At 35.4% G+C, this 245,514-nt stretch overlaps 3 protein-coding genes and 1 non-coding gene across 17 annotated transcripts; 1 reads left to right on the plus strand and 3 right to left on the minus strand.

Moving 5' to 3' along the window:
- Nucleotides 1-2,460: 2,460 nt before the first annotated feature.
- Nucleotides 2,461-26,020, minus strand: Arp6 (Actin-related protein 6). 2 transcript variants are annotated; one of them, XM_069830539.1, is made up of 7 exons: nt 25,858-26,020; nt 23,898-24,015; nt 23,555-23,747; nt 19,682-19,874; nt 14,405-14,621; nt 10,182-10,450; nt 2,461-2,667 (listed from the first exon to the last, which is right to left on the minus strand). In XM_069830539.1, the coding sequence occupies exons 1-7, from the start codon at nt 25,941-25,943 to the stop codon at nt 2,538-2,540; spliced, it is 1,206 nt and encodes a 401-aa protein (XP_069686640.1). In that variant the 5' UTR covers nt 25,944-26,020; the 3' UTR covers nt 2,461-2,537. The 2 variants fall into 2 exon arrangements, with proteins under 2 accessions (XP_069686640.1, XP_069686641.1); XM_069830540.1 differs by having other exon boundaries at nt 25,965-26,003.
- A 6,950-nt stretch (nt 26,021-32,970) lies between these two features.
- LOC138703032 (modifier of mdg4-like) lies at nt 32,971-226,518 on the minus strand. Of its 13 annotated transcripts, none has more exons than XM_069830552.1 (8): nt 226,067-226,515; nt 217,158-217,359; nt 215,296-215,475; nt 213,723-213,791; nt 209,110-209,431; nt 198,818-198,886; nt 64,778-65,050; nt 51,522-51,633 (listed from the first exon to the last, which is right to left on the minus strand). In XM_069830552.1, exons 2-7 carry the CDS (start codon nt 217,350-217,352, stop codon nt 64,809-64,811), a joined length of 1,077 nt encoding a protein of 358 aa, XP_069686653.1. In that variant the 5' UTR covers nt 217,353-217,359; nt 226,067-226,515; the 3' UTR covers nt 51,522-51,633; nt 64,778-64,808. The 13 variants fall into 13 exon arrangements, with proteins under 13 accessions (XP_069686647.1, XP_069686650.1, XP_069686653.1 ...); XM_069830545.1 differs by lacking the exons at nt 51,522-51,633; nt 64,778-65,050 and adding exons at nt 88,127-88,265; nt 98,289-98,588; XM_069830551.1 differs by lacking the exons at nt 51,522-51,633; nt 64,778-65,050 and adding exons at nt 116,876-116,999; nt 129,291-129,536 and having other exon boundaries at nt 226,067-226,514.
- TRNAS-GGA (transfer RNA serine (anticodon GGA)) lies at nt 133,875-133,946 on the plus strand. The gene has a single exon. It is a non-coding gene; the product is annotated as a tRNA-Ser (tRNA).
- Nucleotides 226,519-228,843: 2,325 nt separating the features above from the next.
- Nucleotides 228,844-242,073, minus strand: Polr3D (RNA polymerase III subunit C53). Its single transcript, XM_069830559.1, has 10 exons — nt 241,936-242,073; nt 241,260-241,493; nt 238,560-238,665; nt 236,287-236,412; nt 235,090-235,222; nt 234,834-234,902; nt 232,487-232,653; nt 232,277-232,396; nt 229,161-229,310; nt 228,844-229,003 (listed from the first exon to the last, which is right to left on the minus strand). The coding sequence occupies exons 2-10, from the start codon at nt 241,481-241,483 to the stop codon at nt 228,878-228,880; spliced, it is 1,221 nt and encodes a 406-aa protein (XP_069686660.1). The 5' UTR covers nt 241,484-241,493; nt 241,936-242,073; the 3' UTR covers nt 228,844-228,877.
- Between the last annotated feature and the right edge of the window lie 3,441 nt (nt 242,074-245,514).

Below are 245,514 nucleotides of genomic sequence, written 5' to 3' on the forward strand. Positions count from 1 at the left end.
CTCACAACTCAAAGTTGTTGAAGAAGAAACTGCACAACTAATATGTAACTGGAAATTTATCTTTTATCAAATACCTCAGAGCAACAGTAACAAATATAAATGAGGAAATTAAATACAGAATAAATACGGGAAATGCCTGCTACTATTAGATTGAAAAGCTTTTGTTATCCAGTCTGCACTCAAAAAAGCTGAAAGTCAGAATTTATTAAAACAGTTATATTACCAGTTGTTCTGTATCATTGTGAAACTTGGACTCTCACTTTGAGAGAGGAACAGAGATTAAGGGTGTTCGAGAATAAGGTACTTTGGAAAAATTTGGGGCTAAGAGGGATGAAGTTACAGGAGAATGGAGAAAGTTATACAATGCAGAACTGCACACATTGTATTCTTTACCTAACATAATTAGGAATATTGAATCCAGACGTTTGAGATGGGCAGGGCATGTAGCCTGAGAGGAAAAGACCTTTGAGGAGACCGAGACGTATATGGGAAGATAATATTAAAATGGATTTGGGGAAGGTGGGATATGATGGTAGGGACTGGATTAATCTTGCTCAACATAGGGATGGATGGCGGGCTTGTGTGAGGGCGGAAATGAACCTCCGGGTTCCTTAAAATCCTTTTGTAAGTAAATAAGAAAAACTGGATATTAGGGGTTGAAGGAAATGGAGAAGATCGGAGAGTAAATGTGTTCATGAATTAAACACCTTGGTTCTATTATCAACAAATCTGGTACCTGTGAAAAGGACATCGATGAAAGTAAATCATGCTAGGAAGACAATAATGTACTCTGGAGTAGGGATATAAGCAGAAATATAAAGTAACACATTTTAAGAATAATAATAGAAAGCATTCTTATCTACAGTCCAGAAAGTTGGACCATAAATGAAAAGATGCAGAAAAGAATGATGGTGACGGAAATGGATGGGCTTCGGAGAAACATGAGAATATCGAAACTGCAACATATAATAAACACTTTAAATTAGGGAAGGAATGGATGCAGAGGAAACTGTTCTTAATGGAGTAGGAAAAATGATTACTACAATGGTATGGATATATGCAGCAAATGTCGCAGGAGAGACGGCCCAAACGTATTATAAGTAAAGTGTGGAAGGGCTCGGAGGACTTGGTAACAAGGAATAAGCACAGCCATGATAAAAGGGTTTGGAAGGACAATGGGAGGATAGGAATATCTGAAAAACAGAAATTAAGGACAAAGTACTGTAAAATGGAAAGCCTGCAAAAGGAAAAGTAAGTAAATGAAGTTTCGTATCTCTTGATGTTTAAAATAGGATTGTATAAGTGTAAAAAACGAATGAAGGACCTAAAAGAAAACGAATAAGTGCAAAGTATATATAAAAGAAGTTTTACTGTATTTATTAAGGTAAGTAAAATAAAACCTTGAAAAAAAAATTGTATTATTTATTGCAAACAAGTACAACAAAATAATTTCGTGTTTCTGCACAGTCTCAATTTTGGTTCACATAAGTCTTCCAGTCCTTAACTGATGTCTGGATTCCCCTAGATGAAAAATGTCGATTGTATGTACAGCCAATGGTGCACTATCTCCTGCACTTTGTCTGATCAGAAGGACTTTTCACCCATTACCTATTTGACTGATCCAAGGATGTGGTAATTCCTTGTAGTGATATTTGGTATGGTGAAAGTGGAAGACACTGGAAACAGAATAACTTGAAGGTTGTAATCACTGAAGTGTCGCATTAGGTTGTAGACAGCTGGCATATAGCAATGATTATATATTGCAAGTGCTCATTTTTCAGAAGATAATAATTTTAGGGTCCATATTATAGGACTTCTATTTCTTGATGAATTCAAATACTATTATAGTCACAATCATGCCATGGTATGAAAGAAAAATTACACAACCTCGAGCGGGAATCGAACCTGCTGTTCAGGAAGTCGCAGGTTCGATTCCCGCTCGAGGTTGTGTAATTTTTCTTTCATACCATGGCATGATTGTGACTATAATAGTATTTAAATTCATTAATATGTCACATCAACAGACGTATATACGTCACCAAACATCGTAAGATGAAGATTCTATTTCTTGTTTTGATGCATACTACCTCCTCTCTAAATATTGGAACCTTTTTTCAGAACATCCTGCATATGAATCAACCATAATCCGAAAATCCATGTTTTGGCGCTTCTAGTCCGTGTCACCGTTTTTGGCGTGTGAAATAAGTAATGGGAACGTTCAATGCGAGTGTTTTACCTTTGCCGCATTCAGTCTGACAACTGTGTTTGGCAAATGGCTGATGTGAAGTGTATAGGAAGTGGTACCATTCTCAGCTGCACTAGCAACATGCTCACAAACTGGGTACTATACTCTAGGACACACGCCAAAAATGCTGGCACCAGCTGTACTTCCTTTTGCCTTCTGACACAAGACTGTGTTCATGTTACATACAGACTAGCATGTCATCAATACAAGACGTAGAGATCAAGCACTTAAAATTATTTAATCAAATAATACCTCTATTCAATCTTTATAATTATGCATACAAAAGGCAACTTCAGATATCAAATTTTTCAAAGCACAAATTATGTCCCTCTTCTTCATATTCTTCTCTTGACACTGTTAAGCTCAGAAACTCTGGATCTTGACTCAGCAACGCCCCTCCATGCCAAGAATACGTCACAGGGCTGTCAAAACCAAAAACATTTCAGTATAAAATGTCTTTAATATTGTAGGTTAAAATACAGCAATGAAATACTTGACAAAATGAATGAATTAATGAATAAATAAAAACAGTGCTACTGATTAAACAAATATAAATGACTCTCGGGAGGAAATTAAACGCAGAATAAATATGGGAAATGCCTGTTATTATTCGGTTGAGAAGCTCTTATCATCCAGTCTGCTGTCCAAAAATCTGAAAGTTAGAATTTATAAAACAGTTATATTACCGGTTCTTCTATATGGCTGTGAAACTTGGACTCTCACTCTGAGAGAGGAACATAGGTTAAGGGTGTTTGAGAATAAGGTGCTTAGGAAAATATTTGGGGCTAAGCGGGATGAAGTTACAGGAGAATGGAGAAAGTTACACAACACAGAACTGCACGCATTGTATTCTTCACCTGACATAATTAGGAACTTGAAATCCAGACGTTTGAGATGGGCAGGGCATGTAGCACGTATGGGCGAATCCAGAAATGCATATAGAGTGTTAGTTGGGAGACCGGAGGGAAAAAGACCTTTAGGGAGGCCGAGACGTAGATGGGAGGATAATATTAAAATGGATTTGAGGGAGGTGGGGTATGATGATAGAGACTGGCTTAATCTTGCACAGGTTAGGGACCGATGGCGGGCTTATGTGAGGGCGGCAATGAACCTTCGGGTTCCTTAAAAGCCATTTGTAAGTAAGTAAGTAAGCTACTGATTAAATGCCTTCTATTAGTTAAACTCATCAGATTTGCTACAGCTGAAACACTACTAAAGAACTATAACGACTGGTCAATGAAAGAGCTAACTAGAGTTGCCAGATATCCTGTATTTGAGGTCTGAAAAACTTGTCTGCTTCTTCTTCTTCTTCCTAGCAGTTTATAGTCCTAAAATGACTGTTATGATCTACAGGAAATTCTCATTCCACCTCTTCCTTGGCTGTTCCAGTGACCTCTTCCCATGTGACCTGTAATTTAAGATCGCCCTAGGGATTCTTGTTCTGACATGCAGTTGCTGTGTTGTTTTTTTTTTTTGGGGTAGGTTATTTTACGACGCTTTATCAACATCTTAGGTTATTTAGCATCTGAATGAGATGAAGGTGATAATGCCGGTGAAATGAATCCGGGGTCCAGCACCGAAAGTTACCCAGCATTTGCTCATATTGGGTTGAGGGAAAACCCCGGAAAAAACCTCAACCAGGTAACTTGCCCCGACCGGGAATCGAACCCGGGCCACCTGGTTTCGCAGCCAGACGCGCTAGCTGTTACTCCAAAGGTGTGGACTTCTGTGTTGTAACTAGTTATGTTGATATTGCATAATTCAGTATCAATTTCATATTGAGTTCATGTAGAATGTCTCAAAAACTTTTCCTATATGAAATGTATGTGGGATGTGTCAGAGACAGCGAATGTTTTCTTTTTTATTTTTGTTTTATTATTTTCTGTTTACATAGATATCATGTTGTAGAATTATGATTAAAAATAAGTCACTCTTTTATTAACATCAATGTCTTTAGAAACATCACAACGAAGCAAATAAATTTAACCTACTAGCTGTTTCTGTTTCAGTTAAAAGTAACATTTTATTCTCAAGCAATAGCAGTGCATGATTATTGATACAGTAGTATTGTTGTTGGATTGTGTGTAGTTTCTGTGAAGACGAGAAGAATGTTTCAAACCAAAATGAATGTTTCTCACCTGTATGAAACAAAGAGGACTTGTGGCATTTAGAACACAACATTTATTTAATATTTCTATAAACACAAATTTTGCAATTACAGCTTTCTAATCTGAATCCCAGATATCATTAAAGTGTCTATCTTGTAATTTTTAATAATAAAAATAAATAAATAATTGAATAATAATCTATACTAATAATAAATCTGTAGCCGAAATTTTTCTGGTAATTTTCGATTTTCCAAAAATAATTGGTCCTAACATATATAATTAACCACCCTGAAACCGAAAATCGCTTTTTTGAAATTTTTGTTTGCAAGTCTGTCTGTCTGTTACCTTTTCACGTGATAATGGCTGAACTGATTTATATGAAAATTGGAATATAAATTAAGTTCGTTGTAACTTAGAATTTAGGCTATATGGCATTCAAAATATTTTATTTAAACGGGGGGGTTATAAGGGGGCTTGAATTAAATAAATCGAAATATCTCCCTTATTATTAATTTTCATGAAAAATATTACATAACAAACATTTCTTTAAAAATAATTTCCGATAAGTTTTATTCCAGGCATAATTTTCATAGGACTGATATTTGATGAGATAAATGAGTTTCAAAATTACAATAACGCCATCTAAGGCGGTGTAATGAAATAAAAAACAAATGACTTCGTCTATAAGGGGCCTTGGACAACAACAATCGAAAGCTATGAAACATAGCCTACAGAGAATGTTTCTGTGTTTGTATGAAGTAATATCGGAAGCTAAATTAACCGATTTGTATAATTAATTATTAATTCACCATTGGAAAGTGTAGTTTCTCTAGATGGACATAATGCTATAATGTTATTACAGTAACTTCTGAGTGAATCGAGGACAGGTAAGATTAAAATAGCTTCTTATGCACAGAAAACTTGATAGGCATTCATTTCCTGTATTTCCTAAAATAATTTTTAAGACCAAATGAGTGGTCTCTGGATTAAAATGATCGAATTTTAATTTTTTTAATACAATTTAAGTAACATAATAAACGATTTATCCTTCTATCAAACACGGATGTTCCCTGGATCAAACGTCCTATTTTAATCATGTAATTACTTTATATTTATTTCTAACGGGTGCAGCAGAGCGCACGGGTACGGCTAGTTAATACAATATAACAGTTTTAATGCTTTAAGACGAAGGTAATTTTTTTGTACTATACTCTAACATTCTATTATATGCTCTGAAACGGCATTCATAAATTTCTCTCTCTCTTACAAGTTTCTCATATCTTCCTCGAGTTGTACGTTGAAATTATCCCTTATTCACATTCTGAAAAGTTTGAAAACTGTAGAGTAACCCAAACAAAGAGACGCTAGCCCCAGGGTGCTCTGAGCTGATGACTGCTGATCTACAGAATATTCTTCTGCTTCTGCTGCGATTTTCGGCTCTCTGATCACTGATTGGTGGCAAGCAGAAGGGGCCCTGGAAACTCTAGGGCACACCCAAACAAACACAAAAGCTGCGATTTTCGGTTCTCTGATCGCTAGTTGGTGACATGCAGAAGGTCCCTAGCAACCCTAGGGCTAACCCAAACAAAAGCTGCGATTTTCGGTTCTCTGATCGCTAGTTGGTGACATGCAGAAGGGCCCTAGCAACCCTAGGGCTAACCCAAACAAAAGCTGCGATTTTCGGTTCTCTGATCGCTAGTTGGTGACATGCAGAAGGGCCCTAGCAACCCTAGGGCTAACCCAAACAAAAGCTGCGATTTTCGGTTCTCTGATCGCTAGTTGGTGACATGCAGAAGGGCCCTAGCAACCCTAGGGCTAACCCAAACAAAAGCTGCGATTTTCGGTTCTCTGATCGCTAGTTGGTGACATGCAGAAGGTCCCTAGCAACCCTAGGGCTAACCCAAACAAAAGCTGCGATTTTCGGTTCTCTGATCGCTAGTTGGTGACATGCAGAAGGGCCCTAGCAACCCTAGGGCTAACCCAAACAAAAGCTGCGATTTTCGGTTCTCTGATCGCTAGTTGGTGACATGCAGAATGTCCCTAGCAACCCTAGGGCTAACCCAAACAAAAGCTGCGATTTTCGGTTCTCTGATCGCTAGTTGGTGACATGCAGAAGGGCCCTAGCAACCCTAGGGCTAACCCAAACAAAAGCTGCGATTTTCGGTTCTCTGATCGCTAGTTGGTGACATGCAGAATGTCCCTAGCAACCCTAGGGCTAACCCAAACAAAAGCTGCGATTTTCGGTTCTCTGATCGCTAGTTGGTGACATGCAGAAGGGCCCTAGCAACCCTAGGGCTAACCCAAACAAAAGCTGCGATTTTCGGTTCTCTGATCGCTAGTTGGTGACATGCAGAAGGGCCCTAGCAACCCTAGGGCTAACCCAAACAAAAGCTGCGATTTTCGGTTCTCTGATCGCTAGTTGGTGACATGCAGAAGGGCCCTAGCAACCCTAGGGCTAACCCAAACAAAAGCTGCGATTTTCGGTTCTCTGATCGCTAGTTGGTGACATGCAGAAGGGCCCTAGCAACCCTAGGGCTAACCCAAACAAAAGCTGCGATTTTCGGTTCTCTGATCGCTAGTTGGTGACATGCAGAAGGGCCCTAGCAACCCTAGGGCTAACCCAAACAAAAGCTGCGATTTTCGGTTCTCTGATCGCTAGTTGGTGACATGCAGAAGGGCCCTAGCAACCCTAGGGCTAACCCAAACAAAAGCTGCGATTTTCGGTTCTCTGATCGCTAGTTGGTGACATGCAGAAGGGCCCTAGCAACCCTAGGGCTAACCCAAACAAAAGCTGCGATTTTCGGTTCTCTGATCGCTAGTTGGTGACATGCAGAAGGGCCCTAGCAACCCTAGGGCTAACCCAAACAAAAGCTGCGATTTTCGGTTCTCTGATCGCTAGTTGGTGACATGCAGAAGGGCCCTAGCAACCCTAGGGCTAACCCAAACAAAAGCTGCGATTTTCGGTTCTCTGATCGCTAGTTGGTGACATGCAGAAGGGCCCTAGCAACCCTAGGGCTAACCCAAACAAAAGCTGCGATTTTCGGTTCTCTGATCGCTAGTTGGTGACATGCAGAAGGGCCCTAGCAACCCTAGGGCTAACCCAAACAAAAGCTGCGATTTTCGGTTCTCTGATCGCTAGTTGGTGACATGCAGAAGGGCCCTAGCAACCCTAGGGCTAACCCAAACAAAAGCTGCGATTTTCGGTTCTCTGATCGCTAGTTGGTGACATGCAGAAGGGCCCTAGCAACCCTAGGGCTAACCCAAACAAAAGCTGCGATTTTCGGTTCTCTGATCGCTAGTTGGTGACATGCAGAAGGGCCCTAGCAACCCTAGGGCTAACCCAAACAAAAGCTGCGATTTTCGGTTCTCTGATCGCTAGTTGGTGACATGCAGAAGGGCCCTAGCAACCCTAGGGCTAACCCAAACAAAAGCTGCGATTTTCGGTTCTCTGATCACGTTGGTGACATGTAGAAAAGGCTAACCCAAGCAAAAACAAAAGCTGCGATTTCGGTTCTTTGGTTGGTAACATGCAGAAATGACTGCTCTACGGTCACACGGGGATGTCTACACAAAACCTAGATATGCACAAAACTTTCGCACAGGCAACTGGATAGACTGCCTCCGTGGTCTGTTGGTCAGCATGCTGGCTTCCAGATCAGGAGGTCCAGGGTTAGATTCCCGGCTCGGCTCTCGGTGAATTTTTCTTGAAGAAGAAGAATTCCCTGGGTGTCTAGAGTCTGGAAATTTGTATGAAGGTGAGTGTGATTGTGAGTGTGCTGGGTTAATATTAATTAACCAATCATTACAAATATAAAAATACATCAGGACTGTCGCTGGGCAGTAACCTGAACACATGTTTCAGCGTCACACTGTTGACAAGTAACCCCATCTGTTAGCACAACCATAAAGCATCTAATAGATGCTATAGAGTTACCAACAACGAAAAAAAAAGGCAACTGGAGGGAGTAAGAATGAGTGTATTGTGGGTAGGTGTGTTAGTTCACGTACAGTACTTCAGGATAATATATTCATTACCGCCACTGGTTGTAAATGACTACTACTGTGGAGTAATGGTTAACCTGTCTGACTGCGAAATGAGCTGGCCATGTTCAAATCCTGATTGGGATAATTTACCTGGTTGAGGTTTTTTCCGGAGTTTTCTCTCAACCCATAAAGAGAAAATGCTCGGTAATTTTTGGTGTTGGGCTCCGAACTCATTTCGCTGGCATTATCACCTTCATTTCATTCAGATGCTAGATAACCACAGCAGTCAATAAAGCATTGTAAAATAATCAATTAAAAAAAAATTGACCAACTGAAGAAGGAAAATAAAGGTCAAACATTGTTACTTGCAGTGAAGCAGTTTAAAATACTGCACAACTTGCGTACTGCAGTATGTGAACAATGGTGCAACCCAAAAAGTAGCAGCTGTTGAACGTATCATGTTACAGTGTGAGATGGAAACGCTGTCATATGACGCCAAAATGATTACTGAAACAGCTGTATTTACATCAGTTATGGTAGCTAAGTAATTATAAATGATATATATTATTTTTAATGTACCAAAGTACATATGATATTTCCATACACATATTCTGCGTCATCATACAATATATGATATGCGTAAATCATTTTGTGATTTAAGACAGCGCTTATTCCGTCAGATCCCGGCCAACTAGTCACTCATAACGAGTGCACTTCAGCACATGTGTGGACTTCAGTCCTATGTTCATAGACATCTATGACGTAGTGCAGAGGGCGGCCACTAGAGGGAACCCAAGAGTTGGAACTTAAACTGCGACGATTCTGTCCGACACCGGGATGGGTATCCGGTGTGGCTTAGTGGATAAAGCGTCAGCATGTAGAGCTGAAAACCCGGGTTCAAATCCCGGTGCTGGAGAGAATTTTTCTCCGTTCCATTACTATTTCATCGTATGATGACGCAGAATATCTGCATGGAAATATCATATGTACTTCATAGACATCTATGACGTAGTCCAGAGGGAGGCCATTAGAGGGAACCCAAGAGTTGGAACTTAAACTGAGACGATTCTGTCCAACACCGGGATGGGTATCCGGTGTGGCTTAGTGGATAAAGCATCAGCACGTAGAGCTGAAAACCCGGGTTCAAATCCCGGTGCCGGAGAGAATTTTTCTCCATTCCATTACTCTTTCATCGAATTATAAATGAGTTAGTAGGAGACAAATATTTTTAATTTTCTGTCATAATTTTTGCGTCATTGTAAATAAAAATGTTTTAAATGTCGAGGAAAGTATTAACGGTATAATTTCGATGTAGGAACTCACTTTGACAAATTGAAAAAAAAAAAAAAAAAAATTGTTAATGTGGAAAATAAATACATTAATTTTCATCTATTTCAATGCAAGCTTCACTTTATCGCATTAGTGTGGTGAAATATCATTCTACGACATTTTTGTAAACTGCATAAGCTTAAGACGTTATGTAACACAAGAGGATAAAGGTACATTATGAAAATGAAGAATGTTGAAGAGTTATTGTACTCTAAGAAGATCTAGAGCACTGGTCATTAGCACTCGCTGAAGGGTAAGCGGAGCCGTCCCATGTGCCCCGTCGTGCAGCAGGAAGAGATAGAGAGCATACCCGCTAGCAGCTACGAATGCATCATAGTGCAGTGTGTTCTCCGCGGGTAAGAGACGCTAGCCCCAGGGTGCTCTGAGCTGATGACTGCTGATCTACAGAATCTTCTTCTGCTCCCCCACATTCTTGTCCAACATAATTTCATACAAACTGAAAACTGGTAATAACTCATTTTAACAATACGCTACATTTCATAATATGGACTTACTTTTCTGGTAACATTACCCGAACATTCATGTGGTCTGGTGCTCGATTTCTGACTTCAGCCTCAACCCGGTCTCGAAAACCAGGAAACAAAGTACAGCCGCCAGTTAGAAGAATGTTAGAATAAAGATGCGGATGTGTTTCTGGAGGACACACAGATATACTATGTGCAATTGATTCTGGAATTCCCATCTGTGAGATGCCTATATCTGAAGGATGGAAGAGAATATCAGGCACTGTAAAGCGTTCATTGTTGAGCCGCAGAATTTGTTGCTGCAAATAAAAGAGAGTATCTCTTAAACAAGCACAGTTAAGTAAATACCACAGCTTACATTTTTTCAAAATGTTGACATCAAAGATTTAACACCACTCCAAAGACAATGTGCAATAGTACTCCTAATACTACCTGAGGAGACAATATGTGACAGTAGGGCAATCCTTTAACATCAGCAAGAACACTTTCTACAGCATCAGCTCCTTGTATATTCAATGTTTGTTGCTATTATTAAAAGTTTAAGATAAATTCGGAGATCTAATCAATGACCAACATTCATTATTTAAACATACATTTTATTAATTAAAAGGGAAGTGTGACATGAAAGAACAGTTTATGATATGAGTGTTAAAAATGGCATTATATTCTGTAAGTAGAATTTATTTGCAAAATGAATTCCCAGATAGTGTGGAGCAAATCAGCCAACAAAGGAAAATCATTTTCAACATGCCTGTCATACATTATTTTTAGACAGCTATTTATCTGTGCTGGTATGGAGATAATTTCCCCGACTTCTCGTCTACTTGTTCCTTCTCATTGTTGTTGTTTTCTAATGCCAGGCGTTTGACAATAAAGTCATTTGACCCCTTGCACTCCAATATTTTTCAAAGATTTTATCATGGTCGGCCACTGAAGCACAGATTTTGAGGTGTTCCGAATCCATTTCTTGGTTTGAGTTGCACAATGGGCAGTTAGGGGACTGATATATTCCAATTCTATGCAGGTGTTTGGCCAAACAATCATGACCTGTTGCCAATCTAAATGCAGCTACAGACGATTTTCGTGGTAAATCGGGAATTAACTGTGGATTATAATGCAGAGAGTTCTATTTTTTCCCTTGAGATTGTGTTATCAAATTTTGTTTGTTGAAGTCTAAGTATGTAGATTTAATAAATCTTTTCACAGAGTAATACGTAGATTTAGTAACAGTCTGTAAGTAGCAGTGCTGCCCTTCTTTGCTAAAGCATCCGCATTCTCGTTTCCCAGGATTCCACAATGGGATGGTATCCATTGGAATACAAGTCTTTTATTGAGTGATATTAATTGAGAGAGCATTTTAGTTATTTCTGCTGTTTGAGATGAAGGTGTGTGTTTAGAGACTATTGATAGAATAGCTGCTTTGGAGTCTGACAATATAATAATGTAATTTAATAAAGGAAAAAGGAAAACTGGCAATTTTCATTTTCCTTCTCATTGTAATAATGAAACTTTATTACATTAAAAGCAAATGGTGGTACAGCTCAATGGCAAAGCATATCACTGTATACTGAGAGATCCCCAGTTTAAACTTGGGTACCCCCAACTTTTTTAACAGGCCTACATTTAATTCTCAATTGTTTCATATAGTTCTCAATAAAATAGTTGTTGAAGCAATTTATTTAATATGCGTACGTTTATTAACCAAAACCAGTCATTTTTAAAATTGGGCCTGTCATTATTTGTTAATGACAATTAAGTGTTGCCATGTGACATCTGGTGGGAAAAAATTGACAATCAGCACAAATACTTGAAAGTCAGTATTAAAAATACTTTTTGCACTAGTGTTAAAAGTACTTTTCGCAAGTTACAATATAATAGCCAACTTTTAAAATGTTAAAGTATCTAGTTTGGAATTTCTGTCTAAAAAACTTTATTAAACGCTTTCATTCATTGCAATGTAGTGTACGAATTGTACGAGGGCTATACATAAAGTACCTTCCGTTTTCACATAAAGCGCGCAGTAATTGGGATAGAGATGTCGTCGAGCAGTGGTACACAGAGGACCATGCGGCTGTTAATCATAATGCTACGTGTTCAAAATGTATGCTCAAGTTGAAAATCCCGCCAGATAAGAAATATGTTCAGTGATACGATTTCTTGTGATGAAAACTGTAAAGCAGCTGAAATCCATCATGTTGCACTCTGAAGTGTTTTTTTTTTGCATGACAATGCACACCCACATAGAGTGCAGTGTACTATGTCCAAACTACAAAATTTAAACGGGAAAGTGTTTGGTTATCCTCCATACAGCCCTGATTTGACGCCTTGCAATTACCATCTTTATATGCATCTGAAGAAGTGGCTTGCATCACAGCACTTTGACAATGACGAAGAGTTGCAGTCAAGTGTCGTCCGTTTGCTTCAGTCACAGGTGGAAGACTTTCATAACTACAGTATTCAAAATCTCACTAAATGCTGTGATAAGTGTCTAAATTTAGCCAGAAACTACGTACTTACTTACTGGCTTTTAAGGAACCTGGAGGTTCATTGCCACCCTCACATAAGCCCGCCATTGGTCCCTATCCTGAGCAAGATTAATCCATTCTCTATCACCATATCCCACCTCCCTCAAATCCATTTTAATATTATCTTCCCATCTACGTCTCGGCCTCCCTAAAGGTCTTTTTTCCTCCGGCCTCCCAACTAACACCCTATATACATTTCTGAATTCGCCCATACGTGCTACATGCCCTGTCCATCTCAAACGTCTCGATTTAACGTTCCTAATTATGTCAGGTGAAGAATACAATGCGTGCAGTTCTGCGTTGTGTAACTTTCTCCATTCTCCTGTAACTTCATCCCTCTTAGCCCCAAATATTTTCCTAAGCACCTTATTCTCAATCACACATAACCTATGTTCCTCTCTCAAAGTGAAAGTCCAAGTTTCACAACCATAAAGAACAACCGGTAATATAACTGTTTTATAAATTCTAACTTTCACATTTTTTGACAGCAGACTGGATGATAAAAGCTTCTCAACAGAATAATAACAGGCATTTCCCATATTTATTCTGTAGCCAGAAACTACGTAGAAAAAAAAATCAAGTTTGTAGTATGAAAACGTTGTAAATTAATCCTGTAGACACAGTGCCATTTTTATTACAATAAAACAGAAGTTACATTATGAACAGCCATTGTACAAGGTTAGCAGCTTTTATCAATGACACATTGTATTGCAATAGTCCTATAACACACACATATAGATCCCAAAAGGACTATAGCCTGAAGGATTACTGTGCTTGCTGATGGGACAGCGATATAGTATTTAACAAGATGGCTTCAAGAATTCACTTTGAGACCACCTGACATACACTTAATACTTGAAATCGTTGCAATAAGTGAAAGTCTCAGGAATCTTCTATTTCACATCAATAAATTTAAGAATGCAGCTATATTGTCAGACTCCAAAGCAGCTATTCTATCAATCGTCTCTAAACACACACCTTCATCTCAAACAGCAGAAACAACTAAAATGCTCTCTCAATTAATATCACTCAATAAAAGACTTGTATTCAATGGATACCATCCCATTGTGGAATCCTGGGAAACGAGAATGCGGATGCATTAGCAAAGAAGGGCAGCACTGCTACTTACAGACCTGTTACTAAATCTACATATTACTCTATGAAAAGATTTATTAAATCTATATACTTAGACTTCAACAAACAAAATTTGATAATACAATCACAAAGGAAAAAATGGAACTCTCTGCATCATAATCCACAGTTAATTCCCGAGTTACCACGAAAATCGTCTGTAGCTGCATTTAGATTGGCAACAGGCCATGATTGTTTGGCCAAGCACCTGCATAGAATTGGAATATATCAGTCCCCTAACTGCCCACTGTGCAACTCAAACCAAGAAATGGATTCAGAACACCTCAAAATCTGTGCTTCAGTGGCTGACCATGATAATAACTTTGAAAAATATTGGAGTACAAGAGGTCAAATGACTTTATTGTCAAACGCCTGGCATTAGAAAACAACAACAACACGTAATACTTGAGGAAAATCTCGAAAAAAAAAAAATCCAACCAGGTAATCAATCCAAATGGGATTCGAACTCTTGCCCAAAGGTAAACTCAGATATTAAATCCAACTCACTACTGTTTAAGCTATGCTTATGGCCTAAAGTGACTTAATAATTCTAGAAATGCCGTTTTAGAGAATTCAACATAAATATTCTAGAATTACCTGTTCACTTTCACTAGACTTCTCAGTGTCCTCTAGAGTTCGCACATATCCTCGTCTCAGTGTGGTGAAGTCAGGTAGAACATAATCTCGAGCAATAGTATTTTCTTTATCTCTCTTTTTGGCTATATCCATATCAGCAAGAAAATTCTGTGATACGAAACACGCATCTTCTTTGACTTGATTCATCACGTGTGTCTCATCCATAACATGAAGCTGTCTGTAAATTGTTCAAAAGTATATAAATAGAGTAAAAATTTCTATCTTGGAGTGCATTTCTTTTTACAGATGTATTCAATGTCTCAAGAATTGATTGTGATGTTCAGGGACGTCGCTAGGGGGGGGGGGGGGGGTGCGAAAGAGTGCGCAAGCATCCCATAAAAAATTGGAGCACCCCTTTCCACACCCCAAAGGGCAATTTATTAAAAAAAATACTAGGCATAAGTTATTTTGGAGAACAAAAACAAACAATTTCTTGAATAATTTCGAGGGAAAAATTGTTCCGGGGCCGGGTATCGAACCCGGGACCTTTGGTTCAACGTACCAACGCTCTCCCAACTGAGCTACCCGGTAACTCTACCAGACACCGATCCAATTTTTCCCTCTATATCCACAGACCTCAAAGTGGGCTGACAACCGTCAAGCAAAAAGTAAGCAATTTAAGTCACACAGAGTTAGTGTGCACTCAATGTTGGTTGCTTGACGGTTGCCAGCCCACTTTGAGGTCTGTGGATATAGAGGGAAAAATTGGATCGGTGTCTGGTAGAGTTACCGGGTAGCTCAGTTGGGAGAGCGTTGGTACGTTGAACCAAAGGTCCCGGGTTCGATACCCGGCCCCGGAACAATTTTTCCCTCGAAATTATTCAAATCAACTTTACAGGGAGTTATACCTGAAAAAGCTTGATTTGCATAAACAATTTCTTGGTTGTGAAAAAACTACGCCCCTTAATATATCGTTATGGATATGCTGACAAATAATAATAATAATAATAATAATAATAATAATAATAATAATAATAAACATGTATAGTATGCGCGCAAGTGCATGAGAGAACATTTTGGATTTTTTATGTACCACATTTTTACAACTTGCACCCCATCCGCACCCCCCTTGCCCTGATCCTGGCGACGTCACTGGTGATGTTAACTTAGCAGCCAGTAAGAGAGGACTTTACTGCACATGTGTGAACAGTCACTTAATACTTAAGGCTAAACACCCACGCACAGTGGGACTCTATAAAGAGGAACCCATCTGTCGAATATGCAAACAGGAGGAGGAGACTGCCTTGCATATCCTGTTTTACTGTCCAATCTTGAAAAAGACTTAGGAATGGACACTGTTGCAGCCAAGATACTATTACTAGTCTAAGGAACAGATTTTGGAAGACAATGCTAGTGTCCCTTCCAATAGGGATGCACAATAAGCCTTTTAGGCTGACGTGCAGGAGGCCTTTACACCTCGTTAAAAACTCCCCATAACCTAACCTAACGTAAGGCTAGTTTACACGATGACCATGGCTAACGAGTAGGGGCGAATGCTAGTCACGAAAGTCAGGCTTGCTCTTTTATTCATAAGGGAAGAAGGGAGGATATAATAATTCATAATTAAACTTAATAAAAATAATCAGACCCACATAAATAATTTATTTTATAATTATGAAATCATCAGTGGCGTAGCGTCAATGTAAGCTAAAAAGCTCAGCTTCCCCAGTTAATAATAATTTCATAATAAACCTGCAGTTTATGGAGAAAATTATTTATTAATTTTAATAGAATTTATATTTACGCGTTAAATATTGTGATGCGGCAGCTCAGGATGATTTGTGATGCAGCAGTAAACAAGAAGCCTGCACACACCAGCTTCCAAGCAGACCGGTTTCTTCTGTGTAATCCACCCCGCAGATTTTCCATCCCTTTTAAACTACCCTAGTCGCAAGGCTCGCAAAGAAGCTAGCTTTAACATTTAAAATAAGTAGTTTCCGAGTTATCCCTTTTCGTCAGTTGTGTTCAGTTGAAGTGTTAGTGTGCATTTGGCTGATGTAATAAATAATGAGCGAAATAACAGTTCCTGACACTAATTTACTTGAATTTTTTTTAGGACAATTGTATTATCAAAACTGACTTACGAACAAAAGTGTGATTTAAAAAACAAATGACCGACTTCCTTGCTGTCAATGAAGGACACAACCAAAAGACAGACGCATACTTATGTAATGATACTAATATTGTGATTTCTCTAAGTATGACAGGGAGTGAGCTAATGTTATACGTATACGTGTCTATTTGTTAGAGATATGTGTAAACCGTGAAATCTTATTTTATTACGTATCATTTGAGGTCATGCCTTATTGGTGTTACTTACGATGTTCCAACCAATCTTCGACTGCTGACTTGACATTGACTACTATTTATTTTAAGACTGTATTTTTGTAATACGCTTTCTCATATTGCATGAAAGACAACTTGAGTTAGCTTCCCCTGCTCAAAATTTCATGCTACGCCACTGGAAATCATTATGAGTCATGGATCATATTCGCTATCAGATGTAGAAGTTCGATATAACATAACAAACATGGCCAACAAAACAGTTCATTTAGTTTTTTCGACCCTGCCAACCAATGCACATTGTTGTATTGAGCTGCCCTGAACAAGTGCACATATTCTCTATAATGTCTTCTCTTGAATAGTCCTTGGGGAAAATGGATGTAATAATAAGGTTTCAATAACACACAATTCCGAACTCACTGCAATACTTCAAATTAATGTTTAAGAATTAATAATACATTCAGCAGCTAACACATGCATTCTGCCCATACATTGCACTCGCAAATCACAGCACATTCCCGCTGTCAATACTGCTCTGTGTAACGTTAAATAGTCGTTGGTGTAGCTCTCGGACCAGAGCTTCAAACAACACATAACAGAAGCATGTGCGCCTAGGACGGACTAAGGAGGAAAGCACTTGCGTGCACATCTTATTCTCGCTATTTCTACGTCTTTTCTGTAGCTCCAAGAAACGAGCAAGCGTTGCGATACTTGCGGTATGCAACCTGCGGATGGTATTACGCCTATACAGTATTCCAAAAAACAAAATAAATTTTAATGTACGTAACGCCATTTTGAGAAATACACATTCTACGAAAATATTGGGCTTGCACAGCAAGCATAGCATCCCCTGAGAAATCGCCCCTGTTAATGAGAAAGACAAGCTACAACGTGATGTCACATTCTTAGTCATATCATGGCCAGCATTGAACAAGTTTATATGTTGTTGTTGTTTTCTAATGCCAGGCGTTTGACAATAAAGTCATTTGACCTCTTGCACTCCAATATTTTTCAAAGATATTATCATGGCCAGCCACTGAAGCACAGATTTTGAGGTGTTCCGAATTAATTTCTTGGTTTGAGTTGCATAATGGGCAGTTAGGGGACTGATATATTCCAATTCTATGCAGGTGTTTGGCCAAACAATCATGACCTGTTGCCAATCTAAACGCAGCTACAGACGATTTTCGTGGTAAATCGGGAATTAACTGTGGATTTTGATGCAGAGAGTTCCATTTTTTCCCTTTAGATTATGTTATCAAATTTATATATCAAGTTTATATATAAATGCACATATAACATGAATGTTTTTTTTTTTTAGAATTCTGAACATGTATTTATATTAGATGTCCCGCACGGTGGTCTTAGGCATCCTGCCTAGGACTTGCGTTACGGAATGCGTACTGGATCGAGTCCTCATGGGGGGAAGAAATTTTCTCATGAAATTTCGGCCAGTGTATGGGACTGGTGCCCATCCAGCATCGTGATGCATTTGGGGAGCTACGATAGGTAGCGAAAACCAGCTATAACAGCTAGGGGGATCATCGTGCTAGCCACATGATACCTCCATTCTGGTTGGATGATCGTCCACCTCTGCTATGGCATGTGGGCGTGAGGCCAGCAGCCGGCTGGTCAGTCTGGGCCCTTCACGGGCTGTAGCACCACGGATTATTATTTATATTAGATGACTGACAAGATGGCCATGACTAGACCATGATAATCACGTGACTCCAATTTGTGCTGTAGCCTGTCTTTCTCGTTAGCCACGAAGACGACACTAGGTTTCGCAATAGGTTTTTATTTGAATGCACATGCGTGAAATGTAGTAGTGACATTACGTTATGACACTAGAAAGTATCGGCTGCTTCCAAGTTTTCATCAAACAAAACTTATAGTTTCGAGGCATTTCGAGGTTAAACACGTTCTGATCTGTGAATTGATTTACAAAATGAAATGGGAAAGTGAAGAAATTATTAAGTGTCTCGATTTATATGCAATGCAAATGTGTTTGTGGAATTTCATATGACCCAAACTTCAAAAATAAGAAAAAAAATCGAACTGTTCCAAAGTCATTCTTAAATAATTATGACAACTTTTGGGATCTTCTACACCTACCTCTTTCAATAAGGTTGCAGAACACCCTAAATGTGATCTTTTCTTTATCCATGCCCTAGTTCAGACTCCTTTCTTTCTTCTTTTCTCACTTTTTAGTATCAGTAGTAACATTTCTGCTACTACTCTAGAATTTAAATGAATAGCACTGAAGAAAAATACAAAACTTTTCATGAAACTATAGTATACACTAGTCTCCATATAAACAACTTCCTACGTGATTACTTTCATGAGATTAGTTGCGAAACCTAGTGGCATCGTGTAAACTAACCTTTAATCCACAGTGAATTGCTAATGAGTGACCTTAGATACTGTATGATTGTTACACTCACAATGAACAAGTGGATAGATCAGTGAATCAGTATCAAGTTTAGCTTTCAACTTGGACATTCGTCTGCAGAGACTATCCGAACATTCAAGAGAGCTTTTGGGAATGATTCACTGAAATAAAATTGTAATACCAACACTTTGAAGATGGCTGGAAGTCACTAAAAGTGATCTGTGTTCTGGAATGTCATCAATAAGCAGAACATGTCAAAATTGCAATCAATGATCCAAAGAGTATCGTTTCCAAAATGTTGATGGAGGATCTTGACATAAAATGTGTGTGTGTATTTCCCTTTACTTTCAATCGATAATGAAGCAGTTTGCGTTGAATTCAGTAGTTAGCAAACCATCAGACCATAAATGCCAACATTTTAGGAGTACTGTATATATGACAATGAGTAATATATTATTCAGTGTCATATATTATGTACCGATACAGTAATAGAGGAGAAATGCAATATGATTTCAATTGTCTAATCATACATTCTATATAAAATTATCGTGTTTTTATACTACCTGTACGAAATTATATCCTTAAGATGATTAGTAAGCATTTTGCCACCCACATCAATTCGTCGAATTCCTTGTTTCAGTTTCTTGCCCTTGATGTAAGGTACAATGTGTGTAAAACTGTACCCAGAGTCAACTAAAAGACAACATAATGATCCAGCATTCTTCTTCATATAGTTGTAACAGCTCAGATCTCCAGCTAGAAGGATGGTAAAAAAATCCAAGTAAAAATCCATACGGATGGTAAATGATATAAAAGTTGCAATAATTAGAATGAACTGTAAAACATGATATATGATGGTCCAACACTGTTATAATTGCAAAGGAGTAGGTGAAAGTATAGGTTATGGTAAAGGTGTAGTAATGGTAAAGCTAGGGAGATAATTGAAGGATAAAATAAATATGTAGGGAAAGGAAAAGGAAAGGTACAAGGACTAAGGGTAGAAGTGAAGGTAAAAGTGTAGGTAAAGGTTAAGAGTAAAGATGTATGCAATGCAAAACTAAAGAGTAAACTTAGGCAAAGGTAAAAGTTTATTTATTATTGCTATATATATAATATTTAAATGTATTTATTCATTTTTTAAATTTAAATATATAGAATACAGAATATAATTAGAACAATAGAAAATGAAAAAAATAATACAATCGGTATAAAAAAAGAAGATACAGCAATATACACTGGTGGCCATAATTCTGGAAACTTTTTGTGTTTGTATTGAATTGTTTTTACATCTGTTTTTATTCACACATTATTAAAATTTAAAATGTTACTCATGACTGAAATGATCAAACAAACATTGTCTAATCTATTTTTATAGAAAATAAATGACTTTTCATCATAATGTGTATGAGAAAACATATATTTATACATTAACAGTTAGAAACACTTTCGTGTTATTTTTTCAATCACACTGTAAACAGTTGGTAGGCCTACTTTGTGGGATAACCCTTATTTTTAGTGACAGCATCAATTCTGCAGGACATTGAGTCCACAAGACGTTTTAGTTCTTCCTTGCTCATGATCCGAAACCAGCTGTGGATAGTGGCATCTATGAATTGAGTTTTGCTGCTGGAATTTTTTTAGACACCAAATTTTTTAACCTTGACCACAAGTTTTAAATTGGATTAAGGTGAGGACTATTCCCAGGCCACTTTAACACCTTGATGTTTTTCTGTTGAAACCATTGCATAACACTCTTGGCAGTATGGCATGGATCACCATCTTGTTGAAATACAAAGTCATCACAATTTGAGTGTAAGTCGGCAATGGATAACATCAATTTCACTTCCAGCATATCTTTTATGTATTTTTCCGTGTTCAAGTTCCCTTGAAAAATTTGAAGTCTTCTTACTCCATTCCTGGACATGCATCCCCAGATCATGAGAGCAACAGGATGTTTCATGGTTGCGATGAGGCACTCAGGATTTAAGGTTTCTCCATTTCGTCGATGAAGGTATTTGGTTCCGTCACTTTCAAATATGGAAATCCTTGTTTCATCGCTTCATATCACTTCCGCACAGACATCACTGGTCCATGATTGATAATTTTTGCACCATTTTACACGATTTTCTCGTTGTCTTTTGCTGAGAAATGGCTTTTTTCTGAGTGCTCTTGCTTTCAGTTCATTGTGGAATAACTTCCTTTGAAGATTTCTCGCAGAAATATTACATCCACTGCTGTGTATAACTTCCTGTACCTCTTTAGAATATTTCTTTCCATCTTTCAGTGCCAATCGACAAATCTGCCTCACATCTGATGGACTTACTTTAGGTTTTCTACCAGTCCTAGATGCTGTTTTACACGATTTTGTGGATTTGAACCTCTGCCATTTCTTCTGGACGCCAGACACTGTAGCACAATTACCAAGCTTCCTTGCAATTTCCTTCATTATGTAGTCTTCTTCTCGAAGTGTGACTGCACTACTTCGATTAGAAGGTGTTCAGTCCTTTCGTGGAGCCATTGTGATAAAATTATTATCAATAAAGTTTGTGGTAAAGAAATCAGGTGATAACCGAACGAAATTTTGTCAGACTAATGATTGAAACACACTAATAATGTCCATATTTTATACTAACAGAGCTCAACAATGCTTCTAATGATCAAAAATAATCTTAAAATCAACAGCGGACCAATTTTTATTACAGTAAATAATGGGAAATTATAATTAAATCTGAAATTAATATTTAGATCTAAACGATAAGAACATAATTCTCCATATAATCACTATTTATTGTTAAAATATTAAGAATTTAAAAAATACCTTTATTAAAACTCCGTAATTGACGAATCAGTCATGAGTAATATTTTAAAATGTATAAATCTGTGAATAAATACATATGTTATAATAATTCATTACAAAAACAAAAAGTTTCCAGAATTATGGCCACCAGTGTAAAGAATAAAAAGTAAATATAAAGATGTAAGGAAAGTTAAAATACTGGTAAAGGTGAAACTTATGTAAAGTTCAGGTAAAAATAAAAATAAATTGGTCTACATTAGGGCTGGGCAGCAAGAGTGGATTCTACTCTCTCACGGGGAGTCATATGATTTCTCTTCATCCCCTTTCTTCCCCGCCAAACACCGCGTAGTGTTGATTCAGTGACGGATGAATATTAAGCGTCCCCGTTTAGAGTCTGGTTCCGCTCCCGATGCCCAGCCCTGGTCTACATGAAGGTACAAGTAACGATAAATGGATACATAAAAATACCAGAAAAAGAACTGAAAGTATTTGGTCAGATCTAAAGTATATATATATATATATATATATATATATAATTTGAACTGGTAATGGAAATTACGGGAAAACGGGAGAATGGACTTTAATAAATGACCCCTCATTTTGAAGCTTGGAACTCAAAGTTTTTCGGAAAAATAGTAGTTTTCAGTGAAATGTCAATTTTTCAACATAATTTCCCTATTTTCCAAAATCCATCTGTCATCGGTTTTGAGAACTAGCTAATTGCATTCACGGCCGACTTGATGTTCTCTTCACTTTAACACAGGGATCAAAATGAATTGTCAATGCCAGTAAAGGAGAAGCGAAGCGAGCATCAAGTCGGCCGTGTTGCATTTCAGAATAAAACAAAACACACACTACAGTAAACAATATTACACGAAGGCCATGATCTGCAAGAATGCTGACATATTTAGAGCTCAAATTAAATTGGTTATTAAAAACTTAACTTACTAAAAATAATTTACAGGTTAGATTCTGTGGTGTGTAATTTTCTGGGTACAGCTGTGTATTGGATATTAAAAACTACAAAACTTGAGGTGGTTTGATGAAATTATTACCATTAGAAATGAAATATTATTGTAGTTAATGCCATGATGTGACTATTTTTCATTAATTATACATATTAATGCTATATTGATGATATGAAAGTGAAACATTTTGGGGTTATATAAGTAGATGTAGAGAATATCTTAAATTAGATTTTGATTTCTATATTTTACTGAGTGGCGGCTATATAGTATATGTTACTGAAAGCTATAAAACTTACGTAAGATAATAATATTATTAAAAATCAAATATTTTTATAATTTTAATCAAGTGGGGTTGGGTCTTTTTCATATATTTAATGGCGGTGTGGTGTAGATATTTATATGCGTGTTCTCTTCAGTAGTGGCTCGAGAGACAGTATCTTTCATTGTTATGGAAACAAATAACTTTCAGAATGTCTGGTATTCTTCACTGAAAATAAATCTGAAAAATGGTTATTTGAACGTCTAATGAACTTAGTTTGCAGCATTTGCTGCACAAGCCACTAGTCATATTTAATATAAAAGACTGTAGGTTAAATGTAAAGGTTAATGTAAGGGTGGAGGAATGGTTGTGGAAGTTGTAATCATTATAAGATTTTTCTTCACAATCTTACCATTAATTCTGAGTAAATAGTTACACTCATATTCTTCGAAGAATATCTCAGTCATTGCCTCCTGAACCGAGGGAAAGTTGAAATAAGGTTCAGTTACAATCAATGGTGTCTCGATGAAATTTACAGGACAACATTCTTTACTGAAGATGTAATCCCATACATTTTTCTGGACATCCCAGTTCACTAAATAACCCTGGAACACATACAATAGTATTCAAGTCAATGCTCTCCCCACTATCCTCCTCAAGCTAGTCTAAAAAACCACTAACAATATCCAGTTATTCAGCATAAAAAAATACACGCATGCGTAATTTATCTAATACTACTTATATTGAATACTTACTTTCTGGAAAGGCAGAATATAAAATAAACCCGATGCATCTCTACAGTCTTCCAATTGGTCTCCAACAAAAGGTCGTCTTCTCTCACTCTTAGCTTTCATGATACAATTCGGAATAACGCTAAAACGTAAAACATATTCATTATTACACATTTTCATAAACCATTTCTTAATAAGAAGATGACATTCTTTAAGTACATTCTGAAATATATGCCCTCAAGTTGCGATGGTATGGCGCAAAGGGAGCAGGGTTGCCAAACATCCTGGATTTCCTAGGATTGCTCTGGAAAATGTTACATATGTTTTATTTAACGACGCTCGCAACTGCCAAAGTTATATCAGTGCCGCTGGTGTGCCGGAATTTTGTCCCGCAGGAGTTCTTTTACATGCCAGTAAATCTACTGACATGAGCCTGTCGCATTTAAACACACTTAAATGCCATCGACCTGGCCCGGGATCGAACCCGCAACCTCTGGTATAGAAGGCCAGCGCTATACAAACTGCGCCAACCAGGCCAACACTTGCTCTAACACTTGCTCTCGATTTTAATGGTGTGTCCTGGATTGAGTTACATTTGTTCCGAAATGTCAAAAAGATTGGAAAAATATAATTTTTTGTTCATTTCTATAAAATTATTTTTAAAATGCCTTATTCATTTTTTCAAGACCCTGCCCAACATATGTTCAATGTCACCATCAACACCGCTTGGCACTTCCTATCGGGTTGTCTTGAAATAAAAACAATAATAGTAGTATGTAGGTGTACAGTATCTTAATTCTTTACACTCTTTAGAAGTTGATTTATTATTCATAGGATTTAAACACTATATTATGAAATTTTCTGGTACAGATCAGGCTGTAATATGACATTATTTTTCCAGACTTTATCAGTAATTCAAAGGAAATTTCATAATCTAGCAGAACTGTAACAAAATTAAAAGTTTTGGCCCTATATAATTAGTTGAAATATATAAACGAATAAAATCAGGTGTATTACAAATTGAATTACGGTAATTCAAATATGTAATCACGTTAAGGTACACAGTATCATCACACGTCCTGGATTCTTGACGAGAGAATCTGGAAACTCTGAAAGGGAGAGGTATGAAGATTGGAAAAATTTCAAATCAAGCATTCAAAACCACAAAATGTATGTAATGGTTCTACTCAAAAGAACGTAACTATGTATAGATAATTTTGCGAATAGCAGACATTACGACAGTTGCTAATAATGTTATATTACATGTTATGTAATTTTTCTTAATATCAAACAAAATAAAAGTCAACAATTAGGCCTGACAATGTTATTTACAAGAACATTAAAAATAAAATATTCCTACTGTAGCCTATATTACATAGGCCTACTGAATATCAGATACGAATAGAAGGATAATGAGCCTGACGTTCACTTGCACATTTGTTATCGGGCAAATTTTGGTTTCCTTATCTACCCCTCTCTCATCCTTCTCACCCTCAGTGACTAGCACCCCACTGTCAATGAGTTAGGTAGGGTTTTACGAGGAGATATATCCCACTGTCAGCGACAAGGTTAGATAGGGTTTGATGAAGATACAATTAGTGATAAGTAGACCCAATGTCAGTCATGAGGTTAGATAATGTTTAATGAAGAGATAAATTAGTGAAAAATACCCTCACTGTCAGTGGTAAGGTTAGGTATGGTTTTATAAGATTAATGACAGTGCTTCTCGAAAAAAAAAAAAAAAAAAAGAAACTGCCGGCAGGTCCATTATCACTCTGTTCCAGAGGTCTAAAAAATAATTATATATATATATATATATATATATATATATATATATATATATATTCTTCCGTTACCATCTTATTTTTTTAAATAACAACACAATACGTGCACAGCATTTAAACACATTAATGAAACCATATGACGCTTAAAGGTTATAGGCCATACTATTCTGTTATTCAAAAAACTATGCATTTGTTTTTACCGAGGGTGTTCTGAATTATTACAAAATCCAACTTTTGCTGTGCATGCTCCATTGTCCAGAACAAAAACTTCTCTGTTCACATTCATTCTGTTTAAACCGCTATTTACCACAGATCACACACACCAATTTCACCGCTCCTGACACTTCATTCTTCGCAGTTCGCTTCGCATTCTCATAATCAGTGTTGCCAACAACTCGTTACGTTAATTCCCACAGCTCTAAATTAAATTTCCCATATCTAAACAAAAATTTTCAAAACCGTTGGTTTGAAGTGGGAGGAAATATTATGATCTAATTTTTCATTTTCATTTTCGAAATCATTGAAAATTCACAAATAATTACAGAATTGTATAATTCCTTGCTCCGAGCGTCGTATCGTCAAGCGTTTAAAAGTGGTGTACATATTACCATCGTCAATGTGATATTTTGCATAATTCCCTATATTCGAATATAGACCTATAGATTTAATTGCGTTGTACCCTCTCCCTGTGACTTCTAGATCTTTTTGGTTTCTAGAATATAATATCCGCGGCACAACAGTTCATTAAGAACTAGGGTCGACCAGCCGACTGTCGGCCTCACGTCCACATGCTTTTGCAGAGGTGAACGATCATCGAACCAGAACGGAGGTATCGTGTGGCTAGCACAATGGCGCCTTGTTTATAGTTATGAAGAAACCTGGAATTATTGGAAACTGTCTTCTTTTTAATATAAAGTGTAAATTTACATCACTTGGAATTAAATCTATCCGTGGTATGGAAACACTCTTACCTTGATTATTTCCGTTTACGTATTCTCCTCCATTTTGTAGTATATTGACAAATACCTAAAAAAGGCAAATGACATTCCCTTTTATGTTTTTAACGCCCAGTTTATCCTTAACTACATCATTTCAAAATAACTTTAAAACATCTTAACTACACACTACACCGGTACCAAATTCAGGCTTGGTTCAATCTCTATCCCAATGAAAACAAAAACAAATTTCAATAACAAAGGATCAAAGTGACAAACATAAAAACAAAAACATTGTAAATAAGTCTCCAAAAATAAAGTAGTAAATTGAGTACACATGAAACATATTAACATCACAACATGTATTCCCGAAAAATCTTTCTTTTATAACCTTCAACCATTTTAATCAGCATCATTTATTCGCAAATCTTGAAAACGGCAAGTTACAAAATGCTGGTCACACTGAATGCTGTCACCATCAAGTCTCCCCGTGGAGAAATGCATTTTTCAATGGCTTCTTTTTGGATTCGTCGTACTTAACTTCAAAACTGCTTAGAGCACATGTAGCTAGTCCGCCATCCACCATCTTGAGAAAAGTCAAATCATTTGGTTTTGCTGACTGTTGGAGTCACATGATGAAGTATTTTTGGTCCATATTTCATTTGATGATCATTATAATCAACATACCTTTGTGAACATGTTTGATAGCGTTGTAATTCAATTTTTTATATGATCTGCCACATAATAAACGGAAAAATATGTTATTTCAGTTTGATGGAGCAACAGCAAATTACGCTCTATCGTTTAGCCAACATTAGATAAAATGTTTGAGGAACGTTGGATTGCACGAGGTGGTCCTAAAGCTTGACCTCCACGTTCACCAGACCTTATGCCTCTTGATTTTTCTTCTGAGTCTACGTGAAACTAGAAGTGTTTCATACACGCTCAAAACGCTGGACGTCTTAAAGGAAAGAATCACTAACGCCATACAAAACATTCCATAAATTACACATTAAAGCGTGAATCATGAAACTTTGAATAGTGCAAGACATTGTATTCCAGTAAATGGAGCACAGTTTGAACATGAACGATGAATTTATGGACCTTAGTAAACAAAGAAACGGATGTTAAATTATCACACAGACAACATTCTAAGAGTATTAATCGGTATCATTTTCGCCGTGATAAGCAGGCAACTTCTTTACGACAGCTGTGATGCGGGAGAATTGCATGAAGGCTGGCTTTTCCCATTTGACAAGTGACTTTTGACTCTCTATTTTCTCTCAGTAACCGCGGGTGACACTTTGTTTAGTCAACTGTCCCTGTACGTTCCAAATCCTACCCCAGATAGTAGCGACCATGTCCTTTCTCGTTACATATGTATGATAAAGTTTATTTGATAGAGTTCCTGAATTGAATAAAATTTGTACTAAAGGAATTATAATAGTCTACACCAGCGTTTCTCAAATTATGGTCCGCGGACCACCTGTGGTCCTCAAGGTATGCCCTTGTGGTCCTTCAAAAAAAAGGCAAAAGAAAAAAGAAAAATTCTAACGAATTGCGTATCACTTTATAGCTGAAAATCTCAGAGTTTGGAAATGACACATGGCAATCTTCTTTCACTTTTTCTCTCAGTACTGATATTTTATGAAATTTATTACCCTATCCGTCTACTGATTCCCACTTTACTCTCCACAACAAAAGAGGGATTTAAAGCACTATGAACGTGGTGTTTCTCGCCATCTTTTCCCTGAACATCTGGCGCCACCCCTGTAACCCAGCCAGGGACTACCAAATTCGTAACAGAGGATCGAACCTTTTCATGTATTTATGACTTTTTTTATACTTTTGCCGACACCCAGTCTGCACATTGAAATGGTCACGTACTGTACGTCGTACATCAATAATATAACTCTGAGATCATAATTAGGAACTTATTTTCTAAGTAAATATGACAATTTCATGGTTTCGTGATCACTTTCATTGCGATATTGAAACTAACAAGCTTTCATTGAGTGAAATAGAACAATTAATTGAACTCTCGAATGAGACCGGATTTAAAACTGTGCAAGAATTGGCAGACTCATCCATCTTATTAATGTACCAACATTTATTTTTTTTTTAGTTAATAAGTTAAAGGTTATCCAAATATTAAAGAAACAAAAATGAATTTTCTTGTATTAACATTACCTTGATTACTTAATACTAATATAAAATTAATTTAATTTAATTAATTTTAATTAATTAATTCTATTTTAAAATATAAGTATATTTGATTATTTGATGTATTAGTATTCATAGATAATTTAGTAATTACATAGACAAATAAAATGAAACATAAAACTATAAATAAATATATATATAGGCAAAAAAATATTTATATTAAAATATACTACAAAAATGATCAATTTGCTTTCGAAGGGAACAAGAGTAAGGTGGTCCGCGGAACTTCAAAAAAGTTTGAGAAGCGCTGGTCTACATCATAGTAAAAGAAAGTTGAACACGTTATTAAATTCCGTTGCGGGTAATACGTCTAATTAAAAAAATATTTACAAAGATTATGTTCTTTTATTGAAAAATATTTGTATAATTTAATATGAATATTTCGGACTCGAAATAAAAAAAAAACATAGTCCATTTCAGTCAACAATCTATAAGAAGTAAAACAGTAATACAATATATCACATTAAAAATAAGTAGTACATTAGACACCTCGAAAGAAACTATCTAGAAATATTGCACAGTAATCATCCTTATAAAGTCCAACTCTATTATCAGGCAGTACGTCTATATCTCACTTGACGATGTTTGTCAGAGTAAGAACAATTGTTTGTATACATTTGAAGTCTGATTAGTGTAATGTGTAACTAGTCGGTGATGTATGCAATGGAGGGGAAAAGGAACTGGCCACCCTGCCCCATTATCTCATGGTCTAGTTGCCTCATAAGTGGTGCCTTGTTGGTATCATTTGTGGGATTCAGACCTGTCTTCGGACAGTTGACTAAACAACAACAAAGTCCAACTCTTGCAGGTTTTGTCACCAAATCCTATCATCGTCATCGTCATCGTCGTCGTCGTCGTCGTCGTCGTCATCATCATCATCATCATCATCATCATCATCATCATCATCATCATCATCATCATCACCATCATCAGTCATCAGCAGTATCTCAATTCTCTCAGGAACATCTCGTTTTATATTGGCTTCGTAAATGAAACTTATTGCATAAAAACAAATTATGCTCTTCCAGAAGATATTAAAATAACTATAGGGTGTTATTTAAGAATGTTTTCGACCAACGTCATAACTCGCACAATACATATATTATAGGTCCAAATGACAGGTTTTTCATTGCAAACCCAGCATTCCCCAATCTTTCCTCATTTCTGCCTTCCTCTTTGTCTCCGCATATGATCCACATATCTTAATGTCGTCTATCATCTGATATCTTCTTCTGTCCCGAACTCTTTTCCCGTTCACCATTCCAACCAGTGCATCCTTCAGTAAGCAGTTTTATCTCAACCAGTGACTAAGCCAATTCCTTTTTCTCTTCCTGATCAGTTTCAGCATCATTCTTTCTTCACTTATTCTTTCCAACACAGCTTCGTTTCTTATTCTGTCTATCCATTTTACACGCTCCATCCTTCTCCATATCCACATTTCAAATACTTCTAGTCGTTTCTCTTCACTTTGTCGTAATGTTCACGTTTGTGATGCCACACTCCACACAAAATATTTCACTAGTCTCTTCCTTAGATCCTTTAACAGAGGTCCGCAGAAGATGCTCCTTTTTCTATTAAAAGCTTCTTTTCCCATTGCTATCCTCCTTTTGACTTCCTGGCAGCAGCCCATGTTACTGCTTATAGTACGAGTACATTCCAAATATTTGAAGATCTACTGCCTTATTTAGCATTCGCACGATAACCTTCTTTACTTTTCTTCCTATGACCATGGTCTTCGTCTTGTTTGCATTTATCTTCATCCCATTCTGCTCAATGCTGTCACTTAGCTTCAGTAGCATATCTCTTAGTATATCGTCTCTTCTTCTGCTAACGTCATATTATTAGCAAATCTTATGCACTTTATTCTTCTTCCTCCTACTATCACCTCTCCCATGTTCTGAAAACAGTTCTTCACTAAATCCTCCGAATAGATGTTGAACAGGATAGGTGATAAAGGGAATCCTTGTCGTACTCCTCTTCCTATTTCACTTTCTTCAGTTATTTCTTCTCCTATTTTGACTTTGACTTGTTGAAATCGCACGACAATAATCACAAAAAATATCCCTTCCTAAATACAAAGTTTAATGTGTCCGAGCTTTTGTGAAAATCAAAATTCCCTAATTCAATTTCAATTGCACTTATGCGTTACTTTCGACAAACTCATAACAGAAACAGGAAGTGTACAGTAAAACGAATAATTCTTCTTTTACGTCCATGCCTTCTCTAGACTTACTATTTACTTTGATGTTCGCCAACCACAGACATTTCCCCCGCGATCATTTACATTCCCGCACGCTGTTGTAATGACGTCATTTACAATGCAACAGATGAGTAATGGCGCGTGGAGTTCGTCACATAGGAACTCCATTATGAAAATAAAGATGTCAAATAAAAGCTCTGACATTTTGTAGTGTTAAATCATGTACAGTGAGAGTATGAGCACATTTACTTGTTGCCATTGACACTCCATTCATATCCATACATAGATATTTATGCCTACTAATGTTATTTCAAGCATGGCCATTTTGTGATTAGAAATAAGAGTGTACGTACCTGTAGTTTACAGCATACTTTTAAATGATGAACATCTGCCTCGTATCTTCGGAACAGGCCTGTTCCTCCATACTGTAGAGTTCTTCATGTAAAATGATTACTCATGCTTGTTATTTTCTTGAAGTTCACATAAGGAACTAGGCATACTCTAACTTCAATTCATTTTGTCGTTGAGCTCTCGAAATAGATAAAATCATATGGTGACCAAAAGCAAAAGCTTTCACGAACTCCTGTCACAGAATAGTCCTGTAGCGTTGCAAAGAACTTTCGCGTATTTTTTACAGTACAAAATAAGAGCCTGAAAGCAGTGTACAACACTCATATTAAAAAGTGATTTTATTTTGTTCGTAGGGTTGTTCGACTTGACCTCCGACCACGTTTCGCAAACATTCCTGCTCGCGAAATAAAATGCCATTTTTAACACTTGTGTTGTAAATACAGTAACTATTGTGTATGTGTTTATACAGGGACATCATTTTATTTTTACTAACATTTTTAATATTAACTTGGCTATACCTCTGGATCAACGCCGTTTGCTACCTCCTTCCACGACTGGAGTTCGATGATACAAATATACAAACAAATCACTCCACTAAGTATAGGAGGGAAGAAAAGTAGTTCATCCATTTACGTAAACTAGGAAATATCGCGCTTTTGAGTTTAATCATTTTCATTAGGTTTTTGTTTAATCAAAATACAGTACAGTATTAACAATGAGTGTTTTTACTCACGAACTGAGCTGTCCATGTGGACGTATTCATTATGCAGTGTATATTATACTGCCTATAGTACATTAGCGTAATATGGATATTTAAACACATTTTTTAAAATGGTGACTATTCATTTCGATACAGGCTTCAGCTCTAATGTGCATATTATAGCACTATAGACTATTGTACGTAATCCCTATTACCAGTTTCGTCCTTCGTACTAGTAACTCATGTTGAAATAATTCTGTGCCTACTCTATAAAAGATCCGAAAAGATAAAATTACTCAGACATATTATCTACTGTCCGTCCAAGTGATTATGTCGTAGGGTCGTAGAAAGGGGGGAAATCACGTGGCAGTTAATTACTTAACGAGGCCCTTTTATTTAAGTTGTTTTAAACAGCTGTATAATATTACGTAGACGTCCAATTCCCAACAGAAATTAAAGTTCTCAGAAAAGAGCTAAGACAGCCCAGCCACTAGCTGGCGAATAAAAGCTGGTGGGGAAACCGGGATGCGACATAGGCAAACGGACGATAGTACCTGTGCGAAAATGATTCAATATTGAAAGCTCTTTCGTCACTGGAAAATGCGAACATATTTTTGGAACGTACTGTTTACTATGACCGTAAGGCTACTATGACTGTATATGCGGTCTTGGATCTGTGTGGAGGACGGTTGAACTTCATTAGTAGAAGAGGTGGGAGTCAAATACATTCAAAAACTCAGGTACAATAAAAATTGAAGTAAAAATAAAATGATGTCCCTGTAGTAAGAGAATTACATCGAACGTGAAAAGAGAGGAAGGGATTACGCATGGTAAGAGAGAGACAGAGAGAGCAAATAAGAAAGAAAGTACTTTAGGAAATAGGAAACATTTAGATAAAATGATTTATTTTGCTATTTAGATTCTACTAAATCTATTCTATTTCTTTCGTAAAACGGAAAGATATTTCTATGAAATGATTCTTCACACGTTTGTGACATGCAATAGCCGATTAATATTAATGTTTATTTATGGTTTTTAAACACTGCTCTTGATACGGCATTACTACTTTTGCTTTGTTCTGCAGATCGCTTAGCCCTTATGTTGTGAGAATAGTACAGGTGGTTACGCAGGCTGCTTCTATTCTTAGACAGTTTATTGCAGTAGGGACAGCTGAAAGGCCCACGGCCTTCTCCGTGAGCGTCTCGCATATGGACACTCAGATTGTTTCTGTTCACAAATTCACGATTACACTCAGGGCAAGCAAATCTCAATGGTTGCGTCCACGTTCTGTTACCTGAAAGAGAAACGTCACAATATACAATTTTATGCATTAATGTGTTTCACATTAAACATTATTTTTAAAATTAATTAAATAGAACTGATATATTATTGTGGGCATATTTTAAGTACATAAAATAGTGTGTGGCCAAATTATTATGATTACTTGCTATTTTAACAATATAACACTTATTATAAATGTAAATACAGGATGGTTCACTATACTGCGTGTTCAGTTCAAAGTGTGTCATGGCTCGCCGTATGCCGTCATGTGGCTAGCCGATGAGCCTAGAGAATTCAATCTTCCTACATTTCCGCAAAGGCGTATTACCTATGTGCCAGAGAAGTTGCCTAGCAAGTACGGCGTTCATTCTGAAGAGTACGTAGCGATACCTACGGTAACGCCGGTAGTGGCAGGAATGTGAACTGTTTGGAAACACGTACTGAGGTGAGTTTTTTCCTTACTGCCGGGATATGGCGAGAGGGTTAAGACGATTACTTATGTATTTGTTGACATGACTTGGACGGTCAACATGGACACGCAGCATTTGGTTTGTGTCGTGGAATGTTTCCGTACGCAACCGATGATAACAAATACCCTGCGTACGACTTGCTCGCGCAAAACATGGTTCGAAAGAGGTTATGGTTGCACACAGACCGTACAGACCGCCATCTGTTGTTACGATGTTCAAGTTATACCGTACATGTTCTCAAGTTCAGATTGAACGCCTTGAATAATAGGCAACTTCTCTGACATAAAAGCTGAAACTCGCTTCAAATCGCTGACTCACAACAGTGACGTCATGACACACTTTGAAATGAACACCCAGTAGTCTCGACGCTGTTATTCCCGGCGTGACTTCTCTTCTTTGCTTACGTCTTAGGAAGTCGAGGCTCTATAAAGTCTAGGTAGGTAGTATCGTTCGCCATTTTTGTTCTTTCATTGCCGAGCTACCAGACGAGGGATCTATTTGCCAAACCGTTAAACATTATCATGTCGTAGCTCCTATGATAATAAATCAAACGCACTGTAATTCAGAAAATAATTGAGCGGCAAATAACGTCCACGTGTGCTTTCTGCGAACGCCAACGAAAGAGCCAAAATGGCGGGCGATTATATTAAGTATTTATCCAGCCTTAGGAAATGTTTAACATATTCATCAGCGAATCACAAGACGCACACGTTTCAATGTAGCCGACCTGCAACTTGATTGGCTGCTGGAAATTAGAGCGACGGGACTATAGGAGTTACCATTACTTATGGAGCAAATTCCCGAAGACATTTTGAGCAAAAAATATCATATAAACATGGGTCGGATGGGTCATATCTCAATATTTTCAGAGTTATAATAATTCGAAGTTGGTAAGAAATATTTTTTTCTTTAGTTTTAAGTTTAACGAATATTACAATTAGAAAATGAACTATTCAGAAGTATTTTTTTAGGTTAACTGGCTAATATTCTGAAGCTAAAAATGTGTTGTTAATTCCATAGTTTCTTCGCACAGAATTCTTTTCAAATTTTAACTACAAGATTACATTTTTCTTACGCATTAATCACAATTGTTACAAACCACATTATTCTTATAAACTCTTTAATACTGTAATGCCTAATGCCTAAAAGACCAAAATATATATCTGTTTTGCCATGACTCGTCAGTTCTCCTGACGTTGACCCCACGGAAAACATGTTCAAATTGGAGAAAAGAGAAATGACTACGAAGATAATCATAAAAAGGTGTAACTAATCGAGAAACCAAAAATATATGGTACAATAATTCTGAATTGAAAGTATCAAAAAGTGTATTGACAGTTTGCCAAAAAGGATCAAGGATGTGGTCAAATTGAAAAGGACTATCACAAATATTAATGTACTCATTGTCATATTTGTAATATTTCCATGGATTAGAAGTTTAAAAAAATATTAGGGGAGAGTCGGGTAGTATCGGACAGTGCGATTCTTTCATCTACCACCATATGGTAGCACCTGAATGACATGGTTACGTTTCTCTATGCGACATCACAGAAACGTAACCATGTCAATCAGGTACTATCATTGTGTGGTAGATGAAAGAAACTCACTGTCCGATATTACCCGATGTCCGATACTACTCGACTCTCCCCTATATGTTTATTTCTTTGTGTAATATATATATATATATATATATATATATATATATATATATGAATATGACAAAAATTAATTAGTTATACATTTCAGACAATTACATGTTACTATATTATGAAAATTTGAATAAAAATTAAAAATGATTAAAAACTGTAGTGTTCATAATAATTTGGTCACACACTTATACTTTTAGTGCATTTTATTGTATCGATGGACTGCTTTATTGCTCATAGAGGGTAGAGAGGAATATAGCTTGCAGTAGGTCATGCAAACATTACTTTGCGTACAACGAGTTACTGTCAAAGGCGCAAGTTTTTGCAAAAAAACGAGGTCCTAGAACGCAGCAAAGTAAGGTGGAAGATAGGGGCGAATTTTTAGAAAGATACAAGGCCAGACAATAGATTACAGCTAAGCGACTAAAATGTCATATGAATACGATAATTTTTTAAAGTATTGATTAAACATCTTACAAATTAAAAGTAATTTACTTGTGTATGATAAAAATTTGGACGTGAGGCTGGTCAGCCTTGGTCCCTCGTGAGCTGCTCGCGTCACAGATTAGATTGGATGGAACAAAATATTGTCACGCTTTGAACAATCTATATTTAATACACGTCTTCTGTCCCGTTCAGAATGTACCAGGATCAACGCGAAGTGTCTTCAAAGATTTTTGTGCGAGATCGTGCGTATTTGCTTGTTTTCCGCACAGAACCAATACGCGGTAAGTGTGAAATACCACATTCAGTATTCCCAACGTAACACACATAACAATTTCCCTCTTCTTACCGCTTAAGCTTTAGGCTTTTAACATATTATTTTTAGAGACGTTTAACATAGTAATAATTATAAATTGGAAACTTACCACTGCAATTTCACCTAAATTGCAATGTTAATTATTGTTTTTAAATATTTGCAAAAATTAAGTAAAGTCTACTACTCCACGAAACTTATTGCATTCCTGATACAAGTAACATTAAGGAAGCCGTGAAAAAATCAACAAGATTCCAGATGCCGATGTTATTACTGCAATATGTTATATAAATAATATTGTTAAAATATTAAAATGAAAAATAAATCATTACATAACCTTACCGTTTGTTTTAAGTTCGCATTTATAGACTGGGGAAAAAAAAAGACAGACGTATATTACGGCCTGCTGGAGTATAGTAAACACAGAAAACATTTTATAGCAACAATGTTGAAGAAAGATATTTTGGTTTTCCGAAGCTGCAGTCATTAAACAGAAACCAACATGGAGATTTCATTGCAACTAATTAGAAATTCGTCTTTCAGGTATGTAATAAACGATCTTCGCACAAAATAATGTACGATACACGAGCGGTATGTTTGTTTTCATGTTCTCGGAAATTAAAAAAGCTCAACTACGTTTCGCTTTTTCAATCTTTTCCTCGACCATGAAAAGTCAACATACCGCTCTTGTAACGTATATTACTATTTGATATCTTTATTCTGATATTTCAAGTAAAAATAAATGAATTTACCACACGTTTACCACTTAAAACATGTGCAGCTGCAATACTGAATGTGACAATTATCCAGAATGTGAGAGGTATGGAATGGAATGGAATTTAACTGAGGGGGGCACGGATGGCCCAGCACTGCGACCTGTTGAGATCTATTGCGCTAACTCTCGATGTGGAATGAGTTGCATGCCACAGATCCCCTACGCGCACCGCCCTAACCATATGACTCCCTAACGACCGGTCCCTACAGCCGACAGAATCCATATACCATTCCTGCTTCGACACTTCCCCCAAGGCCCCCCTATCGGTCCGAGGCGAAACTCCTCACCCGAGTAGGTCCGCCTCGGGTGCCATTGCAGAAGCCATCCAACATCGCTTAACTACATTCCACAGAGGCCGGTCGAGAGAGCCAGCAGCTTCGGGAGGCCGCCTGTAGAGTGATCTGAAAAACCAGAAACGGGATGATGATGGGGAAGGACAGGAAGTGGCGAAGATAAGTGGGGTTCCAATCGCCTGATAAAGTTACCTGTCATAGGAGTGAGGGAAAAATCCCGAAAAAGACCTCACCCAAGCAACTCGTCCTGACCGGGAATCGAACCCGGGACCGCTGGGTTCGGAGTTAGACTCGCTAAGCCCTCAGCCACAACGTTGGACATGTGAGAGGTATACGCGCAAATATTTTTATATTTGTTTAAGAAAATTCCCTGTTTAATTTTTTTCTTTGCACTGATAGTTTTTCTGTATGTCGCGTATTTTACGGTCTGATATTTTATGTATGATCGTACAATGAAACACCTTTTGGTTTAGACTATGCGCATGTCTTTCGATCACAATTAGGCCTACAGTATTCCAATATAAACATTCTATCTCAGTGAAATGCTCACTCACCAATATTTGATGTGAAATCGTAATGGAAGCATTCACTAATGCTGAATTAGCCGATATTCATTTAGCTAATGAACGTAATAGCAAAAGAATATGAGATGGGAAGAAAACATGGACTCTTCTCATTTCGACTTTATGTCAAATACTGGCGAATGAGCTTCCTAGTGAGTAAACATACATTGATATTTAACTATCAAACAATTTACATCATATCCATAATTTTAACGTGAAAATTCAGATCTTTTTCGGCCATCGTTATGTCTGTACGTAAAAAGAAAAACAAGGCATTCAACATTGTTGTGTTATTGTTTATAACGATATGTGAAAACAAATGAAAATCACAATTAGTCCCTTATTCCAAATTCACAACCATAACATGTATTTCAGATAATTATTACATCATGTACAGTACGGCCTACACTAAAATATGTGACCACAGTACACAAGTTGACAGTAGTACCATTATACAGGGTGATTCACGAGGATTTACCGTCCTTTACAGAGCTAATTTCCGAAGGGACGGTAAATCCTCGTGAATCACCCTGTATAGTAAAGGCAGAAAAAAGAGGCGACTTCCATATTACACCTTAACTCCACCCTTCCTCGTAACAAACCCTTGTTTATACTCAAAACCAACTTAAAAATGGTCAAGTAGAAAACTTTTTCTGTCTGAAGATACAAACGATAATGGATCCTAACACCTTTCGGCCGGCACCTTTGTTTAGTTTTCAAAGTCCACTCACTGAATGCTAGGCTATTACTACAGTGACATCATTTTCAAAATAAACAAAACCCAGAATATTTTAAAACAATCTTGAAACGTACTTCTTTACCTGCGTAAGTTTTACAAACGCACAATACTTTTTCTGACAACTAAAGCACAACATTCAGTAAAATGTTATCAGAACTAATTATCAAATTTTAAATTAAAAAGCAGAAGGATGTTGCGTATTATTATTTTCATCATTATTTATCCTCCTGAGACCTGAGAGTATAGTATACTATACCATGCTTCATACATGATTATGATATGAGATGTACGTGCAGAGACTCGAAGTATAGCATAATATACTTCCACCCGGTAATGAGTTTTGAAATAATATTCTGGAGAAATTCTACAGATAGTAATAGTACATGTATTTCTACTACAAAAAGGGTAATTAGAATAATAGTGGAGGAAAGAAACTGGCCACTCTACCCATTATCTCCTGGCCTAGTTGCCTCATAAATGGTGCCTTCTTGGTATCACTTCTGAGGATCAGACCTGTCTTTGGACAGTTGACTAAACAAAAACAAGAATAATAGTAGGTGCCAAATCTAGGGAATCATGTGGGACCATTTAAAAAAAAAAAAATACAAATAATGCCCACGGCTTGTGAGTATAATTTTTCATTAATAAACTTCCTCCTATGTAATCGTGAAAACTTTGTAACTAATGCAACAATTCATAGCAATATTATCCATTCCCTCCCACTGAACATCCTCATATTCATCTTCTTTCACTGTGGCTGTTCCTCGGCTTTGGAATTCCCTATCGAGTAATGTCAGGGACTGTCAGACATCAAACCAATTTAAGAATAGACTAACGAAATATTTTCCTAACAATTCTTGTTAATAACTCTTTCAGGTTTCTCAATGTTTAATGGTTATATATATATATATATATATATATATATATATATATATAACCATTAAACAGAGAATACATATTTAAATTACCTCATTATTATTATTGTTATTATTATTATTATTATTATTATTATTTCTTACCAATGTTTATTATTGTCTCACTAACATTACTTATCCAACTTTCATTATTTACTTTCAGGTTGTTTTATAGTCTTAGATATTAATGTAATAACTATGTAACCAATTGTATTCAATTAGAATTAGAGTCTGGCTGGGCGGAAGAGAAGGCCTACTGGCCTTAGCTCTGCCAGATAGAATAAATAAATTATTATTATTATTATTATTATTATTATTATTATTATTATTATTACAGCATAAATGCGTGTCAAAAATGACTTTCATACTCCATCGGTAAGTCTATCGTGCTATCAAAAAGTAGTACGTTATATGACAGTAAAAGTTTTAATAGCCTCCCTATGGAGATAAAAAAATGAAACTCAAAACATAATATTGTTTAGGGCCAAATTAAAGAACCTAATTTCTCACGCCTTCTATTCTGCAGGTGAATCATGACATTCAACAACGCTTCATGAATATTTCTGCCTTGTATTAAGTATTGATACTAACCTCTTGAGTTGTAATAGTATACTGTAAAAGTCTTATGTATATATTTCAACTAGACTGTGACTATAATTTAAGACTTTATAGTACTATTAAGATATTTTTTTATATGTTCCATATTCTAGCTATGAAGCGATGTACGAGTAAACAAATACACTACAACATCTGCATTTGTGCCCCTAATATAACCCGCAGAATTTGGTCAGCATTTTTTCTCATGTTAGTGATTTTTTAAATAAAACGACAAATGTCTCAGGACTCAGGAGGCTATAAATTTGATAATAAATCATCAGCCGTAATTTAATGATGAACATTGGAAATGATTATACTTACAGTATATAGTCTATCAACAATAGTACATTATGCAACGAGCCTATAATGGTAGTAATTAAGACGCGAGTATCTTTGTTTATGAAACGAGCGCAAGCTCGTTTCATAATTTCCATACGAGCGTCTTAATTACCATTATAGGCAAGTTTCATACGACTTTTTATGCTCGACCATATTTCTAACTTGAAATTATTCATAAGTATTCATGTCATGGTTATGTGAGGAGCGGAACTGACCTCAATTGTGAGATGTGCGCAGACGAGAAAGTATTGATTTTTTCCGAGGCAAGAATGTCATTGACCTTGATATAATCTAGAGAATAATATGAACATTAAGCTTGATATAACCTGGAAATTGATTTAGAATTGAAAAACGAGATGACAAATTGAATTTATTTGAATATTATTTACAATTAACGCTAATTATTATAGTAACAGAACATAACCTTCTGCGACAGTATTGGATTTCCAGCCTCCGTGACTTTTCGCTAATTGTCTTTTGATTGCATATCCGAGAATAATCGATACTTGCGGTTTTATAATGGTACAATGGTGATTTCTCATTGGCTGAACAACTGAATTATAATGAATAGGTGTACTTTAATGAGGTGCATTAAAGGGCTACTACCAGGTGTATAATTACTACATTTCGGCATGGTCGAGCATAAAAAATAATACGTGTAGTCATTATTATTCTTATCAACACCAAATGTAAAACAAACATTACTCGCTTCATTAAGTCAGATTATAAACAATATTGATGTCCATTATATCAAAAACAATTTCAAAACCCTACATTATTATCATTGTTCATTTCAGAAATGTCACTCTCTACATTTACAACTCCTTCAATAGCTTCGTCCCTACCTATGTCCTTCGAACAAGGAGAAAACGAGGTCACACATAGGAGGCCTTGTCAATAAATAGGCTCACCTGACATTCGGACAAAGAGATAGAAAGATTCAGGTATCCGGCCATAAACTGTAGTTAAGTTGTTTCATGGTGTGTTCTTTTGCACTATCAGAAACCTACCTATTCTTTCTGCCCCTACTAACTATATGGTCCGTCCCAGGAATCTGTAGAGTAGAAAGATGAAACAAGACCTCTGCGCAAATGGTATGTGGGAGGGCTAGGGCCAATGATCGCTCTTGGGGGAGGTGTTGGTTGAACGAAGCTAGCAATCGCTTGCAGGGATTGGATCATTTCTATCTGAACTCTACTCTACCTTCAACCACGAGCATCTTACCCCTTAGCGGCCTCGAGCTGATGCTGCCCCCAATGCACTCCGGCACAGATAGACTCCGCCCCCATATGCGTGAAGTTACTCCACAGAATCCTGAGACGGACCATAGATATACCGGCACTTATTAAGATTATCATTTGTAACTTAATGTGCGTTTCGCAATTGTAGCACATCCTTTATCGTCTGTATGAAAACTGACACAACTCTGAAAACACTCAACCGTATACATTTGTATATTTGTTCAAAGAAACTTAAGTTAGTAAACAATAGACACTGAAAAATGAAGTGGTAATGTAACAAAACACTTGACACAAACCTTGCAATTAAGTCGGTTCTATGATGTGAAAGTGCAACAACTATCTGAATATATTGCAACAATAAAACTATTGAGCTACTGTAGAATGGGGCAACATTTGAAACGTGGGATGACTTTGTTCAGTAGCCTCCGTTTTAGAAAGGCGTGCCATAAAGAACAAAAGAAATAGATCTGTTTGCTTGATGGTTCACACAAAGTCGTCGATAAAATGTAAACTTTCTGGCGTAAATTAGCAAAAATGAGTGTACTGAAAAACAGCTGTGTGTCATTGCATATTTTACTAGTGTTATAAAATATAAGTACTGTTGACATATTACTGAAAGATTGGTTCAGAGAAAACATATGAAGTATTAAAATAACTCTATGAACCAAAGGGTGACATTTAACATTTAATTTTTTAAGGTGACATGTATTTATTTAGCCTGACGAGTTACTTCCTTGGTTTGAATTGTAAATTATTTAAAAATAGCGTGTAAGAGGGCCTTCGACTAGAAATGTTTAGTTTAAATATAGTTCTGTTTATAAGTATGCGTAAGGGTGTAATTATTTGACTTATTTGAACTGTTGTATCAGTGAAGCGAGATGAGGTCAGTGAAGTTATGGTTTTACAGTGCAGTGAATAGTTCCGATCAGTGATAATTTATAGCGTCAATGAAATGTGTTCTATAGTGTCAGTGAAATGTGTTATAGAGTGACAGTGAATTGTGTCCTAAAGTGTCAGTGAAATGCGTCATAGTGCCACTAAAGTGAGTGAGATGAGTGTAAAGTGAAAGACTATTGAAATTTAAGTAGGGTCTATACATATGTAGGTTGTATTGTAAAATTAGGTATTCTATGTTTCATTATTAATTGTAATTATTGTGTTAAATTGTATTGTGTATTCTTATTGTATTGTGTATATAATTGTATTGTGTATTGTAAATTTTATTGTGTATTGTTTATGATTTTATTATGTATTGTTTATATTGTGTATACCACTGCCACCTGGTGCTTGACCACTTGCAGTGTAAATAAATACATACATACATACATCCATATTTAAATGCAAGTTAAAATGAAATTTATTCACGTGACAATTTCTTTTGTTTTAGCATGGGAAGAAATTGGTGCCATACTAATTACTATTATTATTATTATTTTTTTTTTTTTTTAGATTCTCAAAATGATTCGCAACTATAAACGAAAACTGGAAAGTAGAAATTACAAACATTATTCGAATATAACATCTGAAGAGGCACTTGCAAATACAGCAATGATTCATCGCCAATCGGTACAGTTTTTCAGAAAAGAGCAATAAGAAAATGGTGATCAAAAAGTGTTCCAAGAAATTGAAGGAAAATGCATCGCAAAATGCAATAACAAATGTAATCAAGGTACATGTGGAAATTATTTATTTTGTCTGTTTACTTACGAATGAAACACATTTGTGCCAGCCCTGTTTTCATTCAATGAAAAGAGAGTCGAAAAGGCACCTTGCAAAGTGTTATGAAAGATGGAGCTCTGTCAAAAAATATAATTTATCCTTTCTGAAAAATACATTAGCAGATTTGAATAACAATGATGAAAGTAAGATTCATGAAAACCTGATATTTTTTCAAGCTACAAAAATCTTTTCTTTAAGTAAAGAAAAAGTCGTAAGAAGTTGCCAGCCGTACAGAATGAGACACCAGAGACATAAGAAATAAATGACAATTCATAAAAATTTCTGCACTTCAATGGGCACTGCGTGAACTCTTAGATGTGTAGACAAGATAAATTGCAGGCACACTGTTTTTACCCATTTTTGAAAGTACTTGTAGTTTTGAAAACATAATAATTATATTAATCAAAGTCATCCCACTCAAAATATACGGAATGATTCGTGAAGTATCATCCGTGCTTTAAAAATCAGATCTACTGGTCATTTTGAGCAAAAAATAAATGGGTGCGACTGTGTGTCCGTAGATTTTACTTGAATGCGTATCGATAGACCTAGACACGATCTTTCGTTTGGCACCAAAATCAGAGTGCTAGCACATCGGAGTCGCGAGATATAGGCCACGCCCACCAAGCTCATGTTCGCATCGTAGTAGTATACTCGATCGAACTCGATAGCATTTATTTCAATCGTGTTATTAGTCACGAAGTTATAGTTTCTGATTGGATCACCCTGCAAACGTTACATCGCTGTTTCCGTCCTGGTACCCCGTACATCGATCTGATTTTCAAGACGTACTCACGTCAAAAATGTTACATGAACTTGATCCGATGATCAATAAGCAGCTACAGCTTTTGAATCCTAAAAAAAGTGGAAGCGATTGTAAGCAGAATTGAAAGGAATCAGTTAAAAATACTGTACTGAACAGAAAACAAGCCTACATCTGTTTGAAAGCAGGTTTTAAAATATTCCTCCTCCCACTTCAAAGCACTTGATCGCACTGATGTGAATCGTGCGCATAGCATTTCGTAGTTCTGCACAGCTGATGAGCGCAGCAGCGTTCACAATATGGTTAAGTAACAGTTCTGTTGTTAGTACTTTCGTTTGGTACACAAGGTATTTCACCTACCTTGAAATTAAAATATCTAAGGAGCTTAAACTACTGACCGGGAGGACCGACTTCATGGGCCACAATAGCCGATCCATAACCCAGGAACATATTCATGAAGTGAGCTGCTAATGCACGAGAAAAGTGAAGGAGGAACCATCAAGTTGATAATAAAGTACATCGTCCGGTTTCTTAACGAACCTCTTCCAATGTGAGGCTACTATAAAATATGTTAGGGCGACTCAACGATAGCTGATATCATTTGACCTATCCTATCCCTCCCCGTCACAGTAGAACCGCATTCCCCTTAGTTGCAAGCCCAACTGTTTGTATTATGACGCAAAAAAAAATCAAGCCTGGTTCACAGTACAAAGTATGGATTGTCACAAAAATATAAAGCATAATAATAGTAATTGGACCCATGTTCATATGACATTTTTGCTCAAAATGACCTCTAGAACTGACACCTGAAGTGCGAATCATACTTCATGAAAAACCTGTACATTTAGTGCTTAAATGTAAAGAGAATGTAGGAAAGTAAAAATGTTTGCGGTGAAATATTGTTTGAAGAGAACCTTTCATTCCTGCTATACTGTACTCCAACCAGGAGAAAGTCTCAGGGGAATGAGACGCAGCGGGGTAACGCTGTGAATGAATGTTAATGTTATAAGGTCACACACGTGGGTACACGCATCTCCATTGGCTAACAAGTGATAACACTGATACACACATACTTATACAGCCCTAGTTACAAAATTAGATCACAGTTAATCTTCTGGTCTTTTAATCTCTCCATACAGGAAATAACATATGCAGGAGAGCGCATGTTTTTTAAAATGACGTTATAACGTAATATTATCTACCTACTTCGCTCCAATAGATGACGCAATAGTAAGCACATTCCTTTCACGGTTAATCTCCTGGTTGGAGAACAGTAGGTATCCTTCAAGGAAAACTCTGCTCGGTCTCCTCGCGGCGCGCATGCAGTAGGCGTGAGAGCATGCTGGGAACGGGAGCATAAGTCATCTGCGCGAGACAGTCACGCCCGCTGGTTTCTGCGCGCTGAGTTTTCCTTGTCGGATGCCTATAGTAATATTACGGTACAGGCACATCAAAATAATCTCTCCCAAGAATAACTTGGGTTATATGTCCCTAGATTGATAGATGTTGTATGTAGTGTTGACTCACTATACTGTACAAACAAAATGTAAGAAGTTTAACTTTTCTCTCAATTTATTTTTCTTTGAAAAAAAAAAAAAACAACACTTTATTCAGCATTTGTGATTCTGCATTGACATGAAAACAATACGCAACTGTCTTTTTTTTTTGCAACATAGAAAAATAATTCTTTTTGCAACACAGAAAATTAAATTTAACAGTTTACATGTAAAGTAAAGTATGTCCAACGAGAGTTGGGATCTGAGCGGTCAAAGGCTGAATTAATGTCCAGCTATACTCCCACATAGTTCCAACGAGAGTAGTTCGGATTTCATATGAGTGCTAGATCACCAGAATCGTTACTTCTGTCACTCAAGCCTCATCTGCTTACTTGTTTGGGCTAGCTTTCATAATCAATCTCTCCATAAATTAGAGTATGCTGCGGTTATCTGGAATCCAGTTACAGTAGAACCACAGTCTATTATATACAGTCGCGAAGCTTGAGGTGATTTTTTGCAAATCTCGTGATAAAGCGCTTCAAGCGGTTAGCAACTAGAAACAATAGACTGTCCACGGTCGACTTTGGACTGTGTCGTATTTCCATCGAGTGCTAGCTCGTTGCGTATTTCACATTGATGCTTGTGAACTGTTCGTTATTGGTTGTAATGAAAATGTTAATGGCTAAAATACAATAATTGGAATAATAATATTTTACTAGAGACGTAAAAAAATTAAGTTTGTTTTAATGAAATTTATTGATCACGTTTTATTTTCAATTCTGGTGGGATTATTATTGCTTAGGCCTACTTTTTTTTTTCAAAGGATATGTTTTTAATTATAGCTGTTAATTTTGTTGTTATTTTTATTTGTTACTTTACTAGAGACGTAGAAAAAGTCTGTTACAATAAAATTTATTGATCACGTTTTATTTCCAATTCTGGTGTGATTATTATTGCTTAACCTCATCCCACTTTGTTAACTACGTAAGCCTACACTACAAGTACCGGTGCACGTAAGTTACTCCATTAATTCATATTTCCATTATTATTGCTGTAAAGGGAAATGCAAATTAATATTTATTGGTTTCAAAGTTAACTAACGCTATAATCTTGAATGAGTGAAGCGATTATAGTAAATTTCAGTTCGTTTTGCACAAACAAAAATAATATTAACTTATTTCTTGCAGGTATCTTCGAGTTTATGGTGGAATTTAATATACTTCATTAAAATAATAAATTAACTTTATGCATTTAATATTTCAATAATGGAACGAAGGTGTTAATTTTTCCAAAAGAACACGACAACGAAAGTGTAACATATTTTGTCGTCTGCTAGGAGAGAAATCTGCGATGATGAGGCGATAGTAGTGATCCTAGTGGTGGGCAACTACCCATGTTTGCATTTTTACTACATATTGAGCTTCGCGACTGTATATAGTAGACTGTGGTAGAACCTCGATTATCATATCTCGATTCACTGTTAACAGATGACGGCTTAGCAGAATCCTCTCCACACCACACTGCGCACCTAACTTGAAAAAAAAAAATAACTGTTTTTTTTTTTCCAAACAACAACAATAATTTTACATACTGTATACGTGTTTTTGTAGGTACATACCTTGCAGATTGTATTGTACTACATTTAAAAAACACACACACACAGATATATAACATTTGGAAAAACAGTTTTATTTTTGTGAACGCGGTGTATCTAAACAAAAAAAAACTGACTTTTTCAAACAACAATAATAATTTTATATACATGCGTTTTTTGTAGTACGTAGTGTACTGTAGATTATATTGCAGTAGATTTTTAAAACATACATAATTAACCAATTTTTTTTCCAAACAACAACAATAATTTTACGTACTGTAATACGTGTTTTTGTAGGACGTACCTTGCAGATTGTATTGTACTACATTTAAAAAACACACACAGATATATAACATTTGGAAAAAAGTTTTCTTTTTGTGAATGCGGTGTGTCTAAATAAAAAAAACTGACTTTTTAAAACAACAACAATAATTTTATATACATGCGTTTTTTGTAGTACGTAGTGTACTGTAGATTATATTGTAGTATATTTTTAAAACACACATAAAATTTGAAAAAAAAAAAAACAAGTGAAAAATTTCCTCTTTCTCGCTTAATCGTCGTTTTGATTATCCGTCAATGCTCCGACCCCGTGACTGACGGTTAATCGAGATTCTACTGTACCAACAAATATATTATGTTACTAGAAAAAAATTAAAATAAATTTCTAAAGTGGTTAGACGTTATAATAATTATCTTACTTATGGGAGTTATGCTACAATGGCTCAACATTTCCATTTTATAGGTATCCTACAAGCAAAACTCAGCTCGGACTCCTCGCGGCGCGCATGCTATAACCCTCTTACTCCCCTGCAGTAGGCGTGAGAGCATGCTGGGAACGAGAACATACGTTATCTGCGCGAGACAGTCACGCCCGCTGGTTTCTGCGCACTGAGTTTTCCTTGTTGGATGCCCATAGTAGTTTACAAATTAGACGAAACTGTCAATCTTTAAACTTTCTTTAAAATTATTAATAATAAGTTAAACTCTGTTAGTTTACCTATGTTATTACATAACATTATATGCACACAATCTTAATATAACATTTTGAAATGTATTTTCCATACCAAGGGCAAATACTAAATCGCACAAAAATTCTCCAGTTTTCCAAATGCTGCAATTATATAATAAAATTACATCCTCATCCGAATATTGATACGTTCAATATTAATTTTTCTAAATACAGAATAATAATTATTTGTTGTCATATTCTGTAGAATATTGTTGTTAGTTAATCTCAAGTTACTTTCACACCTTATTTTCAATTTCTTTTTTCCTTTCTCTCTTTTCTATTTTGTTTCTGTTTTTAATAAGTGTATGTTCTTGTTTATGTTTTATAAATTACGTAAATTTTAAGTCTTCAACATTGTAATTCGACTTTGCATGTTATGTTCATAAAAAATAAAATAATAAAGAACAAAGTGTAACGTAAACCCGAAGGTTTAATATCCTTTAATATAATATACAGTACTTCAATATCCTGTTTTTTAACCTGCTTCCTAACTTCTGGACTAGAACTAATGACTACATCAAAAAAACCTATATATATTATTACAGACTTCACTATTGACACTGTTTTTATCAATCTTTTAATACTGTTTTTATCAATCTTTTAATACGAGAAAGTCATCGTATGACCGACTCAAAAAATACACTATAATTAAGTGAATTGTATTAGATCTGTTCTAAAATATTTATAATATTTCATCTTAATATTTTTGATACTTTTAATACCAGAAGAAAAAACTTTGGCCTATTACAAGCTGATGAGGCATTATTAGGGCCTACACACTACTGCGAGACAGATAAAGGCTGGTTCACAATAAACCGGGAATGAAAACGGCAACGAGAACGAGAACGGAAATATTGTTAAAATAAATCTATTTAAATATGAGCATTCACAATTAAGTATAGTAAACGCTCACATTTAAATACACGTATTTTAACATTATTTCCGTTCTCGTTCTTGTTGTCGTTTCAGTTCCCGGTTTATTGTGAACCGGCCTTAAAACATGAAATGAAATGCAGTGGTAGCAATAACACATAACTGTACTTCATAACATCAATATGTAAAAGAATTACACCATAAATTAAGGTTACCAGATTTTTTTCACAATTTCCGGGGACAGATATTGATAGGCCTATATTAAAAAAACTACTTTTAACATTTCTGTTAGTTTGTCATTCACTTGTATTGTTTTTACACACCTTACAAAATTTTTAATACTCATTCTATTTACACACTAAAAGTATTAATTCTGCTTAACTGCTGATATTTTTTAAGAAGAGTGATTTTTTAGCATGTCTTCTCTGGATTCCAAAATTTTGCAGCAAATTCCTGACAGATGATGTTGAAGTTGGTTGAGATAGCAAGTGTAGCTGGAACAATTACTAAACTCAATCTGAATTTTTGGGATCTCCACATCATGTTCACTGAAGAAAAAAATTCTCTTCACTGTAGCATTACTTCCAGGAAGACACGGAGATATTTTATTCAACTTCTGAAGTTGTGCATAGAAAATCATTTTCTCAGAGACAATTTTAAAAATTTCACTCCATTTTGAGTAAAGATCAGTATTTTCTTCATTCCACTTTGTTTTTTTCTCCGAAATCACATATTTCTTAAAGCAAGAAATTTCATAAAATAAATTATTTCATCAAGGTCAGTCCATCTACATTGGAAGAAAAATAACGGACTGTTTCCAAATTTGTTAGTTGTGGAAGAAATTTTAGCAATATACAATGTTGTGAATGAATACACCAGCACTGAGATACTCAACAGCATTTTTATAAAAGTATATTAATTGAAGTCCGGGGATATCTGGGGACAAAATATTATATTCGGGAACATTCCGGGGACAAAATGCAGAATGTGGGGACTGTCACCAGGAAACGTGGGCATCTGATAACCTTACAATAAATGCTCTGGTATTGCGATTGTATGCGGAAAGCACGTGCATAAGAGAGTCTATAATTCTTGCAACAAGGCCATTGTTACCATGGTAACAGGTGACTCTAGCATAATAGTCAGCTGTTTAAGCGGCGCTATCGCTTGTGTCAAAACCCAATTCTCGTTGGACATACAATAGGAAAATAAGACATAGGTGGGTCATTTGCAAAAATTGTAAACAAATGGACGATTGAGAACGTCAAAATTAAAGTACTATTTAGTGCATATTCTGCATATATTAATGTAGTGCAGTGTCTCTGCCATAGTAATCAACCACTGTACACTCACCTTGCTTTACAGCACTGTTTTGAATGATGTAACAGACATGACGGAGTAACAGATCTGACAGGTAACAGATATGACAAAGCAAACAAGCATGTGCTAACCTAAAATGTTTTTGCTTAAAAACTTCAAAATAGCAACTTAACTACTGGACACGTGTATTATTATGTCCTCTTGATCTTGACTTTATATGTTGTTATTTGTGGAAAACACAACACAAATAGATCTTACAGAGTAAAAATGCACGCTTAGACTAAAACACAAAGCAAGAGTTTGACACACAAATTCGCCAAATGAAAATGAGTGAACATAGCAGTACAATCAAAAATGGGTCTTTGTGCTTCATCTTGGCTTGTGCTGACATCTGTGGGATTTCTTTTTCAACTATGTATCCATAGGAACAGTATAGTGTAACATACCTGACTGACTTACTGGACTAGAGTAATTATGTAATCATATTTAAGAAAATATAAACTCAGACATAAATGAAGAAGTTTTGAAAATACTAAATGTTTCTTTAATTTCTTCTCAATTACATTATTAAACAAACCTTTATCTGGACATAATCATGCTCCATTTTAAAAACTTAACTAGTATGGACACTGCATTTTAGCTGTCAGTATGAGAATTTTATTTTATTCTCGTGAAATATTTCACATGAAGGAAATAATTCTTGTGACGTTTACTACATTAGTATTGAAACTACTCACTGTTAGGAGTTTATAACTCTACCGTTATAAATGCAATAATAGGAAGGGTAAGAACTGATGGACATCATTTGTTATACAAATTCTGCAAATGACCGAGGTACATTTTGTATTGAAATTCTTAATCAACAAAAAATTATTCTATCATATACAATAAAAAATTACAAAAGAATTCATATCAAAATTGGTTTTGGTCATAAGCTGCTGGTACACAGTTTTCAATGACATCCTTATCTCTAACGTTATGGAAGTTCGATAAATGAATGCGGAGGCAACTCCTATTTTTCAATAATTTATTGCAGTACGGACAATGGAATGGTCCACGATCCTTCCCATGGGCATCTCGCACGTGTACGTTCAAGTTCCGATTGTTCACAAATTCACGGTTACACTGGTTACAAATGAATTTCAGTCCTACGACAGCAGTACGTGTCCTGCTACCTGCAAAGGAAAATTAAGATGTTATTCACTGCTTTGTTGCATACACATAAGTACAAATATTAGAAAATATCACATTTACAGCTCGACCAAGTTAAGTCTGCGAGCCGAGAGGGGAAGTTGGAGACAGTTCTGTAGTGAAAGGAGGCGGTAACGAGAGGAGACCAGTACAGTCTCATATGACAGCAAAGTTTTCCTACTGCGCTTCAGTTCATAGAGCGGTAACAATTTAAGACGCTTTGAAATAGACTGTACTTCTACTTCTGCTTGACAGTGAGGTTTGGCGTTCTGATTGGCAAGCGTGGGCGTAGCAGAGAAAGTTGCATGAGGGGGAATCAGCGTAACTGTTGCCTTTATCTGAAGACAAGGACAACAAATGCGTGCGCTCCATAGTGTATTTTAAACGATGTGCACACGTTGAAATCTGAGCGTCAATGACCTATGTGGCAACTGTGTTTTGCCTCTACATTCCATCCCGATATCCCCACTCGCAGACTTGACTTGGACGAGCTGTATAGTTAACAACTTAGAAACTCTCTCCTCCCTTCATGCAGTTTCAAAACAAGAGTTTTATAAACAGGCAGCGCATATTCGTTCCCAAACAAGTTAGGAAAGTTATCGGTTAGTATATCCTGGAGTTTCAGGGTTCAAACTCTAACATTAAATGCTTATGTCAGGACGCTACGAAAGGTAAAACCTAGTTCGGTAAATAATAATAATAATAATAATAATAATAATAATAATAATAATAATAATAATAATAATGGAGCATGGCAACTGTAAATGGGATTGCAACTAAATTGAAATGGTCTGTCCAGCTAGTTTTTAACCACATGAAAGTGCTTTCCATACTACATTCCTTGAACAGCAATCGAAAATTCCTCCCGCTATCACTCAAGAAAATACTAGTGGAAACACTAGTAATGCCCTACTTCGATTATTGTGATTTTCTACTGAATGACCTCAATGTCAACCAGTCGCAAAAATTATAACGTGTTCATAATTCTTGTGTTCGCTTCGTCTGTGATGTCCGTCGCACTGACCACATTACCCCATCCTTCCAAACTCTAAACTGGCTACGGCTTAACGAACGTAGAAATTTTCATTCTCTTGTTCTCCTTTTCCAAGTCCTTCACACCTCTACACCTACCTACCTTGCCTCCCGTTTCAGTTACCCGTCATCATATCATAATCTCTTCACACGCACGCAAAATAGCCGCATACTAGCCATACCAACACATAAGACATCATCGTATTCATCATCATACACAATCTCGCTCTTGCATTTGTGGAATACCCTACCCAGTGACATCAGAGACTGTCGGAATTCAGTAGCGTTCAAAAGCGAACTTATTAAGCATTTTTTTACTGCGTAGAGTAGGTTTAATTTTTACTTAATCAATAAAAGAAATGCTTCTCTCTTCTTAACTTTTACAATAAACTGCCTAGCTTTTATTAATCAGTTAATCTTTTAGTACTTTGATTTTTATTGTATTTGTAAATTTAATATTAGTTGCAATTATAAATGTAACAAACCTCCTACATCTAAATTAAGTATTAAATTACATAATTCTGATTGTTGTCTTATACAGTGTAAATGTCCGATTATTAAAGAGTCCTCTGAAGTTAAGTATTTAGGCATAATTTTCGATAATCATTTAAAATGGAACCAACACATTAATTACCTTTGTAATAAATTACGTAAAATAGTATATCATTTTGTTTTATTGAGGAATTACTTGTCAATAAGTTTATTACGTACAATATATTTAACTTTACTTCAATCGGTAATTATGTATGGAATTATAGGATGGGGTAGCTCATTTAAATCCAATTTTAATCCACTTTATTTATTACAGAAGAAGATAATTAAAATATGTCTTCATAAACCTATTGATTTTCCATCTCAAAAATTGTTTCTAGAGTTTAATGTACTTAACGTAAGACAAATTTATTATATTGTATTAATAATATTCATACATAAAAATCGAAATAATTTTGAATTGTATTCTCGTAGTTATGAAACAAAAGGTATGAATTCTTTAAGATTGTTTGAACCAAAATGCAACACTGTTACAGTATTTAATCATAGTAGTAATTTAGGCCCAAGAATATATAACAAATTTATATTTAAATATCCTAATCTTGTCAATTCTAATAGTTCTAGTATTAAATTTAAAAAGTTACGTATGGATTTTATAAAAATTGAAAAATTGTAAATTTAAATTTGTATACTATTATTGCACAGTAGACATAAGACAAATTGTATTGTATAATTATTAATTTCAATTCAGGAATCCGCCCCTGAGCACGAGTTCTACTCTTTCAGGGGCGAGCTAAAGTTTTTTCTGTATATATTATATTTTATGTTACAATTATTAACAAAATAATAAATAAATAAATAAATTGCAATTGTATTCTTAATATTGTAGTTGTAATCCCCTGGTAGAGGGGAAGAGAAGGCCTAATGGCCTTATCTCTACCAGGTTAAATAAATAAATAAATAAATAAATAAATAAATAAATAAATAAATAAATAAACGCACTAACACAGCGAAACTAGCGCTGTACAAAATATTAGTGCTACATATGATAGGAAATATAATTAGATCGATGATAATACTGAACTAGTATATACAGGGTGAATCATCTCATCCTGCGGATTTGGAAGTTGTACAATCCCGCCATTTTACAGTCTATGCCGTAAACACGACCCCTGCGTGGCGATCGATTTTGGCCGATTTGGCTGCTACGTCCCCTGACGTGGCAAGACTCGTATTCCACTAGCGCAGATGTATGCGCGCTGGGCTTTAGAGAGGAAGGTCTTAGGTTCCTGGCATCTGAAGATAATATTTTATGTAGGGCCATGTAACGCAAGCTAATAGTTTCGCACGGAAGAGTTGATTAATAATGTTTTTCTGATATTGGTTAATATAAAACGCTTAATTAAGTCAATTTGGTCCACACCTGTGGAGTAACGGTCAGCGTGTCAGGCCGCGAAACCAGGTGGCCCGGGTTCGAATCCCAGTAGGGGCAAGTTACCTGGTTGAGGTTTTTTCTGGGGTTTTCCCTCAACCCAATACGAGCAAATGCTGGGTAACTTTCGGTGCTGGACCCCGGATTCATTTCACCCGCATTATCACCTTCATTTCATTCAGACGCTAAATAACCTAGATGTTGATACAGCGTCTTAAAAGAACCCAATAAAATAAAAAAAATAAGTCAATTTGAATTAAATTACAAATCGCTATTACAATCTCCTTTAATGAACAGAATAAATAAATGCAAATAGCATTACATTAATATGAAATGACCGACGTATAAGGTATTGGATGATCATATTAACAGAGGACAGCATCGTAGCCTTATCGGACTGGCTGATGAATGCGGGTCACTTGTGAGCACCTGAATTTCGCATCGTCTGTAAAATGCAGGTTCGCCTAATTACCAATCATCAGGATGAGAAGATTCACCCTGTATAATATATATATTATAGAACACAATAGTAAACATGATACACATTAACTGTATATAATCTATAAATACAATATATACAATTATTATGAATTCATTTAACAAAATCAGCTCCGTTACGGTAAACAAAAATATAGGCCTATATTCTGAGATTATGAAATTCATATCTTTTACCATAACTGTCAGCAAAAATTTAAGGGGAGGCAGAGGTGAAATTTTCGAACAAAACCGAAGAAAAAATGAAAATTTGGTTTCTTCCATTTTCATTATCTTTATTTTCATATTCCGATGTTAGTTTTTGATTTTGTGCCCTTTAAAAGTATGAACTTAAAACCAAGACAACTGTATTACTATATTATTCCCATAATAAACTAATACTTATCATTATTTATATACCTTCTCTGAACATATAAATAAAAAGAAATATTGAAAATTTCTTACAATATAGTGCATGGAGCATTTTATATCAAACGATATAAAGTTTTATAAAATTATTAATATTTACAGAACTATTGTACTTAGAAAGTTGAAACTTGGTATGTCCATTACTAATAACATACTTAGTATCCATGATCAATTTCAAACAAATCGGATAAATTTTGCGGATTTTGAAATATTCACCTCTGCCTTCCCTTAAGCTAAGAAAATGTTGTTCCTACGTCACAAGACGTTAAAGTGACACAATTACCTATAATAACAAAAATCAATATTATTCTACACAAATTAACAATATTTACATTTTGGTACAGATCAGAATGAAATACAATATAATGTAGATTGATAAATTAAAATAATATTAACACAAAAGTCTGAATGAAAATGCAACTTACTCAGTATTAGAATCAGATCACAATGTAGTCGTAACTTCGTGTTTTACATATACAGGGACATCATTTTATTTTTACTTCAATTTTTATTGTACCTGAGTTTTTTAATGTACTTCACTCCCACCCCTTCTACTAAGGAAGTTCCAACTGTCCTCCACACAGAACCAAGACCGCAGACAGTAAGCAGTACTGAGTTACTGGGTATAGTACGTTCTAGAAATATGTTCGCGTTTTCCAGTGATGAAAGAGCTTTCAATATTGAATCATATTTTCGCACAGGTACTGTCCGTTTGCCTACGTCGCATCCCGATTTCCCCCACCTGCTTCTGCTCGCCCCTCTGTAAAAGCTGGGCTGTCTTAGCTCTTTTCTGAAAACATTAATTTCTCTTAGGAATTGGACGTTTACGTAATATTATACAGCTGTTTAATTTAACTTAAAATAAAAGGGCCTCGTTAAGTAATTAACTGTCACGTGATTTCCTCCCTTTCTACAATCCTGCGGCATAACCACTTGGACGGACAGTAGATAGCATGTCTGAGTAATTTTATATTTTCGGGTCGGGCAGAAGTGAAGATTGAATTTACAGTACGTAGAGTAGGTACAGAATTATTTCAACATGAGTTACTAGTACGAAGGACGAAACTGGCAATTGGAATTAGATGCAATAATCTATATTGCAATAATATGCACAAAAGAACTGAAGCCTGTATCGAAATGAACGGCCACCATTTTCAAAATTGTGTTTAAATATTAATATTATGATTATTTTTCAATTTAACTTCTTTCTCTATATTGTACGCTAATGTGGCGCATAATGAATACGTTCGCATGGATAACTCACTTCGTGAGTAAAAACACTTATTCTTAATACAGTACTGTACTTTGATTAAGAAAAACCTAATGAAAATCATCAAACTCAAAATCGCGATATTTCCTAGTTTACGTAAATGGATGAACTACTTTTCTTCCTTCCTATACCTAGTAGAGTGATTTGTGTTTTACGCCAGTATCATCGAACTCCAGTCTTGGAGGGGGGAGCAAGCGGTGTTTCCGGTTCTCTAAAGGTATAGACAGGTTAATATTAAAAATGTTAGTAAAAATAAAATGATGTCCCTGTACAACATTGCTGATGGAACGCCTGTATTGTAGGCTACTATGATTCATAGTCTGTGCGTACCTGCTTACAATACTACCCTGCTCATGCATCAAGTGACGTAATAGATGTACCAGAAGAAACTATTCGATCTGCTGTATGTTTGGGAACAAAAATGCGCTGCCTGCTTATAAAATATAACTGATGCGTTGTAAAATATCATGTTTTCATAGTAATTAGATTGTGAAGGTGATTTTGGGATGTCAAAACATACTAGGTAGGTAGTAGGCCTATATCTCTCTGAAGCGAAACTTCTTAGAGTCCGTCATATCAGCCGAAACTTCCAAAAATAGCTATACTCTGTTGTATTATGTTACATATCGCTTTGGAAAAGTAATCGTGAATTCGATGCTGACAGGTCGGTCATCCTGTCTCAGCCGGGTCACAGCCAGGTCCCATCCTCACATGAATAACCTGATAAACCTTAGGGCGTGGAGCTTCAAGTCGTTCCTATATCACCACTGGAAACCTTCGAAGACTTCACCCAACCTATTTTTAACCACTGCAGATGATAGATGAAATGACCGGAAGGTGGCGTGTATTGGTGGAGTGATACGGAAAACGGGAGTACCCGAGAAAATCCCTCTCAACGCCTGCTTTGTCCATCACATATTCCATGACGACCTGGCCGGGATCGAACACGGGAAAACTGAATGGAAGACCGACTAGCGATTCAGCCACAGACGCAGCTACTAAAAGAAGAGCGAACTTTCTCAAACGCTACTGGTAACACTCCTTGCCTTGCTACTGAAATTGTTTCGTGAGTAGGGGAGACGGAGGCAGGTTGAATATAGAGGCACGTTGGCACACCAGTTTTATTTAGGAGGACAATTGGCAGACAATATGATTCCTGCTTTATAAAGCATGCTCCACGGAAGCCTCAGACGTTTGTGACAAGCGGTAGAAGAAAGAAGCCATAAAGTTGTTTTTGCAGCAAGATAAGTAAATTTTCACCATCTCGTGATTATTTTTTTACAGGATACATATGTAATATTAGGTGAACTTTAAATACATCGTTGGAAAGCACATTTAATTGACTCTGTTTCGTGTTAATTTCATTTCGATCATTCATTACTCTAATTCGTAATTTTAACCCAAATCGAATATCTACACCAGAGGCAAGTTGGCACAGTTAGGGGGCAGATTGGCACGGTGATTAACCTACCCTGTTGTGTTACTTTATATGATTATATAATTTATACAATAGATAATTTACTTATTCATACAATTTGTTATTATATAAGTTCAATTTACAGTAATTGATTGTAAATATAAAAAAATATATGTTCATTGCAGTGAATGAGAAAATGAGGACTTTAAAAAAACTGACAGAGCAACTACTTCTATTGATAATATGATGCTATGAGCTGTCAGTTCTGTAAAGTTAGAAAACAGAAGTGTGGCCAAGGGGCCAAGGATTTTAAAGAGGAGACTTTAGTAGTGAGAAAGGAATCTTAAGACCAGTCGAAAGACAAAGAGTAATTAAAGAAGGGAAAGTAACTAGGAAGACAAAGAGACATATTGCCTGTATTGTGTTAAATCTTACTCAGAATGTGCGCCAGGTGACAGTGCCTGGAATGTAAATTTTAAAGATGGAAACAGAAACTTTGTATGCATAAACTCCTTCTCAGATATCTTTTTAATAAGACAATATGATATATAGTCATTTACAAGTTCAAAATTAATTTTTCTACCTTGATTTTCTAGGATTCAATTCTTCTTTTATCAGTGTTTAACTCCATGGTTATATACTTATGTGCGTTCATCATATTGAAGTGTTTGCCTGTGTAAAGAAATGAATTCTAAATTTAAAAAAATCTAGTCTTATATGCAATTTGCTCTTATTTAACATGTAGCCAATTTGCCCCATACCATGTGTCAATCTGCACGTTTCAAAATAATACAAAATTTCAAATTTAAATCGTGGTGAAATCTAAATTCAAATATCTCTTCACATAGCCAAAGAACCACACAGAACGACCATCTTTGAGAATTTCATAAAATGCTATGCAAATTACAGAAAAAAATGAAACGTAAATTTTGAGCCAACCTGCCTCCCTCTCCCCTACGTTATTTCTGGTCAAGAGAAATATTTCTTACATAAAATATCAGTGCTGGCTAGCATGATGATTAATTTCTCCGCGATACACCAGCTAGATGCGAAATAAGAACACATAACTTTAAGATGAAATGTAAATAAAATTTAAGAAATCACACATGCGTAAAGCAGTGGAAAAGACTAAAATATAATTGCTAACAACAAAAAGTTGTGAACTAAATACAATAACAATTAAAATAATACTATTTTAAAAATTGTCAGTTCAAAAACAAATTTTAAATGCTTATATTTCAGTATAAAGCCACAGGCATATAACTCAATCGGCTAAGACGCTTGCCTGCAGATCCGCTCGGGCTGATTACCTGGTTGGATTTTTTCCAAGGTTTTACCCAACTGTAAGGCAAATGTTAGGTAATCTATGGCGAATCCTCGGCCTCATCTCGCCAAATATTATCTCGCTATAACCAATTTCATCGATGCTAAATAACCTCGTAGTTGATACAGCGTCGTTAAATAACTAAGTAAAAAAATTCAGTGCAATCATGCTTTGACATAATACAAACTAACGTCAGACAACTTTTATGTAAGACATGTAAAAGATCAACTAGCAACATGAGACTGTAGCAAAGCGAAACCACCGTGCACAAAACAAAATTTCCCGAGTTCACAAATTAAAGAAATTATTAAAAGCAAGCAACAGTTCATTTGTAGTTATTGTTTAAAACAGATGCTATGTTTCATCTACGTCAGTCAAGAATCATAATAAAAAATGTTATGAAATGTGAAAAGATATCTCAATATCGCAGTGACAAAAGCGAGAGTATTAAATCAACGAAATTTAAGAAGGGACGGAAGCAAGCTACGTCATAGAAAAATTTGGGACCATTAGTTTAAATTGGGGTCAGACAGATTTCACCCTGTAAGAAGTCAAGTTGTCAAGTGGATAGATCTGTTTAGGATGCAAGATGAAACTACATTCTTCAGCAATGGATTGAAAGTTTAGACGAGAATAACTTCAAACAGCTTTAAATTTATGCGTAACAGACATAGGTAATCATCATCATAACCATAATTATCAATAATAATAACAAAAGCATAGTAGTAGTAGTAGTAGTAGTAGTAGTAGTAGTAGTAGTAGTAGTAGTAGTAGTAGTAGTAATAATAATAATAATATAAATTTACAAATCGCTTTTAGAGAACCCGGAGGTTCATTACCATCCTCATAAAAGCCTGCCATCGGTCCCAATCCTGAGCAAGATTAATCCAGTCTCTATCATCATATCCCACCTCCCTTAAATCTATTTCAATATTATCCTACCATCTACATATTGGCATCCCCAAAGGTCTTTTTCCCTTCTGCCTCTACTAACACTCTATATGTATTTCTGGATTCGCCCATATATGCTACATGCCCTGCCCATCTCAAACGTCTGGATTTAATGTTCCTAATTATGTCAGGTGAAGAATACAATGCGTGCAGTTCTGCGTTGTGTAACTTTCTCCATTCTCCTGTAATTTCATCCCTCTTAGCCCCAAATATTTTCCTAAGCACCTTATTCCCAAACACTCTTAACCTCTGTTCCTCTCTCAAAGTGAGAGACCAAGTTTCACAACCATACAGAACAACCGGTAATGTTTTATAAATTCTAACTTTCAGTTGTTTTGAGAGCAGACTGGATGACAAAAGCTTCTCAACCGAATAATAACAGACATTTCCCATATTTATTCTGCGTTTCATTTTCTCTCGAGTGTCATTTAGGGCCTATATTTGTTGCTCCAAGATATTTGAATAATAATAATAGTGTCTGACTGATAAACTAGTGGGCCGAGATCTAATCCTGGTTGAGACAAATTGCCTGATCGAAGTTTATATTTTTCGGGAGTTCTTGTTGTTTGTATCCACTGTCGATTGTACGATACATTTTGCCAGTCTATGACACAGATATTAATTTCAAAATATTGAAAAGAAAAGGTTGCCGGTGCTGCATATCGTTGTATACCACAAAAAAACACTGGTTATAAGTGTAATTGTCATTTTATAGTCTTAAAACTAAAGTATTCAGAACGTTATCAATTGAAATTATATTACAGATAACAATTGAGAACTACTTGTTAAAAATGGTTACATAAAAAACTTCTTTCATGGAAAAGTCGATTTTGATGTTTCAAACACATCCATTAAATTCTTTGGGCTGTATTCATAGACATTTTTAGCGCGGGTTTCCAGTGGATGATCAACATTTTTCGTATTCATAAACCAGTGTTAGCGATAGGATATGATTTGAATTCTGTACTAGTAACCAGTGGATAGCCGGGGCTAGCTTAGTACGCTCGTAGCGCGTGCTGCGAAATGTCTATGAATACCGCCCTCAGTGTTTAAATTATACTTATATGTGACTGAAAGCCGCCACGGTAGTCTAGTGATTAGAGCGATGAACTTATAATCCTAAAGACACGGGTTCGATCCCCGGTGTATCCCCAATTTATAACTTCTGTTACCAAGCCTGTGGTCCAGGTAACATAGGGGTTTTCTACGGGACCCCCGATTCCCCTGTGGCATCCAAACAAATCTCCATCATCATGTCATCTCATTGTGGGTGTAGCGTAGACCAGCCTCCTATGGCGCACCCTGGATAACAACTCTGACGGTAAATTGATCTACGCAGCTGGTTTCATATGAGTGAATTAAGAACAGTCAAATAGCCGCCATTAGTAAAAAATACAGACATTTGACTGAAAACCGTAGACTAACCTTCAATAAAATGGAAAAAGATTTTAACCACAAGGAATATGAGAGACGTGCCTGAAACTTTTTATTGGTGGTTCTACAGGGACATCATTTTATTTTTACTAACATTTTTAATATTAACCTGTCTATACCTTTAGAGAACCGGAAACACAGCTTACTCCCCCCTCCAAGACTGGAGTTCGATGATACTGGCGTAAAACACAAATCACTCTACTAGGTATAGGAAGGAAGAAAAGTAGTTCATCCATTTACGTAAACTAGGAAATATCGCGATTTTGAGTTTGATAATTTTCATTAGGTTTTTCTTTAATCAAAGTACAGTACTGTATTAAGAATAAGTGTTTTTACTCACGAAGTGAGTTATCTATGCGAACGAATTCATTATGCTGTGTATATTATACTGTCTACAGCACATTAGCGTACAATATAGAGAAAGAAGTTAAATTGAAAAATAATCATAATATGAATATTTAAACACAATTTTGAAAATGGTGGCCGTTCATTTCGATACAGGCTTCAGTTCTTTTGTGCATATTATCGCACTATAGACTATTGCATCTAATTCCAATTGCCAGTTTCGTCTTTCGTACTAGTAACTCATGTTGAAATAATTCTGTACCTACTCTACGTACTCTAAATTCAATCTTCACTTCTGCACGACCCGAAACTATAAAATTACTCAGACATGCTATCTACTGTCCGTCCAAGTGGTTATGCCGCAGGATTGTAGAAAGGGAGGAAATCACGTGATAGTTAATTACTTAACGAGGCCCTTTTATTTAAGTTAAATTACACAGCTGTATAATATTACGTAAACTTCCAATTCCTAAGAGAAATTAATGTTTTCAGAAAAGAGCTAAGACAGCCCAGCTATTACAGAGGGGCGAGCAGAAGCAGGTGGGGGAAATCGGGATGCGACGTAGGCAAACGGACAGTACCTGTGCGAAAATATGATTCAATATTGAAAGTTCTTTCGTCACTGGAAAACGCGAACATATTTCTGGAACATACTATACTCAGTAACTCCGTACTGCTTACTATCTGCGGTCTTGGTTCTGTGTGGAGTTGGAACTTCCTTAATAGAAGGGGTGGGAGTGAAGTACATTCAAAAACTCAGGTACAATAAAAATTGAAGTAAAAATAAAATGATGTCCCTGTATTTCTCTTTTAATTGCCTTTCCATACGCTCACGAATTATTCCTGTACAATAAATATTTCTGAACACATATGTTCTATATTTTTCCATTTGGTAGACTACTTTCCCTAATGTAAAAATGTCAGCGCCGCTTTGAAATACACTGTGGAAGGCCTATTTTTATTTTAACCTAAGGCAGCGTTTCTCAAACTATGGTCCGCGGACCACCTGTGGTCCTCGAGATCTGCCCTTGTAGTCCTTCAAAAAAGACAAAAGAATTGCGTATCACATTGTAGCTTAAAATATCAGCGTTAGGAAATGACACATGACAATCGAATTTCACTTTTTCTCCCAGTACAGACATTTTATAAAATTTATTACCATACCCGTCTATCGACTTCCCACTCTACTCTCAGCAACAAAAGAGGGATTTAAAGCACTATATACGTGGTGTTTCTCGACATCTTTTCCCTGCACATCTGGCGCCGCGCCTTTAACCCAGCCAGGGACCACCCGAATTCGTAACAGAGGACTAAAGTACCGAATCTTAATTCAATTTTAAAATATAAGTATACTGGTATTAAAATATGCTACGAAAATGATAAATTTGCTTTCGAAGGGAACAAGATTAAGATGGTCCGCGGAACTGTTCAGATTTTAAAAAGTGGTCCCCACTTCAAAAAAGTTTGAGAAACGCTGACCTAAGGGCTTCAAGTGAACTAAAGTTACTTTTCGAATAAACATTCTGATATTTCAGTGTAGGCCCTACACTCTCCAAATGAACTGATTGAATAATAGGCCTATTGAATACGAACTAGGCCTATATGCGCCCAGTAAGTTAGAAGAAAGGGCTATACACACAAACAGAAAATATATCAAACAGCATGCTGAAATCACTAGAAGTAGGCCTACTGAAAACGCGCATATGTGTGAATATTTCGGAATGAAGTTTATGTATTACCCACAATGCGCTGCACTTACAATAATAAGAGAAACATTAAAACGTCTTGATCTAAAATAGTAGTAGGCCTAGATACTTACTTACTGGCTTTTAAGGAACCCGGAGATTCATTGCCGCCCTCACATAAGCCCGCCATTGGTCCCTATCCTGAGCAAGATTAATCCATTCTCTATCATCATACCCCACCTCCCTCAAATCCATTTTAATATTATCTTCCCATCTACGTCTCGCCCTCCCTAAAGGTTTTTTTCCCTCCGGCCTCCCAATTAACACTCTATATGCATTTCTGGATTCGCCCAAACGTGCTACATGCCCTGCCTATCTCAAACGTCTGGATTTAATGTTCCTAATTATGTCAGGTGAAGAATACAATGCGTGCAGTTCTGTGTTGTGTAACTTTCTCCATTCTCCTGTAACTTCATCCCTCTTAGCCCCAAATATTTTCCTAAGCACCTAATTCTCAAACACCCTTAACCTATGTTCCTCTCTCAAAGTGAGAGTCCAAGTTTCACAACCATAAAGAACAACCGGTAATATAACTGTTTTATAAATTCTAACTTTCAGATTTTTTGACAGCAGACTGGATGATAAAAGCTTCTCAACCGAATAATAACAGGCATTTCCCATATTTATTCTGTGTTTAATTTCCTCCCGAGTATCATTTATATTTGTTACTGTTGTTGCTCCAAGATATTTGAACTTCTCCACCTACATACAATTGTAAAGTTATACGAGTACCAATAAAGGCAGATAAGAGCGAATTTATTAATATATGAAATATCAACATACTCTTGTATTAACTCTCGATATTTAAGCCTTATCATAAAATCTTCATAGAATCAGTTGGCACTGTCCTTTCTGTGACTCCCTTGGCTCGGACACTGTGAATACTATACAGATGGTTCCGAAGGCTGCTTTTGTTCTTAGACAATTTATTGCAGTACGGACACCTGAATGGCCCACGATCTTCTCCATGAGCATCTCGCATATGCACAGTCAAGTTACGATTGTTCACAAACTCACGATCACACTGAGGGCATGGATATTTCCGTGGTTGAACACCTGTGAAAGAAAAGCACTGCATTAGTTATACGCACGGAAAACACCACTTGAATTAATTTAGTTTATAATTTAAGTAGTTTGAATAGAAAAATTACACACCCTGTAAACCAAAATGATGAGTTCGTTGAAAGTTCAAATGTTGCAGATCTTCAGTAAGAATGTCAGGAACCCTATGTGGTGCAGATGTAGTTCAACATGACGATCCAATTGAAAAAAAAAATGGTCTCTTGTTGAAGTATAAGGTTATAGATTTCACGTTTGAAAAGAAACTATGATCCATCATCATCTAATGTCACAGATTTATGAATTAAATTGTTAAAGTCTATGGCAGGCCTGCACAAGGTTTGCGCTCCCCGAGTCGGCTCACAGCTCATGAGCGGAATGCAGATATTAGCTGCGCTCTGTATAAGGGTGGACTGGAAGAAGGGGTGATCTCGTACAAAATACACACAAAAGGAAATACAGTACTAGTAAGAGCGTTTATGAAATGAATTCCCGTTCAGTGTTTGCAAAACTATCTTGGACTATTATTAATTAATAAAGAAATATTTATTTTACAGAAATAATAGAAATTCTATAGCTAATTAGATGTACAATATCATTTTGTTATATTTTTATTTATCAGTACATCAAAAAGAGGTTTTATGCTGTTGGCAGCTGAAAGGAACAGTAGCCTACTGATCATAATGAAACATCAGTTACAGATGTTCGATGTCTGCCTTTATTAAAGTTGATTATAGAAAACAGTTGCTCACAAATATAAATGTTGAGCCAAACATAGCAATCATTTTCACAGCCAGCCTGTGTAGTCGTGGATATTATTGCTAATGTTTAGTCTTGTAAAACTCAACCAGGCTAGTAGTATTATTCAAACGATCTTTAGCCCTTAGGCCACATTGAAGATCAATAAGTTCGAGCTGTAAATCGTTAAATGTTAAATGTTATGTTCCGTCTTTTAGATTCCTCCATACTGTACTGTAGCAGTAGGTAAGCAACGTGAAACAGTTACTGAGAATAGGCCTGTACACTGCACTCCACTAGATAGATAACTGAGTGGTCGTTTCTCTCTCCTCTACCTATAGCAAGTCTATGTCATTCTGACGTATCTTCCTCTCCGTTTCGGCGAGCGGTAAATACAGCTCTCCCGCTCCGAAGGAGCGCGCGAGCTCGTTGAGCGCTGTTTGTGCAGGTATGGTCTGTGGTGATGAGTAGACCGGAAAAATACGAAGTAAATTTTGCCACAGTATGAAATTTATTTTGACAAAATATGAAAACATGAAATAAATATTTCAATGTTAAAATATCTTCGTTCTTAAACCATTTGGAGCAGGTTTACATCTTTATTTACAAAATAAGTCTTTAGAGATTAATAATCTTGTTAGTATTTAATATCTAACAACTAAAATACAAAAATCTGTATAATTAGTTTTCCAGCTACCTGAATACAAGAACTACGTAATTCAATTTTTTACACTGAAGAGAAAAAAATTTCTAACATTGGCTAGACTCAACACTGGTTACAATACAACACAAATAACTTTTCTATATTTTCTGGAAAAAGTTTACACCTTTTGTCAGTTAATATTGTTTTGCACGAAGAAAAAGATAAGATCGCTCCACTGGATCGGAAAGTATGAATAAAGATAGAATAGCAAGCACTTATTTTGTTTAGACTTCTCGAATTCAATTACTCTGAACGGAAATTTGGAGATTTCACTTGCCCTTGAGAATCCTCGAATATTGATGAAATGGGTGGCTAGAGTTTTTCAAGTATTTTCTGGAAAACATCTCTATTGGAATATTATAATATGGAAAGCCTGGTTCAGTGGTAGTTATATAGGCCTAAATATTAACCGGGGGGGGGGGGTGAATCGTGCAAAATATGAAACAAAAACGTATGAAGCTTTTATGAAAAATGAAACTTTTACCAAAACATTATGAAATATTTATTTTTTGGCGTTATTGTCACCGTGAGTCGTGCAAATCCTTGTTCCCATACCGTTTGCAGTCATGATTTAGAATATGAAATGTCATGTTTTGTCTGTCACTAACGGTGAAACTTGGCTGTAATACTTCTCTTCTATCAGTAAAGGAGAAGCTGTGGAACAGAAAAATGCTGGTTAAGGTGATCCTCTCTGCTGATAGAGAGATGGTCTCTGTTTGGCGGGACTATTAGAATATATTAGCCTATTGGTGGATTTCGGTCGACCTGGTTGGCGAGTTGGTATAGCGCTGGCCTTCTATGCCCAAGATTGCGGGTTCGATCCCGGACCAGGTCGATGGCACTTAAGTGTGCTTAAATGCGACAGGCTCATGTCAGCAGATTTACTGGCATGTAAAAGAACTCCTGCGGGACAAAATTCCGGCACATCCGGCGACGCTGATATAACCTCTGCAGTTGCGAGCGTCGTTAAATAAAACATACATTTGGTGGATTTCGAGGAATATGAGTAATTACTCGAATCTAACGCGCCATCAAATCTAATGCGCACCTCAATTTTTAAGGTCTTCAAATAAAGAAAAATGTTTCCTGGCCAGTGTAATGCGCAGTTGCAAAGCAAATTTGCAAAAAAAAAAAAAAATAATTTTTGTTTTATAATTTTAATTTGTATTCACTAGCTAGCTAGCTAGTTAAATAAATTAAATTAAATGCAAAATTTAATTTTACTTTACCTATCTACACTTGCCTTGATATACCACGGGCTGTAGTAGCCACTTCATTGGCTTTACTTCTAATTGTGTCACTAGTCACTCCTTACAAAAGATGTATAATTTACGTAACGTACGGATTTCTTTATAATTTTCATACTATCTTAAGAATCGCCGCCTCGGACTGCATTTTTCATAATCATCAAGTTCAAGCAATTGGAAATTCGGTATTTCGAATTAATTTCTTAGGAAACTGAGTAACAGTTCTATTGAAGCAACGAAATTTGAATTAAAGGAAAACTGAAAGACTAGAACGTCTTCATTATATGTGTGATGGTTTCTGGAATGATTGCTTGTTTGCACAACCATAACTTTTCCACCATCTTTATTGCATTAATTTAATTTAATTGAGATTGGATTTTTGCTTCTCCCATAGCATTTAAATTCAGTAATTCTGAGCAGCGATTGGTTTGGAGTTCTGCGTCACAGCGACAAAACTAGTTTCTTCAGTCAGCAAGACGTGGTAATTGATTGCTCTGCCACCCAATAGAAGACCAGAATTCTCACTAGTTTCTCGTGCGCGCGCATCTGGTGTAGATATTCCACAAGCGAAGGCTGGACAGCGAGGTATGGTAATAGCTCTGTCACCCAATAGATGATGGGAATTCTCACTTGTTTCCGTGCGCGAGCATCTATGGTCCGTTCCATGAATCTGTGAAGTAAGTGGGTGGAGGGAATTGGCGGAGTCTTTCTATGCCTGACTGTATTGCGGGCAGGATCAGCTCGAGGCCGCTAAGGGGCAAGATGCTAGTGATAGCAGATGGTGTTAACAGAAAGTGTGGCCAGATTTCTTAATATCTACAGATCCCTTTCCTGCAAGCTCGTTTCGTTCAAGCAACCCCTTCCCCAGAGCAATCATTGGTCCTGTCCTCCCACATACCACATGCGCAGAGGTCTTGTTTCGTCTTTCTACTCTACAGATTCTGGGACGGACCATAGCATACATATTCCATAAATGGAGGCGTGACATTAAGCAGGGGGAACACTGGTTGCAGCCGACAAGCCAGATGTAACAATTGCTCTGCTATTCAATAGATGATCAGAATTCTCACTAGTTTCTCGTGCGCGCACATTCACAAGTGCAGCTGGACAGCGAGATGTGCCAATTGCTTTGCATCCAATAGACGACCGAAATTTGGTAATGCTAGTTGCAGCTAGACAGCGAGGTGTGGCAATTACTTTGCCATCCAACAGATGACCAAAATTTGGTAATGCTAGTTGCAGCTGGACAGCGAGACGTGGCAATTGCTTTGGCACCCAATAGATGACCGGAATTTGGTAATGCTAGTTGAAGCTAGACAGCGAGGTGTGGCAATTACTTTGGCACCCAACAGATGACCAAAATTTGGTAATGCTAGTTGCAGCTGGACAGCGAGGTGTGGCAATTGCTTTGGCACCCAATAGATGACCGGAATTTGGTAATGCTAGTTGAAGCTAGACAGCGAGGTGTGGCAATTACTTTGGCACCCAATAGATGACCGGAATTTGGTAATGCTAGTTGAAGCTAGACAGCGAGGTGTGGCAATTGCTTTGGCACCCAATAGATGACCGGAATTTGGTAATGCTAGTTGAAGCTAGACAGGGAGGTGTGGCAATTACTTTGGCACCCAATAGATGACCGGAATTTGGTAATGCTAGTTGAAGCTAGACAGCGAGGTGTGGCAATTGCTTTGGCACCCAATAGATGACCGGAATTTGGTAATGCTAGTTGAAGCTAGACAGCGAGGTGTGGCAATTGCTTTGGCACCCAATAGATGACCGGAATTTGGTAATGCTAGTTGCAGCTGGACAGCGAGGTGTGGCAATTGCTTTGGCACCCAATAGATGACCGGAATTTGGTAATGCTAGTTGCAGCTAGACAGCGAGGTGTGGCAATTGCTTTGGCACCCAATACATGACCGGAATTTGGTAATGCTAGTTGAAGCTAGACAACGAGGTGTGGCAATTGCTTTGGCATCCAATAGATGACCGGAATTTGGTAATGCTAGTTGCAGCTAGACAGCGAGGTGTGGCAATTGCTTTGGCATCCAATAGATGACCGGAATTTGGTAATGCTAGTTGCAGCTAGACAGCGAGGTGTGGCAATTACTTTGGCACCCAACAGATGACCGAAATTTGGTAATGCTAGTTGCAGCTAGACAGCGAGGTGTGGCAATTGCTTTGACACCCAACAGATGACAAGAATTTGGTAATGCTAGTTGCAGCTAGACAGCGAGGTGTGGCAATTGCTTTGGCACCCAATAGATGACCGGAATTTGGTAATGCGGATTGCAGATGGACAGCGAGGTGTGGCAATTACTTTTGACACCCAACAGATGACCGCAATTTGGTAATGCTAGTTGCAGCTAGACAGCGAGATGTGGCAATTGCTTTGGCACCCAATAGATGACCGGAATTTGGGAATGCGAATTGCAGATGGACAGCGAGGTGTGGCAATTATTTTGGCACCCAACAGATGACCGAAATTTGGTAATGCTAGTTGCAGCTGGACAGCGAGGTGTGGCAATTGCTTTGGCACCAAACAGATGACCGAAATTTGGTAATGCTAGTTGCAGCTAGACAGCGAGGTGTGGCAATTGCTTTGGCACCCATAGATGACCGGAATTTGGGAATGCGGATTGCAGATGGACAGCGAGGTGTGGCATTTACTTGGCACCCAACAGATGACCGAAATTTGGTAATGCTAGTTGCAGCTAGATAACGAGGTGTGGCAATTGCTTTGTCATCCAATAGATGACCGGAATTTGGTAATGCTCGTTGCAGCTGGACAGGGAGGTGTCGCAATTGCTCTGGCACCCAAGAGACGACCAGAATTGTCACTCGTTTCTCGTGCGCGCATCTATGGTCCATTCCAGAAATCTGCAGAGTGACTGGAGTCTATCTGTGCTGGAGTGTATTGCGGGCAGTATCAGCTCGAGGCCGCTAAGGGGTAAGATGCTCGTTGTAGAGAGTTCAGATAAAAATGATCCCCTTCCTGCAAGCGATTGGTAGCTTCGTTCAACCAATGCCTCCCCCCAGAGCGGTCATTGGCCCTGGCCCTCCCACATACCACTTGCGCACAGATCTTATTTCGTCTTTCTAGTCTATAGATTTCTGGGACGGACTATAGAGTAGATATTCCATAAGCTGTGTATTGGTACGTGAATACCACCATTGTTATCAGTATTGTGCATTTAAACTCGGCAGTGACTCAAAGAATGCATTTTCAACATGAATTATTCAATGTCCAGTTTGCTGTAAAATCCTTCAGTATGCACTTGGCAGAAGAGAAGCTGGAAGTTAAAATTTTAGGATGGTACACTTGAGCTCTGAACATAGAGCAGACTATAAAAAAATACCACGAAACAAGAGAGGTTTTCGGCATTAGCAATGCTTTCAGTGGGAAAAGACTTTATCATGAATGTTTTCAATTTAAACCAGAAAGTTATCGACAAGTTTGCTCATAGCAAAGAACGTAGAACGAACTTCTTTTCAAGTATGACTAAGCGTACACTATTATTATTTTTTATTTTAGTAGGTTATTTTACGACACTTGATCAACATCTTAGGTTATTTAGCGTCTGAATCAGATGAAGGTGAATATGCCGGTGAAATGAATCCGGGGTCCAGCACCGAAAGTTACCCAGAATTTACTCATATTGGGTTGAGGGGAAAACCCCGGGAAAAACCTCAACCAGGTAACTTGCCCCGACCGGGAATCGAACCCGGGCCACCTGGTTTCGCGGCCAGACGTGCTAGCCGTTACTCCACAGGTGTGGACGTACAATATTATTTGGTATTGAAATTGTTTATACGACTTTAATAACAACTTATTCTGTATATAGGTAATTTCATTAAAAAAAAGAAACTCCCTTCCTCATATTTCGTTACTTATTCCTTTCTGTAGGAGTTAGATCTATGTTGCATGCATAGGCGGAGTTATAGTGAGGCATGGGGGCACTGCCCCCCCCCTGAACTTATCTGAACACTTTTTTTTTCTATTAACATTAGAAAATATTGAATTCAAAAGATCTTTTTTGCTTTTGTTTATGATTAAGTTTCTGTGCTTAAATTGATTAATTAATGTCTTCAGATCATGTGTCTGGACTATAATATTTATTTTAAATTTATCAATGTATAAGAATTTCTATACGGCATTTGAAGAATGGAATTACTGTAACGTTTCTTTTGTAACAGTCTGTACTCAGTGTTAGAAGTCTGCAGGTATGCAGGCCGCCATTTGGAGATGTGTGAGTAACATACTGCACAACAATGCAGAAAAAAGAAAGATGATCCGGTATAAAATGTAAACTTAAAGCCGGGATTAAATAAAATAATTCGAGTTTACATTTCATATGATATCTTTAGAAAGGTAAGCTTCATATAAAAAAGTTTCTGTTAGCACTGTTACGTAGTTTTATTGATGTAAACATGTGTTTCTGTACAGTAGACCTACAGTTCAAGCCCTGTACAATTCGGTCCGAAACATCGCGGATATGAATGTAAGAAACATGTCCCCGAAAATACCTTTATTAAAGGATCATATTCCGATATTCTGTACCATGGTCAAGCTACAACGGAGGGAGGAGGTAAATTGTCCCCTATAACCCCGTTATTTGAGGATTCTATGGTTTTGCTTTGTCCCCCCCCCCTCAAGGAAACGGTTCTCTCTCCGCCTATGGTTACATGGATTGAAACCCTTTTCAGAAAGTAAAAATTTATAGATGTAAGTACACAGTAACTATCGTACCGAAAAAGGACACACAGTAGAGCATCGATTATCCGAATATTGATCAACCGAAACATCGGTTAACCGAAAGCGTTTCAGTCGGAAAATTCAAATTTGCGTGCGCGCCACGTAGAAGTTTCGCTAGCGCTGTTTGCGAGATTTAGCGGCAAAAAAAAAAAAAAAAAACGAGTCTCAGCTCTGAAGCAAAAAAGAAAAAATGGACTTCTTTTCCTAAACTCTAGGCCTACTTTAATGACCATTTTGAACTTGTCAGTTCTCTGTGTTATTTGTAAGACGTGTGATACAAAATATATACTGTACCTGTGTTACAGGTTTGTGTTTAATAGGGGAACATGGGGCAGGACGGGGTAGTTAATGTTTGAATGTTTTTATTTGGTATCAAATAATGTAAATGTATAGGTTTTATGACATATATGCTTTTATTACACTGTAAACAAGTAAAAAAATATGCACTTCGAGTGAAATCCGGTCATTATAACCTTAAAATAAATTAGTTTTTTCGAAATGTGTGTTTTGTCCCGTTCTGCCCCACGTATGGGGCAATATGGGGTAGCTATTTTTTTTAAATAATTAAATGGCAAAAGTGACAAAAATTATATACTGAAAGTGTGAATACTACAACATTTTACAAGTTTACTTGAGAAAAAGTCATTCGCAAAATACGCAAATGTGCGTGGCATCCTCGTCTTCACTGTCTACTCCTGCGCAACAATTGTGAGCCCATTTCAGACTTGATACGCATCTAATCCAACCTTCTTCTGACAAACAACAGAACGAACAACCCATTACAGGAGGTGAAATTTAATTAAATATGACGTGGGGCAGGACGTACTGCCCTGTTATGCCCCACCCTGTTTTTCCCCATAGTCACAATTTCTAAGTTATGAGGTATTGGCAGGAAAAATAACGCACGAAATTTAAGAAAGTTTCGGAATTAAAAGCCAGGTAAGCACTCTATAATATGACATTAAAATAGATTATCTAAATAAATCTCATTTCTACTTACGTGTAACAAGAGAACACTTTAAAGTTGCAAATGAATGATACAATATGATGCAGCAACCGAATAACATACAACAGATGCAAGGAATGGCAGTAAGTGTTGTGTGATGATATATTTACATGAGTTGACGAAGTTCTAAAAGAATTCGGTAGATTGCACTACTTGTTGGGAAGATAGAGGCTATACCCCGTCCTGCCCCATATTCCCCTATCAGTGTTTCTTTGTTTCATACTGCTCCTATGACACCGGTACAATTTGTTTCCGTAAATGATCGGTTATCCGAACATCCCCCGTCCCCAATTGTTTCGGATAATCGATGCTCTACTGTACTACGAACAATCGCTGTCATATGTACGTACACAGAGGAACAACAGAATCACGAGTAAACGTTCAATTTTCTTACGATTAAGTAATTTAATTTGTAGGCCTATACCACTGCAATTTTAGAAGGTAACACATAAAATATTACAAATAGTCACTGAAACAATGGTTTGAAGAAACTGTAAGTAGTTTATTAAATAATTTGAATACAATGTAAACAAAAATAAAACGTATGTAAAAAAATTAGGGAACTATAAAACAAACTATAACTAAATTAACATTACAGTGTATAGTATATGTTTCATGTTTATAATAACTAATTAGTCAATTTGAATCTCTTTCTCAACGGACAATTCTCGAAATATAACACATTCCACTATTAAACTGAATTGAAAAAAAAAAATAGTTCGCAAACTAATTTATGCACAAAAATGCGTTCTTGGGAAGGACAGGTAAAGTTTGAGTCCCACCTGTAAGTGTTCTTTCGTTGTAAATGAGGAAAAGCTGTTGTATTACTATATATTATACTTTATATTTTTAACAGGGGTAAAATTATGGGGATTACAACTCTCTGGTTATCATTTATTTTGGTATCAAGTCCTGAGTCCAATAAGTAAATAAGGCTACAATGTGTATTTTCTCCGTTAATAGCCTATAACAATGATTTTGGAAAAGTACAAAAGAAAAATAAAATGTCGCTTTATTAAATTATTAGCGGTTAAAACATAAAATTATATAAATGTAAATACTTCGACAGATACTTTAATATTGATTTTAAAGTATTTTTGTAATAGTGGAATGCAATTTTCACTTCTGGTAAGGTTATTTCCAATTCTGCACAGAACAAGCAAACTAAAAAAATAGAAGTCGGTAAAAATTAAGACGTATTTGCGATGTAGGATATTCTGCTAAGGTCCCTGAGCCAAATAACGCCATGTATACCTTTAACGCCACCCTATTAAAATTTGTTAACGACACAAGTTTTCGGTAGTGCACTACTGTAGCCTGCATTCGCTTGCAATCTAGTGATGAAATGAGTTACTAGCTGTCCGCTGACATTTACGAGTGACATTATATTCCATCATTTTCCTGTTGTGTGTTGATAGTGAATGGCTGTTCTTATATCAAGGTAAGAGGCAATATTTTATTTTGTGTGTTGAGCAAATAATAACTATATTAAACTATATATTTTTCGTGACCCTTAAACATTCTTCTATGTATAGAAAGTATCTGCTATCTATAAAATTTGAAAATGTTAGAGAAAAAGGCATGTTATGTTATCAAGTACTCAGTACGCTTTAACGCCATGTGGCGTTAAAGGTCTACAGACAAAATTTTAGGTTATGTTAGTACTAAGGTTGACAGTACAGCATCAGTGTGAAAACATGAAGAAAATCACTAAGCTTTCAACTTACAAATGTTCAGAATGTGCAGTGATGATATTGGTTCAATTGCTTATCGAACTCTTAATTTTTATTTTTATTTTACATAACTTAATTTTTTTGTTTTACTTATTGTAAAACATTCATATTAAACTAAGGTAAATGCTTTTGTGTTTAATAACTTTCTACTGTGTCACATTGTCTCTTTTTTTTAAGTAAGGAGTCACTGGAAAACATATTTTCCTAATCCATCTCGTGTTTCAGTTTCAGATCAATAATCTTTCATTAGTTTTGAGTGATTTTGTATCTTTTATTAACAGAAACTCAAATTTAGTCGCTTAATTCAATTTGAGTCGCTTAGGAAAAATAATTCATTAACAATTACAAGTGAATAGGTTACTAGAAAATAGGTGGCGTTAATTGGACAACCTGTTCCTAATAACGCCAGTTTACAAAGTTTTCCTATTTGAGTTCTAATTCTTGTTCGGTATATAATATATCCATTTTCATTGTGCTATTTTGTAAAGATAAGATTACAGTTTCTATTTCATAATTTTCGTGTTTGTACATAACTTATTTCCAAAGCAAAAGTGACTGAAGTGTTAAGGTGGCGTTATTTGGTACGTGTACCTTATTGATTTTAAAATATTTTTGTAATAGTGGAATGCAATTTTCACTTCTGGTAAGGTTATTTCCAATAATTCTGCACAGAACAAGCAAACTAAAAAAATAGAAGTCGGTAAAAATTAAGATGTATTTGCAATGTAGGATATTCTACTACCATGTCCAACATTTTAAACTCCTTTATCATTCTAACAAATGTAAGTGAAGTCTAAACGTTCTATACTTCGTTCCATAATGTTTGACAGGAGAAGTAACATTGCCGGCAGAGGAGGAGAGAAGTATAATTGCTATTCAACTAATGGCAGAGGTCTAGTTGGGCGGGGGTAGAACGTTTCAGACCGTCCAACTTAAAGAGAAACGTGAAATGGAATCTGTCATTGGTTGAATAGCAATTATACTTCTCTCATCCTCTGCCGGCAATGTTACTTCTCCTGTCAAACATTATGGAACGAAGTATAGTACAAATATTTTCATGACGAAACACAAAATAAATAATATTCCAAACTTGTGGAACACTTGCATATGGAATGTCTCAAATTTAAAATGCTAATGGTTGTCAAAGTAAACAAAACCATATCTCTGATTTTCTCACTACAATATAGAATGCTTATTAACCCACTTTATGAGTTAGCTATAAAATATATCTAAAGCTTCATAGTAAACATTATGACAATCTCCTATAGAGGAAGTTACGTATATGATCATATATTATGTAACTTGTATACATTATATTTTTGTAATACTTATTTTAATTGAAAAATAGGCACAATGGCAAAAGGAAGTTCAAAATATTATGTTTCACAATGAAGCAGATTGTATACTAAAAGCCAGGTTATGAACCGACTAAACAGGAAGTAGTTGTCAGGGCGAGAGGAAAGTGCGGGTTAGAGGGGTAGCCTGTGCAGCGATGACACGTTGAGTATGGCGGGGTAGAGAGGGGAAGGAGAACGGAGCTTTTCATTGGACCTCACGCGAAAATGTCGTCTGCTAACGAAAATCTGGCAACGGAATCACGGAGACAGTGTAGCCAAACTTCCTACTCCATTTGCAGTACCACGTGCATTACGAGTCGCATTTCGTACCAGCGTCATTAGCTCGTGCTTTCTTAAAAACAGCAATTTTAATTACTAATATTGTTGATAGTGTTATCGAGAACTATAGTCAGTAGTTATTTTAAACGCTGAACATGCTTTGAATCTCGCGCCACTATGTGGCAACAGAGCTCAGAAAGAGAGCAACAGAAAGTTCCTTCCGGTTTAGTCGGTTCACAACCTGGCTTTTAGTATAGTGTACCATAGACCACATTAGGGTGGCACAACAAGAGAATCTGTCACAGCCTTTCCAGTAGACTCTTTTTTTCGGTGTTGCTGATACATGTGAACACGAAGACAACTCCTATTCTTCACTTGTTTGCCACACTGAGGACACGAGAAAGGTCCCCGTTCATCACTGTGCACATCGCGGATGTGGATGTTGAGGTTTGATTTGTTGACAAAATCCCGTGAACACAGGGGACACTTGATATTGAGGTGAGCTGTGGCAATCCATGCACAATTCTCAGGTGAGCCTGTAGCACAGAGAAAGTGACCATATGTAATTCAACAAACCATTACATTATTAAAATGTAATCAAGACAGTTTCTATTCCTTATTTAGGCCTACAATTAATTTCTTTCAAGAAATTTGTTTTATATGCGTAAGTTTTTAATTAGTTCATTTAATGACGATATCATAACATTTATTGTACGTGTTAAACAAATTATTTGTCAGAATATATGTATAATTAACGTTTCTTTCGACTTCTGACAGCTCATTAGCCGTGTGACTTAAGGGTCTACTGTCATGGCAGTGTTGCCAACTTGCTTCTACTGGGAGCCGATCAATCAGCGATATGTTCGATGTGGCAGCACTGTTCCGTAAGCTTGGAAGAGGAAAGTAGGATAAGTCAAAGGGTAATTGGCTACTTCTATGGTTAACCTTCGTTGCTATGACGACAGTGGCGTACGCAGAATTTTGTCAAGAGGGAGTTATTATTAAAATTTTGTTTACAATTTACATTATCGGGATTTTACATTTTGCTTATTATTATTATTATTATTATTATTATTATTATTATTGTTACGGTACATTTATTAATATTAGCCTATACTAAGTTCCAATATTCACGAATATCCTTAGCCTATAAAATTTTTGGAACTTAATTTTTTTCACAGCCATCCAATTTTTAACAAATTTTAACTTGTGTTTAATTTTGTAATTACACTTACACAATATAATTATCTACAGTATATATTTAGTCAATAGTTATTTATATATGATAGGGTCCACACCTGTGGAGTAACGGTCAGCGCGTCTGGCCGCGAAACCAGGTGGCCCGGGTTCGAATCCCGGTCGGGGCAAGTTACCTGGTTGAGGTTTTTTCCGGGGTTTTCCCTCAACCCAATACGAGCAAATGCTGGGTAACTTTCGGTGCTGGACCCCGGACTCATTTCACCGGCATTATCACCTTCATTTCATTCAGACGCTAAATAATCTGAGATGTTGATACAGCGTCGTAAAATAACCCAATAAAATAAAAATATATATATATAATAGGTAAGATCTCCAATTTACACAAGAATCCATGGAAACAAACAAATATACTGAAATAAATTTAATTAAACACAATAATGGAGCATGAAACTCACCAAAGATGAAGAATGTAATTATCATGATGAATATATTGAAGGAGGTGTAGGAGGACTATGTCTTATGCCGATGTAGATTTTGTTACTCTGACAGTGAAAAATTAGAGAAGAAAAAACGATTATGGATAAAAAAAATACTCAATCTAAATATGTCATTTTCTTTTTAAGTTAAGGGGGGGGGGAGGGGTTTAACCCGGTAATCCACACTTGCGTACGCCCCTGTATGACGACAACCCGTGACTCAACCAGCTAGCGACGACCAGCCACGCGGCTAGAGAGTTGTCAGAAGTCGAAAGAAACGTTAATTCTACTATAATTACATTTACTTAGAATAAAGGAATTCAATACAGCGACATGAATAGTAAAGATGCAAGTAGAGTTCTACATGTCCAAATTTTAAAAAGCTAACAGTTTTGTCTTCAAACGAAACAGCATATACAGTACACGCTTCGTAGTATTTTACTTAAGTCCTGAAATCCTATATGCCAAAAAAAGGAAAATTCAGTGATTCAGTCGATAGTGGCTTAAGAGGAGGCAGAGGTGAAATTTTCGAACAAAACTGAAGAAAAAATGAAAATTTGGTTTCTTCCATTTTTATTATCTTTATTTTCATATTCCGATGTTAGTTTTTGATTTTGTGTCCTTCAAAAGTATGAAATTAAAACCAGGATAACTGTATTACTATATTATTCCCATAATAAACTAATACTATCATTATTTATATACCTTCTCTGAACATATAAATAAAAAGAAATATTGAAAATTTCTTACAATATGGTGCACGGAGCATTTTATATCAAACGATATAAAGTTTTATAAAATTATTAATATTTACAGAACTATTGTACTTAGAAAGTTGAAACTTGGTATGTCCATTACTAATAACATACTTAGTATCCATGATCAATTTCAAACAAAGCAGATAAATTTTGTGGATTTTGAAATATTCACCTCTGCCTCCCCTTAAAACTTTTTGCAATAAAATAAAATATTTTTAGACTGTAATGACAATTACACATATAAAGCTTGAATCTTGTAAAACATATACTCTCTCACCTCTAAGTGATTTGAAATCTTCCTCTGACCTTCACACATTCATGCTTCATTAACGTGAGCTTGATTATTACGCAATAAATAGTTCACAATCAAACACTGTGTTCTCCTTATTCGGAAGTATCGGTAAATGGATTCCTTTAAAGCATGCCAAACACTTTTGATGAAAGAAGTTTACCCTCAAGATGCCATGTCTGGAAAAGTCGGAGCCAACAGCTAGTCTTATCACTCATCCAACATACAGGAGGAAGGAAGCTGCCTGATCGCACAATATAGGATGTTAGCGTGACTGTAGACACAGCAAACTATAGACTAACTTTCCACATTTCGCGCTTCGAAAAACTTCCTGATGACCTATCTTCACGAAAATACACAAAGATTTGTTGTATGCTAAAGAATTTTAGTTGTAGGTACAGTAATGCAACTTCACATTTCATAATATTAATTCACTCTTGAAATCTTTGCTTCAACTTTTACACGAAGAGTTCGTCGAGTTATTTACTCCCGTCGCTCTAATTTCCGGCAGCCAATCACGTTGCAGGTCGGCTACATTTAAACGTGTGCGTCTTGTGATTCGCTGATGAAGATGTTAAGCATTTCCTAAGGCTGGATAAATATTTAATATATAATCGCCCGCCATTTTGGCTCTTTCGTTGGCGTTCGCAGAAAGCACACGAGGACGTTATTTGCCGCTCAATTATTTGCTCAATTACAGTGCGTTTGATTTATTATCATAGGAGCTACGACATGATAATCTTTAACGTTGTGACAAACAGATCCCTCGTATGGTAGCTCGGCAACGAAAGAACAAAAATAGCGAACGATACTATCTACCTAGCCTTTATAGAGCCTTGACTTCCTAAGACATAAGCAAAGAGGAGGAGTCACGCCGGGAATAACAGCGTCGCGACTATATTTCTGTGGTAGAGCGTCTGCCTCCAGACTAGCCGGCCCGGGCTCGATTCCCGGCGAGGTCACAGATTTTCATGTAAAATTTCTATCTCAGGACTAGGAGAGGCGGCGGTGCACAACTTCCAATCACTAGATTGTTCACCAATATGCCTGGGTTAAATCTCAAATCTCTCCGTAGTACATATAAAGAGAAGGCATGTGTCTGTTGATAGTGATTGTCCTTGGACGAGGATGTTAAGTCTGGTGGCCCCCTTGTTGCTATTCGACAGGAGTAGGCTACGTGCCGGCACCGGGTTTCTCTTCTCCCTTCCTCATCTTCATCATCATCCTCATCCATTTCCTACACTACACTTACACGGACACTTACACATATACTCACCCTAATATACGATACACGATATAACTCTCCACAGACACATCATGCATAGCGTGACTCGCCGAAGTGGTGTGCAATTTGAAAATAGCTCACAGTCGTGGCATCTATTTGCAAAATGCGGAGCCTAACCACGCAAGTGAAGTCGGTAGGCATTGGATACACACGCACTTTTACGCAAACAAATATAAAGTAATAAAAAGAATAACTTTAATGTAGTGTAAAGACGTAGGCTAAGTAATAGGACAAAACAAATATACGACATTATAGAGGATATCTTGATTAAAAATAAATGTTTCCGATTCTCTGTATGGTCTGTAACTGTTGAGTTCTCCGTGACAGTATAAAAAATGAAGTGAAAGAAATAAATAAAGCAGACAATGCAGTATTCCACATTCCACAGAGTTTAAAGCCTATTAATAGCCACACTACCGCCTAAGTCTCCGTGTTTTCACTGTCACAGATTCGTTCATTAGCCCTGAGAGGCAATGGATTATCTTATTACTAGACCCCGGAAGTTAGGCAAAATGCCTTTTTTTTTACTCGATAGCTTTACGAAAGAGTTTAAGAGATAAAAATATATTTCCGCATACTTCGAGACGATAGGCCCAGTTTTTATTTTGTCTCTCTTTTTTTACTTTATAGATATTTTATAGTATTATGTACATATTAAATAATCGGTATACAAGGAAAAATTAATTGCGAATAATAATATTAAAAGTATAAATTAAAACAATTTTCGATGTTATAAATGAAGCACCTGTCACAAAAATTTAACGATATTTTCGCATAATGGAAATCTCTATTGAGAATGTCACTCCACATATATACATTTAAATTATTTGTGGCAGCATGGCTACAAAGCAGTCCTAAGCTGATAAGTCGCCTGAGACGATTGGTGGGACCAGTTACTGCTGTTCTATCTCATACCCCGTGGTCTCAGAGGTTCGATTTCTACAGATTCCAAGAAAACAGTGCAGAGAGAGAAAAAGAATAAAAAATTCTCTGATAGTTCGAATCGTATTGAAAGCGATTACTAGGATGGCCACATTAGTTTGCCCTACTGTTACCTGTTTAGAAGAGAGACGTGATCTACAATAGCATGTTTTAAGTATGTTCTACTCCCTTCGATGGAAGTAATATACTGGGTGTTCATTTCAAAGTGTGTCATGACGTCACTGTTGTGAGTCAGCGATTTGAAGCGAGTTTCAGCTTTTATGTCAGAGAAGTTGCCTATTAATCAAGGCGTTCAATCTGAACTTGAGAAAGTGTACGATATAACTTGAACGTCGTAGCAACAGATGGCGGTCTGTACTGTCTGTGTGCTACCATAACCTCTTTCGAACTGTGTTTTGCGCGGCCAAGTCGTACGCAGGGTATTTGTTATCATCGGTTGCGTGCGGCAACATTCCACAACACAAATCAAATGCTCCGTGTCCATGTTGACCGTCGAAGTTAATGTAAACAAATACGTAAGAAATCGTCTTAACCCTCTCCCCATATCCCGACAGTAAGAAAAAAACCCACCTCAGTACATGTTTCCAAACAGTTCACATTCCTGCCACTACCGGCGTTACCGTACATATCAGTAAGTACTCTTCAGAATGAACGCCGTCCTTGCTATGCAACTTCTCTGACACATAGGTAATACACCTCTGCGGAAGTGTAGGAAGATTGAATTCTCTAGGCTCATCGACTAGCCATATGACGGCATACAGCGAGCCATGACACACTTTGAACTGAACATCCAGTAGTAACTACCTTTCTTCATAATGAAAAATATTCTCTGACAGGTGGCTGACTATAGGCCTAACTTATAACAATCGAAAACTTGAAAAAAAAAAAAAAAAAAAAAAAAAAACATCTTGTCGTGGCATGTAACCAGGACTTAGTCTTTCTTTATTTATATATTTATTTATTTACCTATTTCTTTCATTATTTATCTTTTTATTTATTTATTTATTTATCATTGTATTTTATAGATATATATTCCAGGAAATAAAATTAATTTGTATTAACGTTATATCAGATTAACTTTTTGTAATGAATTAACAACTCTTAAATACCCAATCCCGTATGATCGAATTTTTACTGTCTATAATATTCCTTGACTTTCATGCTCTACCTAAACATGAAGCTTGCCGATTGCAGGGGACTTGCTTCGCGTGTTATAGATAAACATTGGCTTTCTCCTATATCGATGGAGCAGTGTACTGCAAAATTAATATAGGGCCTACCTATAGTTCACATTATTACTGCACATACAGCACAGATATATTTTTTAGTAGCCTTCCTATTTCACAACTAATTTAAATTAATCAAAATTATAAACCCTCTCGCATTCATATCACCAACCTCTACATTTAAGAATTGTTTGTGATTCTCCCCTGCATTACTAACTAGCATGTAGACGTAATGGGTAAATAAACCTGTGGAGCTGATTGATCGCTTTCCTTAATGGTAAGTTTAAGACAACTTGTCACAAACAGTCATGTAGGTCCTTTCAATCCCAAGGAATTTTGTCTCATGATCTTCATTTTTAATTTGAGATATTAATTCTGCAGACTATTACGGAAACATTCATTCAACACTATTTTCTATGAAAGGGTGGGGGGAAAAAGAGACGATTTTCAGTAAATCTTTTTTTGTGAAAACTTGGAATAAGGGTTTCAAATAAACTAATGCTATTTTTGCGTAAAATTTTTGGAAATGCATATGGTGATATAGATTTTTTTTCAAGTGAATAGCGTAGGAGAAAAGGTTATATGCAGATCAACGAACAGAAAGAAAGATGGTTGGTTGTTTGCTAGTGGCTATCTGGAATATTGATATTAATCATTTTCTCCCTAATTTCCCAATATACATGATCATCAGGCTTCGAGACTTGGGACCCGATACAGTAAGTTTACTGTGGATGTACTATAAGTTGTTGACTCGCTGCAGGTAGTGAAAGTAGAGATGTGTTGAGGTAACAAAGTTGCTATTTAGAGTAGAGTACGGTAGTATGGGGAAACACACACATATGTATGTACATTCTGAAAGTAAACATAGGCCTACATTACACAATGACAATGTCAAAAGAATGTGAAAAGCATTTATTCTCCTGTCTTTTATAAGCATTTAAGTTTAATTATACACAGTGTTAATGGTATAAATAAACATGTAGCAATTTTCATTTCTTCATTTATCCTATTGGTCGTCTTTAGGAAATGCAGTTACAGTAATGCAATTGCAATGTACAACAAGATACATTTTCAGTGTCCCAAACGTAAATATTTTTCGGTTATCAGTCAAACATAGTTTGTACTGTGATAAGCTGCGCTCTACGTCGCATGACGTGATAGGAGCAAAACGAAAAAACCTAACATCACTGCAATCTCTAAGAGACAGTCCTTTATTCTCGGGTGACTCTATGTCCACTAATTTGCTGTTTATATTACACAGTGATCCATATCCGTTATTTTTACATAAAATTGATTTCCACTTCTATTTTACACGTTCAGTAACCGGTGTACTTGGTGTTTCGTTAATTCTCTGTGTCATTTCCTCAACTAATTTCAGGGCTTCCGGCATCTCTTGCTCTGACTTTTCTAACCGTGTAATAGTTTCAGACACAATTTGAAAATAGATTTGTATGAAAACCAAATTATTCGTCAGAACCTTCAAATCCAGAGCGTTTTCCTTTGCGTATTTGTTGGCATTCATTCTACAGTACCCCCACCCACTGTACGCTTTACCACTACACTCAGTACGCCGTTATGCGGATTTCCCACTGAACTGCTTTATCGGGTCCGAAGTCTCGAAGCCTGATGATCATTCTTTTATTTATCACCATCAAAATGAGTGCACTCTAACAAACGTTCTTTATTTAAGGTTAAATTCTGACCCCTGCATAATGGGCAGTAGTTTTCTTTGATCAGTTTCATTCTGAAGAGATGTTATGTAAGACAATCATGTCCAATCAATGATCGAAATTAAGCTACACCTATTTTTCTTGGTTTCGTCACAAGATGCTTGTGTATATTTACGTCTTCATATTGTTTTCCTTCAATTTCTTGTTATATTTTTTATGTTCCCTTTTTTTGGCAAAGAATCAGCAATTTCATGTCCTACTAATCCATTCAAGATTCAAGAATAACTTCTCTATTTCTGATCTTAATAGCCAGATACAATTTTCTTATTTGTTATAATGGCTGCAGTTGTTGATGTACGGTAGTTATGCTTGTAGTGATGCCATATAATCGCTAAAGATTACTATCTGTAAAGTAGATTTTCTAAAGCAGGTCTGATAGCTAAGATTTCTCCGTCGAAATTATTAGCATATTGGCACAATGGAGCATATTGTGAGAGTTCTTCACAATGAACTTCAAAACCAGCTTCTCCATATTTAAGTGAATCATCTGTATTATATTCCACACTATGATTCAATAGGTTACTGTTTACTTAATGTAAGTTACTCAGAGCTGTCATTTTTAAAAGTTCAGGTAATTCTTCCTTTTTGGACACTTTAATATCCACAAGTTCTACATTTGTGTCTATGTAGGCCTACTCTATGAGATCAATTTGTATGATTGGCTATTCGGTTTATATTTAACTTACTGATTTTATTTCAAAATTGCACACAGAAAGATGAAAAAAAAATCCAACATCAGGAATGCAGAAAATTTTTGTTTCCACAAAAATCCCCAAACCATTTTTATTATTACTGTACAAGATTTTGTACTTTATGTAATGAAAAAAGAAAAGACTAAGATCGCATGTTAATGTTACTTTCTTACTACAATGTAACATAAAGACAAAATGCCGTAGGCCTAATACCTAAAAAAAAAAAAAAAAGATCTTCCTCCCGCTCAGTAAAATTGTAATAAATTCTCAAAAAAAAAAAAAAAAAAAAATATTACTCGTAATACAATATTACCAAACTTTATCTATATAAAATCTGACGTTTACTTTAAAATGTCGGGTTTTTATTTATGAAATTTACACAGAATGGCAACATACTCAAATTGGCTCTAATTAGGCTATGTTATTAATTGTTGTTATAACATAAACTAAAGTGATGAAAATAGAAGATATGGATGAAAAGAATCCAAAAATGATAGTTTCATAGAAAATAAAAACACTACCTGTTAATCAAAGGATTAGGCTCGTATCTTTAATAGAAAACAATTCAGAAAAAATAGGACTAATAGCCTAATTATATAAATAACCAGAAATTAATATAACTCTATCTGTTTAGAAAACAGACGTGATCGAAGTCCAAGTCAGACATTAAGAGATGGGGAAAAGTGGTTTAAGAAGCAGTCACAAACCTTTGCCGATCACAGTCCTTTGAATCGAATGTAGTACCTACTTTTAGGAAGACTTGCAGAAATCACCAGAATCTGGCTTTGGGTCAAGAATGAATTAAAATTTGTTTCTCGTTGTGACAGTTGATAATATTGTACTTCAATATGAGGAAGAATTACTTGGGTTGGATAAAAAGTAATGGCAACAGTTCGATATTTCTGACATCGCTTTATTCACAGGGGTACAACATTTACGTACCTTCTATATGGTCGCCCCCCTTATTTATTACCTTTTGCCAAATGTTTGGAAGGCGTCGTACACCATCAGCGCGTCCAACTTTGTTGATGTTCCGTATTGACCGCCCTAAAGCACGGATAAGTTCATCTCTGGTATTGTACCGGGTCCCTCGCAGTGGTTCTTTCACTTTGGTGAAAAGATCGTAATCGCATGGATCATATCGGGTGAGTACGGAGGATGTTCCAGAATCTCCCATTGCCAGCGACGCAAGAGGTCCTTGACAGCAGCAGCGGTGTGGCTCTTTGCATTATCATGAAGAATGATGGGGTTCTGTACCCCCAAGTGTCGTCGTTTTCTCTTGAGGGCTGGACGAAGGTGGTGCTGCAGGAACCTGCAGTAGTAGTCCGCGTTTACCGACTGCCTTGGAGGTACAGCGTGGTGCAGTATTACCCGATCAATGTCATACGCCTCAATGAACATCACCTTCACAGCACTTCCAACAAGGCCTTCCCGAAACGCTTTAACCCATCGTGCCACTGTGCGATATGGCAACGCTGCATCGCCACATGCTTCACGCAGTCCCTGAAAACATTCTTGTGCACTACGACCTCGTGCCACTTCAATTTTGATCCAGGAACGTTGCTCTAGTTTTGTAAACATGATCTTAGGGCGCTCGCACTATCCCTATGAAAGTGAACGTTCTACACACTGCAGTAGATTGACAGAGTACTGTCGCCGCTGGCTACACTAACTCATCTAACAGTCCTTGTTCATGTCCACACAGCTGGCAACTCTCGAACGCACCATCGTCACGTGACAGCAGTGTTGCCATTACTTTTTATCCAACCTATGTATTTATCTTTCAAAAATAAGATAGATAATAAAAAGAGCATTCTACATGATTTATTCCGAAATATTAAATATGTACAAACCCTTAACTGACATATTACAACACTTCTGTTGCAATTATTAGTTTCAATTCAGTGTTGTGTGTTGTTATGCCATTGTTCATCATGTACAGCACTGAGAAATCACTGGTAATATAACGTTTAGCATTTACTTTCAGAAGGTTATTGGGTCAGTATGTATGTCTCCCACTGCATCTCATTACCTACTAATTAATTACTTTCCAAATGCTATATACATAAAATTCATATAATCTCTCTTAATACCACAGAATAATACATATGAGAGAGCAAGTGCCATTTACATTGCACTGTTTACGTTTCTTGTGTTTAACATGTTTTGTTTACAAATGTCATATTATAATATTAATTGTACTAATCCAATACATTTTTCATCAAAACTGAACATGTATCATAATAAAAATAATATCAATTCGTTGCATTTTTCATCAATAAATATGTCCATGATCTTTATTAACTCTAAAAGCTCTTCAAATGTTTTGTACTGAACACAAACATGCACACTCATACAGAACTGAAACAAAACTAACAGTATGTTAAATTAAAATGTCAAATTAAAAGCAGTTGTCTCAGGTAGATTAAATTTTGATGAAAACAAATATTTCCAATTGAAAGTTAACATGTCACAATCCATTTCTGTGTATATACGTTAATGAGCTCACTACACGTATTCCCTTATCATAAACCACACAATACAGTCTTAGGATACATATCTTATGTTATTCGATGCTTCTTCTCAGCAGTCCAGTTTTTATGGTACTCATACATGTGAGAACGAAGACTCATCTTGTTCTTTGTCAGTTTACCACACTTAGGGCAGAAAAAAGGTCCACGCTGGTCACCATGAATATTAGCAATGTGTGTTCGAAGATTATCTCGACGAGAGAAGTGTTTAGTACATTTAGGACAACCATATCGAACCATTCCTCCATGGAATGAAGGTGCATTTATCCTAATGAAGCTCCCATCACCTGTAACAATATTATAGTCCTTCTCACATCGCATATTAGATGATACATTCACTATCTTTCTTAAATATAAGCTAGCAATGCCTAACCAATAATAATAATAATAATAATAATAATAATGAGAAAAAAAAAGAAGCAAACAAACCATACATCACAAACCGAGGCAATAACGCCGCCAATATTTGCCAGATTACTGAAAGTAATTATTCTACAGTAAGAATTTTTTAAAACTAAGGGTTCGCAAGTCGGCAGCTTACCGATACAACCTCTCTGCAACTGCCGGCATCTCCTTGTACGAAATCATGGTGCTACAACACAGTATCAGTATTCCCCTCCATAAAGTTATGACGTAACTGGGCAGATCAGTTGTAAGTCATGCTTCATTCAGGGCAGTGCAGTAGTGTGTTGTGTTGTGTTGTGCAATGGTTAAAATAATATTCACTGCATCATCGTAAATATACATTTTAAGATGTACAGTTACCCAAAGAAAGACTGGGCCGTTAGAATATGCACATAATCGGAGACCCAGAGCACAAATACACAAGATAACGCGTAACTGAGTTATTTAAATTCACTCTGTTTAGTTTGTTGTTGGATCTCGCTCCGAAACGCACTTGGAAAATTAAAAAAAAAAAAAAAAAAAAAAAAAAAAAGTTTATATGTTGTAAAAATATATCATATAAATGTATTTTTATTAAATGTGAATCCAATTTTATTTTATGAGTTTCCAAACGATATAGATAGCAGATTGATAGACGAGTTGTTAAATGAAAGAAATTATTTAATTTGTATTTTGTTTATAACAATGGAAATGAACTGACCAGAAATGATTTTTTTTATTCCTTTTCTAACTGTACACGAAATGTAAAAAAAAAAAAAAAAAAAAAAAAAAAAAGTCAATTAACGGCTTCATTTTAACAATGTTTTAACAAATAATTTAATATAATTTTGCCATAAATGGGTGATTTTTCTTTTTAACAATAACAATGAAATTTAAAATGTTTTTAACAACAAGCATTATAGGGGTACTGAACTAAAAATTACATTCTGGGAATTTATATTCTAAACATGCATTTAATTATACACACATTGGCGCGAACTAGATCCTTTTACAATAGTTTCCAAGTAACATTACCTCCAAACATAGATACCAGTGAACGATGCGTATGACATCACACAGCGTGCAGCGAGTCCATTCTTGCTTTAGTTAATCACGTTAAATTCACTATAATTCATGTCCAAATCGCGAAAAATACAGTTTTCCTCGTTAAGCAGCTGCGAGCTTATGCAACGCAAGCCACGGGTGCGGCAGTGTGACGTCAGCAGCAGTGGTGGACAAAATTCCTTCGCTCGTATATTGAGAACAATTTGATATTTTGAGTTGCGGTTTTCAGTGCTGTCATCAGCTAATATAATTTTTTTTTTGTTCAGTGTCCATTTAAGGAATAGACTTTAAAATGACAATAACAACTAAATTTAAATATTAACTATATGAGCCAATGAGACGAAATGAAGAGACAAGCATTTATCCAGCCTTTTGGTCTCACCACAGGCAGGTGCTGTTCATAAATGCTGAACAAGAATGTTATCGTATGATTGCGCTAACTTTCCATCACATCCTTTCTTTGAGGATAAGTACATAAAGTGTAGGAAATAATGCAGTAGACCAAGACATAATTTAGGCGTGAATTTCTTATAAGCACAAAGTAAAGTAAGGTAAAGTACAATATAATAAAGTAAAGTGAAGTATAGTATAGTAAAGTAAAGCAGATTAAAGTACAATAAAATAAAGTATAGTAAAGTAAAGTAAAGTATAGTAGAGTAGAGTAAAGTAAAGTGAAGTAAAGTACAGTAAAGTAAACCAGAGTAAAGTATAGTATAGTATAGTATAGTAGAGTAGAGTAGAGTAGAGTAAAGTAAAGTAAAGTAAAGTAAAGTAAAGTAAAGTAAAGTAAAGTAAAGTGAAGTACAGTACAGCACAGCAAAGCAAGAAAGCACAGTAAATTATAGCAAAATATAGTATAGTATAGTACAGTAAAGTAAAGTATTGTAGAGTGAATTATAGTATAATACAGTAAAGTAAAGTAAAGCAAAGTGTATGCAACTAATCCTCAAACTCTAAATAACTTATAGAAAACATTCGAACAGAAATTAGGTCCACTTGTGCAGACGAACTTAGGAATATGAATGACAGTTTCTTAAGAAGATGTATGCGTTCTGGCGTGGGTTCGATTCCCGCTTGGGCTGATTACCTGGTTGGGTTTTTTCCGAGGTTCTCCCCAACCGTAAGGCAAATGTCAGGTAATCAATGGCGAATCCTCGGCCTCATCTCACCAAATACCATCTCGCGATCATCAATCCCATCAACGCTAAATAACCTCGTAGTTGATACAGCGTCGTTAAATAACCAAGTAAAAAAAAATGTAGAAAGATCACAGAAAATGGGCAACATTTTCAGTACCTTCCGTGAGAAGAGTGAGTGCAAAAATAATTAATAAATTAATTGATTAATTAATGTGTAGTTCTCTGTAATTACATGGAGAGGAGTGTAGTGGAATTCAAGTGAAGTATTGTAGCGCTGCAAGTTCATGGAAGAAGATGGGGCAGATGCAAACTGATAGTTTTAAAAGATTCTCACTGTAGATGACAAACATAATGAAGAATAAAACTGAAAAAAAAAAAGAACTGCTAGAATATGTGGATCTTTTTCTTTATTGGAATTTTATATTTGCATACACTAAATTTTCACAAATACTGCAAAATAAATGTTTCAGGCACAGGAAATTTTACATATTACGTAAGGTAAAAAATAAGTCAATACAATAAAATCAAACACCTTTCACTCTTAATAAATGCATCTCACAATTGAAAGACAATGCACCTGAGACCTACAGACTATTATCAAATAAAATACAAGAAAAGGTTATAAAAAGGATTGCTGAATATATCTGTGTCATAATAGATTTAGGAGATGTGAATGGAAACATTCTCTCCAGGCCTCATATAATATGTAACAGATTACATGTTTCTTCTTATAACTTGTAAACTATAAGAAGCAGAAATCTGTACACAGCATTGTTTTGCATTTCTCACAACTTGGCAGGCTCTTTTGTCTTACTGAACAAAATTAACGAAGTTACAGAGGAAGTATCATGATGACGCAAAAAAGAAAAGTGACTACGAGATTTTCATGCTCATAGAAGTTTTCAGAATTTTCGTCATTGAAAAACAATTGCTTTAGGAATGCCGTTTGCCTATGTTCAGCTTTTCTTCGAAGCTAGTGGTCGAATTTTCTTCATATTTATCACGTATGTAACATTACATCTGGAAAATACTTACTTACAAATTTTTTTTTTAAAGAACTCGAAGGTTCACTGGCGTCCTCACATACGCCCACCATTGGTCCCTATCCTGAGCAAGATTAATCCAGTCTCTAGCATCATATTCCACTTCCCTCAAATCCATTTTAATATTATCCTCCCATCAACGTGTCGACCTCCCCAAAGGTCTTTCGCTGTGGTAGTGCCAAAGAATCAGTCCCATTCCGAGATTTATGTCGGGGTTTCGTAACAAGCTCTCTTTTAAGGTGATGGGTTGTTAGCCCTTCACTCAACCACCAAACTGGAGGACCTCTGGAAAATATGCGCATCAAATATCGATATCTCTATATCTTCATTAAAATGAATGCTTTCATTTGGGCTTCTTGTATAAATGAGCTCTAACGGTTCTCTAATTTGTACTTAAAATGTAGGTACCGGGTATATTTGTCTCTTCACACTCTATTCTAAAATAACACACTTATACAATTAAGCTTTGATTATTGTTGTCTTTGACTATAGTTATTTCTACTAACTCTTGTTAGGTATTTAATACCATTAAATTCGATCATCTTTGTTTGTCACTTCCAGTACTGGTACATTTCACCTGGGTGACTAACATTCGCATAATTTCGAGCATTCAGTCACGCACCCAATCAAAGAAAGAAGATGAGTCAACAAAGTTTTGATAGATATTTCAAGAAGCAAGATGAACCAGGCACTTCAGAACCTCTGCTATCCACTTCAAAAACACGGAATCATTTACTCCGGTCATTCTAGAGAGAGTACAGAATAAAATCCTAAAACTGCTATATATGAAAAAACATTCATGTTACAACATATTCCAATCTTATGAATCCATGCTGGTTTAATTTAATGTACCATCTCTCAGTAGTCGCAGGATAAAAGCACAACAAATGTATTTGTTCAAAACCATAAATGGCTTAATAGACAACCCTGATCTTCTACAGCTAATTAGTTTCAATATTGGTAAATCAAAATTTGACAAAGAGATCTCTCTTTTATTTACAGACAACAAAAACACTATCTCATAAAAGTCTCCACTTTTATTAATGCTTCGAACTTACAATCATCTATCAAATAAACAGGATTTAGATTTTTCGTTATCGTACAATATGTACAAGAAAAAGTTATATAAAGCATTACTTGAAACACATGTTCTGTGTTGGTGAGTTTTTTTAATAAATTAATTGAGCCTATTGGGCCTGCTGTGTAGTGCTGTATATTGAATTTATTAACATGGTGTTGTATTTGCTCTGCAATTTGCCAATTATAGCTACGCCTACATTTTGCATTTTTGGTTGTGATGTCTGTACTTGGCTCTTTTCGATTTGTTTTTATTTGGTGTATTTCATTTATATCTGTGTCTGTCTCTTTTATTTAGGCGGTATCTATTTGTTTTTTTCCTTCTCTTTTCCATTTTTAATTTGTAATTACACTTGTATCTGTTTTACCTCTTTTTTCATGTTACAGTATATGCAATTCTGTTTTTTTATCTGTACTATCTCTTGTAATTGGGGCTTTGCCCTGTTATGGACATAAATAGATAGATAAATAAATAAATAAAATAAAAAAACACACGTCCAATTTGATTTTCAACAATACATTCTTGTTTATACAAGCAGTTAAATTTAAGCAGTTTCACAGCATAATACCGTGATACCGGTCATCTTCATCAAGTGGGGGTCCTATGGTTCCAGCCGCATCCCACTCTTCGTCGCTAGAGAGCTCTATTTTTTTATTTTAGTAAGTTATTTTACGACGCTTTATCAACATCTTAGGTTATTTAGCGTCTGAATGAGATGAAGATGATAATGCCGGTGAAATGAGTCCGGGGTCCAGCACCGAAAGTTACCCAGCATTTGCTCATATTAGGTAACTTGTCCCGACCGGGAATCGAACCCGGGCCATCTGGTTTCGCGGCCAGACGCGCTAACCGTTACTCCACAGGTGTGGACAGAGAGCTCTATCTTGAACATCTCTGGGCCTCAAATTACTCTCCTCCATCACCCTTTCCACTCCTTTCTTCCACTGGGGCCGTGGTCTATCTCTTCTTTCCGAGGCATATGACGAAGAATTTTAATATTTTAATATTACTGGCCCATCGCTTCAACCCCCAACCTGGAGGACCAGGATTTCTTCTTCGGGTAATCTTCCCTAGACGAGTTGCCTTCACTATGGCTTCGAGCCCCGTCCACCCGTGAAATGTATAGGAAGAAAATTAGTAATTAACTAGCGGACTTACTCGTGTTAATTATGTAAGTTTGTGCGGCTTACAGCTGTTTCGGTGCTTCATCACACCATCCTCAGAGCCTACTAGATCCCGGCGTCATCTCGAACTTCTCTATCTGTTATGTGGGTGCGTTTGATTGTTGAAAGGTGTTTAAAAGTGGAGTCAAATAGTGTGTGTGTACTGAAATTGATCTGTGTGTTGAGAATTTGATCGGGGTGTATTTTAGCTGTAAGCCGCACAAACTTACATAATTAGCATGAGTAAGTCCGCTAGTTAATGAATTACTTAAATTCAAGTGTTAAAAGTAGTGTACGCAAGATTCAAAATGGGAAGGAAATAATTAAGAATAGGTAACAGGAGGCTCCGAGCTACTCAGTTCACCCATTGACCCCTAAGGGTAAAGGAAAATGATAGACTGTATGTACGAAAGGAACATTTAAGGACTGGACAGCCGTCAGCTTCTCCTGTAAGTCGCCTCTTACGACAGGGGGAGATCCCATGGCGCTATTCCAAGCCGGACACCACACAGCCAGTGTTACAATATAATTACGCAGTTGCACACTTTCCTTTTACTCTCGCCGCGACCGCAACAATCCGATAATAAAACAATAGGCCTATCCGACTTCCACAATGTGTTCAAGAAAAATTTCAGAAAAGATTTAGCAACAAGTGTTTTAAAAGCAAATTTCACTTATATTATTTTAATGTACCGAAGTACATATGATATTTCCATGCAGATATTCTGCGTCATCATACGATGATCACTTCGTGATTTAAGACGGCGCTTATTCCGTCGGATCCCGGCCAACTAGTCACTCATAACGAGTGCACCTCAGCACATGTGTGGACTTCAGTCCTACGTTCATAGATATCTATGACGTAGTGCAGAGGGCGGGCACTAGAGGGAACCCAAGAGTTGGAACTTAAACCGAGACGATTCTGTCCGACACCGAGATGGGTTTCCGGTGTGGCTTAGTGGATAAAGCATCAGCACGTAGAGCTGAAAACCCGGGTTCAAATCCCGGTGCCGGAGAGAATTTTTCTCCGTTCCATTACTCTTTCGTCGTACAAATTTCACTGTAAAATGACAATAAAAAAGTAAAGAAAAAAGAAGAGAGAGATAAAATGCCGCTCCCTAGAAACTGCCGCTCTAAGCAACTGCCTAGGTTGCCTAGGCCTAAATCCGGCACTGAATATTTCAACATGTGAATCTATTCTCCGAATTACTTTAAGTACAAGACCTACAACTACTGATATAAATGACACTTTCAATCATGTTTATTGAATGTTAGTTTCACTCCTTGCAGTCACCATAACATAAATATTTGATTCGGAACATTTGTATTTCTGTAAGTGATTAGGGCATTCTGTATCCTTCTTAAGGCCCACTGCCCTTATGACATGAGCACCTAACAGCATATCAGTGGTTAATTTCAATGTTAAAGTCGGTATACAAAAATCATGTCCCTCCAAAACAAGAGATTGTTTAGTTTTACAGTGTTGATTAAGATTCTCTATCAAAGACTACAAAAATATAATGGATTTAATAATATTTTATTAAATTAGAGCACTTTCATAATGTTAAGGCTGCCATATGCAAAAATGACAATAGTACATTATGCAACGAGCCTATAATGGTAGTAATTAAGACGCGAGTATCTTTGTTTATGAAACGAGCGCAAGCTCGGCCATATTTCTAACTTGAAATTATTCATAAGTATTCATGTTATGGTTAAGTAAGTGAGGAGCGGAACTGACCTCAATTGTGAGATGTGCGCAGACGGGAAAGTATTGATTTTTTCCGAGCACGAATGTCATTGACCTTGATATAATCTAGAGAATAACATGAACATTAGTCTTGATATAACCTGGAAATTGATTTAGAATTGAAAACGAGATGACAAATTGAATTTATTTGAATATTATTTACAATTAACGCTAATTATTATAGTAACAGAACATAACCTTCTGCGACAGTATTGGATTTCCAGCCTCCGTGACTTTTCGCTAGTTGTCTTTCGATTGCATATCCGAGAATAATCGATACTTGCGCTTTTATAACGGTACAATGGTGATTTCTCATTGGCTGAACAACTGAACTATAATGAATAGGTGTACTTTAATGAGGTGCATTAAAGGGCTACTACCAAGTGTATAATTACTACATTTCGGCATGGTCGAGCATAAAAAAATGAAAATTTTGTATGATTTAAAAAAAATACTTATAGAGTGTTGAAGGCTATATCATAGCCCAAAATATTTTGATTGTATTATGTATTTAAGTGCACTTAAAAATTTAAATTCCAGCAGTCACGCATCCCTATTAGCAGGGAGTTTGTCTCCATAACTTACATTTTCAATTTGTTGAATCCATTTTTCTTGAAAACTACTTATTGTAGAACAATGAAATTTTGTACATAGCTAGTTTGACAGTAATGAACATAATTTTGGCTTCAAAATTTAATAACGAGCTATGGTATGGTTTTGGTGTTATACATTTTTTCATTCCAAAAAGGGCTTATACTTTATTTTTATAAAATCATATGAGTCGTTGAGAGCAGAAGTGGTGTAAGTCAAAAATGGGTAATGAGGATTAAAGTAAACATTCTGTAAAATACAGCGCAAAGTAGCAATTAATATTCAATTTATTTAAACTATTAGTAGTCAATGGATAGCAAGAAAGACATATTAATTGCTATTTCGAGCTGTATTTTACAGAATTTTTACTTTAAACCTCATCACCCAATTCTGACTTACACGACTTTTGCTCTGAACGGCTCATATATAATAAAAACAAAAAACCAGAACAAACACAATCATTCCTAAAGCGTTTAATATAACAGTGTAAAATACCAGATTGATAATATAAACTATATTGTTTTGTAAATTTGTTCTATCCATCTGGAACGTTTGGATTTAATGTTCCTCATTATGTCAGGTCTTCCTCGTAGTGGCCACTGGAAACGTTTTACGACTAAGCATACAAGGACGAAAAAGCGAGTCCCCGACGCTATAATTGGGAACTATCAGCTAAGGGAGTAAATCCTAACAGAAAATCATCGGCCACCCAGGATTGCTGGATGGTTGGGCTTAGGGCTGACGACCCCATCCCGGAAAAACCCACTGGCAAATGTAATAAGGACTTGAATCTCGGAACAACTTTATTGGTGCACGAATGTGGACAGTCAAGGCCAGAAGTAGAGACGGCTGAAATAAAATACTGAGGAAGGCTAGGACTCTCAATGGGTTGTTGAGCCATTGATGATGATGAATTATGTTAGGTGAAGAATACAGTGTGTGCAGTTCTGGGTTGTGTAACTTTCTCCATTTTCCCGTAACTTCATCCCTCTTAGCCCCAAATATTTTCCTAAGCACCTTATTCTCAAACACCCTTAATCTCTTATACAAATCTGGCTTTCAGGTAGTAGCTCCCTGTAAAGCAGGTTTGAATAATTTCAAGGAAAATTTGTTCCGGGGCCGGGTATCGATCCCGGGACCCTTCGCTTAGCGCGCGAACGCTCTTCCGACTGAGCTACCCCAGGAACTATACACGACACTACCTGAAAGCCAGATTTGTATAATACATTCGTTACTAGAGGTACGTTAACAGAAAGCCACAATTTAAGTCGCACAAGTATTTGTGTGCACTCATAGTTGAGTTCTGGCGTCTTGTCAGCTCATTTGAGTCGTGTGGATATAAAGGAAAAATTGTGACGGTGTCGTGTATAGTTCCTGGGGTAGCTCTGTCGGAAGAGCGTTCGCGCGCTAAGCGAAGGGTCCCGGGATCGATACCCGGCCCCGGAACAATTTTTCCTTGAAATTATTCAAACCCTTCATCTCTGTTCCTCTCTCAAAGTGACAGTCCAAGTTTCACAACCATATAGAACAACTGGTAATATAACTGTTTTAGGAATTCTAACTTTCAGCTTTTATGAGAGCAGATTGGATAACAAAAACTTCTCAACCGAATAATAACAGGCATTTCTCACATTCATTCTGAGTTTAATTTTCTCCCGAGTGTCATTTATACTCATTACTGTTGCTCCGAGATATTTGAATAATTTTCCACCTTTTCAAACGATAAATTTCTAATTTTTATATTTCCATTCCGTACTATTACATACAATAAATATATTATATTTTAGACACTCGTTTTATACCAAATTTGGATTTGGTTCATAAATTCTCATCAATGAGTAAACCGTCAATTTTCATCTAATACCATGTGTTGGAAAATTATGTAACTGGAAGACACAGATGTATCCATTAAATGTATCTTATAGATTTCCACGATTTCCAGATATAAATGTAAGCAATTTTTAGTTCTAGTTACAAAATGTAACGCAATTTATTAAAGTAAGAATAAATTTGATTACTTATCTGAAGCTTTAGTCTTTTACTTAAATAAAACACAAATTCACTCAGACAAATTATTATAACAAAATTCAAACGCACATTTGTACTGTTTTCAAGATCTTTACTGTATTTCAGCAACATCCTTCGGCAAAGTGTCGAGTGGCAATGTGCGATTATTCGCTGCTATGAGTAGAGAGAGGCGCTGCTGATGGTACTTCCATGTGTGTGAGCGTAGGCTGCTGCGGTTCATGAAATTCTGTCCACAGAGTGTGCACGTCTGTTCACTGCTTGCATCAAAGTCATGCTTGTCCTTGATATGTATACGTAGATTTCCCACTGTGCTATATAACAAGCCACAATGTTCACACTCGTATTTCCGCCCCCTTAATTTTACAAGACCTGAAAAATCAAATCTGTAGTCAAGAAACAAATGCACATAAAAACAAAAGAATAGTAAGCATGCCAACATCAATCTTCTAGTAAAAATCCATGCTAATCACAAATAATCTTAACATAGTTGTGAAACTTTCTGAATATTAGAAGCTTTCAAACCTAATACAATGGAGCTTTGATTATCGTCGTTTTCAACTATCTTCATTTCTACTAATCGTCATTCTTACCAGATCATGTACTGGCACATTTCTCCTGGATAAGTTACATTCGTATAATCTCGAGCTTTCAATCATGGATCTCAATGTTTTGTTTCGTAGGCTCATTGTCATTGTGGTGTTGGCATCTAATTTCAATGTATATTTCAACGTCGGTTAACAATCATTGTTACCCGGTATTTTATTTATTTTCTTGGGTTATTTTACGACGCTTTATCAACATCTAGGTTATTTAGCGTCTGAACGAAATGAAGGTGATAATGCCGGTGAACTGAGTCTGAGGTCCAACACCGAAAGTTACCCAGCATTTGCTCGTATTGGGTTGAGGGAAAAACCCGGAAAAAACCTCAACCAGGTAACTTGCCCCTACCGGGATTCGAACCCGGGCCACCTGGTTTCGCGGCCAGACGCGCTGACCGTTACTCCACAGGTGTGGACCAATCATTGTATCCTATCGGAATATAATATTCAGTATTTATTGAATTTTAAAGCATTTTTAAGCAATATAACAAATGAAATTTAATCATTTTAATTACACTAAATCAATGTGATAACGTTTAGGGATGTTATTTTTTGTAATGCATAAGTGTGTTCAAAATCATAACCTAAAATAATTATAGATATTTATAAATATCTGAGTTTCATTTTTGGATCAAAACATACTACGAGTATAATATGGGTTTAAATAATCTATTCAATTTACAACATCTCGGTTTTGTGGACTGAATTAACGACGACAATTGAAGCTCTACTGTGTAACAAATCAACTACATAATAGAACTACTAAATCAGTAAATTGTAAATAGACTGAACCTGCTGCGTGGCTAACCTGCTGGTAATGACGTCAGTAAATAGTCATTCTTTTCTGTAATCAATTTAATTTCTTATTACGTCCGTGTAAACATCCTTTCATTGGAGTGGGAAGCAACCAGATATAACATTTATACCGACTTACACTGACTTGTACTTAATGGATTGCAATACACTATTTCATCAAATTTGCAGTATAATACTAATTAAAATAAATATTTTAATAGTAGAATAACCTTCTTAAAATACTATAGAAGCTATATATCTTGTTTACACGACTATAGACGCCAGTAAAAACTGGTACATGCCCTTCTCTTTGGGTAATTACAGAGTGTAATTTTTAAGCTATGCAACAATCTGAAGTAGTCTGCATAACGGTGCAGATTCTCTGTCCATCCTGGGGAACATGTGGCATACCTTTCGGTAACAAATTTACATGTTGTTACATCATGTGTGTTTCAAGTTTAGAAGAACAAGAACTTCAATGCGAAAAACAAGTTGTGTGTTGCTGACAATTTATTGTTGAATGTCATCATGCTGAGAGTACACGTATGTTCAAATAATGACTATGTGCGACACTTTTGTTAAAATTGAGCCATTGAGGACAAGAAGAAGAAAATTTCAATGATATTGTCATTCCTGACAAGACCAAATATATAGAATTATAAATAAACAAAAAATAGGAGACTTATAAAATTTACTTTGTCATACGTTAAAAGTGTTAAAATTGTAAAAAAGGTATTTACCTTCGACAGACGGCCCGTTTCAACGCTATGTCACGTCATCTTCAGTGTCTCTTGAATCACTGGTGATCTTGACTCTGCGATGTGCAGTTGTCGATGGTAGGGGTGGGGGTGTGTTGTTCCTATGGTGGGGGTTGGCTGTTTGTATGTTATGATGTATTATGACGTCAAATAATGTGTGTGTATCGAACTGTAGTTGTGTGTTAAGTATATATTGTGGGTGTGCTATTGTATTCTTATATATTTCGTACTGTTCTAGGATGTTTAACTGTGAACTTTTTGGTGTGATGTGTAAAATTTCCATATCTGTTTCTATATTATTGTAGTCATGATTATTGTTGATAATGTGATCTGCATAATTTGATGTGATGTAAGGTATGGAAATTTTACACATCACACCAAAAAGTTCACAGTTAAACATCCTAGAACAGTACGAAATATATAAGAATACAATAGCACACCCACAATATATACTTAACACACAACTACGGTTTGATACGCACATATTATTTGACGTCATAATACAACATAACATATAAACAGCCAACCCCCACCATAGGAACAACACACCCCCACCCCTACCATCGACAACTGCACATCGCAGAGTCAAGATCACCAGTGATTCAAGAGACTCTGAAGACGACGACACATAGCGTCGAAACGGGCAGTCTGTCGAAGGTAAATACCTTTTTTACAATTTTAACACTTTTAACGTATGACAAAGTAAATTTTATATTTTTAACAAAGTGATAACGAGAACTTTAATCAATGATAGGAGACTTGTTTTAGAAAGTAAACAAACAGTTACATTGTGTGCTGATAGAAAAGAAGTTACATGAAATTGGAAATTTTTCTCTTGAACTCTGGTAATGAGATTTTCAGTAGCATTAGTAGTTGTGGTTGTGGTGGTGGTAATGGTGGTGGTGGTGGTGGTAGTACTGTCTTTCTCCGACGAGTTTAGCGCTGGGACCTGAGGTATTCTTGCCATCGGTGCGGGGGGGGGGGGGGGTTGCAGATAGATTCTTTTGTTGCTACAGCCAAACCGAGCCGAGCGGAGTGGGAAGACAAGTATTAATCGTCCAAAAATATGCAGTCTTCAGTTTGTAGTAGTGTGTGAATATTTCATATACATATTGTTTACCCAAGCCTATATGGTTTTGTTATTAATATATTAAATATATTGTTCCAATATTTGCTCAAAAATCTCCCTGATGTTAGCTACAGTATGTTAATATTATATGAATTACTCATATTAAATATTTCAACGTTTCATTTTTAAGGAAACATGCTATGGAAAAGTTTTTGATTTATTCTACTGGAATTTTAGAATATGTGTGATTGGTATCGTGAAAGACAGATTCCTATAATGTCATGCGAAAATCATTTGTTGGTGATATCTTAAAATACAAATCAAGTAGTTTTTACTTCTCAAGTGAGTTCAGCTGTATAGTATATTTAAATTGATTACTTTACAAATTTAATTCTATTCTACTAATCACTAAATTTTATAGTATGATTCTTCTTTTCATTTATATTATTGTAGTTTTATTATGAGTCTTCTTTTTATTTATTTTATTGTATTTGTATTTCTGGTGGTTTGATGGCCTTAACTTCACCAGAATAAATAAATAAATAAATTAAATAAATAAATAAATAAATAAATAAATAAATAAATAAATAAATAAATAAATAAATAAATAAATAAATAAAATTTTCTACAATACTTTCCTTCTCTGAACACGTAAGTACGAATGGTTGTATCTCTATCTCGCCAAAAATACGTTAGAACACTAATAGGCATACTGCTCTCGTAAATTGGGCGAATGTTTTCAGTATGATTGTACTTCCTTCCAGACTGCAGCTGTCACTGTCCCCTCCCACTACAGTACCGCACTAGATTAGTCGGAACCGCATTCCTCTCAGCACTAAACTCCTCAGAGGATGACAGTAGTAGTAGTAGTAGTAGTAGTAGTAGTAGTAGTAGTAGTAGTAGTAGTAGTAGTAGTAGTAGTAGTAGTAGCAGCAATAGTAGTAGTTCAGAAGTAAAGTGAGTAGTACTGGTAGTAGCAGTAGTAGCAGTAGCAGTATTTTTATTTTAGGTTATTTTACAATGCTTTATCAACATCTTAGGTTATTTAGCGTCTGAATGAAATGAGTAGCAGTATTAGTAGTAGCAGCAGCAACAGCAGTAGTGGCAGAAGCAACAGCATTATTAGTATTTATTTAATGATACTTTCAGCAGGAGAGGCTATTCAGCATCGAAATTCAATATGGGCGAGAAATGACTGATAAATCTTCAAGTCATTATAGTAATATGATAAAGCGTAAGTAATCACTTAGTGATTCAAGACGGCGCTATGTTCCGTCGGACCTCGACCACTTAGACACTCGTAATGAGTGCACATCTGTGCTAGTAGTTGGGTACTGTGTCCACTGTCACATACACTATGACATGGTACACGAGGGTAGGCCAACAAAGGGGTTCACAGTACGTAGAACTTAAATGAGAGGGATTCAATCCGACATCGGAACTTGAATCCGGTGTAGCTTAGTGGATAAAATGCTAGCATGTAAAGCTGGAAACCCAGATTCGAGTCCCGGTACCAGAGAGAATTTTTCTCCATTCTACTGATTCTTCACAAAAAAATTCAATTTTCGAAAAACGTTTTTAGCCGAAGTGCAATGGCCTTGAATTATTCGAGTTTTCATAAAATTATTTCCGTTTAGGCTACTAAATAATTACTTGATAGTCCTCCATCTGACACAGACTGTAACCTGAGGTTATTACAGCTCATTTAATACTTTAAGAATAGATCATATTCATTATTATTATCCTTCGTACCTAGTGTTACATGTATGCAACGTGAAATTCATGTCAGTATTTTTATATCGTGAATAAAATCAGTTGTCAAATGTAATCATTCTCTTCATTAAGCTATTAGGCTTGTACTTCGGCATGATTTTTTATCCTTTCCAAACAAAAGTTAGATATCGGGGCTGGAGGGAGGGGGATGGAATACCTCCGAAAATTTTTTTAAATATTTCTAGTATGAAATGGTTAAGAAGGAAGTTATGGATTCTGTGTTACAGGCTACAGCAACCCAGAAATCACCATGGGAAGGTGGCTACCAATGAGATCCAACCATCCCTCCCTTCCTTCCACCCATCCATCCAATTACTCACTCAGTCACAAACAAATAACATTTTTAATTACATAGAAATGTAATAGGTATATGCATCACTGCAAAGGTCTCTCTAAGAGGGTTCAAGTTCTTACATCACTCCTCCTTTGAGTCCCACATTCGTAATAGCGTCATCGCAGCCTATTGCTACCAAATCTGAAAGATGTACATTGTCTTCTTTTACTTTGCTGGAGATGGCCCTAGCAATAGTGCTGGCTGTTGCTAATCAGATTAAAGATGCATGACCATTGCCCAGTTCTTTAATTCTAGAACAATATCCTTCCATTTTCATATCCCTGTGACTGCCAGACATCTTAGGTCCTTCTTCCCGTCGAAATGTATGAAAAATACCATTTCTTTACTTTCGATTTTTAGCAACCTCTCTTTGTATTTTCCTTAGACCTGTCAATTATTATGTTAGACGTTTTATTTTGGCTCACTATTAAAGTCTTCTAGAACATTAGTACAAATGGCTGCAACTTTTCTTGATGTGATGCTAACTCTATCTTTACTTTTGCTAATGCTGGGAGGAACTTTATCATTGTGCGGTACATCTTTCCTTTGGTTGTCTTTTGACGGTTCTAAAGGATACTTCCAACAAAAAGTAGGATCTTTTTTTCTCTCCGAAGAGTCTGGTGAGTTGGTAGACATGGTGTTGGCACTGATAGAGGGCTCTCCAAAGCTTCAGCTGAAAATCACTTCTTGCTTTTTTGCTTTTATCAGTGTTGCAATTTCTTTGTTGTTGTAACACAATTCCAACAATGACCATTTTCTTATACGTTCTTCGGTCTATTAAAAAGTTCTTTCCATTTGAGTGACTTTGTTGTTTCTGTCACAATGACAAAAAGTGAAATCTGGATGCTTACAAGCCCCAATATCAGACAATTTCCCATAATTCATTTTAAATTCTAGAATGTCAATTCTCCTATTACCACCAAATTTCAAAACATTTCTTACTTTCCTGTAGTAACTGCTGTTCATCATAGATATTCGGTGGAGAGAAATCACAGGAACTGAACTTTTCCAAATATCTTCCTACTTTTTTTTTATGTCTTACTGGAAATCATATTCTCGATTGGTTCTCTGCTTCTGTTCCACTTCAGCTGTTGAGATCTTCCAGAGTCCATAAAATGTCCTCTGCTGTCATAACAGATTTCTTCCTAGTTGAGTTAGCCACCTTTTCTTCTACTTTATAACGCAAAGACACAATGGCAGTAGAACAAAACGAACTGTTACACCGCAAAGCACTTTTCACACTGTACTGTTGGCCGGGTGAATTTCATCACTGAGTCACCCTCTCAAAACCACATCTCTTACAAATAAAATAATAACCACTTCCCGAACTCTTGTAAGCTATTAGAAGGTACAGTCAACAATAAATATTAAGTCAAAATTAAGTAGAATAAAACCTAAAATTTTATCATTTTTATTTAAATTGTTTAAACTTAAAGTCAATTGCGCTTCGGTGAAAATTTATTTTATGCGAATAAGTTTTCGCGTGCTTCAATACAGTGACATTTTGCAAATCCCCCCAAAAAAAAATAAATATTCGAAAAAAAAATTGTTGCATCCACCCTACTCGACACTGCCACTGCCTACATATATGGGGCTCATAAAAGAACTCAACTTGTAGGAAATATGAATGGATGTTGAGTTATCACCTCACATTCCGCTAGGTTGTTCAGGTTTAAGCACATCAGGCAATGATACTGCGAAAAACCATATTATCTCCTGAGGAGATGAAACCCAGCAAGCCACCGGCATGGTTCAGTCAGTTAAGGCGCTTGCCTGCCAGTCTGAAGTTGCGCTCGGGCGCGGGCTCGATCCCCGCTTGGGCTGATTACCTGGTTGGGTTTTTTCCGAGGTTTTCCCCAACTGCAAGGTGAATGCCAGGTAATCTATGGCGAATCCTCGGCCTCATCTCGCCAAATACCATCTCGCTATCACCAATCTCATCGACGCTATATAACCTCGTAGTTGATACAGCGTCGTTAAATAACCAATTAAAAAAAACAGCAGAACCGTGAAGCTGATCACCCATAGTGGTCTCCTGGGATTATTTCTAATCTTTGGGTCGCACAAGCACCATTAGTGCCTAAGTACTTCTGTAGGTGTCTACACGTTTACTTAAGAGAAAGAAATTTGTCCTGTTTTTTTCTTTTTGCTATAAGAGACCTTGATCATAGCCAGCGCATGCAATTGATGCACGTAACAGAAATTAAATAACACAGCAGTGGGAGAAGTGTTACTTAAAGAAGTAAGGAAATAAATCAGATACATTGTACATGTTCAACTACAAGACTGTTTTCATCGCAATAATCAGAATTTATAGTTCTAAGACAACAAAATGGAACACTATATTTTATTTAATAAAGGTTTTTTCATCTGTGGAGTTTCAATTACTATTAACTGTGAACAGGACTGATATTAAGTCAACAGAATACTCTAATCAAAAGCACTGTACTGCCATATTGGAAATGCAGAATGAATTAGCTGTGGGAATATATGATGTGGCTATTATCACAAATCAATAACAAAATATCGGCATTATAAATTTATTCACGTAATCCGTAGTAAAATTATTACATACTAAAGTTCAAATATAAAGTTGTAACAGCAAGATATATTTTCTTATAATAATGGGTAACAAGTAAAAACATTGTATTGAGAAATTACACTGGTACAAACAAATATAAAGTAAATTAGATAAGAATCTTCCAACGTAAGTACTACTTATATATGTAGAAGATATAACTTTAATTGGTACAATAAAATCTGCCTAAAGAGATCAAACATCATCATCTTTATTTTTAATGATGTGACTTATGAATGCTTACATTTTTACCAGAATACAAGAAAAGGAAAGGATTACTTTTATTACCCAAAATATGTTGTTTTATTTTTACATGATTAAGATTTATGAACCGATTAACTTAAATAAAATGAGATAAATATATACTCGCACAAACTGAACTTATCTATTGCTTATAAGCTAAATTAAGACCCATTTTTCCACAAAAATTAACGTTTTGTGTGAATAGGTTGTAGTAGAAAATAATATTGTCCAAAACCCTAAATAACAGATAAAATTTTAAATCACCATATTTTAAAATAAAGATATCAGATATTGTATGGCAGGTCGTGGAGTGTTACTAAACAAAATGGAGACATTTAAAATAAAATATACTTCACCATATGTTCAATTTAAATCATTTATATAAACCTGGGTAACTTGATTTCTATTCTGTGTCATGTCTGCCTTAAAATTACGTATACAAGTTTTAACTATTACAAAGTAAGAGATGATACAAACTTAAATACATATGAAAATAATAAACTCATTCTGTTAAACTCTACAATATGGATAATTACTTAATAAGACACTATTTTATCTTAAAACAGAAGATAAACAACAATATAATTTTCCTCCACATACCTACATATAAAATAAATAATTCTTTAGACTCTAATTATCTTGCAATAAATATTAGACTTCACAGAATACTTCAATGTTATTTTATGTACCAATACTTATGTGATATGGAAAATAAAAAGTAGAGTTTAAAAAAAGTTTCATTTCAATAATAAACCAAACTGTGTAATATATTTTTATTATGGTGTATGATTAGGGTTCCCAGAGGTTAAGTAAACAAATAGTAAACAAAATTGTTAGGGAGCATATTTGCATTACGTTTAAGCTTCTTTATGTAAGTTGCCTTCAAATTGTTTTTATTAAGTTATTACAGAAATAGCTACGAAATACACTAAGTTGCTCACGTGACAATATTCTTATAAATCAATCCGCCTTGGCCTTGCAATATTTCTCTAAAGAATGAATTTCACTTAACATTTGTTATTTTGAAGAATCATGTCATGAAAAGCAACACAGTCCTCAATGAAGAATGATTTTACAACAAGCATTGATTTTACTGTTTTTACAGACAATTTATTTTTCTCATCAGTTCACAGAGTGTTCATGAAAGAAAATAATCTTTCGACACATGCATTTGTTAAAGGGATACATATAATGAACTCCACCACCCTCTTCAAATTTGAGAGTTCTTCTTCAGTACTTTAAAAAAAAATCCACCCAGACTTCAACTAAACATTTGGTGTTGCCATCACTTGCTGTTTCATAATAGTTCATAAAGTGCAATGTTTGTAATTTGTAATATGGAATAGACATTGTAACTTTTCCGTTTTTTCTCAATTTAGAACTCTAAAATACGGGATGGAAAGCTGTCCCGAAGACTTTTCTTGGGACAATGGGATGCATTAGTCAAAAATGGGATGATCCCATAATTTACGGGATGTCTGGGAACCCTATGTACGATTGACTTAATTACATTTGACAACTTCGCAATGTCTGCATTTGCAATGAACTGATACCTGTAATACAGTTTCTTCATTAAAAATTGTTTAAATTGTAAGGTAGGTTGCAAACTTGTGACTACAACATAGTAAGTTAAGCAAATTTTCACCTGTTATCACATGACATAAAATATATTTGATTAATGTAATATTGTAAACTTTAAATTTCATGCGATATATTACTAAAAACTATGATAGCAAACTAATTTTGAAAGTCTTTCGTTTTTCTTATATGTAAAACAAATGTTCAAGTGTAGCAAAGTCCACTACGGAGTACTAAAAGTATGTTACAAATATTGTTGTTGTTGTTTTCTAATGCCAGGCGTTTGACAATAAAGTCATTTGACCTCTTGCACTCCAATATTTTTCGAAGGTATTATCATGGTCAGCCACTGAAGCACATTTTGAGGTGTTCCAAATCCATTTCTTGGTTTGAGTTGCACAATGGGCAGTTAGGGGACTGATATATTCCAATTCCATGCAGGTGTTTGGCCAAACAATCATGGCCTGTTGCCAATCTAAATGCAGCTACGGACGATTTTCGTGGTAAATCGGGAATTAACATGTTACAAATGTAATTCTAAAATAATGAAAATATTGTTCCTGAATGGTACTGTATATATTTTAAGGTTACCAGATGTTCCCGTTTCTCGGGGACAGTTCCCCGAATTTTACTTTCTGTCACCAGAATGTCCCCATACAAAATTTGTTCCCGGAATGTCCCAAAATTTAATTTGTCCTCAGATATTCTCAGATTTTCAGTGTTATATTATTATAATTTTATGACAATGTTGAATATCTCAGTGCCTGAGGTATTTATTCACGAGATAAGATATCTGTGAAATGTACATATATTGCTGAGATCTCCTTTAGAAAGAGAAAACTTTGAAGACAGTTCATAATTTTTATTCCAAATTAGCTGAACTTGATCTGGATCAAATAATTTATTTTATGAAATTTCTTGCACGAAAAAATCTGAGACTTCAGAGAAAACAGCAAAATGGAATGAAGGAAATGTCAAACTTTGCTCAAAATTGAGTGAAATCTTAGAAGTTTTCTCTGAGAAAATGATTTCCTGTGCATAACTCCAGAAGTTGATTCAAGATACTTGAATGCTTCTGTGGAGAGACTTTTTTCTTCAATGAACAGATATACAGTAGACATCCCAAAAACCCAGAATGAATTTAGAAACTATTCGAGCCATGCTTGCTATTTTAACCATGACCTGTCAGGAATTTGGTAAAGAATTAGGATCCAGAGAAGATCTGCTTAAATATTTCACTCTTCTGAAAATACCAGTAGTTTAATATTCAATGTATATTATTTATTTTCAACAAATTTTTATAGTTTTGATAGCTACCAAATCTTGTCGCAGAATATTCTTTTTTAAAAATTTCATTATGTATTTTTTAACATTAATTTATATTTTCTTTTTTGTTCATTTGAATTCATTAGGATGCTGATATTCTAAATCCAAGATTTAGACGGCTATCATTTTGATGATATTCTCTCTTAAGTAGAATGAAAATTTTTAGTGTGTAAATAAAATGAGTATTTTAATTATTTAAAGGTGTGTAAAAACAAGAAAATGGCAAAGTAACACAAATTTTAAAAGTAGTTTTTTCATACATCGATATCTGTCCTCGGAAATTATGAAAAACAAAATGGTAACTTTGTTATATTTTAAGGTTAGGATAGGAGGAAGGTTACATTACGAACTGCACTAGAAGAGTTGAAGACAAAAGAAAATGCTCTCACTAGGCAGTCGGAAAAGTTAAATTTCAGACGAAAAACCAATTATATTTTAGTAGTTCCATTTACTAATTCTTATAACGTGTCTGTAATCAGTGATGCTATGAAATACGGTATATACATTACGTTTAAAAAAAGTGCCGCATATTTTTACAGGAGGTAGCATTGATCGAAACTAGAAAAAAAAGTTTCTATAAACATGTGTCCAGGAACAAATATCTGTTGGATTAGGTATTGTTGCATGAGGCACAGAAAATGGGGTGGAGTCCTGTTGTACACAAACAGAAAGACAGCCTACACCACTGAATACTGTACGTACTTACTAACACAAGTAAAATAATAGACTCCATAGTGTTCTGGATCTTTGTTTATTACTACATTCTCTGTTTACTTCTGTTGAAGAATGCTATCTGCCCTCGAAAAATGCACCATTGTTTTGTGTTTTTAAACAAATGAAAATCACAGGCCATGATACAGCATGGCCCATATCTGAACAGATATTTGTTTCTGCACACATGTTTATAGAAACATTTTTTCTAATTTCGACCTATGCTACCTTCTGTAAAAATATGCGACATTTTTTAAACACCCTGTATAAGCCTGCCCAAAGAAACCAACAGAGAGAAATGCAACGAAAAATAAGAAAAGCATTGCAATTTTTTCTGTTAATACTGGATTACTTTATCATACAACAGTTCATGGATTAATGTTACCAAAGCTAAAATTTCCGTCACACTGCTGACTACATTACTAATTACCAAAATCAATAATAGCTAAAACATATTCTTTACCAAGGGTAAAATTTTTCAGGAAAATGTGTAACTACATCAACACAATAAAATTTAGCAAAATGAATAAGCTAAATAAATTTCTTAATAAGAGAAAAATTTTTAAGAAAAACACAGAGAGTTCTGTTATTTGCGGGTTCCAAACAAATTCTCTTCATAAAGATTTAAAAAAATAAATCTTACAATAACGTGATAGCATATATTTTTGACACTGGTCTCGAGTCTTGTAATTTTTTAGGTATATGAACATAATTAAGTCTTTCACTTTATATTTTTTTTAGCAAAAATGATAGGTATACGATTTACTATATTTTAAAACTTTTTTCTGCCATTTCAAGACATATTTTTGCTACATCCTTTTATCTGATCCAATCATAATTTTCACGAACACTAGACAACTAAGTGTTGATACAGCATCATTAAACAACCAGTTAGAAAAAGCAAGCTCATTTCTTTTAGTAATCCATCTTCATCTAAGGCCTGCGTTTCCTTTTGCATTACAATAAGGCCGGCTTTTCTTGTTCTTGGATACTACAACAATTAATTTTTTGAGATGGGGCAATTTGGGAATAAAAATGTTTCACAGGCCCCCTAATGTGCTTGTTCCCCAGAACTGCGGACTTTGTGGGCCTGCATTTTATGCCACTATCTGAAATATACGAGGCCTGTCTAAAATGTATCCGACCTTAAATTTTCCCGCGTAAAGTAGTGATTCTAAGGCAGCGCCACTGTGCACGGTGGAAGGAGGAACCGTAATGCACATGCTTGAATTTTTTCACTGCATTCGCTTGTGCCAGTCACTGGCTGGTGGTCGCCAAGTAAGGTGCTGTTCTAAGTGTTTGTCGGATTTAGTTTTCTCGCAAGATGACTGAACGAATTGAGCAAAGATACTGCATCAAATTTTATCAAAAGCTTGGTGATTCTCAAAGTCAAACAATTCGTAAGATTCAGCAGGTGTTTGGGGAAGATGCGATGGGTGTAACACAAATTAAGGAGTGGTTCAACCGATTCAAAGATGGCCGCACATCAGCGGAGAGTGAGCAGTGTTGTGGCAGGCCCCAAACTGCTCGGAGTGCAGCTGTTGTTGAGAGAGTGCGATATTTGGTGATGGCAGATCATCGTTTGACTGTGTGGGAGATTGCCGAAGAGGTTGGCGTGAGTAAAGATTCTGCACATGCAATTTTGCGTGATGATTTGAACATGAACCGAGTGGTTGCGAAATTCGTGCCCATGTTGTTGTCCTCAGAACAAAAAGACCTCCGTCGTGACATTGCACAGGACCTTCTGGACACTGCCAACACTGATCCTGGGTTTCTGAACACCGTGATAACTGGAGATGAGTCATGGGTGTACGGGTACGACCCAGAAACAAAAAGACAGTCGTCGCAATGGAAGCATCCCGAGTTTCCAAGGCCGAAGAAAGCGCAGCAGGTGCGAAGCAAAACCAAGGTGATGCTGACTGTTTTCTTTGATGTCTGTGGAATTGTGCATCACGAATACGCACCGGAAGGGCAAACGGTGACAAAGGAGTACTATCACAATGTTCTCCGGCGACTCTGTGATGCAGTTCGGCGCAAAAGACCAGACATGTGGACGGCGAACAACTGGCACTTGCATCACGACAACGCCCCCGCACATTCATCCCAATTAATCCACACTTTCTTGGCCAAACATGGAATTACAACCGTTCGCCAACCTCCCTACTCTCCAGACCTGGCTCCTTGCGACTTCTGGTTGTTTCCAAAATTGAAGACACCACTGAAAGGATCCCGTTTTGAGAGTAGAGAAGAGATAACGCGGAACGCGACGACGGAGCTGAACACCATTCCAAAAGAAGACTTCCAGAGTGTTTCCGGCAGTGGAAGGATCGGTGGGCTAAGTGTGTGCAAGCACAAGGGGCCTACTTTGAAGGAGATTAGGATCCCAACCCCGTCAGGTATTTGAAATATTTTTTTCTGGCTAAAGGTCGGATACTTTTTAGACAGGCCTCATATGGAAGAGTTAAATAATATGCATTTCCCGACAAAGAGATATGTTCGACAGTATAAGTATGCAGAAATGAGATGCAGCTTGCATTTAGGAAGTTCCATCTGATGGGAACTGAGCAGCATAATTCCCTTTAGTTCTATGTGGACTGGTGGAAAAGAATGCACATATGGCTTGAAGAGGAGCAAAAAAGATACGTACATTTATATCAGGCTAACTGATTCAGTATTTACAATCGCCAAAGATAACTGATGAACGTGACAATGTAAACATTCAGCTTAAGAATATGTTTGTTTTAGAATTGCCTGAACTCCACTAGACGAGCTCTTATTACATTTACCCCCTATTTATGATGTTTAAGACATATTTATTATTTTTTTATGCAGAATACGTCTTGCCAACAATGAGGATGGAAACCCATTCTGGGATCAACATATAAGGTAGAAATCACCGGCATAGCTCAGTCAGCTAAGACATTTGCCTGCTGACCTGGAGTTGCGCTCAGGTGTGGGTTTGATCCCCACTTGGGCTGATTACCTGGTTGGGTTTTTTCCGAGGTTTTCCCCAACAGTAAGGCGAATGTTTGGTAATCTATGGCAAATCCTCGGCCTCATCTCGCCAAATACCATCTCGCTATCACCAATCCCATCGATGCTAAATAACCTAGTATTTTATACTTACTTACGAATGACTTTTAAGGAACCCAGATGTTCATTGCCGCTCTCACATAAGCCTGCCATCGGTCCCTATCCTGTGCAAGATTAATCCAGTCTCTATCATCATATCCCACCTCCCTCAAATCCATTTTAATATTATCCTACCATCTATGTCTCAGCCTCCCCAACAGTCTTTTTCCTTCCTGTCTCCCAACTAACACTCTATATGCATTTCTGGATTCGCCCATACATGCTACATGCCTTGCCTATCTCAAACGTCAGGTGAAGAATACAATGCGTACAGTTCTGTGTTGTGTAACTTTCTCCATTCTCCTGTAACTTCATCCTTTTAGCCCTAAATATTTTCCTAAGAACCTTATTCTCAAACACCCTTAATCTCTGTTCCTCTCTCAAAGTGAGAGTCCAAGTTTCACAACCATACAGAGAACCGGTAATATAACTGTTTTATAAATTCCAACTTTCAGATTTTTTGACAGCAGACTAGATGACAAAAGCTTCTCAACCGAATAATAACAGGTATTTCCCATATTTATTCTGTGTTTAATTTCCACCCGAGTGTCATTTATATTTGTTACTGTTGCTCCAAGATATTTGAATTTTTTCATCTCTTCAAAGGATAAAACTCCAATTTTTATATTTCCATTCTGTACAATATTCTGGTCACGAGACATAATCATATACTTCGTTTTTTCGGGATTTACTTCCAAACCTATCGTTTTACTTGCTTCAAGTAAAATTTCCGTGTTTTCTCTAATCGTTTGTGGATTTTCTCCTAACATATTCACGTCATCCGCATAGACAAGAAGTTCATGTAACCTGTTCAATTCCAAACCCTCTCTGTTATCCTGAACTTTCCTAATGGCACATTCTAGAGCAAAGTTATAAAAGTAAAGGTGATAGTGCATCTCCTTGCTTTAGCCCAGAGTGAATTGGAAAATCATCAGACAGAAGCTGGCCTGTACAGACTCTGCTGTAAGTTTCATTGAGGCACATTTTAATTAATCGAACTAGTTTCTTGGGAATACCAAATCAATAAGAATATTATATAAAACTTCTCTCTTAACCGAGTGATATGCCTTTTTGAAATCGATGAATAACTGATGTACTGTACCCTTTTACTCCCATTTTTCTCCAATATCTGTTGAATATAAAAAATCTGATCAATAGTCGATCTATTACAGTATGATATAAAACAAAAAAATGTACCATAAGAAAAGTATTCAATATAAAATAAAAAATACCTGAAACCTGCATACAAATTCCAAAAAAATCTCCAACAAACAAAGCTAGAGAATATACAGAAACCTATGGAAAAAAAACTGTCATATTTAATACAGGGATCGTCATACGATAGTGTAACACATCTAAATAAATGACGCCATATGAATGACATACTGTATGCTTTCTCATTATACATTACACAGTATTTAATAAAGCTTTTATTTCATAAAAAATTTTATTAAATGAAATGTCTACAACCACTCCCTCTATATTACTATGCAGCATTCAGTGACAGGCACTTTTCCAAACTGGCATTCGACATAGTCACTTCATACTACTGCAACAATTTGCCCAACACTTCTACATAAAAAATTCTCTAAAATTAACCTTTTTTAAAAAACTTATGACTTTCACTGTTTTAATTACTGTTTTTGGGTTAGTTATATGGTACAACTGTAAACATTCACGCAATACTTCTGCATATTAAAATATTATTTGAATAAGAATGGGTAGAACGGAGAAAAATTATTTGAAGACATATGGTCTACACAACTCGACACATTTTCTTCGGAATATGTATGATAAGAACTTTCTGTGTTAAATTTTAACGTACCTTATTAACATTTTTCGACCTATTTTGGGTCATCTTCAGAACTGGTCGTTGTTGGTCTTGGCGCCTCTTGTTTCCTGTGAGGGTGCGTTCGTAGTTAATGTTATGTTTTATTTAACGACGCTCGCAACTGCAGAGGTTATATCAGCGTCGCTGGATGTGCCGGAATTTTGTCCTGCAGGAGTTCTTTTGCATGCCAGTAAATCTACTGACATGAGCCTGTTGCATTTAAGGCATTTAAGCACACTTAAATGCCATTGACCTGGCCCGGGATCGAACCCGCAACCTTCGGCATAGAAGGCCAGCGCTATACCAACTCGTCAACCAGGTCGACTGCGTTCGTAGTGTAGAGTCAAAGAGTGTATGTGTTTTGAAATTGAGTTGTGTGTTGAGAATATCGTTGGGGTGTGTTTTCGTGTGTCTGTATATTTCATATTGTTCTAGTGTGTTGAGTTTCTGGCTTTTTGGTTGGATGTGCAGTATTTCCATGTCTGTGTTGATGTCTCTGTAAGTGTGGTTCTTATCATACATATTCCGAGTGATACAGTGTTAAAAGTTGTGTAATCAAGATGTATAATCAAGACATTTTCTTCTTTCAGGAAGGGTTTAATAATATGCCATGTTTTTTATTTCTTTCTAATGTCAAAGGGATTCATACAAACTAACTTTGTTTTTCTACTAAAAATTCTAAAATTTAATGCACAGTCTTGAAATATAACCATACCTACTGAATACGAACACAATCAACAGGGCAAGTTAAAAGAAAGGCTGTAAAGACAGATAGACAAAAAGAAAAATGTGTAACATTCCCTAGTATTAATGATGCTGATGATGTCTTTTCCTTCTATAGCTTGTAATCAACATTTAGTAGCAACACTATATTTCCTTAATACTTTGTATGAAAGGTACGGTAATTAATTCTTTAACTTACAGTTAATAAAAGACATTTTACTGATAAATAAATCCACTCATTTATATTCATCAATATCATATAAATATTATAATGTTGTATTTATAACCCTAACATACCTATCTCAGGTAAAATAGGGTTTCATGTAAAATTGGAGTATAATCAAATCCATTCATTTCTATTTCAGCATTATGGATTAAACATAATAATTATTCTTTACCAAACATACTCATATTAAGTGTAGTTATTTATTGTCACTTTGATGTCAATATTGTGATCACAAGTTCTTCTACCGAAACCTAAAAATAATCGCAAACTATACCATTACACATAATTTCATGGTAATCTGCGTATCTATAAAACATACAATACTCCTATATGTTGTTATTCTTACAGATTTATGAGTTTTCTGCACTTATGTGCCAGTTTTTCAGGATATCAGCCATAGTAGGTCTTAATGATATTTTTATATATATTTTTATATGCTCACATTTTCTACAAAACACTCTCCTCCTGGTATAAGAAATATACACATCACTTATTTTAATATTCGGAATTTGTGGTTTTATGTTTCATAAGGCTCTTGCATATAAATGTTATTCTTTGGAAATACTGACTTTTTTTTTCTGTCGCAGATTTACATATTTACAAGAATTTGTAAATTTTCTTATAAAATTCTTCCCAAAGAACACACAGTCCATCCTTGTCTTGGTCAAAAACGCCAATCACATAAATGAAGACCCAAGCTGGTACACAGCCAATAACATTGAAAATTATTCACTCTTATACAGTACAATATTATCTCATACAGTCCTACAATTAAAGAACTAACAATTCAGTCATCATGCATTACATTAACTTCTATTTAGGTGGAAGAGGGACTGGTAACATTCCGTTTTGTTTGGTTTGTAGTTTTGTTTAATTTTCTGTTTCTTTCAGCGTTCCTGTGATAGATGGATAGATGATTTTGAAGACTGTTATTACTGCGGAACACTTTGGAACAGTATTGGCAGCCAGCTGCTCTGCTGGGTAAATGTCGATCTTCTATGTGGCGTTTCAGACTCGACCTTCGCATCATCTTGCCGCAGAATGTACAAGCACAGTACAGGGTGAAGTCCCCACTCCCTCCACCACCTGGCAATGGTGCTATCTCTGCAAACAAATCAGCCGAAATTATTTGCCATTTATCAGTTAAATCCAAATTTTTTTTCTTTTACATAGAAAATTAATTTCTACAGAAAAACATTAATCATATTCCATACAATCCGAAAATAATTTTTTTTTTAGTATAAAATAAATTGCTGTTTGTACTGCCCATAACATGCTACCTTCGTTTGCAGAGATGGCAGTTGAAACCAGCGACGTACTTTAATAAATGTAAGGACTTAAAGAGAAAAACACGTTTATAATTCAAATATATGTAACTGAAATTAAATCAAGAAAAAATGCCACACTAAAGGAGATTTTCGGACATATTTGAAAAGTGAAGTGAGTAAGCTGTACAATAATAATTAATACATTTTTTTTAACTTTTTTTTGTGTACAGAATTTACGAGATTCTTTCCAAACACTCATTTAGATAAGAAATTAATTTTTTAATTAATCCTTCCACATAGGGTAGATGCTACCAGGTATATGGTAAGATTCCAAAATCAATAAAGAAATAAGACTGGACAAAAAATATTGCAATATTTTATTTATATTTATACAAGTAGTACTGTATAAGGCAAGACAATAAAATTATGATCCATTTTGAATCTTGTGTACACTACTTTTAACACTTGAATATAAGTAATTGATTAACTAGCGGACTTACTCGTGTTAATTTTGTACCCAAGTTTGTGTGGCTTACAGCTGTTTCAGGGCTTCATCACACCATCCTCAGAGCCTACTAGATCTCGGTGTCATCTCGAACTTCTCTGCCTGTTATGTGGGTGTGTTTGATTGTTGAAAGGTGTTGAAAAGTGGAGTCAAATAGTGTGTGTGTACTGAAATTGATCTGTGTGTTGAGAATTTGATCGGGGTGTGTTTTAGTGCGTTTGTATATTTCGTATTGTTCTAGTGTGTTGAGTTTTTGGTTCTTGGGTTGTATGTGTAGGATTTCCATGTCCGTATTTATGTTATTGTATGTATGGTTAGCATTGGTTATGTGATTGGCATATGTAGATGTATTGTGTCCTCTGATTATTGCTTTAATGTGTTCTTTGTAGCATGTTTGGAATGATCTGCCTGTTTGTCCAATGTAGAACTTGTCGCAACTATTACATGTGAGTTTGTATACACCTGTGTGGTCGTATTTATTTGTTTGTGTTTTTTGTGTGTTGAGATGTCTTTGTAGTGTGTTTCAACAATCAAACGCACCCACATAACAGGCAGAGGAGTTCGAGATGACGCAGAGATCTAGTAGGCTCTGAGGATGGTGTGATGAAGCACCGAAACAGCTGTAGGCCACACAAACTTACATAATTATCATGAGTAAGTCCGCTAGTTAATCAATTACTTAAAATTATGATATACACTAAATTAAATTGTTAAATTTTTGTATGAACGAAATGTAATCTATACAAGCAAAATGTATTAAAATAAAAATAATCCATTCTAAAAAAATCAGCGAGATCCTGTACCACTTTCAGCCCAGAACAAATTATATTTTTACTTCAATCTTTGTGCAACAAGTTGCATGTGACACAATGAATTCACTCACATTCTGTACTATCTCCTACATAAAAGTCGGTCCGTGGCTATGTTGCAACTTTCCCAAGCAGTGAGGAAAGACGCTATACATACTTTCACACTGTTGTCATGCTGTGAGTGTGCTTTTGGGCGTTTCAAACACAATTATCAAAAAATATGTGCTTAAATTACAAAATAAAGTACACTAGAACCCTGTATATCGGAAACAATGGGGCAGAGGTGAATATGGATAAGAAATTTGTCGGATAAACAGTAAAAGATCTGACATGTGGATGCATTTTAGTTTTAAATATTAAACTATATTATTAATTTTACGCATTGTTTGGTTGTACGGCTCCAAATTGTACAAATAATTGTAGGCATGGAATCTACAAAGAAAGAAGAAATAAGTGGCTCATAAATTTGACACGCAAAGATTGGACGGCAAATAAATAATTGTCTTTGTAATATAAGTATGATTCAACATATTTTAAGGTGAAATATTCCAAGAAATGAAATGTGGTTTCAATATTTTCATTCAGTAGTCATCAAGGGATTCTAAGTGCAATCATTCAAACATTTATTCAGGCTCCACTGTTTCATATAGAGTTTAATTCATTGTTGTCACTGGTAGTCTAATGGTCAAAATGCTCTTTAAGTCAGAAGTTCGAGGGTTCGAGTCTTTATGTGCAGCTCTATTTTTTTTAGTTGTAATTGCTTTCTACCTTTAAATTAATTGATTAATTTCCATTGAAACATTGACATAGTATTTACTTAACTTAATAGCCTATTTTGTAATAAATTAATTGTCTTTGAAACATTAATCCACATAGAGGCTACTTTACTTTATATTTTTGAATTAGTGGGCTACTTTACTTTATATTTTTGAATTAGTCATTGAATTTATTAATTTACTTCTAAATATTAACACACATAGAGTCTACTTTACTTTATATTTTAAAATTAATTACTTCATTAATTTTCACTTACATTAATGCACATAGTATATACTTTATTTCATATTTTAAATATTCTTTTAAACTTTTAATTCATTCACATGGATTTACTTTACCACTGTATTTGCTTATTTCACAGATAACCAACCTCAAACATGCATACATAATCTTGTCCTTGTACACAATCTCATGTTAAAATTGTTATGTCACTTTGACTCTGGGATTAAAAATGGCGGATTGTTGTGCTTGTATAATAAAGTACTCTAGTCCAATCCATGCTGAGCAAGTGACGTCATTTGTTGAAATTATTCATTTTATTCATTTGAACATCAAGCATAAACGTTAAGATTTGCTTCATTGTGTACATTATAATACAGAGGCCCCCAATTTTTTTTTTCGGTTCACAATACCTTTAATGTCTCAGTTCCAGTTCCTCTATGCCAAATGAAATAACAGTCTAACAGCTTTATTAATTACCATAGGTCGCAACTTAAATTTTTGTATCTCAGCAAAGGATGTTACAAAGAATAAGATATAACTGAAAGAAAAATAATACTTTTTTTTCCTTTTATATAATCACCATTCCTAATGGATCATGTGTGCCTCCTCGTGCTATTTAACATTATCCATATAAATCTGATATGGTAACATAGACTGCACTCAATTTGGAACTACTTTTCATAAAAGTGCAGCAATATAGAGGCACTTACTTACTTACAAATGGCTTTTAAGGAACCCAAAGGTTCATTGCTGCCCTCACATAAGCCCGCCATCGGTCCCTATCCTGTGCAAGATTAATCCAGTCTCTATCATCATATCCCACCTCCCTCAAATCCATTTTAATATTATCCTCCCATCTACGTCTCGGCCTCCCCAAAGGTCTTTTTCCCTCCGGTCTCCCAACTAACACTCTATATGCATTTCTGGATTCGCCCATATGTGCTACATGCCCTGCCCATCTCAAACGTCTGGATTTAATGTCCCTAATTATGTCAGGTGAAGAATATAATGCGTACAGTTCTGTGTTGTGTAACTTTCTCCATTCTCCTGTAACTTCATCCCGCTTAGCCCCAAATATTTTCCTAAGCATCTTATTCTCAAACACCCTTAACCTATGTTCCTCTCTCAGAGTGAGAGTCCAAGTTTCACAACCATACAGAACAACCGGTAATATAACTGTTTTATAAATTCTAACTTTCAGATTTTTTGACAGCAGATTAGATGATAAAAGCTTCTCAACCGAATAATAACAAGCATTTCCCATATTTATTCTGCGTTTAATTTCCTCCCGAGTGTCATTTATATTTGTTACTGTTGCTCCAAGGTATTTGAATTTTTCCACCCCTTCGAAGGATAAATCTCCAATTTTTATATTTCCATTTCGTACAATATTCTGGTCATGAGACATAATCATATACTTTGTCTTTTCGGGATTTACTTCCAAACCAATCGCTTTACTTGCTTCCAGTAAAATTCCCGTGTTTTCCCTAATCGTTTCTGGATTTTCTCCTAACATATTCACGTCATCCGCATAGACAAGAAGCTGATGTAACCCGTTCAATTCCAAACCCTGCCTGTTATCCTGAACTTTCCTTATGGCATATTCTAAGGCGAAGTTAAAAAGTAAAGGTGATAGTGCGTCTCCCTGCTTTAGCCCGCAGTGAATTGGAAAAGCATCAGATAGAAACTGACCTATACGGACTCTGCTGTATGTTTCACTGAGACACATTTTAAGGCACTTAAGTTTTAAAAATAAAGACTACTGCCAACATCTTATATTGAGGGGTTTTCATATTTCGAACTTTGTGGTGAAAAGAGGAATGAGACAGGAAAACCATCACAATATCTTATATAGAATTATGAGCTTAATAATAAATAACAAAAAATTTCCTTGTTTCATTAATAGCTTACATTATACATCATACTGCCTATAATTATATTTAACATTTGTATGTCTTATAAGAGAGAAGTACACTATTCTGACATCTAATAAAGATAACATTTTAAAATGTAACTTTAAAAATACAAAGTAGAAAAATGTCATGATGAATGCTAAGGAATTATATCTTAATTCTAATATTTTGCAGAAAAATATAATATATTTCTCTAATTGAAAGGCATGAAAAAAATCAGAGTCATAAAACTGTATGACGTTAAAATAATAGCACATACTGTAAGATCCTCACAGTTACTTTTCAACCATCACTTAATCAAAACAGTTCATTATATACAAAAATCTACACAACTTCTACATTTTCCTTCATATCGTTCTTGTTCCTGCAATAACTACTATGTGCAAAATATAAAATCTTTCAGGAGGAAGGAAAAATACATTTACTCAGCCTATGGCAGCCGTACACAGGAGACTGTGAATTCTTACATTTTCGAAACAAAGATATATAATTACATATAGGAGATTTTATTATTCGCTGTATCACTATTTAAGTTATTTAATAGAGCAAAAATCTGAAAATCGATAAATATGTCACATAGGAGTTATTGCAGGAACGACGACGATATATTCTAATAATAACGAAAGTGAAAAAGAATGAATAAAAATCATATTAACTACAAAAAATTACTTATCAAACGAGACTTTAGGGCTGGTCTAGGAACTTCTGCAAGTAACACAATCAATAACCACTATCAGTGGTACAGTCAGTCATGCTACGATTCAACATGTCTAACTTTAGACTGATGTAAGATATTGTTTTCAAGAATCTGCAGTTCTCGATGGTGTTTTTAATAGATATTATTTTTCTGACCTCGCCATAGGGGATTTCAATGGAGAGCAATGGGTGTACTGTAAGCAGTAACATGAGCTGCTGCCAGGAAATCAAAAGGAGAATAACAATGGCCAAGGAAGCTTTTAATAAAAAAAGAGCATTTTCTGTGTACCTCTGGAAAAAGAACTAAGGAAGAGACTAGTGAAGTGCTTTGTATATAGGGTGGCATTGTATGGGGCAGAAACATGGACATTATGATGAAGTGAAGAGAAGCGACTAGAAGCATCTGAATATGGAGGAGAATGGAACATGTGGTTGAAGAAAGAATGTTGCTGAAACTGATCAGAAAGAGGGACAGAAATTGGTTGGGTCACTGGCTGAGAAGAAACTGCCTACTGAAGGATCCACTAGAAGGAATGGTGAACGGGAGAAGAGTTCGTGGTAGAAGACAATATCAGATGATAGATGACATTAAGACATATGGATCATATGAGGAGACAAAGAGGAAGACAGAAAATAGGGGAGATTGGAGAAAGCTGGGTTTGCAGTGAAAGACCTGCCCTAATGAATGAATGAATTTGTTAATTTTATATAACTCCTAAAAGTCCTAAATTGTATTTTATAAAGTCCCAATTTCTCTTCTTTAGCACCTAGAAATCCATTATCTAGTCATAAGAATATTGGCGATTATGATTCTTTAACAACATAAAAAAGCCGAAAATTCACTAAGTCTAACATTCCAGGTAAAGTAAATGGAATGAATTCTTTCAGAAAGGAAAGAAATTTTCGTATGAAATTTCGGTCAGTGTATGAAATTACTGTCCACCCAGCACAATGAGAAATTTGGGGAGCTACACAGTTCTAATGGCTGGGGGGTACTTTAGCCTGTGAATGCTGTGAATCTCCTGTCGCATCATATGCTAAGCATGTGGAATCTTTTCAGCCACTCATGTTCTCTTGATTAGTTGTGATGGTATCTATAGAAAGTGAGTGGTGATGCCGAAAATAATGTCAAGTGTTAATTCTCATTTGCATGAATATGTTGCTGAGTTTAAAGGATTATTTACAAGTGACAGGAAAGTTCTATACTGTCAAAAATGTAGGAAATGTGTAACAATAGATCAGCGACCTGGAGTCACACAGTATTTGCTAAAATATGCAAGACTATCTTCTTGTGACATAGAGAGGACCTTCTCCAGGTATCATGCACTGCTTCATGATAACTGGCATCGATTTGTGATGGAAAACTTGCAGAAAATATTCATTGTCCACTGCAACAACAAAATATTTTCACCCATCGATGTCTCGCCATAAATGGTGAGTAATAGTTTCTACTTTACTTACTTACTTACTGGCTTTTAAGGAACCCAAAGGTTCACTGCCGCCCTCACATTAGCCCGCCATAGGTCCCTATCATGAGCAAGATCAATCCAGTCTCTATCATCATATCCCATCTCCCTCAAATCCATTTTAATATTATCTTCCCAACCAAACATCTCAGCCTCCCCAAAGGTCTTTTTCCCTCCAGCCACCCAACTAACACTCCATATGCATTTCTGGATTCGCTCATACGTGCTACATGTCCTGCCCATCTCAAACATCTGGATTTAATGTTCCTAATTATGTCAGGTGAAGAATACAATGCATGCAGTTTTGCGTTGTGTAATTTTATCCCTTCTCCTGTAACTTCATCCCTCTTAGATCCAAATATTTTCCTAAGAACCTTATTCTCAAACACCCTTAATCTCTGTTCCTCTCTCAAAGTGAGAGTCCAGAACAATCGGTAATATAACTGTTTTATAAATTCTAACTTTCAGATTTTTTGACAGCAGACTGGATGATAAAAGCTTCTCAACTGAATAATAACAGGCATTTGCCATATTTATTCTGCGTTTAATTTCCTCCCGAGTACCATTTATATTTGTTACTGTTGCTCCAAGATATTTGAATTTTTCCACCTCTTCAAAGGATAAATTTCCAATTTTTATATTTCCATTTCGTACAATATTCTCGTCACGAGATATAATCATATACTTTGTCTTTTCGGGATTTACTTCCAAACCTATCGTTTTACTTGCTCCAAGTAAAATTCCCGTGTTTTCCCTAATTGTTTGTGGATTTTCTCCGAACATATTCACGTCATCCGCATAGACGAGCAGCTGATGTAACCCATTCAATTCCAAACCCTCTCTGTTATCCTGGACTTTCCTAATGGCATACTCTAGAGCAAAGTTAAAAAGTAAAGGTGATAGTGCATCTCCTTGCTTTAGCCCGCAGTGAATTGGAAACGCATCTGACAGAAACTGACCTATACGGACTCTGCTGTACGTTTCACTGAGAAACATTTTAAATAATTGAACTAGTTTCTTGGGAATACCAAATTCAATAAGAATATCATATAAAACTTCTCACATATAAAATTATTTATTACGTAATATTGAATCAAAATATTTTAAAAATTTTTATAAATAATTTTCTATTTTCAGTAGGATATAAAAAATAAACATTTTAAAGGTTTCTAGCACCTAAAAATCTATTCCCTGAATTGACCACAATCTTAATTTATCACCATATCTAATCAACACTACCTACATACACTCTCATTTCAATGCAATAAAATATGTGAACAAAATCTTAATAGCTGATATCCATGCACGATTTTACCTACATCTGTTTACATGCGAAGCTGATTCACAACCTGGATGACGTATGTGTAGGGTTCAGTGTGCCAGCTGTCGGGAACTCCCAAACTATAGTACTCATGTGGCAGAAGTCGGCGACATCAGACAATGTGCCTATTTGCATCATGTCATCAGTCAGTTTTCCGTAATGTGTAAATGTATTCTTAGTGTAAATAGCGCAATATTTATTGCTGGAAATTTCACGAAATTTTAAATGTTTAAAGGATGAGTTACACTTACTGTTTTCAGGTCAGACACTAGAATCTGGTCTGGCTGCTTGAGATAATCACATGTTTAAAAAATGCAAAAAACTTGCTCACTTCACTTATTATAATTATACAGTAGAGCATCGATTATCCGAAACAACTGGGGACGGGAGGTGTTCGGATAACCGATCATTTACAAAAACAAATTGTACCGGTGTCATAGGAGCAGCATGAAACAAAGAAACAAGCCTAGTTTGACAAGTTCAAAATGGTCATTAAAATAAGCTTACAGTTTAGGAAAAGAAGTCCAGTTTTTTTTTTTTTTTTTGGCTTCAGAGCTGAGATTTTTTTGCCGCTAAATCTCGCAAACAGCACTAACGAAATTTCTACATGGCGCGCACGCAAATTTGAATTTGCCGACTGGAACACTTTTGGTTAACCAATGTTTCAGTTGATTGATATTCGGATAATCGATGCTCTATTGTATTACATTAAAATGAGTTGTTTTATTTTCAGGGCTTATGATTTAACCTATATAACTTAATATATATTAAATAAACATATTTATACATGAAAATTCACCTTCTTCTAAGCACTTTCACTTTCAAAACTTTACCATCATTGTCATCATAATTACCACCACCAATGTCCTTGTCACTATCATCATCACTACTATTGTCATCCATTGCATATTCCTGAATAATAATCTGTTCAATGCTTTCTTCAACAATCCTGTTTTGTTCACGTAATATTAAAATTCTCTGTCACTTTCTCACACACTTTAGTCCACTGTTCTACTCCAATTGTCGAGAAAAGTTACCTATATAAATTTTTCACATCTTGCATTTTAAATGTTGTATTATATGTTGCAACTCACTGTCCCACAAATTTCACCAAATCATTTCAAATGGATTGAAGTCCAGAAGAAATGGTGGTAATCTCAGCAGTGTGGTCATATTCGTTTAACATTCCATCTAGTACATAAGATTTCATCCAGAATGTGTGTTATTTCACTATTCATACAGCTCAAATTACATTAGTAGAGCCAGGAAGTTTATGCATTTGCATATATATTTCCATTGGCTGTAATTAATTGCTAATTAATTATTTTCACGAATCATCAGCATTTAAGCTTATCGAACAAAATTTTATGTTGCATATTTTGTTTTTTTCTATAAATGCACAATATTTCATGATATTTATATTACTGTGGCATATTTTCAAGTTTAAACTCATTAAAGCAGATTTTATGTTGCATAAAAACGCGTAGTTTGGATTTTTTAAATAAAAGCATCATATTCTATCTTTGAAAACTGGTATAGAGTGAAATTACTAAAATTATTTTTACCAGAACAGAAAAGTATTGAAAGTTTCACGGCACACCTAGCGAATCTCTCGGCACAATAGTGTGTTGCTCTCAACAATAAATGTAAATTTAATCTCATCTAGTTTGACCTATAATGTTATTACATTTATTGATTATTATTATTATTTATTAGTGATATTAAGAAATATATATTATATCATTGCAGATTTGAAGCTTTTTAAAGGCATACTTGCATGCATATTTAGTAAGTTTTTAGGGCATGAACTTCCTGGCCCTAATGATAAGACTTATTATCAATAACAAAAGACTGAATTTGGTTATAAATTTAAAATATATTCATTCCAAGCCATGACACACAGTTTTTACCACACATTGCAGTGTTACAATCACCAGTTTGCATCCAGATTTGAACATGTCAGACTACTAAGTATGAAGACGTCACTATTATAGGGCGTCTTCACCATCATGCCTGCGATGACTGACCGGCGGCATGCCTGGTGGGAGGCAGCGCTTCTGCCGCTAAGACGACATGTATGCTGAAGCAGCTAGTCAAGAGCATTCCCATTCATATCAACACTACGACATCTATAAATAAAACAGTTTATCTGAAACTTGGCCTCTGGCAATAATCATTTAGCAGAGATGGAGAACAGTTCATTTTGTCATGGTAAACAAATATTCATTAAGGGAATGTATTTACATATACAACACGTATATAAAGAATACAAAATTGTGTGCTTGAACAAGACGAAAATTCAGATGTAAATTTCCTAGAGTTTTTTTAAAGTAGGTTATTTTACAACGCTTTGGTTATTTAGCGTCTGAATGAGATGAAGATGATAATGCCAGTGAAATGAGTCCCAGGTTCAGCACCGAAAGTTACCCAGCATTTGCTCATATTGGGTTGAGGGAAAACCCCGGAAAAAAACCTCAACCAGGTAACTTGCCCCAACCGGGAATCGAACCCAGGCCACCTGGTTTCGTGGCTAGATGCGCTAGCCGTTACTCCACAGGTGTGGACAGTACCCTCTAGGAAAGCAATATTACGGTTATTTAATAGATTCAATGAAATAGGTCCTGTAAATGATAGAAAAAGACGACAAAAGCACCATGTTCTTATGGAGGTAAAACTGGATGAAATTGGTGCGACATTAGGCCATAGCCCATGCAAGTCTCTGAGACGTTTAAGACCCAGACAGGGATTTCTAAAGCACCTACTGGAGTGGCAACAAAATTTTGAAACTGAAACTATACAGAATTCCATCATGTCATGAATTACAGTTCCAAGATTACGATCGCAGGCTTAATTTTTGTAATTAGGTGTTAGAAAAAGGAAATAAAAACCTTGATCCCTGATCGATTTTTTTTTTATGATGAGGCTTGATTTCATCTGCATGGCCACGTGGCATCAGAGAATGACAGATGTTGATCATCAGAGAACCAGATATTGTGCATGAAGCTCCATTGTAAGTTTTAACGAGTCAAGTTACACGAGTGCACTTGCCATCTCAGCAGCAGAAGTGCGGCCTCCATCAGGGACGCGACCGGTCAATCATCATGGGCATAATGGCGAAGACGCACTGTACAACCTGCATGTATTATTATAAGACTCTCACCCTTGATGCTGGCTCCAGTAATACACTAATGCTGTCACCAGTCCAACTTTTATTTGCAGTATGAGTGATGTGGTCTCATCTTCATATAAAATCAGTCTATCTTCCTGTCTTCACTTTCTAACTGCCATAAGGTATCTTTGTGTCACGATCTTATATCTTTAATTGGTTTTGGTTTTTTCCTTAATGACAGACTGCAAAATATCTTTCATTATTATGATCTGTACTTGCTTCCTGCATTCCCTTTCTGTCCTCATGCGTACAAAAATCAATAGAACTTCTCCATACTACACCAAAGAAAAAGAAACACTCACTTCAGTCACACTGAATAAGCACGCTGGTAAAATTTCTGTCAAATGTGAAAATCATTAAAGCTGCTCCTTACATGTAGATGTTACGGTTTTTTTTTTGCACAGTTTGACAGAAGTCCATAGTCCATGAAGAGGATAGAGTAAAATGAATGTCTTCCTATATTTACCACTTTACCATCCAATTTCGCCTCCATTGCTTATAAGCACATGCAATTTGCACAAACTAGCCTGTGGGCATGCACAGACACTTTCAATTGTTTGCACAAGTCTCGATGGTTATTTGCCACGACCTGATAATGTACAGAGTTTGTGCAAACAGTGTACTGCACACTACACTTTCACAAAGACATCTGGTTACATAGCTGCATATCTGTCGAAACCACGCTCATTAGACAGAGTGTTCAATGAGTGGCTAAAGATTGACTGTAGAGCCATCTGATAATAAGTAATCAGTTTGTGAAAATTCATGTGTATTAATGATGCTTTACATTATCATCTCTTCCAGCTCAGAAAAGTATCAAATCTGAGGCCCAAGCTTTTAATAAAAATGAAACCATCAAGTTTATCATGTGTCATTGTTTAAGAACAGCTGGAATGAAAATCCACCTCAAGGACAATTTCACTGTTTGAGATGAGCCTTCTGTAAAGATATAATGAAGTTTTGCAAGTTTCACTGGTTCTATTGTATGTTTTCGATTTTACACTTCTGTTCCTGAAAAACTCATCTGCTCATGACTTTTGGTACAACATACTGTATGTATAAATATGTTTTTTAAACAATTCAGTGATCATGTAACTTTGTAAGAAACAGAATATGACACTAATTTTTTTATTGATATCTTAAAATTCATTTCTGGTAGTAAGAAGTCTTACTTCTGAAAATGTCGTATCAATATAAATTTAACAATAATAATAAAAAATGTGTAAATATTTAGTATAGCTCTTCCAACCTTAAACTTGTGGTTCTGTAGATTTTTGTTTGGGTTGCTTGCCCATGTTTCTGTGATAAATGGAGTGATGATTCTGAAGACTGTTTGCAGTTCTGAACATTTTAGAACAATATAAACACTGAAGTGGTTGCTGGATTGGTAGATGTCGATCTATGATATGCTTCCGAAGACTGGACCTACGCATGATCTTGCCACAGTAAGTGCACTGTCGGTACACAGAGGGGTCATATTTGTTGAATTGACACTCTGCAAAAAAAGCAACTATGCGTTAACAGAAAACAATTGTTGTTGGTATGTATAATAAATATTTAGTAAATTATACAGAGCGATCCATATAAACCTTACAATTTTAGTGAGTTATAAATTCCCTCTGGAAGCTAGTATAAACTTGAAATTGAGTTTAATGATCTCAGTGGCTCTGGGAAAATTTATATTGATACCCCTACCATTCACTGTTGACCATTATGGCTATTGTTGGCTATTAGTAATTAGTTCGCAGTCTCTAGTTTTTGCAGTCATAACACGAACATGCAGTTCTCAATTCAGCAGCGTGTTTTTATTGTAAAAACATATCGGAAGACAAATTTCTTAATTCAAACACAACGGGCATTTCGAAGAGAATTCAGTGTACACAATGTTCTAACCAGATCAACAATTTTATCGATGGCAAGAAAGCTGGAGATAACTGGCTCACTCCTCAATGAGAATGAAAAACACAGACATGCAATGAGTCAAGACTGTGTTGATGATGTTCGAGGGCATTTAGTGAACTCACCAAAAATATCATTGTGCCAATTGAGCCAGGCTACTCATGTCATATGTCTAACAATTCCATGAAACTTATAACCAGCTTCTTCTGTGATTGTATAATCTAAAAAAATCAGTGGCCCCCCAGATCACCTGACCTAACCTCTCTGAACTTCTTATGAGGTTAGCTTAAGGACAGAGTATATAAGAACAGACCGAGGTCACTTGCTGAACTTCATGATGCCATGAAGAATGAAATCAGCAACATTAACGAGGATACACTTCGGAGAACATTACGGAATATTGTGCGACAAGTACAGTTGTGTATGGATGCAGGTGGAAGACATTTTCAACATTTACTCTGAGGAATCTCTCACAGTTACTCTGTAATTCAGAATAGATTGCACACATTTGCTATTATTGGTTCAGAAGTTATAAGACATTCAAACTGTAGAGGTTTATATGGATCACTCTATAGTATAGCTTACAGTCAACATACAAAGTATGGTACTATCCAACTAGCTATGGACAAGAACAAGAGATACTTAAATTTTATGTACCTACTCGTAATATTGAATGAATTGTCAATTTAATATGCTAGGTGAGCAGATTATCTATGAAACGTGAGCATAGGGAAACTCGGCAGAAGGCCGACATTTAGGATGAAGAGAAGCCTTGCCTAATGGGCTATATGAAGCAGTATAGTGGACACTAAATGCAGGCATTTGTTTGTGATTGTATACGGTCTGCTAGGAAAGGAAAGCTAAATGGAAAATAATAGGTCTAATTGTTCTATTCCTCAATCTCAATGAGTGTTCATTTATGATTCATATGTTCGTACTGAATCCACTCATGTTGTCAAGAGATTATTTCAAAAGAAATTCCCCGGTGTTCGAGTTCCAGGTCTTACTATGATTCATAATTTGGTTAATTAATTTCGTGAAACAGGAAGTGTTCAAGAAACAAAAAAGACGACTTACAGTGCTAACAGAACTCTGGATGACATTGGACACTGGCTGGAAATGTACCCTATGAAATCTCTTTGGCGCCTTTCTCAGAAAATAGGAATTTCCTACACTTCCATATGAGAGGCTACTAAGTTACTTAAGGTAAAACTGTATAACATTACTGTGATGCAAGAACTTAATTTCGGTGATCCAGTGCTTAGGAGAAGAATGGATTTTAAGTAAGGTGCTGACGGAAAAATTATTCTAATCTCATTTTGTTTTGAGACGAAGCTTGGTTCTATTTACATGGCTATGTTAATATGCAAGAAATGTATGGAAAATAGATAGACTGTTCAACATCTCCTTGCATGACATAGCCTATGTGAGTACGTAACTTTTAAAAAATAAAAATAAGTAGTATTTTGTTAGACAGCCACTCTAGTGCAATGAATTTAACTGTGAAATCTTGTTGCTTGCTGGCAGACAGCATACACTCCGCAGCCCATGAAGTCCATGCAGTGCTCACGTTACATATATAATCCACTGAGTATAACTTACATCTTATATTTCTAACTTCGTTTTGTTTCTTTGCGAGATTCAACATATCATCTGACCAACTGATACAAAAAAATAATAAATTCAATAACAAAGATATTATAACAGTGTTTCTTATGTACATACCAATAACATCAGATTATATTTTTCAATTTTAGTACATACTTATTACAATCTGTACACAAACAATTAATATCCTTGCTATCTATTGGTGGGATTCTATTTCTGCTAATTGTATGATAACAGCAATAAATTATACTCTAAGATTTTCTATTTTTTGGATAAAATTTCAGGATATAAATCGTTCAATATTTATTTTTATAATTTTCTTATCTATGTACCTTAAGCAATACCAATAAAGAATATTGTATTTACAAAAACTTGGTTCGTAAGTATTATCATCTGTTTTTGATATGGCATGTGGGTTTTAGTCCATTAGTTTTCTGAACTATTAACTAATACCACAGTGCTACAGTCATTGGAAAATCTTTGCCTCCAATTTCTGTTTTAAATCTAACATTAGACATACAAATGGTGGGACTCCCACGAAAATGCCAAGCTTCCACCAAAGACAATGTAGGACATCACATTGACAATGGACAAACATCCATGCAGTAGACAGTATTCAAACACGATTAAAATTTTCACACAATGACAAAGACATATGTCATAGCTGTTATGTACATTATGGTCAATGACTGAGTACACACCTTAAAAATTCGTGAAATATGAATATGAAATAATTTTATTCTTGGTTCGAATCAAAATGTCAATTTTTTTTTTATAACATGGACAAGAACTCTCAAGAAAGATTACGATGTTATCCCTAAGGTAATTTAAGGCAATGGATCTCTGAAATTTGTAACTTCTATATTTTCAGTCCTATGAAACTAAAATTTTTATCACACATTACAGGCCACAAGGGCATGCATCATACAAATTTTCGTTCTCAATTAATTTCTACGTTAATAATTTTTTATTGTATTAATTAACACTGTATAAATATTGTTCTAATTTTCATACTTAAAATTATTTTTCTTTAAAAACATTTTCTTCTAGTATAAAACATGAATAAGGAAACCACTTCCATTACAACTTTAACAATAAAACTGGTCACATTTTAATCAGTACAATAGGAAGGATACACCACTTTATTTATAACATATTTATGAACTTTTGTGCAAAATTTCAGCCAATTAAAAAAAAAAAAACTTTATTCACTACAGTATTTTGAAATCTAAAATGTTCTGAAAATTAGAAAGTTGAGAAAAAGACCGATAAATAAAAACACGCACATCAGAATGTGCATTCACTGCAAGACTGCCTCACTCTGTACATTGGGACTTAAGTGACATAGGGGTGAACAAACTATACATTATGAAAGGTGAATCATTAAACTATTTTTGAAACAATCAACGAAATTTTCATTTTTTGAAGATTTTTTCACTCTTTTCACCGATCAATCGCCTTAATCTTATAATCAACAAGAATGGAGCAGCTTCCCACAAAAAATGTATAAATATAAGAAAGAATTAATTCTTCCCATCCAAAGGTTACACAGTTAAAAAAATTGCACTCAGAATGGAGGAATGACACTGTTACATGGAGCCAAACTTAATAGTAAAAACTGTATTTTGTAACTCATTACTAACGAATTAAATTATTATTATTATTATTAATTCTTTACAGGTTATGTAAATACGTACATGGCGAAACAATAGTCACAATAAAGGTTCGTAACATGGTTGAAGTCTCTCATTTCTCAATATTCGGAATAAGATTTCTGCACTGATTTACAGGAATGAAAGAGGGAGAAGATTTCAGTGGATTAGTTCCCACACAAAGCTGATCCTGCCTCCTCCACACGAATATTGAAAGTGTGACTAAAACTTTTTCACGACACTCACAAACGAATTTACTCACAATTGCTTAAATATTTTCAGAGCTTTTCTTATCGCTGCAAATAAAACAACAATGTTCATATTTATTTTGATGTACCGAAGTACATATGATATTTCCATGCAGATATTCTGCTTTCTCAGATGAGAGAGAGATAGAACGGAGAAAGCAGAATATCTGCATGGAAATATCATATGTACTTCGGTACATCAAAATAAATATGATATGCGTAATAAATCACTTTGTGATTTAAAGACGGCGCCCATACCGTCGGACCCCGGCCAACCAGTCACTCATCTGAGTGCACCTCTACACATGTATGGACTTCGGTCCTGCGTGCATAGACATCTATGACGTAGTGCAGAGGGCGGCCACTAGAGGGAACCCAAGAGATGGAGCTTAATCTGAGACGATTCTCAACGGTGTCGGGATTGTATCCGGCGTGGCTTAGTGGTTAAAGCATCAGCACGGAGAGCTGAAAACCCGGGTTCAAATCCCGGCGCCGGAGAGAATTTTTCTCCGTTCTATCTCTCTCTCAACAATGTTCATGTCTGATACGTATTAATGGAGAAAAATTAGTTGACACCAGGAATCGAACCAAGGACCCTCAGCTTGGCGTGCTATGTGCTCTTTACCAGGTGAGCTATGCCAGGATCTGATCCACAGCATCAGTTGAACTCTCTTCCTGTGTATTGTCAATGCATTTTAGACAGGAACGCATATTTTAATGACTTTATGAATATTTCAACAACAGTTTTAGATAACTGATGATTGATAACTGTTGTTGAAATGACTGTAAAGCATATATGACATATGTCTAAAATGCAGGTAGTAGGCCATTGACAATAGAAAGGAGGAGAGTTCGGCCAGCCCTGTGGATTGGGTCTCAGTATAGCTCAGATGGTAAGAGCACTCAGCACGCCAAGCTGAGGGTCGTGGGTTCGATTCCCAGTGCCAGAACGAAATTTTCTCCATTTATAAGTATCTACGTAATGACTACATAAAGTAATTGATTACAAAACATTCAATAGAGGACATTCACGTCTGAATTTGTGTAATGTTTAAAATTCTAACTTAAACTATATTCTTTTGATTTCGTGTCAGTGGTGTAAAAAGGTAAATTAATTGCATGCTAATAGCATCAATATTCAATATAGAAACATTTGCCTTGGTCAGTAATAATATACTACACTCGTCAAAATAATTTCAATGGCACAAGGAAAGAGCATGATGTATATTGGAAAATTTTGGTCCACCTGCAGTCAACTTTTGGGGCTCCTTGGCTCATTAACAAACTGACGCATCAAGATAGTTCAACCTCAGTTTTCCAGAAAAGAATGAGAAATTAGAGAAACAAAATTTAACTACGAAATTTAGTAAATTTAGTGATCCTTCTGTTCTGTAGTGGATGCTGAGGGTATTGTTAACACCTGAAGACAATGTACACGTACAGCAAGAACTTACTCATAGCCTCAGGAAATCTGTCAATCATCTGTTGCAACAACTCAGTTTAAAACCATGATCCACTTTAAGTAGTTGGTGGTTGTGTGATTGCATGAGTTTGAATGTTTCTAAGTTATGATGTGTATGAAATAATCATTAAAAGGTGTAATCTTCAAGAACTTTTGTTTAATTAGTCTCAAATAATAGGTCACCAATTGATTTATTTAATTTCATTTCTCTTATTCCATAAATTTTTTATCAGCACTGAAACTTTAATATGTGAAATAAGTCAATGCAATTTTTTGGCGAGATGAGGTGTGGTGAGACTCATATTAGCATAATCATAAAACAAAGAATTTCAACTTCTAATAAAAATTGCAAACAGTACAAGAAATAAATGCAACATTCGCTGCTCAAGTCAATAGTAATATCTTGAATGTAATACATATCTGATGATGTCTTTGAGCATAGAAAGACAAGAGAAAGCATAAGCTTGAAACGGTGGGAATCATAAAGTGTGTTAGTATGGCCGTCAGATTATCCACAGGCCTAGTTCATTTCTTTTTCTGGTGTGTTAATCAGTTGTTTTGTTCGTATTATTACGATTACGAATTGTTTTATGAAGAGATATGCAGGGTTTTTTCAGCCGTTTATAAACAACAAATAAGTTTATAAGGTAGTAATTTAGCCATTTATTCTCAGTTCAGCTCCAATACATTTTATTTTATATACAAGCTCTATTAACATGCAATAGGCACATAATATAAATTTATGTTTTACAGTAATTATCTTTTAAGTGTGAAAGAAGTATTTATTTTTTGTAATATACAGTGAATACATCTTATATACTAAACAATAATCTACAACTTTAAGAAATGGTTATTAAAAAGTAAAATTATACGGGTATTTAAATATCTCAACTCGACATGTTTCAATACATGTCAGCAATTTAAACTACATCCAAGTATCTTGTGTCTTAAATGTAAAGATAATGTCATTATGAAATAAAAGAAACATAGAAATACATTACCAATGAGTATGTAACATTGCTTACAAGTATCAGTCGGTTATAATTAAACTAACAGTGTTCAGCGTGGCACAGCACGGACTGTAATGATCGTAGGGATAGAAACCTCGTAGATATGCTAATTAACCAATGCGCTCACAAATTATGCCAAAGAAATAGATCCAAGTCTTGCCACAAGGTGAAAATATGGCACTGTAAACAGTCAGAACGTGCAATTATCTGTAACTTTGATGTCAGTATGGTCTTTCAGTGCCTTTTTACTCTGGACGACGCAGTGAATACACAGAACTGTCACATATAGGGGTTAGACTCCTCCACATGTTGTGCAGGAACCATTGCACTCAGCTTACATTACAGTTCGGTATGGTTTCACAAGCTCCTTCATTCTTGGTGCATCTCTCTTTGAGGAGATGACACCACACAGGCAGTGTGGTGTACAGTGACATCTTCACATTATAGGACCTGCTTGTACAACACGATTCCATCTTTGCAAGAACTAGAGATGGGATAAACTGTGCTTTTTAAGAAACAGTTTCGACTGTAACTGTTTCATGAACGAAACTGCTCCAAAATAACAGTTTCAAAGGGAACAGTTTCATAAGAATATGTTTACAACATCAGTGCCAACTGTTCCAACTGTTCAACCTCTCATCTGCTTTGGGAACATGTTTCAAGGCCCTTGAATCGCCTTTAAATCACCTGTTCAGTGTATTATGACAACGAAAGATAGTTTTCGTAGGTTACTGTTAAGGGTACAGTAAATAACTACAATTCAAAATGAATCGATTTTAGTAAAAATAACGCATAAAACCCTACGAGAGTTTAATAACAATGACATTAGCCAATGATATTTTTCGTGGTATATTAATAATTAACACTACATCAGGGCACCATGAACATATTCTCCATCAGTGGACAGCTAATAATTAGGAGATTTATTAGGGAATTTGATTCATACAATTAAACTGCGCGATCCTACATAGGCTACTGTTACACGAAGGCCATGCATCTACTTTCGATTGGAGGTTAATGATAACGCTACACATGGCCTTTGCAGACAACAAAGAAGAGGAAAACTGTTTAGAAACTGAACTGTTTATCTGTTGGAACCATGTGGAACGTTGAAGTTATCACTGGAGCAGTGTAACTCTCTTTGGAACAGTTGGAACAGGTTATATCACGAAACAGTTTCAATTTTGAAACAGTTTCAAATAAACTGTTCCAGCTTTTTTTACCCATCTCTAGCAAGAACACAATTGACCACACCATTACTTTCATGCAAGATGGGGCAACATCACATGTTGCTCGCCAGGTGAAAGATTTGCTGCGAGAAACTTTCAGTAACGACTGCATTATCTCTAGGCAATTTCCAGATGCGTAGCCTTCAAGATCCCCTGACCTAAATCCATGTGACTTGTGGTTATGGAGATATTTGAAAGATCGTGTCTATGAGGGATATATCCAATCTCCCTGATCTAAAGGCTAGCATACAATGACATGTCGCTCTGATTTCACCAGATATGCTGCAATTGTCGACCATGCCATGTTACTGATGCAACATGTTTCTGAGGTGGGAGGCCACGCTGAACAGTGTTTGTAACCATAGTTCCTAATAAACGTGCCACAACACAACCACCATTATCATGTGTTTGATCTTTCCTTCCTTTTTCCTGCGCCCATATCACGTTCTGACTGCTTATATCGTCATGTTTTCACTTGGGTTATTTTACGACGCTGTATCAACATCTAGGTTATTTAGCGTCTTAATGATATGAAGGTGATAATGCCGGTGAAATGAGTCCGGGGTCCAGCACCGAAAGTTACCCAGCATTTGCTCCTATTGGGTTGAGGGAAAACCCCGGAAAAAACCTCAACCAGGTAACTTGCCCCGACCGGGATTCGAACCCGGGCCACCTGGTTTCGCAGCCAGATGCGCTGACCGTTACTCCATAGGTGTGGACGTTTTCACTTGGTGGCAAGACTTAGAACTAATTATTTTTTTAATAATTTGCGAGCGCATTGCTTAATTAGCATATCTATTAGATTTTACACTCTTACGATCATTACAGTCCATGCTGTGCCACGCTGAACACCATCAGTTTAATTATAATTATCTGGTATATTAATTTAATGCGATATAATATACCAAGCGAATACAGTTTTACAACATACACCGTAACAAGTGACACATCTCACTCTTCACCTATTAGCTCTTGGTATTTGTCAGATTCTGTATTCGGCACTTAACATGCTGATACACACAAAAACAATAAATAAGGCAGCATGTTTCATGTTCTAAACAACAGAATATTCAGCAATTTAATTCAGTCTTACATCACTGAATAGCACAGAGATGATTAAGCACATATTTTAGTAGGCAACATATCACTCAGTCTAAATGTAGATCTTAATCACACAAACTGTAAATGTTCAAGTTCTTGCTTATTTTTTCTGTTAATACAGGGTGTATATAAATTCAATACTCAAACTTCTAGGGATGATACAAGAGACCAAAACAACGTTTTTTTGTTAAATGATAATGGTCGGAAACTAATTACTGAAAGACAAGATCAGACACTTTACTGTACTGTAAGGAATAAAGAATACAGTTGTAATGTTACTTATGACATGCATTCCTCAAAACCATTTCAATTTGATAATCATTTCCTAAAGTACGATGGTTTGGCACACGCCATCCAGGATATCACTCTGCATAAAGATGTGTAGCAGCTGATGAATTACCATTGCATGCACCATAAATCAAATGCGCGTCTGTTAATTCAGACCATGTAAACTGCTCCATCGCTCTGCTCTCAATGAATAACATAATGCGTGTTGTCACAGCACAAACATTGGACTCTGATGTCATGGCGTGTTTACTGATTAATGTGATATTGACGTATGATGTATTCTTTATTCCTTATAGTACAGTACAGTTCCTGGTTTTGTCATTCAATAATTAGTTTCCGATCCAGGTCATTTAACAAAAAACGTTTGTTCTGGTCTCTTGTATCATCCCTAGAAGTTTGAGTATTTAATTTAGATACACCCTGTAGTTAACTTTAAATTAAACTTTAATAATAGTTGGTAGCTACTTAGGCTCTTCTATAGTTCTTATAGGAAGTATTAGGAAAATAAGTGCAAACATCTTTTTGATTACAGAGCACAACATTCATCTCTCTTAATGCATTTAAATTTTCCTGTTTTATTTCTAGTTCCTTGCAAGTTCCATGTTCCTAAAAAAATAGTTTTTTTTTTCCGTAGCTTTTCTGTCGTTTATTAAATCTGTCAGGTATTTCATTTTTTAGCTTATTAGTGTTTTAATTCTTCTGACGATTTGTTCTTTGATGTTCCATATTTTGCTGTCTCTTTGTACATACTTACTTATTTGTTCCTGAAAACTGTCAATTCTACAAAGTTCATTAATCTTATTCCAACGCATGGAGAGAGATCTAAACCAAGCTCATCAGGTTGATCAGGAAAAGAGGGCCATTTATGAACCTTGTATTCCCTACCTTAGTTCCAAGTATAACATCCCTCTCTTCAATTGGTCAGTGACAGGTTTATTTTTTGGTGCTCGGAGTTATTTACCAAAATTTACATATCATTTTTTAAAACAATTATCAACATCATCTTTTGAAATTCAAAAAATCATCTCGCAAATTCTCAAAGATTCCCTGCAGATTATACAATTTCATTTATACCATTCAGAAGGCCTTAATTAAGGATATGCTAATTTTAAATAAAATCTTTTTTTTTTATCAGTATAATTTAGTCATCTTCTAAGATTTTATTTTACAATTGATAATCAATGGTGGTGCTTAATTATTACACTTTATTTTTATAACACTATTCATAATTAAGTAATTGTATTTGTTTGCTATTCATTTCCGGATCCTCGTGGTCATCCTTAATTAAGGCCGGATGAGTTTCTCTCTCTCTCTCTCTCTCTACAAGATTTGAAGTTTCTGTAGAATAGCCTAAAATTAATCATGAGAAAATTTTTAGAATATTCTCATAACATGTGCAGTGAAACAACAAGGATGGTATGAAACTTGAATTCTGGTCTGTTATTTAATGACACTGTATTAATTATGCACTTATATAGTATTGATGGAATAAGAAACAAAGCTGTGCTGGAAAGAGTGGCTGAAGAAAGAATGATGCTGAAACTGATCTGAAAGAGGAAAAGGAATTGGCTGGGTCACTGATTGAGAAGAAACTGCCTTTTGAAGGATGTACTGGAAGGAATGGTGAACAGGAGAAGAGTTCGGGGCAGAAGAAGGTATCAAATGATAGACATTAAAATACTATATCGATCATATGTGGAGACAAAGAGGAAGGCAGAAAATAGGAAAGACTGGAGAATGCTGGATTTGCAGTGAAACACCTGGCCTTTGGCAGAACACTATGAATGAATGAATGAATAACAAGATCTACTCAAAATAATCAGATATTTTGGTCTGAGTTTTATTTTCGCAAATTTTCTTTGCTGCTCTGTCCCTCCACCGCTTTTTAGTAATAAAACATCCGCTGGAATGCCCCCTCACTTTCCTCCTCAAAATGTTAAGCAATCGGAGGATTTCACCATTTTTTATTCTCAATTTTCCTTCAACTGTAATCACTACGTATTTCCATTTCCTCGACATTTCAATAAAAAAATCTACCGTACACTGTAATGTTCACATAAAACACACTTGCACACTACTGAAATTTCCTGTATGTAATGCTTCAAGCTACAGGTAAAGAATCCACACTGTTACTTTACTGATTTATATTTGTTGTGATGCTACTAATCCTACACAATTTAAAGAAGTCCAGGCATTTCACGGGTTAACAATAATGCCTCTAAGACATTGTCAGATGTCAATCACGTAATAAGCAACCCTCTTCAAGAGTGACAGAGAAGGGAAAGTGTTCCTTAGAGAGTTTCATTAGTGACTGGAAACCCTGCAGTTGTTGGGTTCTTCCTAAATCTTCCACATTACAGTACACTGCACTGAACAAATAAAGGAATCAACAATCTGTAATAAAGTACGAGTAATTGTACTGTACTTTCCTCAAACCTTCCAAAATTAAAGAATGAGCACTATATATTTTGTGTGTGAGGAAAAAAAAGCATTTCAGTTAACCCGGGTTTTGATTGACCAAAGTTCGGATAAATGAGGTTCTACTGTACATATATTCATTCGTTCATGTATAATACATAATGTGTAGGTGTGTATATAGTGGCAACCATGCTTGCTTCTGGTCCAAGCATGGTGAGTTCAAACCTCGCCAAAGACAATAAATCTCTTGAATAACAAAATTTAAACTAATGTACTTGCTGGCGTATAAAGGTCTGAAAAACAGACTGTGTCTTATACTCCGGCAAATACAGTACTTTTTTTTTTTTCCTGGAGACCTAACTTTGTGATTAATTAATAGCACATACTAAATTCTGAAAATTTCGTGATTGCACTGTCCATCAATCCAGAAACTTAAGTTTTGTGACTAATGTTACACACAAAATTCTGAAAATCCAGTCACTGTATTGCCTATCATAGTTTCTACTGTCAGTTGCAGATAATTCCATTGGCTAAATATCAATGGTGCTCTCTGATATCAAAAGAAGTATGATGATGATGATGAGATAATAATAATAATAATAATAATAATAATAATAATAATCCGTGGTGCTACAGCCCATGAAGGGCCTAGACCGACCAGCCAGCTGCTGGCCTCACGCCCACATGCCAAAGCAGAGGTGGACGATCATCCAACCAGAATGGAGATATCGTGTGGTTAGCACGATGATCCCCTCAGCCGTTATAGCTGGTAAAAGAAGTATGAACAATGTGAAAATACCTTAGAAATAAAGGACGATACAGAAATCTTAATCCATTTTCATTAAATCAATATTTTCTTTTTGTTTCAGAATAATCACTGAATATGATTAAAGAAAAAGTGTGCTTGATTGAAAAATTGAAAACATTAAGGAAGACTGCAGACATCTGTGGAAGACATGAGATGTATTCAGTAAGCAACTGGGCGATACTTTGCCTGAAGTTTCAAGATAATGCAGCATGTCACAGCCATGTGCAATGATCTTTCTGATGTTATGTCCTTTTCAGTGCTGGGGGTCGCATTTCATATGTGGTCAAGTGACTACACACAATTTGCTGAATGTGGCGTCACTTTTCCGGAATACTGTTGTAAAAAAAAAAAAAAAAAAAAAAAAAAAAAAAAAAAAAAAAAAAGGAGAAAATTGAGATTTTCATTTGAATTGGTCGAAAAAAAAAATCCATTTTTTATGTGGAACAGTGCTGTATCTCCGAAGTTATACCAATTGCCACTAGGTGGCAGATGCATCACTATTAATGGAAACCAAATGATGATGTGGGAAAATTAAAACATGCATTCCTGTACAAAACAAGTTTTTTGCATTGCAACAGTATTACAGAAAAGCAACGATGGGTCCTTGCATGAGAGAAATCCAATATAGTGTCTTTTTGTGTTTTGTATATGAAATGAAATTGAAACACCTCTACTTAACAGTTTATAGTTACATCTGTTGTCCTCCTAGCAGGCTCTCTAGCTGCAATATATTTCAATAAAAAATCATCCTGACTTACTTTAGTTTTTTATTACTATAGAATAGCTTCTTCAAGTAACAGAAGTAAATTTGTACCAAATCTGTCACCTGACAATTACTGACTGTGCTTGTGTTCATCATTGCCCATCAAATATCTGTGCAAGATATTATTGATATGCTATCTAACAGTATGACAAGTAACATATCTACAATTCATTAAATTTAGTAAAACAAAATGGACTGGGACTTTCGGACCATTCTGTAGCACCTCAGTATCATAGTTGACATGAGAGTTACAGCTGACTGAACTCTGGATATATCGTATGAGTTAAGATACCGGAAACTAAAACTAAAAAGTACAACAGTATTAAAGCTTAGATCAATACTTGGTTATCAATTACTACTAAAAGATTACAACTGAAGAGCTTTTTCCCAAAATGAGTTACGTCCACAAAAATGACGTTTTGCTATATTCCTAGTATTCTTTACAATCGTCAGAGATCTGCTGTATGTTTTCCCTTGGAACTCACTTCGATGAAGTAAATATCAGGACAGAACTACGACGATTTCACGCAAAACAAGTTAAGTCCATAGCTCGATTTCCATCAGAACACTTTGAGTCCTTCCCACATGTGCACGAAACGTAAGTCTTTTGCACTCTCATGTTTGTTCAGGAAACAGTCGATTATGAAGATGGCCACTGCCAGCCAAGACATGGAGAACAAAAGAAGTTTTCATAGTGACAAATCGGAGCTTATAAGCGAAATAGTCATTAGCGATTCGAATTATCGATAGAAGATATGCAGGAGACAGTAAGCGAGTATGAGTTGTATCAAAATATCATGTTTACATGGTTTCACGTACAGCTATACCTTTCGCCCTGTTATTGTCAGATGTTCGCTATTGACTCTAGGGCAGTAGGTAGCATCTTGTTCCATACATGTCAAGGTGTAATGATGAGAATTTTGTATAAATTAAAGGTATAAAATTACAAACAAATATGTTTTATACAGTTCCTGGGATTTTGGCCAATAAAAAGTATCACACAGAATTTCTATTAATTTATTTCTTTAGAAATGTTTGTATTTAAAACGTAGATTTAAGCTGAGGAGTTATTATTTTATCTATGCTGCAAACATATATTTGTGTACAACAATAAGACGCTACAAGGAAACATCAAGCATAAATTGAAACAGCATCCACAATTTTTTGTTCTTCCTATTAAATTACTGAAAATGGACTTAACTCGTTTTGGGAGAAAGCTCTTCAATTTGAATAATAGAACTATACCCTCCAAGGTAACACAAAATGATAGTAGAACAATAAAATATGAACTTTTGGGTTCTGCATTTTTTTATTGTATTTGACGACTATGCTGAATAGAAAAATAAACGCACCTCAATAATAGAGTGATATATGTGATGCAGCTCGCTCATATATAGCAGTGAGGTGTGATTTAAAGACCTGTGATTCTGTTGCTGTGACAGATTTGTCACTGGTTCCAACTGTGACTATACTCGTAGTTCCAAAATCACAGGTCCGAGAAACTGCCATTGCTGACCAATATATGACTAGTATCGATGGTGACTGATGTATGTATATGTGACAGCTAAAGTCAGGAAATTAGTTTGAAGGCAAACATAAATGGCATCTAATTAATTTTCGTCCCACTCAAAAGGTTAACATCAGCAACTCTTTGATACTCATGCTACAGAGGACTCACTATACTCTTCCACGAATGATTCACCCAATCATTTGTAACATTCTTGGACGAATATACTCGCCCACACATCGCAATAACCCAGCTCAGAGCGTGTTTGTTTATACTCGCCATGCTAATCAGTATTGTTGATATAAGCCATGGTACAGGTATCTCTATCGATTTGCAGAAGAGAGATAAACACAAGTATCTATCGTCTCATGATGAGAAACATTTACAATCACCAAGAATCATTCAAATACAAAAAGCACTGTAACAAAATCGCTATTATCTGTCACAGCAGTTTTTCCGGAGTTGTCACAGTTTGGAACTGTGATGACAAAACATTGTCACATTCCACCTCTACTTGTATATACAGCATCGTTGTAATATAGAATTCAAAATAATAATATACTTTTTACATTATACCACAAATCCAGTTCCAGCTTGCATAAGCTACTGTCAAAATATAAGTAAATAAATAATTATAATTCAAGATACTGGATAATGTTTAATGTAAATTCTTTGTTAATACTCCATGTCATTGCAGATTAATTTGTCTCTACTGAGGTACAAAAGAATATTTAAATACACAGCACGAAAAATGCAATATGTAATAATCTGTATGACCAGTATCTTACACAAAGATTGGTCAAATAAACTCCACGATCAGGGTCTTTCCAGACCCAATGTTTTCGAAATGATAACATTCCCATTGCAGATTCTGTCTGCTTACCCTTTGCCCTACGCATATGGTTAGGTGAGAGTCAATCAGTATGAAGTTACAATGTTTCCAGTAAGACACATTTTTCTCTGTCTTGTTTCCTCATGACTTGTCACGGACCTTTCATAACACAAAAAGATTTGTAACTTAATATACAAAGTATAGCATTGTGTATACATATTTGTGTCAGCTACTCTCAGCAGATCACTAAGTAATTCGCATATTACTGACTTGATATATACTGTAGGTAATAATAATTGTTTCAATGTATCAATAACAATACAATATAAATAATTAACTTTGCATTTCATAACAATGATTACTGGTTTCTTAAGTTTAATAAGAATAATAATTACAAAAATATCACTAGATTTACATGATGCTATAATCTGTGTGCATTTCGGTACCTTCTGATCAATACTGTGCGAACTTCAAATGCAGATATAAAAAGGTAGAAAAATAATGGGGGGAGGTGGGAATGTACGCGCCTAAAATCAAAACAGTAACCTCCATGTTATGCAATGTCACTATTATCTATTTTGTTAAGTGTTTACTAACCAGCATGTAGACATCGCACATAATTCAACCTGTGACAATTATATCATATATTTCCGTATCTACTGAACTTTTCTTCAGGGTAGCAAGCTACTAAATTATGACAACATTGAAATGCCTTCATTCGTTCACCCATAAGGCTAGCAATGTCTTCCTGATATGATTTTAAGTAAAACAACTAATTTTATGTTAATGTGTTCCAAGTAATTCATGTAGATCTTACATCCCAAAATCAAACAGTTTCAGTGGCATATAGTCTGTACATCTTCTTTTAGCACTATCATTTATGCAAGACAAAAAATTAAGAAGAAATAATCTGTCAATTCTGAATAAATTACCGTTTTGTGATATTTTGGTGTAAAAGCTCCAAATATACAAATGAATTTTTATTTTTGTTAAAATGACCATATTTCGCTTGAATTACATGGTTGTTATAACATTATATTAATTTATGAACAAAAGTTGAACATACTTTACAAGAAAAGACTATACAAATTCACAGACAGACATGTAAAAAATCAATCATTCTGTACATATGTGAAACCACAAGTACCTAAAGCGATGTTTCTGCAACGTATTAATACTTTTCTAAATTCAGTACAACAAGAAAGTAAAAGTTATTACCCTGAACTGAATATTTTTGTACTGTTTTATTTACCACTGTTTTTAAGGAAGACCGAAGAAGTATTGTTATTTTGCAAAATAAATTACTGTTTATTTCTCCAGCAAGCAAAATTATTTAACTGTATGGGCTTGCTCCCGGTTGAAATGCTACATAATGAATGAAATAGAAATTAGCCCAATTTTTTAAGCAGAAAATCTGCACACAGACTGCCAGGAATCAAGTTTTCACTACTGGTATCAGAAATATTTGGAAACAGGATATCATAGAGAATCTGGAAATGGATTTTATGGCATCACAATATTTTTTTCTGTGTGTAAAATTATAAATTATACACAGTACTACCTCCCCTCTTCACACATGCAGGTATCTACACATAATTACTTCAAATATATTTGATTATATTTTACATAATGTTTCAATGTTCAATTGTCCAGCATCTTATGTATACATACGCATACAAATATATTAAGTTGTCTCAGTATTGCTTTTGATCTGTTTTATTGGTTCATAATGATAATTTAAGAAGGCCAATGACTTTCATATGCACTGTAATGTTAATAAATGTTACCACAACAGTTTTTTTTTATGTTGTCAGATATGTTAGTTGTAAACAGCCAACGAACTTCACTCCTCAATAATAATCAATTGTGAAGACTATAAATTCCCAAAGTCCTGGCCTGACTGTGTGACTCACAACTAGGGCTAGGAGGTTCGTACCAAAACATAGCCACACATATAGATCACACCAACTCTATTGCACTAGCTGTCTTCTGTGTATACTATATTCCATTCACATAAACAACTCACAGAATATCCGCAAATGTCGATAGATGGATGACTTTTGTAACTACATTAGAGCAATACGCACAGTAGAGAAGCAGTTTCATTACATGCTAACGTTCGCAGTGGAGTTGTGCAGTTTAGCGAGTGGTTTTAACATGAAAGAATTTATATCTTCCAATCACACGAAGGTGAATGTAATACTTCAAGACTTACTGATAATCATATATCAAGAAATGGAGAAAAATTTTACTGGAAATTATGTAATGTAGAAATATAATCCACAAAACGATTATTAGTTCAGGGACACTGCTAAGAAATGTATTTTTTCTTTGTATTTGAGAGAGGTGGGATATGATGGTAGAGACTGAATTAATCTTGCTCAGCACTGGGACTGATGGCGGGCTTATGTGAGGACAGCAGTGAACCTTCAGGTTCTCTAAAAGCCATAAGTAATTAATTATATTTCGATATCCCTTCTAACAACTGCCTGCAGCAATCACTCTGATGCAAACTAGAAATATAGAAATGACGCCGCGAGATGTGGAAGAATAATTACTGTTCAAATATATATAGCCTACCAATCCACAGAAGTCCCAATAGTCATTACAGCAAAAATGAAAAGTGTTCTTGAAAGACTTATGGGTTTATTGTTATGTGCCATATATGAAATGCACTGTAACATTCACAAAGCTGTGTTTGCTCACTTGCTGATACAGTAAAGAATACTGTATCATATTTCAGCTTTTCTCCAGTTACGCCTTGTGACGTAGAAGGAACATTTTCAGGGTACATATATATATATATATATATATATATATATATATATATATATATTTCAAAACACAGAAGAATGCGTCTTTTGATAAACTGAAAATGTACATTATTATTAATTTAACAAGACTAGATACATATAATTATGTATTTTGTTTGTTATTCTTATAATATGGGTAAAAAATTTAATATTAAAAATTACGAAGATTTTAATTGTCAAATGTATTTTTATACAATATTATTTGTCTATTTTGTTTCTTATTCTAAAGTACAAAGATAAGTTTGGTACCACCTGACTGTACACATTTGTTTTGCTGGTCTGTTGACGTGAGAGCTGCATTACTACTGTTCATTCAGTGGATACAGGGTCTAAGCTCACACAACTTAACAGTTTTCTAACCTCTGCTCACAACATTACAAAATACTTGGGCACATGAATGGATGCTCAATATTGTGAGAATATTAGTCATCTTGGAGAAATCTAATGCTGCATTATCTAACAAAAATGATTAGTAAAACTGGAGATAATCGAATCTAATGATATTAAATAACAGATAATGCTTCATAAAAATGATGTACTGTATCTAAACAAAGTGAACTTTAGTCTTTTTTTAGTGCACACAAAGAGTATTAATGTCAAAAGTAAGATAAATGAATTAATTTATACACTGTATGGTTTAAGGACACTGGGTAGTAATCCAGTTGGATTTTCTAGTAAAAACTGTACCATATTAAAGATGCTATATTTCCACTTCTATTTAAAATAGGTGAGTGAAACTTTTATCACTCATTAAATAGGCCTCAAATAACACATACACATGAGAAACCTGTGGTGCTCTTGGTTTATGCTTAATAAAAATTTTAATTATGATGAGTACAAAATTCTAAAACTATGTTTTGACATAATGTATCAGTACACACTACATAAAAATTGCTATTCAGATCTTGTTCAAAATTTTGTGTGTTATAGTCTATACCTTGGTTGATATGTGAAGTGAGTTCCTTTATTAATTTACAGCATCAGGTCCAATTAAAAAAATAAATTATTATTAAGTATTAATTTTTATATAAATGATGTAAAATTCAAATAAATACCGAAACAATGTTTCAGTGAGATACTATGCTTGTTTACCAATTTCGACATCAGAATTATTAATTGACAGTGGGCCTACTGAACACTGCAGAACGCCATGATTACACACAGAAAGAAAAAGCTCATAACCAAACATAATATTTACGTTATCATGACTGCAGACTGCAGTGCAATATATATGATTGAACACTATCACTGCCATCAACATATGTAGCCATTATATTTACAATAATTCGGAAGACAGATGTTACTTATGAACAGGATGTGAAAGAAAATGAATTGGAAGATGAAGAGGGTTCCCAGGAATGAGAACCAGAACGAGATCTGGAAGCAGAGGACGTGAACATGAAGATTTTTTATTCATAATAAACTGAGATAAGAAACGGCTATGCATATTGATATGTAAAGTCGATATTACGCATTCTGATGTTATTTGTGTATAACTGATCAACGGTACAAGCCAACCAACATGAACATAGGTTATCCAACTTCAAAATTTATGATGTGGGATATTTAAGAATTCAATTCACGTGGTAATCTGGCCACATATACACGTAGCTATATTGGAAGTGATTCTACTGAATTTCTGGGTTTGTTATAAGCAATGGAGAAGAAGAAATTATGTCACAGTCTCCTTGCTACAAAATATACGACGACCAAATACCTTTTTGATGACAACAGAATGTGTCTAGTAGGCTGTGATCAGAAATGAAAATGGCAAAGTTAAAAGTTCGTCAACCTTCACGTTTCTGGTCCCAGGCTCCGGCAAACATCTCTTTAACTGTGAATGCTCACATTTAAATATATGTATTTTAACAATTTTTCCATCATCGTTCTCGTTGTCGTTTCCATTCCCGGTTTATTGTGGAATAGCTTTTAAATTGTTTATATAAATGTTTATACTGTATTACCTTCGTGTTAAAATGAAAAACATCATAAAATAAGCCACTCCCACTAATATAGAGTCCTGTTTAATACGAGACTATTGCAAGGTCCCTTGAATAGCGTCTTATGAGGTTTCACTGTATATAAAAAATCTGATCGCCATGCTAATTGTAAGATCAAGGAATTAAAATTTGAATAAAAGCCTCAGATTTATACAGCATCTTGGATGGTTTAAGTTATGTGTACATAAAATAATGTAACAAAATAATTTATATAAATCTAATAAGCTAATCAGATAATTTAATTCTGTTTTTGTAAGATGCTAACAAAACTTGGAAGATTTTATACATTGGCAGTAATTAGGCATTGTTGTCAAGTGTGCACATCGTTTTCAGTTTTTCTGAAGGACAGGTATGCAATGAAAGACTTATTGTATAGAATGGCTAATTCAAATTCCACAACACAGGTGCAACGAAACTTCAAGAGGGTCTACAATATGCGACATGCACTCTCTAGACATGAATTGAACCATGAGCGGTTTAAGGAAACTAGTAGCGTAGAAAAGGTGTTACACCCACAAAGTCCTTCAGAAGCATTTAAGCTCTATCCATACAAAGAGCAAATTCTGCAAGCTATAAAATGAGGGGGAAAGGCAAAACAAATTAATTTTTTCATGGATATATTGAACAGAATATGACAAGACAATAATTTCTTGCAAGGAATTCTGTTTTCCGATGAAACATTTCATTTGTTGGGAATGTTAAACGGTCACCAGATTTAACTCCGCTCGATAATTTTTACGTGGAGTTATGCCCACAGGAAATCTTCAGGCCTTATGTGAAAGAACCAGGTATGTCATATCAACAATCAGACAAGGTATGCTTGAAAACACTTGGGCCAAAATTGATTATCAATTAGACACCAGAGCAACAAGAGGCACGCATGTGGAAACTGTGTAATAGAACTCCCAACATATATTAACCTTACAAACTAAACAGAATAAAAGTATGTTCATTGTTTCAAAGTTATTGCTGTGTGTTTTATTACGTCATTTTATATACATGGAGTAAAGTCACTGAGAAGCTGCTAGCACTATAAGCCCAAACGAGTGGGCTAAGTGAATGTGAACTTCTCACCCGCAATTCTTTACAATCAAATCCAACATAACCGTCTGCATGCACGCATATCTGGATGCCAACTAAACAGGAAACTTTACAAACAGACTTTCAAAGTTGGCAAGGCTGCAGTGATGAGAGAGTAACATCTACCACTGAGATGCTGTCAATGTAATCTTGAGAATTTGGAGAAGATAACATTGATAAGTCCTGTGTAATAGTGTCGCAGTTTAAGGCAGTGAATGTCAACTAGGGGCTCGCAGCCCTGTGGAGATTCAAAGGAATTTAATGGGGAGACACAAATAAAATAATAATAATAATAATAATAATAATAATAATTACGTCACGCGAAGTCAGTCTTAGCAACAGCTGACATATAACGTGCAGCGTCACCACGGCATGGCGCGTCCTCAGGTTGCGGATAGAGGAGACGGCCTCCAGATATGGAGGGTAGCTGCGAAGATATTGAATAAGCAGTCGTGGACAGCCGATAAGGGGTGGTCCTCCAGCTTGGGGGTTGGGCGAAGGGCTAACAACCCATCACCGTAAAAAAACAGCTTGTTACGTATCCCTATAATAAGCCTCGGAATAGGACTGATTCTCTGGCACGACCACAGCAAAGGAATAAGGATTTGAGATTTGGCACTTGGAACGTAACTAGTCTTTATAGAACAGGAGGGGTAACATTAGTAGCAAAAGAACTAGCTAGATATAGAATAGACTTCGTGGGAGTACAAGAGGTTAGGCTAGATGGGAATGGCATATCACAAATAGGAGATTACTTGTTGTATTATGGGGAAGGAAACAATAAGGTTACATCAGCTTCTTGTCTATGCGGATGACGTGAATATGTTAGGAGAAAATACACAAACGATTAGGGAAAACACGGAAATTTTACTTGAAGCAAGTAGAGCGATCGGTTTGGAAGTAAATCCCGAAAAGACAAAGTATATGATTATGTCTCGTGACCAGAATATTGTACGAAATGGAAATATAAAAATTGGAGATTTATCCTTCGAAGAGGTGGAAAAATTCAAATATCTTGGAGCAACAGTAACAAATATAAATGACACTCGGGAGGAAATTAAACGCAGAATAAATATGGGAAATGCGTGTTATTATTCGGTTGAGAAGCTCTTATCAGCCAGTCTGCTGTCGAAAAACCTGAAGGTTAGAATTTATAAAACAGTTATATTACCGGTTGTTCTTTATGGTTGTGAAACTTGGACTCTCACTCTGAGAGAGGAACATAGGTTCAGGGTGTTTGAGAATAAGGTGCTAAGGAAAATATTTGGGGCTAAGCGGGATGAAGTTACAGGAGAATGGAGAAATTTACACAACACAGAACTGCACGCATTGTATTCTTCACCTGACATAATTAGGAACATTAAATCCAGACGTTTGAGATGGGCAGGGCATGTAGCACGTATGGGCGAATCCAGAAATGCATATAGAGTGGTAGTTGGGAGACCGGAGGGAAAAAGACCTTTAGGGAGGCCGAGACGTAGATGGGAGGATAATATTAAAATGGATTTGAGGGAGGTGGGGTGTGATGATAGAGACTGGATTAATCTTGCACAGGATAGGGACCGCTGGCGGGCTTATGTGAGGGCGGCAATGAACCTTCGGGTTCCTTAAAGCCATTTGTAAGTAAGTAAGTATAATAATAATAATAATAATAATAATAATAATAATAATAATAATGTTGTTGTGCCCAGGATTATGATAAGCAATCATAACTTTGTTATGACCATATATTTTCACTTTATTTTAAAGTAATAAAATCGTACTTATTAAAAGATTCAAACATGCCTTTACAATGCAAGAGCTCGCTTCCTGTTTCGACAGATTACAGAGCACAGTTTAGCTAACTCATCAAAGTCATAGTCCAGTCCTTGAACCAGGTAGAAATGCGTACGCTTGCATTTTACTCGTAGCACGAAGTCAGTCTTAGCAACAGCTGACATATAACGTGCAGCGTCTCTTGCGAGACATCAATTTCTATTGGTTACTGGTAAAGCAAAAACAGAGATTCAGTCGTGAGAGTTCCTTAAATCTGTATTGCTCTAAATGACGACCGGAAACACTGATTTAAGATTATGGTTAAGAATCAGAAGCGTGGTGTTTAGTGAATGCAATACCATCTTTTTAGAAGATTCGCGGGTAAAATAGCGTCACTCTGTTACATCACAAAGGACGCGGTTCGAGAATTTATAAAAGGACATGAAACGTCGAAAACGCGGTCATTAGTTATTGGTCAAGATAGCGGTCATGAAGTAACGCTTGTAACTTCCCGACGTCCAGGAAGAAGTTCTGAAAATGGCATCGAATATGGCATTACCTCTGAACAGCATCAGGGTTCGGCCTACTATTTATTGTAAGTAAAATCATCAGATCAATCTTTAGAATTTTCATCTAACTAGTTCATCTTGGTACTTTGAAATTAACAGAAATTTTCATACTTTCTAAATCTTTCAATCTCAATATTTAATAATTTATTTGTAGTAACTTGATATTTTATTAATAAACTTAGTAATAGTGAATTTCTACACTTGTGATTATTTCGAAAGCCTGCGCTCACATTCTAAGTAGGAATCCCTCCTATCCATAAGCAAGAACAGTTTATAAAGTATAACACAGTGTCTGATTCGTTTGTGTTATCTTGATAGAGATTATAACTCGCAATTATCTCAAAGATAAGCCATCCGCCCTTGTCGTGGCAAGTGGCACGACAAAATTACTGGTGTCAGATATGATAGAGCTCAACAATAAATTATGGTGTCAGAATTGGTACAATAAAATATTGGTGTCAGATATGGTATAATAAATACTGGTGTCAGAATTAGTATAACAAAAATTGGTGTCAGAAATGGGCACAACAATAATAATAAAGTTGTTTTATTAAAATTTAAACTTTCAATCATTTTGCACTAAATAAAAACATAATTAAATTGTTTCCCTTTTAAATTGATACCAAATTTCACATCACCATGTTCTACATTCTACTCTATACCGTAGGCCATGGGGGATGCACTAAAGTAACATGAGGAAATGAGTGACCTTATCATTAAAAACGTTGAGAAACACTGGTCTAAGCATCATGCCTAGGACTCGCATTGTGGAATGTGGGCTGGTCGAATTCTTATGGGGAAGAAATTTACTCATGAAATTTCAGCCAGTGTTTGGGACTGGTGCCCACCCATCTGGGGATCTATGATAGGTAGCAAAATACAGTTTCGTAAATCAGTTATAACGGCAGGGAAGGGGGGGGGGGGTCATCATGCTAATCACATAACCAGATGTCACTCCCGTACTAGTTGAATGATCATTATCTTCTCTTGAGACCTATGTACGTAAGGTCAACCAGCAGTTGGCTGGTTGACCTTGGCCCTTCATGGATTGTTGCATCACAGATTAGTATTGATAAGCTGGTTAGGTATTCCCGTGCAACAGGCATTTCAATTCTATTCTCATATTGCTCCTTATGAGTCTTCTTACTACAAAGTTTGTAACATGTCCAGTACAACACACTGTATAAAATATACTTACTGAAGAAATGCAACAGTGCATTTCTTTATAGGACTTTTCCACTATCAGTGATCCTTCATCTATCACCAGAGGGAAGAACACTCAGTTATAATATTTTCAATTTTTTAATGGATTATTTAATGATGCTGAACTAATTTCATCGGTACAATTGAGGACTGTTTTTGCAAAACTTGCTAACTGAAAAAACTAAATTTTACAGGAGAGACAAAACACTATAGTAAGAAAGTTTTGCTGTATCTCTCACTTATAGCAGAAAGCAAGTTTTGAAAAAACGATCACACTTTGACATACTACAATGAAGAGAAATAATCCAATTTTACTAAGACGCTTTGAACATCATGTAGAGGCCTTCCTTATGTTAACGAATCCATCAAAATCTCAATTTTGCAAATTTTGCAGTTAGCAAGTTTTGCAAAAACAGTTCTCAATTGGTGACAGCTCAATGGCATTTTGGCAAGACGAGAACAAAAATTTGCCATGAAATTACCTGACATTTGCCTTACAGTTGGGGAAACCCTTGGGAAAACCTTATCATTAAAAACGTTGAGAAACACTGGTCTAAGCATCATGCCTAGGACTCGCATTGTGGAATGTGGGCTGGTCGAATTCTTATGGGGAAGAAATTTACTCATGAAATTTCAGCCAGTGTTTGGGACTGGTGCCCACCCATCTGGGGATCTATGATAGGTAGCAAAATACAGTTTCGTAAATCAGTTATAACGGCAGGGAAGGGGGGGGGGGTCATCATGCTAATCACATAACCAGATGTCACTCCCGTACTAGTTGAATGATCATTATCTTCTCTTGAGACCTATGTACGTAAGGTCAACCAGCAGTTGGCTGGTTGACCTTGGCCCTTCATGGATTGTTGCATCACAGATTAGTATTGATAAGCTGGTTAGGTATTCCCGTGCAACAGGCATTTCAATTCTATTCTCATATTGCTCCTTATGAGTCTTCTTACTACAAAGTTTGTAACATGTCCAGTACAACACACTGTATAAAATATACTTACTGAAGAAATGCAACAGTGCATTTCTTTATAGGACTTTTCCACTATCAGTGATCCTTCATCTATCACCAGAGGGAAGAACACTCAGTTATAATATTTTCAATTTTTTAATGGATTATTTAATGATGCTGAACTAATTTCATCGGTACAATTGAGGACTGTTTTTGCAAAACTTGCTAACTGAAAAAACTAAATTTTACAGGAGAGACAAAACACTATAGTAAGAAAGTTTTGCTGTATCTCTCACTTATAGCAGAAAGCAAGTTTTGAAAAAACGATCACACTTTGACATACTACAATGAAGAGAAATAATCCAATTTTACTAAGACGCTTTGAACATCATGTAGAGGCCTTCCTTATGTTAACGAATCCATCAAAATCTCAATTTTGCAAATTTTGCAGTTAGCAAGTTTTGCAAAAACAGTTCTCAATTGGTGACAGCTCAATGGCATTTTGGCAAGACGAGAACAAAAATTTGCCATGAAATTACCTGACATTTGCCTTACAGTTGGGGAAACCCTTGGGAAAACCTACGCAGAATTCAGACACAAGTTTGAGCACAGCTACGAATCAAGTTCCATTTGCTACCCAAGAGCTACACCAGTATAATCAGTAGGGCTATTTAATATAAACAAAATTCTTCTAGCGAGTTCAGAAAAAAAGAATGTTCAGAATGCATGCCAACGTATAATTCTGTAAAAAATTTTAAATCGAAAACTCTGAAACAACATAATACTTTGTCTATGCTTTGCATACTAAATTCGTAAAAAAGTAACACAGTTCAGTCTAATAAAGTACAAGTGTTATATATCTCAAAGAAATTATTCATAGCTCTTACCAATATCACACATAACTGATTTATGTATATTAAAACCCACTCCATCTTAATAATAAAAACTTTTAAGAATCAGGAAGCTTTCCAAACTGTTGAATTAATAGTTTCTGATCTTGTAACTGTTTGGTCAATAATGCTTGTTCTTTAATTTCTGCCATCACTGTCTTCTCGCGAATTTTCTCGTCTTGAGGTCCATGATTGTGTGTAGAGCATTTCACTGAGAGCACATCATTGAATGTAACAATGCGTCCACGGCAACCAATCCTCTGGTACTCGGAACACCGCCAGAATATCCTCCGTCCCGACTGCCGGTCCGTACTATAAATAAAGCCATTGTGGACTAGTTGATACCTACCTCTAGAGCTCTTCACAAATTGTAGGTTACCTACAATAGAAGAGGGAAGGTTGCTATGTAGTTTGTGTAAAAGTTGTAGATTTCGTAGATCTGATTCTGGGTGAGTGAAATTTGAAATGAACAATGAACTGTCACACAGTAACACTATTAATCATGGCTTTAACAAATAAAATACATTTTATACAGATCATATGAAACATTCATTAACAACTAAAAAATTATTATAGCAAGGTAACATAGACTATATTCGTTTAAATATAAAATTCAGGATTTTAAATGTTTGTCATAAATCCAAACAAACTATTTTCAGTACAGTTCTGTGTTCATTTGAATAAAAGAGATCTACGAAACTCCATTAATTCGTAAGTTGATATATAACTATTTGGGTGGAATGTTATTAAAACATTTTACTGATGCAAAACAATTCATATTAAACCACATAAAAACTTTAATAAAATAACTTTAACTCATAAAGAGGTTGTCACATTGATTTCACAGATTTGTGTGGGGTTCGTTTTTTGAAAGTAGTATGAAAATAGGAGTACACACGAGTCCTCATTTTTCCTCCCACCCTCTCTCCAGATTTCTTTTTTAATTTTAACCATGTTTAAAATGGCGTTTTCCTTAATTCAGGTTACTGGAGATATTTTCGCGTGAAAATGTATAAAAATGCAGGGAGAGATCTCGGCAATTTTGGTAATACAACTTAGATCAGGCAAAATATGTCTGAAAATCATGACATAACTGGGCCCCCAATATTCGCAAGAAATGTAAAGTGGATTTAATTGTAATTTTTTGTAGATTGTAATGATGATTTTGGCTCTAAAATATGTACACATCGCCCGTCGCTCTAATAATATGTAATAACGTACATCCTGCAGCTGGAGGTTTCAGCTATGGGCGTGTAGGACTTCAACATGCTAATTTCTGTTACAAAATGCTGAAAACTGCAAATATTTAATTTCCATCTGTGTTATGCAAGATATTTTGTTATATTGTTGCAGTTAACATTTCTCTGCAAAAGAAAACACTGATGTTCGCTATAAGGAAGATATAACACGTCAAAATAGGTCATTTTAACTATTGCTTCTTAAATTATTATGTACTGATGTCCATGTTTTAGATTTATGGTTCTAGGACAAAATATGGTGGTAGAGTTTGAACTCAAAATATTCAAATGTTATTTTAATTTACATTGTCAATTTCCACTTCTACCTTATTAGTTTTCTAATTTAATTTACATAATAATGTAAATAATTAAGTTCAACAAAGATATATTTTAAATTATATGCATTGAATAAAATATTTAGCTTCATGGCCTGAGTGACCCCTTTGATACTCATATTTTCCAAGTTTAGGCAGAGTTGCTATCCCCTCTCCCCCCCCCCAACATTTTATACAAGCCGGCACCTATGACATAGTCCCTTATTATATATGTCTTCCATACTACCTTGCGACTATACAGTGTAGTACTGGGTGTTCATTTCAAAGTGTGTCATGACGTCACTGTTGATGAGTCAGCGATTTGAAGCGAGTTTCAGCTTTTGGGTCAGAGAAGTTGCCTATTAATCAAGGCGTTCAATCTGAACTTGAGAACGTGTACGGTATAACTTGAACGTCATAGCAACAGATGGTGGTCTGTGTGCTACCGTAACCTCTTTCGAACTGTGTTTTGCGCGGCCAAGTCGTATGCAGGGTATTTGTTGTCATCGGTTGTGTACGGCAACATTCCACAATACAAATCAAATGCTCCGTGTCCATGTTGACCGTCGAAGTTAATGTCAACAAATATGTAAGTAATCGTCTTAACCCTCTCAGTAAGAAAAAACTCACCTCAGTACATGTTTCGAAACAGTTCACATTCCTGCCACTACCGGCGTTACCGTACGTATTGGTAAGTACTCTTCTGAATGAACACCGTACTTGGTAGGCAACTTCTCTGGCAGATAAGTAATACACCTCTGCGGAAGTGTAGGAAGATTGAATTCTCTAGGCTCATCGACTAGCCACGTGACGGCATACAGCGAGCCATGACACACTTTGAACTGAACACCCAGTATATTATGCATACAAGCATAGCAAGGATGCCTACCAATGTTGTGGGTTTGGTATTGAGGCAAACAGTAATGTACACACCACAGACTCAAATACACTGAATCTTATATTATTTTACTTTTGTTTTTTAAGAAACTACGGCTTGTGAGAGAAAGCCAAAACACATGTCCTATTATTTTTGACGTACTTCTGCCAAAAACACTCCCAAACAAATCTGTGGCACCGATGCAACAAATGTTTCTTGTTAGTTTCATACAACAGTTTTCATCCTGCTGAAGAGGAAATGTAGAATATAATTCTTAACATAAATTTTATAAGAAACCCACCATAAACTTATAACACTTGCCTCAGTTGTGTTGTACTATAGTATGTATAAAATTACAAGTTGCCTTCTGTCAAACTTTTCCAGAACTGTGCCATTTCCAGCTTCTCTCTGATTTTATCCTCGCGAGGACTGTGATTATGACGACTCGCATCCTTTGACAGCTCGCCACCCAAAGTCACACAACGCCCCCGGCAACCATCTTTCTTATATTCAGAACAAATCCAAAACCTCCTATCTCCAACTTGTCGATTCATCCTATAAATATATCCATTGTGGGTGAGTAGCAGATTGCCTTTTGCACTCTCGATGAACCGAAGGGCACCTACAAATAATAAGTGCCCATGTCATGATTTTCATTCAATATTAGATAACACTACGGTCTTATAGAAATAAAAAAAAACTATAAAGTCGAAATACAACATGGTTAAAAATAAAAATGGCTTCATCTTATTACCTCTTTAAATTTCAAACATGTTTAAAACTGTAGCTGAAAACTCTCTGTTGTGATAGTGAAGCTCTATTCTGAAACCGTAACACAATCACCTTCAGACTGTACAAAATGATCTACATAAAAAGACGCATAGAGTCCCAGTGTACGAAATTGCTCATTTTAGAGCAAAAATCACGATCAAGAAGTGGGCAACTTTTCAATGAGATGCAAGCCTACTGTATTAGAACTATACCTAAATATGTGTCTTCAGGGGAGAGAAGTATTTTCAAACCTCTACTTCCAATACACAGGTAAGTTTCAAAACTCTGGTAACTTCTAACATTTCTTTCCCTTTGTTTTGGAAGTTATAAATAGGCCTACCGTATTTTCTCGAATACCCTGCACACTTTTTTTTTCCTAAGTATACAATTAAAAAATACGGGTGCACATCTTACTCAAAATGAAGTTGGTAACATTGCCAGATTTTTCTCCCACACAACTCCTAAGGTGGTAGCACATGTCATTATCTTCTTGCATGGGTATTTCAATTGTTAACACTGTTAAATGGCGAGCAGTATAGGTGTCAGTTCAAGTGTGATAAGTGTATAGTTTGTGCATTTTATATTTTCAATGCTGAAAGTGTACCATTAAATGTATAAGACTGTGATCCTTTACTTGCAGCAAAGAACTTAAGGGTGAAATTTTGGTCATTTTAGAAAAAATCGCATTTTCATTTTCTTATGAAAAATGAATCAGCAATCTCTTATTTACATGTTGAGCAAGTTTCAATGCTCCGCGGCGCTTGAAAGCATAAAAATTACGCAATATATAAATGGCTGCACTCTTGAACTTCAATTCCATGCTAACTTTACAAGTGTTTTCTCACACTTATTTTTCAGCACATTTTGTCAGGTTCAAAGTGTAAAGGCTCTTAAAGTTTTGATGCCAGGAACATGAAATTTTTACTGAATATTATAATATTGCGATTAACAAAATAGTGCATGGTTTTTAAGATTTAATGAATACTTCTTGAAATAAAAAATGAAATATTTATAGTGGTAATGGGACATTTTTATTTTTAGGTATGCAGTGGTCATAACAATTTGTTCCCCCTTTTTTAGTAAAGATGTAGGAAAACTAATGTGTGCTGTTTTCCTGGTCTTGCAAAAAAAAAAAATTAAGACATTTTACTGAAAAACTGAATGACACATTTCATTTTGAAATACTTAAATTTTTTAAAATATTTTGTTAATAACTCAGAAACTAATAGACTTACAGAAATGAAATTTCACATCATTATCTACCACACTGTGATTATGTGTACAAAAACTCAAGGACAGTGCTTGAAAAATGGAGAAAAGTAGAAATTTCACCCATTACACTCCCCTTAAAATTATCGAAGATGCAGTAGAACATGGAAATCATGCTACAGCCTGTAAATGTGATCTAAAAGTTGCATCAGAGATTGTAGGAAAAAGAAGGAACTGTTATTTTTATTTTTTATTTTATTAGTTATTTTACGATGTTGTATCAACATCTATGTTATTTAGCATCTGAATGAAATGAAGGTGATAATGCCGGTGAAATGAGTCCGGGGTCCAGCACCGAAAGTTACCCAGCATTTGCTCATATTGGGTTAGGGAAAACCCTGGAAAAAACCTCAACCAGGTAACTTGTCCTGACCGGGATTCGAACCAGGGCCACCTGGTTTTGCGAGGAACTGTTATTAAATGACAATGGAAACAGGAGACTTTTTCGTGATCAGAAACCTAAATTTCCCAATGTGGAGGTCAAGCTAATTGAATATATAACAGAGAAACGACAGTTTAGCTACGCAGTTTCGACAGAAATATACCAACTAAAGACCCTGACTATAGCAGGGGAAGAAAATATTAAAGATTTCAAGGTCAGCAGGAGTTGGATTGTAAAAATGTTTGAACGCAACAATCTCTGTTTTTGTGTTTAATTGTTTTTAAATTGTCGAAAGTTTTATTTTTATAAATTGTGTTTTATTTATTTACTTTTGCCTTTCAAAAGTGGGGTGCAAAGCTTATTCGATAGTGCGAGGTATTTGAGAAAATACGATATACAGAGTGTCACAAAAAGATTGGAACACTTCGTGGTGTTGTAGGGGAGAGCATTTTAAACAATTTCAGATATGAAATACATATCCTCTGGTGCTATGTTGTTGCAAACCTCTGCCCTTTTGCCCCTGCATGTTACCTAAGCATAGGTAAACTATACAGCACTCAGAGTTGTATTAAATTTAGTACACATCAATGCTTTGAATCAAGAGACAGTATTAATTAAATTAAATAATTTTTTTTTAGTTGGTCATTTAATGACGCTGTATCAACTACTGGGTTATTTAACGTCGATGAGATTGGTGATAGTGAAATGGTATTTGGCGAGATGAGGCCGAGGATTCGCCATAGATTACCTGGCATTCACCTTATGGTTGGGGAAAACCTCGGAAAAAACCCAACCAAGTAATCAGCCCACGTGGGAATCGAACCCGTGCCTGAGCACAACTTCAGATCAGCAGGCAAGCGCCTTAACCGACTGAGCCATGCCGGTGGCTTTAAATAAGTTAATTAAATGTCAAAATACATTACAGTATATTAAAATGAATTAGAATGTACCGAACAGGTAATAAAACACATTTTATTTCAACAAGTTTTAAAGAGAAAAAAAAAACAACCTGACAACTTCACTGCAAGTGTTCAAAGTGTCTGCTGCCAGTGTCAATACATGCTTGTGTACTGTCAACACGAATGACCACAATTCAGACTAAGAGAGCAAGTAAAAGCATGCTCATGTTTGATTACCCCAGCCAAGATTTGCCTACCTGCAATGGTAGCATATCTACAAAGATGTAGCGCCAAAATGAGGCCTCAGCAGATATACATTCCTTATCTCAAATTACCTAAAATGCCTTCCCCTACGACCCTAAAATTTGTCCCAAACTTTTTGTGACACTCTGCATATTACAGCATTCTAAAATGATCAAAGAACTAATTTAACACTGTATTTACCCGCATATTAAACTCCCTTTCTCCATCTTTTTTAATGTAAAGAAGTATGGAAGGCCTTATATGGGCATAGGTAAAAAAAAAAAAAAAAAAAAAAAAAAACAGCAAGGAAATAAATTTCCTTAAATAAGAAATATACTGTAGGTTCTATTATTCTTCATGCACTTATAGTGCACCAAACTTAAACTTTTAACTCGAGTTAGGGTAACTTTGTGAATTGAATGAGATCCAGTGCCTGTTATACTACTTATTTACACAACCATTTAATGTGAACACATTCCATCAGAATAAAACAGAAATTGTGATCAAGAAGTCCACTGTGCACATATTCTTGAAACCACGAATAGTGCTTGTAAAGCATGATGTACACCAGGCATTGTTTAATGACATTTGGTGCTCTTGTCATGCGAGTAAAACCATGCTCACAAGCACAAATGCTTGAGGTCTTTTTTCAATTCAAGCTTTGTTGTATGAACCGGAACAAACAGTGTTTCAATCCAACTATTGTAATATATTAGAGACCTGATAGTCCTTCTCGTATTTCATGGTGTACTGTATAACCCCTTTCAATTCAGTGTGAACTAAGTCAGAAAAATAAACATTATTCAAGAGACTAACGTGACTGTTCATGTGGAACTTCAGCCAGTCCTTCTTAGCACTGAAATATTTGTTTTAAAAGGAGAAAAATTCATAGCCTTTGGGGGGGGGGGGGGGGAAGATACAAAAAAAATTTAAATACTGCGTAGTGTTTCTCTCAAATGTCTGACAATGTCCAGAACAACCTACATCGGGGGGGGGGGGGGGGGGGAACTTTCTCACTTATGAAATACCTCAAGAACATCACACCTGCAGGACTGTTTACATGTAGCTACAAGCGACTTCTCCTTGGACATCACTGGAATTCTGAGTAACATTCAATTTCAAGGAAATCGTAACTCTTGTGGGTGTTTAAAAAATGTATTTATTTAATTATTTATTTACTTATACATTTTACTTGTACTTATGTATTCATACAGTCCTATTAAACCTATTCGATTTCATAGTACTTGCTTACTTAGTATCACACATGGGTGGTGCTCACAATCTTCAAAAGGTTGAGAAATCCTGATGTACACAGTGCTGCTTTTAATGCTACTTATTAGTTTCTTCTGTCACTATCTTGACCGTTGCTTACGAGATTACACAAGCTGGTGCATAGCATGATCGAGAGTAGGTCTCTGTGAGTCATGACAATTTCTGCCGCTAGGTTCGCCTCGCTGCCCTAAAAAATGATGAATAGTACCATTACAAAGCATTGTGTATCGTGAAAATAGTTCGATTAATTGTGCATTACTGATGGAGTACCAAGCATATTACAGTGTTATTTGAAGTTTGTTCAGCTATCTTTATAGCTTGCTTTTTAAATTACATATTGTCTGTCTTAGTTTTCCAATAAGCTGATTTTGTTTCCGAATTGTCCTAGTAATTTTTTTTAAGTTTTAATGTAATGGCTTTGGGAATTTTTTTACTTTCAATTGAGCACTGTGTGGCTACAGTTTTTTTTTTATGTGCTTCATAGATTTCTTCAATTGAAACATTTGCTTCATTGAAAGCTGATGTCCTATGTTCAACATTGGGTTTATTTTTCTTAGCAGGATGGATGTTATTCACCACTTCTGTTATCCTTCTTTTGTTGCGTCTACTTATGTTTGAAACATTTTGTTTATGTTTTGGAAAATCATCAAAGACGGGTGGTACCACATTAGGAAGCAAACGTTTTAATGTTGTGCTAATGCTAAAATCAGCTTCTTTGAAATGTCTGCTGCAGACACGCGATTTCTTGTTTGGCAATGGTGAGTCCTTGGTTTGTCCCCTTCGCGAGAAATTGCTACACACCACTTCTTTCTTAGTCCTTCATCTTGTGGAAAACAATGAAACGAAAAATCACATTCTTTATTCTGGTTCGATTTGCACAATGGCACACAGCAGTAAACCATTTCAATCACACAAATTACAGGCTAACTTCCTAATTTAATAAATGCTAATTCAAAATATATTTACACGCACTAAAATACTACAGTGTTTACTATTACTATGCTCAATAGATTAATCAGTAGGCCTACAGAAATGTTTTCACCACTGCAAGAAAAATCGCGCAATAATTATACTTCTCAGTTATTGTGACGTTCGTATTTTTTTAAAAAGAGAGGGAAAAGTTAGGCCTTCTTGCAAATGCTTAATTATGAAGTCAAGAAAATTAAAGATAATGCAGTACCTTAATTAGTTGCAATATCTTATTTAATAACAATATTAATAATATTAGGTGAAAAGGGTAGGCTATAGTGCGTATATGTAAGATGTCAAGTTAATTTATTTCCGGAAATGTTTGGTGTATGAACTGAAGTACAGAGCAGACAGTCCCTCAGTTTATATGTAATATGTTTTAATATCAAGAATGACAGCCTTTTATTGTAATATAATTGAGGAGTAGAAGTTTGGAAATTACATCTATTGTCCATAAAATATTGTACGAAGCATTTAATAAGCAATGGTGAGTCCTTTAAATGTCCCAAATATCAATGTCATTTAAGTGTTCTGCTATGAATATTTAGGGCAGAACAGCGCTCCAAGCGGCGGAATTGGCATTACGAGGGAACCACTTCAGACTCGTTTTTCAAGCGCTATGCGTCAGCTTGTGTAATCTCGTAAGCAACGATCTTGACACATTCATGGAGCACATAGGCCTATCCGACTGAAAAATTCGCGAACTGATAACATTTACATGATGCTGGTAAAAAGTAGGAAGTTGTCAGTATTGATAGTCAGTTTGAGTGGCTTGGTCTTCTTTACACATGTGCAGAAGAAATAATGTATTTGCCAGTCGCTCTCTGATTCATTTTTTAATATCCTGACATGCCACTTCTTTGGAAGCTGTTTGTGAAATTAGCTATTATTGCTTTGAGGACATGTTCAATTTGTCAGTCAGAGTATTTCAGTCACTGAGAATTCAAAACAAGATACAGCAAAACCTCTCTTAACTGAACTTCGGTTAACCAAAATTCCATTTATCCGAAATATCGCAAAAAAAAAAAAACAATGTTTTGTTTATCACTGCAATATTTTGTTCATTCCCTATAGCATGGCTACAAATTTAAGTGTCAATGTCCTCACACCAATGCTATATCTGTTTCCCACCTTCATCCCCAAACACTTGTTTTGTATAGTAACCAGGCGTGGCCAGTCCCATTAAGTGAGACATTCTTTTCGCCCCATCCCCTTCTCCCACCTACCCAGTAATTACAGGATTATGGTGTATGCATTCGAGGTAAGTTTCCAATTTCTCATTAACTTTAGCTGTGTTGCAGTTATTGTGTTATCGGTACATTTTATTTTTTAGTTACGCGAGTGCGATATTGAGTAAAATGATTATTGGATGTAAAATTGATGTGCAATTGCAATTTTAAATTCATTGATTTTTTGTTTATAATTTACATACTTAACGATCTCTTTTCCTTCCCACTTTTACCGAAAATATTTCTCATTGATTATCTGAAAAATCACATTATCCGAAATGGCTCTGCCCTCTTTATTTTGGATAAATAGGGTTCTACTATACCAGCGAAAAAATAAGCTGATTCTTTAGAAGTTTTCACCAGGAAATAGGCTGGCGAATAAGGAAGCCTGTTTAAAATGAATAAAAGCAGCATTATATAAATCACACTTTATGAATTCATGCATCACAGTTGGGGCGAAGGGGTTTACAATTTATGGACAACAATCGTCTTTATAAGATTTTAATTCCAACTGTTTATAGTCAATCAAACTGAACTTTTTAGACACACCACACTGTATAGCCAATTTACTCAATTATATTTTCGGACTTGCTTCCAACCAAGCATAAATAACATCCAATGTTTCTTCAGTAAGAACTCAATTTTTTCCTTTTCTTTGCTTCTTATCTAATACGCAATCTGTGGTGAGAAATCTTTTCACTAAATTGTGAATAGTTGCCCTGCACGATTCTTTCTTTGCGAATGTGCTGTTAATAAATACCCTTTGTTCAACATAGTATTTCATATTTGACTAATAAGCATACAACAAATATATGTCATATCAAAACAAACTGACTAGCCTACAGGACTGGCGATAAGACGAAGCTCAATTCCCAGCTGGTGATTAACCACCAACTGAGACGTGTGGTCCAACTGCAACTACTAAAACCTCACTGGACACAGGGTGATAAAAAAAATTAAAGCACAAGTTTCAGTAATCAACATACCTTTATTATTTTTTATCTACTTACACCAAGAATATTCAAAATAATCCTCTTGGAATTTAATGACTACTTCCCAACATTGCAGTAACCTTTGGGTGTTAATTCACCTTTGGAGATTTATCTTTTGGATTCGTCAAATCACAGCTATATTCCGGTCATTTAAAGTTGTAAGCTTTTGACCCCGAAATGAATTCTTCAGTTTGAGGGAAGACAGCACAGTCAGGTGGACTCATATCCAGACTGCAGACTGAGTGAGGAAGTGCTTCCCATTTGAAGTTGATCAGTACATCCATCACTGACATGGTGACATGCAGTCTTGCATCACTGTGCAGAAGTAGTGACCTTTCCCTTCTGTAACTGTTTCATTAAGATAAGATGTACTGATCATTTGGCACTGGCTACCTCTGTAAAAGTCATATGCCTGTCATCCTCAAAAAATGGCAACAATGACCCCTGAAATGTAATCTGTAGATGATCTCTGTCTTCTAGGGCATGAGTTGTCTTCTATAGAAATATGACCTTCATGAAAACGTCGAGACCACTGGAAAATGGTGCTGCGGTCTATTGCAGTTACAACATTTCTTGAAGCAGTTCATAAATTTCCATTGGCATGCAAAGTTTCAAAAACAGTGATGAGACCACGTGGCTTTTCATCATCCATTACACAAAGAAGTTTTTAAGCAATTGGCCTGAACTTGCACAGACTTGTTCGGGAGAACTGCTACTAGCGTAATAAACAAGAACCACACAGATCTATGAAGTGGGGAGAGCATGTGAAGCGTGCATTACTTCTAGGATTGCTTTCGTAAAAATTAGAGGATATAAAATTACAATGGTTAGTAGGGTGCTCAAAAAGATGAAAGTTGGAAATGTACACCATGTCCATAAAAACACTTCTTGATATCAAATGGTTATAAAATGAAAACTTATTGGAATATTTTTATAAATATGGTGACCACGTTATACATTAACTCAAAACAATTTTTTTTTCCTTTCCCGCAGAATCTTCTATGCAATGGCGGCCACTCGACAGCAACACAGCTGGTGCATGTTGGAATTTCATACAACAGGAAGTGTAGTGGCTGTGTAGTGGACTTTCAGACGGAAATTTTATGTGGATCTGCCTATCAATAAGTCTATTTTGAAGAGGTGCAATAATTTCGTTGAGGAAGGTTGCATCTGTGATCATCATTAACAATTAACACCTGGAGATTCTGGCAGAATTCAAGTTGCGTTGCATTATCTTGAGGGTACAACTTCTGCACTAATTGCAACTTGTATGAGTGACACTACAAGCGTTTGCATAAGATGTTACTTATCATCGTGCTTTTTGGGACTTGTAACTCTCTACTAGATCTGCGTGTTGACTTTGTCCGGTTCCACACAAAGGCTTCTCTGACGCATTCAACAATTTGCTCTGAGACCGATGGTCAGCCTGAATGTCCCTTCCTCTGATCACAGATGCAACCTTCCTCAACGAAATTGTTGTACCACTTCAAAATGGACTTGTTGGTAGGTGAATCCACATGAAATTCCTGTCTGAAAGCCCACTATATAGCCACTACACTTTTTGTTGTATGATATTCCAACATGCACCAGCTGCATTCTTGCTGAGTGGCTGCCATCTTGGATCATTGTACAGACGATTCTGTAGGAAAGGAAAAAAATGTTTTGTGTTAATGTATATGCGGTCACCATATTTATAAAAATATTCCAATAAGGTTTCATTTTATAACCATTTGATATCAAGGAGTGTTTTTATGGACATGGTGTATTTTGATTTGTATACTAGCAGAAAAACAGAAACTCATTACAATCTATTGTAAATGGAATGGGTGTCATTTAATGACACATACTTTCTCATCACACATACATAACATGAAGCAATTAATATAACCACTATATCAAGTACCCGTAAAGATCTGTTACATTCACAATATTATTTTTACAGATATTACATTTCTTAAGTCTCAAATATGCAGGATTGGAATTCTATACTTGTTCCGACTCCTTTCAGAGAGATTTAAACATAAAATAACAATCCTAAGCCAAAACTAAGCCGCAACTTCAAGGGTGCCGCAAGTTGTGAATAGAGGTGGCAAGTGAGTTATCAAAAATCTTGTCTTCTAACAAAAAAGAAATGACAATAATATGAGTAGTAACATACACGAAAAGTGGTAAGTAGTAATACTAGCTCAAAAAAAAGTTTTAGGAATATACTCTTTACATGTATATAAATTCACTTATCAATTTATCATACACAAGAATACAATTTAAGAAGAAAATCATTAGAACCAATTTCGAATAAACTACAATTTTGTGTCAGTCCTTTATTAAATAAAAAACTCCGATCTCATATAACAGATTGATCAGCCTAATGAACTTTCAAGGCAAACACTTTTATCAATTTCACTATCTCTAGTTTTAGTGACAAAAACTTATTCAATGTGCACCATTCTTCGATAAATTGACTACTGAATAAAATTCATCCAGTATCCCTAAACAAATATAGCTATGAACAGATCAACAGACAGATGGCATGCTAAAAACAAATGAAAGGTGCATGGGAAAAACAAATGCCGCAATTCTGTAAAGGTTGATGATGTTATCTAATTCAACAGATTACTTTAGTGTTGTTATTATCAAAACTGGTAAAAAGGAGAATTATCATCAGGGATACATTCACCCTTTCCTTTATTTTCAATAGTAATATAGAAATGTGACATTGTCGTTTTTCCCCTGTAACCTGTTCTTGGCAGCTGAACGTAAATTTCTATGAAAATCTTTAAATCAATTTTCTGCAGTATCGAAATACTTTCTCTCGCCATAGCATTACAGAAAAGGTCATTGCACTTGGCCATGGACTTTTGAGTCCTCATTCACCCCTCTCTCTTAACATCACCACCTGCTCGAATGTATCCGCTGCCCGCTCATAAGACCATTCTAACAATGCTTTCACTGAAATATCGTATTTCCAAATTCCAATGGTAGGTGAAGCACCAACCAGCTCATCAGTATGTCTGCTTCAAACTATGTTCTACCTATTTTGTGCCAGTGTGGCATATTGATCATCAGAAACTTGTATCAGAAACTCTTGTCGATAAAGTCGTGAAATCTCTATTTCGTAATGTAAGTTCCACACAGAAAAAGTTTTCCGGTTTTCTTGTTTGGAGAAACCACTTTCTCGGAAAGTACTGAAGCTGTAAGTTCCTGGGGCACTGGTTCATTTTTTATTGAATTGCCTAGTTGCAAAAGTCCCTATCTGAAAAGTCCATATAATTTTTTAGAAGTCACCAAAAACTGGTAGCATATAAACACAGAACATGGTCTCCTACAGTTTTTTTAAGAACAAAAATAATTAATTAACCTTTCAAGTTTTGTAAAATGATCTAGTAATAGTTAGTTTGTAATTTTAATTTGAAAACTGTTTTTAATTTTGTTACATAGGGGCTTTTGTAACTGAGCAACTCATCGGCTTCCATATGCCTGTCTTGTATTTCCTCTTGTTTCAAGAGCAAAGAATATAATAGCTTAACGGAGCTATAGAGTCGTGAAATGAACTAATATTTTAATTACATAATATAAACATAAAGCATAGGATCTACATCCACAAGTGACAAGGCCATTAGGAGCTCCCAAGTAGTGGCAATTTTTTCCTATTCATGTTACATGTTTGACCATTGAATGAGCAGGCAGAAACTACTGACAAGGATACTGAGTCATGTGGATACAAAGGAAAAATTGTGACGGTGTCGTGTATAATTCCTGGGGTAGCTCAGTCGGAAGAGCGTTCGCGCGCTAAGCGAAGGGTCCCGGGATCGATACCCGGCCCAGAACAATTTTTCCTTGAAATTATTCATACTGACAAGGACTTTCCCTGGGTCCCCATTCACTCTTCCCATACCACACATGCTACTACAGTAACTCAGGTATCTTCAAGCTCATGTAGAAAGGGTTGTTTGAAAATATTTTTGTGATGTTACAATGATATATTTTCTTGGAAGTTACACCACTTTGGTTCACTAAAACAGAAGTTGAGAGTTCACTAAAACGGAATTTTTTAGTGCATTATTATAATGTATGTGGATCGAGACCAATGAATTGAGTTCACTATAGCCAAATGTTTACTATAACCAAGTTCATTACATTCAGAGTTAACTATATATGTGTTCGTGCATATGAAAAGGGACCACTTGGAGACTTCTAGTTTCAGATATAATTTTAAAAAATATATATATATATATATACAAAGGAAGGATTCAAACTGGTGAATTTTTTTTATGCCTTTGGTATGACCACATTCTAAGCAATAAACTGTATAAATATTGAAGTTCTGCGTCAACTGGATCATGCTGAAATCACTTTCTATATCTGAAACTAGAAGCCACCAAGTGGTCCCTTTTCATATGCACACACACATATATTATGAAGTTACTCATTTATGAGAAAATAAAAAAAAAAACTAGTATAATCAATTTTATTGATCAGACAAAATACCCCTAGACCTATTTCTAAACTGCATTCAACTGTATAGAAAACTTCATAATGTAGTATGAATCTTTGCCACTGTGGCCAGCAACAGGAACTGGTTCCAAGAAATGATAACCCTACACTATCGCAACAGTGATCTGTGTGCAAGTTCCATCTTTCTAAAACATTTTATCAACAGTAATCTCACTAGAGATTTTGATTTATCTAGAGAAAATCAAAACTCGAGTGGGATTTAACTGACTATTACACGATTAGAAGAAATAAAGTACTCTAATACCATAAAATAGATATTATTGGCTTATTAAAATTACATTTCACTAATGTTACCTTCACCAAAATGTTTGAAAGGAGCTACCATTTTCAGTCGACTATCTATGTGGGAAACAAATTACAATTACAAGGCATGTTTTATAGTACCGTAAAGAATTTGCAGTTTGAAATGTTGGCAAACAAAGAAACAAATGCTAGGGTAGTGATAAAAACAAACAAATGCTAGGGAAGCGATAAAATTAAACAAATGCTAGGGAAGTGATAAAACTGTGCTATAAGCAGCCATGATTGGTTGAAAGACGTCCTTTCGTACCATTTTATTGGTCAAAAGTAGTATGACGTAGTAAAAGTGTAATAGTCAGGTATATTGGTTGAGGGCAATATTAGTATAAGATGAAGTTCAGTATTAAGCAGCGATTCTTTTTTGCAAAAATTTATACACAAAAGAAAACTTACAAATTCATTTCGCAAGAAATCATGTGTTCCAAAACTGTAAAAGTGAAAACTCATAGGATAAAAAATGAACAGAATAAGAGGAATGTACCTGCTGATGACAAAATTAAGGATGATAAAACAAAATTGATCTGATTAGGACTATAATCCCACGAAATTTTCTGACATTAGTTCTTGTGAATTTTATCTTTGGGAAATCCAGAAAGGTAAACTGCACAAGAATAGTCTGCAAACTACAGAAATGGTGAAGAATTAAATACACTAGTAAATAACATAATTTGTTCCATTATGGTGTACAGACCTAAGAGAATTTGGAGGAATTTTGCAGGAAATATCGAGTATTTACTTATTAATGGAGAAAAATTCGTTCCACCACCGACAATCGAACCTAGGACCCTCAGCTTGGCACGCTGAGTGCTCTTAACATCTGAGCTATGACAAAATGCAAACCACAGTGCTGGCCAAATTCTCCTCCTTGCACTCCTGCATATATGCGATGCATAAGTCTAAAATACCAGTAGTAGGCATTGACGATACAAAGGAGAAGAGTTTGGCCGGCACAATGGATTGGGTCTCGGCATAGCTCAGATGGTAAGAGCATTCAGTGCACCAAACTGACGGTGCCAGAACGAATTTTTTTCCATTAATAAGTATTTACGTGATGACTACACAAAGTCATTGATTACACAATATTCAATAGAGGACAGTGAAGTCCTCGAATAAGAATATACAATAAATATCAAGCATGTCTGCAATAAGAAGTCAATTTTAACAGAATTGATCATTTCATGATATTAGGGTACGAATTCTAATATGCAGAAAAAGGAGTAAGCATTTATTGCAGTGAATGCTATGTACTGAGGCAAGATGGTCACTGTGAGGACAATTTTTTTCTTCAACCGAACACATTGTAGTTCACTAATTTCATTACTTCAATTTTGATCTTAAGAAAGAATCCTTTAGTATCAACATTTTGGCGCAGCACAGAGAAAATACCATTTTACAAATTTGTTGGGATGGATGATGTTATTTTGTGTGATATACCAGCCTGTACTATAATTTTATAGTTATAATCTACAGTGCCTCGTTCACTTGACTGGAACTGTGCAGTGTATGTGAAGTTACAGATAACGTAGCATCACTGTTTTGTATTCATTATTACCGTTGTTCATGGAACATGTCTATGTAGTTGGAAATGATAATCTATGTACATCAAATGTATGAACATAATATATTATATATAATATTATACACAACACACTTTATATAAATAACGCCATCAATAGCATACATTAACATAGATATTGGTGTAGAATAAAATATAAACAACATGCTTATTTATAACAAACAACTTACCTTGTAAAACATGAAGTATGCAGCATCACAGCCTTCTTTTGTCACAATGGACAAGAATATTAAAAAAAAATCTCACACTTCTTTGATTATAATTTGAACAACAAAATTTAAAATTTGTCTATTGGTCTCCATAATTAGAATATTTGCGCAATGAAAATGAAGACCTTCACCTTTCTTTCTAGAATTCAATTTGAAAAATATTTTCATCTAACCTTCGTAATACCACGAAAATTACAGGAATAAAAACGTACCTACATTGAAAATTGCACACGGAAACTCTTATGCTTTGTATTCTTAGCAAAACATCCTGTCCTCGTAAAACATTAAACACGAAGTAAAATAGAGGCGGAACTATATTTAGTAAACAACGAAAGCATACAATAATAGTGTAGTTTCTGTTCTTGTTCTTACAGTGACATTTATGATATTAAAATTTGAGAAACCTAGATCTTTTTCAAAACTCGAAGTATACACAATCACAGGATTCAACGATGTCCACTAATCACTTTTTTTTTTTTTTAATTGTTAGATTATTTCTTTGAATCTGGTGGTAGATTAAGCATTGGTTACATATCCAATACTATATGAATTCGATATTGATAGTTTTACAGTGAAATAAAGGGAGCCTATATCAATGTGTATATTTATTCTTATACCAGGAAAACCTTTAAAGTACTACACTGTTCCAATTCTAATTTATAAATGCAGTACATGTCAGCTGTACAAACTAATTACACAACATGTGAAAAATTATAACTAAAAATTCTACTTGAAATTTTTCAGGAAACAAAACTTAACCATCTTTGCTATTGTACTCATTAGAGAATATTTTCAGATATAAAGAAATTTATCAAACACATTTATTAAATGAGGATGTATTCATTATCAATAAAATCAATTATATTAGGAGCGTAACTTACTCGCTTTCGAGGAAAATATTTATATAAATATTTTAAGGCTCTTATTTCCTATGGCAGCACATAAAAGCCACAAATACAGCAATACAAGCGGAACCCCTCACCAATCATCAACAGAGAGTATTACAAAGAACAAGATACAGAAAAATTTAAATTCACTTTTAAAAAGGCACTTCTACATCTGTTTCCATCACTTATATGTTAATGGTGATTAAAGTTTTGAATGGTTTTTAACAATTTCCACTTCACGTACAGAATTATTTTCATACTCATGCTACTTTCTAGGACCATTCGAAATGAACACTGTCCACTGACAATAAACTCAAGCACTGTTCACGGAAAGCAAAGTCTTAATATACAGTTGTCTGGAAATGTTGCAATCCAATTATGGTGTAGTTCAGGACATCGAGTTTAAAGATACAATATTCATTATGGAGACATTTTTATTTTCAGAAGAAGGCTTCTAGGCATTCCACCAAGTACTTGAACTAACTTTTCCAATGTTTAGAAACTACATATTGCTTCCATTTTCAGAGTAATATAGGTAGACCTGAACCTTTGAAACCTTTTTGTACTCCCAGAATGTTGCAATGCTAAGTTCTTGCACACACTGCAATACCAAAAGAGAATTTTTTTTTGACAATTACGATAAAAGCCTAAAAATCTCTTATTTTTTATTGTTTCAAGCAGGTTTTATATTATTATAAATGTGTAATTTGTTTTAATTTTTTCGTCTTGTTTTAAAATTTTAATCATCCATCTCTTATAGAAAACTTGAAATAAAGTGTCCAAAAATGTATTTTAATCTAAACTAAAGTTAAACGAGCATGTTTTGAATAAGATAATGAGGATAAATACTACAAACACATGTAACAGTTTCCTACATTCAGGAAGAGACCTGATTTACAAAAGATAATTAATGTATTGATGAAAATAATAATTTCAAATAGAAATAGAACTGGGTATATAATTTTGAAATTTAGAATAGGTATTTCATACTTCTTTAATGTTCATTTCACTTTAAAATTTAATGTCTATGAAATTAGGATCGAAATTTGACGACCTGTCAATACACACACACACTTTAACAACTGATCTCTACATAATGTAAAATATTACATAACCTCACTTCATTTAGCTGTTCTCGACTGGTGGCACAAGGAAAATATTGCTACAGTGAAAACATGTAATGGAAGCAAATTTATTGAGAAAAATAATAATGAAGAAGCTACGTACCTAGAATGAAAAGAAAAGCACTAGTGAAGAATAAAATAAATAATGTTAAAATAGAAGTTTGTCTTTTTTAACATTGAATAATATTAACAGAGGATCACTAGGATGAAACGGGCAGATTTTCGTATAACACTGACACAATTCCATCTTTGAATGCTAATGACTTCATACCTATGGTGTATTTATAGGAGCATGTTATATGTATTTTTTATTGAGTTATTTTACGACGCTGTATCAACATCTAGGTTATTTAGCATCTGAATGAAATGAAGGCGATAATGCCGGTGAAATGAGTCAGGGATCCAGCACTGATAGTTACCCAGCATTTGCTCGTATTGGGTTGAGGGAAAACCACGGAAAAAACCTCAACCAGGTAACTTGCCCCGACCGGGATTCGAACCCAGGCCACCTGATTTTGCGGCCAGACGTGCTGACCGTTACTCCACAGGTGTGGACTTGTTATATTAAATGAAAGAATAAAGACTGATATATTAAAAAATTATACTAATTATTTTAGTCCGAAAATAAAATTGTGCACACACTGTTTAAGCAATAGCCTTTTCTTAATTTTACACAGACATTCAACTGCTTGCTACAGTTAAATCGTAAAAGACAGATCAGGACTTATTGTGATCTTTTAGAAAATGCAATCTGTTTTGATCCATCTCTTACGGCTTAGGAGTCAGGATCATTTTCGTTTGGCTTATGCAACAGCTATGCTGAAAGCATGAAACTGCAAGCATGTGATGTCACACACAGATAAAAATGTCTACAGGAAGCAACTGCGCAGAATATATGAAACTTTAGACAAAAATAATCCACAATATAGTAATTATGTACCCAAATGAAGAAAGACTAATGCCGAATATGTATGTAAGCATAAATAGTGCAATGCTCAAGCAAAAACACTATAATACTACGTCAACTCTCAACGTTAATCCTGGAACCAAGGTTCTACAATCATTTCTTTTTTATTTACAAGCCTCTAAGTGTTCCCCTCTCCTCATCTTAATTAACGGTATAAGTAATAGGACAAAATGAAATTAATGGATACTTAACAGGTCTTTTTCTCTCTCTAAAAAATGATGCCCAAAATTAAGTAGCATAGACAATTTAACGACATAAAAACAGCAATAGCCAACATTACCGGGCTCAGTTTGACAATGTCTTAAATAAAATGGCAGATATTATAACCTCTTAACTTAAACAAATATTTAATAATGTTGCTTTCAATTGACGCATTTGAACTGAAAAACAATGAAACTATATTGCATGCAGTTATACCATTCTCAGCCTCATTTTGGCAGTTCCACTGTTAAAGCAAGGAAGAATACACTTACGAATTCTTGAACAACAATACAGGAATTAGTTATCTGTATTAGGAAGCAAAGATTCTGAAATATTACAACTGAAAGGGAAAAATAATTCTAAATTAATAGCAAATGAAATAAAATTTTTGAGTAGGTCAGCTAAGATCGAAAAAGAGGAGAACATTTAAAACTTGTTACCTGAGAAAATATGGAATCTCAAAAATACAATTACTGATTACATTCAAGTAAGGCAAAATAATAAGGTGGTATAAACATTTGCAAACAAGGAAACCAGCAGCAAACTGTCAAGAAATATGTCAAATGGTGATGAAGTAAAAAAAGAAAGGTGAAGCCAACTATACAATATATATTTTTATGCTCGACCATGCCGAAATGTAGTAATTATACACCTGATAGTAGCCCTTTAATGCACCTCATTAAAGTACACCTATTCATCATAATTCAGTTCTTCAGCCAATGAGAAATCACCATTGTACCATTATAAAACTGCAAGTATCGATTATTCTCAGATATGCAATCGAAAGACAATTAGTGAAAAGTCACGGAGGCTGGAAATCCAATACTGTAGCAGAAGGTTATGTTCTGTTACTATAATAATTAACGTTAATTGTAAATAATATTCAAATAAATTCAATTTGTCATCTCGTTTTTCAATGCTAAATCAATTTCCAGGTTATATCAAGACTAATCTTCTTATTCTCTAGATTATATCAAGGTCAATGACATTCGTGCCTAGGAAAAAATCAATACTTTAGCGTCTGCGCACATCTCACAATAGGTCAGTTCCGCTCCTCACTTACATAACCATAACATGAATACTTATGAATAATTTCAAGTTAGAAATATGGTCGAGCATAAAAAGTCGTATGAAACTTGCCTATAATGGTAATTAAGACGCTCGTATGAAAATTATGAAACTCGCGCTCGTTTCATAAACATACTCGCGTCTTAATTACTACCATTATAGGCTCGTTGCATAATTTACTATTTTTTACTAATGGCGGGTACTTGACTGTTCATCATTCACACTATGAAGCCAGTTCTGTAGACCAATTTATCGACAGAGTCGTTGCCTAGTCTGGTTTACACTACACTCACAATGAGATGAGATGATGATGGAGATTGTTGGGAGAAAATCCCTGTACTACATGGACCACAGGCTTGCCCAACACAAGTTATAAATAGGGAGTATGCTGGGGATCGAACCTGTGTCCACAGGGTTATAAATCCAGCGCTCTAGCCACTAGACCACCATGGTGGCACTTGATCAATCATTAGTCTGAAGATATCCATGACACAAAAAAGTAATAGACTGAAAGCAATGTTTTCGTATTGATGTATTATTTCTTTCCATGCAATTTGCCTATAAACTGATGCATTTTCTTGGTGGAGGCAGTCTGAATGTTATTACTCTATTTTGGTTATTGTGTTTACATGCTCATTTTCATTGATGAATATCAGCATGTATTAATTCAAGAGAAATTTCATACACTTTCGTTGACTGATTAAACAAATGATGAGCACTAACTGTAATTATAAGAGCAAATATATGGGGAGGAAAATGTATTACACAATTATTTAATGTGAACTCCTTCCAAAGACAAATGATTAAGGTGGGACAAGTGCATGCATACTCAGACCGCTTTACTGGCCCATTCTGCTACCTCCGAATTTTGATGTGGGTGAGAAATGGCCAATAAATTTTACCTGGAGCCCTCTATACACTTTCAATCTATGACAAGGGTCGTTAGTGAGCATATAGCACAGCAGTGGTTCCAGTGTTTCAATAATGGAGGAGACATTAAAAATTTACAACGTCCTAGAAGATGGAATATTGAAAGTACAAAGGGTCATACAGAAAGTCATGAGCAAACCCATTGTTATAAATCTTAATTTTTATTTTTTTAGACAAACCAGGTACATCATCTTAATCTACAGACATTTCTGTCACTTTTCAACATAGTCTCCATTTCTTTGTACACATTTTTTTTTCCATTCTGAAAGTTTGAAAATTCCCTTGCTGTAGAAGTCTGTTTCATCCTCCCGAAGACACTGATGCACTGCTTTCCGGATATTCTCCAGCACCTCGTAGCATTGGCCTTGCAGCTACTCCTTTACAGAACCAAAAAGATGGTAGTCGAAGGATACCAAGTTGGGACTGTAGGGAGATTGCGGAAGAGTTTCCCACCCAAATGTTCTGATTTTCTCCATCGTGTTGCAGGATGATCTTCTTTCCAGAGCGTTTCTCGCGCAATGCATGACGGAGCTTCAAAACTGTCTGAATATAGCAGACAGCATTTATGGTTTGTCCAGGTTCAAGGAATTCAATCAAAATGTATCCCAGAACTCATCAACTCTTTCCTTGTTGCATTCCATGGAAGCAGTTGGAGGGCGACTGCTATGAGGCTCATCTTGGATGCTCGTGTTCCCATCTTCGAAATATTTCACCCATCTCCTAACACTGCTGGCACCCATGCACACATCTCCGTATGCACGCTGAAGTCTGAGGTGAATTTCAACAGCAGATGTTTCTTCTTTAACAAGGAATTTAATGACAGCACGCTGTCAAAACAAACCATTGTTGATGACCATTTTGCAAACATTGCCTGTGGTCACATGTTAGAAGTTAATGACGTCACAATATGTCAATACATAGTGTAAAGTCTGTAGATTACGATCATATAATCGTTTTTGTTACATTGTTGAATTTGAAATTATAGCAATGGGTTCTCATGACTTTCAGTACGACCTTCATACAAGCTAAGTTTTGGAAGAAAAAAGAAAGTACTCGTAAGTTGTCAAAAGAAATTGGTGCTTCATTGCCACATTAAGATATTTAGAAAATCATACAGAAGTTATAGATATGTATCTCATCACTTGATACCTGAACAGGCTCAACACAGAGTGGATGTCTTTTGTCAGTTTATCACTAATCCTATAAATGCTATGAATGATATATTTATCAAGGGAATTGTCACATGTGATGAAAAATGGGTATACTGCCGCAGCCCTGACACCTCAAAACAATGGCTTGATCTCTCCATGTCGTCGTTAAACAAAATCAGTTCAGCCACAAAGTAATGTTATGTGTCTGGTGGAATTCTCAAGTGTGATTCACTGAGTGTGTGTTTGAAACGGATGTACAGTTGATGTGGATCTTTATTCTCAACAGCTAAAACGAGTTCATGAAATTTTGAGAGAAGTATATGGTATTAGTTAATTAAATAGAATTCTCTTGCAACAGGACAATCCGAGACTCCATACAGCTCGAACAACCACATAAAAAATTCAGGAGCTGGGAGGAATGAAACTGCTACCACATTTGACATATAACTATTTTGTGTCTTCAGATTACAATTTGTTTCGATTTGTGGCCCACTTCCTATCTGAACGAAATTTCCAAAACTTGGAAGCCGTTGAAATAGATATCACTGAATTCGTCACATAAAAACCAGAAATTGGCATTGCTGCGGGATGACAAATCTCACTGAATGGTGGCTTAAGATCACAGAATCTAACGAACATTAGATTAATTTCTTGTCACAACACATGCGAACTAAAATTTTGCTCCAAAACCAACATTACTTATGAGACTGTCTGTAATTATCTCAATAATTATATTCTTAGGCATATATCTCAAATTGAAAACTTCAAACAAATGTACTAAGGTTCAAAATGATCAACATCAATAACTTGCAACACAATGACATGAATTTAGCTTTCACACGAGAGCAAGAAGTGATATAATACGCCATAGGTTGAATGCAGTCACCATACATCTACCTTAAGCCTTGGTTTTTCTGAACTGATGCATGCAAGTTGCGAGGTGTGAGGCCCACCTCGTACAAACCCAGACTACACGAAAGATAGTGAGTGGTTTCTATAACTGCGAGGTCTGCATATAGAAACCACTCACTATTTTTTTTTTTTCAATGCTTAGACACTTAGCAACAAAGCCATTAGTTTTCTTGCACTCCAATAATTTTGAACCAAGATAAATCTTCTTTCTCTAGAGCTGCACATCTTTGAAGATGTTCCATATTCATTTCTTCATTGATGTTGCATAGGATACAGGAATACTTCTATTCTGTGTAGATGACTTGATAAACAGTCATAACTGCTGAACAAAGTAACAGCAGATTTTCGTGGTGCTTGTGGAATTTCTTTAGGATTTCTTAATATCATTTTCCATAATTTGTCTGTAATTTTATTCTCTACTTCTCTTTTCTGGATTAAATTAAATTTGTTGTGGATTATTTGCTTTACACAATGGAAAGAAAATGCCTGGATTTCTTTCTGTATTATTGTTGTACCTTTTTTTGTCAGGGCATCTGTTACTTCATTTACATGTATATTACAATGTGAGGGAATCCATTGTTCTTTTTTAAACTGATCAAACGATTTATAATTTTTCTATATTCATACAATTTGACACTTTTTGAAGACAACTACCCAGTTACTGCTCCTATGGCGGCTCATGAATCTGACACAATTACAACTTTATAAAATGTATTTATTCTGCATAACAGATTCTGTAAAGTTATGTAGATAACTGTTATTTCTCCACTAGAATTTGTTGAATATGGACCAACATTATGGTAAACTGAAAAAAAGAGGACATGTAACTCCAGCTCCAGCACCTTCTTCAGGTGATCTAAAGTAATTCATTTTGTAAAGATATGCGGCCATTCGCATGTAGATATTTTTAATTAATGGTTTTTAGTGCTAGAGCTCTCATTATTGCTGTGTCAGTATCAGAAAGTTTTGATCTAAATATAAGTCATGTCATATTGACTGTTTGTTAAGTGGGTTCTCCACTAATATGAGGTTTTCCACCAGCTGTGGGATTTGTAACTCTTGTTTTATATCTTTCACAATAGTCAAAAAGCTCTTCCGTGTTTTAAGTATGTTGGTGGTACCCTTTCGTTACAGTGACTGTTACATATATTCTATTCAGTTTTTCATACTGCATTAAAGCTTGTTTTTCTAATCCTTACAAAGATTTTGGATGTATGTCAGCACTCCACAGATATTATTACCTAACATTAAAAATATACATTCAATTGATGCTGTTGGGTTTACTGGTTACTAGAGATATTTTAATGTTGCAAAATCTACCTAAATACTTCCAATGTTCGTTGTTTTTTGGAAGAAAGAAGAATCTTTTATATTCGCATAATGCATACAGACAATTTAAATGTGCTCAATTTTATTTAAGGAGCTCTCTACTTGAACACTTATTCGTGTGATTTAAAATATACATCATGATGGGGTACAGGTGATGACAGTTCCAAAGACAAATGCATTTGTATCAGCAAGATGTCCACAATTTTTTCCCACACAATTCCTTTAATACCAACTGTATAACAACTATGAAGATGTATAATGAGAAAGTATGTAACTGACATAGCACTGTTTATTGTTTGTGTGTTTAGATACTGTGAAAAAAGGCATAGTTACTATACATGATACTTTTACCTCATGATTATTAATTTAGAGTCATTCTTTCAATAAAAATTCGCAATTTGCAATATCTAATTATATTTATTGCATATAAAATATATATTGGAACATAATTTTCTTAATTTAATTATTACTACCGGTATTTCATACAAGTGATAACAAAACTAGATAAACTGAAACTGGATTCTAGAAATTTTAAATTCATGAAAACTTCACTGGTTAAAAAGCGTATGTGTTACAAAACGAATTAAGGCTAATATAATGTGTTTTGGGTCTCCCGATGCAACCAGTCTGCAGAACATTTGTGTACAAAGGCACACAAACACGTACAATTTGTATAGTAACTGAGATTTCTGTAAGAGAAGGATGTTATTAATGACCGACAGATGCATATCGCAACATTCTCATTTAGCTATGCATTAAGAAATGAAGTCGGAATAAGTCTCAATCAACTAAATGTTCACTGCAGTTGACCTTAAATTTATAGGATAACATTTACGGATATTGCAAAAGTATTAGAAGCAATATTTCTAAAATATATATATCATCATAGTTGCTGAGAGTTATTAACAAACATGTAATTCCATTTTTTATGCAGTGGCTTCAATTAAATTAAATGTAATATGGTTCTGCAACTACACTTGTAAAAATGTTTTAAATTTGTACAAGAACTCCAAGCTTATTTACAAACATTAACTAATTCCCAGGAACTATATATACACACACACACATATATAGGCACATATATTGTAAACATATTAATAATAATTCTAGCTACGAAAAATTGTGAAGACAGACAAAATAGCTGCTTAATACAAAAAATGATGAAAGATCACCTTTAGACTAGTTTCAATCATTAAGTCCTGTTCAAAACAGAGAACAGTCTTCTATAAATATATATATATATATATATATATATATGAAGTATCACAACATTTAACATCTGTAGTAAGTTATTACTTTAATGTAGTAATAACATGTAAATTTAAGATAAATTTCATTTTCATAAAAATAATAATTTATTAAAGCATTAATTTCAAGAAATAATTGTATTACTTATTTTCTATAGTTTCAACAATATTCCTCAAAAAGGAGCAACTCCAAGAAAAGTATTGTTCTTGCTCTCTTTTCTAACGAGAGAAAAAGCCAGAAGGAATCATATGAAAACCTTAGAAATGGACGAACAGACCATATACAGCATATAATTTTATGTACATCAGCAATGACTAGTAAAACAGACTGCAGGCAACAGAACAAATCATATCTGGGTTCAGAATATCGCTATAGCAGTATAAAGTTGACATTCCCAAAGGAAGCATATTTTAAAAAGAGGTGAGATAGTGTCAACTACTTTTTGTTAATTTACAAACAAACAAAAATCCATTTAAAAAGCCATGATATCTTAAGTGAAGCTGAAGTAAAATTCATATTGGAGAAAAACCTTTACTACAAAAGCTATACTGGAGGAAGCAGTTGCATAGATGGACATCAGTCATGGCTCAGAATATCATACTGTACACAATCTCTACAAAGCAAGTGTTATGACAGTTGACTCAAGGACTAACAGTGACAAGTTTATAGCAGTCAGGGATTTTTATAGTGCTGTGAAGCAGATGGTGACTGATTTCTAGAGTGAATTATATTTTCAGATGAAACTTGAGTCTGCTACCAACAACCAAAAGCCAAGAGAGCAAGCAAAAAGATAACATTAAAATAAAAAAATTCTGCCAGCAACCATCTATAACGTGATGCTGATTTTTCTGGGACAAGCAAGGCCCTATCCTGGGATGCTGTATGTCTGGAGGGAAAACATAATAAATGATCTCAGATGTACAATCAAATTAAAATGACATCTACTAACAAGGAAATCTTCCAAAATCATCAGGACATATAATGACAGGTGCTATAACGAAACCATTAAAAAAAAATTGTCAATACAAACTGTATAGCACAAAAACCAGCTTCCAAACATAGCTTAAGATTTCGGTGGAGATCCGTGAAATTTACGAGACGTGATGACACGAATTGTTCTCATTTTACTATTTTTTTAGTCGTTTCTTCCCATAACCTAAAAAAAAAAAAATGCACTTTTGGCCTGATAAATGAATTCGTATAAATGAAAGAAAAACATAATTCAAGTTTTTAGACGATTTACAGCAAATACTTGTTATTCGCAAAATCTTAACAATAATGTATTTTTAAGTAATTTTCTTACTTTTTTTAAGTAAGTTATTTTAGACGCTGTATCAACATCTTAGGTTATTTAGCATCTGAATGAGATGAAGGTGAAATGAGTCTGGGGTCCAACACTGAAAGTTACCCAGCATTTGATCAAATTGGATTGAGGGAAAATCCCAGAAAAACCTCAACCAGGTAACTTGCCCCGATCGGGATTCGAACCCAGGCCACCTGGTTTCACGACCAGACTTCTTATTCGATGTTACATTTTGTTCTGCCATTTTATCAACAAATGAATGCAGAAATGCTTTAGAATCTGAATAAAATTATAAAAACTGAAAATTGATGCTGCATATACCACTCTTACCATGTTTAATGTCTTAAGCCAATATTATAAAATTTGCATTTTAAAATAACAAATAACACCATCAAATTGGCAATAACACCGAAAACTTGAAATTTTTAAATAAATTTTGACATAGATCTCCACGATCCTCCATTAGCTAGGTCTATAAGCATTTATATATCATATTGGATTTCTATTTGCAGATAGGGCAAGGTCTATGATCTAGTAAAATTGTGACTTACATGTTACACGGATCTGCTTGTGCAGCTTAAGTTGTGCTTTCACTAGCAATAAGCACGAAAATTACTCAAGTATCAATCAAGCAGAATATTTTACATACTTTCAAACCAATTTTTTGTATCTAACAGTGTACAGGCAATAATTTCATAAATACAGTAACTGTTTCTTTATTTTATTTATCCATATGAAAACTTGAGGGAAGTTCAAATACTAAACCATAAAACAACTGCATTCCGTGTGATTTCTTCATCTGTTATCATTACGAGACATAGTTTCAAATAATTTCAAAATGTTGGATCATTCAAAAAAGCGAGTAGTAGTTGCATTAGCTGTGCACGCAATCCAAAGATTTTAAAAAATAAATCCAGGCACTAATTAAGTGCTGGAGAATTTGGAATGACTGAAGTGGAGATTCTGTAGACATATAATACACTTTAATGGCACTTTAATTGCCGAGCACGAGCATATGCTCATTTCGGGTATATATCCATATGTATCATTTCAAATGTTGTTGTTTTCTAATGCCAGGCATTTGACAATGAAGTCATTTGACCTCTTGCACTCCAATATTTTTCAAAGATATTATCATGACTAGCCACTGAAGCACAGATTTTGAGATGTTCCAAATCCATTTCTTGGTTTGAGTTGCACAATGGACAGTTAGGGGACTGATATATTCCAATTCTATGCGGGTGTTTGGCCAAACAATCATGGCCTGTTACCAATCTAAATGCAGCTACAGACAATTTTCGTGGTAAATCGGGAATTAACTGTGGATTTTGATGCAGAGAGTTCCATTTTTTCCCTTGGGATTGAGTTATCAAATTTTGTTTGTTGAAGTCTGAAGTCTAAGTATGTAGATTTAATAAATCTTTTCACAGAGTAATACGTAGATTTAGTAACAGGTCTGTAAGTAGCAGTGCTGCCCTTCTTTGCTAAAGCATCTGCATTCTCGTTTCCCAGGATTCCATTGGTATCCATTGGAATACAATTCTTTTATTGAGTGATATTAATTGAGAGAGCATTTTAGTTATTTCTGCTATTTGAGATGGTGTGTGTTTAGAGACTATTGATAGAATAGCTGCTTTGGAGTCTGACAATATAACTGCATTCCTAAATTTATTTATGTGGCATAGAAGATTCATTTCAAATGTAAATTGTGAATAAATTTGAAAATTTGAATTTGAAATATGCAAAAAAAAAAAAAAAAAAAAAAAAAAAAAAGGTGGAATGAACTTGACTGTACATAGCCAAATTTCACATCATTTACACAATTAGTATTTGAATTGTGAATTATCTATTTACATATGTACAATTTACTCCAGAAGTAAGAGATGTGTGAAATGAACAATCTATTTCAATTAAAGAAGTAATGTGGAATTTAAAAAACAGATGGAATACACTAATGTTAAATATATTTTTGAACCCTGTTAATTGAATACTGCCCTGGAAAAATGGTACATCTGACTAGGGAAACAATGTATCTTAGACCATTATTCTGGAAAGGGGGGATATTCATATAAGATATTTTAAAAATATTATCAAACTATTTTAATTGGATTGTACGCAAACAAATACAACAAATAATTCTGAACAATGTCGAGGGAAAAATTGTTCCGGGGCCAGGTATCGAACCCGGGACCTTTGGTTTAACGTACCAACGCTCTACCAACTGAGCTACCCGGGAACTCTACCCGACACCGATACAATTTTTCCCTCTATATCCACAGACCTGGCCCCGGAACAATTTTTCCCTCGACATTGTTCAAATCAACTTTACAGGCAGTTATACCTGAAAGCTTGATTTGCATAATACACGTCACTGTTCGTTAACAGAAAACCACAATTTAAGTCACACAGAGTTAGTGTGCACTCAAAGTTGGTTGCTTGACGGTTGTCAGCCCACTTTGAGGTCTGTGGATATTGAGGGGAAAAATTGGATCGGTGTCGGGTAGAGTTCCCGGGTAGCTCAGTTGGTAGAGCGTTGGTACGTTAAACCAAAGGTCCCAGGTTCGATACCTGGCCCCGGAACAATTTTTCCCTCGACATTGTTCAAATCAACTTTACAGGCAGTTATACCTGAAAGCTTGATTTGCAAAATAATTCTGAATTACATACAATTTTAAAATCGAAAAATAGTACAATCTTCCTTCAGAAGAATCAAGCATGAGCCTAAAGAAAACAACTCTGTTCTTTTTCAGTTTCTTTGTGCTTTAACATTTTTGAAAAGTAAATAAATCATAAATTTGAATACGGCACAAAATCGACAGGTTCTCTCCTAATAAAACACCCAAAATAAAGATATTAAGAATTTGATGAATTCTATACATATAAAGTACGTATAGGCTATTACAGCCAGATAATCATATTACATGTACATTTCTTTAAGTATTTTATACTATTAATTTTACACCTCTGATTGAAGTTCTGGCTGATATGTACATATATTATCAGGGAGTAGGCCTACATCTCACTTGACGATATGTGTCAGAGGAAGAACAATTATTTGTATGCATCTGAAGTCTGATTAGTGTAACATATGGCGATGTATGCAATGGAGCAATGGAGAGGAACTGGCCATCCTACTCCATTATCTCCTGGCCTAGTTGCCTCATAAGTGGTGCCTTATTGATATCACTTGTGAGGTTCAGACCTGTCTTCGGACAGTTGACTAAACAACAACAACAAACTATCAATTTCTTCTGCATAAATATTTCAAAACTTTCCAAAAATATTCATAGTTACTTCTGTTTTCAGGTAAGAAATACAAACACATTAAATTTTAATATTGTAAGAAGGAAAATGGAAATTAGTTAATAAAACAGATGATTTTGAATAATTTGGATCTACAACATAAAAGTGGCTAGCTTATCTTGTTTGCACTTTATAAATCAAACATTAGAGAAGCATGCATTCTGTCTGTCTACACAAAAACAGCATCAACACATGCAGACAGCTGAACTCTTCCACAACAGCTTACTCTTTATAAAACCTGATATTACAAGAAATAGTTCATATACTTGTATGCAATGCATGGCAGTCGCAATTTTTTTTAAATGTTCAGTGATAAAAAATATGGTTTTAATATAAGACGGAAGGTAGGTTATTTGTAGACTTAATAATATCAATATCTTGAAATACAAATATTTAATAAAGTACCGTATGTACGTTCCCTTATGTTGAGAATATGGTGTTTTGAGCCATACATTTCAATGTTGTTACCCACAATCACATATATATAAGTTCAACATTATGTAACAGCATTTTCATATACAGAAAACGAAGATGAAGGTACGGTAGATCTGAAAAACCTCCAAGGGTATGTTCTAATGTGTGCCTGAGAATATCAAGTTAAAACTCACTAACAAGATGTATTTCTATGACTTCGATTCAATTATCTGGAAGAGAACATTAATCACTGCACACTGGAAGACTGAAAATGGCAAGTCATAATTAAGACTTGGAATTATTAATTTTCAGATTTCTTTCCAGGGGCTAGAAATAAATACTGATAAATTATCTACAGAGTGGTTCACTTGTCCCTTACCATTAAGTTTAATGCACCTCTGAATTTTATAAATGACCACGAAATTCTTGTACTTGTTTCTAGGAGATTTCAATCCAAAGTCAGGTGTGAAATTTCTATACCTTCAGGGTAGGTAATTCCTTAACTGAAAATAGACAACTCTGCATTTTATCTGGTTACCAAGAAAAGTTAGCACCAGCTTAATTAGACATTTTCTTCTTTCTTTTAAAATGATAATTAAGTAAGCACCTGTGATAGGTTAGGTTACACTGACAAATTTTAGTAACATATTATGTTTACTTAAGTATTTAAGATGTTAGCATTGAAAGCACAACCATATTATAATACATGTCCGAACTACTGGCCTTGTTTTGCTGGAGCCTATTCCACAAAGGTATGGTCACAGGCGGAGAAGAACAGTTTCCTTGGGGGGGGGGGGGGGAGCAAAACGATAGAATCCCGATATAACAAGGTTAGAGGCACATTAGTTATCTTCTCCCCCGTTATAGCTTGACTGTGGAATTGGGATATGATCATTTAATAAAGGTATTTTCGGGGGGCATATTTCTTACAGTGTTACATCCATATCCATGATGTTTCGGACCAAGTTGTATAGGGCTTGAACTGTAGGTCTACTACAAATTATAACAGGGCATAATTTAAAATAATCTCCCTATTTTTCTCTCTCATACACAAACACATGTATACATCAATAACACTATATGCTAACAGAAAATTTTTTATCCGAAGCTTACTGTAAATTCTAATTATTTTACTTAATCTCTCGTCTTTAAGTTTCCACATTATACCGGGATCACCTTTCTTTTTTCTACATTGTTCTGCAGTATGTCATTCATATTTCTTCAAGTGGTGGCCTGAACACCTGCAGACTTCTAACACATGAGTACAGGCTGTTACAAAAAAAAAAAACATTACAGTGCTTCCATTCCTCAAATGAGTTACAGAAATTCTTATACATTTAGAAATTTAAAATAAATATTATAGTCCAGACACTGATCTCAAGACATTAATTCGTCAATTTAAGCACAGAAACTTAATCATAAACAAAAGCAAGAAAAATCTTTTGAATTCAATATTTTTTTAACGTTAATAGAAAAAAAATAGTTCAGACAAGTTTGGGGTGGGGGGGGGGGTATGGGTATGGTGTTATATATTACAAATTACTGATGAAAGATGTTGTAAAGTATGGAGTTGTATCTTTTTGTTCCACGAAAGAATTAAAGTGTGTAGTACATTACCAATGAATCGCTACTAGTGACATATCAATAAACATACTATGTCATAACGTGAAGCAGCTGGTTATCTTTATATTTCATTCATCAAATTAGATTATGTTTGTCTCGTTAATAGTAATGTATTTTAAGTAGGTTATACAGCAAAGATTCGTAGATTCTATGAATTTCATAACTTTGCAATGTTATTTTAGTTTACTTCTTTAATAATGAAAAATTGACTTCCTTATTATTATCATCACATTCTTCCATTATCTCCGCATAATTCTCTTTGATAGTTTCCCATATTAGTCAACAGATGGCACTAATAATGATCTTTACCCCCAAACTTAAATGTTACAAAATTACAAATGCTGCAAAATGGTGCCAAAGGATATGAAATTGTTTCTTTTGAAGAAAATAGAAGCAAGAAAAGATATTCTATTGTACATATTTATCAAAATGTATCTTGATATTACAAAAAAAATACATTTAAATCGCATTAGTAGGCCTACATGAATGTATTAGTCTCCTTACACTGGTAGAGAATAGTAAGTTACAAAGACTAGTACTTTTGTGGAATACAATCGTAATGTACAACACCATACCTTTGTGGAATACGCCCCTGGTGTAGAATCAATGAAGAGGAAATATGTCGAACATTCCAAGGTTCCCACATTAAAACAAGAGCATTAAGTAACATAGGTAGTGTAAGATCCAAACCAGCAAACCATTATTAGCTACATGCTATCACTCAATCTTGTATGAGAGGTACACTAGTCCTTCCCTTTTGCTCTTAAGATACATGAAGTCAAAAGAAGGATAGCAATGGCAAAGGAAGCTTTTAATAGAAAAAGGAGTATCTTCTGCGGACCTCTGGAAAAGGAACTAAGGAAGAGACTAGTAAAGTGCTTCTTGCAGAAACATGGACATTATGACAAAGTGAAGAGAAGCGACTAGAAGCATTTGAAATGTAAGAAGGATGGAGTATGTGAAATGGACAGCCAGAATAAGAAATGAAGCTAGAAAGCTGTGCTATAAAGAGTGAGTGAAGAAAAAATAATGCTGAAATCGATCAGGAAGAGAAAAAGAAATTAGTTGGGTCACTGTCTGAGAAGAAACAGCATACTGAAGGATACACAGGAAGAAATGAAGAACAGAAGAAAAGTCAGGGTAGAAGAATATATCAGAAAGATTGGAGAATGCTAAGTTTGCAGCAGAAAACCTGTCTTTCGGCAGAAAATTATGAATGAAATGAATACATGATTACGAGTACTGTGTTTATGGAATTTACTAGAAACATGCGGGACTGCATAACTAGGTCTAAATAAGGCGCAGGGGACTTACTTTTTATACAAACTATCAATACTGAAAATCACCAAACAAGATGTTATGTTACATAAAACTGTGTATTGCCGCATTTCTTGTCTTAACGTCTTGACAGCATAGTAAGAAGCATTTTTTACTTCACATTGGTGATCTTAACCCTTCTCACCACTATGTGAACACAGAGAGATGAAATATGAAGGGTACACGGGAATAACGATCAAGGTCCATTTTAGAAAGTTTCGAGAAAAACGAATTTTAAAGTTTAAGCACTTAATACTTAGTTATGTGTGTATTTAATAGAAATTGACGTAGTGGAATGTCAAGAATGATGATTTCTTATTACTAGCTAGACCACATGATAGTACTTTCTTTCCACTATAAGATAGCATTATTAACTCAATTTCGATTTTTGATGGACCTTGATTGTTTTCCCGTGTACCCTTCATATGTGAATTCCAATATTCAAAATGAAACCAACATTCGAACAGAATGCATAAGGCTGAGCTGAGTAATCAGAATTAATTTTCGTTGGTAGATTGGCCAATGCTCTCTATAGCAACTAGCCAATTAAAAAAATTAATTCCGCATACTAAAAAATGTGAGAAATTGTTCTGGAAGACAAATCCCTTACCCTGCCAGAAGACTTATAGTATTTCTCTCTCTCTCTGCAGAATGGTTAGCATTATTTAGGTACACCCCAATAATTAACTTAATCCTTTTTATTGCGATATGAACAAAAGCAAGCAGGAAGATGATAATGGATTCCTGCATTGATAGCGAAACCAAAACTGCAACTGTAAGGTTCAATTGCTGGACTAGCCATTCCAACCAACATAATTTTAAAACATCTTGGATACTAATAGATATAAAAAAATTCGAGACGTGGTGAAAGACAAATCCCTTATTATGCTAGAAGATTAACTTCCCTTTGTGGAATGGTTAATGTTATTTAGATACAACAAAATAATATAGTATGACCAGAAAGAAATATTTCATGATACTACACCATGCTCAGCATCAACAACCTCAAGTTTTAATCATAAACTGCAATTAATCACTGATTTTATACAACAAAAGCACTTCTATTTCAATCTCTCACAAATACACGCAAGTTTATATGTTTGGAGATCAGGGTTCTACAAGGGCTGTAGTAGAATCATGGAATAAGTTGAATGTTTATATTGTTACAGAAAGGTTATGATAATTTTGTTAATTCATTAGCACATGTTCACTGACATATTTTTAACTGTTTGTGGTCGCGAAATTTCAGCCATAGTAACAGTGAACTTATTTTAAAATGAATGCATTAATGACAACACACTTTAATAAAAAAATAGTCATAAAATATTCTGAGACAAATTAAAGGACACAAGGAAAATTCGAGCTTATGAATCAAGTCATAATAAATCACAGGCACTTAATCCCTACGAAACTCAAAACTAATAGACCTAATATCGATAGGCTAAATAGTCTTTTTATTAGATAGTTTCAGACAGCATTATATATTTCTACTGTACAAAATCCATTATGTGATAGCCCAAGGTCTACTGACTGACTGCTAGCCTTACATTCACATGCCTCAGTAGAGGTGAATGATCAACTAACCATTATAGATGTAACATGCCATTAACACAATCTCCCCATCCAACAAAGATGGCTTGCAAAACTACATTTTGCTACAAAGTACTAAACCCCTGTAAAAAATAAAAATACGAACAAATAAGTAAAAATATTTTGAGATTCCTGTTCCCAAACTCTGTCTGGACTGAGATTATTTTTTTCAAAGTCTACAAACCATACACACGTTCCAAGTAGATTTGCAATAAAGAAAATTCTGAACAATACCAAAGAAAATTGTTGGCTTTCTATTTAGTTTTTTTTTTTTTCTCGGTACTGCTGACAACACACAAAAATATATGTTCAGGAATTTATTTTTATTTTATGACAATGAAACCATTTTTCTTTTTTGTGTTTTCCACAACATATCTATACCTTCATTAATACTCTTTGAAGATGAAACACTTAGGCCGGGTGCACACAAAATCAGACACGGCATAACGCAGCTCTTAGCGACACGACATTTTGCTTTATAGTGCCTCACAATATCTTGTGGCAGCTTGACACTGTCTGCTTGCAACAACTGATGTGCTGTCCGTGTGGATTTGGAAAACTGGCATAGGCTATAAAATGGCGTCAATAAATGAGGACGACTGTCTATATAAGAAACTCTACTGTATTTGATTATTATTTACTAAGGACGCATAATACTCCTAAAATCTATACAACTGAAAGCACCTTAAAATTAAATACCGTAAAATGGGGTGAATAGGGATGTAGGCAGTGAATAGAGATGAAGTTTTGTTATTTTTTTATTTCTTTGTGTCAAAGATTAAATCTATACTAATAATAAATCTGTAGCCGAAATTTTTCTGGTAATTTTCGATTTTCCAAAAATAATTGGTCCTAACATATACAATTAACCACCCTGAAACCGAAAATCGCTTTTTTGAAATTTTTGTTTGTATGTCTGTCTGTCTGTATGTTTGTTATCTTTTCACGCAATAATGGCTGAACGGATTTCGATGAAAATTGGAATATAAATTAAATTCGTTGTAACTTAGATTTTAGGCTATATGGCATTCAAAATACATTATTTAAAAGGGGGGTTATAAGGGGGCCTGAATTAAATAAATCGAAATATCTCGCTTATTATTGATTTTTGTGAAAAACGTTACATAACAAAAGTTTCTTTAAAAATAATTTCCGATAAGTTTTATTCTTTGAAAAATTTTGATAGGACTGATATTTAATGAGATAAATGAGTTTTAAAATTAAAATAACTGTCATCTAAGGCCGTGTAATGAATTAAAAAACAAATGACTTCGTCTATAAGGGGCCTTGGACAGCAACAATCGAAAGCTATGAAAGATAGCCTACAGAGAATGTTTCTGTGTTTGTATGAAGTAATATCAGAAGCTAAATTAACCGATTTGTATAATAATTAATTATTATTCACCATTGGAAAGTGTAGTTTCTCTAGATGGACATATTGCCATAATATTACAGTAATTTCTGAGTGAATCGAGGACAGGTAAGATTAAAATAGCTTCTTATGCACAGAAAACTTGATAGGCTATTCTGTACATTCGTTTCCTGTATTTCCTAAAATAATTTTTATGACCAAATGAGTGGTCTCTGGATCAAAATGATCGCATTTTAATTATGCAAATACAATTTAAATTAAGTAACATAATAAACGATTTATCCTTATATCAAACACGAATGTTCCCTGGATCAAATGTCCTATTTTAATTATGTAATTACTTTATATTTATTTCTAACGGGTGCAGCGGAGCGCACGGGTACGGCTAGTATTATAATAAGAGTGTTTATGTTTTCATTCATAATGAGTAAACAAATAAACAATCTTACTATTGTATTTACTCTTTGACACAAAGAAATAAAAAATAATAAAACTTCGACCCTATTCACCCCCTGCATCCCTATTCACCCCATTTTACGGTACTACTAATGTAATGCACAAACGTCATTTTGTATGTTTATGACTACTCCACGAGCCACAATAATGAAAAATAATATATTATATTATATTATATTAAATCAATAATGAGTGACAGTATAGAGCAGAGAAGTAGACTTACTACAAATTATTATTATTAATATTATTAAATTTATTATTCACCTGGTGCTTTCATCTCATTTGCAATTTCCTTTCACATTTTAAAAACCACATTATTGCCATGATATTGTTTCAAAGTGAGATTGTATAGAACGTATCTTTCCTGTACTAAAACAACTAATCTATCTGCATCAAGCTCTATTATGAATAATGTGCACTACACAACAATAGCATCTGTAGATAGCGGAAACTTGCAATCGTGGATGCCACGCATAATCAATACGCAACAGACATCAGACGGTCTGCTGCAGTCATCCAGTGTTGTCTCCCCATGTCTGCTCGTGACTGTCTCGTCATGTCTGATTTTGTATGCACCCTATCATAATAAATAAATCGAAGACAAGTACGAACAGACAAAATGTTGTGTCGTGCCGTGTCTGATTCTGTGTGCAACCAGCTTTATATTACATACTGTGCTGCAAAAGTAAAAGTAACTAAGCAACTCATTTTGTCTGCAAGGATCAAGTGTGATACAGGAGTGGCCTGACATGAGTAAACAATACTATCATCTACAGGAATTTCCACTAAAGCATATCCCTAAAAATATACGACAAAAGATATAGGATGCTTTTATGCAAATTATTAATAACAGCACAGATGATAGATTTATACCTCAGATGGAATTTATGTCCTAGTGATTCAATAGAAATCCAGATAACAAATTTCTTCATTCATGCATAGCAACATAAAATTAACCTATGTATGTACTGGTATGTATGTTCCATGCTGTTCAATTAAAAAATGAACTGCTTTATGTAGTCAATAAAGGAACAATTGTCTGACATCCTCATGAGATGGTAACTTACATGAAAGCAAAACTATAACCATGAAGAAGTCTTTTCTGATTTCAAACAAATCAAAATCTTCAAAGATCAATACATTTAAATAAGATAGATTTAGTGATTTTGGAACATTCTTCACAGAAAATATAAGAATACAAAAGTATGTTAAATAAAAAGCAGTGTGCCACATGATATTATTTTTATGTTCTGCAAACAAGAAAGAGAAATGGACTTTGTCTTCAAATAGTGTAAGCATTTTTATCGAAAATTATAGGTTAACAACTGGGAAAACTCCGTTATAGGCTACTAAACCTTACTGCTGCGCTGGAGGCAGAGTTGGAGTTTCCCTCCATTAATCTGAACCATTGTCGCTACTGACTGACAAGTCATCTGATGCATCACTGCTATCAGTTAAACATTCTCCTAACGAAATTATTCTGTCAGTTTCACTGTCTATTATATCAGCATTAGAAAAATATTGTTCGTTGTTATTTTTAACGTGCTCAGCACATTTCTTCCACTTTTCTGCAAAAAGGTGGCAACACAATTGTTCCTTTACATTAATATGGGACTCAATTTCTGTTACAAAAATTTAATTGAAAAGAATGCAGACGACTAAATATTTTAGTCTGTCCCTTTAAGTAAATGAAACCGATCATAATCAATGCTTATTTTTAATGCATGATTGGGTTTTGAAGATAAATAATGTTTATGTACGCGCTACTTGACGGACCGCGAGCAGTCAGACATAAACTTAACAAATGATATCTTGTTGACCCATTCTATTAACATGGGGTTTTTTCAACATAAAGTAGAATCTATTTAGATTATTTCGTACACAGCAACTAACCACTTATCTATTCAAGAAAAAAAGTTCATCGCTGAACGTTTTTCTACTTCAAAACCATATTTTTCCACATTACATTAGTATACAACAAACCTTAAAATTAAGAAGTCTTTCATTTGTTATATTGTGGTGACTCAAACATCTTAAAAATCTGCAAACAATTCTCTTCAACATCTTTTTTTTTCCTTATTAGAATCTGACTACTACTTTTTGAGTTATTATTAAGTACAGTGAAACCTGTTCAAGACGGAAGTGACATGGTCCTAATTTTTTTTTCCGTTATGGACAGGTTTCCGTATTATTCAGGTGTGACATTAAAATGGAATATTTTGTCATTCATATACATGAAAAACAAAATGACATGCCGCAAACGACAAGAAGTACAAAATATTCCCTTTAACTCTGATCACATTAAATCAGCTTTCTGTCGCTTATTATGTTGGTGAATCATTTTGATTAAAATCTCATTTTCTGTATAAATATTATCATAACTCACTCATTAGTCATTAAACATTACTAAAGTTTACTAATCTCATTCTATTTAATATCTAACACTATACTCTAATACTGTACTGCATATCACTGCACATTATTAATTAATTGGACTAAGAGCCATCTATTAGAAGTTTTGAATTTCTTTCCCAGTTCAATAGATCCAGAAATTGGCTTGTTCTTTGAAAGGTCATGAAGAACTCACTCTCACAACAGTTCATTTATTTTCACATAAACAGTTGCTTTCTGGTTCCTTTTGTGTCACCAATATTGGCCCAAGCCACTAACTCATTATGATCTTTATTTTTGTAAAGTGTCTCACCTGAGTTTTCCACAACTGTACTTCCATATTATTTCACACAGACTTTGTTTCTAATTTTCCTTTATCTCGATAACTTTTACTTCATCACTTAATGTTAATGCCACACTTTATGCAACTTTTTTTTTTACCTGGAAATCACTACACTTGCGCTCTGTTTAGCTACGACAGTATACGGGTGTGAAGCATTGAAAATCTGCCTAGTCAACAGGGTAATAAAATTTATGACCAACAGGCCAGCACACCCTCGTACCCTCTAGAATTTTGCAAAGAAAACTTGTTTTTATCTTAGTGACCTAAATATTTCGTATATCCCTTGAAATTACACGCTGTTTCAAAATATAGTTACAAAATATAGTGTGTGTCCAAAATATTGTTTCTGTTTTGAACAGTAGCAGACAGTTTCCGTTTTATTCAGGAAAAATTACACATAATACATACAAATTTCGCAAGGACCAATAAATTGTTCTGAAATAGACAGGATTCCGGATTATTCAGGTTCCGATTTGAACAGGTTTCATTGTAAAAAAATGCGAAAATATTCTCCTTCATTGAAGGCGTACATAAGTAATGCCTTCTCTTGTTATTGGCTGACAATTAGGAAGGAGGAGTTGAATAGTATATTGTGTCACTCTTTAAGACTGAAGCATGCACAAACCAACAGAGTTTTCTAAGTTGCTCCCCTATAGTATTTCATTGATCTGTTCACAAATATTTCATTCTATGCAAATTTAGTATTGAATAAAGTCTACAAATGAAATGACAAAATTAATATCACTATTATAATTGCACAATGTAGCTTTACAAGAGGCATATATTTTTTGTACAAAAGTTTAGAATAAAGAAAAAACAATTTTAATATAAATTATCCAACCTTCTGAAGGACTATAACATACTGGAATTCTTTTAAAAATCAAATACAATTCTGATATCAGGAACCATGACAGAAAAAAAGTATAAATTAGACAGAAATCAGGCATGAAAACAGAGTTTCTGCACTACTATTTAAAATGTAAGAGTTACTTTCATTTTCTTAACTACTGTACTATTTGAAACACGATATAACAGTACCCAAATGAAAGGTTACATATTTGCAACTTCACTCTTTACTGAAATCCCATTTAACTCACTGAAATGTGAAATAGTTGCAGTGAATATTTTATTTTTGCAGACTTATTCTTTAGTGAATTCCAACAGCAGCTGCATACTTATTTAATAGCCTATTAGATTATCAGAAATAATAATGGAAAATTACTATGAAAGAAGATGCACAGAAATGCATAATCGTTAATGAAAGGTAGTATTTTACACGTTAATGAAAGGTAGTATTTTACACGTAAAAATAAAGAGCAAAAGAAGACATAGAAATAGCACTTTTCTTTGACAATAAATTTAAAAAATTTTAACAGTGACTGCATCTTTAAAGAACATATTTTCGCAATCAAATTTTTACTCAAAAATATATACTTGATGTGGCAATCTCCCCATCATGCATTCAGTTTTCGGACAGCTATTATAAAATAAGTACTAAACAGTCATGAAAATTTGTAATTTATTCCTACAACCATTTACCAAATATATAATCTTGCTACAATGGGGAACAAAATGGAAACAGAAGATAATAAATTATGCCAAGTTCCTATGTAACTGTAATAAAAGAGTATGCAATTAAGCTTATTTGGAAGAGCAGCAGTCTGTATGCTTTGATGTTAAAAACAAACAGGTCTCCTACCTTGACCGCTGTCTTGTGGAAGTCCAGAGTCTTGTGAAGCACTAGGTATGCTGGCAAATATTGACGATCCTGCAACAATTAAAGTAATGAAAACTTGTCATGATATGATAGTGAAACTGGAGAATTTACTTTTGATATACTGTAGATAAGTGAACAAAAGCTGAAAGCAGACAATCTTTTTCTATAAATGATCATTACATTCTGTAGGACCAATGTCTTTGTAAAAAAAAAAAAAAAAAAGGCATCAACGAAATCAGTTTTTTCCAATGTCAAAGTCAGTAAGCAAACATGACATTCTACTGAAACACGTGATTCAGTGTTTACTAAATTTTACAGCATAAACTTTTTTGTGAAAGTGGATTTAATCACATTAATCAATCAGGCTTTAATGTTTCATGATTCAATTATCGCTGTTTTGGTAAATATTACATGCTGTGAAACAAATTAACACTAAATCAAAGCTTCACCATAATTAACATTGTAACACTGTCGCCCTCACATAAGCCCGCCATTGGTCCCTATCATGAGCAAAATAAATCCTGTCACTATCATCATATCCCAATTATGTTCTGTGGATAAATATCTTCAAGGTGCAAACATTATGCTTCCAGAAGAAATTTCGGCAGAGCTACGTAAGTGCTTTCAAATTTTGCTCAATAACATCTGTAGATGTGGAAGGTTCTTCTCAGCATACAAACTTGTGTTAAGTGATAAATGTCATAAACTTAACCATGAGCATTTGGAGAAAATAATACTCATTGTGTACTGCAAATCAAATTACAACGACCAGAATGATGTCTAAGGAAAAGTGTACATTGTAAGCACCAAAATGCATAAGCCTAAAATTAAAATTTTTAGTGCATGTTTAGTGTATATTTTCGAAATAATAGAGCATATTTTAAAGATTTTGACACCATAAATGCACGCTTAGTTTAGATATTTTTAGTGCATATAAATCCGATGTTTAATTATCAGGCAGTACATCTCACTTGACGATATGTGTCAGAGGAAGAACAATTCTTCGTATACATCTGAAGTCTGATTAGACATAATAATATGTTCCTAGTCAGCAATGTATGCAATGGAGGGGGAAAGAAACTGGCCATACTACTCCTTTATCTCCTGGCTTAGTTGCCTCATGAATGACGCCTTACTGGTGTCACTTAAGAGGTACAAACCTGTCTTCAGACAGTTGACTAAACAACAACAGACTTTATGTTTCCATCTCATCAGTGGAGTTCGGACATGTAGGCACTAAAAACTTCAAAAATAGGTGCTAAAATAGGCACTTAAAATAAAAAAAATATACTAACTTAAAACAGATTTATTGTGATGAGGGATAATCATACATACATGAACTGAGTAAAATATCGTTTCCAATACACAATCTCGAACTAAATATAATACAACGAACAAAGATCAACAATAACGGATACAGACAAATTTCCTGCTCTCTGCACTCTCAAGGTTAGCATGTGATACCATTGATACCTCTTTAAAATGCAAGAGGTCAGTGCAATCGGGCTTTCCAAAATGCCAGAATATTTTAGCGGAAGCGGATTTCAGTTAGTTAACGTACATAGACATGAAATAAGTCCTCTGGTGTTATTTTGTACATTTAGTCCATGATTTGGAAGTAATATAAGTTTTTTTTTTTTTACAATTAATTAATTGATTGTATTTACTTTAAAAACCCAGTGACCAGTCCATTGTTGAATATTAGGAAAATCCCCATTGTTGTTAGGTGTAGGATGGTTTGGAAACAGCCTTTTAGTTATTGTCAGCTTGCATTTAGTAATTCCAAAGACCTTATAAATACGAATAACTCAGTAATTCTCAAGTGTAAACTCTGAAAAGCGTACAATAATAATATGCAGATAATTCGGAAAAAGGCACTTATAGGCTTGAATTCCATAAGTAGGCGATAAACCCTCAAATAGGCATTATAGCCACTATAAAATTCACACAGAAGCTTATAAATGACCCAAAATGGATTTTTGGTTAAGTTGCCTACATTTTTATACACAAGAATAAAATAGGCAAATAGGGCAAAGACCTATCTCTACTCATCAGTTATGTGGATTTAGTTACTTATTGCAACATCAACGAGTAGACTCTCTTTTCACGCTCACTCAGATTTTTCAGCTAGAGATGAAAGTAGATGTAATCTTCCAAATAATGTTCAATATTCAAGGAGATATTGAGTAATACATAAATGTTATGAAAATAACTTTTTACATTCACTTTTTTCATCAACAACAGAAAAGACCAATTCAAAGCCTCTTCTGAGTAATCCATCATTACAGTCTCCCATATATACAATAATGATGATTACCATTTTTTATGAATATGATAACGAAATAAGAAGAGGAAGAAGAGAAGACTGCTATGTCACGATGTCCCAGATTAGCATCACATGATTGATCTTATTAGATGTAACACTGTGACACTCACGTTTATAAAAAATTACTTAGGCCTATGGAGTTCACAATAGTCTACACTCATGCGTGTTCATGAAGTGACTTGGACAATCTTAGTAGTTCTCTTTAGTATGATAATCATAAAAACACGGGTATTTACATAAAGCAACACCACAATGAGCACACATTACACTAGTTTCTCTTCTCTTCTTGCCATGTCGGTAACATACTCTGCATTTTCGCATGGCTTTATTCCTTTTCTGGCCTGTTGATGGAACATGTATCATCCTGTGACACTCCGTCCCTCCTATCAACCTGTCATCTGGGTCATTTGTAGGGGGTCTGCAATACAGCCTTGGTGGTAGACCACTTGCATATGACAAAGGATGATCATCATCATCATCTGTAACAACAGTACCATTTTTCTTCTGGAATGTGTTGTTATTCTCTCTGTTTAATGTGACAAAAATCTCTTGACAGCACACTTTCATTTGGATCAGCATCTGTCTTTGTCATTGAGCGAAATATTTAGTAAAAATCAATATCCATCTGCCAACAGGCCAGGTTCTTTTTAAATTCTCGAAATTTTTCTCAGAATCACCAATAACCTCTTCTATTTATTTGTATCTAGAGATAAATGACAGTGGTATTAGTGTTTGTAGTTCACAAAATATTTTTAAACTTTTTAACAGTATATAAGTAGTAAAATAAAATGAGAGCCAGATTCACAGCTGATGATTTTGAAGGCGGATTAATGTATTATCCCCAATTTACAACTTGTGTTGGGCAAGTCTGCGGTCCAGGTAACACAGAGGTCTTCTCCGGGAACTCTGATTCCCCTGTGGCATCCCAACAAAAATCTCCATCATCTCATCTCATTTCATCGCAGAAGTAACGTAGATCAGCTTCCTATGGCACACCCTGGGCAATGGCTGACAGTAAATTTATCTACAAAACTGGCTTCATATGGAATGACGAAAAGCTAAGTACCTGCCACTAGTTAAAAAAAATATATATATATGAGGGAGAATAGAAAAGTAACGCACAACCAATTTTTTTACGGAATACTATTCTGGTTAGGACATTCAAAGTTGACAGATACAGTGAAACCTCTCTTTACGGACACCCCCAAGATATGGACACTTCTCATATATGGACAGATTTTTATGTCCCAATTGAAATAATGATAAATTTAACTCTCGTTTACGGACACGGACAGCTGTTTCACAGTCCTAAAGCTTGCTTTACCTCCTGACTGCGGACAGAACTTGGATTTCATGACCTAATGTGTTACAAATGTGGAAAATTTAGTTTTGAGAAGTGTACAGAAATTCCTTAACATGAAAAAAGACAATAAGGTTCTCGTAGGCTAGCTACCCCTTGTTAGCTAGAAGTGGGTGGATAAACAAAGTCATAAAATTTAACCTATCTGATGGGATCAAGGTTCCAGCGATCATGAAATTATATTCGACACATGATAGGGATAGTAGGATTATTCTCTTCACTTCAATCAGTTGTTCTGTTTCGAGAGACATGGCACCTGAACATAAAGGTTAAATTGAAAATTGTAAATTACAGTATTGCATAACTGTAGACCTAGAATAAAATTGCATGCCACAATACTGTATTTTCCTTTTTCAGTCTTATCTACTGTAGTTCAAAGTTGCAAAGAATTTACTGTAATACAGTATACTGTATTTAGAATTAAACTACAGTAATACATTTCATTTAAAGCGTGAAGGGATACATAATGCATGTTATAAATTTACTGTTAGATTGGGGAGCCTCCCTCCCAATAAAGGACACCTCCCAGATGCGGACAGATTGTTACGTCCCTTCAATGTCCGTAAATGACAGGTTTCACTGTATTTAGTTCGAATCTTGAGTTACAGACAGCAATGGCTCAGTTAGGTGTCACCCTGGCGGAACGAGCGGTAATTACTGAATAAAGAAGGCATGTGTGCTAGCATCGTCTACTTGTGAAGAACAGTGAGGCGTAGTCTGTTTTTTGTGGGCAAGACGAAAAAGTCCAAGTAAAATCCCCAGGGAAATGTTGGAGGTGTATGGTGGTGATTGTTTGGACAGTAACTTCTCCAGGTGGTACAGGTTCTTCGAAAAGGGCAGTTGACGAAGCACGTTCCGGCCGACAAGTGATCGTTGCAACACCACCCAATGTAAGAGGCATTGAGGGGCAATCACCCACACTACAGTCCAGACTTCGCAGTGTCTTTCACTTCTTCGGACCAATGAAGAAATTAATTTCTAGAAGGTCAATGCTTCGGTTCGGATGAAGAAGTGAAATAGTCGCATGCAGGTGGCTATAGCCTAGAAAACAGAATTTTATGAACGAGGTGTATTGAATTTAGTGCCGCGATGGGAGAAATGTGTCAAGACATGTTTTCTACGTTGAAAAATAGGTAAAACCTGTAGCTTTCTTGTGCATTATTTCGTTTTGCTTACCTATTAAATATGTTGCCACAAAAAAAGATTGTTATGCGTTACTTTTCAATCCTCCTATGTATATATATTTTGTTTTTGGTATTTGGAAGAGTCGCCACATCAAGGAGCTGGTTATTTTCAAAGGCTGTAATACTAATAATTTCAAGGAAAAATTGTTCCGGAGCCGGGTATCGATCCCAGGACCCTTCGCTTAGTGCGAGAATGCTCTACAGACTGAGCTACCCCAGGAACTATACACGACACCGTCACAATTCCTCCTTTTATTTCCACACAACTCAAATGAGCTGACAAGACGCCAGAACTCAACTATGAGTGCACACAATACTGTGTGACTTAATTTGTGGCTTTCTGTTAACGTACCTCCAGTAACGAATGTATTATACAAATCTCGCTTTCAGCCACAAATTAAGTCACACAGTATTGTGTGCACTCATAGTTGAGTTCTGGCGTCTTGTCAGCTCATTTGAGTTGTGTGGAAATAAAAGGAGGAATTATGACGGTGTCGTGTATAATTTCTGGGGTAGCTCAGTCAGTAGAGTGTTCGCGCGCTAAGCGAAGGGTCCCAGGATCGATACCCGGCTCAGGAACAATTTTTCCTTGAAATTATTCAAACCTGCTTTACAGGGAGCTACTACCTGAAAGCGAGATTTGTATAACTGTAATACTAAGTCAAAATTATCAAGATTAAGACGAATCGGAGAACCTTAAGCTGCAGTGCTGAAGTCTTCTTTGTTGTTGGGGTACCTGCCACTGCTGTCTTTCTTCTTAGTCGAGTTCCAGAGGCAATTCAAAATTGCAGGAGGTATGGTTGAGGGGTTAAGAAGTTAAACATAGATTCATTCATGTATTATCTTTGTAAATCGTTTTTTTGAGTTGTAAATGTACTCCTTAGATTTATTTTATTATTTTATTTTATTATTAGCAGTAGATTATTAGTTCGCAGAAATCAATCTGGTTATTTAACCCCCTAAATCTAATTGCTTAATTCCCTAAATTTGACTACTTAACCACCTGAATGAGTTTTCCTGAAGTCATAATCCAGCTAAGTTGTTTTCTCACACCATTTTATTAAAATCCTTAGCGCCATTTTCAAAATAAAATTTACAAACCCTATACTATTAAAATCATGGCATGGAGGCTATGGTCAAGGGGTTAAACATAGATTAATTTATGTAGTATTGTTTTGTAAATAAATAAATAAATAAATATGTTTTATTTAATGACGCTCGCAACTGCAGAGGTTATATCAGCGTCGCCGGATGTGCCGGAATTTTATCCCACAGGAGTTCTTTTATATGCCAGTAAATCTACTGACATGAGCCTGTCGCATTTAAGCACACTTAAATACCATCGACCTGGCCCGGGATCGAACCAGCAACCTTGGGCATAGAAGGCCAGCGCTATACCAACTTGCCAACCAGGCCGACTATTGTTTTGTAGATAGCTTTTTTGGTTCGAGTTGTAAATGTGCCCCTTTGATTTATTTTATTGTTGTTTAATCAAATGTTCAAAGACAGCTCTGAACGTCACAAGTGATATCAAAAAGGCACTACTTATGAGGCAACTAGGCCAGGATATAACAGGGTAGGGTGATCAGTTTCTTTTCTCTTCCATTGCATACATTGCCAACTAGCTACATATTACACTTTTTTATGTTATTATTAGTAAATTATTAATTCGTAGAAATCAATCTGGTTATTTAACTCCCTAAATGAATCTCCACAAAATCGAGACCTAGCTACATCACTTCCTCATACTTATTGCTTTTAGATTATTTTCTTTCTCTCTTTTTTTTTTTTTAACCAATTTATTTTATGTTAAAATGTTACATAAGTATACAAGTTTAACTTCCACTGCTGACAAGAAAATACGCAACAATATAATTATTTTTCACCGTAATGAATATGATAACTGAATGAAGTTGAGAGATTAATTTTATTATTAGTACCTACCTTATATTAGTTTGTAGAGATCAATCTGGTTATTTACCCCATTAAACGATTTTTCTTTTCCCAAAGTCGAGACTTAACTAAATTGCTTACTCGAACTTGAAAACAGTGGAAAACCACCGAAGTTGGCGACATTGTATGTGAATTGCAAAATAATGGAATTTTAAATTCAAATATATCTCAATAATGGAACTCCTTAAATCTGATCCCTTTTGGACTGATTACCTGGCTTAACTTCTCGCGCTTTCTCAAATTATAGGACATGTACCAGGTAATTCCATGGCAAAATCTCAGACCCAAAATTCCACCTCACTATAACTGATTGCATCAATGCTATATAATGATGCAGTTATTACAATAATGTTGCTAGATAATGATGTTAATACAATAATACAAAAACTTCCATGCAAAACAGAATCATCAAAATTTGTGATCCCAAAAGCTTATTCTTTCCTTGTAAATGACGTTTCTCAGCTTGTTTCAGCTTCACTGATACTCATTTCCAATTTGTTTATGTTGTTTATACATGCACGTTGGCAGGTATTGCTACACAATAACAACTGTGAGCCAAAGAAATTGTTGAAGTGACAATTATTTTAATTATAACTAGATATTTTATTTTGTTTTTTTACACTATTAATCAGGTGAAATGTTTTCTTTTAAACCAATATCACATGGACAGAGGTCTGTGAAATTCGTGAAACATGATTTTGAAAATCTTTTGCATGATTTCTTTGTACATCCCATAACCCCAAAAAACGCAATTTTGAGTCACAAATAACGCGAATTTGCATAGTAACGCTGAAAAAACCATAATTCAAGTTTTTAGACGAATGCCAGCAATACTTATTGTTCTAATTGCAAAATCTTAACACCAAAGTATTTTAAATAATATTTTCATAATATTTTCACGTTAAGCGAGGGCATTTTTAACCTTTAAACAAGGTGAAACAGTGATGTAGAATTTTTTTAAGCATGTGTCTGCATGCGATTCTGTAAGCAGAAGGTTTCTAGATGCTTGACATCACTGCAGTAGACTGTTAACCGAAAATAACAGATAATGTTTCACTAGAAATACCATAGGTTAATGTTATGTTACAACAATGTCGTTTTGGGCTAATCATATGCAATTAAAAACATCTATTACTTTCATTTGCACTTTGACAGCATTCAGTTTTTATTGAAGTTCATTTTTTTTGTTTTCTCATGTAGAGCTAGAGAATAACCGGATAAATGGTACCCTCCTCCCACTCCACGAAATGCAGCAACAAGTCAGCTGATACAAATGCTAATGATGACATAATGCACAAAAAGTAATCCTAGTTAATCTACTGGGTATTAAAGAATTAAAGAAAAGAATCAAAGATTTATATATTGAGAACTACTTTTATAAAAGTTCTGATGTACTATAGAAATTCGTCTTCACTAATAAAATTTATTACGAACTGGAATAGGAGACAGACTTCCTCTAAACAGTACTCATTGCACTCAAAAAAATTTGAAGTAATTTTGTCTTGCTCTGTAGACTGATCACGCTATTGAATATAGTCTACATGTATTATACATGTTCACAAACAATACAATAGTGATATGCTAATATATGAGGCGTTCAGAGTTAAAGTGGATCAAGTCACAAATTTTCATAAATCAAGTTTAATTCATTTTCTGATTATCAGAAGTAATGGAACAAGTCTTAATTCCAAGCATTTGCCAGTAGGTGACACTAGTCACTTTTGGCTCAGATTATTTGTTCACGATGTTCTGAGCCATAGTGGATCAACTCACAAAAGCGTTGCATCAATTAACATCACAATTGTTTATATTTTATAAATATAGAATTTGAGAATAGGGTAATAAAATTATTGCTAGTCAAATTAGATAATCCACTAGAGCAAGTTAACTTTAAGTCCTATCATCTCAAAACTATGTCTCATGGACTTGATCCACTTTAGCTCTGAACGCCTCATATGCCCTACATCTACAATGAAACAAACAATGAACCATTACTGGATACATTGTGAAGGAGCAGACCTACCAGCCAAACAAATCATAGCATAATTCACACTCTTGCCATATGATTGCCTGTTTTGTAATGAAACAGATCCTACTTAATTCGAAATAGAGAATGCCTTTCATTGTTTTTATACATTATGAACTTGTACATCCGAAATTGCTTTCTATAACATGAAGAAGCATTAATCACAAACTATACAGCTTCGTAAATTATATGATTTTGAATGTTTGTAGCATTGTGTCTACTGATATGGCACGATATGTCGTCTCCGTTCTTAATATAACATATCGTGTCATTAACCAGATTCTACAGCATGCATATGCTAATCTACGTACTGTGATGGTAAAAAGAATTTTTTTTTTTAATTTTATTGGGTTATTTTACGATGCTGTATCAACATCTAGGTTATTTAGCGTCTGAATGAAATGAAGGTGATAATGCCGGTGAAATGAGTCCAGAGTCCAGCACCGAAAGTTACACAGCATTTGCTCGTATTGGGTTGAGGGAAAACCCCAGAAAAAACCTCAACCAAGTAACTTGCCCCGACCGGGATTCGAACCCGGGCCACCTGGTTTCGCGGCCAGACGCGCTGACCGTTACTCCACAGGTGTGGACTGGTAAAAAGAATGACGTTCAATATTTCACTGGAGTATTACATTTGTACTACAGTGTTTGTTGACATTCAATTTTTTCTTGGGTGACTTATAGTTTTTATATATTGTTTGATTAATAAAAGAAAAAAGAAACAGATAATTAATCTGCAAAACAGATAACCAGGGGACGAAAAATCGAGGTTCTACTTTAGTGCCTTTTTTTTTTTTTTTTTTGAAAGCACATTTTGTTAACAAATGAATGCAGCCATATATTAACCCCTCAGGCTGATTTGCCATATGCGTGTACACAGCTCACTAGGCTAATTCTGTAGCGGTTTTACAAACACGTGTATACATATCTCATGAATGAACAAAACCAGCCACAGTTCGTAATCTATTAGAGATGTTTTCATGTGGTTTTTTTTTAGTGTATTGCAGTATAGTTTTTACCGTCATATGGTTGTATTATGTTTAACCATTTCGAAAAGAGAAATAAAAGAGTGGCATCATGTAAATTCAATTCTACTAGGGGATTTAAATACTGCTTCAGCGCTTAGTAACGAGACTTTTAAATACCGAGTTGCGGGGTTAGAAACTATATAAATCGCAAAAACAAAAAATTGATAGGGAAAATGCTGCATATACCACTCTTATCATGTCTAATATCTTAAGAGAAGATTATAAAACTTGTATATATTATAATAATTTTAAAATAACGCTGAAATTTTGAAATTTTAAAACGAATTTTTCTTAGAAATAAAACCACTTTCATGGAGCTCTACACATAAATCTATGTTATTTAAATATATATTACTATGAAGAATTCTATGCAAAATAATTCCTCAGGAATACGAACCTTGTGACGAATCTTGAAGAGTCTGACTACTTTCGCCTCCGAGAAGTTGCACCAGGGACTCATCCCTATTCTGCAACCTCTCCACTTCTTCTATTTCAGACTCATACTCTACAGGTTCTTGTTTAGGATTTGATATTTCCATAAGTTCTACAGTAGAGGTTTCCTCTGACACAACTGGAGAATTCAAAACAGGAGCTGATGTTTCTGATCTCATACGTTTGTACTGGGGGGTTGAACTTTCTTCAGGTTCTGCAGTTATAATTTCAGGCACTGGAGCCACTGGTTGTTTCTTTTCTGGTGTAGCACGTACACTCTGAGGAGTCTGTAACATAAAAAAAAAGAAGTAAAAAAAATAACGTAAGAAAATACTGCAATGTGGTGTACACATGTTTGTTATACAGAGTGTTCTGACAAAAAGGTTCCAATATTTAGAGAGGAAGTAGTATGCATCAAAACAAGAAATAAAAGAGTCCTACAAACGTGAGTCCTAAAATTAATATCTTCTGAGAAATGAGCAAATGTTTGCCATCACTATAAGAACAGGATATTAACTTCTATACTGTGAGCTCTTTGGCAAGGAACAATTGAGGAGACACTATGTATTACACAGCACACCTTTGTTTGTGTGTGTATCAAGAGAATGCTTAAACAGATGACAGTACAATAGAGTTCGTAATCGTACTATTGTATGTACACTGATTCTACACTGCAGTAATTATTACTGCACCAGTTGGATAAGTTAGTTTTGTATCTATTGAATCGGAAAATGGACAATAAACAAAGTATCTATTCAATAGATACGAAACTACGTAATATGTAGTAACAAACGGTTATATTCTGTTTCCTCATTTATTTCTTGCCAAAGAGCTTAAAGTGGAAGATATGCTGTTCTTACAGTAATGGTAAACATTTGTTCATTACTCAGAAGATATTAATTTTAGGACCCATGTTTATAGGACTTTCATTTCTTGTTTTGATGCATAGTACCTCCACTGTAAATATTGGAACTTTTTTTCAGAACACCCTGTATATAAAACTGTAAGACAATGAACTTAATTTAGATATGTTAAAAAATGAAAGCACTTCCAACTTTGAATATGTTTTTAAAGTAGAAAAAAAGAAGTACAGGAAAGAGGGGAAATGTAGAAAATTAGAACTTCCAAATAAGTTTTGGTTAGGAACAATTCACTACTGTCAAAAAATCTTTTGAACATGTTGGTGACAACAATGATGGAAGTTGGGTGTGGGGAAGGGTTGATGGTGGTGCTGGCAGTAGCTGTGATAGCCAGGCATGTTTTGCCAGGGTATGTTTGTCATTCCCTCTGCTATCTTTTCATGATCCCTCTATTATTTGCTATCACAATGTACACCTGCAAACAATATTCACACTGGTCAGAGCAACTAGCCTTGCAGGTTATCTGTTTCCTTTGTATGTATGATTAATGATCAGGGTCTGGATTTTGAAGAAATATAACCTTCTTGGGACATCACAATGCTGAATGCTCGTATGTACAGAAAGATATACACATTTTATAGGCACTTTTCTTGCTTTTACTGACAACACTTCAACTGGATCTATTTCGAAAGATGAACTTTCCACAGACTTATCCAAAATGAAAAATAATAAAGCTCCAGGAGAAGATTTAAGCAATTTAGAATTATTTAAGTATGCCTGCCCTGCACTTCTAAGCAGATTTATAAGATTTTTAAATTTAATACGGGAAGGAGGAGATTTTCGAACTAGCTGGACAAAATCTATTGTAGTCCCTAAATTTAAAAAAGGTGATTGACTTTCGTCAAGGTAGATCCTACACTGATAGGTGCCTCAAAATGAAATTACTAATAGAAAAACGTAGAGAGTTCAATTTAGAAATCCACATTGCTTTTGTTGATTTCAAAAAAGTTTTCCATAAAGTTAACAGAAATTAATTACTACATATTCTAGCAAATGATCATCTCTCACATCAGTTCAGAAAAGAGATGATTGTTTGTTTGTTTGTTTGTTTGTTTGTTGTGACTATTACACTTTTACTATGTCACACTACTTTCGACCAATAAAACGGCACGAAAGGACGTCTTTCAACCAATCATGGCTGCTTATCGCACAATTTTATCGCATCCCTAGCATTTGTTTAATTTTATCGCGTCCCTAGCATTTGTTTATTTTTATCACTACCCTAGCATTTGTTTCTTTGTTTGCCAACATTTCAAACTGCACTGGTCTGGCCGTCAAAAAACAGAAAATTACAAACCACTGCAGTCGATGCACATCACTTTCAAATATGACTCGCATTTTGGCATTCAAGAAAAAGAATTAATAAAGATCACTGGTCATATATGAAGAGCACCATTCGGAAATCCTGAATGAGTTGAGGGATACACCATGTACACCAACGAGTTCACTTCTTTTACGCACACGTCCAATATAACATCAACTGAACCACCAAAACATTCTAATTTGAAAATTGTACTTTCAATAATTGTTTCTTTTAAAATTATCCATGTTTATTTTTTATTTCATCATCGTTAATTAAAACGTTTCTTGTTTATTTCATCATCCCTAATTAAAACTTTTCTAACACTTGTTTATATTATTTAGGTTATGTTTGTTATAGCTTCTGCTATATATTATGGATAGTCACGTATCAGAGATTGTTTAATACTAAGATTTATTGAAAATCATCTGTCAAGTGATGTTGATTACTGCGATCCGGATGACTGAAATGGTATGCAAATGTTTTAATAAAAATTAAACTGAATCAACAAAGCCTTCTTGACTAGTAACAGTCCACAGAGTTCAATGATGATTCCATAGTTGGCACAACTGATACCGGTAACAAGAAAACATCATCATAAGACACTACTGCCATCTAGCGTAATGTTGAGATGGTACAATAATACATTTGAAGACAGTTGTATTTTCGTAAGCCAATTAATATTTTATTGTACACTTTGTTACTTCTAATCTTTATATAGCCTACTTTCTTCTAATCGTGTAATAGTCAATTAAATCCCACTCGAGTTTTGATTTTCTCTAGATAAATCAAAACCTCTAGTGAGATTACTGTTGATAAATTCCCTCACAGATTTGATAGACTTTTAAGCATTCCACTCAATATACCCAAAAGTTTGTTTTCTGTTAAAATTTTGAGCTTACCACTTCTTGAAGTATAGTGTTCTGAGCACGTCTTACGAAATTTATTAATCAGGTTATAGAGTGTATCTCAATATGATAGTCTTGAATGCCAGAAAATAATATTTCACTATTTCTGTGTAACTACCATCTCCTCGGAAAATGATCTCCACTAAAAACTCGTTCCTCAGCTTTTAACATTTTGACAGAGAAACAACGTCCAGTGCTAAAAATTCGCAAACTCACACTGATGTAGATGTGATGACTGAGTGACTGACCAACCAAAAATTTCCTCCAATCCCGCAGCTTGCCAGTACTGCTCCCTTGTAAATACGGAATGAGCTATACTGTTTTCGCTGTAAGAAAAATCCTAATGTAAACATAAGCACGTTGCTGTCAACCCGTGATTGGCTCCCAGTCGAAACACTCACATGACGCAGGAAAATATAGTTCGTATTTGGAAACCACAATCTTGTATTATTTGAAAATAAAAAATTGAATTCTAATTGTTAAATATGATGAAACATATAACTTCACCTATATGTAAAACACTATGTAGGCTAAAAGAAAAGCTACTTTTATATTTTGTTATGTACTATGAACACGGATGAATACCAACAGTAGTACCGAGGTAGTCTGTTCTTGTAACAAGCTGGTGTCACTTCAACTCGTAGCTGTTCACGTTACCACATGGTACTCAAGAATGGCTTCTGCATCCCCGGTGTGTGTTGTTATTAAGCATAAGAGTGGAAACCCTCTCAAAATCGGACAAAAACAAAATAGTCGTAACTGTATGTAATAAGTTAAGTTAGTTTTAATTACAGTAATTATGAAGTAAATGTTTCCTAAGCAAATGAATGCATAGTAGTGAGGTTAGGCCTACTTGATGAGTAACGGGAAATGTTTAACATGAAACAGAATGTACAACAGTAGGCGGGAACATGTACTGAGAATCTATGGCGCCAAATAGCGGCCAATGAAGCCTCACTTTAGTTACGTGCTATTGTTTATATTAGGATTTTTCTTACAGCGAAAAGATTATAGACTGCAGTGCCATCATTGTACGGATTCGTAACAAGCTGTTTTTTTACGGTGATGGGTTGTTAGCCCTTCGCCCAACCCCCAAGCTGGAGCACCACCCCTTATCAGCTGTCCACGACTGCTTATTCAATATATTCGCAGCTACCCTCCATATCTGGATAATATCAAAATGGATTTGAGGGAGGTGGGATATGATGATAGAGACTGGATTAATCTTGCACAGGATAGTGACCGATGGCGGGCTTATGTGAGGGCGGCAATGAACCTTCGGGTTCCTTAAAAGCCATTTGTAAGTAAGTAAGTACCATCTTTGTTAACAGTGACAATACCCGCAACTTGGCCTGCTTGTTGTGGGGAGAATTTCTTGATATTATGCACTTACTTATTATTACATTATAAAGATCATATGTAATAAAATAGCGAAATTGTGAAATTTTACCTTTTCTGCTGTCCTTCGGGGTGCTTTTGTTCTAACTGGTGTTGGTGGAAATGGTACACTTTCTTCTTCCTGCAACACAGAAGTATTGTTCAATAAGTCCATCTGTCCTGACAATAATGTGCACAGTACATAAGAACTTCATTACTAATGTCTTGATTACTGCCATTTCTACTGTTATCTGCTATATGTTATTATTAAATTAAATTATCACCAAAATTCTACAAACTCTCGTCTCTGCTGGATTATAAACAGGTAGATTTCTATGATATGACAAACAAATGCACAATATCTGCATCATAATGTCTCTATATATATCACAGAAGACGCAAGACAGCTGTCAAAGTGCATGCATGTTGTGAAGCAATGTTACCCCTATTCACCAGTAATCACTTCACTTAGGCACTTGACTATCTACATACTGCACAATAATTGGCCTACATTATACTAAACTAACATATCATTACAGAAGGGGACTTGAATGATACGCAGCTGCATACCAACATTCATCAAAAGGTCCTTTTGACGTCTATCACAGGAAATGGGACTTCGCAAATCATCAGCTTTATATGTGATAAAATTATTGAAATTGAAACCATATAAATAACAACTAATGATATTTTCAAGTGAGGCAAAGTTTACAATGCACTTACATGTTAATTCGCAGAATATAAGCCACTGATTAACAGAAAATTCCCACAGTAAACACAAAATAATTATGTATAATGCACTTGAAATGCAAATGCATAATCAATCAAATATTTTTAATGTTACAATTTCAGTTGAGCACTATACTGTATTAAATGTAAATCATACTATGTATACATATGACATAAAGAAGACAAACAATAAGAATTTTTCCAACAAGATTTGGCAACTGCATACTCGTTAAATTTTTGTAAAGCTGAATATGGCATATCCACAACACACATTAAAAATATGAGGTGCCAGCTGCCTTCATTAATATCTGCAGAAGGCATCATAAATAATAATAATAATAATAATAATAATAATAATAATAATAATAATAATAATAATAATAATTTTTATTTATTTATTTAGAATATTAACGTGCAAAACAACAGCACAAGGTCAATTACAGTTTAGCACGATACAGAACAGAACAAAACAACAAATGATGATGAGAATGAATGATTAGAAAATGGGAATGAGATGAAAATACAAACAATATAATAGTCTACATAAATCATTGACCAAATGCAACAAAGTAAGATAGCACAAATAATTATTAAAATTAGTTCAGTGAGATAATTAAAAATAATGGCAATTAAATATAATGAATAACATAATGAATAGATATCAAAAACAGTGAATAACAATAACAATAACAATAATAATAATAATAATAATAATAATAATAATAATAATAATAATAATAATAATAATAGCAATAGGTTTTAATATTACACAAAATATAATATGATGATTCTCTGTATTATGTTACGTACTCATACTATATAAATAATTTTGGAAAATATCCTGGCATGTGGTCCTTGAATTGCAGGTTAAAAACCAAAGAACTAAGGTTTTATCAACTAAGGTCATCACAACTTACGGAAAGAGAATCGTCGCCAGTAAGTCCCTTAATTTGCAGCATCTCTGCTGTTTTAAGGAATGTTGCCAGTTCTTCTTGTCGAACATTAACTTCTCCGCGATACATAAATTGTAAGATTGCAACCAATTCTTTGTGACACACATCTTTCAGAATCACTATTGGATGCTTACAAGGGTTTACCTAAAAAAAAGAATAAAATAAATATAATGTACATACAAAGTACCAACGGTAAGGTAGAAGCATTTATAATACATTTGCAAAGTGAAGAAAAACCAGGTAATAAACATTCACGATTAATATATGTAAAGATTATTAATTTTTTGGTCCTACAGAATTCTCTGTTATGGTTATTATTTGGTAATGACGGAGAAAAATTCGCTCCAACACCAGGGATCGAACCCAGGACCTCCAGTTTTATGCACTGCATTTTCTGTCACTGAGTTACACCGAGGTTCAATTCACAGCACTAAATCGAATCTTTCTCCTTTTTGGTTTTTTCCCTTTGTTGCCTACTCCATGTTCGACATATGTTCATGTTCATCATGCAAAGAGTGCACTCATAAGAGTGACTTGTGTGGCCGGAACTCCACAGTTTGTTTTTAGATGAATATATACTATTCGTACGGACTGGATTAATCTCGCTCAGGATAGGGACCAATGGCAGGCTTATGTGAGGTGGCAATGAACCTCCTGGTTCTCTAAAGGCCATTTGTAAGTAACACTACATTCACCTAGGTAAAACGTCCAACTAAAAATTTGGGAAAAATGATAGTCACAGAGAAAAACTGAGCCCAGTTTTGGATTCAGCATCCCAAAAAAACAGTGAATTTAGTAGATTTTTAAAAAAAAGTTTTTATGAACATCAATTTCGCAGGCCTGTGAAATTACTGTTACTTACTAGCTTTTAAGGAACCTGAGGTTCATTGCCGCCCTCACATAAGCCCGCCATTGGTCCCTATCCTGAGCAAGATTAATCCAGTCTCTATCATCATATCCCACCTCCCTCAAATCCATTTTAATATTATCTTCCCATCTACGTTTCAGCCTCTCTAAAGGTCTTTTTTCCTCCGGCCTCCCCACTAACACTCTATATGCATTTCTGGATTCGCCCATACATGCTACATGCCCTGCCCATCTCAAACGTCTGGATATAATGTTCCTAATTATGTCAGGTGAAGAATACAATGCGTGCAGTTCTGTGTTGTGTAACTTTCTCCATTCTCCTGTAACTTCATCCCTTTTAGCCCCAAATATTTTCCTAAGCACCTTATTCTCAAACACCCTTAACCTATGTTCCTCTCTCAAAGTGAGAGTCCAAGTTTCACAACCATAAAGAACAACCGGTAATGTAACTGTTTTATAAATTCTAACTTTCAGATTTTTTCACAGCAGACTGGATGATAAAAGCTTCTCAACTGAATAATAACAGGCATTTCCCATATTTATTCTGTGTTTAATTTCCTCCTGAGTATCATTTATATTTGTTTATTACTGTGAAATTACTGTGCAGAAAAAAAAAGAACATTAAGATATAAAACATTATATATCTCACTGATGAACTGTTAAGTTATTTGAACAAATAATAGCTACTTTACTGTGTTAATATTATAAATTTTGGTGTTACATTACCTGATTCACTAGTTTCAATGTTGTTTGCGAGGATGAACATCGAAACAAGTCAATCAGGTAACATAACACCAAAATTTATAACATTAACACAGTGAAATAATTATTACTTGTTCAAATAACTTAACAGTTCATCAGTGGCTATATAAGTGTTAAAAAAGTGTATCCAAGAATGAAAAAGTATTTATCTCCAGTTACATCATTATTCCAATACAGAAAAGCATGTTTCAATATACCTTGAATAGGTCTTTGAAGTAGGGACTACAGACAGATAAAACTATTTTGTGAGCTTGAACAAACTGGCCACCAGCAGCCAAAGTAACATCCACAAGATCTTCTCCTTGTAGTAAAGCATGGAAACCAGATGTGAGATTACTATGAAAATTATTCCAGCGCAATGAGAACTGCTCACTCTCCGTTTCAGACATCATTCTTGAGCTGAAAAAAAAGAAACAACATATTTAATTCATTATACACCTACAGTAGAGCCCGGTTGATCCAAACTAAAGGGGATAGAGCAGTTTTGCATAAAATGTTCTTTTTCTTTGGATATTTCATGGGTACTAATTTCAGTAGTGCAGTAACAACTGCATAACATATACAGCATCACAGAAGTGAATATACGTGGAATCAGTTGTCATTACCTCTTATTCAGCTGTAAATGATATGTTGTTGTTGTTTTCTAATGCCAGGCATTTGACAATGAAGTCATTTGACCTCTTGCACTCCAATATTTTTCAAAGATATTATCATGACCAGCCACTGAAGCACAGATTTTGAGATGTTCCGAATCCATTTCTTGGTTTGAGTTGCACAATGGACAGTTAGGGGACTGATATATTCCAATTCTATGCAGGTGTTTGGCCAAACAATCATGGCCTGTTGCCAATCTAAATGCAGCTACAGACGATTTTCGTGGTAAATCGGGAATTAACTGTGGATTTTGATGCAGAGAGTTCCATTTTTTCCCTTGGGATTGTGTTATTAAATTTTGTTTGTTGAAGTCTAAGTATGTAGATTTAATAAATCTTTTCACAGAGTCATACATAGATTCAGTAACAGGTCTGTAAGTAGCAGTGCTGCCCTTCTTTGCTAAAGCATCCGCATTCTCATTTCCCAGGAATCCACAATGGGATGGTATCCATTGGAATACAATTCTTTTATTGAGTGATATTAATTGAGAGAGCATTTTAGTTATTTCTGCTGTTTGAGATGAAGGTGTGTGTTTAGAGACTATTGATAGAATAGCTGCTTTGGAGTCCGACAATATAACTGCATTCCTAAATTTATTGATGTGGCATAGAAGATTCCTGAGACTTTCACTTATTGCAATGATTTCACCATCAAAACGTGTTGTTCCATATCCAAGAGATCTATAAAGTGAGAAGAGACAGCACGTAACACCTGCACCGGCACCTTGTTCTCAGGAGATCAAGGATCCGTCGGTGTATAAATGAAGCCAGTTTTGTGGAGGGTACCTAATATTAATTGTCTCTAAAGACAATTGTTTCAGTATTTCAGTGTTTACTTTTGATTTCAGTATTTCTTCTGTTAAATTTAGATTATATTCTATATTTAATAGAGTTAAAGGGTTTGGTTTAATTTGTAAGTTTTCTTTTAAATTCGGGGTATTGATTTTCTGTTTTAATTCTTGAACAATGGATATGAAACTTTTTTGAGTTTTCAATCTACAGAGAGGACTGTATGAATGCCAATTGTTTCCTGGTAATCTGATAAGTTTTTCATATTGAATCAGTGCTTTTTCTTCTATTGTCATTTTGATGCTGTTAATGTTAGTGAGGAATCTCATAGAATCTATTGAAGTTGTTTTGATTCCACCAGTAATGAGTCTGAGAGCTTGGTTTTGAACATATTCTATGTCGTTTATGAAAGGTAAATTAATCAAAATTTCTCTGCAGTATGTCAGCACTGGCTGTATAAACATTTTGTATGTAGTGTTTAAAGTATTCCTAGGGCATCCCCATTTCTTTCCTGCTAGTCTTTTTAGAAGGGAGAATCTTTTACGAGCTTTTTCAGAAATGTATTTCAAATGGTTGCTCCATGTTAACTTATTATCGAAAATAACTCCAAGATATTTGGATTCATAAGTCCTTGGAAGGTGATGGCCATTGTATATATATAAATCATTAAAATGTTCGTAAATTTAAAATCGCCATTGCCACTACCGACACTGTTGCCACCACCACCACTTCCAAAGGAATACTAACTCATGAAATGTAAGAAGGAAAAGAAAATACATCGGTTCAAATCTAGATATAAAAGTTGTTAGGTCTGCAGAATAGACCTCACTATGAAATTGTTTAAATAATTATGAATAACATATGACTTTTTTAATGTAATATTTGAGACAATTCTGAAAATACCAATTCAGCCAAGAAAAAGCACAGTCACACTCTTTCGTCTAGCAACAGGGCCATGATTTACTGGCGAAACACCTCTTTCGTTTTAGGATAATGGAGACATCATCCTGCAAATACTGTAACTCTAATACAGAGATGGACCAACATCACCTTTCAAATGTCCTGGCCTACAGTGACTCACAGAAGTGAAACGCTATTGGGAAGCCAGAAAGAAGATACTTTTTCTATAAAATTGTTTCTTAATGTTTGTTCACTTGTTGTTTTCTTTGAAGATTAATGATTTTATAATCAATTTACCAGCCATTAGACAAATAAATATTTGACAATAATATGAAACTTATAAAGGTACTTTGGCACAGCCTGGCCTCGAAAAATAGTACCCTGGTGCCACCAGGGCTGAAATACACCCCTGACTCCTACAAATTTTAAAAATTTTGCCTAAGATTTGCTCCATATACTTTTCAAACTCTCTGCAACAAAACTTGTTACTTTTTTCAGATTATTCTGTAAGAGTTAAGAAAAATTTATTTTATATACATATACATACATTCATAATGTTCTGCCAAATGGCAACTCTTTCACTGTAAACCCAATCTTTCCTATTTTCAGCCTTCCGCATATGATCTACTTATCTTAATGTCGTCTATCATCTGATATCTTCTTTTGCACTAAACTCTTCTCCCATTTCACCACTCCTTCCAGTGCATTCTTCAGTAGCCAGTTTCCTCTCTGCCAGTAACTCAAGCAATTCCTTTTCCTCTTCCTGATCAGTTTCAGCCTCATTCTTTCTTCACCCATCCATTCCAATACAGTTTCATTTCTTATTCTGTCTGTCCATTTCACTCACTCTATTCTTCTCCATATCCACATTTCATAAGCTTCTATTCGCTTCTCTTCATTTAGTCATAAGTTCACGTTTCTGCCACATACAATGCCACACTTCACACAAAGCACTTCACTACTCTCTTCCTTAGTTATGTATCCAGAGGTACGCAGGAGATGCTTCCTTTTCTATTAAAAGCTTCCTTTGCCATTGCTATCCTCCTTTTGACTTCCTGGCAGCAGCTCATGTTACTCCTTATAGTACACTCAAAGTATTATTTTTATTATTGGGTTATTTTACGATGCTGTATCAACATCTAGGTTATTTAGCATCTGAATGAAATGAAGGTGATAATGCCGGTGAAATAAGTCCGGGGTCCAGCACCAAAAGTTACCCAGCATTTGCTCGTATTGGGTTGAGGGAAAACCCCGGAAAAAACCTCAACCAGGTAACTTGTCCCGACCGGGATTCGAACCCGGGCCACCTGGCTTCGCGGCCAGATGAGCTGACCGTTACTCCACAGGTGTGGACCACCCCAAGTATTTGAAGCTGTCCACTTGCTCTACTGCTTCGTTTAGTATTCGCACGTTTACCATCAGCACCAAGTAAAAACAAAACCTGTCTTCTCAGGGAAAACTACCAGTATCTTCTCTTCCTTTTATTCACGGAACCATTGGTGTATGTGCAATGTGTTATCTGTCATGAAATGTGTTACATTGTCAGTGACATGTGTTATATAGTATCAATGAAATGTGTTCTAAAGTGTCAGTGAAAAGTGTCATAGTGCCAGTGCAGGGAGTGAGATGAGAGTAACGTGAAAGATTATTATCCATACCAATATAAAACTTATGTAGAGCCTATACATATGTAGGTTGTAATGTAAAATTAGGTTCACTTATTAATTATTATGTTATTTTATGTATTTGTAATTACTGTGTATAATTGTATTGTGTATTCTTATTGTCTGTCTGTCTATCTATCTACCTACCTATCTACCTACCTACCTACCTACCTACCTATCTATCTACACGATGTACAACTCCCTGCCTGACAACAGATTTTGTTATATAGAGTGAGACTGGTCTGCATAGAAATTCTCTGTATATTGCGTTTGTTACGGGAAGGATGGTGCTGTTTTTTGTCACTAGATGATTAGATAATGAATGAATGAATGAAGCCACTGTGTCCTATGAAGGGCTAGGGCCTCCTACAGGAGGGGAAGCTTGGTTGGTGTGGTTCACATGATGAGCTATTTCACGTGAAAAATATTTACATTCACTATGTAAGATAAAGTAAAATTTGTCAAATTTTAGTTCTATATGAGTTTGTCCACTATATGTTTCCACTCGTTCCTGATGCGTGCGATGGTTGACCAGTTCCCTCCCAGCTGCTGTTTGAATGTATCTGTCATCTTCTTCTTGGCCTGCCTTGTGTTCTCCTTCCTATGTAGAGGTCCCACATGGTGGTTTCCCGCGCCCATCTGCCTTGTTGCTGCCTTGCTACATGACCACCCCACTTCCACTTCGTTATGAGGGCCTTTTGTGTGATGTTCTCAGAAGCTGTAATTTTCTGCAGTGCCATGTTGGAGACCTTGTCTCTCAGTGAAAAGCCAACTATCTTCCACTCCATTTTTCTTTGACATATTTCGATGTTCATCTTTTGCCTCTCTGTGAGGGCCCAGATTTAGCAACCGTATGTTAGCACCGGGAATACACAGGAGGTAAGAGCCTCTAGTCTGAGTCTGTGGTTTATGGACCTGTTGAGGAGTATAAACTTTAGCGCCCAGAAGGCTTTCCAGGATTGTGTTATTTTCCTTTGTATTTCTTTCTCCATCCCTTGGTTTAGTGAGACAATCTGCCCTAGGTAGATGTAATCGTCCACGTGTTCTACTGCGTGTTCAGTTCAAAGTGTGTCATCATGCGCCTAGAGAATTCAATCTTCCTACACTTCCGCAAAGGCATATTACCTAGGTGCCAGAGAAGTTGTCTAGCAAGTACGGCATTCATTCTGAAGAGTACGTACCGATACGTACGGTAACGCTGGTAGTGGCAGGAATGTGAACTGTTTGGAACACGTACTGAGGTAAGTTTTTTCTTACTGTCGGGATATGGGGAGAGGGTTAAGACGATTACTTATGTATTTGTTGACATTAACTTGGACAGTCAACATGGACACGGAGAATTTGATTTGTGTTGTGGAATGTTGCCATAAGCAACCGATGATAACAAATACCCTGCATACGACTTGGCCGCGCAAAACACAGTTCGAAAGAGGTTATGGTAGCACACAGACCGTACAAACTGCCATACATTGCTACGACGTTGTTCAGATTGAACGCCTTGAATAATAGGCAACTTCTCTGACATAAAAGCTGAAACTCGCTTCAAATCGCTGACTCACAACAGTGACGTCATGACACACTTTGAAATGAACACCCAGTATCTCTGTTTCTAGTACTGAGATTGGTGTTGGCGTTCAATTTGACATTATTTTTGTTTTATTGTAATTGATTGAGAGCTCAACACTGTTGCTGAGCTCGTTCAATTCAATAAGCATTTGCTGTAGTTCGTTTGGCGACCTGGCAAACAGTACAACATCATCTGCAAATCTTAGGTTGGTTAATCTTCTGCCATTTATTATAATGCCATATTTTGTATCCCATTTGAGCTTCCTGAAGGGGGAACACATTACAGACACAGCGGGAAAAGCATGGAGAGCGTTACACTTTGTGATGAGGGTACTAAGAAAAGGTTCTGATAAATCCAAAGAGATTGCATATAAATCACTAGTACGTCCAGTAATGGAACATGGTGCTGCATGTTGGGATCCTTACAGATTAGAACATATTAAGACACTGGAAAAGATTAAAAAACGGGCTCTTAAGTGTTGTGGGAAAAATTCACCATTAAAATGGGACACACTCACGGACAGGAGAACACGAATTCGATTATCCGCACTGTTCAAAACATACAGAGGTGAGCCTGCCTGGAGAGAAATAAAAAATAGGTTGCAGCCGCCAAATTACTCTTCAAGGAACGACCACTCATATAAATTGAGGGAAAGAAGGCAGAGGACGGACACTGGAAAGTTTTCTTTTCTCAATCGTACTATCAGGGACTGGAATGCTTTACCTGCAGACTTACTAAAGGCTTTACCACAACCAAAAATGTATTTCAAAATAGGCTTAAGGACCTTACTAATAGACGGTAATTATACACAGTATTTAAAGGGTGTAAATGATATGTTGTTATTGAAGTGTTGTATCAGTAAAGAATTATTTTGTCAGTGAAGTGTGTTGTATCAGTGAAGAAGTATGTCGTGTCAGTGAAGTGTGCTGTGTAAGTGAAAGGTGTTCCTGTCAGTGAAGCTTTATAGTTTATAGTGGCAGTGCATAGTATTTGAACAGTGAAATGTTTTTGAAGTGTTAGTGAAATCAGGATAGAATCAGTGAAATGTGTCGTAGTTCCATTGCAGTGAGTGAGTTGACAGCGAAATGTGTGTAATTTGAAAGGTACTTGTGCAGATATGAACATATCATACTCGTGGGTTTTAGTTCGATCTTAGTTTTAAGATACAAATTAGACTTATTTCAAATGTTATTTTAAATGATCGTTTCATTTAATTTAGTATATTCCCTGTTGTTGTTGTTATTATTATTATTATTAATTATTGTTAGTATTAATTATTAGTATTATTATTAATTGTATTTTTAATTAATAAGTTTATTATTGTCATTATTGAGTGTAATTAGTTACCACTGCCACCGGGTATATACCCACTGCAGTGTGAATAAATACATACATACATACATACATACATACATACATACATACATACATACATACATACATAGCCGAAAAATCTGCCCCTCTTTTTCAGTCTTCACTTTTGCTTTGTTCTGAGCGAGATGTGTAATATCTGGTTCAATGTTTGAAACATGTAGACTCAGAAACAAAATTTGGAGCACCTGAATTTTCCAAGTTTCAATTATAACATACTGCGCATGCTCAGTAGGTGGCCCAAATTTTGTTTCTAGGTTTGTACTTATGCATACTTAAATCTGATTCAACATTCAATCGATTTTGATACTTGTTTTTCATGTGGATTATGCAAGTCTAGAAAAAGTCTTTTTGCACAAATATATTGTGCAGATGGGAAGTAATAGTCCAATAGATTTTTCTACCAATTGTGGGTATACATCCTCATGCATAATCAAAAGTCAGGAAGGTTATTCTGCTTCAAAGAAAGTTTCACAGAGCCATGTCATGTTCCCACACTGATTATGTTCTCAAGAAGTCAATGTTTTGAATTTCTGATTTCTTGACAATTAATTAAATGGATTTTTTATCCAGTCAATTGACTGCAATAAAGATTAATAATTGCGATTGCATGATATTTTTATTATATTTTTTATAATGCAATAACAAATCAAATTTTAGTTTGAAAACTTACTTGTGGACTCCTGATTAAAACTCTCAGTCCTGTGGGGGTCTGGGAATCATAATTTACTCTTCTAGTTTAAAACATAGTTTTCTGTAGCATCTGCTCTGACTGATATGTAGACCTACATCTATTACCAGACAACAGGTAAGTACATCTCACTTGACGAGTGTCAGAGGAATAACAATAATTGTTTGTATAAATCTGAAGTCTGATTAGTGTAATATGTTACTAGTCAGTGACGTAGTGACGTGTGCAATGGAAGGAAAAAGGAACTGGCCAACCTACCCCATTACCTCCTGGCTTAGTTGCCTCATGAGTGATGCCTTATTGGTATCACTTATGAGGTTCAAATCCATCTTCGGACAGTTGACTGAACAACATCATGTCTGTACCACAGCCTACTAAAAAATTTTTAATTTACTATTTAAGCTAATTGCCTACAATACGTCAAATTTGAAAAAAAAAAAAATCTCTAGTTTTATAGTACAATTAGTCTCCATAAGTGACATTTATCTAGATGAACCTTCATTGCATCGGAAATTTTTTCTCTCACCAACAAAATAAGTTCAATTCTGGTGACAAGAGTTAGAAGAATAGTAATTTCAGTGACAGCACACTTTCTTTAGTACCGTAGTGATTTATTAGAGTAAGCGACCGCCCCCCTTTCCTTAGCGTTTATTCTGTATATTTATTTAAATGTTTAATATATTACGTAGCCTACATCAGTACCATTCCGAAAACATGCTATGTATATAAGTAGATTATGAAGCAGTTTTAATAGGTTATAATGACACTACGTTATTGTGAGATTATCTATTGTGCTAGAGAGAAGAGCCCGAAGATTCACAATGGGATTCCTTACAGTTAGGAAAAACCTCAGGAGCGGGAGGAAGAAAAAAAAATCAGCTGCCAGATAATCATCCCAATTGAAATTCGAACCCACGTCCGAAAACAACTTCGAATCAGCAGGTAAACGCGGCACCGCATGAATTAAGACGGTATCTCTTAAGCTGTTTCCTTTCGTTCTTAGGCCTGTATTATTGGCTACATATTTTCCCCCATAACTACTTAATCGAAAATAAACCACGGATCCAAATGCACAGTTTTACGGCAAAATATAGTCTAATGGATGTGAATATATTAAATATATTATATTATTCAATACGTCATTGTAATGTGCATAAATAGCCGTCAATGAATGAAACGTTTGAAATAGGCCTACACCGTTGTACAAATTATCAGAATGAAATCAATTAGCTTGTATGGGGCAAAGACGCCATAAAGGAGTTTTCTTAACTCTATACTATACACTGGTACCCTATACACTTTCTATATTTTGATTTAAAGGACTATACCTTGATAATAGGTACTCTTGAAAGTCACGAATAATTATAAATGCTATTGCAGGTCACAATATTGTCAAAAACACTATCGTGTTTGGACACAATCTATTACACATATAACCAAAATCTTTGCCATTCAACAAAATATCACTTACAAACATTCGCTCACTTAAATGTTATTTCCGTCAAGTTCAAGCGCACTCGTAATCGTCACACTTTAAAAAAATAATAGCCGAAAAGTCTTACATTGAACCGAAAACAAACGCCAGAGACGCGAACTACAAACCATCCATGCATTGAATAATCAGTGTCGCCAACACAGAAGACAGAAAATACTCTCATTCTTGTAAACAATATAAATAGAATGTGATCGCAAGTGTTTTTGTAGCATAATTTTCCTTAGTAACGCTTTCGACTGCAGATGTCTGAGATGTCACTGAACGTCGAAATTCAACATGAGCAAGACAAATTTTGCTTGGAGCCCTCTTCTTTTACGGATCATAAATTTATATAGAACATGGGATCTACAGTTTTACCACAGTCTAGTATATACCGGTTAAACTATAAAACGTCTTTGGTATATAGTCACGAGGTTGGAGTTTATGAGGAAACTAGGAACAATAGACTGTGCAGGTATTATTTCGCATTGTCTGTAACGTTGCTTACGGTCTGTAATGAGGCGATAGTAGCGACCCTAGTGATTAGCAACTACATATGGATGTATATTTACTACTATTGAGCTTCGTATCTGTATACACTAGACTGTTTTACTCCCCTTTCCGAGAAAGCCAGGCTAAGCCCCTCACGGGGGGGGGGGAGACACCATTCGAATGAGGGATCCCGGTGGCCTTGCTCGATTTTGAGTTATTTTGTAGAAGAGGAAGACACAAAATAACCACAAAACTTCTTGTAGATGCAAGAAGAAATTCTATTAAATCATATACAGTAGTACTGAAATAATGTTTCCAACCAACATCTTTAAGATTTTTCGTCACTCTCCTAGTTTTTTTTTTTTTTTTTTTTACTGTAGCTCCTGGTAACAATAGTATCATTTAAGGGCAGTCTCCTCCCATAAAGAATAAATTAATAATTCAGTAACTTACTAGTAGGCCTACTATTTAAAGAAAAATGTGCGAAACGTATTTTAAAAATTAAAATATTCCATTTTCATAAAGGCTTAAGAAATTAAAGAAGAGCTATTTGGTCCACGTCTGACCATAAAACAAGTAGGCCAGGTTCAAACCCTGGTAGGGACAAGTCACGTGGTTGGGTTTTTTTCCCAGGGTTTTCCCTCAACCAATTGAAGCAGAATTGCTGGGTAGGTAACTTTTGGCGTTGGTCCTCGCACTCATTTTGCCATCATTAATTTACATATCATCCATACCATAGCCAGGTTAAGTTTGTGGTGCAGCGTGCTGTACTTGTACAAGAGTGCAGCTGTTCAGTTACCAAACAATTCACAGAATAGGAGTGGTAAGCACAATAAGCCTTAGGCTGCAGAGCAAGCCTTCGAGTCCCTCCTCCTCCAGTTTCCATTAAGTGGCCCGGGAAATTCTAAGGCTGAGTACGCAGTCATACCATAACAGTGTCTGTCATTTCTATCTGATCAGTGTGTTTCTACTGTGCGAACTGTGAATGTACTGTATAAAAATGTCGAAGCGTAAAGTGTTTTCTTTGAAAGACAAGGCGAATATTATAAATGACACTGAACGTGGTTTTTTGCAAGCAGACGTGGATCAACAGCATAGTTTAAGTAAATCAACCATGAGTAACAGTATACAGTGTAATCTATTCCACAAAAATTAAATATTTTAATTAATGTACAGTATTTTATTTTCTTGTTCACAACTTCATTCATTCCTGTTATTTAAGGTTATGGGAGACACATCGGATTTAGTGAACCTCGGATATAGTGAATGAAATATGCAAGTCCGCAGAGGTTCACTATATCCGGAGTTGTCTGTATTAAACATTGGATTTCCTTTGTATTCAATAAAAAACATTTCTTCCCAATCACACTTAAAAGTAGTACACTTATCGCTATAACTTGTATGAGACATGTTCTCTCTCTGTACTCTTGTAAGTTACTGATGTAGTGGTTAATGCTGTAACTCCACTGTCTCATCACAGCTGACGTCACATGAGGCAGACCGTCAACTTGCCATGTGGGCACGCTTCCTGCTCTTTGTCCATAGAATGCTATCGTGCACAGGTCTGCTTTATAATGACATTTCCATATGTTGTTGTTGTTTTCTAATGCCAGGCATTTGACAATAAAGCCATTTGACCTCTTGCACTCCAATATTTTTCAAAGATATTGTCATGGTTAGCCATTGACGCACAGGTTTTGAGATGTTTTGAAAATGGCAAGTTGTAGCCGATTTAAGTGAACACCATATTTTAACGTTTTGGTGGCTACTTCATTCACACACAACCCCCAGAATGTCTGGAGGACCACACCTGCTGTTGATCGAAGGGTCCATTGGACCTAACTGGGAGATCTTGTTGATCACCAGCTTTCCCTCCTTAAGCCACTGGAGGACGATTTTAGTGCCATAGCAGGTCAGCACTAGGAACAGAAAAGTAGGAAGGGTAGGAAGGAAAGTGAAAAGAACCTCTAGGCCTCGAATGCTCTAATGCCGTCGGGGTCGAAGAAAATAAGAGTTCAGTCAGAGGACTGGATAGGAAAGGGTAAAGAGAGAATTAGGTATTGAATAGAGGAAAATTATACCAAATTCGGCCAATAACTCATCAAGCTAACCAGTGCTAATTTATGAGTAGCCCCTCCCTTTAGTTCAGCTTGTATATAAACCCTTTATGAGTGAACGTTTCTATAGTTCCAGTTGTCACCAATAGAATGAGATAAACAGCATAAAATCGCTAAAAATGGACATTACCTGTTTTCCCCTCCCTTCAAATATAAACATAGAAATGAAATAGGAAACATATGCATATTTTATTATTCTCTATGTTACAGCCTTGGTTAACATTGTTTCCCAATCTGGTGAACACACTAGTCGTGTCTTGACAGGCCCAAGGTTTATCATATCTCCACCATGTGAGGACTGATCTAAATTGACAGCAATTAAATCCTGAAAATGAGAAATAATACATAATATCATTATCATTACTACTATCACTACTGTCATTATTATTATTGAACTTTAAAACACTTCGAACTCCAAGATATTTTACTTCTAACTATACAGTGCTGATTAAAAAGAAATATAAAGTTATATTCTCACCAACCTGTCGAAAACAAACTTGTGTGCCCATATCTACGTAGAGAACATTGTTGCCCAAAACTAGCCTTGCTTTTCCAGATTTCATTAATTGTAACTTCCCAATACAGCCTTCTGATAAAGTACTCAGAGTGCAATGTTTTGGTGTTGGTGATGTCTGCAAGCACAGAAAAATAAAAATACGATATATATATATATATATATATATATATATATATATATATATTATTCTCCATAAGTGACATTTATCTAGATGAACCTTCATTGTATCGGAAATTTTTTCTCTCTCACCAACAAATACGTTCAATTCTGGTGACAAAGGTTAGAAGAACAGTAATTTCAGTGACAGCACAATAAGCCTTAGGTTGCAGAGCAAGTGATTTATTAGAGTAAGCAACTGCCTTTCCTAAAATTTCCTGGACTGTAGTTTCAAACATAAAGCATCAGCCAGCTTTGACTCTAAGCAGCCAAGATATCCTACAAATAATCTTATATTCTTTAAGAATATGCATTATAAATTTGAGTGCCACTATTATTTTGTGTCAGTATTTGTTACATATGTTTTTACTTTTTGTTTGTTCTTTTTTTGCATCATTTAATATGTTAAGGTACGATCACACGTCGCTACTTTTGCAGCACTGCCGTACAAAAAACTGCACAACTCTTGTACTGCGACGTGTGAACAACGGTGCAACCCGAAAAGTAGCGGCTGCAGAACCTGCTGCCAGCTACATTTCCATGCTGCGCGCAACTTAAAAGTAGCGACGTGTGAACAGGGTTCTCAGGGTTGCAGCCGCAGCATTTTTGATATCGGTTTTGTTGAAACTTTTGCTGCGGTTGCAACCAGTGTTACCACCCAAATGTGTCAATGATACTTTTATTGTTTGGATGTATTTTCATGTTAGATATGATGAAAATAAATTATTTGTAAAAGTTATTAAATATACAACACAGTCTGAGCATAATTGGTGACGATATAATTCATTTTTTAAATTATCTGTAGCGTAGTTCCAAACAGGAGGGTTGCCAACATTGATTACGTGAATATACTGTTGGTTATCATTTAAGTATATAGGCGTTTTTAAAAGCTTTATAGTAAAAATAATGTTAATTTCTGAATACTAGTTAGGACAGAAAAGCAAATAATAGATAAGGAAGCTTTCACATGAGTTTCTTAATAATGCGAACATAACCGCAAAATGTATATTGAGAAGTCAACACGGAGATGGGAACCTGCAGCATGACTGCGGCTGCAAAAGTAGCGCCTTGTGTGTGAACAGACTCGCAACCTCCAGTTGCAACTTTTGCAGCACTCGGGTTGCGCAGCACGAAAAGTAGCGTGCAGCAAGCTACTTTTGGCTTACGTGTGAACACGACACGCAACTTTTGCAGCTGCAGTATAAAAGTAGCGACGTGTGACCGTACCTTTAGTGTAATTTTTATTATTTTCAATTTCTACTTCTATGTTCAGTTGTTTTTTTTTATGTCATATTCATACTGTCACTCGTTATTACTGTAGATTATTGCGCTGATGTATAATTTTTCTTGTAGTTGTATTGCATTTCTGGTGGTGTGTAAGAGAAGGCCTGATGGCCTTAACTCTACCAGAGTAAATAAATAAATAAATAAATAAAATTTCTCTTGCGAAAATTTTACTAAACTGACATAACTTGTTTTTCACTTTCCCTGTATGATCTTAAAATGCTATTTCAGATGATACTAAATGTCATTTCAATTATACATTTTTCATCAGACCCCCCATAAAATCGCATAAATGGAGTTTTACTGTACATACATAGCATAACATGATGATGATGATGACGATAAACAAACTGAAGAGAAATGACTAGAAGCATTTGAACTGAGGATATGGAGAGGAATGGAACATGTGAAATGAAGAGACAGAATAAGAAATGAAACTGTATTGGAAAGAGTGGATGAAGAAAGAATAATGCCAACAAGAGAAAAAGAAATTGGCTGGGTCACTGGCTACGAAGAAATTGCCTACTAAAGGATACACTGAAAGGAATGGTGAATGGGAGAAAAGTTCGAAGCAGAAGAAGATATCAGATGATAGACAACATTAAGATATGTGGATTGTATGCGGAGACTAAGAGGAACATTGGAGAATGCTGGCTTTGCAGTGAAAGACATGCCCTTGGGTAGATAACCATGAATGAATGAGTGAAATACCGATATGAGAAATGGGAGTATACCTTAAAGCCAACCACCAAACACTTACTTTATTCAAATTAAGCTTTCAGGAATAACTCCCTGTAAAGTTAATTTGAATAATTTCGAGGGAAAAATTGTTCCAGGGCCGGGTATCGAACCCGGGACCTTTGGTTAAACGTACCAACGCTCTCCCACTGAGCTACCCGGGAACTCTACACGACACCGATCCAATTTTTCCCTCTATATCCACAGACCTCAAAGTGGGCTGACAACCATCAAGCAACCAACATTTGAGTGCACACTAACTCTATGTGACTTTAAATTTAATTATTCAAATTAACTTTACAGGGAGTTATTCCTGAAAGCTTAATTTGCATAATACACGTCACTGTACGTAACAGAAAACCACAATTTAAAATCACACAGAGTTAGTGTGCACTCAAATGTTGGTTGCTTGACGGTTGTCAGCCCACTTTGAGGTCTGTGGATATAGAGGGAAAAATTGGATCGGTGTCGGGTAGAGTTCCCGGGTAGCTCAGTGGGAGATCGTTGGTACGTTTAACCAAAGGTCTCGGGTTTGATACCCGGCCCCGGAACAATTTTTCCCTCGAAATTATTCACTTACTTTATTCACCACATATTTCACTTAGACCCATTGGGATTCGAATTTGGGTTACCAATATGGAAAGTTATGGTCTAGCCATTTAGCTAATGATGCGCCCAAATTACAATATACCAATATACACACAGCTATTTCTTGTGAATTTCTTCAACATTAATTAATTACATACATACTGTACAATAATTTATAAATGAAGTCAGATGTCTTATCTTAGTGGATTATAGCATATGAAAATATAACTGGGTGTAAAGTGAATGTTTTCATTTACGTATGTACAATGAATGATAATTAAAGAAAATGCAATATAAATCGTGCAATGGTGTCACCTCTGTTGCATTATTTGGAGGAGCCTGGGACGAAGTAGCTGTAGATGCAGATGGTTTTGAAGGTCTTGCAGGTGCTACTGTCTCAGCTTCAGGTTTCAAACCTGGTAGGCAATCTGGCAGCTATGTAACAAAATACAACAAAACAATTTAAACCTGTGAAAACATAATTTTTACAGAGGATTTTGTTTATAAATGCCTTCACAGTCACACCTGCAAGAAAATCATTTCAGCTTCTTTACTCTTGAGTAAATCTCCAACATTTAAGAGTTCTGGTGTTTGCATCTTCGTCATTTTTGGTTCTTTATCGGGCTTTATTACGCCATTTTCTAGTTTTGGCTTGACGTCCATCTCTTCATCATCTATCACTTCTTTTTTAACTGAAACAATATAAAAAAACATTTTACAAAGATAATCTCTAACCTACCACTGACTGAGGTTCTGGCTAATACGTATACTTATTATCAGGCAGTACATCTCACTTAACAATATGTGTCAGAGGAAGAACAATTGTTTGTATACATCTGAAGTGTGCCTAGAATAATATGTAACTAGTCAGCAATGTATGCAATGGAGGGGGGGAAAGGAACTGGCCACCCTACCCCATTATCTCCTGGCTTAGTTACCTCATGAACGATGCCGTTGGTGTCACTTGTGAGGTTCAAACCTGTCTTCAGACAGTTGACTAAACAACAATCTCTAACCTAGAAACTTTTTAATAGGTTAGTAAATTCCTAACCATTGTGATATAAAGGTGCAAGGGATTTTTGCTTATACCTTTCGACTCAGTCATTTCCGGACCATGGTTCCTTATCTCAAATTGATACATGTGTCCTTCGCCATCATCCCTGAAAGATTGTAACACTACCTCGGAAACATCCTGTATACTATGAATTTTAAATTTTGTGATTACCACTTGAACTAAATTTCATGATAGTAAAGAGAATACAATGGTAAGCAGAAATGATAGTTCACGATAATGACAATATAAATTCCGCTGTGACAAACAAAATTTATAAATGAAAGTTTAAAAAAGAAGAAATTTTACATACAAATCTTGAAAGCATGCACACAAATACAGTGTTAGTATAAAAAGAGCATTCAACTGAGAAATGCCACAAATAGAACATATCAAACACAAGAAAAACAGTGCAATTTATAGGAAAAAACTGTGAGGTAGCTACTTTTGTTATATTCAGTAACTCAATTTCTGCAATCCAAGCCATAGCTTTAATCAATATTCTTACAAATTCCAAAATCGCAGAAATTCAATCATCCATACACACATTGACAAAACAAAATAAAAACCTGTAAATGCAATGGAGTTCTGCCCATTGTGGTATTATAAGCAATGATATTGCAAATTGTTTGGCAAAGAAAGGCACAAAAATGTTAAAAGCAGGCCTACCCTTAAAAAAGATATCTCATCACAGTGCCAAATTGTTCATACAAACACAATTTCAAATCAGAATTTTAAAGAAATTTCAAGAAAACAGTAATAATAAATCTTGGTCAGTATTGCTTACTGAAAAAGAATATACAGTAGAACCTCTATTACCCGTGGTAATGAAAGGGGTTAATGGAACGATTAATCGAAAAAATCGGATAATCCGTACCATAAAATATTTCCGTAAATTAAGTGAATAACACTTAATTTTCGTCATTTCCTCCGTGGTCTTGTGTTTAACACGCTTGGTAGTGAGTCAGAAGTTCATTAATTTTAATTCGGTTGTCAAAGACGTAGTTTTAAGGGGTAAGAAAACTCCTTGTAATGGCTGTCAGCGGAAAAATATAAAAAGTAGAGGTCTCATATTGTACATTTACATACTGCATACACTTTACCTTTTATTTTTATTCAATTGCTCACAGTTGTAACATCAATCTCATATTCTGATGCGAGATGATCCATAGTATCTCTTTTCCCAAACCACTTAATTATTTGCATTTTGTTCGATACTTAGCACAACATGTTTCTTTTGACACTCATGAAATACATTTTATATAGAAGTTGTAGTGTACGGCAACTTGAACAGTACACCAAACTGTGTAAGTGTAAATGCTTGTAATAACACTCTCTAGAAAAAAAAACGTAGGCCTATACTAATATAACATACAATAGAATCTACTTCATATGTTTCTGTAGCATAAAAAAAAAAAAAAAAAAAAAAAAAAAAAAAGAGGAGCAAGAGAAAGACAGTCGGATAATCCGCCAATCGGTTAATAGGGTGACGGATAATCAGGGTTTTACTGTATACCTGAATCTCCTCGACATGATGCAGTAGCAAAATTTCGAATGATAATTAGCCATGACTGTTTAGCAGCACACCTGTTTAAAATTGGAATTTTGGTTCACCAAAATGCATCCTGTGTAACTTAGAAGACTCTTTGATGAATCAAGAACATTTACGAAAATGTCCAGCTTTGGCGTCAAATCTCCTGGATTCGGACTCTAAATTATACTGGGAAGCTAGAAGGTGAATGGAGAACTTCCAAGTGCTTGGGCAATAGATACTACTACTACTACTACTACTACTACTACTTTTGTTATATTATGCCTTACTTTTAACTGCTCCAACTGTCTCTTCAGTCTTTGGTTTTGCTTCCTCTTTCACTTCTGATTTCAATTTAGCTGAAATGAAACAAAAATAACAAAAAACAATACATTTGACGTTGTTGTCTACTGTTAAAATTTCAGTTAATTTCTCAGAATGTATATTATATTTTTTGACACAGTATAAATCATGTCACACTTTCGAAATAATCCTTCCTGAACAAAGACGAATGGCTAATATTAATAAAAGTAATTTTTTACACACCTGTACTCAACATGGGCAACTTCACAGGCGCGTTTTCTGTGTCTGGATCTGCTGAAGGATCATCAACAAAATCATCCCTGAGCAGCTCCTTCAGTTTCATCTCTTCTTCTTCCTTATCTATTTTCCGATCATACTGAACAAACAAAATAAGAAACAATATAAGCATGTATATGTATATTACATAAAGCACAAACATATCAATAAGAAATGGACGAATTTGGGAGTGAAGGATTTTCTTAATGTTTAAAGGGCACTAATTGAATCGAAAATAGTTATACAACAGAGGAATAAATGATTCTTTATTAGATTTTCAATTGATATGGACAAAAATCATGATCCAATTCGCAACAGTTACCGAATAAGAAAGTGTTAAACATTAGGGAAAAAAACTTTTTTTTTCTGAGAAAACTATGGACTTTCCACCATTATGGCATTAATTTTTTGTTACATACAACATGAGCTATTCACTCTAAAAATTTGCAGGGTTATTTCACTTCCACCAGTATATGGCACAAATTAGCTACATCTAAGTAGAGAGCATGCTTTTATTGGCAACAGGCCATGACTGTTTGGCCAAACACCTGCATAGAATTGAAATATATCAGTCCCCTAACTGCCCATTGTGCAACTCAAATGAAGAAATGGATTCGGAACACCTCAAAATCTGTGTTTCAGTGGCTGACCATGACAATATCTTTGAAAAATGCGTTATTTTACGACGCTGTTTCAACATCTAGGTTATTCAGCGTCTGAATGAAATGAAGGTGATAATGCTGGTGAAATGAGTCCGGGGTCCACCACCAAAAGTTACCCAGCATTTGCTCGTATTGGTTTGAGGGAAAATCCCGGAAAAAACCTCAACCAGGTAACTTGCCCCGACCGGGATTCGAACCCGGGCCACCTGGTTTCGCGGCCAGACGCGCTGACCGTTACTCCACAGGTGTGGACTCTTTGAAAAATATTGGAGTGCAAGAGGTCAAATGACTTTATTGTCAAATGCCTGACATTAGAAAGTAACAACTACTTTACACTGTTATACGTATTAACAACAAAAATTCCTTTCACTACCAAAAATAGTAGCTACGGATTATCTGAAAAAGTCTTGTCTGAAACAGCCCTGCTCCTTTAGTTTGGATAAATAGGATTCTACTACACTTAATTTTACTTTGTACTGTATTACATTTATAATGTATTTACCTGCAGGTTGAGTTTAGGTTTTTGTAAGAAGTTATTTGATGAATCCCGATCACCACCACCGCCTCCTCCTCCGCTTCTTCTGTTTTTTGCAGCAGCAGCTATACCTTCAGCAAATACACCAGTTGACTGTAACATTGGGGAGCAGACGAAGTGTCACTTGACCAGCTTTTTCTTAAGAGTATCTTTTGACTACAGTACAATTTACAGGTACAACTGATTCCTCCTCCAAACATTTTGTGACTTTTGGTACAAGATATGCAATGTCTAGCAAGTTATACTGTTTAAGAAGAAAGAGGTATAGTAAAACCCTGGTAAGCCGGATTTCACTTAATCAGGACAGGCCAAAATAAAAAAAAAAACGGAAAAAATTAAAGAACCTTGTTTTAAGACTTACTTTTATGCACTAGAACTATGGAATTACAATAATTATAATATTACACCTATAGTATTAAAAATAAAGAAAATCCATCAAGTTTGCATTAAAGTACTGTAATTAAACTATACATTGCTTTACATTTTACTGTACTGTATAGTGTATTTAGGCCTATGCCCTTTAAATACACCACAATAAACGTGTTTTGTTGCTATAAACAGTTTTAATGCACTTTATACTGTTCTTTTAGGTTATTTTAGTTCATTTTGAATCTTGCGTACACCACTTTTAACACTTGAATATAAATAATTGATGAACTAGTGGACTTACTCGTGTTAAATATGTAATATTTTTCCGGCTTACAACTGTTTCAGTGCATCACGCACCATCATCAGAGCCTACTAGATCTCGGCGTCATCAAACATAATAGACAACATCATAAGGAAGACAAAACAAAAACTTAACAAACACATGAATACACAAAACACAACACAAACACAAGAACACAAGAAATACATCACACTAACATATGAAAACAAAAGCACACATAAGATCGCATCTTCATTCAGAAAACAGAAATACAACATAACATACAGAACAGAAAACACACTACAAAGACATCTCAACACACAAAAAACACAAAATAAATACGACCACACAGGTGTATACAAACTCACATGTAATAGTTGCGACAAGTTCTACATAGGACAGACAGGAAGATCATTCCAAACTCACTACAAAGAACACATTAAAGCTATAACCAGAGGACACAATACATCTACATACGCCGATCACATAACCAATGCCAACCATACATACAATAACATAAATACGGACATGGAAATCCTACACATACAACCCAAGAACCAAAAACTCAACACACTAGAACAATACGAAATATACAAACACACTAAAACACACCCCGATCAAATCCTCAACACACAGATCAATTTCAGTACACACACACTATTCGACTACACAATCCAACACATTCCAACAATAAAACACACCCTCCTAACAGGCAGAGAAGTTCGAGATGACGCCGAGATCTAGTAGGCTCTGATGATGGTGCGTGATGCACTGAAACAGCTGTAGGCCGGAAAAATATTACATATTTAACACGAGTAAGTCCACTAGTTCATCAATTATTTATTTTAGTTAATCCGGACTTAAGTTAAGAGTCTGCAATGTAACGCCGGGTGAAACAGGCCTTCATTGTCTGGACTCTATCAACTATACATCTTACAAATATGCCTTTCACCGCGGTGAAACAGACTGCAAACTCCCCCCACCCTCCAACACATTAATTAATACTGCAGAACTCATCCTTTTTATAACATTTATATTTTAATTTTAACCTTTTGACATATAGTGTAAGTTCATTACTTGACTGCACAAGTTTTTAACATTAGGCCATAGATGCCAATAGTTTCATATACGCGCAAATGAGAGATTTCAGTTATCTATGTAAATAAGTGTTTTATTTTGTATGTGAACCATTTAACCTCAGAGTTATGACAACTATATATTTGTAAAATGCCTGCATGTGCATTCAACTGCTAGATCAAAATGTACCTGATTAGTCCCTCACCTAATTTCAATATTGTTTGCTTAAGGATTCACCTGAAGATGACTTTTTATATAAGTCGAAAATATTTGTGACCTTTAAATTATAATATGATGTAACAGAATTATTTTCTGACTTCACATACTGATAAGTGTTTTGACTGAAAATATAAACTATTATTGAATTATACTTCATAACACTTTTCTGAAACAATATGACTTTTAAATTTAAGTTAAAACAGTCAACTTATCCCCTCAATTAGTCAGGATTAACGAGATTTTACTGTATTATAAATGAAGATGTTCAAAGATCTGAAACCTGTAAATATCATACCTGTATTAAGTTGTTTGGTTTATCTCGCTTCTTAAATTTTCCATCGTCTTTTCTTCTCTCCCATTTATCTTTGCTGTTTGCATGTTCGTCCTTCACATTTGCATCTCTAAAACCAAATTGAATACATAAAATTTAGGATTTTAAATTGCTTCTTCTTTTTTTATGAAGTGTAGAAGTTCAGAGTCACAATTGCAACATGATTGAGCAAATTTTTTAATTCACTACTAATTAGTTAGACTTTCTCATCAACGAATGTTCGTGATGTCATAGACTGTCCTGAGGAGTTAGCAGTGAATTTAAGAGCAACCTAATGCAATAAATGAACAGGAAATTTGCAGTCTACCCATGTCCATATATTAAATGTACACTGGATAAGATTATACACTGAAAACATTATTATAGTAATTTAAGGTTATTATTATTATTATTATTATTATTATTATTATTACTATATTAATAATATACTTGAACTGTGGAGTGCTACTATAATAATCCGTGGCGCTACAGCCCGTGAAGGGCCTAGACCAACCAGCCGGCCTCATGCCCACATGTCGAAGCAGAGGTGGACGATCATCCAACCAGAATGGAAGTATCGTGTGGTTAGCACGATGATCCCCCCCAGCCGTTATAGCTAGTATTCACAACCGGATTTCGCTACCTATCGTAGCTCCCCAAGTGCATCACGATGCTGGGTGGGCACCAGTCCCATACACTGGCCGAAATTTCATGAGAAAATTTCTTCCCCCATGAAGACTCGAACCAGCGCACATTCCGTAACGCGAGTCCTAGGCGGGATGCCTTAGACTGCGACGCCACAGTGCGGGACGGAGTGCTACTACTTCTTTTAAATTCAACTATTACACTTATACATACATTCACCCTAGTACACATTACTCTCCACAGATACACATCATGCATAGCATGGCCCGAAGTGGTATGCAACTTGAAAATTGGGTCACAGTCGTGTCATTTATCCAAAATATCCGGAACCCGAATCACTTAAGTGACATGGGTAAGCAATGGTCACACAAGCATGCACACACATACAATTACTTAAATAATGTTAAAATTAACAGAACAGATTGTGTTAAAGACCATAGCATAATCTTTGCCAGTGAACTTTATTTTCACATCATCATCATCCGTCACGAATTAGGCCTGTGTAGACCTGTTTCGGCCCCATCTAGCAGTCTTATAAAGGGTCTTCCTAACCTTTGATGTCCTCTGGGTTGATATTGCATCATCATTTTGGGGATTCTTGAATTGTCCATTCGTTTTACATGGTGTAGCCAATTTAGTTTGTATCTGTCTATTTTTTCTTCTACTGACTCTACGTCTAATTGTTCCAATATTTCTTCATTGCTTTTTCGATCTAAAAGAGTATATCCTGCTGTCCGTCTGAGAAATTTCATTTCCGTTGCTTTGATTCTGCTCATATCTCTTTTCCTTAATGTCCAAATCTCACTTCCGTATAAAAGGGAGGGTAATGCTAGAGTATTATATATTTTTATTCGTGTGGATTTTTGTACTAATTTAGCTTTTAATGTATTATTTATTATTCCTAAAATTTGTGTAAATTTGGTGATTTTCTTGTTCACATCTTTTTCATTTTGATAAGATATTTCACAACCCAGATAACTGAAATTTTGTACTTGTTCTAGGCATTGGTTATTGTGTATTATCTTACTTCTGATTGGATCTTGTCCCAAAAATGCCATTACTTTTGATTTTTGTGCTGAAATCTCCATCCCAAAATCTGATAATATTTTATTTAATGTAATGTAATTTAATCTTTGTAAGTTATCCTCTGAATTGGAAATTGTAACTTGATCGTCTGCAAAGAGCAGGGTATTTAATGTTAAGGTACTGGTTATTATGATTCCTGAGCATACAAATCACATAAACAAACAAGGAATCAGAATGTTGGGAATAATATGGTCAATAAATTAAATTTTCTCTACCCCTCATTCTCCTCTAATACTCTACAAGGTAGATCGAAACTCGAATATGCATCTGCAGTCTGAAATTCTGTTAAAACGAATGAGTGCTAAACTAGAAATTATCCAAAGAAAATTCTTACGTTATGTTTATACAGATTTCTGCCCAGTGACTTCAGGAACAACTGTGAGAAAAATTGTGATGAAGTTACTTTAAATGTCGGAGTTCATGTTGCTGAAGACAAGAACTTGATTTCCTATTTTTATTCAAAGTCCTTAAAGGTAAAATAACCTGAGACTCCTTCATGTGTACAATAGGTTTTTCTCCAAATATAGGCTACATACATTTCCTACATAGATCAGCTTACTGACAGGCTAATCACTGCTTAGTGATTTACAGATTAAAGAACAAGGTTATTTTCATTCAGTTAATTAATTACACAGTTGCAAAAAAAAAAACCACACACACACACAACACAAAACAACCCCCCTCCCCCCATCTCTCTCTCTTTCAATTTTGGAATATTGTGTATGACTACAAATACTCCCATGATTCTAAATCACCATCCGACTCAATCACTTATCACATAGCATGAAGACAGATCTACCACTACTCAAAAACTGTTTCCATGCAAGAAAGGCTTCAGATGTGTCATTGGGAAAAAGGAAGACATAACGAACCTTCTACTATAAGCTTAAATTAAACATTGAAATGCAAATCTGAAACGAATAAAACTGACAACAAAATTGTAATTAGGCCTACGCTTTATTTTTGTTCCTTTGAACATTGAGGTTTGGAGTGTAAACTCTTTTGGGTTTTGAGTCATTATTTTGGTTGAGCTTGCTAGGTCCAGGAGATCCCAAGGTGAGGTCACGACGTCCACCGAAAGATGGAAGGCGGCCTGGAGGTGCGCCCAAAGTTCCTGGTTCAATCTTTATGCCTGCAATCAGACCTGGTAACCTTCTTATATCCTTTTTGTTCTCCATAATTACGTTCCTAGAAAAAATGAACACGCCAATAATGTCCCCAGTATGTAACAGAACAAATAAATATAGGAATTTAGGTAATGTTTCTGTTTTCTACTACCAGAGGCGCAAGGAAATGTACTCTGGGGTAGATCACTAACTTTTTTTTTACTGGGTTCAAATTCTTGGTGCACAAAATGCCATACTGAATAGATTTTCACTAAGCATTTCCCTTACACAGTAGGCTATATATATTTTCAATTTTTACGTTCAGTATATATTGACACCAAACGAATGCATAAATAAATACAACTGAAATAACAGCCCTATGAAATCCTAATCACATATGAAATTAAAAAAAATATATATTAAGAATTACAGAAGAGATGACAATGATTTATCGTAAGAAAACACAATAAAGGGAGTTCGATATAAAAGTTTATAGTTCACTTTTTATTTCACACTTTACTAACCTGGACAACTATATTTACTTAATTTTTTACGTGTTTCAGTGCATTTTATTACTTATTCGGGGCCCACGAAACAGTTATCGTAAGAATAAAAAATTCTACGTAACCTAAAAATTTAATGTTTTCATTACTAACCAGTGAGCGCACTGTTACTGACCCACAAAAAGTGTAGCCAACTCGATTCTTGAAAACTTACTATGTTGTGATCAGGGTTATAAAGTAACGCAGAAATTGCTGTATTTACAAAATTATCAATGTAAAAAGTGATTATATTGCCGCTGTTAGGATTTAAAAACTATAAATCGTTATATTACCAAAAAAAATGAGATATAAGTTATCTGCTAAAGTTAAGTGAACACGGAAATACTACAGATCTAGCAAGAAAACCGCTATGTTGACAACACTGTAGCTGATCATGCAGTGTCACCAACTGACCAAACAGGAATAGTCGCTATTTGATTGTTACAGACAGTAAAATGTCGCTACAAAGGCGCTATTTTAAAATAATAATAATAATAATAATAATAATAATAATAATAATAATCTTTGTCAAATAGTCAAGGACCAAGGTCTAAATTCTGGTTTCATTATCCATTCAGTATTATTTTAATAGGGAGACCTCTTTAAATTAAATTCACTAAATACAGACTTCTGTAGTCGTGTGAGTGTGAATACCGTATTTCAATACTATAATGTTCCACCGTACAAAAAAAAAAAAAAAAAAAAAAAAAAAAAATGTAGGGCTCAGGTTTCATCATCTACAAACTGTGGAAATATGCATGCACTTATGCCGAAAAATACTAAAATATGATATAACTCGGAAATATGACGCAAAACGAGTCAAATATTGTTAAGAAATTAGTTACAATTTTTTTTATTCACCATTTTATAAAATTGTTTGTTTGAATATTTACTCCTTATATTGGCCATAGTGTTACTGTTCATCATATAAAAATAGACGGGAGAAAAGAGAAGTGAAAAAGTCTAACATCTATCCTGTGTGACTATTTCCTTTATAGCTATGTTAACAGAATTACTATTTATGAATTACTACCTGGCAACAGCGGGGCTGGAACCTCTTTAAGCGTCACATGTTGGGGGGGGGGGGTGAAGACGAGACCGACCAGAAACAATCTGGCCATATTTCTAACATGAAACCAACCAGCAACAATTTGGCCATACTACTAACATATTTTTTGTTTTTTGTGTTTTGACAACTTGTTGCTGGCGAATCCAGTGACGTACCTACTACTACCACTACAGTGTCTGCATTTAAAATTAAAATCGCGTTTGAAAAGAGGGACAATTTCGGAAGTTCATTAAAAACTGGGGACAGATTTTAGCAAGGGACAAAAGTATGGACTTGAGGACTGTCCCCAGGAAACAGGGGCGTCTGATAATCTTATTTTAAATGCTGTTTTTCGTACACAGAAAAAAAAAATTACCCAAAAAGACTTGTACGAATTTGTAAACAAGAACGACCATCAAGGAGAAGGCACCCCAAGTGACTACCCACGAGATGGGACAGCAGCTGATCAATTACTTACATAGAATGAGGCCTGACAAACAGGGGAAACCCTAATCAAATGAAGAAGATAAGTAGAAATTACTGCATTGTACATATAGCTATTTCAAGCAGATTTATGAGAAATTAATTACTCATATTTATACTTAAGCCAAAAAATTATAAATGAAGTCCAATGAATGTCTTAATTCTTAATTTTGTGCCTGTTGTAATTCAGGAAACGAAAGTTAATCTTATTTGCGTAAATACTGAATGATTTCTGAATAACGGTTCAGGAAAATAAGCTATAAACGGTAATATTGTTCACAACACAATAAAGGAACTGAACTGTTGCAAAACATAAAATGTACTGTATATGATAAAGTCCATGAGATTTATTATTGCAACTGGAACATGTCTTAAGCCTTTGTAATGATGCTTTGATATTTGTGAATTTCTGTGCCCTTTCTGTCGCATTAATAAAGCAGCCATTTTCAACCGGTGTTCTGTGGCACACTAGCAAGAAAATGAAAATAGTAGAAGTTTTCATAGGAAAAACTGAAAAAATAAAAGTGAAAAAAGTAGTAAAAAGAAGTGAGTCCACAAGAGTCAACTTTCAGCGAATGTGTAGGTGTGCGTTTGGAAGAGAAGAGAATGACTGAAGTGCAATTAGGGTTGCCAGGTCAGCAAAGTTAGAATATCGTACCAACCTTTAATTGAATTGAATCTGAATAAGGAAGGGGGCACTACAACCCATCACAGCAACCTTATTAGATCTATTGTGCTAACCCTCAAGCTAGGGGCATTCCCAACTCACACTGCCTGACGACACTAAAGTTCGCAGTATACTCAGATTCCTAGCAGGCAAACTCATTTGTCTCTAGGCCAGTCCCCTCCATACATCACCAGCCAGTGGTCAGAGAATGCTATGAAATGATGACAGAATGGAGAAATGTTGATGGAATAATGTAAACTAGATGCCCAATATGAGAAAATGGTAGAACCCCAAAACTGCGATCTTTACCACCACAAGTGTCACTATGGAACAGCCTTAAAAATATCGTATTTACTTGCTTTACGAAAAAAAATTTGTACGTAGTTAGAAATCACTGGGATTATATGGGTGTGCTGCGGGATTTTAAATTAAAACTTCAGTGTGCCATATGTTGAAAAACGTCAAGATAAAGGAATAATCTTTGCCATTTGTACAGCAATAGCTCCCCTTTGGAAGCAGGGACGTCGCTAGGGCGGTGCGAAAGGGTGCGCAAGCACCCCATAAAAAGTCGGAGCACCCCTTTCCGCACCCCAAAGGGCAATTTATTAAAAAAAATACTGGGCATAAGTTATTTTGAAGAACAAAAACAAACAAGCAATTTCTTGGATGTGAAAAAATTACATCCCTTAGTGGATCATTATGGATGTGATGAACAATAATAATAATAATAATAATAATAATAATAATAATAATAATAATAATAATACATAGTAATATTAATAAACAGATGTATAGTATGAGCGCAAGTATATGAGAGAACATTTTGGGTATTTTATGTACCACATTTTTACAGCTCGCACCCCCCTTGCTCTGATCCTGGTGACGTCACTGTTTGGAAGGAAGCTGCATGGACCCAGACAATAACATGGTATATGGGTCCTTGATGTCCATCTATGACATCAAGATTCCCCTCAATTCACAATGACTTAGCCTGGAAGATTCCAGGAACTTCTGGAATGCCATTAAAATTGGCGCTCTGGAGAGGATTTCTCACAATAAATGCATAAATAGTACCACTACAACAGATCTGGCATATTTCCTGTAACACTGTGTCGCAATAGGGCCTTCAGTATAGTTTCTGCGCCAGAGGGAGATTTTCTTGATACTCTCAGCAGGAGTTCCACTCCTCCAACATTATCCTGTGTGTAAATGGATGAACAGGCAGCTCCCCAGCAATTGGATTGAATGACAAGGATTAGTCGAATGGACAACCTGCTCTCCAGACCTACACTTCTTGATTTTTACCTCTGTGGCCACTTTAGATTTCCCAACAGAAAATCCGGAACTTCTATTATCTGTAGGC

The sequence above is a fragment of the Periplaneta americana genome, chromosome 7 (genome assembly GCF_040183065.1).
Source record: "Periplaneta americana isolate PAMFEO1 chromosome 7, P.americana_PAMFEO1_priV1, whole genome shotgun sequence".
NCBI lineage: Eukaryota > Metazoa > Arthropoda > Insecta > Blattodea > Blattidae > Periplaneta > Periplaneta americana.

Excerpts from the sequence above, each read along its gene's own strand:
- Polr3D (XM_069830559.1), bottom strand. The coding sequence starts at position 241,483 with ATGGAGAACAAAAAGGATATAAGAAGGTTACCAGGTCTGATTGCAGGC. Across the intron at positions 236,413-238,559 it reads AACCAAACAACTTAATACAG|TCAACTGGTGTATTTGCTGA; the intron begins GTATGATATTTA and ends CCAATGTTACAG. Across the intron at positions 232,654-234,833 it reads GACAGTTGGAGCAGTTAAAA|TTAAAAAAGAAGTGATAGAT; the intron begins GTAAGGCATAAT and ends ATATTGTTTCAG.
- Arp6 (XM_069830539.1), bottom strand. The coding sequence starts at position 25,943 with ATGAATGTGAACAGAGAAGTTTTTGTTCTGGACAATGGAGCATGCACA. Across the intron at positions 19,875-23,554 it reads CTATTTACTCAGAATTAATG|CTGGAGATCTGAGCTGTTAC; the intron begins GTAAGATTGTGA and ends CCATCCTTCTAG. Across the intron at positions 10,451-14,404 it reads AGTCTAGTGAAAGTGAACAG|CAACAAATTCTGCGGCTCAA; the intron begins GTAATTCTAGAA and ends TTTTATTTGCAG.
- LOC138703032 (XM_069830543.1), bottom strand. The coding sequence starts at position 217,352 with ATGATGTCTGAAACGGAGAGTGAGCAGTTCTCATTGCGCTGGAATAAT. Across the intron at positions 213,792-215,295 it reads CTGGCGACGATTCTCTTTCC|GAAGAAGAAAGTGTACCATT; the intron begins GTAAGTTGTGAT and ends TCTGTGTTGCAG. Across the intron at positions 156,514-198,817 it reads TCCACAAGACAGCGGTCAAG|GTAACCTACAATTTGTGAAG; the intron begins GTAGGAGACCTG and ends CTTCTATTGTAG.